At 43.1% G+C, this 288,358-nt stretch overlaps 4 protein-coding genes across 25 annotated transcripts; 2 read left to right on the forward strand and 2 right to left on the reverse strand.

Moving 5' to 3' along the window:
- Positions 1 to 13,522: 13,522 nt before the first annotated feature.
- CCNL1 (cyclin L1) lies at positions 13,523 to 27,108 on the reverse strand. The gene is made up of 11 exons (XM_035133151.3): positions 26,771 to 27,108; positions 26,338 to 26,412; positions 25,924 to 26,033; positions 18,994 to 19,114; positions 18,621 to 18,685; positions 16,899 to 16,998; positions 16,687 to 16,791; positions 16,002 to 16,143; positions 15,175 to 15,286; positions 14,963 to 15,061; positions 13,523 to 14,286 (listed from the first exon to the last, which is right to left on the reverse strand). The coding sequence occupies exons 1-11, from the start codon at positions 27,041 to 27,043 to the stop codon at positions 13,938 to 13,940; spliced, it is 1,551 nt and encodes a 516-aa protein (XP_034989042.3). The 5' UTR covers positions 27,044 to 27,108; the 3' UTR covers positions 13,523 to 13,937.
- A 36,452-nt stretch (positions 27,109 to 63,560) lies between these two features.
- VEPH1 (ventricular zone expressed PH domain containing 1) lies at positions 63,561 to 200,974 on the reverse strand. Of its 5 annotated transcripts, none has more exons than XM_035133536.3 (14): positions 200,821 to 200,974; positions 188,415 to 188,665; positions 186,071 to 186,286; positions 183,264 to 183,438; positions 162,155 to 162,321; positions 157,530 to 157,739; positions 136,033 to 136,253; positions 122,528 to 122,737; positions 120,550 to 120,944; positions 106,003 to 106,142; positions 100,945 to 101,079; positions 87,752 to 87,869; positions 70,549 to 70,685; positions 63,561 to 67,375 (listed from the first exon to the last, which is right to left on the reverse strand). In XM_035133536.3, the coding sequence occupies exons 2-14, from the start codon at positions 188,550 to 188,552 to the stop codon at positions 67,139 to 67,141; spliced, it is 2,499 nt and encodes an 832-aa protein (XP_034989427.3). In that variant the 5' UTR covers positions 188,553 to 188,665; positions 200,821 to 200,974; the 3' UTR covers positions 63,561 to 67,138. The 5 variants fall into 5 exon arrangements, with proteins under 5 accessions (XP_034989427.3, XP_088525245.1, XP_060130434.2 ...); XM_088669119.1 differs by having other exon boundaries at positions 100,945 to 101,082; XM_060274451.2 differs by having other exon boundaries at positions 183,264 to 183,441.
- PTX3 (pentraxin 3) lies at positions 172,057 to 178,878 on the forward strand. The gene is made up of 3 exons (XM_035133541.3): positions 172,057 to 172,369; positions 172,753 to 173,295; positions 177,169 to 178,878. The coding sequence occupies exons 1-3, from the start codon at positions 172,237 to 172,239 to the stop codon at positions 177,786 to 177,788; spliced, it is 1,296 nt and encodes a 431-aa protein (XP_034989432.3). The 5' UTR covers positions 172,057 to 172,236; the 3' UTR covers positions 177,789 to 178,878.
- A 17,554-nt stretch (positions 200,975 to 218,528) lies between the features above and the next one.
- LOC118093903 (lysosomal amino acid transporter 1 homolog) lies at positions 218,529 to 233,531 on the forward strand. Of its 18 annotated transcripts, none has more exons than XM_088669126.1 (12): positions 218,529 to 218,840; positions 218,976 to 219,072; positions 220,744 to 220,865; positions 221,047 to 221,101; positions 222,628 to 222,713; positions 222,968 to 223,307; positions 226,592 to 226,721; positions 227,663 to 227,753; positions 229,122 to 229,246; positions 229,520 to 229,615; positions 230,717 to 230,902; positions 233,180 to 233,531. In XM_088669126.1, exons 6-12 carry the CDS (start codon positions 223,126 to 223,128, stop codon positions 233,276 to 233,278), a joined length of 909 nt encoding a protein of 302 aa, XP_088525252.1. In that variant the 5' UTR covers positions 218,529 to 218,840; positions 218,976 to 219,072; positions 220,744 to 220,865; positions 221,047 to 221,101; positions 222,628 to 222,713; positions 222,968 to 223,125; the 3' UTR covers positions 233,279 to 233,531. The 18 variants fall into 18 exon arrangements, with proteins under 18 accessions (XP_088525252.1, XP_088525249.1, XP_088525250.1 ...); XM_088669123.1 differs by having other exon boundaries at positions 220,744 to 220,857; XM_088669124.1 differs by having other exon boundaries at positions 218,529 to 218,728.
- The last annotated feature ends 54,827 nt before the right edge of the window (positions 233,532 to 288,358 follow it).

The following is a 288,358-nucleotide window of genomic DNA, read 5'->3' on the forward strand; positions in this document are numbered from 1 at the left end:
GTACCACTGCGGTGGGAAGGTAAACGGCATTTCCGTGGACTCTGGTTTCCATCACGGTGTTATGTTCCACCAGAAGCGGTTTAGTCATGCTGGCCACATGACCTGGAAAGCTGTCTGTGGACAAATGCCAGCTCCCTTGGCCTGAAAGTGAGATGAGTGCTGCAACGCCATAGTCGTCTTCGACTGGACTTAATCGTCCAGGGGTCCTTTACCTTTTACCTTTTTTATATATGCTTTGCATGCAGAAGGTTCCTGGTTCAGTCTACATTGTTGGCTCTGAGAACGCAGTTCTCTTGAGTTCCGTGCTTAAGAGAAGATTGTACATTTAGGTGAAACCCAGTGTGCATGCACTCTTACAAAGCTCATATTACCCTTTACTTGGGCTCTAGTGTGCTCCCACCACAGTTGTTGGAAACCTAGAATACATGATGTTGGCCACAATCCATATGTATCCTCTATGCTCCTGAGGAGTGCTGCTCTTTGATGTGTTTGAAAACTTGGATCAGAGTTAAGCTGAGATGTACACATTGCTTGAGACAACCATTGCGCATGTGCAGATGACAGCTTCATGGATAAGGAGTTTGGGGAGGGGTTGCCGGCCTGGGGAAACAAATTAGGTGATCAGGTGATGGAATGGAAAAGGCAGCCTGAAACACAGGAGAAATGTCCTTGTTGAGTTTTATGCCCTGAGTTCATCGCTAAGCTTATGAATGCACCCTTTGATTCTCAAAATTCCACAAAGGTGTGGAATTCATCAGCCAAGGAATACAACAGAACTAGATGAATAGCACTGCTTTGTTTATTGCCTTGGTGCAATGGGATAGGGCAAGTGGAGTGCTTCTTATTTATTTCACAGCAGGCAAAGTATTCCGACTGAATTGTGCAAAATAGTCCCACACCCCAGAACCTATGTATCATCCCTTCCCGCACAAATTCCCTTTCAAGTATTGTACCTGCCGCACATAAACAGGAAGCCTGGCTCAGCCAGGTTTTTTCTCCACTGCACTCCTCCCACATCCAGGTAAGGAGAATAGTCACTCTGCATTGATGAGCTGCTTTCTCAATTAACAGAACAAATTTCCCTATTGCGCTTCCTCAGCATTCAGAATGTGACTTGCGCAAGGCATAGGGCTCTTCAAAGAGTTTTACCTCCTCCCAGTACTGCCTGTTGGTTGTTACTTAAAGCACTTTTACTCTGTAAAACACAACATTGTCAGGCAGGTGTAGAAACACCCCCTCTCCATTGCCAGGACCACCCAGCTCTGATTTCGAATGAACACACTGTGGGGTAATGCATAACCAATTTGCAATGGACTTATATTTTTTTCAGTGAAACCAGTTTGTCAAGAAATGCTATTCAAAGGCAAAAAAAAAGCAACAGATCTAGACTGTCAGTGGACTACATAGGAAAAACAATTGCTAAGGCCTCAAATAAGAAACCTGTATTTTTCTGGGATTTTGCTCACATTCTCTATGCTTTGGGCTGGCTGTCATGTTTTTACATTTGGGGGTTCTTTTTAACTGTTGCTTGTGCCTGCTATTTTTTCATTTAATTGCTTTGTGGCTGTGATTTTGTATTTGATCATGTGTCTTAAACTGTAAGCTGCTTTGGCGGCCTTTGGGTGAAAAAGCGGCTTCTAAACTATTAACACTTTTTACATCCCGCTTGGCCGCGACGCCGGCTGGGTTTTCGGAATTGTTTCAAGGAGTTCCATTTGAGATATCGCTTTCCGGCACCCAAACGACCCCGCGAGTCCAGGGCATGAGATAAATGCCTCTGACTCGACCGCCCTGTTTGCCTCTCTCTCCTAATCCCCTCTGAGAATGCCCTGTGTTCACTCCGTTTATTTGTGCCGCAATAAATTAAGTGCCATGGACTTGTAGTGGAAGCACTTTTATGTTTGCAATTAGGCTGCTGCAGTTGGAAAGAGGAGCTCTTCCCCTGCCAAGACTGGTGAGTGACGCTGCCCTAATTGCTGCACCACAACACGACTGACTGGCACAGAGCAGAGCATGCACTGTCATTCTTCCCGCGGGCCAACTACATAGCGTGCTTTTGGCTACGCCTCTGATGTACCTGCCAGGCGGTCCTAGCAACCATATCAAAGTGTCTCCTTTGGCTATGGGGAAACTGTGCTGAAGAAGGCCAGAGCGGGCACCATGCATAAGCTCGACTGGGCAACCAGACAAGGCCCATCCTTCTGCACAGGGCCCTCTGTCAACTTCTGGCTCTGCTTCTGTTGCTTCTCACCCCACGCTGTTTGACCACCTGCCTTCTCTGAGCATGCAAGCCATAGCTGCAAAGTCTCCCGTTTTTCGCGGGAAACCCCCGTATTTTAAACCGTTTCCCGCTGGCAGCCCAGATTGGGAAAAATCCCGTAAATCCCCCGGATTTCCTCCCACCCCCTAATATATTTATTGAATTTTATAACAAGATTTACAACAAACAACAAAGAAAAACACAAAACCCACACATACAAAAATACAAAATAAAAATACAAAACTACAAAAAATACAAAAAAGAAAAGAATTTTCTAACTATTTAAATCTTGTTCCAAATCTAATACTATTGACTTCCTCCTCCCTCTGAGTTACATTGTAGATCTTCTTTAGTAATTTCTACAATCCCCCGGATTTCCTACCTGCCAGGGAAGGCTCCATTTTGGGTCCTGGCACCGCCCGATTTCCGGTGCCCAGACATGGGTAGCGCGGCACCAGAAGTCGCTTCTACGCATGTCCAGACATGTGTAGAAGCGACTTCCGGTGCCGCGCCGCTGCTGATCCCGCATTTTTCAGCGGGAGACTTGGCAGCTATGATGCAAGCAGCGACCAGAATGAGGAGATCTGCAGCAGCACCCCTTTGTTTGTCCATGCGCTAATCCTTATGGGCTCAGAAGGAGGAAGCAAGTGTGAAATGACAGGAGGAGGAGTTGGGTCCGCTTAGTGAAGTTGGCCACTGGAGGCATCCAGCCCAAGGGCCCTTCAAAACTTGCTGCTGGCACAACAGGTATCAAGCAGAGAAGAGACAGGAAATGCACACACACACACACACACCGAACTTCAATAGATGGAAACAAGACACCCTTGATTCACATTAAGTGAATCAGGAGCTCACAGGGCGGTAGTGAGCAAGCCAAATGAATGAATCACTTCCACTGGGAAGTAAATGTGGAAGTCCTAACTGAATAAATATGCCAATGCTATTTAAATATGTTTAAATTTACGGAAATAAGCCATTCATTAATTTGGAAGTGTTAAATACTAAGGGAGGGGGAAGAATATATATACACTTCTACAGAGTTTGCAAAACACCATTTACACCGTGCGATATATTATAAATGCTGTATGTAGTTGTCCGGCATTTCATTATCCTGCCCAGCCAAAAGAAAGCCCTGAATGGTGCTCGCCATTGCAAAATTGTTGAAAAGCAGGGAAGCTCTGACTTGTGGGAGCAGAAGCACTTTCTTCAAGACAAAACTACCATTGGATACAACCTAAATCTTAGAACATTTGCAGAGTTTTTAGAATGTTGGGAATTTAGAAAGAAGCACAGAGAGAAGAAACGCCATGGCGCATCTGCAGCAGCGCAACCGGACACCTTTGTCTGCCCCAGCTGCAAGAAAACATGTCTCTCCCATATTGGTCTCTACAGCCACAAGCAGGCACTGCAACCTTCCAACAACAACAGTTTGACTTCATCCCGAAAGGTGCACTCTTTCATTGCCTCCCGAGACAGATGGATGCCAACCACTGCAACACAAATCCAAGAATGGGCATCTATTAAGCAATTCTAATAGCATGGTGGAACAAAGACAGATTGCTGTAGCATAGTCTTTGGGAGCCCAGGAGGCGAGCAGCTGTCAGCACAAGGGTGACATCAGCAGAAAATGACTGCAATGTCGTTTGCTGTTGCAAATGAGGATGAGGACACAATCAATGGCACACGGTCTGTTTGTATCCGATACTGAATGGTATGTTCCAGTGCTAGGTGCAAATGAAATAGACACCAGCAACCAGCACACGCAGTGAGAAAACAGGCAGTGCAACTATTAATAAATGGGCACAACTGAAGCTGAGCCTATTGAGCCAGTACAGCTGTGCAGGGCAGCAATAATTCCTTGCTGGGCAATGCATATGGGGAAAAGGAGAAAGAAATCATCATCATCATTTGATGTATACCCTGCCCATCTAGCTGGGTTTCCCCAGCCACTCTGGGCGGCTTCCAGCAAAATATTAAAAAATAATAAAACGTCCAACATAAAAAACTTCCCAATACAGAGCTGCCTTCAGATGCCTTCTAAAAGTCTGGTAATTGTTTTTCTCTTTGACATCTGGTAGGAGGGTGTTCCACAGGGCGGGTGCCACTACCAAGAAGGCCCTCTGCCTGGTTCCCTGTAGGTTGGCTTCTCGTAGTGAGGGAACCGCCAGAAGGCCCTCGGAGGTAGACCTCAGTGTCCGGGCAGAACGATGGGAGTGGAGACACTCCTTCAGGTATACTGGGCCGAGGCCGTTTAGGGCTTTAAAGGTCAGAACCAACACTTTGAATTGTGCTCAGAAACGTACCGGGAGCCAATGTAGGTCTTTCAAGACCTGTGTTATGTGGTCTCGGCGGCTGCTCCCAGTCACCAGTCTAGCTGCCGCATTCTGGATTAGTTGTAGTTTCCGGGTCACCTTCAAAGGTAGCCCCTTGTAGAGCTCATTGCAGTAGTCCAAGCGGGAGACTCAAGTTTCTTTGCCTGGGCGAAAGGCACCCTTGCACTCTTATAAGCACTTTGAATTGTGCTTAGAAACGTACTTGGGAGAACTTCCAGGAACAGAGCGGCACACAGAGAAGTGGCGATGAGGCCCAATTGGAAGCCCTGCCGACTTGATTCAGGGCTGGCCGCAGCCTTTGTTACCTAGGCCTAGGCAAGAGCCCACATCTGGGTTGCCTAACTCAGCCGCAGCTCTTCAGGCATATATATGTTGGCCCTGCTTAAGGTGCGATAAACTTCCTGTTTCTCATTGCCTGTTTGGAACTGCAAAAAGAAGCCCGGTCCTTGAAGCCCATATTGCGGCACTTGAGGTCTGGTTTAGGCAAGTAGTGCAGGCTTGGCTACAGATGCGCCCTAGCAATTTCCCATCTTCCTCCCTGGCTTCCCATCTATTTACTTTAAACTCTGAGCTTCAGCTCCACATGGCAGCTTGGCTAGTTCCATGGGCGTGGCCAAGGGGGGACAGGGAGGGGCAGTTGTCCCCCCACAAAAATCAAGTAAATCCATACTTAACTAACTGAGGTTCTGGTCGTCGTCCCCCGACATAAACCCTGGCTATGCCCATGGCTGATGGATGGAGAAAACCTTTCAGTGCAGTGGGCACTGCTGGGGCTGAGCAGTAGATTCAGCCCTAATTGTCTATTCAGTAGCCATGAGTCCTGGGCTAGATCTACACAGCTATTTTTAAAAAACACACACACTGAAAACGCTCTGCAAAAAAACGTAAACCTCACAATTGAAAATATCACTGAGTTGCAATTTCAGCTCTACAGCGCCACCTGGTGTCATGGTGTTATAATGCATTTATAATGCTGTGTTTTGACTAATGTAGCTGAGTCCCCAATCTGAAAAGGCTCTTGGGAATGCATTGAATAGGCTCAGTATGCTGTAGAAGTGCATGCTGACCTAGCTGGTGAATCAGTGCTGGTTTGAAGACTTCTGGCAAGTGCTGCCTGTGGGTTTAGACTGAATCAGCTTTGGCATTCTCTCTTCACCAGAGCTTATCACTGACTTGCTCCTCAACATGCAGACGGGCTTAATGGATTGAGCCCATGTGGAGTAATGGTTAGAGTGCTGGACTATGACCTGGGAAGAGATACCAGGGTCCGAATCCTCAGCTCAGTGGGTGATCATGGGCCAGTCACTATCTCTCAGCCTAGCCTACCTCACAGGGTTGTTGTGAGGGCAAAATGGTGAAGAGGAGAACCAGGCATATCGCCTTGAGCTCCTTGGAGGAAAAGGTGGTGCATAAACATAATACCTAAAATAAACAATAAATTAACCAGAGTTTTTAAAAGTTGGGAATGGTTGCATTAGGCTGGGTCCTAGCTTCCTGCCTTCAGCCTGCTGTAGGATTTGCCCAGCATCAAACTGTTGTCTTATGCCGAGTCAAGCGGATCTGGCCCAGTGCTGTCTAGCCTGACTGGAAGCAGTTCTTCAGGGTCTCAAGTGAGGTCAGACAGGTCCCCAGGGACTTATGATTTTAACTCTGCTTTTGAACTCTTAACAGCCCCATCTCGCTGTAACGTATGCCCTGTGCTCGAAACATGTGCATTAAGATGTCTCTGCCTGATGCGAGACCTCAAGCAAGGACGCTTGGTGTACCTGTGGCTGTGTAGCAAAACTGCCACCTACCGACCGGTAGTCAGAATTGCTTGGAAAAAGCAACGGTATCCACCGCATTGCTATTACACCTTTATCAAGCCAGACAGTCTGTTGCAAAATAGCGGTCAAGCTTTTCAGGTTAGGTGTTAAGCAAAACACTGGCTGAGGGGAGAGAGGGGTGGGGGTGGGGGGAGGGAAGCTAAATTACTATTATCTTCTAGACCAGGGATGGAGAACCTAAAGCTCTCCAGATTTTGCTGGACTCCAAGTCCCACCATCCCTGCATTAGCAAAAAGAAATACCTGGGCCACTGTAGGTCCCATGCTTCAGAGCAAATGGCACAGAGGTTGATGGGAGTTGTAGCCCTGTAACATCTGGAGCGTCACAGGCTCCTCACCGGAGTTTTAATGGTTATGTGCACCACAAAATGCCCATTTTGCAGAAGAAAAACTGACGATGCTCAAAACCCCTCCTCCCCACCCAACAGGCAAAATACCTACCTCGACCCACAAAGCAAATGAAATATAGCCCCCCCCCCCAAAGCAGGCAACCCTTAATGAAACAAGCACCGCCCTAACCAATTTCCCAATTTAAAATAGGACACCACTGCTAAAAGATTAAAATGTGCACTTCCAGGTTTCACTTTTTTAAAATAATAATAATAATGTAGCAGCTTTATACAGTTCGAGTGATGCCCTTTCAGCTAATTGTATTGGACCCCAGAGAGTAAGACAGCAGCCAGCATCTTAGTGAAGGTACGAAAGCTCAAGGCTAAATCCAAAAGGATAAGAAAAGTAGGAAAAAGCTGAAATTTGAAAGGCTGAAATGATCTCCCCGGAGGAACAACAGCAGCTCAGTTTGATGATACTTTGAACTCAGGACACCGTCCTCAAAAGAACTATCTGAGAACGCTCCAGAACTCACTAGTACAAGCCCTGATCCTGTGCAAAGAAGCTGGTGAACCAAAACAATAACGGAAAAGAACATTACGATGTGATCGCCCTGAACTTCCCTATCCCCACCCCAAACACGCAGAACTTTGAAAATGCCTGTTTAGAAAGAAGCCAGTGTTCTAAGCAACATCCTCTTAAAATCTTTGTGTCCTAGTGACATGGTGGCGCCTCAGCCCAGGATCCCTCTGCGTACCTTTCTAAAAAGTACACGATGTGACCTGCTGCCACATCACATACCGCTACCGGCAAAGAGTGAGCCCTGTGCCTTGAGCTACGTCTTTCCTGCAACGGAGCAAGAATAAGCTGTTTCATTAACTGGCACTGCTACCATTTCAGAATGGTTCAGCCTTGAACTCTGATCATGTTTCTTGCTTGTCTCAGTAGAGGACAGAGATAGAGGATACGTGAGCCTGCCTGGAAACTGTGCAAAGGTGAAACTTGCATTTGTTGCTCTGCATACTTTTGTGCCAGGGACTGGCAGGGTGCTTGACAAGTGTGCGCCAGGGGAAGGGGGCCTGCCTGGAGTCTGACTCAGGAGAGTGGGGCAGTGGTTTGTGTGGGCCTGTACCAGCCAGGAGGCGAGAATCAGAGGTGGGGAAGCTTCAGAGCTGAAGGAAGAGGAGGAAGAGGCAGGCCAGGCAAGTGAAAGGCCGGGTGCTTTCCCACCCTCTCCTGCACCACCGGCTCCCAGGAGAGTAGTAAAGCGGGAAGAGCAGAGGCGGCTTCCATGCAGGCGTAGTCTCCAGCTACATGCGTGCAGGCCATTGGGGAAAAGTACATCAACCGGTGGAGGGGAAGTGGTCCCCAGTTGCTGCAGCTGCTCCATAGGGCATGGACCTGGGAGTGGCTGCCTAGATTGAGAGCCAGTGTGGTGTAGTGGTTAAGAGTGGTAGACTCGTAATCTGGGGAACCGGGTTCGCGTCTCCACTCCTCCACATGCAGCTGCTGGGTGACCTTGGGCTAGTCACACTTCTCTGAAGTCTCTCAGCCCCACTCACCTCACAGGGTGTCTGTTGTGGGGGAGGAGGGGAAAGGAGATTGTTAGCCGCTTTGAGACTCCTTCGGGTAGTGATAAAGCGGGATATCAAATCCAATCTCTTATCTTCTTCTTCTAGATTGGTGGGCATAGGACTGCAGAAGCAACTGTGTTATTTCTGCCAGTGAAGGTGCTAGATATAGGTGGTAGCCCTGTGGGTCTGCGCTGGTGCGCGCGCTGATGGCAAATAAAAAAATTCATTCCAGTAGCACCTTAGAGACCAACTAAGTTTGTCATTGGTATGAGCTTTCACGTGCATGCACACTTCTTCAGATACACAGTGAAGGTGCTGTGTCCATTCCTTTGGCTGAGAAGCACCCTTGCCATTTTGCCACTAGCATGTGGCCCCTGGAAGGTTCCTGGAAAGGTATGTGGCCCTTGAGCTGGAAAAGGTTCCTCTCCCTGCTATAGATGCTCTGACAACAGTAACTCAAGCAGCCATCTTGCCAAACGGACTCAGAGCTTCTCTGTCGCACACATACACACACATGTATAGTATCTCACAATGTTCAAGAGAGTTGAGAAATGCAAATTACGCTTGCCAAGTGATCCTATGCATCGTCTCCTGGTGGTCTTGTTTGCTGAAGCTACAGCTGTTCTCCCTCAAGCATATGTCAGAAAGGAGGTCATTTCAATTTCCATCAAGTTGTTGGTCAGGGTAACCCCTACTCCACTTAGCTTCTCTTGCTAAATGTTCTTTGGCTTTCTGCATCTGCAAAAGAGAGTTGGCAAATCAAATGAGAGCATTCCTTCCCCCTGCCCCCCCTTTTCTTTAATTGTTAATCAGGGAGTGTGATGACTGTCACCTCTCCCGTTGACTATGCACGAAGATTACACAGATTACAAGGCCCCTCGACTCAGGACTCCTGGCAAGGCATGACTTCACCAGATGACTTGAGTTTCTGGGAACTTGCCTGCCACTGGCTGCAGCTGCAATTACCAGCGTGAAGCTGTGAATTCTCATGCTCAAGCGGTATTGTGTTACAGGAGGGCAAAGCCTGTTTGTCGGTGTCGAGCCATTTAAGGTTGCCCTTATTTCACTGTCAAGACAGCAGGCTGTCCAAAGCATTAAAAAAAGAAGTACTGTGGTTTAAAATACTAGTTCAGTTCATACAAAACATGACTTGAAATTAAAGGGGTTTTTTTTATATGTAAAAAAAAAACCCGATAAATTATGGTTGCATAAATTTGACTAAATCATTATGAAGGAAAAAAGCAAAATAATCTCTCCTTTAAAAAGAGGGGGGGGGCATCACTCAGGTGTCTGGTTCAGAAACAGGTGCTCAGCAAACAGACACATCTTGGAATGGGGATTCCAGAGTATAGAGACTGCTGCTTTGCTTTCTCTTCTATTGAAAGAAGAATTGCCAAAATAAATGAAGCTGTTCCATCCATCTGGGGCACACAATGGCCCACTTGGGATGCAATGCTTCCGATCTCCTCCTGTATTTATGTACGGTCATACTCCTAAGACCTTCCTCCCTCTCTGGGAGAGGTAAGAACCTTGAGGTTGAACCCTCCGTTTCAGACACATTAACAAACCTTTGTTGTTGTTGTTTAGTCGTTTAGTCGTGTCCGACTCTTCGTGACACCATGGACCATACCAAACTAGCTGCCATTATTAAAAATATAATCACTTGATGGATCAAAACAGTGCTTGGCTTGTCGCAATAGCTAGCCAGAGGCCTTTGGAAAGCACACTGGCTAATTGAGTGTTACAAGTAGCACATAAGAGCAATTGATATACACTATATTGTTAGAGCGAACAAATCAAAGACACACTTTAAAGCACTACTGGTTTCAATGGACGAAAAGTATGCACATGCCAAAATCTCAATGAGATCAACGGTGACACAAAAGTGCTTTTAAGGATGGGAGGTTGTCTTGGGAGCATGACATATTGAAGACCTCCCTCACCCCGCGGTTGTAGCAGCATAATCTTCCATGGCTCTCTCTCCTCCACTGTTGGTGTTCCTATAGCAGTGAAGAAGGTGGGGGAGCACGATGACATGCCAAAAGTGAATGTTGGGAAGCTTTGGGTCAGTCTTGGACAAGGGGAAGGGAACAACATCAGTCCTGGAGTATTTCCTCAGCAGCTGCTCCTTAGCCAGTGAAAATTTGGCAGGCTGTGAGAAGCAGCAGAGGCTCATCTGCTCACCTGCTGTGCAAGATTGTGCTTCTGGGTACTACTGGCCTTTCAGCTGATGAGGATCTTCAAGCAAGGCAGGAAAACAGCAATCTGTAGAAAGCCCAAGTCTCACTTAAATTGCTGCCTTCTGTATGCTCCTACTTTTTGATACCTCTAACACAGGGGTCAGCAAGGTTTATCTTGCCTGTGCCGGATCGGTCCCGCGGAGATCCCTCTGTGGGCCAGATCGCATGCACATGCCAGCAATTTTCAGCGTCTGCGCATGCGCAGACACAATTTCCAGCACCGTGGAAGCGAGTACCCGCGCTGTGCTGGTTTAGCGCAGCATGCGAGCGGGCCACTCAGTTTGGGGGCGGCTTGTGGGCCGGTCAAACAACCTCTGCGGGCCACTTCTGGCCCATGGGCCTTAGGTTGCTGACCCCTGCTCTAGCATATGCAGCAAGGTCCAGCTCTCGATGTAAAAATCATTTTTCAAACATGATCTTCGAGTTATTGTGGACCATCATCAGAAATCCCGATTCCTATTAATAAACACTGTCGTCTAGTGGCAAATAGGTGTACCAAGAGCTGTGCTTTGACTATCCAGTTGTCAAAGTGATATCAGAGACGCAGGCTGGAGTCAAGTAAATTAATACTTGGGTAGCACCTTGCAGTCCTCCCTGCAATTAAAACACGGGATACAAAATGTGCTTTTAGTTCTCAGAGCTCATCAGGCAAGGCTTTGTTGTTTCTGAGGTCAAAAGGAATTTGCGACTTGAGCTATATAACTCTGCTGGGCTTGCGAAAGCCATGATCATATGAGAACTTGGTGTTTTCCAGTTGAGGTCACTGGTTATAAAGGATTCAGTGTCAAAATAGCAGGCTATATTAAATCTATCTTCAAAGAGGATACCACAAGGGGTCAGGGTTCATGGGACAAAGGGTGCAATCCAACTCTAATAATCAATGGGAGTCATACATCGCTTTCAGCAAGATAATACAACCAGCAGTGGGAGAGAATGCAAGGAGGTGGCAGCTAGCAAGTTAGCAGGACATAGCGGATCCGTCTAGCCCTCTTTCCACCCTAACAGGAGTGTGTCACCTAGTTTTCTGCAGATGTTCTGGGCTGAGGTCCAAACTTAACCATAACCTGCTCCCAAATGTGAAAGCACATGCCATCTTATAGGTAACATCCACACCGTATATTTAAGAGTGTGTGGCTGCCATCAATTAATCCTGGGAATTTGTCTTTCATAAAGCTTCAAGTCCCAGCACCCTTAAACAAGTTGCCAGGATTGCACGGGATAAGTGCTTTAAATGCATGTGACCATAATCAATGAATGTTCTGGGGCTACAGATTTCAGTCTAGAAGGTGGGGGGGGGGATCAGCTTCTCAGATCAGTGTGCATGCACACGAAAGCTCATACCAATGACAAACTTAGTCGGTCTCTTAGGTGCTACCGGAAGGAATTTCTTTATTTTGTTTTGACTACGGCAGATCAACATGGCTACCTACCTGTAACATTATTCCAAGGTTACTTAGGACAGGACATTGCCATCCCTATGCTATTTCCTGACCTTCCTCAGCAATGACCATCACTATCCTTCATTTAGCCACCCCCAGTACTTCAGATGGGCCATGAATTTCAACCAATGCACTCATTTTCCACAATTGCAGCAGTTTAAATGCTTGCATGTACCTACCAAACCTCAAAATTTCTCTTATTTTTGGCTAATTTCATAAGAACCCCACCGGAAATATTTACACCAATGAAAAAAATCTAAGGTCAGTCTAATCCTCAGCCCTCCAGATATTTTGAGACTACAATTCCCATCATCCCTGACCACTGGTCCTGCTAGCTAGGGATCATGGGAGTTGTAGGCCAAAAACATCTGGATGGCAGCTTGAGGAAGCCTGGTCTAATCACATGGTTACGTCAGACTACTTTTTTGGACGGAAAGTAATCCTTGAGGCATTATTGTAAATAAGGCACCAGAATTCAAAGCCTACCTTCCTACCATCCAGGCCTGTATTTTTCTTTTGCATGGCTTTAAAGTTGTGATACAGGGTTCAGAACAGGATTCATGGGCCACAAAGATTAAACAAGAAAGTGCTAGGACTTTTTCCGAGCAGTGATAAATGCAAAATTAAATCAAGTCCTCCTGCAGCTGAGGTTGAATTCAAGTATCTTCAAGTGGCATTCCAAATAGGGGCTTTAAAGGAAACGCAGTGGTCTGCCAAGAACAGAATCTGAACGAGTGGCATAGTCAAAATAATTTGTTCGTGTGCCATCTCTCTTCCAGTTGGACAGTGTGTGCTATCCTTATTGTCCCTACTACACATAAGCCACGTCCCCTCAAAACTATGTCAACTTCTACATATAAATTCCTGTACAAGCTGAAAAGGGTAGCACGTTCACAGGTCACCATTAGGAACATTTCTTGTAGCAGAAATGGGTGTAAGACATTATGAGGAGTAAGATACATGGGGTCCTCTTCCGGCTACCAAAAGGCTCTCTGAAAACTAAGGCTCAGGGCAGCTACAACAGATCCACAGTATTTGTTCCAGGACAGAGAAGGTATTATAGTCATCCTCTTCTCCTAGACATTAAAAACCAAGGATTAAAAATCTTGTATTATTGCACTTCCTATTACTAGCACAACAGCTTTTTCAGTTTGTATTTAAGCTGTAATGATGACTGGCTGTGGTCCTTTTTATTACTGCAGTTGAGCAGCAAGCTTGCAAAACACGAATATGAAGTTTAAGTAGGGATGAGGAGAAAGGGAAATAATTATTGGCCGTCTACCATGCACTAGTGACTAGTTCCATTCCACTCACTCCTTGAATTATACTCTGAAATATTATCAAGCCATACCAATTATAAAACCTCAAGCTCCTATAGCATTTATCTCAAAACAAGCTCCAGCGAAGCAGATTTGTCTGTGTTACCAAGCATTAAAGAGTTAGCAATTTGGTATGAAAATTTCCACATTTTGACGATTTAATGAGGTATTCAACAGAGTAGTTAAAAAAAAAAAAAGAACAGTCGGTATATTTTATTTATTGTAAAAAGATTTTCACACATGCAGACTAAAACCAGTGTAAGAAAGTATTCACCATTATTTTAAACAAATAACTATACTTAAATAGAAATGTCTGCAGTATGCTTGTATAAAAATAAGGTACATTTGTACAGAAACAAATTCTCCAGTTTTCATATTGATACAACTCTAACACATACAATTTAACCTGATCATTGTTTTAAATCAGTATGATACTGCTAAGGTATTTTATGTGCAAAAATTCAACACTTTTTTTTTTAAAAAAAAGTCCTACTCATAGAAGGTGTTGGGCTTCAAATCAAATCCTAATTTGACTTCTTTTCAAGTTTCAAACAGTCCCGCACATGGTATAATATGCAAGCGTAACTAAAGGACAGTTCAATTTGCCCCCCCCCCCGTCAGCGCCTGTGTCTGCTGTGTCCTGAGCGACTGCCACTGTGGTGCTTTCCTTTATGCGACCTTTCAAACGAGCGAGATCTCTCTCGCCTGTCTCTGTGGTGTCCTCGCTCGTGCCTGTGTTTCTTGGTAACATCTGTGTGGTCCCTGGATTTGCTCTGAGAACGGGAACGAGACTTTTTCCTTTTGTGACCGTGTCTATTTGCACCTTTCAACTCTTCTCTGCTGTGCTTGGGTTTTAAATGTGGTGATCCATGATTATGATGCCTCCGAGGACTGCCACTGTGACTACGTGATCTGCTTCTGGATCTTGAGCTGTAGGTTCCAGAGAGACTCCGTCTATTGTTGTAACTTAAAATGCAAAATAGCACAGTATTTAAACTTGCACAGCATACAAATTGTCTATAGCTTATGCAATATGAAACAGCATCTACATCTAATCAATTTGACACTATATGGTCGTTTGTTCCTAATTTTCACGAATAACTCTCTTGAGAGATCACCTCCTACTTGTGCTGGGTTTTTCGAGGGGCTGTATCAGCTGTTTTCCTTTGGTAACAAATTCTTGCACCTAAGAAGTCCTGTCTGCTATTACATCTCTCCAGTCGGGAGAATCCCGCTGCTACATAAACTCCCCTACATGTTATTTCATGCAATATTTCTTCAGTTAAGTAGGGTGGCAAAATTTAGTTTACTGGCACAGCAGTGGCTAGGTCGCATGTACCAAATCCACAAAAGATAATCTTGTTTTTATTGCATATTTAAGCTGATGCACTGTGGTGATATTTATTATTTCATTTCAGTGTTCCAAAAGCTCGTAAGTTGCCAACTTTTGATATTTAATCATAAGTTACTCAATAGCTTTAGTAACTTTGTATTGTTGTATCAAAGCAGAAGGCATATTTTCACATTAGAAGCCCTTAACTGCTCTTTATTTTCATGTTACTACGCTTCCCTTAAGAAATATATAGGAGAAGGAAAGCATTTTTAAAGTTATATTTAACCATTACAGTACTTAAATACTCACTGTCTCCTTGGGGAATGGGATCTGGACCGTGACTTTGTTCTTGACTTCGATCTGCTAGCACTTCTGCTGCTTCTACTTCTTTTGCTCTCTTTTCTCATACTGGATTAATAAAGTAAGCATCATATCAATTTACAAATGCATGTAACAACATACAACTTAGAATGAAGTGAATAACTAAATAAATAAATATTATTTTACAGACAGCTACCTACCCATTGTAAGGGCTCTTGGAAACCACTTGTCTGTCTTCTGGTTCTTTTTTGATAGTTTTTGCATTGATACACAACGGAGATTTCTCTTCTGCTTTCATTTCCCTTGGAGAGCCTATGAATTGAAATAACGTATGGTAAGAATGTTGAAGAAACAGAACTCTTGACATTATAGTGAATTTGCTAATGCAAGTTTCTACAAACGGCATCAGACAAGGTTCAGACAGAATTATATTTCTTACTCCTACAAGATGTCACACACCCCTCAATTTTCTTTCTAACGTAGTTTTAATTCATTTACATCTTAAAAATGTTTAGCACAGGTACAGTATCTTACCACATGTGCATGACTGTATATATGTGTGGTGCCAGTGAATAATTTAATAAATCAAGTTAAACTCTTTAAAATGTCACAAAAAGAGCAGGAAAACTGCTAGCAATCCCATGAATCTTCACACAGACTTTTGAGCCCTGTGGCGTGTTGGGAGTTTGAGAAAGGAGGTTTGGTGGGAGCAGCTGTGACAGAGTTTAGTGGAGTCCTCTGGTAATGAGTAAGACTGAGTCACCATTCATGCCAGTTTGGCAAGTACTGCTGGCTTTTTAAATGGGTTCCCAAGGTCTTCTAGAGGTTTATAGGGTGTTTCCCCACTATATTTCACATATATACACAGTTCCTGGGAACCTTACCCATGCAAGCGGGGAGACACCTGTATATAAAGGCCATAATGTTTGCTGAGTCAGAAATTCAGGGACTCCTAATTCTGCTTCAATACCTCCTTTAAGAATTAAGTAGATGCAGAATCAAATGAACATTGTTACAAAAAACTTACAGGGCTTGGAAGCAGGTGAAAAGCCTCCCAACGTGGAAAGGGCTGGTGTTCCATCCGGGTTTAATCCTTTTGCTTTTAGTTTAGCTTCTTGAAGTGCCATTTTTCTCTTTTCAACTTCCTTATCAAGTAATTCATAGTTAGGCTGCAAGGAGATGCAGAGCTCAAAAGTCAGGTATCAAACCAGAGTGGGTATATCTGTTTGATTTTTAGCAAAATATCTTATCCTTCCTTTCGACTGTGGCCAAAGAAGCATACAAAATAAAATACAAGTTTTAAAAAGCAATTAAAACTAAACCTTGTCTGTTGTCAAAATGGAGCTTAAAATTAAATTACTTTATCACAGCATGCTAGCAGCTTCCATGCAGCACGGAGTCCTGGAATTTATACAACTTAGCAATCACATCAGGGTTGCTTGAATTTGCTCCCAGTAATACACAGCTTCTGTTCCAGGCTGTTCAGACCCTCCTCTAATGGCCGAGTTTGGAAGCAAAACAGAGCCTCTCAAAAGTATAGCACACATTCCTACATACTTGGTGTGGGGTGAAGGCTTCTAGATATAAATTTTAAAACATTTCTGTGTAAGAAATTGCATCAATCCCCCACAACCCCCTAAAAGAGGAGCACATCTTTTAGCATGTATAAATGTAGTACATTTCACCCCACCTGCAAGTACACTGACAGTTACCTTCTTTCTTGTATACAACTTAAGTGTTGCTAAACATATTTCCTGAATGTCTTCTTCAGTAGTTCCAAAAAGCAAAAACCAATGGGGACGGTTAGGCAAAGGAATCTGGAGAAGAAATTATTACAAAAAAAGGTCAGAATCTGAAACTAGGCAATTTTATTTGAAGATTGTTGAACTAAAGGTATGAGTGAAAACAGAAGACAAATTCTTACCTGTAGAGCTCTAGCCGCAAGGTAGATACAAGCACATGCTATTGTCTCTGGTTGAAATCGAACAAATACATTGGTTCTAAGGCTGTCATTCATGTAATTCCTGAAAAATATGAATGTGAATTTGTTCCAAGTTCTAAAGCCTATTATGAAATCAAAAACATGAAGTTGGAGACTCAATCTACTTTATTATTTTTTCTTCACCTTCATACTATTAATTTAGATTCCAACATGTCAAATAAGTCTTAAAGACAAAATGCCTCAAATGCCCCAGGATCATTGCAACAAACAGGCTCTTATCATCTCTCTAGAACTCAGGAAAGTACAAGCTGAGTTTTATTTTGACTTCAATCTTTATCACCACAAGGAAATGCAAGACATCACTATGGCTTTACATACTATTATGTAACTCACGATTATTCTATGAAGTGTCCATTAACTAAGATTTAACTCTAAAATCATCTGTTCACATGACCACGCAAAAAAGTCTAACTAGATATTTAAATTGTTAATTCAGTCTTTTGTCAAACAAATCAATATATTTTATTTAGTGTGTCAACAGCTACAATAGTTAATGCATCTCCCATGATATAATGTAAAAACAAGATCTACAGGATATGTATTTCAATTCATAAAATTTATATACCAATTTAGCATCATATTATTTTTGTAAACAGTTAAGCACTTGTGCATTCCAATGACATCATGGGAATGAATTAAGTACATGCTTAACTCTTCTACTAAAAACAGTGGGATGTGACTGGAACTTGCTAAATCACTTCTATCAGCTGTTTCCATGGACTTTTAACGGCCCCATGTGCAGAGAGGCTGCAAAGACTTTACAAAGTGAATGACATCTATATAGATGAGATACAAATATAAACTATAGAAACTCTGTGAAGTCATGTTCTAACAAATTAAAAACATTCTTAATCACTGAAATTGTTGGTATTCAAACTTGTTATTTCAGAATTTAGCAATAAACTTTTGCTTCTGAACATAAGGGGGAGACCTCCAAACATGCCAACTAATCTACTGTGGATGTTTGCTGGTTGCGAAAAATATGCTCAATACACAAAACAGTAAATAGTTAGGCATGCGCTAGTCCCTCTCCTCTGCATGCACAACCCAACGCCAAAAAACCCCCAACCACTAGAATCCAAATTGAGACAAAAACCGGAAAAGCAGTTAATTAGGAATTCGTGCTACAGCTAGACTTTACCATTTATGTTGACAGGTAATGTCATAACTAGAGTAACTAGGAAAACAAATACACATTTCATATGTATGTTGAACAGATACTTCTAGAATCAGATATACAAATCCTTTGGACACCCGGACAGAACTAGAAGATGCTGCCAGATGGATATGGACCACTTCAGTAAATCTTGGCTGAGAGCTTGCACTGCACTGGCTGGAGAGAGAGGCAGCCAATCAGGCCATCCTCAGGTCATGAGCTGTGGTGCAGAGGGCAGAGTTCTATGACTTACCATCAGAGGCTACCCTTTAATCAAAGAGTAGAAAAAAGAACAAAGTTAAATTGAGTTCTCCAAGAAAATGTGCTATGAAAGCCACGAAAATAGTAAGCAGAAAACAAGCAATGACACACATTTCACAAAGCATTTCATTTACTAACTTACAGTTCATTCTTTGGTATATTGGACACCAAGCTTGTTTTTTTCTGCTACTATTTTCCTGGCTAAGAGAGAGAAGAGGAAAACTTACCAGGCTGTTTGGACGAGTGTTTGATTACGTTCACATTCTAAGACTTGTAAGTACATAACAATGATCTGAGAGAGGAAGAAAAACAAAAAAGGTAATTAAAACACAAGGAACATCTGTACTCACATCAATCTTGTACATAAAGCAAGGCAAACTTAGTGTTAAATCTCATAATCTATCAACCCCCATTTCTGATGAAAATTCAAAATTCCACTCCCCCTAACCTTAGCTTACAATTAGGAGTTTTACCCTCTTCCTAGAAACTGACATGTGTTCTTGAGTTATAAAGGCAGTCATATCTAGGCATTGTTTACCTTTCCTGTCACCATCAAGATATTTGCGCAGTTCAATATTGAAGAAACTTTCGTGGACTCACCTTATGCGGATGCTTGACATGAACACAAAATCCCAATTCCTTCAGCACCCTCCTTTCTGCTTTGATTACTTGATTTTTGGTGTTTATGTAGTTCTGATCAAGTATCAATGGGCTTGGAGTCCTACAGTTTGTAAGAAATAGAGTCAAAACGGTTTTCTAAATCGAAGACAACGGCTTTTCTGTTTTCCCTTCCAACCAACTAATGGCAACAGAAACCAGATTCTAAACTCCTGCAAACAAGTTTTAGCTTTAATCTTGTGCTGTCCAAGTTAACTAATTTAGTACAACTATGTTAACTTTAAAAAGTTTTCCTATCAACATTCAGAATTTCACATTCAAAAACATTTCACTTCACATAAAAGAGATGATATAAAAGGCTAAATTCCAAGTAATTCCTAGTGATGTCTTTTGGGAAGATTCCATTCTTTGAAAAGGAGCACAATGGTGAATTCATCATTCAAATTACCACTGTAGTTTCAACATCTGTAAAAATAAATGTGTTATGCATAGGAAATAAAACAAAGCTATGCTTCAATCATTTATCTTGATCATAGAATAATCTAGATTTCTTAAATTGTACGTAGACTTATTTTTAAAAATGTGTTAAGAAACAAAAAATGAATACTATGCTATAGTAATGAGCACTATGTTATCAGAAAGCCCTAAACGGCCTTGGACATGTATACCTGAAGGAGCGTCTCCACCCCCACCAGTCAGCCGAGACACTGAGGTCAAGTTCAGAGGGCCTTCTGGTGGTTCCCTCACTGCAAGAAGTGAAGTTACAAGGAACCAGGCAGAGGCCATCTCGGTAGTGGCACCTGCCCTGTGCAATGCCCTCCCATCATGTCATCACACAGATAAAACAACTACACAACTTTCAGAAAACATCTGAAGGCAGCCCTGTATCATCAAGTTTTTAATGTTTGATGTTTCGCTATGTTTCTTATATTCCTATATATTTCCCCAGGGTGGCTAGGGAAAACCGGTCAAGATGTGTAGGGTATAAGCAGTAAATTATTATTATGATGAACATATTCCTTCCCTACCTCTATGTTTTAACCTGTATCTATGTCACGAATCGAAGGTTAGAAAGCACATAACCTAGTTCGTTAATATAGCTGAGGAAACGTTATACTGTTCTCCATTAGTTAAATTTAAAATATCTTGCAAAGAGCAAGTTACAAATATTTTACTGTGTCTTCTACATGCATACAGTGGTACCTCGACTTACGACGACGATCCGTTCCGAGGTTTTCGGTTCTCAAAGCGCTGCTTCTGCGCACGCGCCCAGAAAAAACTTCTGAGGGTTGTCGACTTCGGAAGTCGAAACCTTCGGAAGTCGAAGCGTTCGGTTGTCGAGGTATGACTGTATTTATGTATGCGTTACTTATATTGGTTATGGATAGCCTTAAAACAAAGTCTCTTCACATTAGTTATGTACTATCCATAACCAATGTAATTCCTTTGTAAAGATGCATGCAGAATACTATTTCAATATTAAAATATTTTAGCTTGCTTGTGTGCATGGTGTGTGTGTATTCCCCTACCTTCATTTCCATTGTTTTCTATGTTGAGATGGTAAACATCTTCAGGTAGTAATGTGTTCTTATATTCTAAAGCAGGGGTCCCCAAACTAAGGCCCGGATGCGGCCCAATTGCCTTCTCAATCCGGCCCGCGGACGGTCCAGGAATCAGCATGTTTTTACATGAGTAGAATGTGTCCTTTTATTTAAAATGCATTTCTGGGTTATTTGTGGGGCCTGCCTGGTATTTCTACATGAGTAGAATGTAGTCATTTTTTAAAAAAATGCATCTCTGGGTTATTTGTGGGGCATAGGAATTAGTTCTTTTTTTTCCAAAATACAGTCCGGCCCCCCACAAGGTCTGAGGGACAGTGGACCGGCCCCCTGCTGAAAAAGTTTGCTGACCCCTGTTCTAAAGCATCATGCACAGGGATTGAACTATATACACAATCAGTACTACTTGCATTCTACAACATCTGACATTCAGCAAACTGAATGTCAAATTCAGTTTTGTTTTTTTAAGGAGGTAAGTGTTTCAAATCCTTTTATGTATAAGAATCAAACTGTCTACAGCACAATCATCTGAATTCTGCCCCTGCATTTAACTAGAACAGGGATAAAAGCAATTCAAACAACTGCCTTCTTTAGCTGTTTATGGTAGAGTGACACTTCAAGAAAATTTGATAGTGAGGTTGCACTATATATTTCCTAGATTATCCTGATCCAAAAACCAAATGCACATTACTGCATTGAAGACAGCTTAAAGGTAAAGGTAGTTGCCAGCCCACCTCTTTCTGCAAGTAAAAAGGTAAAGGTAAAGGGGCCCCTGACCATCAGGTCCAGTCGTGTAGGACTCTGGGGTTGCGGCGCTCATCTCAGCCGAGGGAGCCAGCGTTTGCCCGCAGACAGCTTCCGGGTCATGTGGCCAGCATGACAAAGCTGTTTCTGGCGAACCAGAGCAACGCACGGAAACACTGTTTACCTTCCCGCTGGAGCGGTTCCTATTTATCTTCTTGCACTTTGATGTGCTTTCGAACTGCTAGGTGGGCAGGAGCTGGGACCGAGCAACAGGAGCTCACCCCGTTGCAGGGATTTGAACCGCCGACCTTCTGATCAGCAAGCCCTAGACTCTGTGGTTTAACCCACAGTGCCACCTGGGTCCCTCACATTATCCTGATCCAAAAACCAAATGCACATTACTGCATTGAAGACAGCTTAGCTTCACCAAAATATTTGGTAGTGCAACAGAACTAACCTAGGCAAAACAGGCTGTAAGATTCTGTGCATTGATATAAATTTACCTTGTGCTCAAACTAGAAAACCTTAAGAAATTTGTATACTAGCACATGGGAAAGATGCTTCATTACATACAGGAATTTCCTGTTTCCATTTCTTGTTGGTATACTGCCCAAGGTTAATTCAAATATTTGTAAGGTAGAGTGTTGATGCACTATATACTTCTCACAGGAACATTCATTATCACATTCCCTGCTCCAAATTTAACACTGTCATCTTGCGGTTACAGACCAGCACAGCTACCCCATCCACAACTTAATGCAAGTTACTAAATGTTTCAAACTGCATATTTGCAATATCAGCCCAATTAAATTGTTTCTGACAGAGAAATATACTTTTAACTTCGCAGATTGATTTAATTCTAATTTAGATGCCAATCTAATTAGACTTGGCAACTTGTTAACCTGAATACCAATAATATTTTATGAAAGAAGTAATTGGGAGGGGGAATATATGCCACCTCAGGGAGCCAAGGAAAGATTGTAGAAACTGTCTCAAGGTTTAGCTGCCTACCAAAAAATTTAAGATCTTATTTATTGTGTTGCAATTATTGGGCTTAGGGTCCTGGGTTGTGATCATTACATTTTTGCATTATAACTACATACCAAACTCCTGTTTGGCTCTATGCAACCTTTCCAGTTAGATCACCAAAGTAAACAGACTGCTAAGTGGCTAGCTATCCTACATTTCTATGCTGGGCAGGGAAGAGTGGAAGTCCCCCCTCTCTGCACCTACTATGTAAATGCATTTTACTACTAGCATTTTAGGAGAGTACTAAAATTTACTAGCATTTTAGGAGACTACTTTTAAGAATGCCCTCAGCTGGCAAAAGGACAGGCAGAGTGACAGGCTTCCCTTCCTATACAGGCAACACAGGGGGAAAAATTAGACTAGTATTGACAGGAGAGATCTCTGCATGGAATTCCTTGTTAACTATGGTTACCAGGAGAGTAATTAAATACAAGGCCAAGTTAGAGTTAGCTATTAGAATACAACATACTTTTCAAAAAGACTAAAGGCCACATTAGTGTTCTTCCTAACTAGTCAGCATTCCAACTGGAATGATTGGCATATGCAAACTTTATGCAGTTGTGTGTAGAGTTCACCGTACTATTAACAATAAGAATGCAAAAAGGGTTCATCGTATCAAACCAAGAATTACATCAGCTATGCTTACATATTAGGCTCTGAAAACAGCCATTTCACTGCATAAATTTAGAGTTGTGTTCAAAAGTGTAACAATTACAATTTTAAAGGGACAAGAACATGATTCTCTGAAGCACGATACCCTGAGGAATCAACTTTCCCACAAATTTCATTTCACTGCTTCAGTGCTGGAATAATGGCTCAACAAGGGGAAGCATTTCTTACCAAGATGGCAGTAGGCATCTTATCACAGTTACATGTGCATATCAAATCAAAGTCAGACTTAAGAGTTCAACAAAGGTTACTCCCAATTAATTTCATCCTCACTTGTGAGACTTGCTTCCACTTAAGCCATGCACATGATCAGGATCAAGCAGCTAGTCTGCAAGGTAACTAAATTTAACATTCCTTGTATAAGTGTATCCAGATGTTACATTGAACAGCACATCAACATTCATGTATATTTGCATCATGTGTTATGATGACACTCTTTCAAATTCTGCCTAAAAGGGTGTCAGGTTAAGGATCTAAGCCCCAATCTGTGAAATACCAAAGAGGAGTGGCTTGACCCGATAGGAATGCAGTAATACGTACAAGCAAAGAGCAAATTATATTTGTTATGTTTTTACAGTACTGCTGTTAGTTTGTTGGTTATTTTTTAGCATAGCCTTCAATACAGATTATGTGACAGCTTCAATGCATGCACAAATGCTGTGCTAATTCCAAATGCTTCACATTAACAGTATGTAGTGTTGAGAAAAATCCAGCCATTCTTGTCTTCTGACAATGGACTTTAGTGGCAGTTTCCCCAGCCTTACTACCAAAGATCCTTTTTTTAACTGGAGATGCTGGGAATTACACCAGGCAAGCAAAGCCAAATGAGATGTTGTTCCTCCCAGTAAAAAAGCTTAGAATATTTATTTTAGTGCACACTTGCCTAGGATTACAATGCTTTAAAAGTAATATTTCCCCCAGTTGTTACAAAACTGTAAATTAATCATATAGAATGTGCACAAAATTTACTATTTGTGAATACCCTTGGTAGCAGCAAAAACATTTTGGTTTACTAAATGCTATTTATGTTCTTAAACATAAATTTGCATGTTTGTGGCAGTCAGTGCTATACAACATCAACCACTTTTTGCATTCCAAAGTAAAAACTTTACTAATGAGTCTTTTTTCAGTGAGTACTAGATTTTAGTAACGAATACTACAAGGTGTAGATTTCATTAAATACACAAAATAAAACATATTGAAATGTGACAGACTAAAACTATTAAGCACAGCATACCTAAATTTGCTAGTTAAAATTCTAACATTTGGCTAATTTCCAAAAACCTGGACAGCAAAGATGAAAGCTTAAAACAAGATACAGGAGTTCTTCCAAATGGTTCACCAACGGCCAACCTGTCAGTTCCCCGATTCCAGTGACCTATTCTCAGAGCACTGGCTTCTCCTTGGGGATTTTCGATACGTCACTCACTGTTGCCATGACGACAGCTTCATCTCTATGAACCACTCCACATCACCCAGGCTTTGGTAAATGTAGCTGGTCGCTGTATAGTCGGTTGCAAGGGAAAAAAGAGCTAAAGTTAATAACATGTACAACTGATTTGTTTGTAAAACTGTAACACGCACAGAATAATGCTTTCATCCCATTTTTAAAAATGATCCTGCATGACAAAAATGTAAGATTTCTTATAGACTTGACTTGCTCCAGACTTTTCACACAGCATTTGTTTTTAAGTTAGCTAAAAATGAATCAAGTAAAGTACATCTGCTTGAGTAAGACATCAGCACCCAACATGACATGCCAGGTTTTTTATGGGAAGACTTCCTTTTTTAAATAATTGTGTTTTCATATACTTTTCAAATCCTGGCCGACCAAGAAATATTTATATTAATTAATTATAACGTCACTTGAAATCTAGACAGTGAGGGAGAAAGTCTTAGGTGCAACTGTTTCATTCAAATGAAGATGAATATTCTTTTAAAAATAAAAAAGACTTGAAAAGAAAGTACATTAGTATATGTGCACTTTACCTGTGTATAAACTAAAAATAACTTTTTGAAAAACAGCTTGTTTTGCCTAGATATGCTTTTAAGCTGTAAGACACATATTTGTATGTTGTTTTTAGGATGCCTCAGTATCCCACAAGATTTGGCCAAGAAAAATAAGCTCTTAAAAATGTCCCTAAGTAGTGAGGATATCATTGAAATCAAGCCCATATTTACTAATCAAGAGACAGCTTCAGATAAAAATATTCAAGATAGTGCACAGGTTTTCCTATATTTAATCTTTCCTTGCTGCTTTATATTTAAAACTTTACAAACCCACAAATAGGGAAAGCTCTACAACAATCACAAAAGCACACACAAAATTGAGACTCATCTGATGTATAGACAATCATGCTGAATGACAAGTGTTGTTCCTGTAATTCTAGATGCACATTGCTTCCAGGATTCCTTTGTTTATATCTTGAAGATACCATTAAAACAAATATATGCTGTAAACCAAACCAGCTGTCAACTTTCCCAACAAAACCACTACTATAAACATAAATAGGGTAAACTTCAGTCTTCTGCTAAGAGCTTGAGAGACAACTATGCACTCTTTACTACACTAAACAAGGACAGTGGTTAAACAGGACCCAATATACATTTTCAGTGGCGTTAACATGTAATAAAAGATAACTACAAGTTTCCAGTACAAAACAAAAAAGCAAAGCAAAAAAATCAAACAATACTAGCTCAGACCTGACTTCATCCAGCCCATTTCAAGAGATACTTCAATCCACTAAGTCACACTAACACACAAAATCCAAGCCTATGTCAGCTGTTTATCACCTTCAACCTGATCAAGCCAACCTACCCAAGCAGAACCTCTACAGTCTTTGGACTATGTTACAGTGGGACACAGTGTACAGTGGTACGTTGTGTATACCAAAAGCGGAGCTGATCTTACCTTTTAGCTCTTAACTGGCGCAAGTGATGGGAAACGTTGATCACATCTCTTATACGACGAGGCGCTTCTTCAATTTTGGAAGCAAGATTGATGCAGGCCATCGCAACAATCTGAAAAAGAAGCCCATTGCCGTGAGAAACTTGTTTCCCCCTGGGGGTTCATACACAACACATTATAAACATGACTAGGAGCTAACCCTAATGGGAGATACGCAAAACAGAAATCCACCCTAGCCAGAAACAGTGCTGTGGAGACTCCTTGCCTGAGGCAAAACAGCGGAGTCAAGATGAGCAATCCTAGCTGAAAACACTCACTTCATACGTTTGAATGGCCTTCAGTACCTCTCGCCCCCTCCCAAAAAAACAAAAACAAACTAAAACATTAAGCCTGCCTACACCCACCAAAAAAACTCACCTCGAAGCTGTGCTTGACGAACGACTTGGAATAAAAGAAGCGGTGAAACAGCACCTGCCCCGTCGCCATCGCCACCTGCGAAGACAATCCCCCGGCGGGGAAGAGACAGGAAGATAAGCCATGTTAGCAACAGGCGAAGCGCGCATGCGCGGAGGCCAGCTAAAGCCTCCCACACTCCCTTTTCCGGAAGCGGCATCGGCGCCGGGCCTGTCAAGCAGGCCGAGGTCGCCAATCCGCCGCCATCTTGTGTCCAGCGCCCTCCTTTCCCCTCACGGAGCCCCGTCTGGGGTCAAGGCGGGCGGGAGAAGACAAGAGGCGCCCTTAGGTGGTGGTGGCGGCGGCCTCCCCTCCCTCCCTCCCCTCTCCACAAGGCCGAGGCCTTGGGCTCCACGGTAGGCCCCCTCGGAGGCAGCCCCCCTCCCCCGGCGCTGACCTGCGGCAGGCGGAGCATGATGCCGGCGGCCTGGATGAGCTCGCAGCCCAGGATGCGCAGGTCCGTCTCGCTCTGCAGGTCCAGCCCGTCCTGCATGGAGGGCGTCGGCGAGAGCCGCTCCTCGGGGATGAGCGAGTGGTCGATGGTCAGCGACACCTCCGAGTACAGGCGGTCTCCGATGAGGATCCCCGCGGGGGGAGCGGACGACGCGGCCAGGGCGAGCGAGGTGCCTGAGGCGGCGGGGGAAGGATGAGTCCCGGTGGAGGAGGCCATGGCGAACGACCGCTACGAACACTCTCGCCTAGACGACCGCACCCGGAGCCGGCCACGCACGGAATAACGCTTTTGCGCCCGGCGCCCGATGACGCAGCGCGGAGCGGGGCGCGCTGGGAAAAAAGAGTCCTCCCCTTCGCTCCCTTCCGCGCTGACGTCAGGCGAGCGGCACGTTCTTCGCGCGTGAACTCGTCTTCGCGAGAGGGGCAGGGAAGGGAGGTGGCGGGGAGCTCGAGCTGCTAAGAGGCGCTTGGAAAGGAGCCGCTTGCACTGCCGAGGGGGTAGATTCCCCCCCTTCTATTTCAGGCCTGCAAAAAACAAAAAAAACAAAAAAACGAACAGCTGCTAGTTGCCAGCCCACCTTTTCCTGCAAGTAGGAAACGTAGCGTTTCAGGGATGTTTAAGCTCAGCCTGTCGCTGCTATGCTATGTTTCTACTTGCAAGGACACACACACACACATATGCCATAGGAGCATGAGCGTAGCCAAGGAGAGGGACAGCTGCCCCTCCTATAAAAGGGTAAAGGGACCCCTGATCATTAGGTCCAGTCGTGACTGACTCTGGGGTTGCGGAGCTCATCTCACTTTACTAGCCGAGGGAGCCGGCGTACATGAGGCCACATGACTAAGCGACTTCTGGTGAACCAGAGCAGCGCACGGAAACGCCATTTACCTTCCCACTGTAGCGGTACCTATTTATCTCCTTGCACTTTGACGTGCTTTTGAACTGCAAGGTTGGCAGGAGCAGGCACCGAGCAACAGGAGCTCACCCCATCACGGGGTCAAACTGCCAACCTTCTGATCGGCAAGCCCTAGGCTCTGTGGTTTAACCCACAGCACCACCTGTGTCCTATAAATCAATACAAATCTGAGCTTCTGTCCCCGCACCCCCCCAAAAATCCTGGCTACGCCCATGCATAGGAACCAACTCTTAGGGGCCAAAGGCCCTCCCTAAAGTATTTTAGGGGGGCTGCCCTGCCAAAGTGGATGGGAATTGCCATTCAAATGGTGCATGTGTGCCAAATCTTGTGATCAATTACATTGAGTGGGGCTTACCTGCCCCCCCCCACCTTACTTGTTGCACCCCTGTATATTATGCACACGAACACACACTCATGAGAAGTATGTTCCCTTATGTGCCCTTAGAAATAGTAGTTCTGTACACTGCTCTGCTTGCACCATTCCAAGCTGTTGCAAGTTTGGACAAAGGCCCAAGAGAAGATGGAAGCAGGGCTCGCCGAAGACATTTTGGCACCTGAGGCAAACTACAAGATGGTGTTCCGGTCTGATTCAGAGCTGTTTCAAACATCACTGTTCTGCCACAGAAAACTCACATTGTGTATTGTACATCTATTCACACGTGGGGTTTTTTAAATGCTTAAAAAAGTGCTTTCTGTGTAGGGAGTAATTGTCCACATTTGTCTCCAAATAGCTTAAGGCTGTATACATAATATCTCCAGTCCCATTTTATCCCATCAGTCCTGCTAGGTTGGAGAACTGGCCCAAGGCTGAGCAGGGGATATGGGTTCAGGTCCGTCCCCTACCCCATATTCATGTCTGTGAATACACCTCAGTACAACATTTACATATGTAAAGCTTGAAGCATCTATGAAGAAATCCCATCAAAGTGAAGACAGTTAAGAAGCAACACAGAGTTCTGAGCCAATATGGCCTTTTTGAACACAGGTCAGTTGGTCAAAATAGCTGTGTTCCCTCTGTTCAGCTCAATGACTGAGCAAATACCCCAAGCTGCGCTTCATTTTACAAGGCGAACAAATGCCAGGAGGCGAGACTTCCTTGTCTGCATCAGAAGCGCTCTGGCTAGAGTTTCCTGGGAAGTGAGAGAAATGCGCACTTTTCTCTCTCAGGAGCAGAGTTCGAAATTCCCATTGTTCTAGGCGCATTTTGGGACAGGGAATTCCACTGGCGCCAGCTGCTTCTGATTTCAGATTAACACTAGACCATGTGAAAAAATGAATGGGATGTTTTAGCTGCAGTTCCTTCATTTTCAGTTTTGTATTCTTGTTATAAAAAAGCGCGTCTGGATGGATGCAAATCCAACAGGCTTCCACTCCATATTTCAGCAGCAGTGTCTCTTCTCTCACTGCTGCGACCTCTTGCAAGCTAAGCTCCGCCGCTTCCCCAGCCCAGCCCCCCCCCCTCGTCCCTTTCTGCTAGTCTCCGCCCTCGCTGGCTTTTCGCAAGAGCTTGGCGCAGCTCACACGCGCACGTGGGAAATTCCCAGCATGCCAGCCGACTTTTCGGAATCGGCACCGTCGTCATTCTGCCTTTCTGGCCAGTCTCGTATCCTTCCGCAACCTCCAGGGCGAGCCGGGACTTGTTTCGGCACAGAGCGGAAGAAGCGGGCCTAGGGGAGCGTGCCTTGGTTGACAGGGAAATACGGCAGCTGGAGGACTAGCCGCTCAGTTTCCGTTCTCAGGGCACTGCAGACAATTGCGTGCACATTAGAGGCTTGAAGTACAGCGAGGTCTTTTTCTCCACCCCCCCAAGGGGGGGCAGCTGCTAAATCAATCAAAATCAATACAAACCAATGCGAAACCGAGGTTCTGCCCCCCCCAACAAAAGCCTGCCCTCCCCAACAAAAATCCAGGTTATGCACTTGCAAATCAACATTTATAAGTTGCTGTGCACAGGAGAGAAAGTGTTGAAGTGTTGCAAATGAATTTTCTTGATGCGCAGCATGTGATTTGTTTGCTGGCACACTTTTATCAACACTGCTGGCAATGTAGTGGGGCAGAAGCCAAGCGGCCACCTGTCTCCCAGCCAGCAGCAACGATGGCACTGCCGAATAACGCTGTGAACAAGCAGTGGGGTCGGGTCACTGCTGGCTGCCTGACTCCTCACCCTCCCAAACAAGAGGGGAGATCGGCAGCTGCTAGAGCTCCATCAATGGATCCCAAGTGGGTGGCTTGCTCAGCCCCCCCCCCCAAATATGGAGCCACACCTGCTGTCTACGATCCTATACATAGGTAGCGTATATTTATCACAACCTGCAGCTGCTCGTAGTCTTCTCCACTATAAATGTGCCTAACCTTCTGAAGTTGTTGGCGGCAATCATCACAACTTGAGACAGCTAGACTTTAAACACGCTGTGTTTGAAGAAACAACCTCCTGTTGCCTGTTGCAAATTTCCCACTATTTGTCCTAGGGCCCAGGTTCTAGGATTACGAGAAGAGAAAAGCCTTTTATCAACACTTACCACACTATGCTTGACTTTATACATCTCTATCATGCCCTCATTTATTTGACTTGTTCTCTAAACTAAAACATCCCAGATGTTGTCAGCTTTCCCTGTTTCTGCCCCCTGGTCATTTTGGTCGTCATTTTCTGCACTTTTTCCTGTATTGTAACAGTATGTTTCAGATGCAGTGACCAGAACTACGGACAGCATTCCACGTGTGGCCACGCCATAGATTTGCATAAAACTAAGCATTACGAATTGGGCAGTTTCGTTTTCCATTTTCATTTTCACAGCTGGTGTCCTCGAGTCAATGTCTTCATGTTTGTTCCCATCCAAGGGCCATGTGTGTTTTCTCTTACGACATTTGGCTGGCTACTATACCCTATTGCCTAGTTCATAGTAGCCAACCTTTTTGGTCAATATCTCCTTAGTTAGACCTATCACACATACAACCAGTGCTCCCCCCGCAAAAAAAATGTTTAGAGGTATTCTCATTTTCCTACTCATATTGAAAAACCGCCCCTCAATGAGGCCGAACTTAGATTCACAAAATGTTTAGGGGTATGCGTCCCCCCCCCCCAGGAAAAGAGCACTGCACACAACTTACTGCCTGCAGGCAAATTGTTGGACATTTAACTCTGCAGCACACCAGGTCATGGCCCCATCTCTGCCCTTTAACTACAATAACTGCTTTTTTAAAAAAATTACCATATTTTTCCATGTATAAGACTAGGTTTTTCTCCCAAAAAATTATGTCAAAAATTAGGGGGCGTCTTATACATGGATAGTGCCCGAGGGTGGACTGTGTATTTTATAGACAGAAAAATACGGTAAATTAGGGCTGTTTACTTGGAAATTTGCAACCTGTGAGATTAAAAAAATGGGGGAAATGTTGATTCCTCTGGCCTTATCCTGTTGCTAAAGTCACACAGGTGGATAACTCACCTGCCTGTTTAAGTTTGACCCTTCGTCACTGGGACGGAGATGCTTTGTCAGCTGTGGCTAGCCACACTCCTGGCTGGCTTCCCCTAATTGTTGTAGCAGCTGTTTAAATTAGCAGGAGCTTACTTAAAAATAAGTGTGTGAATCAAATGCTCTAGACTCGAGTAAGTGGAAATTTAAAGGGGGGAAGGTGTTGTTAAATCAATTCACACACACACACCCTTCCTGGAAATGGTGATTTATTTATTTATTTAAAAATGCCTTCCTATCCCAATTTTTCCTCCAAGGAGCTCCAGATGGCATACATGGTTCTCCTTCCCCCTCCTCAATCCCCACAACAACCCTGTGAGGTAGGTTAGGCCGAGAGGTAGTGACTGGTCCAAGGTCACCCAGTGAGCTTCGTGGCTGAGTAGGGATTTGAACCCTAGTCTCCCAGGTCCCAGTCAGACACTGTAATGGACGGCTGAGTGAGGATTAAGGAGAGGGTGTGAACCTTCCTCTGGGAATTCAAATGTTCAGCTCATTATACTTCCTGCCTCGGTGTGCACTTTCCCAAACTTACACAGCTAAGTTTTAAGACTGGGCTACAATCTGAGCTTTCACTTTGAAGTAAAGTCTGCACCCTCCTCTTTAGATTGTAAGAAGAGGAAGAGGAAGATGAGGAGGAGGAGGAGGAAGAAGAAGAAGAGTTTGGATTTTATATCCCGCTTTATCATTACCTGAAGGGAAAGGAGTCTCAAAGCAGCTAACATTCTCCTTTCCCTTCCTCCCCCACAACAAACACTCTGTGAGGTGAGTGGGGCTGAGAGACATCAAAGAAGTGCGACCAGCCCAAGGTCACCCAGCAGCTGCATGTGGAGGAGCGGAGACTTGAACCCAGTCATAGCTGTCAAGTTTTCCCTTTTCTCTCAAGGAAGCCTATTCAGCATAACGGAATTTCCCTTAAAAAAAATGGGAGAACTTCACAGCTATGAACCCAGTTCACCAGATTACGAGTCTACTGCTCTTAACCACTACACCACACTGGCTCTGTACATGGGGCCTAAACAGAACTTGAACGGAAAACTAAGCTTGCGTTTTGTTTTTAGGTAGAGTCTGCAGTGTCAGTAGAATTTCGTTTTAGTTGTGCTCCCTTTCCAACGCCAATAATCTTGTGCCATCTAGTGGAATTATTTGGTTTCACACAACCATCCTTACTAATGCAGTCAAAACAAAATAATAAAATCCTTCCAGTAGCACCTTAGAGACCAACTAAGTTTGTCATAGGTATGAGCTTTCGTGTGCACACCTGAAGAAGTGTGCATGCACACGAAAGCTCATACCTATGACAAACTTAGTTGGTCTCTAAGGTGCTACTGGAAGGATTTTTTTAAATTTTGTTTTGACTGTGTCAGACCAACACGGCTACCTACCTGTAACTTACCAATGCAGTTGGCAAATGAATCCTACACAGAGATATTCAGTTTGCAGGGACAATTTCTTGCAGAGATGAAGACTGTCTGAAAAAGCAACTATTATGTAATGTGCATGGTGATGTAAAGTGCTGTGTATATTGCTCAGTCTGACGGATTGGCCATCATTCCAGGCATGGCACAGGGCAATGTCGCTCCATCTGACAAGTCCAAACATTTATTCGAAGCGAGACTCTTTTATTGCAATGGCTGCCTTTTGCCATTCACTCTTGGAATTTGCGTTTAGCAATCCTACTGTTAAGGGCTGTGCTAAATGAGCTCCTGGGGTCCCTTTCTACCCTGTGATTCTGCGTTTGTAAGAAGGCAGCTGCTCATATGGGTCAAATGTATTGAGCCAGTTTAGTTTGGCAGAGATCCCTTTTTCTTAGGTAGATGGTCTTTATTGATGGCTCTCAAAAGGTGGTTTTAACAACGGCTTCTGGAAAGGGGGATGACTCTCAGTTGGATAATAAGTGTTAGAAAGGAAAGGACAGATACTGTTTCTTTGAGACAGACACAGGAGAGAGTTAGAGGGCTGAGTTTAGACTCCGAAAAGGCTAACAGTATCTAGGGCTGCCAGTTGCCTCCCTTTTAAAAGACCGGATGTGAATGCTGTGAACTTGGGGTGTCTGCTGGTTTAATGTTGCCCCTCCATCTATGTTCAACCTGTATATATGTAAATAAACACAAATACTGTACTGCATGTTTAAAGCCTTCTGGTGACTTCATTCCAAAGGAGGTCGGGTCGGTGCTGCATGCCCCAAACCTCTCAATGTTTGGAGAATCGAGGTGAGCATAGCAGTTATGTAGGAGACTTTTAAACACTCTCTCGGTTCAGTGGTAAACAAAAAGTTTAGGAAATGGTATTGATCAGGCTTATTGTGATTGTGATAGTGATCAGGCTTATGAACCCTGCTGTGCCTCAGCTCCCCCGGCTGGGGGTCTGAGAGGGATACATGCCCAATGCCTAAGCCAAGGTTTCTTACATGTGAAATTGATAATAAAAGTTGTGGCCATTTTAAATCCCAGTACACGTCCTGTGTGAGTCATTGGTCTCGTTCAGTCCCCAGGAGGGGAGGGTTCTCTGCCTGGGAGAGATGGTGATCAGACTTAAGTGCAACATTCCTCTGTGTGGACTTTTCCATTCTTGATGACCCTGAAATTTCCCTATCTGCTGCGTGGAGTAGTGGGACTCAGTCTGATTGTGCAGTGCAGTTTGTGAAATTCAGGATATGCTGAGAACCAGAGCATCTTCACTTTGATTTAAAAGCAACACACACGCTTTGAGTCAGTTCTTTTGGTGACTGCTTTTCTCTCACACACTAAGGTGGAATCTACACACATATTGAAAAAAACATTCTGAAAATGCTATTTTTAAAAAGCGTTTTTTTAAAAAAAAACATTGAATTTTCCATAAGGCTCACCATTGCCATCTAGTGTCACATTGTATATTGCACTTAAAACACCCTTAAAACGTTTTATTTGCAACTCTGTAGCTGAGTCCTAAGTACCCTTTGTGGGACTTAAAGTCAAGCACACACAGGATTGGGCTGTGTGAGATGCTTTGTATTTTGTCGAATAGGAAAGGTGTGATGACAGATTGCCCAGTTTCCCCATCCTTTCTCATCTAGCATTGTGCCTGCCTTCCAGCATTTTCAACAGTTTTTAGAGACAGTTAAGAAATTCTTCATATATTCTCTGTTCTAGTTTTTCCTCTGGTAATGCTGCCGATTTGATAGCAGACAGACACCTTCATCTGCCCCAGATATGACAATACATTTTTCTCTTCCATATTGGTCTCTACAGCCTCAACAGATGCTGCAACCTACCAACTGTTTGGCTTTATCTATATTTTGATAAATTTTATGTGTATTTGCTATTAAAAAGTTGGGTTTTATCCATGTATGTATGTATGTATGTATGTATGTATGTATGTATGTACTCCTTAGAGGTTTTTATTAAGTGGTGAGGTGATTTCAGAACCACTGGCAATAATCTTTGATAATTCCTGGAGAACAGGCGAAGTTCCAGCAGACTGGAGGAGGGCAAATGTTGTCCCTATTTTCAAAAAGGGGAAAAGAGAGGACCCAAAAAATTACCGCCCAGTAAGCCTGACATCAATACCAGGAAAGATTCTAGAGCAGATCATCAAGCAAACAGTCTGTGAGCACCTAGAAAGAAACTCTGTGATCACTAAAAGTCAGCATGGGTTTCTGAAAAACAAGTCATGTCAGACTAATCTGATCTCATTTTTTGACAAAATTAAAGCCTGTTAGATGAAGGGAACACTGTGGATGTAGCCTATCTTGATTTCAGCAAGGCCTTTGACAAGGTGCCCCATGATATTCTTGTAAAGAAGCTGGTAAAATGCAGGCTAGACAATGCTACCATTCAGTGGATTTGTAGCTGGCTTACTGACCGAACCCAAAGGGTGCTCATCAATGGCTCCTCCTCATCCTGGAGAGTAGTGACTAGTGGGGTGCCACAGGGTTCTGTCTTGGGCCCAGTCTTATTCAACATCTTTATCAATGACTTGGATGATGGGCTTGAGGGCATCCTGAGCAAGTTTGCAGATGACACCAAATTGGGAGCGGTGGCTAATACCCCAGAGGACAGGATCACACTTCAAAATGACCTTAACAGATTAGACAACTGGGCCAAAGCAAACAAGATGAATTTTAACAAGGAGAAATGTAAGGTACTACACTTGGGCACAAAAAATGAAAAGCACAAATACAGGATGGGTGACACCTGGCTTGAGAGCAGTACATGTGAAAAGGATCTAGGAGTCTTGGTAGACCACAGACTTGACATGAGTCAGCAGTGTGATGCAGCAGCTAAAAAAGACAATGCAAGTCTGGGCTGCATCAATAGGAGTATAGCATCTAGATCTAGGGAAGTAATAGTACCACTGTATTCTGCTCTGGTCAGACCTCACCTGGAGTACTGTGTCCAGTTCTGGGCACCACAGTTCAAGAAGGATACTGACAAGCTGGAACGTGTCCAGAGGAGGGCAACCAAAATGGTCAAAGGCCTGGAAATGATGCCTTATGAGGAACGGCTTAGGGAGCTGGGTATGTTTAGCCTGGAGAAGAGAAAGTTAAGGGGTGATATGATAGCCATGTTCAAATATATAAAAGGATGTCATATAGAGGAGGGAGAAATATTGTTTTCTGTTGCTCCAGAGAAGCGGACATGGAGCAATGGATTAAAACTACAAGAAAGAAGATTCCACCTAAACATTAGGAAGAACTTCCTGACAGTAAGAGCTGTTCGGCAGTGGAATTTGCTACCAAGGAGTGTGGTGGAGTCTCCTTCTTTGGAGGTCTTTAAGCAGAGGCTTGACAGCCATATGTCAAGAATGCTTTGATGGTGTTTCCTGCTTGGCAGGGGGTTGGACTGGATGGCCCTCATGGTCTCTTCCAACTCTATGATTCTATGATTCTATGATTCTAAGTGGTGTGTGTGTATATCTGGATACATAAATAGAAAGCATCAATATAAATGAGTCACTTCTGATGTCTTCGGAAAATCTACCCTTTAGTTGCTAATGGTTAAATACAGCCATCATGTTGGTGAAAATTAAGCACATCTCTAAAATGAAGCACATCCCCTTTTTTAAAAAAATATTTTTTTTATGGCTTATTCTTCGCAAATACAAATTTATATGTCATATAAAACATCCCATACCGTACACATACCATGGGTATGGAAATGAAGCACATTCCTTTTGCCATGTTCCGTTCGATCCAGCAGGAGGCAGCATTCCACTATAAGAATTATCCAAAGAGTGCTGAACAGGTAACAAGAAAGATGAACTAAAAACTCGCTCATTTAGAACACTTCTGGATAATGGTACGCCACCATTTATAGATCAGCTGTTCACATAGCAATTGAACCACCTGGTCCTACAAGCACATTAATCTGCAGCTTGTGGGGACCTCAAAACCAAACCAAACCAAACCTGGGTTCAGTTGCAGGTAGGACTGCCAAAGCCAAAGCCTTTCCCCCCAGATGCCTCCCCGCTTTCTGCCCCCTTTTAATTTTCTTTTTTTTGTCAAGCGTGTAAAGCTGAACATGCACAAGTTAAATGTGTAGAGATTGTGGGCTTACTCTATTTAAAGAAGAACTTTCTTTTATCCATCCTGAATTGGAAGGAATCTGTCCTGAAGGAAGTCTACCCCTCCCAGAACCCCCCCCTGACGTGTCCTGCAGCATGTTGGGAGTCACGATTGACAGGGCAGATTGAAGCAGTTGATTAAATACAAGCACAAAGTTGAAACATCCAGAAAAGCATATTACATCAAAACACTAACCAAAAACAAGTTATGCAACCATTACCATTCAAAACACAAATGACATCAATAATCCCCCCCCAAATCCACAGCAACGCATGGCCGGGTCAGCTAGTAAATAATAAACTCAGAGGGCCTCATTTGCCCCCCCCCCAGACATGAGGTCCCCCCTCCTTGCCTTAACCCCTTGAGTTGGCTCAAGAAATTTTCAAGAAGAAATTTCTGACAGTAAGAGCTGTTCGACAGTGGAATTTGCTGCCAAGAAGTGTGGTGGAGTCTCCTTCTTTGGAGGTCTTTAAACAGAGGCTTGACAGACATATGTCAAGAATGCTTTGATGGTGTTTCCAGCTTGGCAGGGGGTTGGACTGGATGGCCCTTGTGGTCTCTTCCAACTCTAGGATTCTATGATTCTACCTTCTTCTTGAATCAAATTGATTCATTTTTGAGGGAGTTGACTATCTCCGGTGGATGGTGTTTCGACACAAGCAACAGTTGAGTCTGGGTTCCGGTTTCCGCCGGCAGGAATGGCGGACCTGTTTTCCATCCCTCTGACCTTCGTAAGGAATTTGGCGGTTGCTAGGGGAGTAAATGGCAACCCCCTACCCTCTCCGGGGGTTACGGAGAGGGGCCGCTGGCCCGCGATGCCCCCAGACCCACTCCGACTGTTTATGGAGTGGGGGGAGCTTGGGCTGAAAAGCACTTACGAGGGCCAGGACTCCCGGACGCTAATCTGCATGGCGGGGATTTCCATGGTTAAAGAAGATAATTAGGCTTAAATCTATGGACATACTTCAGAAGGAGGGGAAGAAGCGCTGTTTACTGCTGAGAAATTTATGCTGCTGAGGGAGAGGAGTCAAAGGCTGTATATCATCTGGAAGAAGGATTGATGGGGACGGAGCGATAAGGGAATGGAGTCTTTTCTTTATTTTTCTTTATATGAGTTACTTCGTACCTTCCCAGACGCGATGTCCTGGCTTGTTTGGAGTGAAAGAGAAGCAAAAGACTGTGTGAGTTGAACTTTATAAACTGTTGTTACTGAGCATATTTTTTAAAGATGTGGAGTTGCCGATGAGAAAAGCCCCCCCCCCCCTAGTCGGACGGAAGGAGTCCTGGACGCGTTTGGAGGATTTATGAGCTGTGACGCACTTTGAATTGGAGCAGCGACCTGAAGCTAAGTTCAGCTATAGGGCAGGGAGATCCATTAATTTACCAAGAGTTTATGGTTTGATGTTTGGGTCTTCTGCCTGGAAAAGCTGTAAATTTTATTAAGATCGTTAATCTTCATGGCTATGAGAGAAAACGAAAGTGATTTGAGCTTTTTAAGATGGCGCTGCTTCGACGCAACAGGGAGCTCCAGACTAAGAAGATTTATGGGGAGGCTGGACTGATTAACCCACACAGGAGAAAGAACATTTGTGAAACCTTGTTTGATATTTATCTCAGCAGCTGGGAAACAACCGGTTGAAAGTGGAAAACATCTATGTGACTGTAAGGGGAAGATCTGGATTATTATGAACTTGGAGGACGATTTGAACTTTAGAAAAAAGACGGCAGTGGACGGTTGCGAGGAATCCCCAATTTCTTGAAGCATGGGAACCCAAATAAAAAATTCTTTAGACGATTTGGCATAACATTCGGTTTGATTGATATATATATGTGTATAATTTGAAATAATGAATGTGATATAATTGGTTTTAATTGGAAAATTAATAAAAATATATTTTAAAAAAAAAGCAACAGTTGAGTCTGAAGGATGATTTGCCGTTGGTGTTAATTGCTCTCTTCTGTGACGTGAATATTTAGAGCAGAGATCAGCGGCACGCGATTCCTGTCCCAATGCACAGCCAGCTAATGTGTGAGATCCAATACATGGCGCGGGCTGGTTGTCAGTTGCTTCAAGATTCATACCCCACTGAGATGTTGAATCCAGCCAGCAGATGTTGTGCTCACTTTGTGTCAGGGTTTTTGCTCTTAGGGCTCAGTGTGGGGGGCTGGTCCCAGATCACTCCATGCTATGCCGGCTGTGATTTAAGGTTAGCAAAGTACTTTACGAACTCTCCCTTTGCTTCTCACTGGAGTAACGGGAGAGGGAAGTTTGCACACAGCTTTAGTCTAACAGAAAGCAGACACCCTGGCAAGGATGCACGGGAACAAGGTGCCAGGTGGGATTTTTCAGTACATGGCTCACCACAGCCAAACATTTATTCTGCATAGTGTATATGTAACTGAATTAGGGTGAACACGAAATAAATGCCATAGCACAGGAACAAGCGTGTGGGTCCGTTTAATGTCAATGTAACAAGCCATTCGGGCATTTCAAAGAATGTGTGAGGGCACAGACCGCGCAAGGCAGAAGTTGGGAACTTCCGGCCAGGGGTCTGAATGCAGCCCTCTCAATTTGGTCCTCTTCCCTACTGTCCGGGACAACTCTAGGAAAGTAGGTGCTTGGTAGCAAACTGCTAGACATTTGATATGTTCGGGATCACACCCATTGGCCACTAATCTCTTTGCACCGTCATGACAGTGTAGATAAAATAAGGGATGAGTGAATCCTTCAATTCTGGTTTCTCTCTTATTCTTATTTTTTTTTTCCAGTCTTGGGTTCAGTGTGCTACATATCCACAACAGTTTGCAAACTGTTTTTTTTCTAAAAAAAGAAAGTGTTTTATAAAAGAAGTATGCATTTCTCTCTACTTCTGTATGCCGTTTTGCCTAAAATGCACATCATTGCAAGTAATTTCCCCTAATAGAATGCCCTTTGTACATCATTTTCACTTGCATATGTACCTTATGATTACTTTAAGACACACGTTTGGTCCATGTTATTGGGCTGAAGAACAGCATCTCAAAATGTGGAGAAATTAGATGGATAACCATCAGCAGTAACCAAAGATAATATAAATAAAAGGAAGCACCCTGTGGTAAACAGTTGGTACACCTTGTTGTTGTTGTTTAGTCGTTTAGTCGTGTCCGACTCTTCGTGACCCCATGGACCATAGCACGCCAGGCACTCCTGTCTTGCACTGCCTCCCGCAGTTTGGTCAAACTCATGTTCGTAGCTTCGAGAACACTGTCCAACCATCTTGTCCTCTGTCGTCCCCTTCTCCTAGTGCCCTCAATCTTTCCCAACATCAGGGTCTTTTCCAAGGATTCTTCTCTTCTCATGAGGTGGCCAAAGTATTGGAGCCTCAGCTTCACGATCCGTCCTTCCAGGGAGCACTCAGGGCTGATTTCCTTAAGAATGGATAGGTTTGATCTTCTTGCAGTCCATGGGACTCTCAAGAGTCTCCTCCAGCACCATAATTCAAAAGCATCAATTCTTTGGCGATCAGCCTTCTTTATGGTCCAGCTCTCACTTCCATACATCACTACTGGGAAAACCATAGCTTTAACTATACGGACCTTTGTCGGCAAGGTGATGTCTCTGCTTTTTAAGATGCTGTCTAGGTTTGTCATTGCTTTTCTCCCAAGAAGCATGCGTCTTTTAATTTCATGACTGCTGTCACCATCTGCAGTGATCAAGGAGCCCAAGAAAGTAAAATCTCTCACTGCCTCCATTTCTTCCCCTTCTATTTGCCAGGAGGTGATGGGACCAGTGGCCATGATCTTGGTTTTTTTGATGTTGAGCTTCAGACCATATTTTGCGCTCTCCTCTTTCACCCTCATTAAAAGGTTCTTTAATTCCTCCTCGCTTTCTGCCATCAAGGTTGTGTCATCTGCATATCTGAGGTTGTTGATATTTCTTCCAGCAATCTTAATTCCGGCTTGGGATTCATCTAGTCCAGCCTTTCGCATGATGAATTCTGCATATAAGTTAAATAAGCAGGGAGACAATATACAACCTTGTCGTACTCCTTTCCCAATTTTGAACCAATCAGTTGTTCCATATCCAGTTCTAACTGTAGCTTCTTGTCCCACATAGAGATTTCTCAGGAGACAGATGAGGTGATCAGGCACTCCCATTTCTTTAAGAACTTGCCATAGTTTGCTGTGGTCGACACAGTCAAAGGCTTTTGCATAGTCAATGAAGCAGAAGTAGACGTTTTTCTGGAACTCTCTAGCTTTCTCCATAATCCAGCGCATGTTTGCTATTTGGTCTCTGGTTCCTCTGCCCTTTCGAAATCCAGCTTGCACTTCTGGGAGTTCTCGGTCCACATACTGCCTAAGCCTGCCTTGTAGAATTTTAAGCATAACCTTGCTAGCGTGTGAAATGAGCGCAATTGTGCGGTAGTTGCAGCATTCTTTGGCACTGCCCTTCTTTGGAATTGGGATGTAGACTGATCTTCTCCAATCCTCTGGCCATTGCTGAGTTTTCCAAACTTGCTGGCATATTGGGTGTAGCACCTTAATAGCATCATCTTTTAAAATTTTAAACAGTTCAGCTGGAATATCATCACTTCCACTGGCCTTGTTATTAGCAATGCTTTCTAAGGCCCATTTGACTTCACTCTCCAAGATGTCTGGCTCAAGGTCAGCAACCACACTACCTGAGGTGTACGAGACCTCCATATCTTTCTGGTATAATTCCTCTGTGTATTCTTGCCACCTCTTCTTGATGTCTTCTGCTTCTGTTAGGTCCTTACCACTTTTGTCCTTGATTATGGTAATCTTTGTACGAAATGTTCCTTTCATATCTCCAATTTTCTTGAACAGATCTCTGGTTTTCCCCATTCTATTGTTTTCCTCTATTTCTTTGCATTGCTCATTTAAGAAGACCCTCTTGTCTCTCCTTGCTGTTTTTTGGAAATCTGCATTCAGTTTCCTGTATCTTTCCCTATCTCCCTTGCATTTTGCTTGCCTCCTCTCCTCCGCTATTTGTAAGGCCTCGTTGGATAGCCATTTTGCTTTCTTGCATTTCCTTTTCCTTGGAAAAGGAAACACCTTACCTTGTTTTAAACATTTACCTTGTTTTAAACATTTGATTCTGCAAATGTTGCGGCTCCTTCATCCTTAGAATAGGTGTGTGTGTGTGTGTGTGTGTGTGTGTGGAGTTGTATGTAAAGCACTCCCTCTAAAACTGCTCAGTAGGGAGTCATCCGAACACAGTTAGCATGGCAATCTAAACATTATCTCAGCCCATTACTATGCCACAAGTGACAGGACATGAAAACTCTGCAACGAGAATTATGAGACTTGCCCCAGTGAAAGCCTTTCCAGCTATTTCCAGCTCCGAACAGACAAACATAACAGACTGCGTTACAAGAGAATTTATTGCTGGCTTGTGGAACTTTTGCTTGCCTTGCACCAGCACTTTGCTCTCCAAACAGAAAGAATATTGTTCCGAATGGGTGTCGTGGGCTCTTGTTTGGGTTGCATAACATAGTTACCATTCACTGGGCCGAATGAATGAATCCCAACAAAGCCAGTCAGGACAAGAGCACTTAAACGGATAAGATTTAGTGTGCCTTCATTGATAGTTGGCTCATTCGGTAAAGGCGGTGGGTGGAAATTAACAATAATTATCTAAAATTAGCTAGCTGTGTGTGTTGTCAAACCTTCTCTTTGATAGTCTTGCAGCCTGGAAGTGACTTCAGCCTTTCTATGTTTGTTTGTGTTTTTTAAAATGTGAAACTAGTATTTTAACCAGGGCTTTTTTCAGCCGGAACTTGCCGGAACTGAGTTCCGGCACCTCTCAGGTAGGCGCCATTGCCATTATAAGAGAACGAGTATCATTTAGCCCGTTAAATTAACGGGTGCTAGAACTGAAGGCGGCTTTATGTCCGCGACCCCACAGAAGACGCAGAGACACTTGCATATTATTATATAGGATAAGGGAGGCATTCATGCTGAGTTCCTCTTTTTCTAGAAAAATAGCACTGGCTTTAACATTCTCTGCTGTTTAGACTTTTCAGCGTCTTTGTGTGCTTGTGTTTTTAATCATTGCAGTGATACCCGAACACGTCATACTCAGAGTAGACTGGTCAAAGTCAATGGATTGAAGTTACCAAGTCTGTGATGGATGGATTGCCTGGGTTTTGCAAGGCCCTGAGAGGCTCCCTGCAGCGGCTTAGCAGATCAGAGCCAGCCCCCCAAGTTCACAACCCCTGCTTTAGGAGCAAAGGCACTAACTATCCTTTGCCAATATGGGCATGATGGCCAACTATGTTGAGAGAATATGAAACAGGGAGTGTGTGCAAATGGAGCTCAAGAGCCTTTAGTGCCTTCCAGAACCTCCGACTGTAGCTCTTCAGACATCTGAACCAGGCCATTATGTTGAACTGGCATTCTTTTATAAGACGATAATGTGGCCGGACACTTATTTTAACTGCAGCACAGTTTGATTTATAGTTTCCCATATAGTGTAGAAGGCGATTGCAAGGGTTGGAAAGCGCCCCCAAATAAACGTCTTCATTTAATAATCATAGCCTCAGCCCAGCTTCTTATTTCCAAGAGTCTAGGGCCTCTGAATTCAACACCAACCAGGCTCAAAACCATGGTTTGGAACCATTGTTCAATGTAGGTTTGCAAGACGTGATCTAGAGGCAGTGCTTAAACATAGCTTGGCAATTTGGACAAGAGCATGCCAAGTGACCAAAGAGGAGGAACATAGGAAACCAACCATTTATCTCAGTGTTGTCTACATTGACCGGCAGCTCTCCAGGGTTTCCGGCAGGGAATGTTATCTCGGAGATGCAGGCGACTGAGCCACTGAGTTACAGGCCAGGAAACACGAGGGAGCGAGGCTGGGGCTGGTGGATTGGGTTCATGTCATATGTACTGGGAGAGTTTCCTTCCTGCAGCTATGCATGTTATACATGCTCTCAACCAGCAAGAATTCCAATGTCTCCAGAATGTTTGTTTGTCTCCCCTAGGATGAGGCATTTTGTTGCCTTGTGCATAGTCAAGTTCTCTGCGGATCAACGATTTAGCATCCTTTGATGATTTACAACATCCACATGAGAGGCTGTGCATATCTAGCCACACGGGCTCCAGCAAGGCTTTGCCTAAATCCATTTTCCAGAAGAGAACTATGGACAGATAGGGGTGGGTGGACTCACATGAACTCAATATGATTTATCTCCCTCAAGTCATCTCACACCAGGAATCCCATGGAACTAGCTTGTTGTTGGCAATCTATGACGATGGGCTGTTATTGATGTCCAGAAAGCAGTAGACTGTGTTTGCCTAGCCTTCACCATTGCTGCCACTTCACTTAAACATTACTTTGCTTTCAAAACAAAAGGCTTTGGCGGAGCACATTTAGCACAGTAAAACAACTAAAGCTACTCGCCTGCAATTCTATATACCACAACACTGGGATCGTGCTTGTGTATGAAACTGCCTTGATCGCACTGGTCGATGATCTCCGGCGGGCTAGGGACAATGGTGAGAGCTGTTTCCTAGATCTGCTGGATCTCTCAGTGGCTTTTGATACTATGGGCCATAACATCCTTCTGGACCATCAGAGGGGCTGGGAGCTGGGGGCACTGTTATACCGTGGTTCCGCTCCTTCCTCCTGGGCCGTGTTCAGAAAGTGGTGGTGGGGGATGAGTGTTCAGACCCCTGGGCTCTCACTTGTGGGGTGCCTCAGGGTTCTGTCCTCTCTCCCATGGTTTTCAACATCTACATGCAGCTGCTGGGAGAGATCATCAGGGGGTTTGGGCTGGGTGTTCATCAGTATGCGGATGATACCCAGCTCTACCTCTCTTTCAAATCAGAACCAGTGAAGGCGGCGAAGGTCCTGTGTGAATGTCTGGAGGCGGTTGGAGGATGGATGGCTGTTAACGGATTGAGGTTGAATCCTGACAAGACAGAAGTACTGTTTGTGGGGGACAGGAGGCGGGCAGGTGTGGAGAACTCCCTGGTCCTGAATGGGGTAACTGTGCCCCTGAAGGACCAGGTGCGCAGCCTGGGAGTCATTTTGGACTCACAGCTGTCCATGGAGGTGCAGGTCAATTCTATAATAATATAATAATAATTTATTATTTATACCCCGCCCATCTGGCCGGGTTCCCCCAGCCACTCTGGGTGGCTTCCAGCAAAATATTAAAATAGAATAGTCCGTTAAACATTAAAAGCTTCCTGAAACAGGGCTGCCTTCAGATGTCTTCTAAAAGTCTGGAAGTTGTCTTTCTCTTTGACCTCTAGTGGGAGGGCATTCCACAGGGTGGATGCCACTACCGAGAAGGCCCTCTGCCTGGTTCCCTGTAACTTGGCTTCTCGTAGCGAGGGAACCGCCAGAAGGCCCTCAGCGCTGGACTTCAGTGTCCGGGCAGAACGATGGGGGTGGAGACGCTCCTTCAGGTATACTGGACCGAGGCCGTTTAGGGCTTTACAGGTCAGAGTGGGGGGACTAAGGGGGTAGGCAAGACCCCAAAACAGCCTCATAACAACTTGTTGGCATGGAATGTTGAGAAACTGATGTGGTGGGCGGTGGGGGGACGGGACACTCTGACATTTGGGTGGTGTTAGATGCACATAAGGTGTCCATGAAGGTGAGATTGCGCACATTATAATACTCCTCAATAGGTCTTGGGGGATGTGCATAATGCGTCAAGATTCTGTATATTTTCTCCAGGCGTTATACATAATATACATGTTTTGAAATAATACACATTGACTGGGCCAATATGCAGATTGACTGGCGAATGTGCACAATTCCCGGTTCGTGGAGAGGTGGTGTGTTGAATGTGCACAATGACTTGTTGGCATGTGTATGAACAGTTCAACCGGAATCATGTCCTGGTTCATAAGGAGAACTGAAATGTTCTCAGGGCAGAAGGGAGATCTGCCTATAAATATCAAGAGAGAAAGCAAATAATTGAAGTTGCTGGGATTCAGAGCAAGAGTGTGCAGCCCAGCCACCCAGGATTGAGCATCAGTGGAAACAAAAATGGAGGGGACCCCCCCAAAAACAGTAACACCCCAATGAGGACAGAGTTACTAGCTTAGTGACCACAGAATATTGATTGACTTGGGGCAGGGAAGATGGGATGGAGTGACAGGAACCCTGATGAGAAGCACTGCACGCTGCAACAATTTTGATGCAGTGCCCCATTTGTTTTTCTGATCAACAAGTCTTCCTAGCAGGCTTGAGGACATAATGTGGAAGCCTTGGAAGCTGCTGGGGTCTTAGCTCCCTAGCAGAGCCCACCGGTAGTGTAGTGTGCCCTGCTAAATTTCTCACAATGCCCCGGTACTTCCCCAGGGCACTGTGGGAAATGTAAATGGCAGATTTACAGTCACCTGTTGCTGTAGTCCACAATCGGGGCACCCCACCAGTGTACGAGGGGCCCACCACTTTGTCAAGGTTGTCCTCTCAACCGTGGAGCTGATCCTGCTCCCTAGCTATATGTATCAACAGCTTCATGGCAACCCCACTAGTTCAGAATCCACACATATTTCTGTTTAGTGGCAGCTGCCGCAAATAAGACCACTGTGTATACGTTGCGTATTTATTTTGCCCACTAAGCAAATAAACTGATTCCAGCTATGCTATATGTTTATGCAGCGTACTTGGCATTTTGCAGAGGATCATAAGCCTACCCTGAGGAGTTTACAATATACATTTCAACAGCGGAGGAGGCATCAGGGGAGGAAAGGGGAGAGGCAAAGGGAACTGAGGCTGAATATCCACAGGGCAGCCAGAGGTTGTGTAAGCGCTGTGCATTCTGTTAAAGCACAAGGCTTTTCCCAGAGAATTCTGGGAGCTGCAGTTTATCTCTCAAGAACTACATCTCCCAGCACTCTTAAACTACAGTTCCTATCAGGGCTGGATTTAGGTTTGATGAGGCCCTAAGCTACTGAAGGTAATGGGGCCCTTTATATGTCCAGCTGTCCTTATATGTCCTTTGTCAACAACAAATTGTCACTGCTTTTTGTGTTGAATATATGCTATATGGTAATTTATGGACCTAATAGGTATCTAAAGCCATTTGCATATAACAAAATATGTAATTTATCAAAGTAATTCTTGAACTGAAATACAATTAAGAAGTATATTAATAGTGATTTTTTTTTGGGGGGGGGGGGCTTCCGAGAGAGAGGTGTCCTAAGCTATAGCTTGTTTAGCTTATGCTTAAATCCGGCACTGGTTCCTATGTTTCTTTGGGGTGGCTATGTGTTCTAAATGTCCTGTATGGTGTGTACACACCCACAGATACGTTGGTCAGCTCCACCCTAAACATTTAGAGCATACTCAATGCACATTTAAGTCACATGGCTCCACCCATCCCCCAGAGAATCCTGGGAAATGCAGTTTCTCCCTCACAGAGTAAACTACAGCCCCCAGGATTCTTGTGCAGGGGGGGGGAGTCATATGCTTTAAATGTGTGTTTAATATGTTTTAAATGTGTAGGGGTGGAGCTGCCCTTGGCATTAACTTCAATAAGGGGCGAGAATGAAAATATTTAAGCCACAGAAGACATGGCAACTGAAGGGATGGTGTGTGTGTGTGTGTGAAAGAGAGAGAAGGAAAGGCATAACTGCCAAGTTTTCGCTTTTCTCGCGAGGAAGCCTATTCAGCATAAGGGAAAATCCCTGTAAAAAAGGGATAACTTTGCAGGTATGCGGAAAGGGCCTGAGACAGACAGGTGGTTCCACTTAGGAATTGAAGAAGACGAAGAAGAAGAAGAAGAAGAAGAAGAAGAAGAAGAAGAAGAAGAAGAAGGAGAAGAGTTTGGATTTGATATCCCGCTTTATCACTACCCGAAGGAGTCTCAAAGCGGCTAACAATCTCCTTTCCCCTCCTCCCCCACAACAGACACCCTGTGAGGTGAATGGGGCTGAGAGACTTCAGAGAGGTGTGACTAGCCCAAGGTCACCCAGCAGCTGCATGTGGAGGAGCGGAGACACGAACCCGGGTCCCCAGATTAGGAGTCTACCGCTCTTAACCACTACACCACAAGATCCAAGGGGAAGCAGGCAGAGCCTTTTTTCAGCCAGAACTCAATGAAACTCAGCTCCAGTACCTCTTAGGTGGGTACCATTGTCATTATAAGAGAAAAAGGGAGGCATTCACACTGGGTCCCAGTACCCTTTTTTCTAGAAAAATAGCACTAGCTAAGAGGGGTAGAATGGGAAGAGCTAAGGAAGCAGGGGGCTTTTAGGAAGCGGAAGGCTGAACAGCTTCAGGAGCAACTGTGTTGTCATAGGAATCTGCCTTATATCACATCAGGGCCAGCCCAATGCATTTTAGCACCCGAGGCAAGCCGCAAAATGAAGCACTTCCTCTGCTCCCAGGGAAGAACGGGTGTGCAAAGGTCTGCATTGGGAACAAGGCAGGAATGAAGATCTACACCAGGAACAATGTAGGGGGGAAATAAACTCAACCCTACCCAATGGTTGAAGTGGAAATCAAAAGCCACTGTGGGGTTGTAGGGAAAGGGGTCCGCTCTGAATTACGCTGGGTGGGTGCAGAGCTCAGGAGACCCTAGAGGGCAGCCTGTACCATTTCCTCCCCAGGATGGGAGCCGCTTCTCCGGTTTGCCAAGAGGTCACCGTAGAGGTGGCATAGGAGGGGGCCTGGAGGTGCTCGATCCTGCCTCAGATTTACTGTCCCTGTGGATCCTGCTGCCTGAGGTGGTTTCCTCACCTTGTCTCATGGGTGGGCTGGCCGTGTATCACACCATGCTAACCATCTCACCCAACAGTCTCACAACAACCCTCCAGGTTTCAGGCAAAGAATCTTTCACCTCATCGGTTCCTTCACTGAACATGCCAAGTGTTGAAGGTGGCACTTTCTGCATGCAAGGCCTGTGCTCTTCCATGGAGCTCAGGGTTGCCTAAGGGTGTGTAGTAGCCCAAGGAGTTTCCTTCTAGGCAAGTTTCTGTGGGCCACATGCCAGTTCTGGGCAGGTCCAGGGGCAAACGCAGGCAGAGTGAGCAATGAATGTCAACTTCACTTTTGTCCAGGCAGGCTAGTTTCTACAGACATACACATGCCCCTCTCTAATCTCCACCAAAGGAAGCAAGTGGCATTGTCGGAGTCCAAGGACACAATCCAGCCAAGCACTCAAGAAGAGGGTGGAGCAGGGCTGGTCAGGGATGTGGGCAGAGACATGCAGAGGACCACATTTGATCAGGCAGTTGTAGACCAGAGCACTGCCAGGCACACACTACATTTGCAGCAACCTATCATTCTATGGCTATTTGGGTTGCAGCAGGAACCCAACTTCATGCACCAACCCTGATCTCTCCTCCTCCTTGTCTCCTTTTGCTCCCGATTCCTACCTTGCTGGTGCTTCTCTAGACCCCAGAGCTGCCTTCTGGTTGTGTCTATACTCTGCTTAACCCACCCAATGTCAGCATTTCTTTGCTCCGTGCCTTACCTACAACCAGAATCTGGCACAGCTGTTCCTGAGCTCCCATTGCAGCCTTCAACACACCACCGAGTATCCCCAATGACTGACACCTGGGTCTTGACTTTTTGTATGATGATTACTGTTATGTACTGAGCTGAATCATAGAACAATAGGATCCAGAATCAGCAGTCTGATTGGTTCGCAGGAGCCACCCAATCCAACTCCAGGTGGAAGTGAATCCGCAACCTGATTGGCCTGCAAGAGCAGCCAATCAGGCTGCTGGCAGAAGTCAATCCACAAACTGATTGGCCTACAGGTGTAGCCCTGAAGTAGCCAATCACACAAAACCCATTGTGAAAGTAATGTATATAAGCAGATGGTTTTGGGAAAAGGGCATTCTTCTCTTCTTCTCCTTGATGACTATGAGCTGAATAAAGAGCATGAAATTCACTCTCGACTCCGAGTATATTTCAATTACGCTTCTAGTTTCATCCCTCCATTTTGCTGCTTTCCTAACCTGACCATTTGTCTGAACCTCAGCAGTATCTACCGGTAGGAGAATCTCGTTCGGGGTTTTCATTGTTCTCTGAATAGTATGCCAGCCCTCGTCCTGAGCCAAATCACTCTTAGCCTTAATTTTGCAAGCACACCCCCTGCAACTTGGAAGCTCGCAGCAAGCCCTGTTTGCAGCAGCAAGGCAATCTAGCAATTCAATTTATCTAGATCCAAATCCTTTCTCATTTGCATTCTGAGCGCAGAATCCCGGGTTTCCGTGGCACAATAGTGCCATCCGTCTCCTGCATGCCATTCGATTTGTGGCCTCTCGCTCTTGTACAGTGCAATGGAAAACACAGCCCTTAGGTTTATTTAAAACAGATGCTTAGACATGTGTTTCCAAGTTGGTCACCACTGACATTTTTTATTTATTAAAGAAAACACCACCCTTTAAAAAATTCTAAATTATGCTGGAAAAGAGGAAATTAATGATGTGTCATATCCATGTTCTTTTTGGCTTAATAGCATTGCTGCTGTTTGCAGTTACAGATTATGACATTTAAGGAGAGAAAGAGAGGGGAGGAAGAATCCTGCTTCTTTGGATAACTGTACATATACTGTATCTTTTTTTTAATCACCTACTGATAAAGCATAATGAACTCCATCATCTAGTGCAGGCATAGTCATTGCAGTGGCCTCCAGATATTGGAGCCCAACTCCCAGCATTGGCCCAAGGCGAGGGATGATGGCAACAGTGGCCAACTCTAGAGCGAAGCATGTTGTCTGCTCCAGACCTAGGGGATAGCATTTTAAAGAACCAACGAGGAGAAATGAGAAACAGAGTATGAGAACGGTTAGGCAAAGAAAAGAACACCAGGAAAGAACATCTCCAGTGTTTTGCGGTGATTTTGTGGAGAGTGTGCATCCTGCATGGATGAAATATGCAGTTGAGGCAAGGATGACATTAAAAGGGGCAAATGAAAATGTTGGACTATATGGAACTTGCTGACCTGACCGGAAGACTACGCGACCGGGGAGAAGAGAAGACGGAAGAAGAATGGAAGAAATTTAGAGTGTATTATAAAAAATATTGTAAAATTGATATATGAAGAGAAATATAAGCAATTGAGTATGTTGCAGGTTGAGAATTAAGGGAGAGATTTTTAAAATATAGATTAGAATTATATAATGGATGTTGAAGTATAAAGAAAATGGGGTAATGGTAATTATAGATATAAATATGAATAGAACCTGCGTGAAAGGATATGCAATGAATCGCTATATAGGGGGCACGAGGAAGTCCAGGAATGAAATTAAGTTAGAATTAATTATTATGTTGATTGGTAATTTTTTTAAAAAATCTTTTTTATTTTTTCTTGTGCGGATTATTTGAATGTTCGATGATGGTAAGATATGTTATTGCTCTTTTTCTTTATAAAAATTTCTTAATAAAAATATATTTTTTAAAAAGGATGACATTAAAAGGAATGATGCACATCTTACAATCGATGTACCTTCAGAGGGATCTTGCTCATAGGCTTGTGAAAGAACCTACCCATGCAGAAAAAGTGTGTGTATGCCTAGGCTATTTCAGAAGTAACGCTCAATGCGTATAGGGAGTGGGAGAGGTGCCAGTAGGTGCATGCGGGTATGATCCTGCTCCCCTCCCTCTATGCACACTGATGCTTCACACATGTACTTGGTATGCCAACCTGCATGGCATGAGGACATGCGACACTCGGAACTCAGTCATCCAATGAAGCTTAATGTTGCAAGATACAAAGACACACAAAATAGAAGTGGTTATTCGTACGGAACATAGTTAAACTATGGAATTCAGACCCACAAGATGTAGTGATGGCGGCACCTTTTATCACATGTGGTGGCATTGTAATAAGGTAAAAGCGTACTGGGGAATGATATATAATGAATCGAAAAATATGTTTAAGTTAACTTTTGTTTTTTTAAAAAACCCGGAAGCTTTTCTTTTGGGAATTATAGGTGCAGAACTACCTAGAGAGTATAGAAATTTACTTATGTATGCAACCACAGCTGTGATAATGTTATTTGCCCATAAATGGAAAGATGAAGGAATCCTGATGAAAGAAGATTGGATACAAAAAGTTATGGACTATGCAGAAATAACGAAACTTACGAAATCAGGATAAGAAACTTTTTATAAAGGAACGGAAATGGTATATTGAATATTTTCAAACAAACTGCAAACTGATAGAAAAAATTGGCAGGGCTACTGTAATAACCTGCAGTTTTTAAAATATACGGTTGATATTTGAAAATAGATGAATAAAAGAATGATTTAATATAACTTAGTATATGCAGGAAAGGATGTTACAAAATTTAATGAACTGCAGAAAGAGGAGGAAGTCGTATTTTGAAATGTTTGATTTACTGTTAAACTACTATTGAAATGCATATAAATGAAAATCATAAATAAAATTATATAAAAACAAGTTGTAGTGATGACAACCAATTTGAATGGCTTTAAAAGAGGATTAGGGGCAGGCCTATCAGTGGCTAGCATCATTGGATGAAGGGTGGTATATAAATTAAACAAACCATGCTTCTGAATGCCTGTTACTGGGAACAGCATGTGGGCAGAAGGCATTTGCACTCACGTCCTGCTTTTAAGCTTCCCATAGGGATCTGGATTGCCACCGTGATGACAAAGTACCAGATTAGATGGGCCCTTCTTATGTCCTTACAAAGTTTTATTCCCAATGCAATTTTCCTCTGCAAGGGAAATGCAGGAAGGAGCATTTATAGAGGGGAATAAGAGGCTAGGGGAGGGATTCTCAACCCTTTCCCTGCTTGCTATTTCTTCCTGCAAATGACCTCCCGAGATGTTTTGTTTTAACTCCCCTACCATCCCAGTGGTAGGGACGCAGGTGGTGCTGTGGTCTAAACCACAGAGCCTAGGGCTTGCTGAGCAGAAGGTCAGCGGTTCGAATCCCCACGATGGGGTGAGCTCCCGTTGCTCGGCCCCAGCTCCTGCCAACTCAGCAGTTTGAAAGCACGCCAGTGCAAGTAGATAAATAGGTACCACTGTGGTGGGAAGGTAAATGGTGTTTCCGTGTGCTGCTCTGGTTCACCAGAAGCGGCTTAGTCATGCTGGCCACACCACCTGGAAGCTGTACGCCGGCTCCCTCGGCCAGTAAAGCGAGATGAGCGCCGCAAACCCCAGAGTCGTCCGCGACTGGACCTAATGGTCAGGGGTCCCTTTACCTTTACCACCCCAGTTAGGATCTGAAACCAGAAGTAAGCCCAGCTGCGGGAGGAACGACCTTGGTGAGACATTTCCAGGGTAGACTCTGCAGGTGCAGGTCTATATCTGTTGGTTCTTGCCATTTTTCTCCTCCCCATTGCATTACCTCAGCATATGCAGGGTTGGGAATATTTGCCAAGGTACCCCGCTCTGACCTGTGGTGAACTGGTCAAAGGTGACATCAGTTCTGGAAAAAAAAAACACAGTCCTCCCAATGAAATTTGCCGAAAGCGGCAGAAGGCCAAATCTTCCTGTTTTTATGTCTATATTATTGTACAGCTCATTATGCTGTGTGGAGCCAGGGGGTGTTGGGTGGGCATTTTGTGTGTCTTCCAAGATCTGGGAAGCGATATTACTGCTTCACTAAGCTCTTGTAAGAAGACCTCTTTTGGAGTATTGCATTAAGGTCTGGGACGCAGCAGCTGGAGTCAGATGTTGACACCTTGGAAAAGATTCAAAAGAGAGCTAAGAGCATCATGAGATGTGTAGAAGGCAAATCCTGAGAGGAAACGTTGAGGTAACAAAATAGGCTTTGCTGTGGGGGGAGCAGGGGAGACTGAAGGTTTGTATGTCGACAGTTTCCAAATATTTAAAAAAGATGTCAGAAATAAGAGGTTGAATGTTCAGGAGTAGGGATGGGTGAAACTAACAGTTTTGGCTTTTCTGCTTCTCATCTTCCCAATCCTAAATTCAGTTCTCCATATTTCCACATCAGTTTGTGATAAATAAAAATCCTAGTGAAAATTCACCAGCAGCTTAAAAAAGGTAAAGGCAAAGGACCCCTGACAGTTAAGTCCAGTCACAGACTACTCTGGGGTTGCGGCGCTCATCTCACTTTACAGGCCAAAGGAGCCCGCGTTTGTCCGCAGACAGTTTTTCTGGGTCATGTGGCCAGCATGACTAAGCCGCTTCTGGCGCAACGGAACACTGAAACCAGAGCAGCGCATTGAAACGCAGTTTACCTTCCCGCCAGAGCTTGCACTTTTTGTCTACTTGCACTTTTTGGTGTGCTTTTGAACTGCTAAGTTGGCAGGAGTTGGGACCTAGCAACGGGAGCTCACATCATTGCAGGGATTCGAACCGCTGACCTTCTGATCGGCAAGCCCAAGAGGCTCAGTGGTTTAGACCATAGTGCCACCCGTGTCCCCTCCACCAGCAGCTTAGTGTACCTTTATCCCAATGTACACATTTTTGTATGTGATTTTGCATTGTAAAAGCAAAGCAGCTTCCCCCCAACAGAATGCTAATAATTGCATTTCTATGTGCACTTTATCCTAGGTCAGGGTTGGGGAACCTCCACTTCATGGGCCAAACTGGGCCCACCAGGGGGTCCAAATTGGCCCTGGAATCTCACACTGCTCACAGATTGGGCTGCTGCACAACAATACTATCTTTGGACATGATTCCATAAGGTGAGAACAAAATCACTGCAATGCAGTTGCCTATGTATTTGTAGCAATTCAGAAAGATTTGAGGGTTTATAGCAGAGAGTGGGGGGGGGGGAGCTCTCCATACCTTTTTTGGATTGGAATTCCCCCTGCTCCAGATCCTGGGAATGTAGGGTAAAGAACCTGCAGTTTTCAAAAAGGAAATTATCAGCATCCATAAAGGCCAACTCTCTGGACTCTTTCGGTGAAGTCTTTCAAAGCCGCGACAATTAGAGTCACATATGTGAACCGAACACTTTTGTCTCCTGTATGTTTTAAGCAGCACATGTGGGATCAGACCCAATGCCAGAATTTAATTCCGCACATCAAAATAAGTACATCTATTTGGAGTAGAGTGATGAAACAGTCTTCAGAACATCAGACCTTTCTGTTGTGACAGAGCTGGAGAAGCCTGACGTTAATACCAGCAAATTCTGAATGTTCCAAATCGTTTCAATGGCCTTGTGGTTTGAGCCGAGACTCATTTTGCTTCTTTCTTCAGCTAATTAGGCAACTGGGAGATTTATGATGTAATTCAGTCTATTAAATGTTTTCTTCAATTTGACATCTAATTCATCAATGTCCACTGCCTCTGCAGGTGTAATTTAAATTCTCCCGTACTAATGCACAGCATTTTCTTATTATCAGAGGAAGCACATTGAATTCTCCATGACCACCATACATTTTTTGACCGTATAATATACTGGAGACAAATTCTAGTATCTCCCTTTCATATGTTTCTTTAAAAAAACAAACACTGGGGTGTCCGGAAGCGAAGGAAGGAGATTTAGATGTCTGTGTGTTTTCCTCCATATACATGGGCAAATCACTTCTCGGCCTTTTGGCTAAGATCAAGTGTACCCTCCCACATTTCTCTGATGAAAATAGGGACGTCCCATTCCATAATGATAACTTTTCTATTTATACTCCACACATCTTATTGGGTTGCCCCAGCCACTCTGGGCAGCTTCCAACACATATAAAAACACAATAAAGCATTAAACATTAAAAAAAAACACTTCCCTATACAGGATTGTCTTCAGACGGCTCAGGGGTTGGATAACTCCAAACCCTCCAACATTTCTTGGATGAAAATAGGGACATCCTAAGGAAAAGCGGGACATTTCGGGGTCAAATCAGAAACTGGAACGGCTTCTCTAAATCAGGGATGTCCCTGGAAAATAGGGACACTTGGAGGGTCTGCAGATCAAAAGCACACAAGTGGAGGCAAAGGATTCTGTGCATGGAATCAGGCATGAAACCAGCTGCAGAGGCAGCAGGCATAGCTGTCAAGTTTTCCCTTTTCTCATGAGGAAGCCTATTCAGCATAAGGGAATTTCCCTTAAAAAAAGGGAGAACTTGACACCTATGCCCAGAGGGAGGCATCCAGGGGGCCTCAGAATGCTGAGCTGAAACAGATTCCATTCTCTTTAAAGGGACTTCCATCAGCAGATGTGGACATTCTGCTTGGATTAGTCAACCTAGTAATGCTATTCCCAGAAGTGGAAATGTGTCTAGAGTCAATGGTTTGGATCATTCCAAACTCATGGGAAGACTGAATGCAGAGAGGGAGAAAGCAGTAGCATCCCCCCTGCTTCTTCCATTTGTTCACACATTTCATATGACTGGAGGACGTCCTCTTTCACTGTTAAATCTGGCTTGTAAAAATAATCGTATGCACCGGAGAGGCCTCGGTGGACAGAGACACCTTGGCACAACAGTTATTATCAGCTTTACAATTCCATGTTTACTGAAACGGCACTCCTGGTGGTATGCCCATTGCAACATTTCCACTTCTGCTGCGCCAGCTTTTCTCCCTCTTCTGGCCTCAGCCGGTTCCACCCACCCACAGCCGTGGGGGGGACCTGCTGCCTAGTAGCAATCTTGGAGAGATGACATTTGCATCCCCCGCCCTTGCTGCAGCCGATTTGCCAGTTAGCTGGGACTCTGAAGAGGCGTGAGCCAAGGCAGTTTTTGCCAAGGTCCTCATATGTTTCCATTTTGTTCTCCTTTCAACAGCCAGTGAGGCCAGAAGGGATTGTCACTGCCATTTATCATTGTGGGAGTCAGAAGGGTCAAGGCAAAGATGCTTTGCATAACATGACACAAGGAATCAAAGTGCTGATAGCACCTAGCAGGGAGGATAGAATTTGCACATGGTCTACAGCCATGGAACTGAGCTCCATGACATGTTTGGATTTGGGTCAAAAGAAAGCTCAGGAATGTGAAGATATCTTCGGTTTTGGAGAGGGGAGAAGGGGCGGGGAAGGGGTGGCTGGCGATGGTTGGATGTCAACTTGTTTGTGTCAACCCTCTGTGCAGCTCAGTTTTGAACACACTGTTAAAAAATCATTTCTTTTGGGAATTAGTTTCTCTTCCCTTCTCAGTTTTTTGTAAGCAACATTATGGAAGGCTGGCCATATAGGCAATAGGTTAGAGTTGTTTTTTTTTTAAAACAAACATTTTTTTAATGGGACCTACAATGTGAGTTAAGTGGATTACCTACTTCTGTGCTAAGTTTTCACAGTTTTCGCTTTACACTAATCCGAACATGAGGAATTAGTACCCAAACCTCACTATAAACTCTGCAGATTCAGATATCTGAACAGTGAGCATTTTTTTTAACTTCCTTGTTTGTCTTTTGCTGGTTGGCTGAGGAATTTAGGGAGGGGGAAGGGTCATGATTGGATAAATCAGAGAGCATTTCGGAGAGGGTTCCTGGTGTTTTTTCCCTTTCCCCTTTTCTTTGTGTGTGTGGGGGGGGTCAAAATCCCATGGTTGGGAAATTTCCCCATAAGAATCAATGGAAATTGTTAACTTGTAATATGAATGCTAGGGGAGCGGGTGGCGCTGTGGTCTAAACCACAGAGACTAGGGCTTGCCGATCAGAATCCCCACGACGGTTCGAATCCCCACGACGGGGTGAGCTCCCGTTGCTCAGTCCCTCCTCCTGCCAACCTAGCAGGTAGATTAATAGGTACCGCTCCGGCGGGAAGGTAAACAGTGTTTCCATGTGCTGCTCTGGTTCGTCAGAAGCGGCTTTGTCATGCTGGCCACATGACCTGGAAGCTATATGCCGGCTCCCCTGGCCAATAATGCGAGATGAGCGCGCAACCCCAGAGTCGTCCATGACTGGACCTAATGGTCAGGGGTCCCTTTACCTTTAATCTGAATGCTTGCGTAATGAACAATTTGCAGGGAATGCATGGCATTTGGTAAGCAGGTCCTGCATTTATCTGTGGCAAAGCAGGTGTGGTGAAGCCATTGACCTCAGAGCAATAACACTGTAATAGTTGCTGGGGGATGAACTATGCTAGCAGCCAAGTCCTCCTCAAATATCAGAGCAAGCCAGAGGGCCGCCTCCACCGCCTTCCACATGGCGGCTTTTCACTGGCCATTTTGTGAAAACAATTAAGGGCCCATCTCCCACTAGCACAAGGATTTGGAACCTACGGTCCTCCAAATCTTGTTGGACTACAACTCCCATCATCCCTGACCTTTGGCTATGCTGGCTGGGGCTGATGGCAGCTGGAGTTTCCCATTCCTGGCACTTGTAGAAGTTTGCAGAGGGGCTTGTAATGGTGCAGTCAACCCCCAGGCCTCTCCATGGAAGGTCTTCATGTCAGTTGTAGCAAAGGAATGCTAAAGCAGAAGAAAGCCTACACAGATAGAATAGAATGATGAGATGGGGAATTTTGGGGCTGTGCTGGCAGGACCAATCAGAGGGAAGCTTTTAATGTTTAATATTGTATTTTAATGTTCTGTTAGAAGCCGCCCAGAGTGGCTGAGGAAACCCCGCCAGATGGGCGGGGTATAAATAATAAATTATTATTATTATTATTAACCTGTCCTGAAATTCATTGTTGGAGATGGAAGAGCCATTTCTTCTCTCATAGGAAATATCATGAGAAGCAGGATTCTATTCAGTATGTGGGAAGAGAGTGGATTAACTATGTTGACTTTTGTGTATTCATTCATGTACTTAAAAAAAAAAAAAAGCCCTGACAGCGAAATGTTTCTTGGCTTTAGAGGGTCTCCGTTCTGGGAAACCTGTTGGCATTTTATTGCCTTGCACATTTGTTTGTGTGTTGTTGTCGTCCTTTGCTCTGAATACCACAAGATGATTGCTATATATATATATATTTTAAACAACCCACCTCCCACAGTTTGGTATTTTCAACAAAGGAAAACAAAACCCTCATTCTTTCCCAGTAAAATGATTATATGTTGCTTTGGTGAAAGCTAAATTGCATTATTCCGTTTCAAGGGCAAGTTGCGCAAGCTAGATGAAGAATTGTTTCCTGGGAAAGAAGAATATTGCCCTTCTGTAGCCAACCGAAGGTTGGTTTTGGACCAGAAAACTGGGAGGCCTGGAGGGAGGGGTCCCCATTCTGTTCTCAAGAGTGGCTGCTAAAATCTGTGGGGGTAAGGACAGGACCAATAATGGGGGAAAAACCAAAAGGTCAACATATAGAGCTGCATAATTCTTCATAAAAGGTGCTCCAGTCCAGTGCATTTGTGGGTTGTAATTTTGGATGAAGCTTTCTTAAAGCCCATACTAGGACGGATGCTCTGCTCAGGAGGGAAATTGAATAACGTTTAAAATGTGGAACATGTAGTCCTTATTTCCTGTTTGCGTTTCTTTTCTTTTCTTTTGCCATTGGCCAGTGTGGCATTTGTTTTGATGGTTCTGTTTCCCCCGAATAACTAAGAATACAGTGGAACCCTGGTTCTTGACTCCCAAAATGTTTGAAAACTAAGGTGTGGCTTCCGATTGGCTGCAGGAGCTTCCTGCACTCAAGCGGAAGCCGTATCGGATGTTCGGCTTCTAAAAAAAAGTTTGAAAGCCGGAACACTTACTTCTAGGTTTTTGGCGTTTGTCGACTAAGCTGTTCAAGAACCAAGGTTCCACTGTATACGAAGCTGCTATGCTGAGTCAAACCACTGGTCCATCAAGCTCAGTATTGACTACACTGACTTGCAGGGGCCGCCCAGGGGTCTCTCCCATACCTGCCTCCCTCTCTCCCAGGGCACCCTTCCTCCTTTCCTACCGTCCTGCAGCCTTGGCCTGGACCTAACACCCTGTAAGTCCCCACCACGGAGGGGAGATGGCTGCTTCCACCTGCTAGCATCCTGGCGGGGTGAGGAGGGGGCGGTGTGCAGGCAGGGCCTGCTGTCATCCCCTGGCGAGCACCTAGCTCAGTCTTTCAGTGTCAGCCCCTTGCCAGGTAGCGCCGCCTCCTGCACCCAGAGCCCGGTTGCCCAGGTCTTGGAAGCAGTGCAGCCTCTGTCAGGCTGGGGGGGGGGGCTCACCCTGGGCTTGGCTCCGGCCTTCCTCCCTTCATCTTTTGGGCGACCTTCTGGCAGAGGATGCAGCAGGAGGCCACCCCAATATTTTATTCAAGTTGGTGCCACTATCCTGGGAAGTGTAGTTTACCTCTTAGGTAAAGGTAAAGGGACCCCTGACCATTAGGTCCGGTTGCGGATGACTCTGGAGTTGTGACGCTCATCTCACTTTACTGGCCGAGGGAGCCGACGTACAGCTTCTGGGTCATGTGGCCAGCATGACTAAGCCACTTCTGGTGAGCCAGAGCAGCGCACGGAAACGCCGTTTACCTTCCCGCTGGAGCAGTACCTATTTATCTACTTGCACTTTGACGTGCTTTCGAAATGCTAGGTTGGCATGAGCAGGGACCGAACAACGGGAGCTCACCCCGTCGTGGGGATTCGAACCGCCAACCATCTGATGAGCAAGTCCTAGGCTCTGTGGTTTAACCCACAGCGCCACCCGCGTTTACCTCTTAGAGAGCTTCAATTCCCAGCACACTGAGGAAGCTACAGTTCCCCAGCATTTTTTTTTGGGGGGGGGGGGGAGTCATGTGCTTTAAATTTCTGGCGTGTACGCAAACAAAGGAGGATGAATGCTCAGTAAAAGGGTTGTTTGGAAGCAAGTGAACACATACTGGTCTCTTGGGAGGGTGAATCGAGTCTGGCTTGGGCCTCTGAATATCCCCTCCTTCCCCATCAAACCACTGAACAGCAGGGTACAAGCTGTTTTTATAGTGCTGCTGTGCGGTGCACATAAAATTGATCACAATTGCACTCATAAAACTGGAACGCAATGGGTTGGCAACAATAACATCCGGATCTTCTGTTAAAAAAACCCCCCAAACCAAAACTGGACCAAATGTCTAGCATGGGTGCACAACCTTGGTAATCTAATATGAACTGCATAACAACGGCATTATGAGCTCTGTAGCTTTCAGGCTGAGTGTGGACATTACTTTGAATGTCACACTGAAAAAACAAAACCCTATAAAAGTTTATTTGGCAGTTGAAGTATAAAATATGCAGCAGTGGGATATATACACACATATACTTTGACAGCTCCCTCTGTATCCTGATTGATGCCTTTTTGCTTATGTCTTTCCAGAAGGGCAATGCGAAAGTGCGGCAATGATCTTTCCCTTTTATTGTATTCCAAGGTATAATCGACTACAGGGGGACCGAGCTTATGCTTCTTATTTCACGCAATTATGTTTGGCTCTGAAGCAGGGGGTCTCTTCAGTTTCACAGTTTTATGTTCCATATTGTTCCAATAACACTTAGGCTGAAGGGAAGGATTTAAGACGGCTGGTGATAGCTTTAGTGAAATAATGGGCTGCAAAATTGGGACAATTTCGCACAAAATTCTGCTGGAGTCAGGGAACTGTAATTTTGTTCTAAAGGTTTCTGCGTCCGCGTGGATTTCAAATTACTCAGAGTACCACTGCTTACGGAATAAATAAAATGGTCTCCCCCCCCCTTATAGGTATCTGTCTGCCCCCTGCCCACCATAATGCTCCAGGTAATACATCACCACATAGTAAGACGATTGAAAAGTGCCTCAGAGATGAAGCTGCCTAATGCCAGGTCCAACCAAGTCAGAGTATCTTGGTCCATCAGGGGCGTGGGTGGCACTGTGGTCTAAACCTCTGAGCCTCTTGGGCTTGCTGAACTGAGATACCTGCCTTCCACAAAGCGACTTCTACTTCCTCCATTGAGCGACATACACTCATTTATCTGTGAGTCACAGAAATCAGAGGAATGCCAGTTTGGAATGTGGCCAGCCCCTACACAGTCTGGATCTCCTACATGTCCTGAGTTGATTTTGTGTGGGGTGAATTGGCTCTTTGTCTTGGTTGTGCCCACTGTCTTCCCCCATGGCAAGGGATAAGTTCAGTTTTCAGGCAACTGAAGTTAGCTATCATTACAGGAAAGATGACGCAATTTATTTTCCTCCCTTGTGCTTCATAGATGTAAGGTGCCCTACAAAGGCTTCCATTATCTGGAATTATCAGGAATTAACAGTAATTCCTAGGCAAGGATTCTGTTCTTGTCAGATAAGACAAATCTAATGTTGATTTATGCCTTCTGACATCAACTGCACAGCAAAGGAACAGGAGGAGGCTGTGTACGCATCATCCATTTAAAGCACATTGCTTTCAAGCCATTCAGCTAATTTTTACTCAAAGCCAACCTGTTGAAACTAATGAGCATGGCTAGGTTAGGTCGAAGTTAATTTAAATAGGGCTACTCTCAGTAAAGCTTAGTTCAGTATTGCCCATTGTGTGTACGCACATTTCAAAACTTGTGGAGCTAAATGTTCTTTACTCCAGTTATTCCAAGAACCTTAAAATTTCAGAATTGTCTTTAGGCATCCAAAGCAGCTGAGAGAGTCTGGACTTGGTTAAAAAGCTGTAGTGGTTGCTTGTCAGATTTCCTTCTTCCCTAACCCACATCATTAGTGCCATTGTTAACTTTTATCTCTCTTTATCTGTAAATATCCTGTTGGTCTCAAAGTTCCCCCAAATCTCACATTCTGCGAGAGCGTTTCACAGGGGTTTTTGTTCTCAGTCACACACCGTGTGACATGATTTAGCATGACTTCCTGTTCCAATTACAGTGTGAAGACCAGGAATAAGATATATTGTCTATCTGAGGCAGGGTCTCCTGCCAACCTTTTTGAAGGTGCAAGCCAAGTCGATAATTTGAAACGCTTTAAGGCATGTGTTTATGCTCTATGTTTGTGTCGCAGGTCGGGGGAACTTTGCCAGAAAAATCCACATAAGTACTGCATTGATAGAGGTTCTGGCCTGTGAAATTCCTAGTGGAACCATGTTAAAAAACACACACACACAAAACACACGAGTCAGCATTCAGCAAAATGAACAACACCCAGGCACAGAAGAAATAATGAACACAAAGGAGGAACCACTCAAAGAATTTTTTTCCTGCCTTCTGTTTGAGTTGGACTGGGAGAAGGTTGTTTCCCCACTAAATCAGCAATAGAGCAAGTCCAGGGACAGCTTGCGGCAGTGACAGAACACACACTTGGCTAATAAAATAGCCATGGCAGAATGTCCTGTATGGATGCGTGCTTTCAAATCCTATTAAGCTAGCAACCACTGTAACTTCTTGTGGCAATGGATCTGATTATGTGTTGCATGCGCGCATGCACACCCACCCACACATGACATTTGGTTTGTATACCTTGCAAGAACTGGATGTCCTAAAGAGACCTACCTAAACATCTCGATGACGTGCCCTTGGATTGTGAGCGCTCAAGGGGGCGCAGCTCGTTTCCTTATGTACAATTACTTTTGACATTTTTCAACTGCGGTGTGACAGAGTTCTCTAATCGGGTTTTGCCAGGACCTGGCCCCTAGTGCAAGGACGTATTTCGTTCTCGATGTTCCTTACACAGTAATGCAACTGTGGACAAGCACAGTTCTTAACTGGGCAGCAGACATTTCCAAGTGGTAAAGAACGGACACTTTTCCACCCAGGGACTGAACAAATGGAGTAGAGCAGGCAGATCTACTGGTAGATCACTGGACGTCTGTGGTAGATCACCGGTAGATCAGTGGCTCCCCCCCAAAGAAGCTAAAAAACTCCTTCCTAAAGAAGCACAACAACTTTTACGTGAACCCCAAAAACAGGGCTTTCCTTCTTAAAAAAAGCTCAACTTTGCCCTGAACCCCCCAAAAGGGGGTAGATCACTGCCAGTTTTTAACTCTGTGAGTAGATCGCAGTCTCTTGGAAGTTGGCCACCCCTGGAGTAGAGGCATGCCTGGCAGAAAAGTATAGCATACATCAAATTTAAAGATAAACTTCGGATAAGAAAGCTTTAAGATACCGGTAGAGGAAATTCCTAGATTTTAATTTAAACATTATTTTCTGAACGACATCCCCTCAGAAGAACAGTACACTTAAGGATACTGCAGTGTTAGAGATAACAAAATTAGATCAACGGTGACACCCACATTCTACATTAATATTTTCATTTGCACATCCATGGAAGAGACTTGCATAACCATGTGGATACAAAGCCTGTATACGCAAATGAACACTTACTTGATTTTTAAAAAGGAATATTTTTAAAGTAATGAAGGAACGCATGAACTTTCACCTGTTCATTAGAAGTACAATGGTTAATCCAAAACACCAAGTTATCCATAGCTCCTGACTGCTCTCTCATCCTGCCATACATTAATATGGCAGCATGTAAGCTTCTTGCGGGCAGATAACTTATTGCTTATGAGATTAAAACTCGAGGGCCTTGTACTGTCCTATAAATGACAACATTGTTATTACTATTGTTATTTCTTCCTTCTATAATACTATCAGTGTATGTGGTGCTAGAAGAAGAAGAAGAAGAAGAAGAAGAAGAAGAAGAAGAAGAAGAAGAAGAAGAAGAAGAAGAAGAAGAAGAAGAAGAAGAAGGGGAGTTTGGATTTGATATCCCGCTTTATCACTACCCGAAGGAGTCTCAAAGCGGCTAACAATCTCCTTTCCCCTCCTCCCCCACAACAGACACCCTGTGAGGTGAGTGGGGCTGAGAGACTTCAGAGAAGTGTGACTAGCCCAAGGTCACCCAGCAGCTGCATGTGGAGGAGCGGAGACGTGAACCCGGTTCCCCAGATTACGAGTCTACCGCTCTTAACCACTACACCACACTGGCTCTCACTGGCTCTCACCTGCAGAGTACACAGGCATAAAGATGAATGTGTACAACTGCAGTTAACATCCCCCAGTCTTGTTTTAGTGGAGGATAAAGACCCAGGAGTTAAAAGGGAAATATAGTGGAGCTGAAAACACCAGGAGTTAAAACAATAGTAATGAAGTAACTATTAACATATAGGAAACAGGCACAAAAATGATCTAACGCGAAGCCAACATCATAAAAGTCTTTATGATGCTAAAATTCCAGCTCAATTTTGACTTGCTTTGCAGATAAAGAGCCTGCCCCATTAACCCCAAGCCACATTACAGCAATGCCAAAAGGATGAGAGGCCTCTCTGGGCTCTGATGAGATCTCTCCAATGGAAAGATAAATGGGACTGGGATGTATGGGACCAGGCTTGTATTTTCAACCCCCCCCCCCCCCACTTACAATCTTATCAATGGACTTTCAAATCAAAGTGCCAGAGGCATTGAATCCAGGCATAATATTTCAGAGTTCACGCACACTAGCAAAGGCTCGAATTCATGAAGCGGGTGACCACCTGCAATACTAGCCACAGCTGATAGGGTTGGGATACGTGTGAGTGTGTTTAGCACATCAGCTTCTACGTTCATCACAGACACCAGAAACATTGTGCTTTAGTGGGAGGTGAAACTAGCAGCGGCGGAGCAAGCCAATTGGGCGCCTGGGGCGGCGCACGTGTCTTGCACCCAGGGGCGGGGCCAGCTGGGGCAGGACGCTCCGCAGGGCCTCCAAGGAGTTTGCTTGCGTCCCCCCCTACAGCTGTGGGGGGGAGGCAGCAGGAAAACTGTTTCGGGCAGCGCGGAGCCTGCGGGCGCCCAAGCCACCGTGTCACTCCCAGGAGAGATGTGTGGCTCGGGCGCACTGCAGGCCCTGCGGTGAGTGCCACCCGGCATTTTTCCACCCCCCTCCCAGTGGTGACAGCTGGCCCGGACCACACCCACCGCACCCCCCCTTCCCTGGAAACCAGAATGGGTTTGCAACTGAGGTTTATAAGGAAGCTGCATTGACTGCAGCAAGTTCAGCAAAAGTTTTAATTCCTGCGTTGTACTGGCTTGAATGAGTTTACTCTCCTTTACGTACCCCAGTGGGTAAGGCAGATGGACAGAAGATCCTGTCGACCTCCAGTGCTTTCATAACCTACAATCTCTGTTGCTCGCACACCTGTGACTATCCTCAAAACATTCCGGGCCCAATTTCAATTAATAGGTGGAATTCAACAGACCTCTGATGAGATTGTACCATCAGTACAAGCATTTCTGCTTGCCTGATGGAATCACTTCCTTTCTGCTTCTCCTACATGCTGTTCTGGGGGTTCTCCCAACCCTCTTGAATAAATTTTGGGGAGGCATAGGGGTTGCATGGTGGGGAGAAAGCCTAGTTGCATCACTGGGAGTCCTTGCATTGGCTTTTGCTGCTGGAACAGCTTCGCTGAATCCGGCCCAATGGGTGTGGCCTGGGAAGATCTCCTCACCCTGTCACCATCTTGTTAGTATCAAGTGAGCAGTCCTGAGTTTGTGTTGGGTGCTATCGCGGTGGCAGACTGGAGGCAAAGAAGGTGGCAGGCAGGCAGGATACATGCAGTGATGTCAGGGCAAAACATATATCAGAGTTCATGTACAAAGCCCACATTGAGTGGGTCCTACATCCACCCAAAGTGCAGTCACAAAAGGCTGTTGAGATGGTGGTGATAATAAGAGCCATTAATATCATCAGGGCGCACTTCAAGAAAGACATGGTTGGCAGAGGTCATACTGCCCCTGGAAAGCAGGGTCCAGGCACTGTGTCACTCCACACATGAACAAATTTCAATTGCATGCTACTTAAACAATACTCAGGACAAAGGCAATCTTATGTACAGCTGTAGGTATTATCCGAGGATCAAGATGTTGCTTCTGTAGTGTTCATGTACGTTCTATGCACAGAAATGCATCGGTCCCCCGAACAAGCTCGGGGATGTGGGGATTATTGTGGTAGTTTTCTGGTTGTAATGCTCCTGTCCCTGTTTCCAACATTCCTTTTATGCTGCATTACCGGCTGCACTACAGAACTGCAGCCTTTTGACAGATATATCACCATGCTGTGCTAAATTCCATTGGCATCAATGGCTGAGTCGTAACACAAAAGCAAACACCACTGGATGCATCGCATCCTTTTTGAGCATGCGTGCTTCTGTTCACCCATGAAAATAGTGGAAGATGAAAGTATGCCGGAAAAGCACCACCTTTTCACGTGAGCGCCAGTGGTGGGATCCGTGAAATGACAGCACAAGACTCCCATAATTTTTCCAAGGGGTTAACAAGGCTGCAAATGGTTTTTTAATTTTTTCTTCCTGGAAGCAATTAATGTGGAAACGAGTGTTGAACTTCCACTAGATTCTGCTAGATTTCCCGAAGTGTGTGTGAATGATCACATAAAACGCAAAAATGTTCCAGTGCGGAAACGTCGAGCGAATAGAATAAAGTGCTGCCTGAATGTAGCCGCTGTGGAACAGGAAAGATTGGAAGTGCATTTGTCAGCCTGAAGCAACTATAATGCACATGGCATTAGTTGCATTACTCCCCGCGCCACTCCTCGTAAACAAGGGATGTTGCAACGGCGCCCAGCTTGAGCAGTATTATCAATGAGGTCTGATACTGCCTCCCCCCCCCCTTTCTGTGACTCAGATGATGAGATATTTGACATATTCGTGTGTGCTAGCCTTGTGAATCATATAAACAGGCCCGGAGTTCTTACAAATATGTGGTTGCTTCTCTGCTTTCCCTTTCTTTCGCTTGGGCAACTGCTACGTTAATGCACTGGAGCCATTCCTCCGCGTTCTTCTCGTCTTTGGCCTTGAAAACGTAGGTCTTACTGTCCGTGAATATTTCAAAGGCCCGAGGGAGGCTGCGGTCCCTGCGTTTCTTGGCCACCACTTTGACACTCTGGACCTTGCTGAGCTCAATGGGGCAGTCGTCTGGGTCATCTTTCTAAAACAGAGAAGGAAGTGAAGATGGAGGGGGGAGGGGAAACAGAGTTCAAGGTTTCTTCTGAATATACACGGTTAGTTAGTCTGCCCAAAGGGGTCTGCAGGTGATGCGGTTCTTAAGTATTGTTCATCACCACCCTATTCCACAGTGTTGAACTAGTTTAACGCCATTTCCTTTCCCCAGCGAACCCGGGGAACTGTAGCTCTGTAAGAAGGGAGAGAAGATAATTCTCAGCACCCCTACCAAACCACAATTCTCAGGGCCCTTTGAGAGAAGCTGTGGCAGTTTAAATGGCATAACATCGCCGGACGTTTCTAGGGCAGATATACACTCAAAAGTCTCTAGGGAGGAAAAAATAACTCCCAAAACATAATTTGTTCCACTGGAGCCAATCTTTAGGAGTGCGGCTTAATGAGACATCAATAAATTTTTGCATAGTTTAATGTACGAGTTTCTCCTCTTTCAACGTTAGCACAGTTCTCTAACTGAATCCAGAGATGTAGGATTTGGGCAATTTTCCCACCAGGGTTTTAAGCAGTCTTAATGCATGTGAAAGATGCCCGACTGATAACCCTGGGCTATGAAGTGCTCTGTTTATTCTCAGAGTCAACCTGGCAGATGCAGAGGCGTATCCAGCAGGCTTCCACAGCCATGCCACCTGCAACGGTTCCTCTGGTGCAAAAGTACTGGCTAAAAACAAATCATGACAGGAGGTGGGCCTTTAAGATACGAAGGCTTGAAATGAAGCCTATGGTTCATTTATCTCCATCCCATTAGCCATACGTAAGCCCACAGAAATTACATGGGGAGCTCCCCTTCCATGAATTGGCCTTGGTAGCATCTAGTGACGATTCATTGGAAAGCTTTGTGTGTTGCTGACAACCCTTTGGTGACCCACCAGTGATGCTTCCCTCTCCATTTTGCTCCCTGGCACCAGCTTTGCACAATGCAGGGCAAGAAGAGCTGGCATGAGGGCACTGACATTCTGGAGTACAGTCATACCTCAGGTTGCGAACATGATCCATGCGGGAGGCACATTCACAACCTGCAGTGTTCGCAGCCTGAAGAGCCGTGTTTGCGCATGCGTGTGATGCAATTTGGCGCTTCTGCGCATGCACGTGACATCATTTTGTGCTTTTGCGCATGCGCAAGCGCCGAAACCCTGAAGGAACCCGTTCCGGTACTTCCGGGTTCGGTGCGGTCTGCAACCCGAAAATGCGCAACCCGCAGCATTTGTAACCCAAGGAAGACTGTATTGCAGCAGCTGCAATGCTGGCAAATTGGCACTGGCATCTGCAATGGCTACAAGGTTATCATAACTCAGCATGTGAGTTCACCATGATTATATTTGGTACACTGATAACCATTTGTTGAGAGTGCATGGATCCCTTACTAACTTTATATGGAAGGAACTTCAAGGCCCAATTAGGCTTACTACCTTAGTAAAAAGGTAAAGGTAGAGGACCTCGACAGTTAAGTCCAGCAGCGAACGACTCTGGGGTTGCGGCACTCATCTCGTTTTACTGGCTGAGGAAGCCGACGTTTGTCCACAGACAGTTTTTTCAGGTCATGTGGCCAGCATGACTAAGCCGCTTCTGGTGAAACCAGAGCAGTGCATGGAAACACCAATTACCTTCCTGCCAGAGCGGTACCTATTTGTACTTTGACATGCTTTCGAACTGCTGGGTTGGCAGGAGTTGGGACCGAGCAACGGGAGCTCACCCTGTCGTGGGGATTTGAACTGCCAACCTTCCGAATGGCAAGCCCTAGGCTCAGTGGTTTAGACCACAGCGCCACCCGCATTCCACAGAAATCTTAGTAGCTGTTACGTATTATATGCAAAAATTTAAAAGCGGACTGACCCACAGGGGATGATGCTGTCATTTTATTAGGTGAAACAGCTGGGTAATGGTATGGGGCATGTAACCAGAGCTTTAATGAGTTTGCACCTGTCTCACTTGCACCTTAACCTAGAAATCCACATTCAAACTGTAATAATTCTGGATGAAATCCTGTTTATTGTTTTAGGCAGAAGAAGAGTGCATAGAATGTTACTTGGGGGGAAAAACTGAACAAAAATTAATCTCTCTCTTTTAAAACCCTCAAGACCGCTAGAAATGGTTGTTCAGCAATTCAAATCTGCCAAATCCATTTGCTTTCCAGAAAGATACCCACTCCTTTGATTTACAAATGAGATCACCCATAAAGAAACTCCTTGCCATTTTTAATGATGTGATATTCTTTTACCATTGAGAATAGAGGTACTTTTATGTGCCTCCTGCTCTGTTATGAAAGCAGGTCTAATTATCTTCCATTACGGCAAAAGTCCTTTTTCTAAGTCAATCAGATATGATACAATTGGTAGCAGAATTCATCCAATTAGACTGGGAGAAAATCAACTCGAAGTCTGATGTATTCTTAAAACTAACTATCAGCCAATGGGCTCAAGATGAGCAGATGACAGCAAAGGTTGCAAGGTTTTGAGCTGGGGCAGTTAGAATAAGATCCACTATTTGACTATTGATTCAAAAACCCAAAATCTATTTTATATAATTGACTTTTTATTTTTATTCTTTGTACCAGTATATCGAATTGTCGTTTTATTGCTAAGGCCGATGGCTGATGCAAATAAAGATTCATTCCTTCATTCAGCCAATGGGTTAATCTATTTGCTATGGCTTAAGTTGGTTAAGGCTTTACAAGACACACCTCAAGTGTTCCAGAAATACAACCCAGGGGAGAAATCTACTAGTTGCCTTATTTCTAGTTCTCTCTCAAGCCCACACCTCTCTCTTGACATTTCTGTTATATCTCTGTGTGCAAAGACTCACAGAGGCACAACACGATCACAACTGCCTCCTCAAAGCAACCAATTCAGTTTCTGTGTCAAAACAAGGCACAGGTTAATTAATTTGTCTCATCCAAGAGTGCCTGGAACAAAGTCAGCACTGGGAAACCACTGAAAATTAGGGCAAAGTCCTGAATCATCAGCTGGTGCTGCCCTGATTGAGTGATGAGCATACATGTTAACTCACTTTTGGTATATTATGTATAATAAGCTTTTTCAGACATGTGAGTGTCTCGTTAAAGTTTGCGGTATATGAGGAATAATCATCAAGACTTTTAAGGCCTGATTATGCAGGGAGGTTTCTTTCCCCTCTCTCCCAACTTACAGATTTCCCTTTGCGAAAGAGAAGCTGATTCCCGGCAAGCGTGAAATAGCGGGTTTTCCACCTTTTGATGAATTTCCACCGGACTTGCTTTTCTTTCAGCTTGCCTTCAATTAAGGGTTGGCCATCTTGATTAACGACTGTGGAAATATAAGAGAGAGAGAGAGAGAGAGAGAGAGAGAATATTGTTATGAATTCTTGTTTCTCCTTTGGTGGCTCAGACTTTATAGAAAATTTAGAATCAGAAGCCCAGGATGTGGCATCTATATAAGCCGTTTCGCTATATCCCCCCCCCCGCCCCCTGCAATACAAGTAGCAACAGCAAAGAAACCATAGTTCAGATGAACCACAGTTTGCCTGGGTTTGGGTGACATGACAAGCTATGGTTCATCTGAAACAGAAGGGGACGCTTCGAAACTCCTCATTGCGCATGTGTTGGAAGTGGAGTGCATGGGCTCGAAGCTTCCGGGGTTTCATTCGTACAATAGGAAGCTTTAGCATTATGGCTGAATCAGCCCATTTTTTTTCTATCAAGGAGTTAAACTTATTCTATCCATTTGCAAAATAATTTTTCAAAATTTTGATAAACAAGATTTTCCTTCCTCCTGTCCCTACGTATGCAGTTGTTAGCACCCAATCTCCCAGAGGACAAAGAGAACTTTTGGTGGCTGAGGAATATTGTTCTTGTCAACTCTGAGAAACAATGATGAAATTTAACAGTGTATCTGTTTTTAGAATGTTTTTGTACTGTTTTAGAATGTTCTTGTTTAGGAATTGTAGATGTGTTTGATGCCCTGGGCTCCTTTGTGGGGAAGGGCAGGATATAAATTCAATAAATAAAATAAGTACTACACCCAGAATTTCTCTGCAAAAGTAAATCAATTTACACAAATATTTCTACTCTATTCTAGTTATAGATCTAGTGGTACCTGACTAGTTTTTTGTTTTTGTTTTAAAGGAATGGATTCTAAGTAATGAGTCTTATTTTCTTTACTTTTAGCAAAGCCTGATTATTTACAAGGGAGCCTGTGTAGACGTTGCTTGGAGAATTGCAAGAGATTAGATTATTTGCAGCAGGACATGCTTGCATAAGCTTTGAGAAACACAAGCTTTCGTGTGATGTTTGAAAAGCAGTTTCTTGTTATGAAACTTCAGGTCCAAGTGAATTTTCTTGGCCTTCGGATGCCACGTCTCAGCAACGTGGGGCGCTAGAAATTCTAGCGTGTCACTGAAGAGCTATGGTGGCCATGGACAACTTTTAATTCTAACTCCCATTGTGTATATTTGGATAAATCCATGGCTATGCAGAAATGTCAACTTTAAAGGGCGCCCTAACGGATGAGATGCCAACATGTCTGAGGGAGTAATTAAAACAAAAAAAAAGTTCAGAGGGTCACAATGAACTAGTATTCCAAATACTTCTTTTTTATTTTCTTTGCAATTAAGCTGTCTAAACATGTGCAGTTTTATACAGCAACCTTCTAACCTCTTTGTGGTAGAATCTTAGGACTTTAATGGAAGCAACCTTTTCCATGGTATCTTAGTCACTGGATGAAGTGCTTTGTAACAAAGCTTCTTATCGCAATCCAGTTAAATGCATTACCTTACTGTAATATTGATAAGAACAAAACTGGATACTAAGTGCCTCCCTGGCTAAAGGCTTGTGGGCACGTGCATCAAGCAAAATATTCATTTGGACTAACTAGGCTGGGATGTAGCCTAAGAATTTGAAGTCATGCACACCGAACAATTCACAAAACAGACACCACAATCTCATTTGCTGGTGTGGGGAAGAGAGGGGGGGAGTTTTGTTGCACAAGTGTAGATTCTTGTGCTGAAGGAACAAGTTACATAATGGTATACTGGCTACAACTCTAGGTTTTGAGGGTGTTCCCTTAATATTCCATCAGCACCAATGGAAATTTATCCTCTGATGGGGCTAACAGTAGTTTGGGGGGATTTTTAATAAGGGCAATGGCAGGGAAGAAAGGGGTAACTTCTCAATGAACAATTGATTGCTCCCTTCCCCACCACATATCCGTTATCTGAAGAAAAACAGAAATGTTAAATGAAAGTATGTGTTAAGGCTCGCCCCTATATGGGCCCTCTAAATTAAGGGACCAGATGTAAAAGTGAGTATGGAATTTGAGGTTTCCAACCATTTGTTTGGAGCATCCTGCATCAATTAACGATGTTTCTCATTGGAATATGCCCAGACCAACCCATTTCTGCAACATTTGTACATGAAAACACAAATGGCGTGCATAGGCGATGTCCTAGTTAGCATCCCAGTTTGGGATGTTGTTGCATTAAGACTGCACTCCTACACCTACATACCTGGAATGACTACTCTTTGAACTCAGTGGGATTTACTTTGGGGTAGATATGTATAGGGTTGTGCTGTCAATGCTGCGTTTAGTTCGCACAAGGTGCTCATTAGAACGGCAGCCTTCTTGCGGTTGCTAAGCCACTGGAAATAAGAAATTACTGTTGATCTGCTGCACACCACGCAGAAACCTACTGTATGATCACCATTTACCTCTCACCAGCCTTCACTTCTTCCACAGCGCCCGGAAGATGTGTGCTATTTGTATCTATCCTGAAATTTCAATACAGATATTCACAAAGCTCGTGTTTATGCAGAGAGGATTCAAGGAAGTAAATGTTTAAATATTTGCCTAACTGGGAAATAAACCCTTCTCACAACATACGACTTCACTGAGAATCCCTCAACAATGTGAAAAATGTTGGCTGAAAAGAAAAGTTAAACACAATTCTCCTACCCGCATACAAATGCTTTTATCATCAAGAGTTAGGTTCATAACCCAGCAATGTAAAGTGAGAACTAACCTTTACCCAAAGATCCCAGGGCAGTTCACAACATAAAAATACAAAGCGAGAATACCAAATAAAACAAATACAGCCCTACCTCGCAAGACGAATGCCCTGCAAAATGATTTTTTTGCAAGATGAATGGGGCTTGCGATCTGATGGTGACTTGCAAGACGAATTCGTTTTGCGAAAAATTCATCTTGCGAATCGCGGTTTCCCATAGGAATGCATTGAAATTTAATTAATAGGTTCCTATGGGCAAAAAAAGAAGTTTCAATGCATGCCTATGGGAAACTGCGATTCGCAAGATGAATTTTTCGCAAAATGAATTGACTCGCGGAACGAATTAAATCCGTCTTGCGAGGCACCACTGTACAAATGCAAACTAATAACCCCTCTCCTACAAGCACATTTAAAAAACCATAGAGAGGCCTCGATGGCAGCATTCAACCCCCAGGCCCAAGCTCCCCCATCTGGGGGTATAAAATACATGTGTATTTCTGCTAGTAATTTCCACAACATGACTTTTGTTTTTCTCTAAAGGGAATGCTTTATAAGCCAATATGAGGGGGGGGGGGGAATAGGACTAAGTGTGCAAAAACAGTCTAAAGATGCAATTCTTAACCTTAACTTCCAAGTCCCGGACTGCAGAATCCGGGACCGGCAGCCGTGTGACACCGGAAGTTGCGTCGACGTAACTTCCAGTGTCGCTTTGCCCTTCTATGAACACCAAAAATGGCCGCCGCCGGCTTCGAAAGTCGCTTGTACGCATGTCAGGAAGTGCGTCGACGCAACTTCCGGTGCCGCTCCACCCATCTATGTGCACCAAAAATGGCCGACGACGACACCGGAAGTCGCGTCTATGCACTTCCGGACATGCATAGATGTGACTTTTGAAGCTGGCGGCGGCCATTTTTGGTGCCCATAGAAGGGCAAATCGTAAAGGAAAAAAATGGCCACCGGCAGGAGAAAATAACGGAGAAAAATGGGAGACGAAGTGATACGGGGGACCGCCGGGAAAAGGTAAGTAAAAACAGGGGTTTCCCGGAGGAAACGGGGTACTTGGCAGCTATGTTCTTAACTGAGAGTAAGTCTGATTGAATCTACTCTCAATCCCCATAAATCTACTTTGCTAAAGAAAAGACAAGAAAATGAATTAAAACAGCACTGAATTTCTAAGAAACACATTTGCACATCACGTGTAGTTAGCCCCTCCAAAGTATTTCCTAGGTAGTGAAGTGATTTAAGCTGTTAATGGAGAAAGGTTGATGTTGAAATATTGGGCTGTTATAATATCAGCCAACTTTCTGAAACACCAGGCCAACTGGCTAGGCACAGATGCACAAGCACAGGGGGGAATAGAATGAAGAATGCTAGAAAAGGGCCTGGTTGGCTGGAAGACTTGCAAACCCAAATCTCAGTTCTTTCACTCAGTCTGGTTCATTTTGCTTCCTTAAATACACCTCTGGGGTTCCAGGGTCCAGACCATGGGTAGGCAAACTAAGGCCCGGGGGCTGGATCCGCCCAATCATCTTCTAAATCCAGCCCACAGACGGTCCAGGAATCAGTGTGTTTTTACATGAGTAGAATGTGTCCTTTTATTTAAAATGCATCTCTGGGTTATTTGTGGGGCATAGGAATTCGTTCATATTTCCCCCCCAAAAAATATAGTCCGGCCCCCCACAAGGTCTGAGGGACAGTGGACCGGCCCCCTTCTGAAAAAGTTTGCTGACCCCTGGTCCAGACAATAAAACACTGTCAAGCTAAGGCATTCTATGGAATGGTCTATGGCATCTTTAGGAAACTTTAGGATTGCAATATATTGCTTCGATCTTATTAACATCAGTGAGGAGTACATAACCTTAAAGGGGTGTGTGGACGGTATGGCCCACCAGATGCTGTTGGACCTCAATTCCCATTAGCCCTAGCCAGCATAGTCAATGCTCATGCCACGGGCCAGGAGCCAGCTTTGCCAGTTGAACAGCAGCCTGAAGGGGGAGAAGGCGGATTGACTCCACCTGCAGCTGATCAGCCTTCAAGGACACAGAGGAGAAGGCACTGATGAGAACCAGCTGGCTTCAGCCTTCTTAAGCAGAGCTTCCAGCAGCAGTCAGAGGCTGGTAACAACATTTGTAGTTCCTGGCCTTACCTTGCTGCTTCCTGCTTGACCCCATTATCATCAGATTCCCTGACCTCGGATCATCTGACCATACGGCTTGCTGTTTGGCAAAGCCTAGAGTCTAGACCCTAAGACTGGATCTGACTTTGGATGCTGCCTCTGCCTCCAGGCAAGTATAATTCAGGGACTCCTCTGGTTGGCTGACCTCCCACTCTCCTGAGCTCTGCATGTTGCTGTTCAGCAATGAGACTATGGCAGCTTAGCAATGATGGGAGTTGTTGTCCATTAACATCTGGAGAGCCACAGGCTTTCCACTTTAGTCTAAAGTCTCCTTGAGTTATCTCTAGATATCAGTGTATGAAGCAACTGAATAAAAATGGTGCACAGTATATCCATCACCAATGAGGGCAGCGACTCTCCTTGGAACCACTCATCCCCTGGTTACAAAATCAACTCAATTGATCTCTGGCACAAACTGCTAGACCCTGGAAATTCTTCAGGATGTACAGGGATATCCATATTATTCATGTTAAAATAGTTCATGAAGAACAAGATCTTCATTTCCAAGACTGATTCCACCACAATCTCTCTCTATATAAATGTAAAAGGTGCATGTAGGTGACACAGCACCTTTCTCAGAAACCGCTTAACCAATTCTGTTCAAATTTGGACACAACCTCCACTGTGCGGAGGTTCCTATATAGGTTGCGTAGACAGATGTCACACCTGGGCCACGTAAAACCCTCAAACCCCCATGTTTCAGAACTCTCAAATCATTCGAAAGTGCATGCTGGGAGTACAGGAGAGATTGCAACACAGCGCTCTCTAATGATGGCTACACTGGTACTGCACCTAGGAAAGCTTCCCTCTCCACAGTATCTATCTTGGCTCGGCTTTGCAGACTAGGCCGCTTTCCAGACTAGGCCGAGTGGAGGTAGGGGCTTGCCTGGGTGGGGGATGGGGGTGGCACGAATAGGTCATGGGTCAGGACAGGGTGGGCCCAATCACAGGGATGAGGGGGGTGAGGGGAGTTTGAAGGGGGACTCTGAGGCTCCATTTAACAGACTGAGCCACAGCAACGCGTGGCACGGCCAGCTAGTAGCCTTATATAATGAGTTAGAAGAAATCCTAAAAATTTTAAGGCACAGCAATTCACTAAATACAAGGAGTAGCCTTCCAAACACAATGGAACAACCTTTCTACCCTCTCAAAAATGCAATAAACATTGAGAAAGGAGTCTGGAATTTCCAACTTTGCCAGCTGAAGTTATTGTCAAGGGTACAAAATGTCCTGAAACAAGTCTTGAAATTCCTGACACAGCTACCATAAATCATCCGGCTCCAGAATTTCATTAAACCAAATTATTCTTTTAAGAGTTTTTACAAATGAGGATGGCAACTGTGGATTTACTGGAAGGTGGAACTAGCAGTGATGAGAAGAAGTCATTGGCTGGCTGTGCTTTGATCCCATTGTGAGGTGAATATAACTGGGGGCTGCTTTTGAAAGCAAGAGTGCTGGAGGAAAACGATCCATGAGTCATTTTCTGTTCTCTACACGTATCAAATGAATGAGATATGGGTTCTTTCCAGATCATCTGCTTACTGAGCATTCATCCTGATTCATGTGTCCAAAGTTTGTGGAGAGGTTAGATGATGTCAGTGATTGAGCATTAACTCTGATTTGCCTGTGGGCAGGTTAAATGATGTTGGCGAAAGCCAACTTTCCAGCACATTTCCCCATGACTTTACTGACCACAAAAATCTGATTGAGGGAGGGGTGTTACTTGTCGTGCAAATGTGCCAAGCCAACTTTAATTGTGCAAATGTAATACTTTGGCCACCTCATGAGAAGAGAAGACTCCCTGGAAAAGACCCTGATGTTGGGAAAGATGGAGGGCACAAGGAGAAGGGGACGACAGAGGACGAGATGGTTGGACAGTGTTCTTGAAGCTACGAACATGAGTTTGACCCAACTGCGGGAGGCAGTGGAAGACAGGAGTGCCTGGCATGCTCTGGTCCATGGGGTCACGAAGAGTCGGACACAACTAAACGACTAAACAAACTTATTATTATTATTATTATTACCCCGCCCATCTGGCTGGGTTTCCCCAGCCACTCTGGGCGGCTTCCAACAGAAAAATAAAACATAGTGATCTATTGAACATTAAAAGCCTCCCTAAACATGTACTGGTTATGTGATTGAATTTTGCATGCAAATAGTGACCGGCTGAAAGACAAAGAAACATTTAAATATTTCAGTATAGTATAGTATAGTATAGTATAGTATAGTATAGTATAGTATAGTATAGTATCAATTTATTTGTTTACAGAATATGGGTAGTTATCTTTTCAAAATGAGAGCAAGAGCATCAAGTGATACTGAGGACAATTCTAGTTGCGTTTTCCAATGTATTTTTTATCTTATCAACAACAAAATTGGCTTGAGCAATTTTTTATTTTGAAAGTGTGACCCATAGAAAAATGAGAACCACTACTTTATGGCCTTGGACACATCACCCCACCCTTTCTGTGCCTTGTGCTATTTCAGTTCTGAATAATAATTTAAAAATCCACACAAAGAGATTTCACGAGTAGGTTTGTTTGTAAAACTCTCTGGTTAATAATGTGTTGCCTTGGCAAATCCACACTGTGATCAACTCCCACCTGGAAACCAATGTCCCCACTATGGAAGGACATGTGGATCCAGAATTGGCCTCCACAGTCACTTACGGACCCATTGTTAAAATTGTGTTTATGGAAGACAATCTTACTTGGCTACGAGTGATCGCCAAAGAAGAAGAAGAAGAGCCTTTTAATTGCCTGTAAGAAAAGCTGTTTGGAGCAAAACCACACATTTACAAAAAACATGGGGCTGCCACCCAAAATGGAATCTCTGTATTACATTTCCCCCCTCCTCCGTTGGAGGCAGTGTGCCTCTGAATACTATTTTCTGGGAATTGCAAGCAGGGAGTGTGCCATTGCACTCAGGTCCTGCTTGGGGCCTTTGCATAGGCATCTGGTTTGCCACTGTGAGAATAGAATGCTGGACTCGATGGGCCATTGACCTGAACCAGCTGAGCTCTTCTTGATGTAAGCCTGTGCTCTGATGCCATGAGGTTGTGGTTTTCCTCATTCCACCATAGCTGACGGGCAGCGCAAAGGATGATGACTGTGTGAAGACATGTCTTACAATGTGTAATTCTACCCTTATATGACTTGGGCCCTGTTTGCACTTTTCCTGGAGTAGCTGCTCCAGATAATACCCATCTGCTGATGCATGCCCGGCGGCCATCTTGGTGGTGGCCGCATGGCGGTGGCCACCACCAAGATGGCCACCGGGCATGTGTAGAAGCGAATGCCAGTGCCGCAGTGCCCACACATGGTCAGAGAGGCCCCGGAAGTTGCTTCTATGCAACTTCCGGTGCCGCGCTGCCACTGATCCCGCATTTTTCAGCGGGAGACTTGGCAGGTATGCTCTTTAGGGTTTCTTTTTCCCAGCTTGGTACAGTACATGAATATCTGACCTGTCCTAACCCGTTAGGAAGAATGAGGAGATGGCCTTGGGGAGCTGATTTGAGCTGTGATGAAAGGTTTGCAAAATTGTTATTCATTTGACGGTTGTCCTTCTACTGACAGGGAGAGAGGTGTTTGTGGGCTTTTCTGCCTCAAGCGCCAAAGTACATTGCATGATGTCTTCTGCTGATTACTGTATTCTGGTTCCTTCCATTGCAAAGTATTCAACTTACATGAGCTGATGGGAAAGCACTGCCCCTGGGATTTGAGGATGTGGTCACAGGATGATGAACACATGTGTGAACTCATCATTCAGTCACCTACACCTGTCTTCTAAACCACACTTCTCAGGGTGGGCACCCCACTGGCCAGACCATTATCTCCATATACCCCCGTAGGCCAAGTCTGACATGTGGGCAGGGTCAACCAACTGTCAATCATCTGACATCACAATGACAACACGTGTCCCGCTTTTGTTCACATGGTTTGCACTCAAGCAGAATGGGCAGCAAAGTGTGCTTCCCAGGTGCTGGTGGTCAGCTGATATTCAGCACAAGGTAAGTGCTGAGCATAGGGCATAGGGTTTTCCAGGGGCTGAATATCAGCTGGCAGCACACTTGGTAAGGGCAGTGCAAGGGGCTTTGGCCACCAATCAGCTGATCAGCCAACAAAGCCCCATTTTCCAAGCTCCATCTTTACCTGGATCCACACTTGACAACATATATGAGATTAAGTGTGGGGCAGGAGGGCATGGCTTGGCTGAAACAGCCTGGCCTAGTTATGCCTGCAGGTCAGAGGTCCTTCAGCCTAGCAGTACATAAAGCACTGGTTCAAGGTCCTTGCATTAATTTACAAAGTCCTGAGCAACTTAATCCCAGGGAACCTTAGGGACCACCTGAACTTTTACATTCCACCGAGATCACCGAGATCACCTGCAGGAGCACTGTTCCCTGAGCTGCCGATGTTCATCTGAAGACAACAAGGAACCAAGTCTTTGGTGTCTTCAATCTGCCAACAGAGATTCAGCAGGTGCCTTCAGTGACAACTTTTAAATGCTTGCCGAAAGCTCTTCTATTCTGTCAGGCCTATGCAGGCGATTAAAAATGCATCTTTCCATCAAATCTGATTTCCAGTTTACACACACACACACACACACACACACACACACACACACTGTATGGTTTTAAGCACATCTGTTGTAAACAGTTTTTTTATGAATAGTGGTGCACAAATATTTTTTTATAAATAATTATTATTAAAACGTATACCGGTATTTGGAAAACTGGAAATCGGGAACACTCAGAGGTGATAGACTTGGCTGGTAGCAAAACACAACACAGGCATGAAACAAGATGCAAGGATTAAAGGACCAGTGGGGGGACCACATAGAAATGCACTAAAATAAAGAAATTAAATAATTACTACTAGGAAGCAAATGCTAAGGGATGAGGCATGGACAGAGACGTGCATGGTATGTCTCTGATTGGATTTTAGTGCAGAAATCCCTTTTAAAACCCAGAACTCGCATTTCATCCCAATTCGTAACATAGGACCAAATGTTTAGTTTTGATTATGCATATCTGACTCCCCACCGTCTGCTGTCTGCATTTCTCCTATCCTCCTTTCTTATTTCCTTTGCTATCCCCCCTTTTCTTCTTTTAAGAAAACTTAAACAAACAACACAAATGGCTGTGGTGTGACTGGGTGTGACCCACCTTAGGGTGGGTCACGACCCATCAGCTGAAGACAAAGAGTCTAATGGATATCGGTAGTCTCTAACATGTATTTCCAGGGTGAGGAGTCCAGCTGCCTGTAAAATAATATGCTCCCCATCTGGCAGATGACTACTCAAAAAATAAACCCGTTTCATTTTTTTGCTATGACAGCAGGAAATGAGCAAAGAAAGCCCCCAATATAGTGAGGTTTCTAATGTCAAACATTTTGATTCAATATGTTCCACACTGGAGTGTTTGGAGATATATATATATATATATATATATATATATATATATATATATATATATCCTTGAAAGTGGCTACTTTTAAATAATAACTAAGAGAGACAGGAACTGGCAAAACCATAACTGGCAAAACCATACATTTAAGTCTTTTAAACAGACATTTTATGTCTTTTTAGCTGAACAGTTTTCCTTTAGAACTATCAAAAGCAGACATAGCATTCCATTTAGGAAATTCAATATGTTAGGAGTCTACTGAAAAATTATGAATGCAGGCTTTTAACGACCTTTAGATTCCTCATTGATTTATCTGCAATTGCACATGCAACCAAATTAATTAATCAAAGTAATTTGCCCCCCCCCCCCCGAGTTAATATTAGGCCCATAACAATATTTTCTGGTTTCAAAATTTACTTTGAAAGTAGCACATTTGATGCAGCCTGAGAGATTGCTGAAAGAGGATCCACCGAATGGAATATCTGATTTGTTTCGTTGCTGACTAGCACACTTTTGTTTCTGTAGTGACAACTCTTCAATTCCCAATTCCATCCTTCTTTTCCTGCACTTGACTTCATTTGTCCACACAGCTGTTTAATTTATTGATTTTATTTACAACTTTTTTTCTGATGATATATTGGGCATATTGGGCAAAGTGTTGGCACAGCACTGTCAAAAGTACATCAGTTGGCACAGCTGTGAGCAAATTAAGCCATGAACCAGGAATTGGGAATTTGCCACTTTCCAGAACTTGCTGAGATATCATTCTTACCATCCCTGGGCTGCTAGATGTTGGCTGGACCTAATTGAAGTCCGACAACATGTTCCTGCCATAGATAGTAGAGGCTAAGAACAGGGGTAGGCAACCTCAGGCCCGTGGGCCGGATGCGGCCCAATCGCCTTCTCAGTCCGGCCCACAGATGGTCCAGGAATCAGCATGTTTTTACATGAGTAGAATGTGTCATTTTATTTAAAACACATCTCTGGGTTATTTGTGGGGCCTGCCTGGTGTTTTTACATGAGTAGAATGTGTGCTTTTATTTAAAATGCATCTCTGGGTTATTTGTGGAGCATAGGAATTCGTTCATTTCCCCCCCCCCCCAAAAAAAAATATAGTCCGGCCCACCACATGGTCTGAGGAACGGTGGACCGGCGCACGGCTGAAAAGGGTTGCTGACCCCTGGCTAAGAAGCATGGAAATGGTGCTGAGAAGAACAGCATCAAAACTGAATGAATGCTTTTGCGAGGGGGAAAGGGAAGAGGCTTGAGTCCGCTCACGGCTCCATCACACCCTACAGCTGAAGCCACATGCTGTCACCATAAGCAGTGGACTTTCCAAATAGAGGTAAAAGCCAAATAAAGTTTTAAAGAAGAAATTAGGTATAAATTAATTGATTCGGACAGGCTCTGCAAGGGGACTTTTGTGAATGGGAGCAGAGCACAGTAGTAGCAGCTAATGGAGACTGTTTGTTGTTGTTTAGTCGTTTAGTCGTGTCCGACTCTTCGTGACCCCATGGACCAATGGAGACTGTTTAGCAACTTTGAAATACAAGAGATTTCCCTTCTTTTGGATACATATTGGTTACAATTATGTCTGGTTGCTCTTCAATAGAGCAACTTTGAGGTACAAGCTGACAACTGGACAGAGATACAATTTGACAGCTTGATACCTGGCAGAGCAGCAAAAGACTCCTGTTTAAAAAGAGTTTTTGGAAATACAGGAATTAAAACTTTAAACCAGGCGTCGGCAACGTTTTCTGGCCGTGGGCCGGATCATTGCCACTGACACTGGTCTGTGGGCCGAACCCGCTCCAGACTTGCGCAGAAGCAATTTCCAGCTTCTGGGTATGGGCGGCGCGGCATCAGAAATCGCTTCTGCGCATGCCTGGACATGTGCAGAAGCGATTTCATGCCCAGAAGCTGTTTTCGGCACCACTCTGCGAGTTCCCGTGCCGTGCTCCGCTGGTTTACCTCTGAGGATGTGGACAGGCTGCTTGGACGAGTGAAACCAGCCACCTGTCTCCTTGACCCTTGCCCATCTTGGCTAATAAAAGCAAGCCGGGAAGGGCTGGGCGATGGGCTCCGCAGGGTAGTAAATGCTTCCCTCTGTGAGGGAGTATCCCCAGACCCGCTGAAAGAGGCAGTCATTAAACCGCTTCTTAAAAAACCATCTTTAGATGCGGCTAATTTGGCCAACTATCGCCCAGTCTCAAATCTTCCATTCTTGGGCAAGGTGATTGAGCGAGTGGTTGCTGAACAACTCCAGGCATGCTTGGAAGAAGCGGACCATTTGGATCCCTTCCAGTCAGGATTCAGGCCTCATCATGGGACTGAAATGGCCCTGGTCGCACTGGTTGATGATCTCCGGCGGGCTAGAGACAAAGGTGAGAGCTGCTTCCTAGTCCTGCTGGATCTCTCAGCGGCTTTTGACACCATCAACCATAACATCCTTCTGGACCGTCTAGAGGGGTTGGGAGCTGGGGGCACTGTTATACCGTGGTTCCGCTCCTTCCTCCTGGGCCGTGTTCAGAAAGTGGTGGTGGGGGATGAGTGTTCAGACCCCCTGGGCTCTCACTTGTGGGGTGCCTCAGGGTTCTGTCCTCTCCCCCATGCTTTTTAACATCTACATGCAGCCGCTGGAAGAGATCATCAGGGGGTTTGGGCTGGGTGTTCATCAGTATGCGGATGATACCCAGCTCTACCTCTCTTTCAAATCAGAACCAGTGAAGGCAGTGAAAGTCCTGTGTGAGTGCCTGGAGGCGGTTGGAGGATGGATGGTGGCTAACAGATTGAGGTTGAATCCTGACAAGTCAGAAGTACTGTTTGTGGGGGACAGGAGGCGGGCAGGTGTGGAGAACTCCCTGGTCCTGAATGGGGTAACTGTGCCCCTGGAAGACCAGGTGCGCAGCCTGGGAGTCATTTTGGACTCACAGCTCTCCATGGAGGCGCAGGTCAATTCTGTGTCCAGGGCAGCTGTCTATCAGCTCCATCTGGTACGCAGGCTGAGACCCTACCTGCCTGCAGACTGTCTAGCCAGAGTGGTGCATGCTCTAGTTATCTCCCGCTTGGACTACCGCAATGCGCTCTATGTGGGGCTACCTTTGAAGGTGACTTGGAAACTACAACTAATCCAGAATGCGGCAGCTAGACTGGTGACTGAGAGCGGCCGCCGAGACCACATAACACCGGTCTTGAAAGATCTACATTGGCTCCCAGTACGTTTCTGAGCACAATTCAAAGTGTTGGTGCTGACCTTTAAAGCCCTAAATGGCCTTGGTCCAGTATACCTGAAGGAGCGTCTCCACCTCCATCATTCTGCCTGGACCCTGAGGTCCAGCACCGAGGACCCTGAGGTCCAGCATTCTGGCGGTTCCCTCGTTGTGAGAAGCCAAGTTGCAGGGAACTAGGCAGAGGGCCTTCTCGGTGGTGGCGCCTGCCCTGTGGAACGCCCTCCCAACAGATGTCAAAGAGGAAAACAACTACCAGACTTTTAGAAGACATCTGAAGGCAGCCCTGTTCAGGGAGGCTTTTAATGTTTAATAGATTATTGTGTTTTATTCTTCTGTTGGAAGCCGGCAGATGGGCGGGGTATAAATAAATAAATTATTATTATTATTATTATTATTATTATTATTATTATTATTATTATTATTATTATTAAAAATCAAAGAAAGATCAACAAGCACCTGTAAACTTCCAGGACTTATGTAACATTGATGACATAAGTGTGGTGATGAGCCCATAGAAATGACTCACCTCATTGTCTAGAGATGGAACGTCTGCATTTACATTAGACACTAAAAACAGGAACTCTTGTTTTTGTGGCTATGTTTTGTTTAGGAGATTGTGTAAGCATGGCAAAATGATGCCCCAAATCCTGATCACATACCCCCCCCCCATTATTGTCTACTGCCTGTGTCCAGAAAGCATGATTCTATAATATTCTATGCAGGGCCCACTGGCCTCAAACTGTTCCTAAAATGTCCAACAGTTGTAAAAGTAGTCTGTGATGTGGAATTGGGTCCACTCTTTGAGAAGTATAAGTAAAAATGCCCTTGATTTAATTATTTATTGGATCCTGGCCATTTTCAAGTGTGCATTACACACGTACCTAACAGCTGTTCTTCGTAGGTTGTCTTGTACCTCAAAACAATTATGTTTCCTTTCCCTGGAATGGGGTGAATTTTGGTGGCTGAAGGTAAACTGGGTTTTAACAGCCCTAGTTTGTATTTAGATTTTAATTGGCGATTTAGATGTCCTCAATTTAAATTATTGTTGTTAAACTCTCAAGATTGGGTAGGAAAACCTTTCAAACACCTAATTAATTTCTTGGAAGTAAGCAACTTACGGTATTACTTACTCAAGTTCGATTAGTTTCACTGGAACATGCTTCCCTGTAGATGTGCTTAGGATACCAGTCTTAATTTATTTTGTCCAGGGATTGCATAGAAAAACTGCTTAATCGAGCAATGACTGTCTAGATCATACCCTTCAGCAGATGTGCTGCTGAATAAAATGAACCCAGTTTTCTTTGAAAAATGCTGCAGAATTAATTATGACTTGTGCTAAACCGAGTTGGGAAAAATACAATGAAAAGCACTTCACACAAATGCAAAACTCTCTGATGATGTTAGTGGAAATTTAGAAAGTCTTCAACTCTGTGTAATAGCCAACAGTCAGCATTAGAAAGTTGTCCAAACTCCCTAATTGCCAGCTGTTTCCACCCTGCTGTATGATTTCAGTAGTGTCACATCTTCAGATGGCAACTCATTTTAATTGGCATCTGTTTTCCCCCTCATATCTCCATCTGTCCCAAACCATGAAATGTTTTTTGTGCAAACATGCTGGCCCAAAAGAATAATTGGTGTAAGTCCATTTAACTGAGCCACACCCCAAAGAAGCAGAAATCAGTAATAAAGCAAGCCAAGTCCTTATAGGAATTAGAGAGCATCGTTTACCAATGGGAAGCCAACCAACAGGCTTCGAAAATTACGCATTTAAAAAATCATTATTATGGCTTTGCTGGGCATGGTTTCATTAGCTTCAATATTTTTAAATGGACTCATGAAACATGGATAGGTACATTAGCATATGTACACTAGTTAAAAATCCTCCAGTAATTTAGCCCACTACTTCCGGCAGCACCTGGAGGGCCAAAGGTTCCCCATCCCTGCTATAGAGAGATAAAGTAGAATCATAGAATCCTAGAGTTGGAAGAGACCACAAGGGCCATCCAGTCCAACCCCCTGCCAAGCAGGAAACACCATCAAAGCATTCCTGACAGATGGCTGTCAAGCCTCTGCTTAAAGACCCCCAAAGGAAGAGACTCCACCACACTCCTTGGCAGCAAATTCCACTGCCAAACAGCTCTTACTGTAAGGAAGTTCCTCCTAATGTTTAGGTGGAATCTTCTTTCTTGTAGTTTGAATCCATTGCTCCGTGTCCACTTCTCTGGAGCAGCAGAAAACAACCTTTCTCCCTCCTCTATATGACATCCTTTTATATATTTGAACATGGCTATCACATCACCCCTTAACCTTCTCTTCTCCAGGCTAAACATGCCCAGCTCCCTAAGCCGTTCCTCATAAGGCATCATTTCCAGACCTTTGACCATTTTCGTTACCCTCTTCTGGACACGTTCCAGCTTGTCAGTATCCTTCTTGAACTGTGGTGACCAGAATTGGACACTGTACTCCAGGTGAGGTCTGACCAGAGCAGAATATAGTGGTACTATTACTTCCCTTGATCTAGATCAGGCACCCCCAAACTGCGGCCCTCCAGATGTTTTGGCCTACAACTCCCATGGATCCCTAGCTAGCAGGACCAGTGGTCAGGGATGATGGGAATTGTAGTCCAAAACATCTGGAGGGCCGAAGTTTGGGGATGCCTGATCTAGATGATATACTCCTACTGATGCAGCCCAGAATTGCATTAGCTTTTTTAGCTGCTGCATCACACTGCTGACTCATGTCAAGTCTGTGGTCTACGAAGACTCCTAGATCCTTTTCACACGTACTGCTCTCAAGCCAGATGTCACCCACCCTGTATTTGTGCCTTTCATTTTTTTTTACCCAAGTGTAGTACTTTACATTTCTCCTTGTTAAAATTCATCTTGTTTGCTTTGGCCCAGTTGTCTAATCTGTTAAGGTCATTTTGAAGTGCGATCCTGTCCTCTGGGGTATTAGCCACCCCTCCCAATTTGGTGTCACCTGCAAACTTGCTCAGGATGCCCTCAAGCCCATCATCCAAGTCATTGATAAAGATGTTGAATAAGACTGGGCCCAAGACAGAACCCTGTGGCACCCCACTAGTCACTACTCTCCAGGATGAGGAGGAGCCATTGATGAGCACCCATTGGGTACGGTCAGTATTGCATTATAGTTGTGTATATTAATGCTGGGGTTTTCTTTACCACAATTCTCCCCATGTGAATACTCCAGCACCTTGATGATGTGGCACGCAGATTTGTGGTTGGCCCTTCGAATTAAGAAGTACAGTACTGGCTTCCTGATTTGGTGAATTTCCACCAAAACATTCTGCTGAGATGCAGCACACAGTGAAATTCTGAGCAGCTGTCCTTGGAAAGTCCTATTAAATTCAAGGAGATCTCTTTTAAATGTGTTTTAGGATTGCAGCTGTAAGTGACTCTCCATTTGCACACACACATTCATTACAGACATTAATGGTTTGGTCGCCTAATTCATATTCATGGTCGCCTAATTTAGCACTGTCAGAATCTGAACATTATTACTTGTGTATCTCGCTACTACAGGAAAAACTCTTGTTACCTGTTGCTTTTTCAGGGTTGTTACACATGAAGCACTGCCAAGCCCCTGCTTCCTCGCTGTAACCAAATAAATCAAAGAACCTCACTTCTTCCAGATGTATCCGCACATGGTCCAGATCCTAGGCAAGTAACAAAAAATAAAATTGGGGGGGGGGAGAGACACCAACTCTGTTAGGAACAGATTTGACTGATGTGCAGTTTATTACCTGCAAAATAAAAAGTAATAAGGTTAAGTACTTCTAGCAATGGGAACTGAAAGTAAAAGTTTATAAGCAATGGATTCAAGCCCTCAGTCTCGTTTAATATAGCAATTATGCTATGTGCTGTTCTGTAACTACTCCAGTCAACGTTTTCGCGATTGACTAATGAAATCAAAAAAAGCTGTACAGAGTGCAGACCTAGCACTATGCCTGATCGCCTGGAAAGTGATTCTCCTGTGGCCCTCCATTTGAAAATAGCTTCTCAGCCCTGCCCCACAGTGATTATTTTAGAGATCCTCAGTGTTGCAGAGTAGTCCAAACTGAATGGTCTTCACTTTTGTACTAATGATAGGCTAAAGTGAAGATGTCATTGTGGACTGCAGAGGATCCATGCTGTTGTTTGCTGGGCTATCTGGCATCTAGTGATGAACACGTCTCCTTTAGGATGTTCTAATACTAACACAGAAAAACAATTATTTTGAAGCTAAATTCTTAGAATCAGTTGGAAGGGACCCAAGGATCATCTAGTCCAACCCCCTGCAATGCAGGAATCTCAGCTAAAGCATCCATGACAGATGGCCATCCCACCTCTGCTTAAAAATCTCCAAGGAAGGAGAGTCCACCACCTCCCAAGGGAGACTGTTCCACTGTCGAACAGCTCTTTTTCTGAATGTTTAGTCAGAAATTCCTTGCTTGTAACAGCTGAATTTTATTAAACAAGATCTTTCAGCTTGATGACAAAACAGAAATGCCATTTTATCTCCCACAAGAAACTTGTTCAGAGTTTTCTCTTCTTCCCCCTTTAGGGGAACTGTTACCTAGATTTTGTTGACGCCTTAAAAGACACAGAGTAAGATTTCCTTCACAAATGACAGCATGAGCTAACACAAATGATTTCTAAATGAATCGCAAGGAGGTTGCCGTGTTTGTTTAAAAAGCCTATGTACTTTCATAAATATCCATGAAACAATTGACCGGAAATCTGTTAGGAAATAAATACATCTGGAAACATTTTACTTACCAGAATATTTGAACTACGTTATAAAAATATTTTCTGCGGTATGTGCATACTGAAGAGTACAACACAACATTCTTTGCTAGCTAATTTCTGTTTTCTTTTTTTTAAAAAAAAGACTCTGTTTAAACCATATGCACTGATTTGGCCATATTCTGCAGTCTGTTACAATTATACAAGTCATAAACCCTTTCACTGAAGTCACTGGGGTATGTTCTTTTGCCAGAGAAATTTGCTGATTTTGTAAACTTCAAATTTACATGAGTGGAAGTAGAGAGAGAGAGAAAAAGGAGCGGGGGGTGGGGTGGGGGAGAGAAGAACCTCACACCAGTATTTAGCACCAGCAATTTTTAAAAATATATCTAACTTAATACATCACCTGTGCATGTATTTACTCAGAAGTAAATTTCATTGAGTTTGATGTGACTAATTCCCAAGAAAGTGTTGCATAGGATTTCAGTTTAAGAATACTGTAACAGGCTATTGTTGTCAGGTAGCTGCATAATAAAACACTTGCTGTGCATGATTGACAATATGATAAATTGAATTTCATCCTTGTATTTTGTTTATTTTATACTAGCGGCTGTGCCCCAGCTCATGTTTCTTGCCTTAATTGACAGGTGGGTTGTGCTCAGGATAGCATGTATGTTTCTCTGTGTCCATTTAGTGCTCACAACTATGCTAGGAGGTAGGTGGTCCTCTCAAACCTTGGGTAAACCTGTCTTTTCCCTTCAGGTTAGGTGAAGCCAAGCAATGGTGACTGGCCCAAGGTCAACCAGAAAGCTTCATAACTGGAAGGCAATCTGAACCCACTTCCCCCCATGCTGCCTCTTAATCACACCGATACCTGATTCTTCCTCCAAGGAGCTCAAGGAAGCTTACACATGGTTCCCAGCAGTCTCCTAACTGAGCAGCTTACAGGACTAGGCCTGTTTAACCTCAGTAGAACCACGTGCCTTTTGGCCATTCTTGTTTCAACAAATTATTCCGGACCAAGGCAGATGTGCTGTGGGAAATCCATGCCTGGCTTTCCAAATATGTTTCTCTTTGGCTGACAAAGCAGTTGCATGAGCCTCCAGCCTGGATCTGGCAGAGGTGCTTAACTCTTTCCTCACAATATCTTAATAACAGTAACGTCCATCTAATGCACTGGTTTTTCTTGTAGACATTTCATAATAGCTCGGGAGGAGATTTCCATCAGGGAAACGGCACTCCACGTAGGTGGGATAGGAAAAAGTCCTAGTTTAACAAATCACGGTTTAGCATTATGCAGACTTGGGCATCAAGTGATGGGCAATGCAAAACTGCATCCTCACTAGTCTTTGGTACAAAGCACAATCCATTTTTTAAATCCCTTCGGAGCATCCATGTGCATTTTGAAAGCTACAGCGAAAGCTGGCATACGTCCAGGTTGAGGGAACTATGCCAAATAACTGATAGACAGGATGGATAAGGTCTTCCCTACCTCCTGAGTAGTTGTGACAAATGTTTAAAAATGCTATTTCAATTGGCTAGGGTAAAATGAAGCCTTTTTTAAAAAAAAATCCCCAGCAAAGAGCAGTTTCTTTAACCAGACTGCCCAGCATTCTAAATTTCTCTGACTGATACAAAACATCTGGCTGTCTCTGATGAAATGTAACAGAGGAGTGCAGTTGACATGCTTTATTATGATAGGATGGACTAGTTGTAAATTAAAATAAAAACACAAAAAGCCCAGATTTATTAAATCACCATTTGCAAGTTTCCTTTGCTGTTTATTAATTTGCCTTTTCATGTTCCATTTTCCATTAAAAGGTCTTTCCCCCCCCGGAAGACCTTGCTTGAGCTGCAAAATTGGCATTCCACAACTGAAGCCAATGGAGTACAAATAATTCATGCCATAAAAACTTAAGAAGAGACCTGGATCAGACTAAAGGCCCATCTAGCCCAGCATCCTGTTCTTACAGTGGTCAAACAAATAACTCTTGGAATACCACAGCAAGACCTGAGCCCCACAGCACTCTTCCCACTTGTAATTTGCAACAGCTGGCATGTAAAGGCATACGGTCTCTGACATTGGCAGTAGTACACAGCAGTCATAGGTAGTAACCATGGATTTGCCTAATTCTCTTTTAAAACCACCTAAGTTAGTGGGTAGGGACGCAGGTGGCACTGTGGGTTAAATCACAGAGCCTAGGGCTTGCCGATCAGAAGGTCGGTGGTTCGAATCCCCGCGACGGGGTGAGCTCCTGTTGCTCAGTCCCTGCTCCTGCCAACCTAGCAGTTCAAAAGTGCAAGTAGATAAATAGGCACTGCTCCGGCAGGAAGGTAAACGGCATTTCTGTGTGCTGCTCTGGTTCACCAGAAGCGGCTTAGTCATGCTGGCCACATGACCCGGAAGCTGTATGCCAGCTCCCTCAGCCAGCAAAGCAAGATGAGCGCCACAATGCCAGAGTCGTCCACATCACTGGACCTAACGGTCAGGGGTCCCTTTACCTTTACCTTTAAGTTAGTGGGTATCACTACATTTTGTGGTGGTGCATTTCATGCTTCGATTGTGTGCTGAATAAAATGTTCCAAAAACCAAGCTCTTGCAGCCAATCAGAAGCCGCGGAAGCCCCATCGGGCGTTCGGGTTCTAAAAAAAGTTTGCAAACTGGGAAAAAATCACTTCTGGGTTTGCAGCGCTCGGGATCCAATTTGTCCGAGTTCCAGGGCGTTCGGGATCCAAGGTACGGCTGTACAGTACTTCATTTTTCCTGTTCTGAATCTTCCCACATTCAGCTTCATTGGATGTCCCCACAGTCTAGTATTATATGAGAGGAAGAAAAACTTCTCCCCATCTACTTTCTCCACACCATGCATAGCTTTATATACCCCAATCATGTTCTCTTTCCAAGCTAAAAAGCCCAAGATGTTTTAATTGGACCTTTTCTATTAGATTATTTTTGAGGTATGGTGACTAGGATTGTACACAGTGTTCCAAGCACAAACTATAGATTTGTACAATGCCCATTATGATATCGGTAGTTTTATTTTCAACCCCTTTCCCCAGGTGGGAAAAGGCCTGCAAGGCAGGGAGCAGGTCTTCCAGGAATCACAGCCAATATGTTAAAATAAGTTTAAAGGCATCAGTCTCAACTGAAATTCTTGAGTGTACCTACGGGTTCCTCCTCTGTGAGAAATATCAAGTGATACCTGCTCTGTACGTCTTGTTCTTTAAACAGTTACTGATCTGTAAGAGGACATGTCATTTGATCCCATGACTGCTAAGCTTACCGTACTTTTCCGTGTACGGCTATGTTTTCCCCTTTAAAAACCATGCTAAAAAGTGGGGGTTGTCTTATACATGGGTAGTGCATAGAGTAGTGCTCAACAATTCCATGCCATATCCCCCCCCCATTTTCTTAAATTAGTCCTCCAAAATAGAGGACATCTGTCTTATAGACAGAAAAGTACGGTACTTGGGAGTCTTTGGTGAGGAATTTGTTGAAAGTCCAAGTTCCCAGTCTGGCTACATGGACTGGTAAGATGTATCTAGTACTTGGTGTCTTCCCAATTCCATAGAATCATAGACTTGTAGAGTCGGTAGGGGGTCCCAAGGGTCATTCTAGTTCAATCCCTTGAAATGCAGGAATCATAGCTAAAGAATCTCTGACATACGGCCATCCAACCTCTGTTAAAAAACCACCAATGGAGGAGAGTCCATCACCTTCTGAGGTTTCCACTGTCAAACAGCTCTTATCACCAGAAAGCTCTTCCTAATGCATATTTAGAATTTCCCCTCCTGTAATTTGAATCCACTGGTTTAGGTCCTACACTCTGGAGCAACAGGAAGCAAGCTTGCTCCATCTTCCATGTAACAGCCTTTCCGGTGTTTGAAGATGACTATTATATCACTTCTCAGTCTTCTCTTCCCCAGGTTAAGCATACTCCGCTCTCTCAACCGTTCCTGGTAAGGCTTGCTTTCCAGACCCTTCGTCATCTTGGTGGCCCTGCTCAGCACACGTTCTAGCTTGTCAATATCCTTCGTAAACAGCAGTGTGTTTCTACAGCACTATGAGGAGGTGCAGAAATTGGTAACCCTAGAAGCAGGAATGATGTGGGACCAAAGAACTTCACGCTGACAGCATTAATACTGGCATGCAGACCGTACACGCCTCACTGTCTGCATGATTGCCTCCATACCTGCAGTGCACATATTCACGCATCCCTGCAGACTGACGGCAAAAGCTGTACAAACCACAGGGAGTGGGGGAGATCAGATTCATATCAGAAGAACATAGGTACAGATCTAATCTTTGCAAAATCTTTGATGTAGTCCAGATGATCTCTTGGAGAGCTTACATGAAAATTGTATCTCATCGCACCTGAAACTCTCTGGGCCTGTTGTTGTTGTTGTTTAGTCGTTTAGTCGTGTCCGACTCTTCGTGACCCCATGGACCATAGCACGCCAGGCACTCCTGTCTTGCACTGCCTCCCGCAGTGTGGTCAAACTCATGTTCGTAGCTTCGAGAACACTGTCCAACCATCTTGTCCTCTGTCGTCCCCTTCTCCTAGTGCCCTCAATCTTTCCCAACATCAGGGTCTTTTCCAAGGATTCTTCTCTTCTCATGAGGTGGCCAAAGTATTGGAGCCTCAGCTTCACGATCTGTCCTTCCAGGGAGCACTCAGGGCTGATTTCCTTAAGAATGGATAGGTTTGATCTTCTAGCAGTCCATGGGACTCTCAAGAGTCTCCTCCAGCACCATAATTCAAAAGCATCAATTCTTCGGCGATCAGCCTTCTTTATGGTCCAGCTCTCACTTCCATACATCACTACTGGGAAAACCATAGCTTTAACTATACGGACCTTTGTCGGCAAGGTGATGTCTCTGCTTTTTAAGATGCTGTCTAGGTTTGTCATTGCTTTTCTCCCAAGAAGCAGGCGTCTTTTATATTCGTGACTGCTGTCACCATCTGCAGTGATCAAGGAGCCCAAGAAAGTAAAATCTCTCACTGCCTCCATTTCTTCCCCTTCTATTTGCCAGGAGGTGATGGGACCAGTGGCCATGATCTTGGTTTTTTTGATGTTGAGCTTCAGACCATATTTTGCGCTCTCCTCTTTCACCCTCATTAAAAGGTTCTTTAATTCCTCCTCGTTTTCTGCCCTCAAGGTTGTGTCATCTGCATATCTGAGGTTGTTGATATTTCTTCTGGCAATCTTAATTCCGGTTTGGGAATCATCTAATCAAGCCTTTTGCATGATGAATTCTGCATATAAGTTAAATAAGCAGGGAGACAATATACAACCTTGTCGTACTCCTTTCCCAATTTTGAACCAATCTGTTGTTCCATATCCAGTTCTAACTGTAGCTTCTTGTCCCACATAGAGATTTCTCAGGAGACAGATGAGGTGATCAGGCACTCCCATTTCTTTAAGAACTTGCCATAGTTTGCTGTGGTGGACACAGTCAAAGGCTTTTGCATAGTCAATGAAGCAGAAGTAGACGTTTTTCTGGAACTCTCTAGCTTTCTCCATAATCCAGCGCATGTTGGCTATTTGGTCTCTGGTTTCTCTGCCCCTTCGAAATCCAGCTTGCACTTCTGGGAGTTCTCGGTCCACATACTGCCTAAACCTGCCTTGTAGAATTTTAAGCATAACCTTGCTAGCGTGTGAAATGAGCGCAATTGTGCGGTAGTTGGAGCATTCTTTGGCACTGCCCTTCTCTGGGCCTAGTTACCCTATAAAGCACAAAACACTTAAGTGAATACTCTAGAAATCAATGGGACTAAGGCTGCAATCCCAGACTTCCTTACTTGGAAGTAAGTCACAGTGAAAGCAATACACCTGATTAGGATTGGGTATCCTCCTGCTCATGCTGCTGCTTACAGGCCCAGACTTCCGCCAAAAAGTCTGGCCCTAACAGCCTCACTGCTGGGCTCTAACAGTGACTGGAAATGACTCCATTTGGAGGGAGGTGAAGTGGGAGGGGAGGGAGGGGAGGGGAGGGTCAGCTCCCCTTCCAGCATTCTGTTTGTAGCTTTGTACATAATTGAAGTTGAACTGCATTGAAACCGACAAGTTTTCTGCTTTCAGCTTGGCTCTGTCTTTTGGCTCTAGTTTTGGCTCGTCTTTCGTAGGATGAAGATATGCAACCAATTTCAGCGATAGCCAGCTTGTGATAGGCTTCCCCCTGCTTCCTCAGCATCAGGGAATTCCCAGCAAGAGAAAATAGCCATGAAGGTTTTTTTCGTTTAAAAAAGACACAAAGCCCACCCTTCAGAAGCTCAGCTGGCAAACAGAGAGGTGGAAAGAGCTTCCAAAGTTTTCCACGAGGGATTAGCATGCTCCAGTTCTGCAAAAACGAGAGGGCTGTAGCGATAAGGAGACTCAGCACATATTTTTACAGAAAGTGAGCAACAGGACAAACTTGTGCATCTTTCTTATGAGCCCTTGTCCTGCTCATAATATGATTTGAGAGCAATAGCACTTGCTGTTGCTGCATGCATGTTTAATATTGTTGGGAAATTTTGCATGATGTATTAGAATTCTGGCCAAGAAGGATTTCACTTTCCTAAGCACTTTCCTCTCTTGGTGGTTCCCTCAGTCAAGTGCTGTGTCTCTAAAGCCCAAACTACATATTACGCAGAGTGCCACCCTCAACTTTCTGCATTGTTTAAAAGCCAAAATGAGCTTGGGTAGGCTGTGGATCGGGGAGTAAGGAAGGGAAGATTGTGAGACCTTTCCACTCTAGTCGCTTTTCAGCTCCAAATCCCTCTCCCCATGCTGCTTTGCTATCTATATATTTTACCCAAAGTTAAAGGGAAAATCTAGCAGGTCAAAGCATCACTGGGATGTGTGTGTTTTTGAGCTGAAAGCAGCAGGAAATAAGTGAGGAAGCTTCTCTCCCAATGTCCTATGCTCAGATACAACCCCTACAACACCCCATACGGTTAAGAGCAAGGGTGGTGAATGTTGAACAAGGCTTAGCATATTAGCATGCTATATTAAACTAGGAGATGGACAATCCTTGGTCAAATTTTTGCTCAGATGTAAAGTTTACTGGGTGACCATGGTCAGCTCATTATCTCTCAGTCTAACCTACTTTGCAGGATAAAATGAAGGAGTGGAGTAGAAATGGATGCTTTTTGAAGAAAGGGCAGGATAGATTTTAAAATTATGATAAAACTACTACCGTACTATTTTATTTATTGGACTTCTGTCCTACCCTTCCTCCCAAAGGAGCCCAGGATGGAAAACAACAAAGTAGGAAAATAAAATGAAAACAATAAAGAACATATCTTTTAAAAAATTAAATGGCAGGTTCACAACTAGAACTTGCAAGGTTGCAGAGAACAGTATCCTTCAGATTCCTAGATTTACTCATTAAATGCATGGGTGAATAGGAAAGTTTTTTAATTCCTCCTGGATGCTAATAATCACGAGAGAGGGGGACACAACGCACCAGGGGTGATTTCCACAAACAGGGAAATGCCACTGAGGAAGCTCTGCCATAGGTCAGTGCCAACCAGGCAATACTCACTCCACCAACAGAGCTTCCACTGCTGTAGGTCCTGAAATGGTTGATGCTGGGGAAGGTAAGCACTTCGTGTCCCAAGCCATTCAAGGCTTTGTATGCTAGTAAAGGTAAAAAAGGGTAAAGGACCCCTGGATGACTAAACCGCTTCTGGCAAAATGGAACACCGTGATGGAAGCCAGAGTGCATGGAAATGCCATTTCCCTATTTATCTACTTGCACTGGCATGCTTTTGAACTGCTACCGGTAGGTTGGCAAGAGCTGGGACAGAGCAACGGAGGCTCACTCCGTTGCGGGGATTTGAACTGCCAACCTTCTGATCGGCAAGAGGCTCAGTGGTTGACCACAGCACCACCTGCGTTCTACTACAACTATTACATCCTTGTCTTGGGCCTGGTAGCAGCAGCTACTACTGCTACTAACTCATGGAACTCAGTCAAATGTTTAGCAGCAAATATAATGAAATCTCTTTCACTGAGATTTCCAAAGATACTTCAGTCCTCTCAATAAGAATGCAAAGGATTTTTTTTTTATCCCCCCCTCTCAAAAACTCAAAGCCAGACATTATTTCCTTGTCCTATTTTAAACTTCTCTTCAAAGGAAACCTCACCCAAACTTTTTCTAAGCAGAAAAAACATGTGACTTGATCTGATTGCTTTAAATTCAGTCCCACGTCGAATGCTTCTACTCCCATCTCTTGTCATGAGGCCTTTCCAGCACAGCTGGAAAGTTAGAATTGGAGGAGTGAGGATTGCTTCAAAAATGTCCCAACATGGCATTAGAAGTATGCTTGTTCCCTGAGCAGTTTTGCTGTTTGCTGCTGTTTATTTCACTGTGTTTTTATGTAAGCAAGCAGCTCTGGACACAAAAGGAGTCTCTTGTTTGTAGAAAAATATTTTTTACTTATAACATTTTTGTTCAATTTGTGGGGACATTGGGAGGACTTAAATTATTATTTTTGAATGTGATGGTCAGTCCTACAGCAGTTTAGCCTCATTCAGATTAAAGTTGCTATTTCCTGGTCTTCATGTTTCCTGGATCTTTTCTAAACAAAATAAAAAAAAATTCCTTCCAGCAGCACCTTAAAGACCAACTAAGTTTTTATTTTGGTATGAGCTTTCGTGTGCATGCACACTTCTTCAGATACATGCACACGAAAGCTCATACCAAAATAAAAACTTAGTAATTATGGTGCTGGAGGAGACTCTTGAGAGTCCCATGGACTGCAAGAAGATCAAACCTATCCATTCTTAAGGAAATCAGCTCTGAGTGCTCCCTGGAAGGACAGATCGTGAAGCTGAGGCTCCAATACTTTGGCCACCTCATGAGAAGAGAAGAATCCTTGGAAAAGACCCTGATGTTGGGAAAGATTGAGGGCACTAGGAGAAGGGGACGACAGAGGACGAGATGGTTGGACAGTGTTCTCGAAGCTACGAACATGAGTTTGACCAAACTGCGGGAGGCAGTGCAAGACAGGAGTGCCTGGCGTGCTATGGTCCATGGGGTCACGAAGAGTCGGACACGACTAAACGACTAAACAACAACAACAACAACAAGGTGCTGCTGGAAGGAATTTTTTTATTTTGTTTCAACTACGTCAGACCAACACGGCTACCTACCTGTAACTGGATCTTTTCTGTCCATGAAAGTTTTAGAAAGCATCTCTCCTTGCTTGATTTCAATTTTGCAATTTAAAGTTAGGGTTGTGTGTGTGTGTGTGTGTGTGTGTGTGTGTGCAGTTTTTCTTTTTCTAAAGAAAATTATAGGTAGTGGTAGTTAAGATTTACTTCAAATATTTTTTTAAAAAATCCATGCTGGTCATGTGCATGAACCCCAATTAAAGGCTAATAGCTTTGACCAGAAATCTTTTGCTTTGCTTTGAAACAGAATTCTTTGCCATCTTTGAAATTGCAATTGCTTTGAAGCAGGGATATTTTTAAAGGGCAAAGGCTGACAGGACAGAGCATGCACAAATCATTACCCCTGCAGAGTCAGTGCCATAGCCCACAATTACGTGAATTTGCAAAAGGCAGCTAAACAATACATTATGGCAGCTTCTTCTTATTCTCCTGTTTCAAACTCTTCTCTCTCTTCTTGTAAATAAGAGCCAAAGCCAAATACCATCTTCATTTTCCATCCAGATATCAATTGCATGTGCAAGGGATTATGGACAAAACCCGACGACCTTTCAAAAAACAGTACAGAGGACATCTATGCAAGCACTGCCAAGTTCAGAAACTTATTAAACTTAGTTTACGCAATACGATAGAAGTGTATAAAAGTATTCATGGCATGGATCGTGGACAGAGAAAAGTCCCTCTCCACTTTATGATTATTAATAGAATTACTATTATTTGAATTTGTATACTGTCCATCATCCGAAGATAACAGGGCGGTTCACAACAGATAAATACAAAATGAGAAAACAAAATATATAATAAATCAAACCGGAAAACCCCTCCCACGTTTAAAAGGTCGTTGTTGTTGTTGTTTAGTTGTTTAGTCGTGTCCGACTCTTTGTGACCCCATGGACCAGAGCACGGCAGGCACTCCTGTCTTCCACTGCCTCCCGCAGTTTGGTCAAACTCATGTTCGTAGCTTCGAGAACGCTGTCCAACCATCTCGTCCTCTGTCGTCCCCTTCTCCTAGTGCCCTCAATAGAAGGTTTAATTAGCTAAAGGCTGGTTATAGAGGAACACTTTGCCTAGTGCCTAAATATATGTAATAAAGGCGCCAGGCGAGCCTCCCTGGAGAGAGATTATTCCACAAATGGGGAGCCACACCAGAAAAGACCTGCTCTCGTGTTGCCACCCCTTGGACCTCTTGTGGAGGGAGCCCACAAGGAAGGGCCTCAGATGATGATCACAGGCAGTCCTTGAGAACTTAGGGACATCAAATTACACCGAATGTTGGAAGATTCAGAATAGACAAATGAACGTACTTCTTCAAACAGTAAAAATATGGGATTCGCTCCTGCCCAAAATAGTGAGGACCACCAACTGGGATGGCGTTGATGAATTCATAGAAGATATGGCTATGTTCCACCTTCATTGCCAGAGTCAGTATAGTTCTGATGCCAGTTGCTCTCCCTTGTGGTGGCAGAGATTTTACCTTCCTGACAAGCAGCGAAAAGGCAGACACAGAGGAAGAAGAGACAGACGGTGAGGACCTCCTAAGGGAGGGGGGGAGGAGAAGCAGTGAGCAGCAGTAATTTGACCCCTGTACACAGAGAGAACGAGAGGCTGGCCAGGGTGAGAACAGGATGCTGGATCAGATGGGACACTGGCCTGATCCTGGAGGCTTTTCTTATGTTCTAACATCCTCTTCCACTATGCCCCAGTCATGGAGGATGGGCCTGTTGGTTGGTATTAGCCATGATGCCTAAATGATCAAAGGCAACCTGCCTCTGAACAGCATTTAAAAACAAGAGACGCTGCAAAAATTAAAAAGGAGACAAGCTCTGCATGCAAGCTCACATGTATGTGTCTATATAAAAGTACATTATTTGCAAAAGTTCACTCTGATATTATGTCAGTCAGACAAATGGCCAAGACAAGCATACTTCACAAAAGGATATCCTTCCTCTATCATTCTGGACAAACCCATACGCTTTCCTTCCTTTTCAGTCTCCAAAAGGTGATCAAAATAACAGCATGTTATGTGGACAAAAAAAAGTCCACATGCAATATTTGCTACCCATGGAGCAGAGAAAGAGACCGTGCCCTCTCCCATGTGGTGCTGTTAAAAGTAACACCTTTCTGTTCCCAGTTTTATATTTGCGAAACATGTGAAACGAAATGTATGCTACGTCCCTTTAAGCTTTTGACTTTATCTGAATTTTATACCCTCTTAACATGCTTAGCTACACCACTCCCAGTACTTCTCTGTCCTTTCTAGGGAGGTCATATCTAGGGATTGTTGTTGTTTAGTCGTTTAGTCGTGCCCAACTCTTCGTGACCCCATGGACCATAGCATGCCAGGCACTCCTGTCTTCCACTGCCTCCCGCAGTTTGGTCAAACTCATGTTCGTAGTTTCGAGAACACTGTCCAACCATCTCGTCCTCTGTCATCCCCTTCTCCTTGTGCCCTCCATCTTTCCCAACATCAGGGTCTTTTCCAGGGAGTCTTCTCTTCTCATGAGGTGGCCAAAGTATTGGAGCCTCAGCTTCAGGATCTGTCCTTCCAGTGAGCATATAGGGATAACAGCATCCAATTGATTCTCCCCATTTCCTCAGTTTTAATTATATCCATGCTCTTATTTACAACCATGCTTCAAGAAGCCCATCTTGTCTCAGAGGCTTCCAGCATTCACACATAAACTCCACAGCCAATGGTCCATTAAAATTTCACTATTTCACTATAATCCTGAGCAGCAGCATTGATTTGTGATCTCTGTCCAGATCCGGTGGCTACTGCACTGATCTATCATATAGTAATGTGCATGAATGCTCTCGGGGGGGGGGGGGAGAGAAGAGAAATACCTTTTGGTGTGGAAATGTAGACTGAACCATTGCAGTTTCGAAGCTGTGTGTTCCCTTCAGCTGGGTTTTCTCCCACAAGGCTTTCAAGGCTTGCACTGAATTATTTTGCATGGAGAAAGCTTCTGGGAACAAGCTCTGCTGGGCAATATTGAAAGAAGAAAGCTTCATGAACAGTGTTTTTTCTCCCCAGACAATTAATACAAAATACAGGTTAGAAAAGTTCTGACATGCAGCCCAGTTAATTATTTGGTGACTTCCCAAAACTTTCAGAGTCGATAGCCAAAAGAAACAATCCTAATAATTTTTGTATTGGGGAGAAAGCAGTGAGACAATGGATAATTTAAACCTTTCCCCCTCTCATGTCTTTCTGAGGCTCAAGCTAAGGAAGCTGAGGTACATGCAGGTATGGCAACCCCGTCCTCAACACATTATAATTGATTCAAGCAACCTACACCAGGCATCCCCAAACTGTGGCCCTCCAGATGTTTTGGCCTACAACTCCCATGATCCTCAGCTAACAGGACCAGTGGTCAGGGATGATGGGAATTGTAGTCCAAAACATCTGGAGGGCCGAAGTTTGGGGATGCCTGACCTACACTATACAGGTGAAACTCGGAAAATTAGAAAATCATCGAAAAGTGCATTCATTTCAGTAATGCAACCTAAAAGGTGAAACCAATATATGAGATAGATGCATGACATGCAAAGCAAGATATGTCAAGCCTTTATTTGTTGTAATTGTAATTATTTGTCGTTAGGCAGGTCAATTATAAATGGAATGTAATTAATGGAATGTAATAGTGATATTTATTTTTGTTTATATTTGTATTATTATAACTATTTGTTTTATTACTGTGGAATTTCCAATTTATTAAAATTTATTAAAATAAAATAAAAAATAATAAGTTGCATTACTGAAATAAATGCACTTTTGGACGATATTCTAATTTCTCGAGTTTCACCTGTACATAGCTTACACCCATCTGTTATCATGCTTTCCTCAATACTGATTTTTATCTGTATTTAACTATTTCACCTTATTATTTTTCCCAAGACCAGGTTTTAACCTTATTCTTCAGTGAACTTGCTGGAGTATACTAGCTTCATTCATCAATGGTGTCTTTGCTCCTTGCACCACCACCCCCAATTCAACATTCTTTCCACATTAGCTCCTCCAATATACACTTCCTTTTCATATTCTTTCTTTCCTTTATTTGATTCAATTAATTCTCTGTTCTGTTCAAATTCACTCAGATGCTTCAGTCCTTACTTCAGTTCCTCTACTGATGTAGTTCTATATCCTTAACACACAAACCACAAGTTTCTCCTACCCTTGGCTCCTAAAATCTGCCTGGAGGAAGAAATATATTTTCTGATGTCTCAGAGACTGCTTCTGTGGGACCTTTGGCAGAGTGCACACAATTACCTAAATAAACATTCAGTTTTTAGCCTCAGGTTAACTGTAAATAGATGAGACATTCAAATGAAGTGTGCGACTTAAGTTTTGCTGAATCATTGCCACAGTACATGAATGCAAATGGAAATATTCCAATGGGTGTTAAGCTACTGGCTGATTGGTGCTCTTGGGATTCATGTTAGTCCTGTTTCTTCTGCTTTGGCCAAGCATAATAGTCATGCCACAGCTCAATAGCAGGATTTGTGAATGGCAGGAGTGTCAATTTGTGATTGACAGGAGTATCAACAGTAGTGACAGGCAGGGGTAATTAAGGAGGAAGGAGAAGGCTGTGAAGAGCTTCCGAGAGGAAAAGAAGCTTTCAGTTTCTGTGCCTCATGCTTTCTAGATTCAAATACCTGGTGAACAGGTCATGTTATTAAACACTGCACAGCGTAAATAAATGCCAGCTATAACTTTGCGTGGCCAGGCAAAGACCCCCCCGACCCCAGGCGGCCCCCGGGAGGAATAATGGCTCATGACAACGTGTTATGGGATTAAAATTGGCCACAACTTTATTCAACTTTCAGATGTAGGGAGACCTTGGCTTAGGCATTGGCGTTTATCCCTCCCAGCCCCTGTCCGGGGATCTGGGGAACACCAGGGTTATCCAAACTGCGTGGAGGTTGGGCTGGCTCTGGAAAATGTATGTTTAAGCAGAGAGCCCACCCCCCCATTTTGCTGCAACGCAGGGGAGAGCACTGACAACCTAACGGCGTGTGGCCAGTGCCTCCCTTCCACACAACCCCTTTAACGTGGAACCCTGGGATTGCCGCCGCAGGGGGGGGCATGGGTCATCACTTTACCCCCCCCCCCGCCCAATTTAGGGAAGATAGACTAAAGAATTCCGCCCAAGGCCTGAAACCGCCAAAGTTGTGACATTTTGCAAAACCTGCTAATGCAGGGAAATTCCTTCCCGGTCCTTCAACAGCAACCATCAGTGACCGTAGCAGTGCCCGCATACCTGTAAAGAAGTTAACCTGCAAAAGGAAGGTGTAAACTGAGGGAGGGCAGGGTGGGAGAAGCTCTGGAGCTGACTGAGGACTCCCAGGTAAGTTCCACCCTCTATTGTGTGTGCAGGGCGGTCCTACGGTAACCCTACCTGGTCAACTCCCCTGGCAACACCCCCTCAACTGGGATTGGTTAACTGTCTGAGGTTAGGTGGGAACCTCCAGGTATCCAGCTTGGGGAGGCAAAACTGGGCTGAATTGCCGGGGATCATGTAGGATCGAGGGGCTGCATGTGACCCCGCAAAAAGCGACCCCCATTTGAGGTGGGGAGCAGTCATTATTGTGTGAGGACAGCCCCATGTCAGAGAAGACATCTCTATAGTGGTGCAATTTCAGTGCCAGAGAGGCAAATAAATTCGTGTGTACGGGTGAGTGGAAGAGATTCAAAGCAAGATTGTATGACCTTCTCTTTGCTATATTGAAGATTTACGGCACAGTCCTGTACTCAGAAGTAAGTACCACTGGATTCAGTGGAGCTTAATTCATATTTCCCTTGCTGGCGATTAAGTACTATTGAACTTAACAGACCTTGCACCTGAGTGGGTATGTATACCACCACATTATAAATTGCCAAAATGCAATGTATTTTAAAATCACTTTTTAAAAATTACTTTAAATATATATAGATAGATATATAGGTGCTTCAGAGGAATATCGTGATCTTCAGTGGGGCGTTGTGAGGGGCGGGGGAGGACAACTCTGCCTCCTTCCTCTGGTGCCTTTGTGTCTTGATCATTTAATTTGTCTCTGAATTAGGATATGTAAGAATAAAATGGAGTTTGACAGCACTGAAATTGGGTTGGGATTCCTGGACTAATGCGCAGACCGGCTCTCTTCCTGCACACTGCCCTTCCCTTCAGTGGGAACGGAATACTGATATTGAGCCGTGTTTTGCTTTTCATTTGCACAGCCTGTTATTCATACTGCATTTAGACTATTGCGTAGATAGGAGTCAAAATATGAGAGCTGGAATCATCACATGGTAAAAAGAAAATCCATCAAGAATATTAACATTGTTTGGAACGGGCCACAATTTCCATTTTATTACAACTTGCATGCAAAAGCAATTTAGTCGGTCTTTATCCTTTTCCAGCATGCTTGCAAAATCAAGTAAAATGTTGTGAAATAATTAAAATAAAATAAAAACCCAAACCAGCAGAAGCAGCATACAGTACAGTTAAAGCTAAAGGCATGTTAAACAGCATTATTAGCAGACGAAAAATCTCAATAATGACAATCCTGGATGTCTGAAGTAGACATAACACTGGCCCCCTGAAAAATGTAGATTGCAAATCAGTAACTCACATACCTGCCCCCATTTCTGGTGCAATTCCCCATCCATTGCCCTGTTGGTATTAATGGTTTCATGCTAGACCAATGCCAACTGTGGTTAATACAAGGACCAAAGTTCATTGTAAAACCTCAGTTTGCAAGCCCTTTCCAAATTCTGCCTTACAAGGAAAGCATACAGGTGATACTCGGAAAATTAGAAAATCGTCAAAAAGTGCATTTATTTCAGTAATGCAACTTAAAAGGTGAAACCAATATATGAGATGGATGCATGACATGCAAAGCAAGATATGTCAAGCCTTTATTTGTTGTAATTGTAATTATTTGTCGTTAGGCGGGTCAATTATAAATGGAATGTAATTAATGAAATGTAATAGTGATGCTTATTTTTGTGTATTTTTGTATTATTGTAACTATTTGTGGAATTTCCAAAAGAAAGCATTTGTAAAAATAATAATAAAATAATAATAATAAGTTGCATTACTGAAATAAATGCACTTTTCGACAATATTCTAATTTTCCGAATTTCACCTGTAGTTAACAATGACCTTGGTTAATATATCAGGGGCCCTGTAACTGCAAACTTGGGACCCTCGTACCTACGGGACCGCCTCTCCTGGTATGCCCCGCGGAGGACCTTAAGGTCCACAAACAACAATATTCTGGAGATCCCGAGCCATAAGATGGCTAGATTGGTCTCTACTAGAGCCAGGGCCTTTTCAGTACTGGCCCCAACTTGGTGGAACGCTCTTTCCCAGGAGACCAGGGCCCTGCAGGATTTGTCATCTTTCCGCAGGGCCTGCAAGACAGAGCTGTTCCGCCTGGCCTTTGGGTTAGATTCAGCCTGACCCCTGTGTTTTCCTCCCTCATGGCTTGGATTTATGGACTACTTGAAATGAGGCTGCATTTTAAATTTTAATACTGTATTTTAATCTGTATTTTAATTAATTGTTTTTATGTTTTATTGTAATTCTGTTGGTGTGAGCCGCCCTGAGCCCGGTTTTTGACTGGGGAGGGCGGGGTACATAGCTGCCAAGTTCTCCCTTTTTTTAAGGGAAATTCCCTTATGCTGAATAGGCTTCCTCACGAGAAAAGGGAAAACTTGGCAGCTATGGCGGGGTATAAATAAAAATTTATTATTATTATTATTATTATTAAACCCTGAAAAATAATACTCACCTCCCAATGACAGTGACAAGGGTCAACAGCATCTCCAAAGAGATAGCAATTTAGTCTTTAATTGGGGTGGGGTGGGAACTTTAAATGATAAAAGTGCCACTATTGATACGTACATATTGCACACACCTGCCGAAAGAGAAACATGATGTGGATCCAAAGCTGAGGCTGTTGACTGATGAGAGTAAAACAGGATTTACTGTACAGGCAGTAATGTCCTTTCAGGGGACAGCTGAAGAACAACTTTGCTACACAACTTCTGACGGTATCTGGGGGGGAAATACATGTTATTAGTGTCAGCTGTTATTATTTAATGGAAACCTAAGTATGATTATTTTACACTTAAGGCATGCACTCTTCATTGATACCTAGTACTGTGGTGCTATGGCATGTTATAAAATTCATTCCTACGGAGGGGTGTGGTAAGGTAACATCCATCAACAAACTTCAATGTAAACCATTATGGATGTGATTCTGAGCCCTGCACTCACATACTTTTCATTCTTGACTATGAAATTTCATTTGGATGTTAGAAGATGACCATACATGCAAGGACAAGTCCTTCTTATGGATAATAAAGAAGAAGGCCATGTTCCTGTCTACATGGGGATCTGGATGCGACCCACTGCGTTTTCTTAAGTGCACCTACATTTCTGAGGTCATGAGGAATCTCTCAGTGTGCTGTCACTTTGGTGCAAATGGAGAAGCCAACATATGCTCAGCTATCTCCTCAGAATAGTGTTTGTGTGTTAAGACCTTTAAACCTCCTCCTTAAATAAATTCAGACAAGACTCAAATTTTGGTTTGGTTTTTGGCAGAATTTAGGCCACAACTTTATTGATTATAGCAGGTGAGTGGTTGCATAGGCTCTGGTTCGACTAGCTCCCTGCAGGTAGCGCTGATCCAGGGCACCAGCATAGGTCAGCCAAGGGTGAACACCTGGAATGGCAGAAAGCCAAGGACATGCTATGTCCACCACCCAGATGTCCCCCTGGACTCAGGCACAGGCACAACCCCTCGCAGGGTTGACCAAACCATTGAGTCCCTGGATTCCTTTAACGGAATACCCTTCACATAGGGATGGTGAGAGCGTCCCCCCATTCCTATCACTTGAACCAGAGCCTATCCGCAACCCTACAAGTTGTGACAATTTGCTACATGGAAAGTGAAACCCAAATGGCGCCAGCCAATCAGCCAAGTGGGGAAAATTCCTGCTGTGCCCCTATTCCAATGGCAGACGACACACGACGGCATAGCAAGGTCAAGTGCACAAGCCCTAAATATAGGGAGAGGTGGGCGGGTGTTCCGATGCACTGACCGGAAGAGGAAGCTCAGGGTCACATGCATAGGTATATATAGGTCCCTTGATCCGTTTAGCCTGCGTCCCATTGGCCTGATTGAGCCCTGCATCAAAGGACCTACCAATTGGGTGTTGTGGCTATCCAATCATACCCACCCACAACATAGGGTTTGGTTGCCAGGTCTCACCGCAACACATGCCCTCTTTAAGGGAGGACCCGATTTGCAGAACATCGTAGGTAGCAAACCATCACATTGGCAGTACTGAACACCTGAACAATTGCCTGGCAATGATACCACAATAGGAGGAGGAGCATGCCAGATTATTTTATCTTCTGTTGCTGCAAAGAGTATTAAGTCCGACGGTAGGCATATTTTAAGTATTATAAATTATATATCTGGTTTTTTTGTAATTCATGCCTTATATTTATATGCCTAGTCCACAAGGTTTAGCCTTTTATCGGACCCCTTAGCATTCAAATGAGTTGTACACGACACACTCACTTCTTCGACGAGTGTAAATCTTTACCACCTGCTGCTTTCTTAAATAAATAAATAAATCTGCAATCCATTTGCATTCACAATCTTGCTTACTAAAGTATACTTGGTTAACCACTGTTCACTGTTGGTTGTTGTTTAATCAGTGGGTTCCATGATTAAAAAGCTTCTTAATTTATGTTAACTAATAGGCACTTTGAGGCCTAAAACACGTCCTCCAGTTTAAACATAATTTGTAGCTTTACTTTAAAACATGCAGCTGTCATCATGGTCTTTTTTATTTTTAGTAATTGTTAATTGAAGAATCTTCCATTTAGAATCCATATTGTCATTGAACAGAACCACAGTGAGACACAGAAGAAACGTATTTATGTGGCGCATCCATTTCGTGGCACTAACCCAAACACAGTGTTCATTCACATGAAAAGAATCAGAAACCACAAGCCAGAATCTGCAAATTTCATTTCATTTAAAAAATAAATAAAAAAAATCACAAATGAAACATACATTTGGCAGTCTCTTATATCTTTCTTTTAATTCACATCTACTATATTCAGAAGTGATCAGAAGTAATTATATATATACAGTATGTGTGTATGTGTGTGTGTGTGTGTGTGTGTGTATATATATCCTATATAATAAAGTGCAAGTGTCTCTGCGTCCAGTCTCTGTGTCCGTGGGATTGTGCTACTGTGCATGTGCCCCACGGACAGCCGTTGGGACTTGGAGCGCAGAGACTTTGGACGGGATAAACCAGGACCGTGAGAGAGATTACATGCTTGCATATACACAACCATACCAAAAAAGGCTTCCCCTTGCCTCTGCTGCGCTACGGAAGGATCTCTCTCTTTCCTCCTGGTTTCTTCTCTGTTAGAGGGGAAGGAGAGGAGGCAGGCGTGTGCCGGCGAAAGGGAAAGGGAGGGTAGGTGGGTGTGGATAGAGAGTGTGCGCGAGTGATGCGGCTGCTGGGCTGAAGGATCGTTTAGCCGTTACTGAGGGGCGAAAGCAGGAGAGCGGGCGGGCGCACCCGCGGGGGAAGGGGGAATTAGTCCCTGGAAGTGTGTGTGGACCTTGTGGGGGGACCTCTCTTGTGGGGGGCTGGACTATATTTTGAAAACAAATATGAATGAATTCCTATGCCCCACAAATAACCCAGAGATGCATTTTAAATAAAAGGACACATTCTACTCCTGTGAAAACATGCTGATTCCCGGACCATCCGCGGGCCGGATTGAAAAGGTGATTGGGCCGCATCCGGCCCCCGGGCCTTAGTTTGGGGACCCCTGAATTACATGATAAATTACAGTAGACTGGGTAGAGCTATCCCTTTGTTCAGTCCTGTCTGTCTGTTCCCCATTCCTGACCCTGGAGCAGACCACCCCACCAATAAATAGTAGAAGATAGTGTGCGAGAAAAACTGAGCCACAATGTGTTTAGTTTGAAATCTATGGAGAAAGACCATCAGTTTTTATTATTTTTCAATTAGCATTTTAAATAGTGGGTAGATCACAAAGACCTAAGCACACAGGAAGCTGAGGTTTAATGCTTTTTGCCGCAGCCTTACTACCGCTGAAAACCACCCCTCAACAATGGCATTAGTCCCAGAGAAAAAGCTCCCACTGGTGCCAATGGGAACATTCCTGCCCCCCCGGGGGGGGGGCTGTGATAGCAGTGTGGTGACTGGTGAGAGTGATTGTTGGGACCATGGTGGGTTGTGAAAGGGTTAAGTCTCCCCTTTCTGCATGTTGTGGTCCTGATGAAAATTGCGCCTCACCTGCTATTATTATCGTTGTTGTTTTTTTTAAAAAATGATAGCTTCCTAATGAGATGTTTAAAATCATGTATAGTTTGACCCCAAAAAAGTATCAAGTCTGGGCAACTTTGCTGAATGGGAGAGGAGGGATGAAATTCATTATTTTCCCTTTTTTCCTTGGAATTCCTGGAATTCTCTATATTGTCTGAAGTAGAACATTTTCTAGACTCTTGGGAAAGTTGTGCTTTCTGTTCCCCTGACATTCCAATAAGTCCAAAGCCGTTCTCGATTATTCTGTAATGCTTTCTCCACTCTGGATTCTATTATTTCTATCAGTGACTTTGAGACTTAAGAAGCTCACATAGAAACAGCTACCCGCAAGATAACCAAGTATGTATATGATTAAGGCCCACAAAATGTACCGTAATAGTTTTCCAGACTTTCCCCTACCACTTAAAAGTTAGACAGGAGATGCGAACCATAGCTTGTATTAAACTTCATTTGATGCTATTTTGAAGCAGTAAAGTCAACAATCTATTCAAGATGGAGCTGCATATATGGCTGGAAAAAGTAAGGGAATAAAGTAAAAATATATGATATAGATAGATAGATAGATAGATAGATAGATAGATAGATAGATAGAGGAAGCTCAGTGCAGATTAAATGACCATTTAATTCTTTATATTCTTGAAAGCTCCAGTGAATCCCAGAATCTTGTCTTCTTTTAACAACAGTCTAATACTGAATCTACAGTAGTCCTGTACCTAAAACTAGCTTACCTAATTAGTTTTCTAGAATCTTTGCCCCTCATTTGCTAAGTTTTGCATGTTCAGGGATATAGTAAGGAGTGATATTCAAGCATGTGATCCCCCAGCTGATGAATGGGGAAACTGAGGTCCTCCAGATGTTGTTGAACAACAGCTTTCATCATCATGGTCTGCTGACAATGCTGGCTGGGACTTATTAGTGTGAAAGCCCATAACAATGAGGCAGGATGAGAACTATTTCACCCATTCATATTCACCAGCTTTCATTTTCTTCAAGCAACATCTCAGCTGACTTGTCTTTATAAATGTCCCAAGCTAAATTAGGCATTGAGGAAGATGGCTATCATCTGTAAATGCAAGTGATTATACTATGCCTCTTCACCAAAGGCTCCACATGACCAAAATACGGTATGCTTTCTGAAGTGGGCAAGAATTGAAGTAGGGTGCTGGGAATTATAGTTCTGTCAGGCATAAACAACAGTTCCTAGAATTCTTCAGGGGAAGCTGTGTGCTTTAAACATATGTGTCAGGGATGTGGTAACTACTCTTGAGTAATGACCTTCCACATGCTTGTCTTTCAGACGTTTTTATTGGTGCACATTATTTACAGTGTAACGAACTACTGATTCCATGTCTACCCGCTCGAGTCAGATTCCTGCACTGCCCCCCTCCACGTTCTGGACCAACATAAAAGCCTCGGAACTGAGAAGCGCCTCCCTTTCCTCCTCCTCCTCAATTCCGGCGTCGGGGGGGACGGGTCTTCTGTCTGACCGATTCCTGTCCTCTTTGTCCGCCTCCCTTTCTTCCTGCCTATGGAGCAGAGGCTCTTGGATGCTGCCAGAACCCTGGCCCTCCCTCTCCGTTCCCTGACTCCCTCCATCAGACTCTTCGCTCTCATGACTGCTGGGAGACGGGCTGCTTCGGATGAAGGGGGGGTTCTCTATAAGCCCTCCCCCTTACAATATGGTATGCATACAACTGTTATGTACCTTTTCATTGGGCTGTTTGTCCCAGCAAAATGATCAAGAGAACAGTAGCTGTATGCAAATAGAACTGAGATTAGTGTATTTGGCACCTGTGCTTTTTCACTTGTTTGTTAATGATCCAGAGTTTGGGGTAGGCACTGAGGTAGGCAAGATCGTTGGTGATACCAAATTGCTGAAGAAAAAGGAATTGTGGGGGGTCTCGAAACCTCCTATGCTGGTAAAGCCGTACAAGGGGAGGAGGCAGACACACAGACACTTGCAAACATGATGTTGGCTATTATTACAGATTATTGATATGCAGCATGGAAACTACCTTTGGAAATAGGTGGGACGTAATAAATAATAAAAGCCGCAGGCATTGCGATAAGCATTTCTCACAAGCCATACCCTAAGCAGTAGGAAATCTCTGCACAATAAAAGAGACCCATCACGCTCTGAAATATGGGGAATTTCTTTAAATCAACAACATATGGTGACCTTACATAGTATCCCTTTCTGTGTTTTCCTTGTGGCAGTACGCAAGACGATTATTCGGTTATTGTGAACACATTTGACCTTTGCAGGTTAACAAAGGAAGGTTAGAAAATGCATTCCATGAAAGGCAAAAGGGAAGAGGCAGAGCTCTAAAGCTACAGGAAAATGGCTGCATGGATGAATTTAAAGTAACAGTCTAGATGAAGTGTGGGTATTTCCCCTTGCTCAGACAGCTGCTTGCTCCTTGAGTCATTGCTGGCATTTAGCTATCCACTTCTCCTGCGTCAGATCGAAGCTGCCATGGCCCTTCTTTGGGATGGAAGACTCACAATCAGAGGCCAGGGAATGGTCCAACAGTATGAAGTGCCACTACCATTGTTAAGGCTTAGATGCGTCCCTGCTAGGATGGGAAGAGGGCCCTCATTTAATCTGCATTAATCTTCTTGGGGGAATAAAAGTGCAATACAGCTACTGTAATCCCTTATGTGACTTGTGCAATTTCAACCATACAATGGTTGAAATTGTGCAAAGTCAAGTCCCAGGCAAGGTGGGCAGCCCTTGAAAGCCCTTTTCACACTGGGTCCACTTGGGGTTACCTGGCACCAAAAGAGCTTTCAGCTCACTGTCTTGCTTGCTGGACAAAGCCTACTCACATGTTTGGGCATACAGTGGTACCTTGGTTCTCAAACAGCTTAGTTTTTGAACAAATAGGCTCCCGAACACTGCAAACCCGGAAGTGAGTGTTCCGGTTTGCAAACGTTTTTTGGAAGCTGAACATCAGTGGTTATTCCACACCCACCCACCCTACTTCTGATCCATTCCAAGCCACCTCACAGAAACAGAACCTCTGCTCCCTTCCCAAGGTCGTTTCTAGCTCTGAAGTGAGATTTCCCTAGCAATTAAAGGAAACATTTTAGATGATGTGGGAGTTCCATGATAGCAATTATCAACCTATATTTCTTTTACAGAAAGCAGCTATTGAGGAGAGCCCCAGTCAGGACTGTGGCATCAGGGGAAGAAGGTTTAACTCTTCCCCACACTGCACTTGCTCACCCCCTGAAAATTATCCACTGAAGCTGCTATCTGTGCCCATTAGAAAAGGTAATGGCCATGCAGAGTTGTGACATCTGGCTAAATAATGCCCCCCCTCCTAGTCATGAAAATGCGGAAAGGTCCTTGATTCTATTTCTGAGCAGCAGATTAGTGCCCTTCTTATAATACTGGCTGTGCTGCCATGGGTACTAAAGTGCAATTGGTAAAGGCAGCCTACATCAATGAACAAAAAACACACCACTTTGAGTGTTGGCATATGAACTTTTCACAGTATGGGAACAGTACTTTTGGGTCTGGAGCTTAACATCAGATTTAAATAATAAGAGGCCAGCTATTTTTTTTTATTTTTGGCATAGTGAAAACACAACTGATTTTCAGAAATGCTGCTCTGCGTCTCTGCAAGTTTGTGGTTGCACTGAGCTAGCAGAAGCCCATGTGTTCTCAATCACGCTTTGGCTCATGCCATGCTTAAACTTATCAAAAGGTTCCAGAAGCAAGCACTGCAGGGGAGCAGTGATCTTTCCCATCTATCCCATCATATGGTACTAATTATCTCACAGCACAGCACAAAACATAACACCAACCAAATTCAGACCAAGGGCAGTCTTGCCCTAGTTATCAAGGGGAATTCTGTCATACACTCCATCAAATATTTGCTGTTCAAGTTTATATCCTACAGAAAAAAATAAGAACGGGGGGGGGGGGAGAGCCAATGCGGAGCTTAAGACAAAACTTTACAACTGCCGTACCAATTTGCTTTCCCCCAATCTAACATAAAATGCACAATAACTCATCAAAACGACTTATGAAAACTATGCAGCATTGGAACATAATATGATGATTTATGCGACGGAATGCGAGCTATCATGGACCAAAGAATACTGACGGGAATTTCATTTCAGCTGGTCACTTCAGTTGCGTGCTTTCTAAAAGTGCTCATTCCTATGTTCGAGGGTCAGCTGGAAGTGTGAACCAGCCCTAAGGAAAATCCCCAATGCCCTATTCAGGCAATCAGTATCTGTGCGTACCAAACAAAACATCTTTTTGGAATGTGTGGGGCTAGCTCTCATGACAATCACAAATATGCCGGTTACGTCTTCCAGCCAATGCAATCATAGTATTGTATGAGAATAAGGTTTCTGATGCCAGCAGCCTGATTGGCTGCTCCTGTAGGCCAATCAGGTTGTGGACTGACTTCTGCCAGCAGCCTGATTGGCTGCTCCTGCAGGCCAGTCAGGTTGCTGATTCACTTCCACCTGGAGCTGGATTGGGTGGCTCCTGCGGACCAAGCAGACTGCTGCATTCTGGATCCTATTGTTCTAGGATTCAGCTCAGTACATAACACCTTCTGACACAGAGTCTGGAACCCTGTTTGACTAGGGCTCTTATTTACATGTTTGAAACCCTACATGCACAGAAGCACCCATTCAGATTCATGTGTCAGCCAGTGGCCTGGCTGGCAATTGTGTTGTTGTCAAGAGGATGAGGCTAGAACTGTATGTTTTTTTTTTAATATAATTTTTATTAAATTTTAACAAGAAATACAAGAAAAAAGAAAAAGGCACAAAAAAGAAAAATACATAAAAAAAACGACAAAAAAAAACAAAAAACAAAAACAAAAAACAAAAACAGATTCAGACTTCCTCATTTCCCCTTCTTGAGTTCTTATTGTTAAAAAATAGTTCTCGCATTTTCCCATTCTAACTTCACATTCTTTTTTCTAAATTTCAACTTTTTCATCTTTTTCATTGCTATTATCCATTCTCCTTGTACTTTAACCTCTTTTCTCTTAACATCCTCTCTCCAAAATTATTATTATCTAATCCCTAATCTCTTTCCCTTACCCAAAAATATATAAGATTCGCATCCTAATTTATTACCCATTTACTTCCACCCACACAACAAAGTTCCCACCCCCCCTTCCCTGGAATCGAAGTCTCCAGATGAATCAGCCAGGTTCTTCATACAATCCTTAATACATTCCGAGATCAGACCATATTATTTCAGACAATACCAAATAATCCAAGACCTCTCAACCCCCCCCCCCTAGTCTGTCCCATACCAACTTTTGCCGAACTCTTGCCCCCCTCTTCTGTAATCCCATCACTTTGTATCTTTGCACCTTTTCATCCTCTTTCTGCCCCCCAACTGTTTGTGTCCTCCCCTCTCTCACCGGGGCGCTGATTTTCCCAACCTCTTTTTTGGGGTGCTTTTTTGCTTTTACCCTCTCCTGTTTCACTTCTCTCACCAGTGAAACAGTGTTTTCTCCTACTTTCCCTCCCTGTTCCACCCCTCCCACCAGTAGAACAGTGTTCTTTTCAGGAAATAAATCCATTGGTTCAGCATATTGTCCTTCAGTATTATCTTTCTCCTCTTCTATGTTTTTTACATACGTCACTCCAGCACAGTCCTGGTCTTCCAATCTTTTTTCTTCTCCCTTCTCCTGATCTTCTATATCTGTTGGATCCTGTGTTTTACAGTCAAAAACAAATGTCTCGACAGTCTCTTCTCTCAGAAAGTTTACATCAAGCTTGGAGATACTCACTTGCTTAGTAAGATCCAAAATTGTTGCCAATATTAAGTCCCACTGTGTGACTTCCTGTCCACTCTCTGGAACCTTCTCTCCTATTCCTTTGTCTAAAACCTCCTCCATCTTTGTACAGACCGGCCGTGGAGTTGAAATTTTAGTCCAATATATATGAAAAGTGAACAAATAGGCAAAAAGCCAAGAATCCAGTCCCACTTGGTCAGAATCTCTCTCTTTACTCCTTCTTTTCCTCAGAGTCAATACTGAGCAGCCTCAAGGCAAAACAAATCCTCTTTCACTGTTTACAGCTCTCAGTCTCTCACATTCAGCCAGACACATTCCTTTGTATTGTGACGTTAATCAGCAAACTGACTGATCTTTCCTTTGACCCGACTCCAGGCTCGCAGGGGGCTTTTCTCATGCTGGATCTCAGTCTTTTGCAGAGATAAATACACCGCTTACTTTTTCCTTTACTCTGCCTCAGGAAAAAGCTCTTTTTACAGCATTTCTGGGTTTTCTAGCTTGCTGCGATCTTTAGTTACTCAATCGGGGGGAGATGACTTCCCTTTTTAATCTCCGCCTCCCACTGCCAAATTCTTGTTTCAAATTGATTGGTTTCAACTTACTTCGTCCAGATCGTAACTTTTTCAGGAAGAATCCACCGCCTGCAGGTTGGAGGCTCAGAGCTTCGCTTCTTGGAGGTAACGATGGTATGCCTAAAATGGCTCCCGCGACTGCCACTCGGCTGGCTCTCAGGGGCTCTTGCGGGCTTCCTGGGCAGCTGAGGAGTCGCTTCTGGAGCTCCGCCAGGCAAAATTTGCCCCCTGGACGCTCAACCAGGGGTATTTACGGGGATCCGCGTGCCCCCGCGGATTCCCCCCCTCCGCGATGCCAGAAACCTCGCAGCGCGAGGTTTCTGCGCCTCCATTTTCCAGCGCGGCAGACCGGAAGTCGAGGCTAGAACTGTATGTTATCACAGGATCCTTCATGTGCTCAGAATCAAATGTCCGAATGAAGCGATCGTTGCTATCGTAGATCAATAGAAGGCTCTTAGGACAGAATCTTTTATGTGTAAAGTCCATAAAAACGGGCTAATGTCAATCAATAATAGGTGGACATCTAAGGCCATTGCTGAAAATTAGCTGTGATTTTAGCAATACATTTCCCACTTGTTTCCTGTCTTACATGCTGTTGATCATAAGGTCACAATATTGACTGTATTGATCTCATGTGTGCAGACAACCTGAGAATGATCTCAAAATATGTCAAAGTAATCAATTTCTGTAAGATCAAACAGGAAAAAGAAAAACATCCTGTTATACTAGATATATACAGAAATAGAACTGGCTGGAAATCGCAGCCAACAAAGTCCAACTAGATTTAATAAACGAACTGGTCCTCCAGGAAATTATAAACCAGTAAGCCTAGCTTTGTAGTAAGCAAAATTCCTGAAACGCAGATAAGAAGGAAGATCGCAAGACATCTGGAGAAATATAAGCTGATGAAAACTACCCCTCCTTGTTTTGTTTTTAAATTAAAAGAGAAACAGGTGGTAAAGATGGTAATTTTGTGAAAGTAAGGAAGTAAGAAGATGAAATATTGTGGTTGTCAGTGCATTGGATCTAGAAGCTATTTCTTATATATAGATTAAATAAGTGATCTTGGATGGAATTAAACAAGATGTAAAGCAGGTTCTTTATTAAATTTAACAGATCAATTTTTTAATGGTTTGGATCTTGTTTCTTCCCCCTCTGAAATACCTAAGCACTAAACTTGAACTCCAAGTTATGCAGCCCAGTCCTAGAGCTACTTCTGCTTACCGAGTGCCCTGGGACTTACTCCTAGCTAAGCATGTATAGGATTGCAGCCTCATAGACATAAATATGAACCTGTGCCAGGTTGTCATGGGGTTTGATTTTCACAACAAAAGATAACATTTCTAGCCAAGCAAAGGGCACTCCTAAACTAACTAAATAGCAATTCACTTCAAAATTGCTACCCAACTCAAGCAAAGTCCTTGCCGGGAACAGGAAGCGGGAGAGTTACTTTTAGGGTAGCCGCATAAGGCCTGCTAAAAAAGAAGTGTATCACCGAAAAGAGAGCAAAATAGGGTGCAGAAGTGCATAAAACTTGCACACACTAATTTATATGTGTTGATGCAAATTTAAAATAATGAACTGCTGTATAATTAACTAGAAAGGCTGTGCATCCCTCCACAGTGGGGTTGGTGAGTTGACTTGACCAAGTGATGCAGCAGCTAAGAAAGCCAATGCAATTCTGGGCTGCATCAATAGGAGTATAGCATCTAGATCAAGGGAAGTAATAGTACCACTGTATTCTGCTCTGGTCAGACCTCACCTGGAGTACTATGTCCAGTTCTGGGCACCACAGTTCAAGAAGTATACTGACAAGCTGGAACGTGTCCAGAGGAGGGCAACCAAAATGGTCAAAGGCCTGGAAACGATGCCTTATGAGGAACGGCTTAGGGAGCTGGGTATGTTTAGCCTGGAGAAGAGAAGGTTAAGGGGTGATATGATAGCCATGTTCAAATATATAAAAGGATGTCATATAGAGGAGGGTGAAAGGTTGTTTTCTGCTGCTCCAGAGAAGCGGACACGGAGCAATGGATTCAAGCTACAAGAAAGAAGATTCCACCTAAACATTAGGAAGAACTTCCTGACAGTAAGAGCTGTTCGGCAGTGGAATTTGCTACCAAGGAGTGTGGTGGAGTCTCCTTCTTTGGAGGTCTTTAAGCGGAGGCTTGACAGCCATCTGTCAAGAATGTGTTGATGGTGTTTCCTGCTTGGCAGGGGGGTTGGACTGGATGGCCCTTGTGGTCTCTTCCAACTCTATGATTCTAGGATTCTAAGTGACCTGTGTGCTTGCTACTCAGGAGGTAACTGCTGAGGGGTAACTTCAAGCCCCCTGCTTCCATCCCTTCTTCTGGGTCTGTACTTTAAGAACTGGATGGGAGAACTCTTCAAATTGTGGGTTGTCCACAGGCAACCCTTCAAACTGAGGGTTATCCTCTGTAAAGTGGGATACATAGTTATACCAACCATAACAGCTAGGGGTTATCCACACTTACCTTTCTGCCACACTTTTCAGGCACAGTCTGCACTTTAAAGCTCCATGTCTAAGTGCCCCACTGTTTTTTTTTCCTGAAAACCCGCTCTTTAAAGCTGAATTGGAGCAAACAACAATCCACAAAAAACCTAAATAGTCATTTGCTCCAATTTAGCTTTAAAGAGCGGTTTCGAGAGGGAATCTCTGGAGCAAAAAAGAGGGCACTTGGACATGGACCTGTGCCTGGAAAGAACCATGGAATTTTAGAGTTGGAAGGGACACTGAGGATCATCTAGTCCAACCCCCTGCAATGCAGGAATATGCAGCTGTCCCATACGGGGATCGAACATGCAACCTTGGCATTATCAGAACCACATTCCAACCAACTGAGTTATCCAGGCTGAGTGGGGCAAAAGTGTGGATAAGCCCCTAGTTTAACTATGGCAAACTGCAACTTTATGTGAATCACAATCCTTTTCCTTTCTTGCCAAGAAAGGACACAATATCACACCATTGCTAAATCAATGTATAAGAAAAGCTACCAATGGAACGAGTTTCCTGCACTCCGGGATCTCTTGGGTCTTTGAAGGGGTCCTTAAATAGATTAAGCGAAGTTTCCCTAAAGAAATACAGAACAAGGAACTAAACTGGTTTCTCAACTGTAGGTTTCATTAAATCTTAAAGGCATTTCTATACAAATTCTCACTGATTTGTTGACTAACTGCTTAAAGCTGCACTGGTAAGCAACACTCACCTGAATCCCATGTGTGTTTACCCAAAGCACACCCAACAGCAGAGCCATACCCTCCAAATGCCCTCAAAATACTGGGATCGTCACGAAAATCCTTAAGCCATCATGTGGCTCTCACTTTCTCACACACAGTCCCAAATTTCCAAGGGTCTTACTAGAAGTTCAGATCTGTGCATCTGTTTAAAACATTTCTTAGATCTATGCATCCTGCTCCCTTGCCCCCCCCCACTCAACATGGCATCACTTCCTGTTTTTATGTGCATGTGTGTAAACAAATATACTTCTGCCTGCCTAGGGAACACTCTGGATATGTACAGATCACTGTCTTATTTTTGAGTGGGATTATTTTGCTTTCCAAAGTGAAAGATGCTCCCCAAGAACACTAATCAAAGAAATATCAGCTAAGTGTCCCACATGCAACGGACGTGAAGGTATTGCTGTGCATGTATGGATTATCAGTCACATCAATATTACAACGTGTCTTTTGCCTCGGTAATCTTACTTAAGGAATTCTCAGGATATTACAACAGTAAAAGCAAATTCTACAATAATGGCACAGTTTAATTACTGGAGTCACCATGCTAAAAGCTTTGGTTCACGTCGAAACGAACCCAATATAATACAACTGTGGGGAAATTAGGAGGGCTTCTCATTCATTCATTCATTCATTCATTCGTTGAATTTATATACTGCCCTATAGCTGGAGGTCTCAGGGTGGTTCACAAAAAAAAACCACAATATATAAAATTAAAATAAAAGCAATAATCCAATAACATCCCCCCCCCAAGAGCCACATTTTAAAGGTATAGGATGTTGATTAGGTCAGCCAAAGTCCTGGTTAAAAAGGAACGTTTTTGCCTGGTGCCTAAAGGTGTGTGATGAAGGCGCCAGGCGATCTTCCCTGGGGAGAGCATTCCACAGATGGGGAGCCACTGCAGAGAAGGCATGTTCTCGTGCTGCCACCCTCCTAACCTCTTGAGGAGGCACGTGAAGGAGGGCCTGAGAAGATGATATCGCCAGGTGATCACGGTGATCTGGCCAGTGTAAAAGAGATAAGGTGGTCTTTCAGGTAACCTGGTCCTAAACCTTTTAGGGCTTTATACACTAGCAGTAATACTTGGCACTTCGTTCATTGCTTTCATGACTAATTCATTACAGTGAGTCTATTATTCTGAGCATAAGCTAGTTAGATACAACCCATGAAAAAGAGCCCTAGGAACTCTGAGCACATATAGGACTTGTCAGCAGAAGCACACAGCAAGCATGCAAGGGCAGCGTGCTAGCAGGTCCTTTATGGGATAAAGCACAATGAAGCACAGAAACAACGCAGAGGCGAGAAGGAATCTTAGGGCAGTGCCTTTTAAAACAACGCCGTTATGCAGAAACATGTTTCAGCTAGGGAAAAGAACTCATGCTTAGAGGAGGCTGGTTGACAGCTTAAAAGAGGGTCCTAAAGTATTTTCTAAAATGCTCCCATCATTTCAAAGGGCCAGGCTTCTTACCTTCAATAACACACTCATCTGGCAGAGGAATTTTCTTCCCCATCTCCATGACATATGCTTTCACTTTAGAGAGATTTTCCTTTAAGTGAAAGTAAAGCTTATCTTGATACTCGGCAGGATTCTGTATTGTCTTCGGGCTTCCTTCATGGCAGTTTTCTTTAACGGGTTCTGGCAGATTCTCTGGTTCTGTACATTTGATACTTGGGTGTGAAAGTGAAGATTGTTCCAGCTGCGACTCTTCAGTGTCTGCACTGGAAGGCAATTTGTCGGCTTCTTGGCTCAGATAGATATCTGTGAAAGAGATGCCGGCTGTAACATCTCCATTCTCCATCTCTTGTCCATTGTCAGAATGAACACTCCTCAAACGGACAGCATGCAAAGCTAGACTTTTGGACCTGCAGTGTAAACAAAGGCAGGAACAAATGGCTTGGGCAAAAGGCAAAATGGACTGTGGTGCATGGGGCAGGGAGTAAGATCCTTAATTAGCACCAAACTATAGGGCTGGCGCTGTGGGTTAAACCACTGAGCCTAGGGTTTGCCGATCAGAAGGTTGGCGGTTTGAATCCCCGTGACGGGGTGAGCTCCCGTTGCTCAGTCCCAGCTCCTGCCAACCTAGCAGTTCAAAAGCATGCCAAAGTGAAAGTAGATAAATAGGTACCGCTACAGTGGGAAGGTCAACGGTGTTTCCATGTGCTGCTCTGGTTCGCCAGAAGCGGCTTTGTCATGCTGGCCACATGACCTGGAAGCTGTACGCCGGCTCCCTTGGCCAATAATGCGAGATGAGCGCCGCAACCCCAGAGAGAAACCTTGCTACTGGAGGATCACATGGCAGCTTGTTCCAGAGTGGGCACCAGACTTCAGAGGGGCCCCCCAAACACACACACCACCCAATGCAGCCACATCTCCCCCTCCCCCTGCTGCCACCACTGTAGCAACGGCAACATCCTTGGGCCCCTGGGTGGCATTTTAGCAAAAGAGGCAGAAGTGCCACTTTTGAACAGGAGCTAAGCTCAGCCCCCATCCATGGTTGCTGCCTGCCATTTTAATTTACCAGGAAATGCAATGCTCTTGTACAAAGCTCTATGAAACCCATAGATTTCATAGCTCTGGTGGGCTGGGGCATTGCATTTTTGGTAAATGAAAATGGTGGGGAGCCACTGCAGATGTGAGCCAAGTTTGACTCTCGTTCAAAAGCAGCTATCCCACCATGAAGATGACCGAGGGGCCCAGTGAGGAGGCGGCCCAGGGTGGCACAGCTTTGTTGGGCTGGTGAAGGGCCCTTCTGAGCTCCTAGAGCCCTTGATCAGTGCCCAGTCTAGCTTACAGTTAGCGCCAGGCCTTGCTTGTTCTATTGTTTAATTCAACATCTTAAAAACCTGAAGATTAACATTATTTACAAAGCAATACTGCCTTAGATAGGACGTTCTTGTTTTGGGGTGGGTTTCTTTTGCTATTGTTACCCCTAATGCTTTACATATGTGATACAATCTCTTTTAATGTTTTGCCTTTATTAATTTTGCATTATGCCAGATTAATTCTAACCAATTGTTTGTTGCATGTGTACCTTTCATTTTCTCTTGACTATATATTTATTATGTATGTCTGCATACTTTTCATTCGTTGACAGTGCTTAGAAAGCTGTTTTTAAGGTGTCCAAATTGTCAAAAGAATTTCGCCAACTATACTTACGGAACATGATCTTCATTTTTGCCTGAACTTTTTCAAATCCAGTGTTCCTTTGCACCTCCCCCTGCACTCTGGAGCACAAGGTAGGTTAAACAAATAACTCAGAGATCTTATCCAGCTCTTAGAGTTATTGACAAGATGTCTGGATACAATTAAATGTCTGATGCCCACAGGTACTATGTAACTTGCCTGTTCACTTTAACATTTGTTTTGGGTTTTTTTTTTAAAAAAAATTATGTATGGGAAAACCAATCGGCATGCAAAACCGCTGACACACTGCAGTGAAGCATACCTGTTAAACCTCATGTCCTTCCTTTCTTCTTTAGAAACCTGGCCAAGACTATACCGGCGTACAGAGCCAGGAGTACTGCTGTCGATGTTTATTCTCTCTTCAAAAGCTTGTTTTTTAACCTGAAGCTTTTCATCGTCTTCATTCCCATTCATAGTGGGTTTTAAGTCATCCAGCTGAGAAGGAGATTCTGTTTCAGCAACATCTTCTACCCTAGGAGAGGTGAAAAACTGGGGGGGTTAACAGAAACGTCGTCCTATTTTGCAGGTGGTAGAAATAATATATATATATGTATCTCTAAGGGTCCATATATATGCCAGTGTTTATTCCAAGTGGCCAGGTTCTTTCAAGGGATCACCATTCCCATTTAATCCAGGCCTACACCTTTCTGACTTGTGCTATAAAATTCTCTGCTGTCGTTCTTACCTCACAGCTCCTTCCCATATGTGATATTTGGGCGAAGAGTGGTGTAAAAATGTGCCGAAATAAATAAAAGGCTGTACCATATATCTGTCATAAGGAGTTGACTAAATTAACTTTAGAAGCAACTTTTACAAGATAATTTCAAACAATTTGCTCTGTGGAAATAAATTACAATTGGTGAGCAAGAACAGGGGACTTTTGACACCACCAGCTATAAGCAGTAAATCTGCGAGGATCCCTAGACTGGCTTGGCCCCTGCTTGAATCAATGGAACCATCCCTTTGTGTAGAGGCCTCCATGTGGGTGCAGTGTGGCTGTGTCCGCTTTGTGCAAACTGCCTCAAGGGCTACTGCTGAACATATTACTAAGAGAACAATAGCTGAGAAATGAATTTGGATGTCTTCGCAAAGAGGGAGGGGAAGAATTCCCAGTGATATGATCTTGAATACCAGCTGGACATCTCTAAGGCAAGTATTCTAAAACGCAATTAAGAACAGATTAGTAAAAGTGCTAAATATAATGAGCAGCCTTTAGACACCTGCAAGTAATTTGCTGTCAATGTATATAAATGTGCATGTGTGTGTGTGTGTGTGTGTACATATAGGTGACACATATACCTATATATACAGGGCCGGCGCGTCCATTTAGGCGAACTAGGCCACTGCCTAGGGCGCCAAAATGGAGGGGGCGCAGGTCAGCCTGCCTGCCGCCCCCGTTACCGCCTCCACTGCGCCTGTCACTGTTGAGTGGCTTCAGGCCACTCTCCCGAGGCGCACGCGTGCCTCCGGAGAGCGGCCTGAAGCCGTTCAACAGGCACAGCTGACAGGCGCAGTGGAAGCCCCCAGGCTTGCGCTCCCCACGCAAAGCTCCGGAGGCGCATGGGGAGCGCAAGCCTGGGGCCACCTCGCCACGCCTCTCAGCTGTTTTTTATTTTATTTTTTATTTTTTCTACTTTTTCCCTATTTTTTATTTTTATTTTTTATTTTTTCTATTTTTATTTTTTCTACTTTTCAAGGTTTTTTATTTTTTCTATTTCTATTTTTATTTTTTCTATTTTTTATTTTTTTAAATTAATGGGGGGGCACCAGAAGGTGATCTTGCCTAGGGCGCAAAAAACCCTAGCACCGGCCCTGTATATATACACATCAAAATATTTTAAATAATCTTTGTAGTGCTTCCCAAATAGACTAGTGGGTGCACAAAATGTGGAGTGGGGAAGGTGGTTGCAAAGAACGAAGATGGAGTCTTCCAGTGGTGGCAGGAACAAGAGAAGTGCTCTCTCTCTTCAGTGGTTTGTCTGCTGGCATTTTCTGTTCCCCAGAGTGCCTGGTAGCAATGCTGTCCTGGTGCACTGTGGCAAGAAAACATAGCTGCACATGCACACACACATATTCAAAACAAAAACTTGCATTACAATAAAAATCAAATTTACCCCAATAAAATGCAATAAAAGCATCATAGCACATAGATAAAAGACCACACTGGATTGACTTTTGCTCCGATCTAGCTGAGGGAAAAGACCACACTGTCAGACCATAAATCCCACAGTCAGTTTCGAAATAGCCATCTGCAAACAGTTTGCTAGAGCCTCACTAACTTCAATATAACTCAGGGCTTTTCTTCAGCAGGAACTCATCAGAACTCAGTTTTGGTACCCCTCAGGTGGGCACCATTGTCATTAAAGAGAACAAATTTCATGGCGAGTTCCAGCACTTATTTTCCCTATAAAAATAGCACTGAATATAGTAGCAGCTTGGAAATAGCTGGTGTGTCCCTATGGAACTCTTTCCCTGAGCTCAAAAGGACCACTGCAGGTTTGTGTCCCTTGAACCTCCAACCCAGAAAAAGGCATCACATTCAAAAAGCACCAAATTAGAGCTGGAAAGGTGTGTTCCTGATCCTTCCTTCCTTCCTTCACAGGCTCAGCTTGCATTAAACCCAGGGTTGCAAAAAAAAGGAAGGAAGGTGGACCCTAAGTGTGCTCCCAATTCCTTCTTTGAAGTGGTATCTGGTATCTCCTGGCGTGATTGACAGGTGTCTGCCCTCACCCACATGTCAACGTGACCTGCAGAAGTCGGGTAACTCCTGAATCTACCCCCAGTTGGATCCAATTCCCCATACCTGCCTTAAAAGAATAGGAGATACAGCTATGCTAGCCATATTGTATTCTCTTTGATTCTATGTAGGGATCCAAGATTGGAAAAGGGAGAGCTTATGGATGTTTTGTGACGGGTTTGACCAATGGTTCAAAGTTAGGGGTAAGTTAGGGTACAGAGCCTCATAAGGAACAGGGAGAGATGCCTACGTGCATTTGAGTGTACATGTACAGTGGTGCCTCGACTTACGAATTTAATCCGTTCCGAAGGCACCTTCGTAGGTCGAAAAATTCGTAAGTCGAAAAACGCCATTGGAAACGTGATTTCCATAGGAATGCATTGGGAACGGAAAAATTCGTAAGTCGAAGCAACCCTATCTAAAAATTCGTAAGTCGAAATATCCCTATCTAAAACCGCCGCGGTTTCCTTTCGGATGTCGAGACATTCGTAAGAGCGCAGCCATTACCCCCATTCGTAAGTCGAAAAATTCGGTTGTCGAGTCGTTCATAAGTCGAGGTACCACTGTATAAGCAATTTGTAGGTGTGCATTCACATACTCATACCAGGATAGATACATGTGGGGGATGTTACTGTCTCCTTTTTGCACATCCACTGAATACTTGGAGTCCCTCTGGAACCACCTGAGAAGGGTTTAAACTCATCACTACATCTTGTGACAGTGAATTGCATAAACCTTTCTGAGTTCCTACTATTAAATCAGGCATCCCCAAACTCAGCCCTCTAGATGTTTTGGGACTACAATTCACATCATCCCTGACCACTGGCCCTGTTAGCTAGGGATCATGGGAGTTGTAGGCCAAAAACATCTGGAGAGCTGAGTTTGGGGGTGCCTGTATTAGATCCTCATTCTACCCATGAACTGTATGGAGGTCTGATTGAAAATTCACTAAATGTAATGTGTATGAGGCAGCATAAGAGTCTGCATCAATGTCAGGTCATACAAAGAAATGTTTGTTACAGTCTGTTGTTTTTAAGGGGACATTTTGTTCTACATTTGCATCTACATTGTTTACTATGGCTTAGCAATCTATAAAGTATCTAACTTGGCTTAAGAATCCTCTAGTTAGCTAATATCACACATGTGGAATTCTCAGAATAGAGGATTCTGTGCTGTCTCGCCAAAGCCAGCCCCCAAGATTTCATCCCCAGAGATCCTCTTCAGGGGGTACAACATTGTATTCTGCTTGTTTATGTCTAGGCTGACCTCCAGAACAATGTGGTTTTCCAGGCAAACTGTTTGCTGGAAAGTAAGACTAATGGAACAAGCATGAAATGTTTCAGTTATAGCCTTCATACTATGTACAACTATGAGATATGTCTCCAACCTCTAGGAAAAGAATCTTCAATAAAACTAATTACTGGTGAAAATTGTGAATAGGTTTCACTCCAAGATGTTCTGCCCAAATGTTCTGCCAGTGTGGTGTAGTGGTTGAGCGGTAGACTCATAATCTGGTGAACCGGGTTCGTGTCTCTGCTCCTCCACATGCAGCTGCTGGGTGACCTGGGGCTAGTCACACTTCTTTGAAGTCTCTCGGCCCCACTCACCTCACAGAGTGTTTGTTGTGGGGGAGAAAGGGAAAGGAGAATGTTAGCCACTTTGAGACTCCTTCGGGTAGTGATAAAGCGGGATATCAAATCCAAACTCCTACTCCTACTCCTCCTCCTCCTCCTCCTCCTCCTCTTCTTCTTCTTCTTTTTCTTCTTCTTCTTCTTCTTCTTCTTCTTCTTCTTCTTCTTCTTCTTCTTCTTCTTCTTCTTCTTCTTCTTCTTCTTCTTCTTCCAAGGAAGGAAGACTACATCCTCATGCTAATGAGGCTTCCTCAAACTCGGCCCTCCAGATGTTTTGAAACTACAACTCCCATCATCCCTGACCACTGGTCCTGTTAGCTAGGGATCATGGGAGTTGTAGGCCATCACTACCTTCGGGTAGTGATAAAGCAGGATATTTAATCCAAACTCTTCTTCTTCTCTAGGGTGGTATTCAGCTAACATTCACTCAGAGCAGACCTTCAACGGGTCTACTCTAAGTAAATCATCATAGCCCTAGAATTTTGACATTTAGAAAATATTTCATAAACTTGCCCGCTATGCCCAGAAACTGTTCTAAGTGCCTTTCATACATTATCTCAGCAATATTTACAGCAAGCTTGAGAGGTAGGTCAGTATTAAAATCTCCCTACTGCCAATATAGGAAGAGATGGGACCTCAGAGGCAACCTGCATAAAGCTATCTAGCCCAAAGTGATTAGCATTCTGCTCTCCCTAAAGGACTTGCGCTAAAATAAATTCTACAGGAGGATCTCTATGTACAGTGATTTTAGTGGTTCTGAAAAAGCTTTGAGCAATGGTGAAAAGTTGCTTGGTGAGCCCTGATATGAACCTTCCTAAGAGCGAATGGTCATAATCAAGATGTATGGCCCTGGAAAAAAAAATCCTACACTGGATCATTTCCAAAGAGCCCATCAATATCATCATGCACTTTCAACATTGCATATCTTGGCAAAGGGCTGTCTTAAAAATGGACGAATGGCAGTGAAAATAAAAGGTGTAAGGGCTGGAAGAGCCAAATCAGATATGGCAGATCAAGCCTCGCTTACAATGAAAAGGAATTCAGTTCATCCGGCTATTAAGAAAAATAAACAACAAAAAAGGAGACGATACAATGAAAATTTCATGCCTTGTTACTCTCAAGAATTGTGGTTGGGAGGTTTCGGTAGATATGCATTTTCTGTTTGTTGTTAAGTTGACCATGGTTGATTTCTAAGATGAAATCACTATGTATTAAAATTCTTCATTCACATTTGAATGACCTGAATCTTTGGGATCAGCAGGGGGCCGGGGCATTGTAATACTGCATGGTTTAAATTAACACATGGTTTTAATTACATCAGATATATGCAAAATTCCCCATGTCAAAGGATTCAGGCCAACAATTACTGTATGAAAAATCACTTCCCTATAAGTACAGTAACTGCAGGTTTCCTAAAGGAATGAATTATTGTCGACACACAAATTTGCAAATTACACTGTAAACTCAAAATAATCTTTGATATTTGCATCTGACCTCAGAGTCAGGGCTACTTCAAACACTGAATAATTATGAGGTGGAAGAAATGTAAGAAATGGGTTCAGGCTGTACAACCGTTGCGGATCTGTGTGCTTCACTATATACCGTAGGTAAAAAGGTAAAGGACTCCAGTCAAAGGCAACTATGGGGTTGTGGCGCTCAACTCGCTTTCAGGCCAAGGGAGGCAGAGTTTGTCCACAGACAGCATCCTGGGTCATGTGGCAAGCATGACTAAACCGCTTCTGGCACAACGGAACACCGTGACAGAAACCAGAGCTGATGGAAACACTGTATCACAGCAGTACCTATTTATCTACTTGCAGTGGTGTGCTTTCGAACTGCTAGGTTGGCAGAAGCTGGGACAGAGCAACAGGAGCTCAGTCAGTTGCAGGGATTCGAACTGCCAACCTTCTGATCAGCAAGCTCAAGAGGCTCAGTGGTTTAGCCACAGTGTCACCCGCGTCCCTTTCACTATATGGTGCATGACAAGTGTCAATTTTTGAGCGCGTGTACAGTCATTAGCAGGGGTCAGCAACCTAAGGCCCATGGGCCAGAAGTGGCCCATGGAAGTCGTTTGACCGGCCCACGAGCCTCCCCGAACCAAGGTGCCCGCTCACGCGCTGCGCTCACGCGTCGCAGCATGGTGCAGGGATTTGCTTCCGCGTCGCCAAAAATCACACCTGTGCAGGTGCCAAAAATCACAGGTGCGCGCACTCACGTGCGCCCACAATCCAGCCCACAGAGGGATCTCTGTGGGACCGATCCAGCCCAGGAAAGATAAACCTTGCTGACCCCTGGTCATTAGGGTTTACACACAGGTTTCTGTATAGAATGGTACAGTGAAAATATATAAATCTAGAGAAAACTAGAGGTAGAGATGGGCAGCAGATTTCTAAAGAGTCATATCAACTCAAAGGCAGCATTGACCTACCGGTAAGTGCTGCCATTTTCCTATCACCACCATTTCTTCCAGGATAGAACAGCAGATAGCTTATGTGTGCCCCCAGTCCACCTTCACAGCACTGAGTTTCTTCATCCCATGCTCAACTTCAAAGAACCTCACACCATCTATAACGGTTTAAAACAACAACCTGGGAGGCAGCCATTATTCCAGTTCACATACCAGTGACTTCAACTGGAGGGACATATCTGAAGCACAAGCATAAACTACACCTATCAGATGACAGACGACGGATTAAAGCCATGGAGTGTTAAGCTGAATATTTGTAAAAAAAAGTGAAGTAACAGATGGGGAAACAGTAACAAATGGAATCAACCTTCTTGTTAAAGAGCTGAGACCTATTGGCGCTGAACTGGCTTTGTGCATGTTGCAAACACAACTCCAGCAGGAAACGCCAACTCATTTTACGTATAACTTTCTGTTGCTTCAGCTTTTGACAGCACACGAGACAGCTGCCTTGAAGGAAAAGGATTTGTCGTGTCCTGTCATCAATCCTGTGAGCAAACCAGTTTCATAAGACAAGAGATTTACCATCAACAAGAGGAGATTGTTTTAGAGGAGATCCCCAACTGAAAATGGGAGCTGGTCACAGATCTTACTTTGGATCCTTGCCCTTGAAGACCAAATCCTGTTCTTACTTCTGAAATAATAAATCATAGCTCTGAGAGGAAAAAAAACAGGACAATGCTGGTGTAAAACAATACTTGTCCCAAACTTCCAAAACCAGGTTCACACTTTCCCCTGAAGATTTGGGGTGGTGGTGGGGAGAACGTCAGGGAGAGAATCTGCATTGTTCAGGTAGAAATGTAAGTTCCTTCCTCCAATATAAGCCACCCTGATATAAACGAAGTGCTCTTTATGTTACAGCTTATAAGTAACCTGGAGAAAAGCCTCGCACTCTGTCTTTCTAACTGGCTGGAATCCTAAAAGGTGGTGGTCCTGTGAGTGAGTAACAATATAATGCAACATTTTTTAAATATACAAATACCACTTGTTCTATTGCAGTTCTTCAGGGCAGATTAACAAAGTCCTGATAATTGGCAGACATTCGTATTGAATTTAGTGAGACCTGTAAGTTATCTTCCATGGGAAGCTGAAGGAGACTGGGAAATTCATGGATTGCATTGCCTTGCAACTCTGGTCATCACACACACACACACACACGCACGGCTTGCCTGTTAACAGCCTGGTATGAGGAGTTTGGCTGTCTGGCATTGTGGTGGCGCCTCTGCAGGTCACCTATAGGCAGTGCTCCCCCCCCCAAAAAATGTTTAGAGGTACTTTCATTTTGACTCAAGAAAACCACCCTATTTGTAGTTCAAATCAGGGGAAATAAATACAGTAAATGGAGAAAAGTACAAAGAACATGCATCACCTCATATTACACAACTGACAGCTCACAGTAAATTCCACATTGGCATGAGGTTGTGTGCACTAACATCATCCCGACTTTCATCAGTAAAACACCACACATCCACATTCCACACTGCTTCACACATTAAACACTCGCTTCAGTCTGAGACTCAGGAAACACTGGGAAAGGAAAGGAAGCTGCCATCGGGGGTAGCAATGGAACTGGTGATTCACCACGCTAGAGAAGAAACTAAATTTTAAAAAAATGAGTTCTTCTCCTGTTAGATTCACAAAATGTTTAGGGGTAAGGGTCCCACTGCACACACCCCCCCAGCAAAAAGCACTGCCTATAGGCAAGATTTGGCCTGCAAATATAGTCTTTAAAATAAAGTCACTATGAAAAACAGCCAAGGAAGGGGTGATGGCATCAAAAGAGGCCAGGTTTAAATTAGAAAGGTGTCTGGAAGTATACTTATGTTAAGTGGCTTTGCAGCCTAGCAACGTGGCCAAGCAGATAGATTATATGCCATAGATTATATTGATCCATTTTGCATAGTCCTCAACAGTGCTTTTTTCTGGGGGTAAACAGTTTGGGAATCTTTGTCCTTTTACTGTATTTATTTTTCCTGATTTGAACTATAAAATGGTGGTTTTCTTGAGTCAAAATGAGAGTACCCCTAAACATTTTTATTTATAGAAAAAAGCACTGCTCCTCAACCATCTTGATTTGACAGGTACATCCTAGAATTACAGAAGCCACCCGGCTTCCCTTTGGATCCTGGAATGTCCTGGTTTTTCAGTCCAGCACTCTAGCGCAAGTCACTTGGCTTCTGCCAGAGAGCCAGACCAAAAGATGCTCATTATTGGTTGTGTGTGAGAATCAGCTGGCTCCCATGAGAGCTTGAGATGAAAAAATGAGTGTCCCATTTTTGATCAGAGCGATGTTGGAGGTTATGCATATTGAGAACATTTTATTTGTCAGCCGGCTTCTCTCTATAATCTTATCATATATGCTTTGTCTGCAGAATAACTCCTCCCAACCTCCTTTGGGCTTCCAGAACACTTCTTTCCCCTGTGGGTTGCCTTTAGAGATACATATGGCATACACTTCAATTTTCTGATACAATGCTATTAGTAATTAATATTTTCATCACGTTTACCAGGTCCTACGGGACCGCCTCTCCTGGTATGCCCCACGGAGGACCTTAAGGTCCACAAACAACAATATTCTGGAGATCCCAAGCCATAAGGTGGCTAGATTGGCCTCTACTAGGGCCTTTTCAGTATTGGCCCCAACTTGGTGGAACGCTCTTTCACAGGAGACCAGGGCCCTGCGGGATTTGTCATCTTTCCGCAGGGCCTGCAAGACAGAACTGTTCCACCTGGCCTTTGGGTTGGACTTAGTCCGACCCCTGTGTTTTCCTCCCTCATGGCTTGGATTTATGGACTACTTAAAATGAGGCTGCATTTTAAATTTTAATACTGTATTTTAATCTGTATTTTAATTAATTGCTTTTTATGTTTTATTGGAATTTTATTGGTGTGAGCCAATTTTAATTTTAATTGGTGTGAGCTGCCCTGAGCCCGGTTTTGACTGGGGAGGGCGGGGTATAAATAAATTATTATTATTATTATTATTATTATTATTATTATTATTATTATTCTGCCATTTGTAGAATTTAAAGTCCACTAAGTTTCCATTACATCTATTTTTTATTCTATCCAGTATTTTGGCTCCCACTGCAAACATAAGGCTGCTTTTCATATTTATATTGTCAGTGGCATCTGTGTTGCATCTTATCATATGTGTGATTTCCCATCTCCTCTTGACCTTTTATAATCTGCTTAATACTAGTGATGAGGATCTCATGCAATTTAAAAGGGATTACTGCACATTAGCCGCATATGACAACAAAAAAGACTTGTCCTCATCGGACATATATTATCACACCAGGTATGAAGCGAACTGTGTTTGCACAGAGGAGTTGGTCTTGCTTTACTTCATACAAAACTCACTCATTGGTGAGCATGCTAGGGATAGATGAAATAAAATAATTACATATCTCTATCCTTACAGGTTTTGTGCTATTTTATTGTAAGAGTGAATGCTTTTAAAATACTAGGCACATGCCCAGTCAAAGTTGAGCACACTTAAAATCCAATGATTTTGCTGAAATTAAGGGCATTCCCATTGGAATCAATAGTTTAATTCTGACAGGTTGTTGTCCATAGTTTGTGCTGTTTTCTCTTCTTTGGACACACTGACATTTTTAAGGAAGGCTTTGAAAATTGTATTTAACATGGGTTGTGGGTTGTTTTTTTGTATGCTTGCACTTAAAATGGCTATTTGCATCGAGTGCAAGGAACAGGACTTATTAGAAGTTCAATAAAATGTAACCATTTAAAGAGCTCAGCATATGAAAACATTTAAAACTTGCTTTGGGAAGCAAGTACAGCAAAGTGTTTATGAAGTTGAGTGGCGTAGAGCTAATAGACAGCTATTTGAAAAACAGCTGGGTATATCACATTAATGAAAATATACCCCAGTGGAAAGTGAAATGAGATGTTTGCTGGGATTTTAAGGTATTAGATGTGAGACAGGGAGACTGGTGCTCATTGTTATGCTTGTAGCAGTTACAATAGGCTTTTCTAAAACTTTTATAATCCAATATTCAGCCTTAGCTAATGTTTATTGGGTTTATTAAGAAAGCAGACTTGAAAAACATCTGCTTTGTTAAAAAGTGTAGCATGTAGCTATATCAATACAGTTATAGAGTTGTGTCCAACACAGCAGATTTTCATTCGCACTTCCTCATCTTATTATTTCTCCTGCCGCCTCTTAAAATCTGCTCCAGAGGGGTGGGGGCCCCCTCCCCAAGCAGTGTTTAGGGGTACATGGGAAAGGAAAGTCCCATTGTGGTAGAACTGGACACAACCCACAGACCAATACCATTTTATCTGTTTCATTAAACATCTCCTGCAACCTCAAACTATGAATTTATAGTTGCCAGTAATTTATTTATTTATCTTATTTCATAAAATGTATACATCACTTGATTGTAAAAAAACCAACACAACACAAACCCAAAACCCTCAAAGCGGTTTACACAAAGAAACAATGAACAATTTGTGAAGCAAGAAATAGAATGTGACTATTTGGGTACCCTTCAAAGAGTGAAAGGTCTGAGCAAATGGGCAAATTTCTTACAAGTAGCACCAAAAAGCTGGTTCTGCCATAAATTTGCTAGGCGGCATTATGCAAGCTTCTGTTTTCTCATCCTTTGGTTACTGATATGGCAAAAATTTGAAGAGGGCTACTCTAAGGATTAATGAGATAAATTAGATGAAATACTTGGAACACTATATATGTATATTACTATTAACTTTGGGTACAATCTAAAGGTGTAAGAGGTAAACATTTCAGTGCACACCAGAGTTGTTCTGTAGTTTTCCTTAGCTTCCTCTGCTAAGCACCCAAATTGCTTTGTCAACTTTATAGTTGACAAAGAAGTTTGGGGTATTTGAGAGCGGCTGAATGGGAAAACACCTGTGGGGTATAATCGCTATTTTTTAAATGTATCCTTTCTTTCTGTAGTATGTGAGCCAAAGTCCCTCAAAGTAGTAGAAGTAGAACCATACTGCTATATGATGGAGTCACACTTACTTCCCAGAAAACAGACCTTTTTATCCTTTCCCTTCTCAGGTACCTTAATAAGCTGGCTGAAATGAGATTTCTTAGCATCTCTTCTACTGCTTGCAAGATAAACTCTTTGCTGGCCACTGGAATCTCTCCCATGTATCCAGTGTTCAATGGACATGTGTACATTGAGGGACAGTGTTGTTTCAGGAAGTCCCACACCTGCACACTATGGCACGACAAGCTGTTTTCAAACATTTGTGCTGTCCTACAGAACTCACATATGAGCTGGCAGCCCACATTTAGGGTCTCCAGCATTTAGAGAAGAGTCTCCTCCTGAAACTTCAACGATTATAAAATCCTCCAATAACTGATCTACACGACCCATCATCTGAGCACAGCTAATAAGAAAACACCATCCTTTAATAAATGTGTCTAAGGTACATTTTATCATATGCAGTGGACTTGTAGAGTAGCTAAGGGATATTGGGAGATGATACATAATGAAATGGAAAAAAATATTAAGAGGACTCTCCCCCCAAATACCAGAATCTTTTCTTCTAGGGATAATTGGACCAGATGCAGAGGCGGAGAAAGGTGGGTGCAGTGAGGGCGGGCCGCCCCAGGTGCCATACCTGAGGGGAGGTGACATCATAGAATCATAGAGTTGGAAGAGACCACAAGGGCCATCCAGTCCAACCCCCTGCCAAGCAGGAAACACCATCAAAGCATTCTTGACATATGCCTGTCAAACCTCTGCTTAAAGACCTCCAAAGAAGGAGACTCCACCACACTCCTTGGTAGCAAATTCCACTGCCAAACAGCTCTTACTGTCAGGAAGTTCTTCCTAATGTTTAGGTGGAATCTTCTTTCTTGTAGTTTGAATCCATTGCTCCGTGTCCGCTTCTCTGGAGCAGCAGAAAACAACCTTTCACCCTCTTCTATATGCCATCCCTTTATATATTTGAGCATGGCTATCATATCACCCCTTAACCTTCTCTTCTCCAGGTGCACATTGCCACGCCCGCGGTGGCCACGCACCCCCCCGGGCGCTTGCCCGTCCCCCTCGGACATTTGCCCCACCTCTGGGATGCTAGCCCCACCCCCGGGTGCACTCCGCCTCTGACCAGATGTACCAAAGAGTAAAAAAAAATTGTTTGTGTATGTGACTGCAGCAGCGAGAATATTATATGCCCCAAAACCGTGGGAGGAGGCAGTACCCACGAAAGGGGAGTGGCAGTTGAAATTGATGGAGTATGTAGAATCAGCAAGTTTGACTAGTAAATTTAGAGAACAAAATGAGATAGCCTTCCAGGAGGATTGGAAAATGTCTGTTGTTGTTTTTCTTTAAAAAAACAATATTGTAAACATAGTACGCTAGCAGGTGTGGAGTAAGTTCAGAAGTAAAAGTTAACTTGAGAATATAGTTGAGAAAAGAAGGTGTTGATTAACTATAATACACAGCATCAAAAGATAACCATGGAAGGGTAGAAGGGAAGTCATTTTTTTAATTGAACGTTTATTGGAAAATGTATGATTGTATTTTCCCCCTGAAAAATTATAAATAAAATCTTTTTTGAAAGAAAGACATCTGATTGTTAAATACTTTTCAATTACAGGTAGGTAGCCGTGTTGGTCTGACGTAGTCGAAACAAAAAACAAAAAATAAATTCCTTCCAGTAGCACCTTAGAGACCAACTAAGTTTGCCATTGGTATGAGCTTTCGTGTGCATGCACACTTTTTCAGATACACTGGAACAGAAGTGTGCATGCACATGAAAGCTCATACCAATGACAAACTTAGTTGGTCTCTAAGGTGCTACTGGAAGGATTTTTTTTTTTACTTTTCAATTGATATACTAAATGTGTGACCATATCACATCTAAGATGCCACACATATTCATTAATGTGCTATGTCACCGAGATAAAGGAACAAAAGAACTGGGGTTACCTGCTCTCGGCGGTTGCGTCGTTTTCCAGCTGTTGGATAAGAAGTTTCGCTATGGCTGTGAAACTGTTGCTCATACGATAAATGTCTCTGCTCTGGATGCCCAGGATATTGGAGAAGGTGTCTGTGATGTGCTTGATCTCCAGCAGAAGAATATGGTGAAATGAATGCTCCATGTTAGCCAGCTGATTAACCAAGTAGATCAGGCAGATCCTGGCTCTTTCCTATTCAGTTGATAAAAAGATGGTGTTTTAAAGTGAACGCTGTTAGTTTCAATACTTGTGACTACTTTACCAGAAAAATAAAATCCACAGAACATTTGTGGGGGAGGAATTCGAACCACTTGAGCATTTGCGTGAAAAATAAAAACCCCAAGTACAGCTGGGATAAACATGTTGCACACACTTAATGAATGTCGTTGTTTAAATAACTCAAGCAAAATGTGTATAAAGCTAGAAGGGGGAAGCAAAGACCCCATTCAAATTCTCTAGTGTCTTGTATATTGTACACTGGCTAAAAAAAATGAGGAAAGTGATTGGCAACTATATATCCTAATTAGGGAATGAGGTTGTAGTGCTCTTCTAGCTTAGTAAGATTGGAAGAAGAGGCCACGAAGAAAGGAATACGATTCCAATGGGCGAACAGGCCAATAACAGTAGGAACTGCCACAAGTACAACATCTGTACAGTGGAACCTCGGTTTATGAACACCTCGGTTTATGAATTTTCAGTTTATGAACTCCGTGGACCGTCTGGAACAGATTAATTCACTTTCCATTACTTTCAATGGAAAAGTTCGCTTCAGTTTATGAACGCTTCAGTTTATGAACAGACTTCCGGAACCAATTGTGTTCATAAACCGAGGCACCACTGTAAATGTAAAAGAAAAGACGGGCAGTCTATGCCATTTCTCTGATGAAAATAGGGGCGTCCCACTCCATAATGATAATTTTACTATTTATACTCCACACATCTTACTGGGTTGCCCCAGCCACTATGGGCAGCTTCCAACATATATAAAAACATAATAAAACTTTAAACAGTAAAAAACTTCCCTAAACAGGATTGCCTTCAGACGGCTCATGCTTATTTACTCATATGTAACTCCCAGAATGGGACTTACTCGCAAGCAGCATACATAGAATTGTGCCTTAGATTTCCTCTCCAGTATCAGCCATGAAAGTCTAGCAATAGGTAGACACAGGGCCAAGCTACATGTTACACAGGGGATCTGTAGGTGGATCTCCTAGCATATTTTCTTTTACTCAAATGGAAACATGGGGAACTGTCGATTTTGTCATGCAGTGGCTGTTTTCCCAATCAGGAAATACAGAAGCAGCTGCTGATATATAGATAGTGATTGAAGGTGTGAAAAACGACCCACCTACTTCCTAATGGGAGTCAACTCCAGTGTTTTGAACTGAAAGACAGTTGGGGCAGCCAGCTTTTTGATAAAAAAACAACAACACCTGTGGAGAATAAATGAGCTATGGCCAGAAGAAGCTACCATAAAACGTTTGACAACCCCAACAGTCTTTCAGCTCAAAACCCTGGAAATGAATCCCATTAGGAAGGAGGCAATATTGAAGTATGAGTACAATGAGGGTGTAAGAAAGACCTTGCTAATTCATTCCTCAGAAACAGCAGAGAGGACATAGAATATAGATCTCAAGAAGTGGGCTTCAAAAAATAGAAAGTTTGCATTTTAAAGGCAGCTGGTATATTTGGAAAGTCATGATTTTATACTACCCATCTCTGCACTTTTTCTTTAGGGTCAGAGAGATCAAGACATAAAAGAGACCTTAAGTAATATTTTTGCTAAAAAACATTTCTGTTTCCCAAACAATATATGCAGTAGACTCAAGCGGGCCGGGAAGCATCATCCAGCCCTTTCCTACTTTGATCTAGCTGGCAGAAATCCAGAAGTGCTGAAGTTCTGCTATGCATCTAGAGGGAATTGTCAAGGAATAATGAACTATACCATTATAGGATATGGAATTAATATGCACACGTGTGTGCACAAAAAGTCTATAAAAAAACATTCTCACCAACTTAAAAGCAATAATCTTTAGCAAGACCAAGATCAGAAGTCTCTTGTAAAACTAATGCTTGCATTTTAGTTACCATTGTTATATTATAGGTTTGGGTTTTGAGTGGGTAGGTTTATGTTCCTTATGGGAAGCAGATTTTATATTTTTATGGTATACAATTACGTTTGTTGACAGGGGAGTGATGTTCATATAAAGTGTTGCAAACGCTTAAGCTATTTTACTGCATGAAACGATATAAGGAAACAGCAGAAGACAAATGTGGAGTGACTCTAGATTTATCTTGGTAAAGTTATCGCCACTATTGGGCATTATAAAGGGTTGATCATTCAACTTTGGAGAATTGATTCAACAGACATTGCATTGTAAGATCTTTGCAAGAGGTTCCTACAAGATAAACCAAATTCAATAGCCAGTCATGAGGAACTTTAAGAACACAGGAAGATCTCTGCTGGGTCAGCTCAATGGCCCATCTACCGTAGTCCAGCATCCTGTTCTCATAGGGGCCACCCAGATACCTGTGGGAAATCCTCAAGCAGGAGAACACTCTCTCCATTGCTCTAAATGGAGGGGTCCATGTTTTTAGCGGAGACTTCATGCTTCAGACCCAATGCGTAGACAATGGGAGCTAGGGCCAGCAGGGGTTGTCCCAGCAAAGTGGGGCAGTAAATTTGTGAAGGGGGGAGGAGGAGGGGGCATCCTATTGCATCATGCACATCATAGCTACAGGTAAAGAGGGGTGGGAGTCAAGTATGTTTTAAATTACTTATTTTAACCAGGCTGTTGCTTCGGCCCAAGCCAACAGACAGGCAAAGAGGCCTCACCTCAAGAAATAAGAAGAAATCCAGCAGCAAACAGCCAAGAGGGTGGCTTCCACCTGGCCGCCCCTTTAAATAGGCCAAGAGCAGGTTGGGTGCAGCTCCCAAGGCCCTACCCCTGATCTGCCTTGTGGGCAAAGGTAAAGGTAAAGGGGCCCCTGACCATCAGGTCCAGTCGTGTCCGACTCTGGGGTTGCGGCGCTCATCTCGCTCTATAGGCCGAGGGAGCCGGCGTTTGTCCGCAGACAGCTTCCGGGTCATGTGGCCAGCATGACAAAGCTGCTTCTGGCGAACCAGAGCAGCGCACGGAAACGCCGTTTACCTTCCCGCCGGAGCGGTCCCAATTTATCTACTTGCACTTTGACGTGCTTTCGAACTGCTAGGTGGGCAGGAGCTGGGACCAAGCAACGGGAGCTCACCCCGTTGCAGGGATTCGAACCGCTGACCTTCTGATCAGCAAGCCCTAGACTCTGTGATTTAACCCACAGCGCCACCTGGGTCCGTCAATACCTGAGAGGCCATTGCGGCCGGAGGTAGGTAGTGCCAGGTGTCCATCGGCAACACCATCAGAGAGAAGAGGATTAAAGCAAGAAGAAGTCAAGGATCTGGACGTTTTATGGCAGAAAATTAAAGATGAATTAAGACAAAATGAGAAACGCATGGAAAAGAAGTTAGGGGAAGTACAGGATAATCTAGATAAAAAATTTGAAAAAGGTGGAAGGGGCAGTGGGGGACCTCACAACAAAAATAAAGGATTTAACAGTGAGATCCAAAGTAACTGATGAAGCGGTGAAGAAAAATCAGAAAGAAATTAGAGATGTCAAGAAACAATCGGATAAGGTGAAAGAAAAAGTTGATAAATTAGATAAGGCCCATGAACAGATGTTGGATAATTTGGCAATGATGGAAATGAAGCAAAAACAATTAAATCTGAAATTAAGAGGTATACCAGAGGAACAAGATGAAGATATTAAAGCAAAAATCACCACAGAACTAGCGAAATGGATGGAGAAAACAGACGAAGAAGTGAGTAACTCCATTGTCACTGCATTTAGGATTAGAGTAAAATCGGCCAAAGCCAGAGCAAGAAAAGCACCAGGAGATTGCTTGGTGATCTTCAATTCAATGGAAATGAAGAATGAGATTTTGAAATTAAGTTTTACTAACAAGTTAATTATCGGAGGAAGACCCATAATCGTCTTTAAAGAAATACCGGGAAGGTTCCTTCGCAAACGGGACGCGTATAAATCAATGGTGTCTCTACTGAGGAAGAACGGAGTACAACATAAGTGGGAGTATCCCGAAGGAATAATGTTCTATTACAAAGAGAAGAAACATATATTGACGAGTATGTTAGACATCGGGAAATTTCTAAGGAAATATGAGAAGTTCCTGGGGCCGTTGGAACCAAGTTTAGCAATTTTGGCTGCAGAGACGGAGGAAGAAGAAGAAGACGTTAGACCAAAGAAGAAAAAAGAGAAAAAGAGAGAAGAAGAGGAAGAAGATAAAGAAGAAGGAGAATCGGGGGAAGAATCTAAACCAGAGGAGGAGGAGGAAGAGGATAAAGATAGTAATAAAATACCCATCCAAGACTAAATCAGATCTTGTAACAGAATTTGAACATGGCACTCAAGGTGTTGTCATGGAATGTAAATGGATTAAATGATAAGAAGAAAAGAAATAAGATTGAACATATTTTGAAGAAAAGGAGTCTGGATGTGATTTGTTTGCAAGAAACTCATGTAGCGAAGAAACATAGTCATATTTTAATCAATAAAGGATTAGGAAAAGAGTTTATAAATTCAATTGCTAATAAAAAGAGAGGAGTAGTCTTTTATGTGAAAGAGAAATTGGATCCGAAATTGATCTCGAGAGACGAAGAGGGAAGAGTGATCGTTGTACAGATAACATTTTATGGAGAAAAAATGTTTTTGGTTGGAATTTACGCACCGAATGAAAACAAGGCAGAATTTTTTAAGAAGTTGGAGGAAGATTTAATGGAATACATGGATCAAAAGATTATCTTGTTAGGTGATTTTAATGGAGTGGCGATACCTGAATTGGACAGAACAAAAAAGAGGAAGCATGATGGAAAATTACCTAAATCGTTCTTTGAACTTACGGAAAATCTGGGGCTAGTAGATGTATGGAGAGTGAAACACCCGACGACGAAACAATTTACCTTTTTTTCAGAACCAAACCAAAGTTCGGGAAGAATTGATCATATGTGGATTTCTAAAGAATTAGTACCCAGGACAACAAAAAGTGAAATAACGCCACGGACATTGTCGGACCACAATCCAGTATTCTTGGAGATGAGAGGGAAAGAACAGAATTCCTTTAGATGGAGAATGAATGAAGAAGTGTTGGAAAATAAAGAAACTGTGGAAAAAGCAAAAGAAATCTTGAAGGATTATTTCCATTGGAATTTGCATAAAGAAACTGGAATAGATATAGTCTGGGACGCAAGTAAAGCAGTAATGAGAGGCTATTTAATACAAAAAAACAGTTATTTAAAGAAAAATAAAGAAAAGAAGAAAGAAGAAATTCTGAGACACCTCATGGAGAATGAGAAGAGGCTGATCGACAAACCGTACGATCAGCAAATTAAGAATAATATAAAGATGTTGCAAACACAATTCTCCATGTTGGTGAATCAGGAAATAGAGTGGAAGATAAAGCAGATGAAACAAAAGAATTTTGAATCGGCAAATAAAACAGGGAAATGGTTGGCCTGGCAACTGAGGAAAAGACAAAATCAAAATATAATAAACAAAATTAAAGTTCAGGAAGAAATAATTGAAGACCCAAAAGAAATCAGAAGGGCCTTTCAAAATTATTATAAAAACCTGTATAGTAAAGGAAAAGAAGATGCTAGAAAGATAAATGAATATTTGGAGAAACATAAGTTAAAGCAAATTATGGAAAAAGAGAAGAATATATTAAATGCCTCAATAACTGCACAAGAAATCCAGAATGCGATAAAGAAGATGAAGCAAGGAAAAGCGCCAGGACCGGATGGACTATCGGCAAAATATTATAAAGTACTGAATGGACAGTTGATCCCTGTATTAGTGGAAGTAATGAATAACATACTTCAAGGAGGAAAGACCCCAAACACATGGAAAGAAGCTTATATAACTTTGATACCGAAGCATGGTTCAGATGGTTTAGACGTAAAAAACTACAGACCAATTTCATTATTGAATAATGACTATAAGCTTTTTGCAGATATAATGGCAACAAGATTGAAAGAGATCTTGAAGGACTTGATCCATAAAGACCAAGCAGGTTTTCTACCTAACCGACAATTAAAAGATAATGTAAGACATATTATAGACGTGATAGAATTCTTGGAGGTTAGGATAGATAAACCTGCGGCGCTGATGTTCATTGATGCAGAGAAAGCTTTTGATAATATATCTTGGCATTTTATGAAAAAGAACCTGGAAAAGATGAAGGTAGGGGGATGTTTCCTGAATGGGATTGAAGCAATATATTCGGAACAAAGAGCAAAATTGATAGTAAATAATGTTTTGACAGATGAATTTGAAATCACAAAGGGGACCAGACAGGGATGCCCGCTGTCCCCGTTATTGTTCATTACGGTCTTGGAAGTGCTATTAAACAGAATTAGAGAAAAACAATCCATCAAAGGAATTAAATTAGGTGCGAAAGAATTCAAACTGAAAGCATTTGCAGATGATGTAGTTGTAACTTTAGAGAACCCCAAAGAAAGTGTTGCTGAAGTGATAGAAGTGATTGAAGAATTTGGACAATTGGCAGGATTTAAAATGAATAAACAAAAGACGAAAATGATGATAAAAAATTTTGGTAAAGAAGAGAAGGAAGATTTGCAGCAAAGATATGGTATTGCGATCGTAAAAAAGGTACAATACCTTGGAATATGGATGACAACCAAAAATATAAATTTGTTTAATGATAATTATGAATTGGTATGGAAAGAAATAAAGAAAGATTTAGAGATATGGAATAGGAGGAAGTTGTCATTCCTTGGTAGAATTGCAGCTGTAAAGATGAACGTATTGCCCAAAATGTTATTCTTGTTTCAAACAATACCTATTATAAAGGGGACAAGACAATTCAAGGAATGGCAAAAAGATTTACAAAGATTTGTCTGGCAGGGGAAGAAACCAAGAATAAAATATAAAATATTGGTAGACAAGACCGAAAGAGGCGGATTCTCCATGCCAGACTTGAAATTATACTTTGAAGCGTCATGTCTCTGTTGGATAAAAGAATGGATAACATTGGAAAATACGGACTTGTTGGACTTGGAGGGATTTGACAACAGAGCAGGTTGGCATTCATATCTATGGTATGATAAGAAAAAAACCCATAAAGGATTTACGAACCATGTTATAAGAAGATCGTTATTTGAAGTATGGGAAAGAAATAAAGCCTTGTTAGAGACCAAGACGCCATGGTGGATCTCACCAATGGAAGTGATCATAGTGAAAAAAGTGAATATGGAAGGTGAGAGACCAACATATGAAAATTTTCTAAGACAATCGGAACAAGGTTGGAAACTGAAACCGTATGAAGAGGTGAAAGTATATTTGACGAGTTGGTTGCAATATCATCAAATTAATGATGTATTTGTGCAAGATAAAAAAATTGGTTTTGAGGAGAGAAGGTCCAAATTTCAAACAGAGTTGCTAGGGGGCAGAGTAAAATTGTTGTCCAAAATGTATAACTTGCTGGTAGAGTGGTATACTAAAGATGAGTTGACGAAAGAGGTAATGATAAAATGGGCTAAGGATTTTGGGCATAATATTGAATATGATGCGTGGTTGAAATTATGGAACCAAACAATAAAATTTACAGCATGTACTGCTTTGAAAGAGAATGTTTGGAAGATGATGTATAGATGGCACTTAACTCCAGTGAAATTAGCGAAAATGTATAGAATGAGTAACAGAATGTGCTGGAAATGTAATGAAAAGGAAGGGGACTTTTATCATATGTGGTGGAAATGTGAAAAGGTTAAAGGATATTGGGAAATGATATATAACGAACTGAAAAAGATATTTAAATATACTTTTCCCAAAAGACCAGAGGCCTTTCTGTTAGGACTGATAGGCCAAGAGATAACTAGGGAGGATAGTACCCTTTTCTTATATGCGACAACCGCGGCGAGGACATTATTAGCCCAAAAATGGAAAACCCAGGACTTACCGACAATTGGAGACTGGCAGACAAAGATGATTGAATATGCAGAATTAGCGAGACTGACTAGCAGGATTCGAAACCAGAGGGAGACAAGGTTTCTAAGGGATTGGAGTAAATTTGTGGACTATATGGAAATGAACTGTAAAGGTTTAAAGACACTTGCAGGCGTGAAATAAATCCTACGAATTGACCCTAAAGATTAGATACAAAGGAACTGCGAGATAAGAACTGATTAGAAAACCTTTTGAGGGGAGGGAGGGAAGTCAAGCTCGGCGGAGCATGTTTTTTGGGATGTTTGTATTTTTGAATGTTTGTTTATGTGTTTGTTTGTCTTGTATAATGTTTTAAATGTGTTCATTTTGGAAAATTTAATAAATAATTATATATAAAAAAAGGTGTCCATCCCCTCCTCTGGCCATGCCGGAGGATGGTGGCTGCCTCCATGGACCCACTGCGGCCACGCCATGCAGCAAATGCCACCCACCCAGAACTCCAGGTGAGCACTTATTTGGGGAGAGGTTTTCAGTGACTTCCCAGGGACCAGCCAATCAGTACTGTGCACAGTCATCTTCTGTGCAGAATTGGGGTGTGTGTGTGTGGCTTTTTTCAGCAGAGCTCAACCATGGGGTCTGAGCTCAATGTTTTTGGTCTGAATGCAGTGGGGACACTTTGAAATCACCATCATTATCATGTTGCACTTATCTTCCTCCTATAAACAAGGAAGCAGCAGCAAACCTATGCTACTTGCCTTAAACCTGCCATAAATCATTACTTGTAACAGGCAGGGTGATGTATGAACAAAATCATAGTGATTTTAAGAAAAACGCAGACAATTTGGGGGGAAGGATTTCAGACACAGATTCTCCAAGCAAGATGAATCACTGGACTGAACGCAAAGATAAGGAAAAGGTCAGTATATGTGGGTAGAAACTATTTTATTGCTTGTATTTCTCAACTGGACACTGCAATAAAAAAAGTGACGTCTTTTGCCCTTTTGTTCTCATGCAATGCTTATAACTAAATAATCATGCTTATTATTTTTAATGGGTATTCTAATTATTTGTTTTGCAGAACAACTTCAGCTTTTATAGTGCCAGCTGTGTTTCTTTTTATTTCATCTCCAGTCCATTTTCAAATGAATAATAGACAACAACAAAAGATCACAAATTTAGTGGATTTTTAAAAAGATAAGTAGTTTAGATTTATTTTATTTTAAAACCTCTCTATCTAATCTTAAGTCATTAAAAGCTATATATATAAAAATTAAAGAGTAGGGGAAAAAGAAATACCAGCGCCATATTTTTTTGAAATCTGGGAGGAACAATTGCCTATGAAATCCAAGATTTGAAACTGCAGAGGATAAAGAGAGGAACAAATTGTATATCATTTTTAAGATCAATACATTTCCCTGAGCCATGTGTGAAAACTGGTGGAAGAATTTCATTCTGCAGATGTTTCCTAATCCTGAGCAATGGATTTATTGCCTAAGCGTATGTTCCCATTACAGTTTTGTCCAATGTAAATTATTTGCTTTAAGTAAAGGGGCCAGATGCACTTACATGTGCCACTTGCAGTCACACTGCGTGCACTATGCATTCTATCATTTTGCAATTGTAAACAAGAAACAACAAATTGTGCTATCAACATCCTCCCCTTGCTACGCCTCGGTCAGCCACTACATTGGAGTTGTATGGAGTTTGCAAAAACTTATATGACCAGCCTTTCCCCCTTGAGCTTACCATTTTCCAGGGAAGGCCTCTTGCAGTAGAGCACAACTCTTTTGTATTGTATCTTTGGGAGTTGTACAGTGGTACCTCGGGTTGCTGACCCGATCCATTCTGGGGTGCCTTTCGCACCCCGAAAAGTCTGCAACCCAAGCGACGCTTTCGCACATGTGCAAAAGCGCGCATAACGTTTCTGCACATGCGTCCACCGCGTTTGTATCATGAAAAAACGCAACCCACAGCACACGCAACATGAGGTATGACTGTACTGAGAATGAGAGCCACCCCCTTTCCCATTTTTAGCTCCTCCAAACCAGAGTAGGATTCACTTTGAGAGGCGAGTGCTTTGCAGAGATGGGTCATATGTTGTGCCTCCAGTCTCTGTCAACTAAATGAGGGAACCTCTCAAGGACAAACCAAATGTGACATTAATTCTGAGAATGCAATTTCTGTAGATGGTGAGGTATGAAAGAGTTAAAGTATTGTGAGAGTAGACATGATTTTGTTCTGATGAATCCAATTTTTGCTTTCAAGAATGAAGGTGGTTTTTCATAAAACAGTTATAATTTTAAAGGAATGCAGACCTCACTAATTCATGTAAGCACAACATGAAAGATTTGTGGGTTTGACCATGACCACTAGAATTTTTGCATAAGGCTTTGGAAGTGATGGAAAGTCAATACTCAATAAATCTATATATATATATAAAATTCCCATGGCATTGAGTTTCCCCATCTTTAATAAATAGTGCTAAATAGGGTGCTTTAACTATATTTAAAAGGTAAAGGGACCCCTGACCATTAGGTCCAGTCGTGACCGACTCTGGGGTTGCACGCTCATCTCGCATTATTGGTCGAGGGAGCCGGCGTATAGCTTCCAGGTCATGTGGCCAGCATGATAAAGCCGCTTCTGGCAAACCAGAGCAGCACATGGAAACGCCGTTTACCTTCCCGCTGTAGCGGTTCCTATTTATCTACTTGCATTTTGATGTGCTTTCGAACTGCTAGGTTGGCAGGAGCTGGGACCGAGCAACGGGAACTCACCCCGTCACAGGGATTCGAACCGCCGACCTTCTGATCAGCAAGCCCTAGGCTCAGTGGTTTAACCACAGCGCCACCAGATTACATAGTAATGAGTCAAAGCTGAAAGAAGCACCCTCCTTCTAGTTTCAAACCAGCCCAATCAGAATAGTTAACTACTGTCCCAGACAATTCAAAACTTCAGCAAATTTCAACAAATAAAGGAGCAAGACCAAGGCAAGGACCAACTATCTTTGCCACAGTTAAGCATTCATATCTCAAATATTAACCAGCTAGTCATTAGGATCCAGTTATAAAGTGTGAGGATGATAGATGCTGAACTTGTGCTGGCAAGTTCCCCATTGCTGTTTTCCCCCTTGTCAGTTCCAGAAATATTTTTAAATATCTCATGAAAGGTCTTCCGGATGTCACTGAAACTGGACCTAGTCATGAAAATGCCCCATCTGTGCTTTCCCTTCAAGTAAGCGTTACTCCTAATGTCACAGCCAGGCTGTAATCAAACACCTTACTAAGCCAGCATGTCAAAACTACTTAAGAGAATTCAGCATGGTAACAGAATGTAATGTCAGTGACTAAACATTTAAGCAGATACATTAGGAGGAAATATCATTTTGCCCACCACAGGTATAAGATCTAGGCACAGGCAGTGTAGAGCTCAGCAACTCTGAAGGGATAAAATGGGAGTCTTTCCACTGAATGGCATCTAGCTTACATTTCAGATCGCCTTATAGGACGCATGAGTCTTTTTCAGCCATTCAAATTGCACGTAGCATCAACTCAAGGAGAGCGAGCTGGAATGCACTCACTGTTCCTGTCCACAAACTTCCCCATGTTAACCGGCTTTGTGGATATAATGACTGTGCATGTACACTGTTGGAAGGAGAGCGGGACTGAACCACATCGTGTGTTTTCCTCCTCCCGGGTACATCTTTCAGTTTGGTATTCCAGTGTCCCGTCCTTCTACATTATCTCCCAAGGGAGGGTGCAGATTCTCTGCCTTTACCTCCATTTCACTTTCCTACAATCAGAAGAGACTGCAGCACCAGAGAAAACAACAAACAACTTATTAAGGTCAAAACAAAATAAAAAAATTCCTTCCAGCAGCACCTTAGAGACCAACTAAGTTTGTCATTGGTATGAGCTTTCGTGTGCATGCACACTTCTTCAGATACACACGAAAGCTCGTACCAATGACAAACTTAGTTGGTCTCTAAGGTGCTGCTGGAAGGAATTTTTTTATTTTGTTTCAACTACGTCAGACCAACACGGCTACCTACCTGTAATTAGAACGTATTAAGGTGTTGAAGATTTTGTTCCAAACTCTCCCAATTCTCTCTCCTTACTCAGGAGGGAAGCAAACAGAGGGAAATGACCCAGGGATGCTGACAACCAGCCCATTGACTGTCAGCCGTACCCAGTTAAAGGGCCTGCCTAAAATCTAGAGGGAGCCAGACTCAGTCCTTGGCTAGGATTCAAGACTGGGAAATAATCATGATGGGACAGTATCCAAACAAAGTACTGTATTTACTGGATTAGAAATAGTATCCTGCATGACATAAGCAGCTCAGTGTCTTGGGATGTAGATTCTGTACTCTGTACACAGAACCTACTATGAGCAATGGGAGAAAACCACTAACTATTCATCATAGGTGGGAACAAATGCATTAAAAAAAAATAACCCTACATCTTATTGCATCTACTTCCTGCAATGAACAAAAGCCATTCCGGAATAAAGAAGAGTGTAAAGATAAAGGGACCCCTGGCCATTAGGTCCAGTCATGACCGACTGGGGTTGCGGCGCTCATCTCACTCTATTGGCCGAGGGAGCCGGCGTACAGCTTCCAGGTCATGACTAAGCCGCTTCTGGCGAACCAGAGCAGCGCACGGAAACGGCGTTTACCTTCCCGCCAGAGTGGTACCTATTTATCTACTTGCACTTTGATGTGCTTTCAAACTGCTAGGTTGGCAAAAGCTGGGACCGAGCAACGGGAGCTCACCCCATCACGGGGATTCGAACTGCTGACCTTCTGATCGGCAAGCCCTCGGCTCTGTGGTTTAACCCACAGCGCCACCCGCGTCCTTAAAGTGTCCCTAAAGAAGAGTGTAGTGTACCATGTATTGTTAGCTAAAGAATAATGTTATTAGGTGGCTCATTAATATTGTTTTGATTTTCAAGGGCAAAATATTAATACTGTCTCACTGAAGAGCCATTCTCTCAATATATTGGTTTCAATCCAGAGTGCCCTTGGCATGAATTAAGAGAAATATTAGCCAAGGTGGCTCCAATTTTCTGCTTCAACTGCAACCCAGCACCCCATTCCATGCTGTTCCAGAGAGTACCCCAAGCCCAGGAATAGTTTATCAAGGAGCACAAAGAGCTATAGGTATGGATGGGACCATACTGAGCAAGTGGTGCTGTGCTTGTACTTTTCTGGATTCAAGCTACTGTTTGTGGTGACAGTGCAAAACTCCGTTACAAATAATGAGAGACATCACCACCATGTCATTTTATGCTGGTGAGGCCCTAGGCATATGTTTGAAGTATCTATCACAACGAGGCTTTTGGAAGTGGCATGTGTAGTTTAAACTGGTGTCTGGGAGAAAAGTAGCCCAGCTGAGTGAAGTTGAATGAAGTTCAAAAATCTCTGAACTACACCTGAAAATAGTCCCCCTAATTTCTGGGTGAAATAAAGGTAAATTGGGGGTGGGGAGTAGAAAAATAATAGTTCATCTTCCTGTTCATTCCCTAGCCACCATCCTCCTCTCCTTAGCTTTCATCCAGAAAGTTATGAAGCAGTTATAACCAGAAAGTTATATAAAAATGATAAACCTGAACATGGAGATAACACTCCAAGGCTTATTAGCGTATATGGAGGCACTGCTGGTGCTAATGTCACATAGTCACTTAATCGCTGTTGCAAAGCAATCAGAAGGAAGGAATGTGAGGCATTTCCTGTATCTTCCCTGCTAAAGAAATTCACTCTCTTGTGCAGGCATCCCCAAACTTCGGCCCTCCAGATGTTTTGGACTACAATTCCCATCTTCCCCGACCACTGGTTCTGTTAGCTAGGGATCATGGGAGTTGTAGGCCAAAACATCTGGAGGGCCGCAGTTTGGGGATGCCTGCTCTTGTGACTGGAGCAGCTTGCAGTGGAAAGTATTGGTAGAGGAACAAGTAAAATATGCCTTATGTCTTAACAGCTCTGTGGCTGACGACACAAATTAAACAGGGTAAGTTTTTTTAGTTGTAGAAATACAATTATGGGTGTGGCCCCTGATTTCATTTAGGACCCTATACTTCAGCACAGCAGTTTGCAACTTTCTGAATGCTGAGGAGGTCCCGTCCCCCGTCCCCCCCGATGATGAGCTTGAACTGAAAACCAGAATTGTCATTAGTTTCAACTCAGAATTAAAGAGCAGGTTTTCCTTGGGAAACAACAGGGGCAGGGGGAACCATGCTTAGGCATGAACCGGGAAATTACGGACCTGTACCTAAAAAGCACAGGGCAAATTGTAAGTGTGGATGAATCCTTTAACTAGTTTTTTTCATATTTTTTTTCTAAGTAGTGGCTCAAACCTATACAGAATTTCTATCCATTAGTGAACTAAGCATTGCAATAGCATCGCCTAACCTTCATTCTACAAACAGGTGCCTTTGGAAATCTGGGAGATATTAAATGTTAGTGCCTACCCATATCTATCAATAACTCAATTTCCAGGGAAGATACAAGTTGTAATCCAACAACATATGGAGAGCCATAGGTTCTCTATTCCGGCTTTAGAGGGTAGATATACATTCTTTGTAGAACAAGAAAAGGCAACTAATTTCATAACATAGAAAAAACTTGCAAACGTATATAGATCACATTTCCAGTCTTTCGGGAGCTTAAGATGTGTAGAAAACATCAACTTCTGTTAAGTTGTTCAAAAACACTGAAGACGAATTTAGGAAGCAATGTACTGCAGACAAAGCAAACACAATAAGCACAGCAAATAAAGTTTTGAGGCAGTGTATGCCAACTGCCGAGGTCATTCAAGCTGTTTCTGACTACATTCCACACAGCCTTTGAAGTGTACAAAGAAAGAGAGAGAGAGAGAGAGAGAGAGAGAGAGAGAGAGAGAGAGAGTCACTTAGCCCCATATATCCTCCCAATATCTCTGAGACAAAGTGTGACAGACTTCCAAACTCACCCTTTTTGTCTCATATCATGCCAGGGGAAGCTATATCCTCTTAACTGAGAAAACTTGTGATGCGCTGTACTGATACCTTCTCCTTAAGAATACTAATTAGAATATTCATTAGCCAGGGCAAAAGTTAAAAACAAATGATAAATTACAGTAGTTTATAAAGGAAATTTAAATGGGACATGTAAACAGGATACATAGCTATCTCAAGTAAACGCTTTAAGAGAAGACCACACAGGATATTCAAGGAAACAGGAAAGCAGATATAAAGTTAACACTCAATTGGCACACTAAAATAGGACCTCGGTTTCATTTGGAAATCTGCAATTGGTTCCAAGCAACAATTTTAGAAATACTGAAAACATGGAATTGTTGGAGCTTCTAAAACAGTTCACGTGCTGGGGGAGGGAAGGGAAGGAAACCAGCCACACACACACCCCAACACATTATAGGATAAATTTTCTTTTTCTTTAAACAAGATTAGATGAGAAATGGTCATTGTTATAATGCCAGGGGCCCTGCAGGTTTTCAGGGATACAGCAAACACCACATTCCTAGCATTCCCCCAATTAAACTGGAGTAGAGACAAAACTAGCAAAATAGAATCACATTCCAGCCCTTGCAGGAAAGTGAATTGTGAAAGTCTCCAGGCACAATCAAACATGGAGCTAAGTACGCTTAAGCCCAATGATTTCCCTGTCCCTAGGCACACTTAACTCTGTGTTGGATCATGGCTTTGCAGTTTAAATGACAAACTCATAGAAAGACGCCTCCGTCAAAAGCTGTGTCACAAGGACACAGTTTCTTCATTAAGTTTCTTATTTTTTTATGTGCTCCTATTGCACTGGTTATCTCTTGCCGTACCAGAGACAATGCTTAATACAACGTGCAATAACTTGATAAAGTGACACTGAATTACTCGAGGGTCTCCCTTGGTTCAGCCATCAGAAGTGGGCCTTCAAGTCTGAAGGCAGGTCATTTATCAGGGAGCTTACAATCTGTCTTCTGGTCTTGCCAATAGCTACATTCTCATAAAGTAAGATTTATTACTTGAAGGTGCTGTCAGCAAGCCACCCCATGACAATCTGCAGAACAAAGTATCACAGTCCAGTCTACAGGATACCCAGGAAATATTATGGGGTGAAGCAAGATAGGTAAAAAGAGAAACAATATTGTCCCACAATACTTCTAGGTCAAAATTGCAATAATAATAATAAAAGGTCATGTTTCAAAGGTATCAGATCATAAAATATGAAGAGAAGAGAAGAGAAGAGAAGAGGTCAGTAGAAAAAGAAGTAGGAAATTGTAGTCACAATCATTTTGCAGTTAATTTCATAGGAAATACTTTAAAAAAAAATTCTGGGCACTCCACTAGCATTCTTAAAATCAGTGCCTCTTGAAGTTTGAGGTGTTTCATAACTAATAAAAAAAAACTTACAAATTTTTCATGAAGCTGCACATTTGTTTCATTCTATATTATTATTATTATTATTATTATTATTATTATTATTATTATTATTATTACCAGCGCTTTTTTTCACCCAGAACTCAGTTCCAGCACCTCTCAGCCATTGCCATTGTAAGAGAACAAGAAAGGCGTTCATGGTGAGTTCCGGCACCTCTTTTTCTGGAAAACTGCACATATCGTGGCTTGTAGCTGTTGATAGTCTTATCCTCCAGGAATTTGTCTAATCCTCTTTTAAAGCCATCAAAGTTGGTAGCCATCTCTGCCTCCGGTGGGAAGCGAGTTCCATAGCTATGTGCTGCACGAAGATTTTTCTTTAAAAAATCTGTCCTGAACCTTGCAACATGCAGTCTTTTGTACATAGGTTATGGGCCCAGGTAATCATCATGGGAGGTAGGGAGCAAGCAATTGGGAAATCTGTAGGTCTCACTGTTGAGGTTTAGGGAAAGCTGGTGGTCAACAGCCTAGCACAATAGCTGGCTATACCTGATGTTGGACATCTCCCAAGCCCACTTCAATCCCTCCGTTGCAGCTGTAAGGGGCTCTGCTCATACAGTCATACCTCGTGTTGTGTCCGCTTCATGTTGCGTCTTTTTGCGTTACGTCCCGCGGCAACCCGGAAGTTCCGGAATGGGTTACTTCTGGGTTTCACTGCTCACGCATGCGCAGAAGAGCCAAATCGCACCCTGCACCTGCACAGACGCAGCACTTCAAGTTGTGGGCATTTCACGTTACAGATGGGTCTCCAGAACGGATCCCATCCGTAACATGAGGTACCACTGCATTAGAATTTAAGCAGTCTTTTAGAACTATTAATTAGGATGGGGGGACATGCTTTCCCTCTACAACTAATTAATCTCCCCTTCAACGACTCTTTGAGCATCAAAGGGACCAGAGCACTGAAGTGTGTGTGTGACTTTGTGTTGAAAGATATTCATCACTATTAGGGGCTCAAGCAGGTTAGTTTCCACCCCTCTATTTTCCTTCCTTCCCTCCCTCATCTGATGTGCAACTTCTCTCTACATTCTGTGCAACTTAAAGGGCAGTAGTCATGCGCAGGCCTATTGTTTAATTTACAACCCTTTTTCCTGCCTGGCACAGGGCCACACCCGCTTTACTACCGTACTAGAGGAAATGATTGGATTTTCATATATTTCTAGATATTTGAATGTATAGTGTCAGGGAGCTCCCAGAGGGTCCGAGGGAGGAGAGGGAGGCCAGATCAGCCCCTCCTCTCCAGCACCACCTCTTCCAGCCGGGATAGGAGCGAGTCGTCCAATGGGGAGGAAGAAGGGGTGGTTAGAAAGGTGGGGAGAGGGCTCAGCGATGGTAGCAAAGAGCCCTTGCACTGCCTTCAACAGGAGGTTCAGAAGGGGAGACGTTGTTTCCAGTGCCCTATCTGCGCAGAGGGGTCAAGCGCAAAGAGGGTAGGCAGAGAATGGGGGTGTCCAAGTTCTTCTGTTGGGCTCATAACAGGAAGGGGCCACTCCCAGATTCTGCAAGTGACTGAGATGGATGTGTTTTAGTTAGCTCTGCACTGTACATAGTATGCACAATAAACTTGTAAAAAGCCAGGTTGGATTCCAGCGTCGTTATTCATGAGTAACCACCTCACACCCATTACATATAGCTTCCTACCCAAATACTTAATATGTCCTGTGGTTGTCAAAACTCACTCATCCCATTCTGGTACACACAGATGTACGCACCAGGCATGGTAAGATTGTTTATTCCAGTGGGTTCGGGTGAAAGTACAATCTCGGAGCTAAAAGAAAACACTGCCTTTAGTTTTATCCATAAAACAAGAAAAACTGTTGTGTTGCAGGGGTGGAGGAAGAGCTCGAACCTATTAATTTATGGTAGCTGGCAAGGGACATCAGCGAAAATTGGAGAAAGGTTTGTTTCATGATGTTACAGACAAAGCCAGAGTTGCCATCATTTCTAGTGATTTGGGGCCGGGTGGATAGGTAAGATATCTGTGAAACTAATGCTAAGAAGATCTGGAAAGTTCAGAACACAGAATAAACTATTCTGGTTGCTGTAATGTAGGCACTGTTTTTATGTTTCTTAAAATGTTTATCTTTACTACATTCCAGTCATTTTCTGGCTATAATCAAGCGTAGTCACAGAGCTACAAATCAGTCATTTATCCAAGGCTATTGTAATGCAGCTGTCAGGGGATTGTTGCGGCTACTCTCGAGTAAAGACGATCTTTAAGAGTTTCATTGTGCGTACTATTTACAGTGCAGAGCTAACAGAAAACATGAACGCCTAGTCCGATTCAGAACCCGGAAATGCCTGCCGCTTGCTTTTCGGCCAGCATAAAAGCCTGGGTACCCCAAAATGCCGCCGCTTCGCCCTACGTGTGGGCGCGCGCCTCAATTCGGGTGCCGGAAGGAGAGGTCTCCCCTCTTGCTGGCTGAGGCGGCACCTGGGCTCCGACTTCTCGCTGACCCTCGACCAGAGCAGTGCCAGGGCTCTGACGCATCTCTGAGCCCCTCCTGCAAGCTCTGTTCCCCATAGCGTTGCCAGGGCTCAGACCTCTCACTGAGCCCTCTCTCCATTCCGCTCCATTCCTCATTCCCTCCTCCTGACTTGCTGCTCGTGCTGTCGCTGGGCGAAGTGCTGGTCAGGTGGGGGGGGGGGAAGGCTCCCTGTAGGGAGTCTCCCTGACAGCAGCAGTATGCCGTTTTCAGCTCAACAGACTCTTTAACTGCACTGTCCCACTGAATTCGGTTGGACTTACTCCTGAGTGGACATTGTTAGGAATGCACTGTAATAGCACAGGAATAGCCACAGGAATCATAAAAAAGCATGGTGTAGCATAACATCCATGTGATAAAAGCATGGTGTAGCATAACATCTATGTGATAGGTGTAACATCTTCAGAGCAAATAAGACCACATGTCATGAGAAAACCTTCGTAATTTCAGAAAGTTAATACCAGAATATTATTTATTTAAAACTTCCATTTACCCGCAAGACCCTGTGCAACTCACCAAAGGACAGTTCTTCCTTCTAAAGTACAATGAAGATTTCTGGTATAAATACTACAAAGTATTTAGCATGCAGTTCATTCTTTCCCTTCTCAAGGGCTCAGGCTTAGGGTGTACTTCTAACATACAATGCATTAATAACAGTTTATTCAGAAATTAACATACTATACCACACTTGTACTTTTCCTGGCCAGACTACCCACATGTCTTATTTTGCTGTAAGTGAATAGTACTACAGTAGTTCCTTAAGCATTTAAACAGCAGTTACTGGTATTGGAAATATTCCCCTTCCCCAAGCCCAATAATATGGATAGATTATTCAGCGGCCTTTTATATTAATTGATATACCAGTAATACACCTTTGTAGATTCTTCTGAGTCTGGGGCTGAACTACCACTGGGTGAGAGGTTGGGCCATGATGCTGAGCCTGGTCAGAAGCCTGCAGAACCCGAGCCAAGACCCTTGTAGATGTCTTTCGCGAGACCCAGCTTGCCCTTGCACCTGTAGAACTGTTTCCTCTGTTTCCAATAGTCCCTACACAGATAGGTTGGATATACACCCAAAAATACAAGTGGGCTTGGAGTTTTTATCCGTCACACAAGTCCACTGAAAAAGTGCCATCAGCTATCAAACACTATACAGTATCAACAGAGGGGTTTTATTTTGAATATCCAGAGACCATGCTTTCAACAGTCAGCTGTCTTAAGTGGAAGACAGAGTAGGCTGGAGCAGATTAAATGGTCTAACAGCTAAATCGTAGGAACGGAAGGTATTTTTATAGAGTCAGACGCGACATGTGGTTAGAGGATAGATGCACACATTCACCATATAGATCCCCCGAGCGTGTTACATAAAACATTGTTTGTGGCTCAGACATGACCCGTGCAAGGAAAAGCACAGTATGGCAATAAGCATTCTAGACTTCCCTTGGTGCAGGTCAGCCCCAGGTCAGAACTGCTTCCTGAAGTGCCTTGATTAGAATGCTCGAGAGAACAACACATGAATGTGCAACACAGCATTTTGCTGTCAGAGGGCAGGAGGTAAACTAATGTAATCTGCTCTGAGACAGACTGTAAAGGGGGGGGAGACGACCCTCATAATATGATTTCTTATCCACAACAACGGTGTACTTCTCATATACTGATGTGGAATGAAAACATACAATAGCAATTTAATCTCTAGGTTATAAATGTGGGTGGGGAAAACATATTTCCCGTTTTAGGAAATAGTGTTGGGCCACATTTAAACCATACAATTAAAGCACTATTATGCCACGTTAAAGGTTTGCTGTTTAAGGGCTTTTTAGGAGACCCGTATTCCCCTTGACGCGGGTGGCGCTGTGGCTTAAACCACAGAGCCTAGGGCTTGCTGATTGGAAGGTCGGCGGTTCGAATCCCTACGGCGGGGTGAGCTCCCGTTGCTCGGTCCCAGCTCCTGCCAACCTAGCAGTTCGAAAGCACGTCAAAGTGCAAGTAGACAAATAGGTACCGGGAAGGTAAACGGCGTTTCCATGTGCTGCTCCGGTTTGCCAGAAGCGGCTTTGTCATGCTGGCCACATAACCTGGAAGCTGTACGCTGGCTCCCTCAGCCAATAAAGTGAGATGAGCGGCACAACCCCAGAGTTGGTCATGACTGGACCTAATGGTCAGGGGTTCCTTTACCTATTCCCCTTGAAGTGCTACGATTCCCAGAGCTCCCTGGGAAGAAGAACTGGTTGTTAAATGTACTCTGAGAATTGTAGTTCTGGGAGGGGAATAGGGGTCTCCTAACATCTCTGAACACTGTGTTCCTTCAGAGAGGCTTTATTAAATAGATCCCATCAAACTATCCCCAGCCCATTGTTATGAAGGCCAGAGGACTATTCCTTAAAATATGTTCAAAGTAGATACTACTCAGTTTGCCTTTGCTCTCAGTTCCCATATTCTCCTGGTAGCTGGTGATAGATTTACCCTTAAGTTCTGACTGCTGGCCAGTAACACTAAAGGTAATAAGTTTATGAAAATGTATTCCTGGCACATAACAGTTTCCATACCTCATCAACATGCCCAACCGCTCCATAGATCTTTGCAGTTTGTCCAATCAGACTTGGGAAACTCTCCCCAATCTCCTTCAGTATTGGAAGCAAATTGGTCAATACTTCTGGTTCATAGTCCGATATTTCTATCAGTATATTTAGGATGAGGTCATTATGATGGGGATCTGTTAGGTGACCAGTGAGAGTAGGGATACATTCTTTGAGCACCTAAAAGAAAGAGGCCGAAGGAAATAGAAATGTTAATTTTGCAAAAAATGTCCTGCGTATTATTCTCTTTATATAGAATTCTCCAAGAAGTCAATGCAAGTTCAGCTCGGCACAAGGTATAAGGGTAGGCTGCTGCCTGAGGTTATACATTTATAGATGTAGCATTTCATAATTAAGGAAATCCTTTTGTGTGTTTAAAGGAAGAAGAAAAACACAGAAAATTCTCAAGTTTCTCCCCTTAGACTAGTATGAAGTTTTATTGATTTAAAAGAAGTTGGAATTATCCAAAGACACAGTAAATGAAGGAATTACAGAAAATCCCATGGTCCCCAAGGAATCCTTAAAAACCTAGGTCTGATGCCTAGAGCAAAGAATGACTCTGAGCTGGCTTAAATCAGTGTCAGTCCATATGCAGCAATGAAAGGACACAGATTCACAACGGCAAGGGCTAAGAATGATTCACAACGGCAAGGACACAGATTCGCAACGGCAAGGACTAAGAACATGAGAAATAAGCATCATACCGTGTTTCTCCCAAAATAAGACGGGCCTAAAAAATAAGACATGGCATGATTTTTTAACGGCAAAAAATATAAGACATCCCCCCAAAATAAGACGTGTTGGGGTACCGGTACCCTACCGTGATGAAGCAGGTCTGGATGGCGCTTCCGTAAGGAACAGGAAAAGGGAGATGCCTTTCCTGTCAGGAAGCGGATGCGCAACGTGCGCCACATGGAGCGCAGACGGACCGGGAGCCGGGAGAAGCTGCAGCACGCGCCACGCAGAGCCTCAACCCAGCAGGACCCTGCGCGATCCGCAGCTCGCACCGCGCCAAGCCCTGACCCAGCGGGACCAGCAAGGGCAGCAGCGCGCGCTTTTCTGAGCCCTGACCCAGCGGGAGCCGGCAAAGGCAGCAGCGCGCGCGCCCTGCCGAGCCCTGAACTGCCGAGCCCTGCCGACTGAACTGAGCGGCAGCCGGCAAAAGCAGTAGCGCGCGCGCCCTGCCAAGCCCCAACAGAGCAGGAGCCGGCAAAGCCAGCGGCGCGCGCGCCCTGCGGACCCCTGAACTGCCGAGCCCTGCCGACTGAACTGAGTGGGAGCCGGCAAAAGCAGTTGCGCGCGCGCCCTGCCAAGCCCCGACAGAGCGGGAGCCGGCAAAGCCAGCGGCGCGCGCGCCCTGCCGACCCCTGAACTGCGGACCCCTGAACTGCCGAGCCCTGCCGACTGAACTGAGCGGGAGCCGGCAAAAGCAGTAGCGTGCGCGCCCTGCCAAGCCCCAACAGAGCGGGAGCCGGCAAAGCCAGCGGCGCGCTGTGCCGAGCCCCGACAGAGCTTAATAAAAAAAAAAAAGACATCCCCTGAAAATAAGCCGTGGTGTGTTTTTTTTGCAAGAAAAATAAATATAAGACGTGTCTTATTTTAGGAGAAACACGGTACCACTGTATCAACTTTCAAAACAGGGCACATTGGCATGGCTTGGACAATCATTTGAGGCTTCATAAATCATAGCATATGAAGCTGGGAACAAACATCAGCACCAATCAAACTTCCCTGCCTTCTCCCTTCCTCCTGTTGCACTCTGGGTTCAACACAAAGAACATGGCTTGTAATAAGATAGAGGTCTCTGTTATGTACTGCTCTGGACTGCTCATTAACCAATCAGGAAAAGAAGTGTATGATGGAGAGAGGAGGAGGAGGAGAGTTCCCACTCCGGATACTTGCGCCTGGCTTAATAAACTGTATTATTTGAAGCCAAGAATGATAGTGGAAACCAGGCTATATTTGCAATAAAAGGGCAGCACTGTTCATCTGATGGCCCAAGAAATGTAATTAAAGTATGGAAACTTGAAATGCCTTGATGGAACTATTCTGGCAATGTATTAACGTGGTTTTGTATGTAAGAGTTCTGCAAAATCAAAGGTCCAGACATCTTCCTTTTTTCTTAAAAGACCTTTGCTGCTAGATCCTGAAACTTAGTGGTATCTGTTTGATTCCATCCTCACAACGGCCCTGTGAAGTAGGCTGGGCTAAAATATGGTAAGGTGCCTAAAGTTCCTATTAGCTTCTGAATGAATCTAGACCTCCCTTGTCCAAGTCCAGCTTCTTATATGCTATATATACCATACAGCTGCTTCAAATTTTAAATTGCTTGGTGGTGGATTTTTGTTTAGTTTTTTTGAAATGTCAGATGACATTTTTACAGAGCAGATCCCAAAGAGTCCCTGTAGTGTTGCAAACAGACATTAACAAGAGAATGGAGATTATGTTGAAAAGTTATCACATGACCTAGGCTCCAAACAAAGGCTAAAATGGGCCTCATCAGGCTAGAAAGTTTCTTTTATAGGAGGAGTTATATTTCCTCTGCAACTATATATTTTGAGAAGGTTCCATTGTACGTACTGAAAGGTGGATATTAAATTCTTGGCTGTTGCAGTTTTTTTGTTTTTTTTACAAAGACTGCTGGAATTTATACTCTGCAAACTAGGTATCCTTGAAGCTTGTTATAATGCCCTATATCTCATAAACATCCTTGTGAACCATATCTGAAACATTCAATGTTTCCACTGTGTTTATTTTGCTTCTTCAAATTCAGGCAAATTTTCACTGTAACCTGGTTCTAAAAACTACTGAAGCCTTTTAAAAACACCTTTATCTTTGCAGATTGAGCTGCAATAACTGAGTAAGGACTTCTTAAAGTATTAAGAAGCTTTAATCAGAAGATGGCTTGATTATGACAGGCATCCCTATGTCCCTTTTCTCCTCAAATTGGAAGGCAACAAAGTCAATCTTGATCATTTTGATACTTTTATGCACATCCCATTAAATCTCTTCTGATCCACTGAAGGGCCTAATTGGCTCAATTCTCCATCAACATTGATTGTGATGACGTCACTCATCATGCCAATAACATTTTGGAAACCAGTGACAGTTATTTGGTGGAATTCACTGAACTTTTACCCAACTCTCTTCTGCAAATTCATACTTGCTGCAATTCGTCAACTTGCAAGAACTAAATGAATGGAAAGCCTTTATTTTTGCAGAATTATACAGTCTACCTCCAACTCAGTGCAGGATGCTGCAGAGGGTCATTACAAAGACGCAATTAGTATTGTCGTAAACATATGTAAATATATGTGGTTGAGGTTATGCAAATGCGTCTAAATTTAGTTAAACTTCTGCATAAATAAATAAATAAATATGTCGTATACATACACACACACACCTTCCTCAGATTAATAAAGCAGAAAAGAGCTCTTACTACTTCAATTTTTCTAGTGTTTATGCAGCTTCAAAGCAAGAAAGGGCTTTATGGCCAGGGCAAGGATCCATTTATACCAGGGGTCAGCAAACATTTTCAGCAGGGGACCAGTCCACTGTCCCTCAGACCTTGTGGGTGGGCCAGACTATATTTTTGGGATGAAAATGAACAAATTCCTATGCCCCACAAATAACCCAGAGACGCATTTTAAATAAAAGCACACATTCTACTCATGTAAAAACACGCTGATTCCCGGACCGTCCGCGGGCCAGATTTAGAAGGCAATTGGGCCGGATCCGACCCCCGGGCCTTAGTTTGCCTACCCATCCCATGATTTATACCCTTCTAAGGCAGGGCTGGGAGGCCAGTGGTGCTCCAGATGTTGTGGGACCCCGACTCCCATCAGTCCCAGCCAGCATGCTCAGTGGTCAGGGATGGCAGGAACTGAAGTCCAGCAACATCTGCAGGGCTGTAAGTTCATGAACCCCATTCTAAGGCCACCTGTTTATGTTTGTGTGCATAGTCTCAGGTGCGCAAAATAAGTGTTATAATTGGACAGATAATTATAAGCAGCAAACAGGCTGAGTAAAGGCAGCATCACCTAGTGTTTACCACACTGGAGTGAAGTCCTGGAGAGAGGGAGGGCTTACGCCAGCGTACAAAATTCCAGCACTCAGGATGGGAGGGCATAGTCACACGGTGTGTGCAAAGAGCTGCAATTCTGCCAGAGAGAGTACATTTTCCTGCTTCCCCCTCTTTGTGCCTAATCTCTAAACTGTTTGTGAACTCAGCAAGCTCTAAATGAAAGTTTAGGGTTCAAGGGGCACTACTTGAAAGGAAATACATTGGACGGGCAAACAGAATCTTTGTGCCTACTTCTCTGCAGGAGGGCCTAATAACATGGGAAACCTGATTGCGCTGAAAAAGTATTTACCATATTTTCCCATCTATAAAACGCCCCCCCCCCCATGTATAAGACTCAGATTGAAGAAAATGGGGCAGATGTATCCGTGTATAAGATGCCCCCTAATTTTTGACATTGTTTTTTAGGGGGGGAAACTAGTCTTATACATGGGAAAATACGGTAAATTACAGACTCCCTTGAATGAACGGTCGCATACATTAAGCTGGAAAAATATGAATTAATAAGTGTTACCTCTGGTTGTTTTTTCTTTGCAACTATAAGCAAAAGCCGTAAAAGGTGCTGCTGTTCAGGCTGCTCCAGATGAGACATCAGCGATACCAGATCCTTCAGGTGGCTGTTAATTGGCTGTGATTGCTTTTCATACAAGCAGGGTAATACGCGTAGCAACATTGCGTTCCCTATCGAGAAAACGAGAATGGATGAATAAGAGAGAGCCAGCATGGTCTGCCTTGCCAGCAAGTCCCTCCCTTCACAACATCTCTCAAAGCGAAGAGATAAAGTAATAATGGAATCGGCATTTTATTACCCATGATTTCTAGGGAGGAGATTTGTGAAAACTGGTGCTTGTGTCGAAACATATGGCACAACAAAAGGAAAATACACATTGCATCAAGAAATCAAAACATTATCTAATGTGGAATGCGGCTAAGTGAGGCAACATGGCCTTGTGCATAAAGCAAGCTGCTTAGATTTTCAATAAATAAATAAATCGATATTTAATTGAGCACTAAACCACTGCAAAGGTTACTGCTAAACAAGCATGAAAAGGAAGACAAACCAATGGATTTTAGCTACCCCCTCCCCATTTGTTGGATTTTTTTTTAAGAAAACCAAATTAAAAGGAGGTCTGGAAACAATATTTGGTTTTTAAATGTATAAAATTAGCAAAAAGGTAAACTGAAATACAACCAGTTAGGATGCAATTTCTGGGGACTAGGGAGTTGCTCAAGCATGGAAAATGAAAGAGAACAACCAGGACAAAAAAAATAAAAATAAAAATTCTCACACACAGTTTTGAAGAGTGTGTTTGAAGATGTGCGTGCACAATTTAATTTGAAGCCAGGCTTCACAGAGAAATCTATAACATGAAACATTGTACAAGCTGGGCCTGGAGTGATTGAAGTTCCATGCTGACAGCATATGGGAAACATCTGCCTATCACTATATTACATGGTTTCACTCTCTAAATCTTCTAAACATACTGAAAGCCCCTATGGATTCACTTTCCAGCAAAAAAAAATGTGTGTATGCCGATCTCCTATGCTTTCTTTCATTTAAATTTGCTCACTCTCTTAACGTGGAAGACAACCAGGTCACTCATCAGTTGCATGATAGCAGAGTTTCAGACTGTTTAGTAGAAACATCAGCTGTTAGGACAGTCTCTCACCCTGTAACTACCAGCATCTGAAATGCCATATGTATGCTTTGACATCTCCAACAATTAAATCACAACTGACTTAAAAGTCTATACTGTAAGGCAGGACCAAGTCAGAGTTAGCTTTATGGATGAAGGAGAAATTAATTTGGTTTGCATTTTAAAACAAACTGACCTAATTCACTGCTCCCAAACTTACATGCATCTTGAAATGCAGCTATCGGCTGGACGGCACACTTTCCCAAAGTTTGCAAAGCAGTTTTGGTTCAAAAAAAAAAAAAACACACACACACCAAAATGTGTGTTTTAAGGGGTAAATGTGTATTTGAGGCGGAAATGCAGTGAGAAGAATACATAAATTTCTATTTCAGGGAAAGTACACATGTAAAATGTACAGAATTTAAATGGAAAAATCTTCAAATCAAATCCTGGCTATCCCTCCTTGGCTACCTTCAATGAAATGTTTGTGCCTGCCTCAGTCATAATGCTATTAGTTGAAAACCTTTTCAACTAAGGTGCTATTGCAAGAGATGCCTAAGGTGCTTTTTTTAATGTCTTGCATTGCTCAGATGTTAATGTCAAATGCTGATAGCATGTCTTCTCCATCAGCTGTTTCTTCTGGAATATGGTCTGGAACACACTGGGAACAGTTGAAGTAGCCTGCTTTGGGTTTTGCATGTCATCCCTGCTCCACTGAGGCTGCAATCCTGTACAGTACCCACTTATTTGGGTGTAAGCCTCACTGAACTGAACGGGACTTCTTGCACCATGAGCCTCTGTGCCTGGGACCCATGGCAGGCACTTCAATTTCTCATTAAACAGATACAGTGCTACCTCTGGTTAAGAACTTAATTCGTTCCGGATGTCTGTTCTCAACCTGAAACTGTTCTTAACCTGAGGTCACCGCATGATTTCTGTTCTCGTCCTGAAGCAAAGTTCTTAACCTGAGGTACTATTTCTGGGTTAGTGGAGTCTGTAACTTGAAGCGTTTGTAACCTGAGGTACCACTGTACTAAACCACAATGTCTCGATAGGGGAATGTTGTGTTCTTCAAGCTTGCCACTGGTAATGGCGAGCTGCAGCGCCTTCCTAAAAATAAGTTTAAACAACAGCAGCACCCCAGCAGGCAGTCACAAGTGGCAGATTTGTCCCTCATCATTTGTCTTGTTCTTATCTTAAGCAGCTTTTCGTGCATGAAACACAGCGACATAAGTTGCTGGCATAAGTTTGGAATGATAGGGTAGAATTCAATGTAGTGCTAAGGCAACCAATGTAGTACTAATGCAAGGATTTCTGCTTGCATAACAAAATATTTTCTCATCTCTTCCTCCCTCCATGCTGAAGACCTTAAATCTATTCTAGGGGCTCCCCTCAACCCTCTGGAGCAGATTTGGGGAGGGCAAGGAGACATGCAGAAGAAGAGTTTGGATTTGATATCCCGCTTTATCACTACCCGAAGGAGTCTCAAAGCGGCTAACATTCTCCTTTCCCTTCCTCCCCCACAACAAACACTCTGTGAGGTGAGTGGGGCTGAGAGACTTCAGAGAAGTGTGACTAGCCCAAGGTCACCCAGCAGTTGCATGTGGAGGAGTGGAGTCTCGAACCCGGTTCCCCAGATTACGAGTCTACCACTCTTAACCACTACACCACACTGCAGGGGGAAGAGAAGGGGGAAAGTCTATTTGCAGAAGCAGAAATCCTGCACTGTTGGGGGTGCATTAGTAGAGTACCCTCCTCCCACCCTTTTTCTAGCCCTATTAGCAAAGGCACATGGATTCTATGGGACAGATTCAACAGTTGCACCACCAGGAGCCAGCATATTGAGTCCCACTAGCACAACGGAGCTTCTCTCCCACATTAGCTCTTGGAGATCATGAGAAGCCCCAGATCAAGGTGTGGGTGAAGGTGGCAGAAGATCATTTCATCAGACAATGAGAAATGCTTGCACTGACAGAGCAATCATAATAGCATGATGTTGAATTACACCCTATGTTCATTTTGGGGTCAATGGTGATCAGCAACTCAATAATGTGTTTCTTTAAGATGGTGTCTGTTCCTAGGAACCTGAACCAGCTCATTCGCCAGATGATTAGAATTAAATATAACCCATCGAGAAGGATATCTAAGTAGTACCTCCACATTAAGAGGCAGTTGTTGTTGTCGTCATCGTTTGTTTTCATTCCTTTCCTGGGTTATTTATGTTTTAAAAAGAAAAATCTCAAAGCGGTTAACAACCTACATTAAAGCATCAAACAAAACAAGCCAGAATGAAACATCAATGAAGAAAAATAAAATATAAAGTACATATTCAAACCAACACAATTAACAGGAAATTAAAATATTACCTTAAAGATTTCAAAATTAAACACCACAAAGGTCAGCTACGGAATGCATATTTAATGCAGCAAAGTTAACCAAAACAAATTATCTTAAACATTTAAAAAGAGAGCGTTACTGAAGGATACCAGATATGAAATGCACATTTAAAACAACTTAATGAGCAAGATATACTGTCATAAGCATAGAACGTATTTGCTGCTGTTGCTGCCAGTCCTGCTAATGCGAATTCATGGTGGGGGTTGCTGTGGAAGCTCAGGCTCGATGACCTGGGTCTCCACTAATAGAAAGCAAAGATGGTCTCTGGCCTCTTCAGCAGCCTTGGCTCGTGTAGTTGGAGTCAATCAGGGCCACACCCTCCATGGCCACGAGGGGAAAGGCCAGCAAAGCAGGGAGCAGGTCTCCCAGAGCTCACAGCCAAGATAGCCATGAATGCCAGTTCTCAGGTGCCAAATAGCGGAGGGAGGAGATTGCCTTCATGCTTTGCTTGCCAGATTCCTGGAAAACTCTAGCTGGTGGCTACCATGAGAAACAGGGTGCTGGACCAGACTTTGGTGTGGTTCAACAGGGCTTTTTCTTATGTTCCCAACTATGATTCAAATGCCTGCTTTAGATATTGCGTGTACACTCTACATCAATCATCTGTTACAAACAAAACTGTGTGCACACTCCATCATTCTGAAGAAACTTGCACTGCGTGACGAGTAACTTCTCACCCTTGTCCTCTTCCACTTTGGATCCATGCCCCTATGGGGAAACGAACAGCATCATCAGTCTTTTAAGTCTAGGAATGTCTGAGTCAGCAGCAGATCGGGAAGGATTTCCTCATAGGCCTGATGGCTATCACACAACTTTCCCCCGCTTCACAGCAAGTCAGTCACTATTGCCAACGCAGTGACTGGACCAGATGAAGGATGCTTCCGATCAAGAAAGCTCCCGGTGAGGCAGCAGAACCAACACTCCTCCTGGGTTTTGTGTTTTAATGAAAGAGCTCTATGCCTTAACTTATCAGGCCTCCATGAACTAGTCCACTCCTGTTTTAACTGTCCAAATTAGGTATCTAATTTTTCTTCACAATACCAGAATAATTCCAGAGGGGCTCTCTGGGATAAGAAGCCTGACATTATCATTACTCACCCATGTTTGTTAAGCCTCCGTAGTGATTTGGAGCTAATGATATATTTCATACTTACTACTAATAGAAAAGAAGTAAGCATGAACCTGGGATTTCCAAATTGGCTTCTTTCTTCTTCTTTTTTTAAAGAAAGCATGTGAACAGATGTTCATTCTTAAATCCAGAGGTGCCTTCAGATATAAACCTTGGAATGCAGTTGAGTCCTTGTGAATTAAAAGGTGCGAGGGAAAAGCTGGCCAATGGATTCTTCCAGGGGGGAAATTGTTTGACATGAATTATGAACATAAAAAGGAAGCATCTCTTGCTCCCCTAGCCCATCTTTTGGAAGCTTTCTCTTGATGCTGCTATGTACAAAGTACTTTCAGATGACCCAATCTTGCCCTGTTGTTGACCCGACATACTACCACTACTATGTATTCTGGCAAGATGTTTATCAGTCACAGCATAGATGATTGACATTGATAAAGGTTCTGGCAAAGCAGTCGCCCATATCATGTTTGTGAATTATGGAAGCAGGAGGCCACAGTTGGAAAGAACTCAGTTTTGCAACAGAAATGGCTAGACACCTACAGGGAACTACTAGGTCTTTTGGAGCCTATTTATTATGTTATCCATGTGAAGGGACGCCAGATAATTAAAGAGTTGCGCTGATGGCTCCATGCCCAACACTGTGCACGACGGCCCAGTTCTGCATCCCGCTCTCCGATCTCCATGTGCTAAGCGAAGGTCTGAAAGGAGACCATGCTGTAAACGCGGAGGCTCTTTCCTGTGATTGAGAGCACCTGTTGTTGTTGTTTAGTCGTTTAGTCGTGTCCGACTCTTCGTGACCCCATGGACCAGAACACGTCAGACACTCCTGTCTTGCACTGCCTCCCGCAGTTTGGTCAAACTCATGTTCGTAGCTTCGAGAACACTGTCCAACCATCTCGTCCTCTGTCGTCCCCTTCTCCTAGTGCCCTCAATCTTTCCCAACATCAGGGTCTTTTCCAAGGATTCTTCTCTTCTCGTGAGGTGGCCAAAGTATTGGAGCCTCAGCTTCACGATCTGTCCTTCCAGGGAGCACTCAGGGCTGATTTCCTTAAGAATGGATAGGCTTGATCTTCTTGCAGTCCATGGGACTCTCAAGAGTCTCCTCCAGCACCATAATTCAAAAGCATCAATTCTTCGGCGATCAGCCTTCTTCATGGTCCAGCTCTCACTTCCATACATCACTACTGGGAAAACCATAGCTTTAACTATGCGGACCTTTGTAGGCAAGGTTTTTAAGATGCTGTCTAGGTTTGTTATTGCTTTTCTCCCAAGAAGCAGGCATCTTTTAATTTCGGGACTGCTGTCACCATCTGCAGTGATCAAGGAGCCCAAGAAAGTAAAATCTCTCACTGCCTCCATTTCTTCCCCTTCTATTTGCCAGGAGGTGATGGGACCAGTGGCCATGATCTTGGGTTTTTTTGATGTTGAGCTTCAGACCATATTTTGCGCTCTCCTCTTTCACCCTCATTAAAAGGTTCTTTAATTCCTCCTCACTTTCTGCCATCAAGGTTGTGTCATCTGCATATCTGAGGTTTTTATTTCTTCCGGCAATCTTAATTCCAGCTTGAGAGCACCTAGCTACCCTTTAATCCTACGGCTCTGCTAACAGGTGAATGAGAGTAGGCTACGGTACTTTGAGGCAGCTTCTCACTTTAGATTTCTATCTCTGTCAGAACTATGCATTATGTTCCTCGTCTCTTTACACAATTCAAAAGTGACACAAGGGGCATATATATTGCACTCATGGGTTCATATCCAGTGTTATTTTTAATCGGTGCAGGCCCACTGAAAATACGGGACATCACTAATTTAAGTCCATTAATTTCAATGGGTCCGTTCTGAGTAGAGCTAATGGTTATAACCCATGTATTTTTGCTAGAGAACAAAACATTCCCACTCAGTAAGAAGCATCTATCCTGTGATGATGATTATAGAATTGTAGAATTGTAGAGTGGGAAGGGAAACTGAGGGTCATCCAGTCCAACCCCCTGCAATGCAGGAATCTCAACAAAAGCAAACATGACTGATGGCCATCTACAGGGGTGTAGCAAGGGGGGCCAATGGGGGCGGGGCACCCCGGGTTCCACTCGGCACGCCCCCCCATGGCGCGCCCCCCTGCGCTGCACCAAGCAGGCTTTTTACCGGGAGGCTGGAGGCTCGGCTTGGGAGTCGCAGGGGGGCACGCCGAGTGGCACCCCCCTCCAGGGTGGCACCCGCCTGCGGCACCGAGTGAGGCTTTCTACCGGGAGGCTGGAGGCTCGGCTTTGGAGTTGCGGGGGGGGGCGCTACCCCTCTAGGTAGCACACATGCACACTACATAGAGGGGTAGCGTGCGCCCCACGACTCCAAAGCCGAGCCTCCAGCTCCAGGCTCATGGCAGAAAGCCTGGCGCGGCGCACCCACCGCGCCGAGCGGGCTTTCTACTGGGAGGTTGGAGGCTCTGTGTGGGAGTCGCAAGGGGGGCACATGTGCAGCACAAGCCTCCATCCTCCCAGTAGAAAGCCTTGCTTGGCATGCTACGTAGCAAACATGCGGTGTTACGTAGAGACGCATGCATCGTTACGTAGAGACGCTGTACATGCGCACTACGAGCAACGTCCCGCCCCCGGGTGCACAGCAATTTGCCGCCCCGGGTGACGCAGCGGCTTCCTACGCCGCTGGCCATCTAACCTCTGCTTATAAACCTCCAAGGAAGGAAAGTCCACCACCTCTCATGGGAGTCTGTTCCACTGTCGAACAGCTCTTGCTTTCAGAAAGTTCTTCCTTAGTTGGAAACTCATTTATTGTAACTTGAAGCCATTGGTTCAGGTCCTAGCCTCTGGAGTAGGAGAAAACCAGCTTGCTCCACCTTCCATGGGACAGCCCTTTAGACACTTGAAGAGAAAGTAGCTATCATATCTGCTCTCAGTCTCCTCTCCTCCAGGCTAAACATACCCAACTCCCTCAACTGTTCTTCATAAGGCTCGGTTTCCAGACCCTTGATCATCTGGGTTGCCCTCCTCTGCACGTGATCCAGCTGATCAATATCCTTCTTAAAATTGTATTTGCCTATTCCACAAAAGACTGCACAATGCAGCTTACAGATACACCGAAACCACAGCAAATTCATAAAGAACAAAGTAGGAGGGAATCAATGAACATTTCCACATTTGAAAACCCTGACTGGCAGATCTGGAGGCCAATTCATATGTTAGCTAAATGGCACAGTTTTCTACATAGTTGGAGAATGGCAGTATTTACATGGGCCTGTAATAATGTACGCTGAGCCAAAGCTATGCAGGCTAGAAGTCATGCAACGGCTCAAAAACAGCAGCCTCATATCTTCTGATCCTCTCTCTGCCTTCCAGTACAGTAATGTCTACTGAGCACGTAACTTGTCATCACTACACTGCAAACTTCCAACCCCTCCCCACTTTTTCATTGGTGGCTGCGCCTGCAGGGACAGGAAAATCTTCAGCACAGTAGCATTGTTTTGCATATTTTATTTTACTGAACATTACTGAGAGAGGGCGGGTGGCGGCTTGGGTCTGTATTTTGCATGTGTGTAAACCACACAACTCCTCTCACATCTAGTTCTCCAGCCTCAGCGGAATGAGTCATTAAGGACAATGGGTCATTAATTCCCACTTAAGTCTTTCCATAAGTGCCCCCACATCTGAGACTGTGCACCTTTCTGCAGAAGTGGCTTTAGGTTAGCGCAACCGGTCACAGTGGGTGCCACACTGCAGGGGCAGCTAAAACAATGCTCTAGAATGGAGTTCATCAGGCTGGGTGTGTGTGCCAAATTCTAGTGCTGCACAGGGCACTTCTGAAATTTGAGAGCCCCAAAGCCTGCCACTGCTTTCTAGCAAGGATATCCTGATTCTCATAGAATGGACATGGGTTCTTTTAAAGTTCAGTGGACAAATATATCATACAGGTGACTAAGTATAAACTGGAAGCTGTCACAGACAGTTTCAATCTCTAGAGAAGGCACTCCTCCTTTTACCCTTGAATAGTTCTAGCATAGTGGATCGAATGTTCACTTTGATCATACATTTTGAATTTCTGTTCCTCAAATTCCAGCTTAACCAAGTACATAGATTGAGGGTGCCCTTGAACAAGGGACATCTTAGAGCCTAAGCATTCCACCTGCAAACTAGGTAGCCCTGTGATCCATCTTGCAGAGTTGTTGTGAGTGTCAGCAAAATAAGGGTTATAATCAAAAGCCACCTGCAGGCTACTGTCTAGGTCCAGTAAGGCACCCCAGTGGGTAGATGTCAAGGCTTCCTTGAGCAAATCTTCTCAAGGAAGATCAGCATGCAAAAAAGAATGCTGCTGGCAAGGGTGGTGAGGAGAGGAACACATCCAGCGCCTGGCACTTTGTTAGCAGCAGCCCATCCTAGTTCCCAATTTACCCATGATTTGGGAGCCTGGATAACTCAGTCGGTTAGAACGTGGTGCTGATAACACCAAGGTTGAAGAGTTGATCCCCGTATGGAATAGCAGCATATTCCTGCATTGCAGGGGGTTGGACTAGAATGGTTCTCAGGATCCTTTCCAACTCTAGAATTCTATGATTTCATGATCCTGTGATGGACAGCTGATTGCCAGTCTTAGGGGGGATGCAGAATATGTTCAACTGGTGTTCATGGCTGGAACAACCCAGTCAGATAGGTGGGGTTTAAGTTATTATTACAGTATTATTATTATTATTATTATTATTATTATTATTATTATTATTATCTTTTATACAAGTGAGCAGCTGCAATTTCATTCAGAAAAAGGGGTCTTAGTCCAACCCAATTTATCACTTATAATAATAATAATAATTATTATTATTATTATTATTATTATTATTATTATTTAAATCACTGCATTAAAAAAACCCCAATATACTTCAATTTGGGAAACTTCAAAGTTATGCAAAATCTTTTTTTAAGGGTTGTAACTTTGAATGTACTCTACAATGTTTTCAAACCATAGCTTGAAATTCCAGTCTCTCTTCATTTCAGCAAATTCACAATTTATTTGTTTTCTTGGCTTTTCATCCCTTCAGAATATTTTTAAAGAAAAACTAGTCTCCAAGGAGCTTTGCAATTCATAATAGGAGTTTCCCCCTTTACATGATTCCTCCCTTTACACTGGTAGGTAATCCAGCCACATTTCAAACTTTTAAGGTTCAGGATTGTGCAACCTCCCACCCACCCCCTTCTCCTCCCCACAACTCCCATCCAAAAAAAAAAATTAATAATAACCAGAAGCACTCCGATTACAGCACTAGCACTAGCATTACTCATTCATTCAGGTTCAGGCACTCTCAGAGTATTATTTAAGGGCTTTCTGCAACTCCCTCTCTTAGAATCATCTCTGCTCGGTTTCTTATTAGAGACCTTTTCATTCAGGAACACGCTGAGACTTTCAAGGAAACAGCTGGGGAAATCCTAATTCAAAGAAATGCTTTCCTTTGTGATCCTGTTTTTTGCTCTCTGGTCTCCCTCATCTAGTCAGAACCAGGATGAGTACGATGACCTCTTTTTCTTCAATTTTGACAATGAAGTTGAAAGTGTAATTCCTGCAACGGAAGAAAGTAAGTAGTTCTTTTGCCTATTTCGTCTAAGTCTTGCAAGCTAGCTGTTTCTGTAGCCATCGAAGGAAGGAACATTCAGAGTTCATGTTTCTTATGTTTTCACTGTTGTAAAAGCTGCAGCCAGCTAACAAACAAAAAATAGGTATGGTGATTACAAGACCTTTATAGGTAAAAGAAGGCAGATGCCTCTGTAACCCCACCAGCACTATTTGAACAAGTCATACCCTTGTCTTCCGGGGAAAGAAAGCAGTGGGAAGCTTTGAAGCACACTGAAAACAGTGTGCTCCAAAAGACTTATTTAAAAGACACCTTTGCTTAAGGAAAAAAAGAACCCACTGCACAGAAAGATAGATTTAACAGCCACTGTGTTTATTCTACTCTAGGTATTTCGTGCGATTGCCAGCGAGAACACACAGAATGGGACAAACTCTTCATCATGCTTGAGAACTCCCAGATGAAAGAGAATATGCTGCTCCACTCCCTCGATGAAATCCTTAAGGTGGAGCTGCAAGCACTGAGAGGGGAAATGCTCCAGTTAGTGCAGAAGTTGGCTGGTACGTGCACCACCTCGACAGAGAAAGCTGCTTCCCAAATCGTGAGCCAAGTGGGCCAGATGCTGGCAAAAAACAGCAGGCAAACTGAGGACTTTCCCGGGGTGCCTCATGTATCTGCGGAAGGGAAGATCCTCAAGGAGATTCTGCAGCTGAGCCAAAACATGTCCAGCAGGCTCGGCCACACTGAGCACGCTTGGCAGAGGGGAGCTGAGGTGGATGCGCAGCAGAGGGGCTTTTTGCAGAGAGGCCGATCCAGCGACAAGGCAAGTGGGGGCGGTTCCATCCTGAATTCGCTGTGGCAAGAACTGCAGGAAACCCAAGCTGAACTGAAAGAAGCCCAAAAAAGGACCACACAGCCCTTGTTGCCACTTGGTAAGTTAAACTCTATTGGCGGTGTTAGTTGATAAGTTTCACATCCGTTCCCCAAACAACTGTGTTTAAGCAACTCTTGTTAAATAGCGCCAATCCATGCTTCGTTTATACAAGGGGAAGCATTATTGTGAAGCCTGAGATGAAGGCATATTGTGTGGGAGCAGACTGTGTTTAGCAGATGCCCAGATTGTACAATATGGCAGCCAAAGAACACGAACACACGGCATAAAACCCATTTACAGGATGCCTAACAAGGAGACTATAGCTAGCATAATACTGTACTGGATGGTGCCAAAGGCAACATCGTTTCCTATATTTGACCAACAGAAAGACTCCTGTACTGGTTTACAGCTTACACATTTCCAAGGCCTTAATGTCTTCTTGACTCCTGGCTCCCAGCTACAGACTTCCCCTCATGTTTGCAAGAATAATCCACAAGAAAACCCCTCTTATTCCATTCCATTTCAGTCCCTTCTTTTCCTTCCTCTTCCCATCAACCTACCTGCTGCCTCCTTTGCAGCATTCCTCAGAGGCTATTTATGAACAAACCTTGACCCCGTGAGCTCACTGATTATGTCAACAGGCTATTCATCAATTCTCATGCTTCAGGGCATAAACAGATTCTCCACAGGGGCTCAGGAAGGCGGGAAAGCTTTCACCCTGGGCAGCCCAACTGCATAGCGATCCATCACAAAAATCCCCCTGCAACTTTTCTTTGAAATACCAGCACCACTCAAGTGCTTGGGCAGAAGTCACCATTATGCATGCCATGACTCATGTTACGATGAATAGAATAGCCATTTACATAAAATAGTTTGCAAACTTAGCCTTCTCTGCCCCAATTTACAACCCAAGGGGGATTTTTAAGGCAATACCTAGATGAATACCAATTCCTGAAGTAATCGAGGAAATATTCCATTAAAGGGAAAATCAAGATACTTATAATACTAAGTTAATAGTAAAAGAAAGGATGGCTCCAGCATTCAGAACTAGCCACACAGAACCAGCCTTTACCACAGTTCAAGGTTGCCTGCAGCTCTGTGAGGCAAATGATGCCAACTGTAGATTTTGGTTGGCAGTGCCAATCACTGGCCTCCAAAGCATCAGTTGCCTGTGAAACCGAAACATAAAAGTTTCTTTTGTTTTATTTGACTACAGTGGGACCGAAAAGCAAACAGATGGCTGAATAAACCCATACCATGTGTTGTGCATTCATTAGTCGAAATAGGTAAAATCTCACTGCACAGATATTCCCTTTATACTCATTGATAGAAAGCAGCAGTATGAGAATAAGACTCCTGCACATTCAAGAGAAAGTTTGCAAAGAACTACAGTCAACTTCTTAAATTCAAGAAACAACAAACTATAAGGAAAAAGTGTTTGTTTGTTTTTTAAAGAACAAGATGCATATAAATATAGTGATGGAGAGAGAGAGAGAGAGAGAGAGAGAGAGAGAGAGAGAGAGAGAGAGAGAGAGAGAGAGAGAGAGAGACCACATTTTGGTGGAGGGGTGGGGGTGCAGGGAAAGTACCCTGTAGCACAGACTGGTGCACATTCATTTTCAAAATATAAGGCCAAATTAAAATATAGTGGTTAAAATGCATTTTTGCATGCAACAGTTTCTACTTTGAACAGAGCAATTCCTAAGGACCTCTAAGAAATTCTTATCGGCCCTTTGATTATTTTAACAGGTGAGCTAACAAATGGATATTAACAGCTCCCTTTTCCCTTGATCAACATTCTGAGTTGCTTAAAGATGGAGGCGTCAGACTAACATTTCTTTTGCAAACCTTTGCAGCTGTGAAATAAAAGTGAAACCACTCATTTTTTACTATACTTAAGAGTAACAGTCATAAAGGTATGATCCAGCCAAAGGTAAGCACATGCTTGTGGACTTCAATGGGAAAGTTACGCCACAACTAAATGGCGTGGCTGATGGCGTGCCTGCTTTTTTAAGGGCGATCCTGTATCTCCCCTTCCCTTCTCCTTTGTAACATTTGGTAACGCAAAATATATGACGCAACATCACTTTGCAAGGTTCCTCCCACTCCACTTCATTGGCTGCTGCTTGAGAGGTGGGGGAACTCACAATGCAATGATGTCACACATGTTTCACATTATTAGACATTATAGAGGGGAAAGGAGAAGGAGGGGGAAGATTCGGGATTTCTGTTTTCTACAGCAGCCGCATGTCAGCTGCAATGTGCAGTCCTGGCCTCAAGCCCATAGAAATTAACGGGACGTAAAAACTCTTAACTTTGGCTGGATTCCTTTCTGCATTTTTTCCCAACTGATGAAGTCAGTGTGAAGTCCAGAATAACTCAGCTGAATTCACAGGACCTGCTCTTAATTCACAACAGACTGACTACAGACAGAATTTCGTTCCATATGTTTTGATAGGAGGAGGAAGGAAAGTCGTAATATGATTAAGAACAAGAAGAGTGTATTTTTGAAATACCCCACAGATCCCTCTGGAAATCTTTTCTAAAAGAGTTTTCAACAACTGGTTTTGATTTCTTGTGTATTGTGGATTCCTGCCAGGTTGACTCTTAAGGGGTTTTTCTGATCACACTGTTTCTGGTGTCTTATGAAGCTGGTTTTAATTTTGGTTACCCCTTGATAATAAAGCCAGAAATCCTGCAAATTAAAAAGCCATGTCTCTGCACACAGCTCTGCTCTCTTTAAAGAAGAGTCCCCACAGAATCATGTCCTAATGCCCCACTTCTCAGTGGTCAAAAGGTTGTTAACACACTCAAAGCCAAAAGCACGTGACTGGCCTGGTTATTACAGCTGAGATTTTGAGATGCATTTTAGCTCTAGGAGCTTGACATACAAACATTCATTGCTCATACAAAGCCTAGACAATAATATGTGTGTCCCCCACAAAAAATCCTGTGATATCTTTTCTCCCATATTTATTAGAGCACTTCTATGATTGACCACCATGAGTCCCATAATAGTTGGGGCCAGAATAGCCCTCATTTCGTTTTGAATTTGTTCTTTGGTCACTTATATCCCATCAAATAACATCCAGTTCTTGAGGACTACTTTCAACATTGCAAGGTGCAATGTGGTTTTTGAGGTATTACACTCTTTCTGTGTAATACTACTGTTTATTTGGTGTAATACAAGTAATCCAAAACAGGAAATCACATACAATAAAAGTGTCCTAAACAAAACATCTAATGATGTGCTGATCCTATAAAGGTTTTATGGACACTCGTTTAAAAATAGATCAAAATGTCAAGAACACAATCCACAATTGCAATAAATCTTTTCCATCTTCCACTGTCTGTCCTAAAATCTTGCTTCCTTCTCTTGTGGGTTTTGAGAAGAACCTTTGTTTTGGAAAACGAAAACTTTCGAACTGGAATTTTGGTGGAAATCCATTTTTAAAAAAACCCAAATTCAGTGGTGGAATATATGTCCCTTTTTTTTTTTTTACCAACAAACAGAACTTCATACAAGCAACTCCTGTTTGGATTGGGGTTGCATTCTGGGTCATTCAAGGTCGTAGATATTGACATGTATGGATGGTGCCATTTTGGTTACCTAAGGAATGGCACTCATATACAGTGGTACCTCGGTTTATGAACTTAATCCGTTCCAGAAGTCCGTTCTTAAATTGAAACCGTTCTTAAACCAAGGCACGCTTTCCCTAATGAGGCCTCCTGCCGCCAGTGCCCTTCCACCATTCGGCTTCCGTTCTTAGACCGAGGTAAAGTTCGCAAACCGTGACACTACTTCCGGTTTTGTGGAGTTTGTAAACCATACAGTTCGTAAACAGGGCTGTTCTTAAACCGAGGTCCCACTGTAATTACTTTGGTTGTAACTTAACTGGTTGATGATAACTTCATTCCGTTATTTTTGCAGGTTGTGACATGGCCCTTTTATTCCCAATGCGCTCCAAAAAGATATACGTGAGTGTTCACCCAACTTCCGCAATGATGCTCTACTCCTTTACTGTCTGCACATGGGTTAAAGTGACGGAGATTCTAGACAAAACTATTGTATTCTCCTATGGAACAAAGATAAATCCCCATGAAATTCAGCTGTATCTGAGCAATGATTCAGCTGTTCTTGCTGTAAGCAATGACAACAACAAGGTCATTGCCCAACAGGTCGTCTCTTCTGGACGGTGGATTCACCTCTGTGGCATCTGGAGCACAGTTAATGGAAGCATTTCACTGTGGGTAAATGGAAAGGTGGTGGCTGCCGCCACAGAAACTGCTGAGGACCACATCGTTCCAGATGGTGGGATTTTGAAGATCGGCCAAGAAAAGAATCGCTGCTGTGATGGAGGCAGTCTCGATGAATCTTTAGCTTTCTCTGGGAAAATAACTGGTTTTAATATTTGGGACAGAGTCCTCAGTGGCAAAGAGATAACAAGACAAGCTGGAGAAGAGGCTTGTAACATTCGTGGCAACTTAGTTGGGTGGGGGGTTACAGAGATTCTGCCTCATGGAGGAGCTCAGTATGTTTTTGGGCCCTGAACAGATGCCCTTCAAAAGTCCACGTCAAGACATCAAATGCAGAAAAATCTAGGAAGGGTGAATGTTTAAAGAACTGGTCTTACAAAAGAGCTTCCAAAGGGAAGTTGCTTTAAATCTCAATAGACAAGCAGTGATTGGGGATGGGGGGGATGCTAAATTCACGAGGTGCCACTTCAGCCTAGTCCACACAGGAACCCTTGGATAAGGCTCAGCATGGCAAAAAGCCTGCAAGTGACTGTAGCAGCTACAACTACATCACTCTAATTTTCCTGCTCTCCTCTGTTGTTCTGAGACTAAGAAGAAGAAAAATTGCTGCCAGAGGGAGGGTAAGTAGATGAGTAGCACTGAGAGACAGTTAGAAGATAGCAGACATTATCTGCTGCTAGAACAAGTAGTTACCAAGTCAGTGGGACGCCTTCTCACCACATGGAACCTCATTCTCAGGGGCACAGAAACAGCTGCCGCGAGGAACAATTTAAAATGGCTTCCATATGGCAGCCATACTATGTGCTCTCATGAAGTGTTAGTACTGTAAGCATGCAGCTCTAACCTGAGGTATGGATGAAATGTTGTTTCAACAAGCAAAAGTTAAAACATAATCAAAAGTAGTTTGCGAACATATTCAATAATTATATTGGAATAACAGTCCTTTGTGCAGAAGCTGTTCTCACTCATAGCAAACAGGTGTCATTCATGATAATCCAAGGACAGATTTTGGCTCAGTAACTTTCCATAAGTAAATAAATGGCTGGAGCTCTTTTTCTGCAGAGCTAATATCCTGTCTTCCGGATATCCCCGTTTGTAGATTTTATATTAGTAATGTGAATTTTACAGATGTACCATATAAGAGTATTGAAGTAACATTTGCTATTTTGTTTTCTTTTTTGTTGCAACTGGTATGTACACCTTAATAAAGCTAGTGCCGTGTCCAAGATATTATTTATACTGGAAACCAACATAGCATTCAGATAATTGTAATTTTCTTGTTTGGAATGGATACAGCTGTACTATATTGTAAATTGATTTTGTACTAACATTATTGAAATTATTTTTTATAAAAATGTACTGTAAATAAAAATCCTTTATCAGACTGGTATTTCTTATAATTTTATTCAAGAGGTCTGAATTGCCAAAGCAAGCCCAGCTTTGGAATGGCATGTCTCTTTCCTCTTGTCTTTCTTGTCTATGCAGTCTATGTACAGTTCTCAAATGCCTTGGTTCCCAAACGCCGAAAATCCCAAAGTAAGTTTCGGAAGCCGAATGTCTGAGGCGGTTGTCGGCTATTGTTTCCAGGGGCCCTGCACCTATCAGAAGCTGTGCCTTGGTTTTCAAACATTTCAGAAGTCAAACGGACTTCCGGAATGGATTAAGTTTGGCGCTTTATTTTTCCTATTTATTTTGCTATTTTGTTTTTGAGGCTTTTTTGGTTAATTTGTTGTTGTGACTATGTGGAACCCAGTTAAGCTACTGATTGATTGATTGATTGATTGATTGATTGTGTGACTGTGGAAATGGATAAAAGCCCTCCATCCAAACAATGACTATCGTCCGTGCAGGTAAGAAAAAATTAATTTTTATTTTTATCATCCACAATACTGTCTTATTTATTTTATAGTACAGTACACTGATTATTGCTTTCATTTTATGGAACAATGGTCTCGTTAGATAGTAAAAATTCATGTTAAACTGCTGTTTTAGGGGTTGTTTTAAAAGTCTGGAACGGATTAATCCATTTTGCATTACTTTCTGTGGGAAAGCGTGCCTTGTTTTTGGAACGCTTTGCTTTTGGAATGGACTTCCGGAATGGATTAAGTTTGAGAACCAAGGTACCATTGCCTGCTTCTCTGCATACAGAATAATCTCACAAATGAGTTCATATTCAGGGGCCTGAGAAGTGAGTAATACTCAATGGCCGCTGTCCAAATAAAACTGAGCTAAACTAAGCCAGATGAAATCAAGGCCTGTACTAGATCTTTGGTCATTCCAGCAAAACCTACTGTACTCTATGAGAACTGCAAAAGCTACTTCATGGGAACTAGAACAGCCTTCTAGTACAAAAGGTTGTTTTCTGCTGCTCCAGAGAAGCGGATACGGAGCAATGGATTCAAACTACAAGAAAGAAGATTCCACCTAAACATTAGGAAGAACTTCCTGACAGTAAGAGCTGTTCGGTAGTGGAATTTGCTGCCAAGGAGTGTGGTGGAGTCTCCTTCTTTGGAGGTCTTTAAGCAGAGGCTTGACAGGCATATGTCAAGAATGCTTTGATGGTGTTTCCTGCTTGGCAGGGGGTTGGACTGGAAGCCCTTGTGGTCTCTTCCAACTCTATGATTCTATTATTCTCCAACCTCATGCTCTCCACACCCCACAGCACACAGACCCCACACATACCCCACAGCTGGAATCTTGCACCTAGCATCCATTTGCATACACAAAAATGCAGACAGGTTAGGAACATGTGCACAGAAGCACATTTTTGCATGCACATAGGCCGTCTATGGATTAGGGTGTCTGCTCATTCATGCACATATATTTTTCAAATTCTCCCGCTTTCTTACAAATAATAATAACAACAGAAGGCAGCCTGCTTGTTTCTTAGTTCCTACAGCATCTTTATGAAACTAAACATTCCTTGCAATTTCATCTTAGATGTCCAGAGCAACACCTACTGGTCAAATGATGGAAATGGGGGGGGGGAAGAGAGAGAGAGAAAAAAAATAAAGAAAATAAATGGGATATAAGTTAAATACTACATAGAACTCTTAACTACGTTTAAGTTAATGATAGAGTAATTGCCACACGTAACAAATTGCCACACGTAATAAAAATTGGCGCATAGGAAGTAAGGAATGGCATGAAAGTGGTAGACATATGAGTAAAAAATTTTTACGCACACACTCAGGGGTGTGTAAAAGACATAGGAGTAAATAGTTTTTACACACACTCAGGGTATGCACACAATACCCATTATTATTGTTGTTGTTGTTATTATTATTATTATTATTATTATTATTATTATTATTATTAGAATTTATATACCGCCCTATACCCGGAGGTCTCGGCGGTTTACTCTTTTTTACTCTGGCTTCAGCACATTGCCACCTCTGTTCTTTGAACTCGTGTACACTCCACGTTATCCACAATTATGCACAATCCACTGGTTTCCTCTGAAAATGCTGCATTTTTATGCGGTTTCCCCAAAACTAGTTTCACTCTGACTTCAAAACTGTTTGAGTGGTGAATTTCAGGTGTATATAGTGGAACGATTTCCTGGGGTTGACTCAACACGTTTAGTGCGGTGAGCTGCAGTGTGCTTTTTTTTTTAATAGAAAGAAAGGTGCCAGGACTCACCATGAAGTTGTCACAGAAAGTGCCAACCTTTAAACATTGGGGGCAGGGGGGAGGCGCTGGTACTGCATACCCTTGAGTGCCCCCCCAAAAGCACTGGTGGGATGGAGAAGTACCCCACTTCTCACCCACTGCAATCCTACCAGTGTCTACTCATAAGGACATATTCAATGGTAAGTGGGTTAGGATTGTGTTCATTTTTTAAAAAAGAGGTGGTAATTCTACTCAGCAGAATTATGCCCCCCCCCCCCAAAAAATGCAACTCTGGAATGCCTGTTTGAATTCTCTTGCAGGAGCTCCCTGGTGTGAGATTCTGAGCTATGTAGAAAGTCACTATCTGTTTCGAGCAGAAGGGATGATTTGCAGGCATGGAAGGGGCCAGAAAAGATAACATCTGGAGTTCCTTCCAACTCTTTAACTCTCTGATTCCATAATGCAGCCTTCCCTGACCGTCGTCCACTATGCCCAGCGATTTAGAAGTTGTAGTCCAACACATCTGGAAGACACTGTGTAGTGGAAGGCTGCACACACACACACACACACACACACACACACACACACACACACACACACATAGAATCATAGAGTTGGAAGAGACCACAAGGGGCATCCAGTCCAACCCCCTGCCAAGCAGGAAACACCATCAAAGCATTCCTGACATATGCCTGTCAAGCCTCTGCTTAAAGACCTCCAAAGAAGGAGACTCCACCACACTCCTTGGCAGCAAATTCCACTGTCGAACAGCTCTTACTGTCAGGAAGTTCTTCCTAATGTTTAGGTGGAATCTTCTTTCTTGTAGTTTGAATCCATTGCTCCGTGTCTGCTTCTCTGGAGCAGCAGAAAACAACCTTTCACCCTCCTCTATATGACATCCTTTTATATATTGGAACATGGCTATCATATCACCCCTTAACCTTCTCTTCTCCAGGCTAAACATACCCAGCTCCCTAAGCCGTTCCTCATAAGGCATCGTTTCCAGGCCTTTGACCATTTTGGTTGCCCTCCTCTGGACACGTTCCAGCTTGTCAGTATCCTTCTTGAACTGTGGTGCCCAGAACTGGACACAGTACTCCAGGTGGGGTCTGACCAGAGCAGAATACAGTGGTACTATTACTTCCCTTGATCTAGATGCATAGCCAGTGGGACAGGGAGGCAGCTGCCTCCTCCCCAAATCAATAAAATCCAATAAAAATACACAACAAACTGAGGTTCTTCCCCGCCAACAAAAGGCCTGCCCCCCCTTACAAAGATCCTGGCTACACCATGCATGCACACAAACAATACATTACCCATCATGTTACGTTACATTACTCATCCTGAAGGGGCCCACACATTGACAGGGAAGTGAGACATTGTTTTTGCTCCAATCTCACATCCAATCCTGAAGTTCAAACTCAAGCTGCATCAAGGGCCGAGCCAGGAATCTGCACATTTTGGGGGCAGTAGGGCCAAGAACATGGCCCCATAATCACATGGAGGCCCATGAACATGAGTGCATGAACATGAAATCTAAGGCATGCATTCGGATTGCTGTGTCTGAAACCATGTTGTTGTTTAGTCGTTTAGTTGTGTCCGACTCTTCGTGACCCCATGGACCAGAGCACGCCAGGCACTCCTGTCTTGCACTGCCTCCCGCAGTTTGGTCAAACTAATGTTTGTAGCTTTGAGAACACTGTCCAACCATCTCATCCTCTGTCGTCCCCTTCTCCGTGTGCCCTCAATCTTTCCCAACATCAGGGTCTTTTCCAGGGAGTCTTCTCTTCTCATGAGGTGGCCAAAGTATTGGAGCCTCAGCTTCACGATCTGTCCTTCCAGGGAGCACTCGGGGCTGATTTCCTTCAGAATGGATAGGTTTGATCTTCTTGCAGTCCGTGGGACTCTCAAGAGTCTCCTCCAGCACCATAATTCAAAAGCATCAATTCTTCGGCGATCAGCCTTCGAAGAATTGATGCTTTTGAATTATGGTGCTGGAGGAGACTCTTGAGAAACCATCCTGAAACCATCTGAAACCATCCTGACTGTTAAACTTTAGATTTCATTTATCTATTTAAAAAACCCGCACCACATGTATAGAAAACCTTACAGGACCAAATAGGCAAATCAGAATAGAGGAGTTCTGATATTTCTTACCTTGCAGGACACTTTTTACAATGGTTTCTGTGTGCTCGGCCAGCAGATCTGCTTTGCTAATTGCAGCAAGGGAAAGATAACTCGACATGTTCCTGCACAGTTCTTTGTTACCCCTCTGCAGAAACTTGACTGCGATGGGGACAGCCAACGCCATGATGGGAGGACGGTTATAATTCTGCTGAGGAAAACAGAGGCACCAAAAAAGCAACATTTATTACAAATCATTGAACCGGACTCTGCTTGGGTCCATCAACTAAGACCATGTAGCTTCTCTAGACATGGTCCTTTTAGCACCAGCTTGGGCTTCTCTTGGACTCTCCTTTTAATATTAGCTCCGAAAACTATTGCAGAAAAGCAACAATGGTCCACCTATGTAAAAACTGAAGGAATGGCTTTTCAAGACAGAGCTGCAATGTTTTGACCTGAGAACAGCAGCAGGTGAAGGGGTGGGGTGATGGCACTCATCCAACCTCTGCTTGCAAGTGTCACTACTGCATAGCAGAACAGAGAGGGTCAAGGTGGCAGTGAGGCTGGTGCAGTGCAAACAGGCCAGCAGGAGTGCTGGACCGGCTCCATTGGTTTGCACTGGGCCAGCCTCGCTGCTGACTTGTTCCTCCTCGCATCAGTATGCAGCAGCAAGGTGAGCAACCAAGGGCCAGGTGAGCACTACCACCTACCCCACTGTCCACTATGGCCCAAAAAGGTGTGCCCTGAGATCCCTTACAATGTTTCAGATGATGTGGGACCATCAATCCGGACCATGCACATAACTTGAGAGCTGGATCCTAGCAATGTGGAAAGCTGCATTATACCAGGTCATACTATTTGCTCAGCTAGACGAGTATTGTCCACGGACCAGCAGTGGCTCTCCAAGATCTCAGGTGGGGTTCCCCCCCCCCAATCACTGGCCATTTGATCCTTTTAACTTTAGATGCAAGGGTAGGGGTGGCGAGCCAATGTTCCAGGGGCCACATGCCAGTGGTGCAAGGGGCCAGATGCAAAAGTGGGTGAAGCCACAAAACCTTTGTGCCGAAGCCTAGTTCCTGCACACACTCACTCACCCCTCTCTGCCCTCCATCAAGGCAAAGAATAGGCATTATTGGGCATGTTGCAGCCACGCAAAAGCACTCAAGGGTGATGGGAAGAAGTGAGGAATGTGGCCTGGGGAGAATCCTGAGAGGACCTTTAGTCTCCAGGCCCAAGGTTCCCCATTATTGTGCTAGGATTATACCTGGGAACTTCTGCAGGCAATGTATGTGCTCTACAATGAGCTACGGTTTGTTTTCTTTGCAGCAACACAAAGAGGCAATTGCACTTTGCAATCCCTTTCCCAATAGCTTGGCTTTCTCAGGCAACTTGTACCACCTCTGGAATTTCTGGCCGAAATGGCAACTGATAGCATTTCTCTCTGTGTGTCTCTCGGGTGTACTTCTTTGTATAAAAATAATGTAATGGGAATAACTAATTTAGGAGATTGCAGCCTAAGGAGCATCAAATTCAGTGGGAGTCTGTTGATCACATGCCCCTTGTTTGCATCTTGATTACAAGTACAACTGATTTTAAGGCAATTAATATACTCCAGGCAACAAGGTCCTTTGTTTTGACAGCGTTACAAAAACAAGCGAAGTAGAGACAATGGGGGCTTGTTCTGTTTATTAAAGAGTTATATTTCAGGAAATCAACACCTGTCTTGGATCCAGGATAATTTTTTCAACTTCCATTGCATAAAATGTTTATTTGGACCTTGTCCTACAATTCTGAAGCTGAAACAGACAGAACTGGGCACACAGCGAGTTTTAATTTGCCACCACACTGATGTGAGACCAGGTCTAGGAGCCCTTTCTCTCCCTCTCCAATATCATATTCTCAACCTTTTGGATGAAAACAACCAACAGTCAAAATAGATTAATATGATTTTTAAAGCAAGACAAATCTTTGGAGTTAGTGCTGAATGGAAGCCAGGGTTAGATAGCAAAAAACATTTTAGTGCTGTTGAAAGTTTGCAGGCAGGAATGGCAGGATTAAGACTGAAAACAAGGGTATAATTCACGTGACCAACTTAGAGCATAGCAAACTTTTTCAGGTGTGTTTCACAGCGCTCACTCCCCACCCCACCCCGCCACCCAAGCTGTTCACATCAGCATAGTAATTAGTGTCTGATAAACTTCAATTTGGGTATACACATGGAGGCAATGACACACAGAGATGTCTTTACCCTTTGTGAAGTTGTTCACATTTTGGCTGGAGATGTCTTAGGAATAGGGTTGCCAGACTCAATAGAGGACAGGAATTCTGTGCCTTTAATTGCCCTGCTCTCTTTTGAGTCTGGAAACCTTAAAGAGAAACCAGCAGACCCTTTGTTTAATTTCCAAGCAAAGGGTCTGCTGGTTTCTCTTTAAGGTTTCCAGACTCAAAAGAGAGCAGGGCAATTAAAGGCATAGAAGTCCTGTCCTCTATTGAGTCTGGCAACCCTACTTAGGAATGGCTGAAAGACTTCAACTGGTGTGAAGCTGGTTTTAAAAACAATGCATCAAACATTTCACAGCAAAATACAGGATACATATGCACTGATAAGGCAATGTGATAAGACACATTCACCACTGAATGCCTGGAGATAACCCAAAAAGTGAGCTTTTGCGGGGAGGGATGCTGTGTGAGAGAGGAAGAGTTACCTGAGAAAGTCTGTGACTACGGGGAGATTCCAAATCAAGTCTAGGGCAGTTCTCCAGTCAACCAAAAGCTGGTTGTTTGTGGAAAAAAGCATTGATCATTGCCAAGGACAATGTGCTTTGGTATAACACTCTCACCTGCAAAATGCAGCTCATAATATCAGAAGCAATCTTTGCATGTGGTGTATCTTCATCTTTCCCCGAAGGTTTCAGATTGTGCTCTAAGCAAGATTCCCAGAGTGCAACAAGGGCCTTCCCATGCTTCTCTATGGATTCTGTTTCCCTGATGGCCGTTGTGATTCGAGTGATGCAGATCTCCACAACAGCCTGGTCATTGTCATTCGTTTGGTAGTCCTGGTTGAGGCAAAACAGTTTGTGAGGCTTAGGTATGGAACTCAAGAGTCATCAGAATGAACCAAGCGGGTTAAATCTCTCCCATACACCAAACCAATCTATAGCTTTAGACAGAACTTTCAATTTTATTTATGTCACTGCTCTATGAGCAGGTTTTTTCCAGGTTGAGATTTGCTCCGATCTGGCTCTAAAGAGCGTGTTTTCTGAGAGAAAGTGGTGTGGCAAAAGCAAAACCACTCTGACCCAAACCTAAAAAGCATGGGACAAATGGGAAACTGCTCAGACCCTTGCTTTCTCAGCATTGGACATGTAGAAGTGTTGTTGTTGTTTAGTCGTTCAGTCATGTCCGACTCTTTTTGACCCCATGGACCAGAGCACGCCAGGCACTCCTGTCTTCCGCTGCCTCCCACAGTTTCCAACCATCTCGTCCTCTGTCATCCCCTTCTCCTTGTGCTCTTTCCCAACATCAGGGTCTTTTCCAGGGAGTCTTCTCTTCTCATGAGGTGGCCAAAGTATTGGAGCCTCAGCTTCAGGACCTGTCCTTCCAGTGAGCACTCAGGGCTGATTTCCTTCAGAATGGATAGGTTTGATCTTCTTGCAGTTCATGGGACTTCTCAAGAGTCTCCTCCAGCACCATAATTCAAAAGCATCAATTCTTCGGCGATCAGCCTTCTTTATGGTCCAGCTCTCACTTCCATATATCACTACTGGGAAAGCCATAGCTTTAACTACACGGACCTTTGTTCGCATAGAAGTGTGGACGAGTCCTATAAGTTGGTGACACACTGTGGATGGTAGTATTTTCCTCCAATCCTACTGCAAATCATTTTGAAGGGATGACCTCATGTGCTGGTGTTGACCTGCACTTATTACCAGCCCCTGTCACTGGTTCCTCCCCAATCTCCCCCCCCCAAGCCAGGCATATTGAAATCCGGCCCCTGTGGCAGTATATGCCCTGGGGTAAAATCCTTTTAAAAGCTCAGCTTCATCAAATCTGGCCCTCTTTGAAAAAAGTTTGGGCACCCCTGCCCTAAGCAGAAAAGCCTCAAATTCTTATTCCATCCTTCAAAGGGAAAAGGTTCTCTATCCTACTCCTTTTATTCATTCCTTTCTGCCCATCTCCATGATTCCTCTTTGGGGGAATGTTGGAGAATAATGATATGTGTAATTTTCTAAGGCTTCACTCATGTGACATCTTAACTGAATTATCTGAATTTGGAAATCCTATGAAAACGTGTGTGCTATACGAAAAATATGTATCACTGATGCCCTCTGGTGGGAGTTAACTTTTAGACTTTTGGTTTTTTAAGGAAAATCTTTTTATGAAATGGTTTTCAAATGTTAAGAACTAAGAGTTGGTGCAATGTAAAGGAGCATGTGCGAAATGGGGGGGGGATACTTATTTTCCCCCACCTTGCTAAAAAATGACTTCTTTTCAGGTGGACATAATTGAGGCTGGCCCGTTTTGAAACCCTCACACCAGCGTTTCTCAACCGCTGTTCCGTGGCACACTAGTGTGCCGCGAGACGCTGGCTGGTGTGCTGCGATGTGCGGCGACGAGAAGGGCGATTTGCATTGTCACGTGCCTGGCGGCCGCCAATAAACAACACTAACCCGCCGGAAAGCAATATTTCTCCTCTTTCCCAAAGCTCAGTGCAAACGAGCCTGGCGGCCGCCAATACACACCACTGACCCGCCAGAAAGCAATATTTGGCAAGTGTTTCTTACAGCCATAATTATAATATAGGGCGGCACAGAGTTAAATTTTTTAACCTTTTTAATGGTGGTGTGCCTCGTGATTTTTTTCACGGAACAAGTGTGCCGTGGCCCAAATAAGGTTGAGAAACATTGCCTCACACTACTTTAAAAACCATATTGCTCCTTTCCACCCCTTTCTCCCATTTCAGGCAGTGGATGACTGGAAATTTATTCTCACAATCATTGTGTAAAGCTCGGTCCCATTTTACCTATGGTAAACTGAGGATGAAATTCTGCATTCACTCTCTCTCTCTCTGTGTGTGATTGTACCCTCACATTCTTCAGCTCTTTTGAGATGCTCACGTTTTCTGATCCATTATTATACATTCCATCTCACACTCAAAGAGGGGGCATTAAATGTATTACTTACTGGAGATGAACTAATAGTTTTTATTTGCTCCAGAGCTTCTGACAGACATCCTTCTATTTCAGAATCGTCTAAGGAGAAGAGGTCCCCTGCACGGGAAAGATCCTTTTGTCCCAAAACGAGTCCAAAGAGATGGTGCATAGTTGATTGTTCAGCCAGAACGTGCTTCAGTCAATAATCCATCATCAAGAATGTGTCCCTCTCCTACACACAGGATTCATTTTCACATATTTTTGGACCTCTTCTGCCATAATCTGAGAAGAAGAAATAGATTAACAAGAATGCTTGGCTCTCTAAAAAAATTTTTTTTTTTAAAAAAAAGAAATAATCATGAGCATAACCACAAAGACACCAGTACTATATTAATTTTTAATATAGTTATACAGCATTTAATATTTAATACAGTACTATATTTAATTTTTAAGCATTTCAGTGCAGAAGTGAAATGCACTCAACTATACATGGTAAGTTATTAAAAACAATTAAATACATTTAAATAAATTAAAAACAATTTACTGGTCTTTTTTTAAAAAAAAAAAAAAAAAGCAGAATCTGTTTTTTATTCATGTGATGAGCTGCCTTGGGTCCTGCGCTGGGAGAAAGGCAGGATATACAATAAATAAATATTCCTCACCCATCTAACCAGGTTACGAAATTAGATGCATTTTTGGCAAAGATAAATACAGTGGTACCTCGGTTTATGAACACAATTGGTTCCGGAAGTCTGTTCATAAACTGAAGCAAACTTTCCTATTGAAAGTAATGGAAAGTGGATTAATCTGTTCCAGACGGTCCGCGGAGTACTTAAACTGAAGCGTACTTAACCTGAAGCATGGGTGTAATTGGTTCCGGAAGTCTGTTCATAAACTGAAGCGTTCATAAACTGAAGCGAACTTTCCCATTGAAAGTAATGGAAAGTGAATTAATCCATTCCAGATGGGTCCGCGCCGTTCGTAAACCGAAAATTCGTAAACTGAGGTGTTCATAAACCGAGGTTCCACTGTAACGGAATAGCAAGATCTGTCCCAAACTTTATTGATTTGATTATTTCAACAGGAATTATATGCTGATGATGGAAGCATTAGAGAAAATATATGGAGCATTAAAGAACAAAGAAGACGCCAATGGTGATGAAATATACTAGTGAATGGTAAGACAACAGGAATACTCCTTTGACCCTAAAAGGCAAAATCACATGTGCTTCTCAGAAACATTTGCAGCAAATATTTTCTGTGTGTTATTAAGCTCCCTCCCTGTGTGTTATTAAGCTCCCTGCCTCCAGTAAGAAGGGCTGGAAACTTACTTAAAATGAAAAGTAATACGTTGGGGAACGGAGAGGGGGACCATATTCTATGCTATGCAAAGTGATCACAAGTAGACCTTTAATTCGTCAGGCTGAGTTGGTTTTCATGAGAAAGCGCGTTTTATCTGCTGTCCCTGCCTTTGTCAAATTTGCTGCTATCCGCATATTCTTAATTTGTGACTGTTATGTTGTGATTTTTCCATTGTTGTAATATTTTTATTTTGCGGTTTTAACTGATGCGAGCCACTTTGTGCAACACATATCTATTAGAAAGGTGGGGGACAAATCAACTATATAGACTCCTTATGCTTTAAATTGATATCCCCCTATTCAATGGGTTCATGTACAATGGAACCCACATGCACAAGCACCAGAGGAAGGGGCGATTGCTCAATGGCCGAGCAGATGTTTTGCACTGAGGTCACAGGTTCGCTATCCAGCACCTCAAGTTAAATGGAACCCTGGCAGAAAGGCTGGGAAAGACTACAGAAGGCCAATACAAGTCAGAAAGACCAGGCTTTTTATTCCTTATGAGCTAGTATGATCTCTTCATACATTTCAATGGAAAATAAAATTTGGAATTCCCATTGTTTTGGGCTGGAACCATGTGTTAGCATCGAACTGCAAGGCTTTTGAGCTAACGTCCCCATGTATTTTGATAGAACAGAGCAGAAAGGAGCACTTTCCTTTCATTGGTGAATGCACTCACCTCTGTTGGCATTTATTTGTCCTCCCTTTCATTTGTTCCATAGTACAGTGGTGGAACATTCCCCGCTGGAACAAGGGGAACTAGGGCCAAGCTGCATCCAGCTGCACAGTGGGGAGCCCGGCTGGCCGCTGCAGTCAATACTGCCCTGCAAGCCTAGCATCACTTTGTGAGACTCACAAAAATGGAGCAGAGCACATTCCCCCTCAAGCTGCCCTCCAGCTGGGGGGGGGGGCAGGTGAGAAGGACACAACAGCTCATGGCACCCTGCGAGCACTGCACTGCTTTGTGCCCTGCCCTGTTGCATCCTTCTCACCCACCCCATATGCTGCAGGGTGCCGTGAGAAGCACAACAGCTCACGACGCAGCAGGGTGTCGGGAGGAATGTGCCCCCCCCAGCACCCCCATACTACCCCTCTGCCATGACAGAACATGTTGTTGGACCTATTTACCCAGACTTTCTCTGCAGATGCACACAGCAGGAGCCCGCAATGGACCCTCCTAGCTACTCCTTGGGTGCGGAGTCTGCATCTTGCATCCCCAATCTAATCCTTGTCTTTTGCAGCTAAATCATGCCCTATCATTAGGGCAGGGGCACCGTACTTGCCAGCAACAGCCAAGTAGTAGGGACACACACACACACACACACACACACACACACACACGTCACTGATGGCTGTGCAATTATAGCAGCTGTACAGGCCATGGTCCAAACAACAACCTCCTGTAAAAACTCACTTTAGCCAGGTCTGTGCAATATGTATAGCACTTTTTTTTAAGAAAACAAATGTCAAGGGTAGCCACAGAAACCTGCAGGATCTGCGTTCAGTCAACTTGTCAACTGCTAGCAATCTGTCATCATGAGGATATTTTAAATAAATACAACAGGACTTAGAAAAGAAGAAGCCTCAATATTTTGCATTCAGCAAAAACAAACAAATCCATCTCTCTTTCCTCTCTCTCTCTCTCTCTCTATATATATATACACACCTATTGGTTTTTGCTTTTCCTGGCTTCATACCTGAAATATTAACAGATGGTGTGCCATCAGGCTTCCTGCAACTGGATCTCTTCAGTGTATAATTAGAATTAGAGGCAAATGTAACTCTTTTCAGCAGAGTTTTGCTCTAAACAAATGGCTGGTTTATACACCATGGCAAGGTTTGCACACGACTGCCATGGGAGTATACAGTAGCCTAAAGTACCGTAGCCTGGTGGGAGCATCAGTTCACACAAACACCTCTACCATATGAGCACAGCACGAAAGCGATCTGACAGCCGCCCCACAAACTTCCAGATTGAGTTCAGGGCTGCTCCTGAGCTCTCAGCTGTGATGTATGAAGAAGAGGCAGTGTTGCATAGTGGTTAGATTGTTGGATTAGGATGTGGGAGAGCAGGGTTCAAATCCCCACTGAGCCATGAAAACTCACTGGATGCCCTTGAGCCACTCACAGTATCCCAGACCAATTTACCTCCCTGGGTTGTTGTGAAGATAATAAACAAGGAGAGAACCGCAGGTGCCTCCTTGAGCTCCTTGGAGGTTAGGTGTGATATATTGCAATGATAAATATAAACATGAATTCAGCACATCTCAGAACTCGTGTTGTCAGTGTTAGCACATTGTACACTAGACACACACACACACCCAACAGTGCCTGTGGTATAAAGTCAGGCTTACAGTCCTGCTTACAGTTTGCAAAAGTCTGCGGCTGTCTGCCTTAGTAGAAAAATAGAGAAAGAACCACTCCAAGGCACAAGCGATGGCACTCTCTACTTTCTGAATTTGGCATGTGCCTGCTAATGAACTGATGGACCTAATAATAATAATAATAATCTCATGTCACTTAACTCATGGGCTAATTGACACCCAAAGCAAAAAACAAGTTTGCATGTTCACCCTTGTGATTGTTATTCTCTCTGGGTGACACTCTTACTACAGGGCTATGTGAATATCCTAAATGCAATCCAACTTCTTACTTCACTATGACACTTCTCTTTAGGCCACATTATGGAATGGAAGCCGGCTTCCCCTTTATATAACTCCGCTAGGCATGCAGTAGGAAGAGGTCACCTCCAGCGCACATTTCACTGTCAATACCTTTCAGTCCTGGTACAAAATGTAGTCACGGCGGCTCTAAGCTCAAAAAGTGCACAGTGTCTCTTCCTGCGAAAAACATTCAAATTGTATCTCACCTAAAATGTCAGTTTGACCTTTAACTGCAAAGCTGGAAGAGTAAAATAGTTTGTACTGAACCACCTCCTTCCATTAGTCCTAATGACACTGATTTAATACCATTCATGTCAATACAATTTTTTAAAAAATTGTGTAGAACACAATAAAGTAAAGTGGCAGGAAATGCCTCTATAAAAACATCCAGTTCGTGTATTATTTTTCCTGCCATAAAATGGACATCTGTCATCTTTTCCTCTTGCCCTTTTAAAAACTAATATTATAGAGTTATCCATAAATGAGTATACATCTTGGTAGTTAACAAACACAGCCTAGCAATAAAACACGAGGCAGGGGGTAAATCAAAACCACACTGACAAGTCAGGTTCTCTGTCTGATTCAGTAGCCTAATGATAGACTACTTGAAATCAACAAAAGTACTGTGGTATGAGAAAACAGGTTCTGAATAGAGGTGCTTTTTCAGCATTTCTGATTTTACTTTTGGAAGGAACCCTTTTAGAAAGGAAGCGTATACAATGCAAGCCAATGCTTTACCTGAACATGACTCCAGAACAGCATCCACAGGTAGGGCTTTTTGGTTTCTCTCTCTCTCTCTTTTTGCAGCGGCAAAGTTGCGTATTTTGAGAATCAGGGTTAGTGTGCAGCTTTGCCTGTTTGTTGCAACAGTCCAGCATCCAAGGGCACAACAAGTGGAAAGTTATGGAATCTACTGTTAACGCAGTGAACCTGAAGCTGTTAATTACAGGGCCACGAATAAAGAATTTGAGGAATGCAGCCTAAAGCAGCCTTAAAAAGTTACCAAGGGCTTCGTCAGGTGACCAGAAAGGACCTAAAAGCAGAGCAGCCTTAACTGTGAATGAAAGCCTCTATTATTGGGACAGAAGGCGAAAAAGCCTGTTCGACTTGAGTGCCTGTTGTTTCAAGTCGATAAAAGAGAGCTCTCTGTTGGTGGAAAACTATCCTCTCCTGGGAAGAGACCCCAGTGGGCTTGCAATATTTTTTTGTTCTTTGAAAGAGAAGCAAATGAATGAAACTTCTATGGAGAAGCCATTATTTCTCCAAAGAATAAAACAGCTCATGAATACAAAAAGGGCCTGAAGGAGCCCTCTTGGGTCAGTTTATAATATGTAAAAACCCCCAACCCCAACATATTTGTGGCACTTGAACATGAACATGTCATAGCAAAGCAACTCAGGAAGCCTCTACACACAGAGAGAGTTCAATTGGTTTGTCATTTCCTCAAAACCATGGAATCTTGGGAACTGTAGTTCTGTGCAGATTTTAACAACAGAATTATCAATGCCCTCAGTTCTCAGGACAGGAGTAGCCAAAGCAACAGTGCTCTTCTGAAGCCAATATAACAAAGCTGGCCTACCCATGACTCAAGGTGCGGCAACCACCTCAGGCGGCAGTATCAACGGCAGGGGGGAGACACTTTTTTGAAAAAAAAATCATAATGTGTAATACAGCCCCAGTATTACAATTCCTGAATGCATTTCAAACTCTGGTTTCTTTATACATTCCAGGAACAAACACAAGATGGAAGTGAAATGAAGCATCAGCAACCGCTGTCAAAATCGGTGTTTCTCATCTTGACCCATCATAATTTTGTCCGAGGACAGGGAACCAGCGGCTCTCCAGATGTTGCTCAACTCCCACCAACCCCAGCCAGCATGGCCAATGTTCAGGGATGATGGGAGTTATAAAATACAACAACGTCTGGAGGGTCACAGATTTCCCAGCCCAATAGGAGGCTGGTGAGTGGAATCCACAGCTTTTGATTATCATATTACAGTGAGGCGCAGCCATAGCTGTCAACTTTTCCCCTTTTTTTAAGGGAAATTCCCTTATTCCAAATAGGATTCCTCGCGAGAAAAGGGAAAAGTTGACAGCTATGGGCGCAGCCCTTACCACAAGGTAGTGTTTCTTTAAAAACATGGAAAGCTGTCTTAGTTGACCATTGGTCCATCCAGCCCGGTGCTGTCTGCTCTGACTGACAATGGTTTTCTTGGGTCTTGGGCAGTGTGCCTTTCTTCATCTTTTCAACTAGAGATGCCCAGGAATGAATCTGGGACGTTTGCATGTGCTCTAATGCTAAGCTCTGGTTCTTCCCTGAAGGAGTTTTTTTTGGGGGGGGAATTCATCCCAGATGTATTTTGCAATGTGTTTATTAGGTATATATGACACAATATAAGGTGTGGTGCCTGCCTCTGGGGCCTATATAAGCCTTGTATCATTTACCTCTTATCACTAGAGCCTGAATAGAATTAGATTAAGTGATTTATAGCACAAAGCAAACTTGCCGGCTTGCCGGCCCCTTCGCTTTAAGGAAACAGGAACAATTCTAAGAAAAATGCATTTGGCTCAAGCAGTCATTTAAGGAAGTTATAAATGAGACTTGCCCTTTTAGGTGTAACGTGTTGCAGTCAAAGGTTTTTCCCTCAAACTTTGTTTTTTCCTCCTAATATTTTCTTCCAGAAAAATAAAACCTTCTTCCTCATGCTAACTGAACAAGAGAATAATTGTTACATGTTTTGAAATTTATCACTTGCCCTCCCTGCTCTCCTTAATTTTCTTCATGTTAAGCAGCAAACATTCACTTCCTTCAACCTTTCATTTTATGTCTTGCTTCTCAACCTTCTGCAAAAAAGATCTTATTGTGCAGGTACTTACATATGGGAGAAGGGAATTTTGGAGGGTATTTTGGATAAACTGATCCCAGGTTGTTTAGGGCTTTAAAGATTAAAACCGGTACGTTAAATTTGGCCCACAAATGGATGGGGAGGCAGTGCAGCCAGGGCCGTCTCAAGCCGGTCTGGCGCCGTGGCGCCGTGGCGCGGAGATTGCTCCGGCGCCCCCGCCCTGATGGGCAGGCGCAGTGCACAGCGCCCTACTGGCGGCCCGGCGCTCTACGCCACCGAGACTACCCTAGAGCCGGGGCTGAGTGCAGCTGACAAGGACAGACATAAATTGTCAAAGGGACCAGTCCCACTTAATAATCTTGCAGTATTAGTCTGAGCTAACTGTTCCAGACCAGTTTTAAAGGCAGCCCCATCCATCCACCACACATTACATTAGTCTAAACAGGAGGGGTAATTGTGGCCCAGGCTCTCTCCTTCCAACTTAGATCACAGCTGGTATATGAGCTGAGGCATAATAAAATTTCTCTTGACTATCTTTGGCCATAACATGTTTGCCATCCTTTGCATCCTTCCAGAGCAACATAAGTTGTTTTATTTTTGTTGTTGTGGAATTCATAGAATCTCCCAGGCAACTTTTCAACAACATTCACAAATATATTTCCAGTGAAAGGAAAGGATTAACAATACCTTGAAAGAGAGCATCTTACTTCCACAAAGCATGTATGGTCTACTGCAGTTCCCATGGGATCAGACACATACATTGAGACACTTCCTACAAAACAGCCATTGTTTCCTACATGTCTCTCAGTTTCCTTCTGTCACGACGGGCTCCTGCCCTTCATTTTGACTAACCAGGCCATAGGCTCACATAAACTCACATAAGCAAATAAGGATGCCAGCTGCAACCAAAGTATTCAGGGAAGTTATTCAGTCCAAGTTGTTCTGCATATGTTTTATACTTTGCACTTGTAAATTCAGGTCTAAGCTCTTTATACTGCTTATAGTTAATGAAGCCGTGCCAAGAATTGGTGTTCATCTATATGGTTCTCTATACACACACTGTCATTTTCAGCTACAAATTTCCATGGAACTCACATTACTAACTTAAAAGATTCCTTACCATATTGAAAAGGGGGAGATTTATCACAGAGGGAAAGTTATTATAAAGATGGTTTTCTTATAGTAGAGTCTAATTTGGGGATATATACATGTATTTCCTTGTCGTTAGAACTTATGTTCCTGTAGATGGGCAAAACCCAAAGATCCACAGTGGTAGAGTATGTGTTTTGCAAGCCTGAGGTTCCAGGTTCAGTCCCTGGCATCTCCAGGTAGAACAACTGGGAATGTCCCATCTGAAACCCTGGAGAGCTGCTGCCAGTCATTGCAGACAAGCTGAGCTAGATTAGCCTTTCTCAACCTTGGGTACCCAGATGTTGTTGGACTACAAATCCCATCATCCCTGACCACTGCTCCTGCTAGCTAGGGATGATGGGAGTTGTAGTCCAACAAATCTGGGGACCCTTTTCCCATATGAACCTGCCCAAACATTGCAGTCATTCAGAATGCCTTGCTTCGCATCCTGTTATGTTCAGAGGCTCATCTGGATGCTGGGGTGCAAGACAGGATCTTGTCGTTAGTCGTGCCCACAACTCCCAGGCAGCCAGATGGACCCCTTTCTTCATGGTTTTTTTTTTTAATGAAATTAAAAATAAAACTCCACCTTTGCTTCACCAGATCTCTGTAGTCTGGGGCTTTATTCGTCTTCTGTAAAATCTTTTAATAGCTTTAAGTTTAGAGGATTTTAAAAAATTGGTGACTGTATTTTTTTAATCTTATTTTTGTTTTTAATTATGTTTTAATCTTTTTGATGATTAAAAGATGCCATGAAGGTCCATCTGGGCAGAAAACTGATGTAAAAATATTTAAATACAATAAATAAGGTTTTTTTAAAAAAAAATGTTTTCCAAAATACTGGTGTCCAGCATCAGGGATGGACAGAACAGGTGGAACCCAACAGGTCTGAGGCACAGCGTAGAAAAATATATACTTTACTTCCTCTCCAAACACCAATATGAGTGACATGATAAAATACAGTTTTACTGGTTGGGCCACTAACATATTTCCTGGTTGGTATCCAAATTACCCAGCTTCAGTTTCTGGTGATACCTCATAGGTAGATAGTTTGACTTCAAAGGTATAGAAGGACTGATCTAGTCCAGCAAAAGCCTCCAGTTCTACATTCCAGTTTTTGAACCCTAATCAATTATAGAAAGAAAAAACAAATCAATCAGATGTAGGCGCTTAGGGAGCAATCCTAAATATGGAAGCCAGCATAAATTATGATGGTTTAAATTAAGATGGCATAAACTGCAGTGGTGTCCAAACCTTTTTCAAAGAGGGCCAGATCTGATGAAGTGAAGGGGCGTGAGGGCCGACCAAAGGGCCGACCAAAGTTTTTGAGGTTTTTTTAGGATTGAAGTGTTTTTTTTTTTTTAGGATTTTACCCCAGGAAATAAACTGCCACAGGGGCCGGATTAAACTGATTGGTGGGCTGAATTAGGCCCCCAAAATGGACTTTGGACAGGCATAAAGTACGCTGGATCCAAACTCTGTTCAGGGTCATGACTACTACCTGGCTGAGCTGGCCAAAATCCCAGCAGAGGCTGTAAAATAGTTTGTTACACAGCCCCCTTTTTACTGGATTGATTTATGCCACATCATGTGACAATGCTGGAGAAACTTAGGATCCAGCCTAAAAATTCCTCTTGTCCCACTCCACAACACTGCCAGATCCCTAGCTAGCAGGAACAGTGAGTGGTCAGGGATGATGGGAGTTGTAGTTTCAAAACACCTGGAGGGCCGAGTTTGAGGAAGCCTGATTAGCATGAGGATGTAGTCTTCCTTCCTTGACAAAAGGAGGTCAAAAACCCACTCCACTTTGTTAAATTAAAATAAACCTACATTTTAAAGGCTATGAATATATTATATATATTTATTTATTCGTGAGGTGATTCTTAAGCCAGAATCAGAAGCAAACCCTTCCCCCTTTTAACCATTATATTAGAAACATGACCAACACCTGGGATCAGGCACAGGAATATGTCCTTCCAAATTTAGTAAACCAACATAAATGCCCATAATCAGGTTATTACAGTGGTACCTCAAGTTACAAATGCCTCAGGTTACAAACGCTTCAGGTTACAAACTCTGCTAACCTGGAAGAGTTACCTCGAGTTGAGAACTTTGCCCCTGGATGAGAACGGAAACCGTGTGCCGGCGGCACAGTGGCGAAAGCATGCCTCTGGTTAAGAACAGTTTCAGGTTAAGAACAGACCTCTGGAACAAATTAAGTTTGTAACTAGAGGTACCACTGCATTGCCAGAACAACAGTTAGAATCAGAGAATCATAGAGTTGGAAGAGACCACAAGGGCCATCCAGTCCAACCCCCTGCCAAGCAGGAAACACCATCAAAGCATTCTTGACATATGGCTGTCAAGCCTCTGCTTAAAGACCTCCAAAGAAGGAGACTCCACCACACTTCTTGGCAGCAAATTCCATTGTCGAACAGCTCTTACTGTCAGGAAGTTCTTCCTAATGTTTAAGTGAAGTGGAATCTTCTTTCTTGTAGTTTGAATCCATTGCTCCGTGTCCGCTTCTCTGGAGCAGCAGAAAACAACCTTTCACCCTCCTCTATATGACATCCTTTTATATATTTGAACATGGCTATTATATCACCTCTTAACCTTCTCTTCTCCAGGCTAAACATACCCAGCTCCCTAAGCCGTTCCTCATAAGGCATTTTTTCCAGGCCTTTGACCATTTTGGTTGCCCTCCTCTGGACACGTTCCAGCTTGTCAGTATCCTTCTTGAACTGTGGTGCCCAGAACTGGACACAGTACTCCAGTTGAGTTCTTTGAAGACTACAGTATTGCCTGAAATGCTGAAACAAAGGTAGCTAACATTTGCTACAGTATTTGAGCCCCTCATGTATCCTTCTGAGCTGTTTAGTGACAACTGAGCAACAACAATGCATTTGCAGAAGATGAAGGAACAATACAATGTTATTTTATAATTCTGCAATATTTCTGCATTGAATATTCAATCCCAAATTAATGTTTCTATAAAGAGTTGAAGGTTAAGAGTTGCAGCGTTGCAGGGTTGACAAAAGGTAAGTAAATAAGGATATAACCCTAGAAACACGTATCTGGGAGTAAGCCCCACTGAATTTAAGGGGCTTAATTCGTGCTGGGTTGCGCTGTTAGTATACAGTCTTGAATTCACTGACCTGGAAGTGTGGATGGGGAGAAATACAATTCAGTTCACATTTAAATGTGAACCAACCTAATTCATACATCCCTAAACAAATTTGTAAACCGAAATACAGCCATCCTTTGAAATTCACACTTCTCCAAATTTTGCAGTGCAGTTCTCCAGCCATGTAATATGTACCAAGATACATATACCAGGGTAAAGTGTGCATAAAAATAACATATTAGTAAAAAATAATATACAAAAATGCATTATATTGGGGAAAATTCATATGCAAAAAACATATTGGGCAAAATTGCATACAAAAATCCATCTCTTAGGGAAAATTTGCACTATAATTCTGCTTACTTTTCATAAGTATTTAAAAAATTTGAAAACTGATATCAAAATATGGAGAAATGAACTTAAAATTGGAAAAATGAGAAACCAAAATACAATTCCACATACAATCTGGGAGTAAGCCCCTTTGAACACAGTGAAACTTACCTCTGAGTAAGCATGTATAACATGTTGTTGTTAGTTATTATTTATTTTCATACTATTTAGTGTATTAGTACTTAGGTGAGCCAAAACAGTTCTAGACACATCTTACAGCAAAACTTGATTTTGGTTTAAACTGGAGACAGACAGAATGAAGCATCCCAGAGAAGCCTAAACTCAGAAAAAGCTCAATTCAAAATACTGTATCACAATCAGTTGACTGGGACCCTCAGAATCCATTGTGAGTGCAACTACATAGCGTTTCCTCAATGCTCTTGGAGTCTGCCTCAGTGACTGGCAACTAGACATCTATTAAAGAAACTCTGCAATGAAACAATGATATTTTTGTTCTCCTAAACTGAACTTGCCCCCAAATTAAGGCTGCCACAATACAGCATTTTGTAAACGAAGGCGGCGAGAGAGAAAATGTGTTGTCCTGGAGAACCGAAGTGAAATTAAGGAAGGTGAAAAGAATCAATCTATATGTACACAGTGAAACATCACGGTCTAAACAGATCCTGCTTCCTCTTTCAGTAGCATCTGAACCCAATTCACACCATATCCAGCCCACATATTAAAGAGCAACGTAGATGAGAGCTCACACACAAACATCTGTAGCAATAGCCAGGTCATTTCCCAATCCGCCACAACTTCTAAGGTTGTGTTTTATGCGCCCTCAGAAATCAACTTTGGTGTTTTGACATGCAGAAATCTGAGGCTCTGTCTCCCCCCCCCCAACCCTGCACACAATTCATTATTCATCAGTGAAAAAACTATTAGGAATGCATATTGGTTTAAGTTAATAGTTATTCATTACCTCTCAGAAAGAGGGGCAAACAACCCCTCTGCAAAGCATTAATAATTGAAGACAAAACAGTCGAGCCTTTGGAGAAATTCTGATAAAATCCATTACAACTGTCAGAGTCCCCCTGCCAGCCCCCTGCCTCTGGTATGTGAAACTGTTGGCTGAATGTTCTGCCTTGTCAAACCAACCGTACAGTCTATTCAGTTACCCTGGAGTTGTCATGTGGAATCAAGCAAACAAATATCTTCCCTCTGTTTCTCTCCCCAAACTCCGCCACTCCAAAACCGGATTAATTGGTTACAAAACTTAAGTGGCCAGAGTGAAAAAGGCAACAGGAGTTGATTTGCGCGTTTGAATCATTATGGTTCTAATAGTACAGGGTTGGGGTTTGGGGGTTTCCCCCCCCCCTTGAAAGAGGAGATGAGTGATTCTCTATTCAGTTAATGAATAAACTGCTAAACGTAGCAAAGAGCATTTTTTAGAAGTTAATATAAGTCGTAGGGCCTCTTATCAGGGAAAGAAAAGTTAGGAGACTGAACTTTTTCTCTCTCTCTTTTTTTAGGAACACAAGAGGCTAAAGCAGGAGAGTGGAGAGCCTTTCAAAAACAGTATCTGGCATTGCACCAAACCCCCAATTTAAAACTTAAAGTGTTACATGGATTTATGCAAACGCTGGATCCCTGAATATGACAGACTGCGTTGGCATGACCTATATAGCCCTAATGGGACTGGCTTCTAAGGGCAGCCAGCTTGAGCAACTGTCAGATGCATTTATGGGAAGGGCAATAGCTTAAGCAGTACAGCATTTCTCTTGCAAGCAGGTTCCATGTTCAGCCACTGGCATCTCCAAGTGTGGACAATGATCGACATATTATAAGGCCGCTTCATATGGCTGTTGTTGTTTTTATTTGGAAAAGGATCCAGTTGCCCTGTTCTCGTTTTGCCCGAGACACCAAAGAAACTCAAAGGCACTGTGCGAAAATTCACACATGAGATCGGAAGGGCTTCCCTCGGTGTGCCTTCTCCAAAGCTCTCCCTGGCACACAAATCCTGGAGCTGAGCCCTCATTTGAATCTCCTGGTTTCCCCTGCCATGTCTGCTCATTAACATCAGTCCTGTCCGTTTTGCGATGGAAAGCCAGTGTGGTTACTGTGTCACACTAGGACCTGGGAGATCAGGGTTCAAGTCGCTGCTTGTCCATGAAGCTTGGGCCAGTCATTGTCCCTCAGCCTAGTTCATCTCACAGGGTTGGGAGATTAAAGGAAGAGGGCAGAAGGGAAGCATGTCTGCCACCTTGAGTTCCTTGGAGGAAAAGGTGGGGTATAGGTGCAATATGCAATAAATGCACAATACCAACAAGCAGGTGGATGCAATCAAGGTGTGCAGATATGAGAGATTTCCTTTGTTTCAGGGATGTTTTTGTTTTGGATATGAAAGAAGCACCAGTGGGAAGAACTTTCCCTCTGAATTCAAATAGCAGCATTGTTGGTGAAGGAGGCCATTTTCATTCTCTGCAAGGTGAAGAGAGAGGGATTATAAACCTTTTCCTCCCCACCCCTTGCAGCCCCAAGGGTGCTTCCCCTTTACATGAAAGAGTAAAGCAATGGTTCTTCAACATCAACTTTGCTGGACTGGTCATGTTGTGCGGATGCCTGATTATCGTCTTCCAAAGCAACTACTCTATTCCGAACTTTAAAAATGCTGGTGGTCAACAAGGGAGGTTCAAATACTCTCTCAAGACAATCTTTAAAAATGTAGTATAAACACCGATAACTGGGAAACACTGGCCTGTGAGCGCTCCAATTGGAGAACAGCCTCTACCAAAGGTGTCATGGGCTTTGAAGACTCTCGAACTCAGGACAAAAAGGGGAAACGTGCTAAGAGGAAGGCACACTTCGCAAACCCTCACCATGATCAACTCTCACCCGGAAACCTATGTCCTCACTGTGGAAGGACATGTGGATCCAGAATTAGTCTCCATAGACACTTACAAACTCACTGATCTCTAAAAAAGAAGAAGAAGTGTGTGTGTGTGTGTGTGTGTTAGAAGCATCCACACAATTAACATCATGTTGAGTTTGGCACTTAGACTGTAGTTTGCAGCATGAGTCAGTCAGATATAGAAGCATATGCTCAACAATCCACTTGACATCAACAGGACTTAAAAATGCTTAACTTGGCTGGACGGTGCCCATTTATGCTAACTATAGAAACAGCCTCTTGGCCCCATTTTGCACAGTGTCTCTTTTGTTCCCCTGTTCAGGAATGAGAATGCTTGCTTGCAAGCAAATTATGATAATTACTTGGTCTGTTGCATCCTTTGCCTGACTAGCTAGCAAAAAAAGGGACACAATCTGTGAACATGAATGCAATTTTAAATTCACTCCAAATGCTGCTGAGATGGTGGTATTGGGAATTTTTTTCTTTATAACCTGGTTGGATAGGACTCATAAATTAGTTATGCTAGTAGTATTAGCTAATGTGGTTTTGGAATATTAGAAATAAAACACCCACATATTTCTTTTTTTTGTGGATTTGCAGTTGCTTATGGCGAAGGCAAATAATTGATAATCTCACAAAGGATACCACAAAATTTGAAAAGGTGCAGAAAGGAACAAGGAAAATTATCAAACACTTGCAACCCTATTTGTTCTTCTATAGAGAGTTGCAGTGTTGCACTTACTGTCCTAGGGTTGAAATAGAGAAACTATTTTACCTAGATGTAATTATGTACTGATAGGGAGAAAAATGCACATTTTAGTATCCATGACACTTAACCTAAATGAGGTATGTTAACTACTTCTCAAAGAATGCATTTTAATTTTAATAATGGTTATGCTGACAGTTACAATATCATTGTATACTGAAACTTGCTTGTAAATAATTAACCATTATGGTCTATCAATTGAATATTTTAATTTTAAAAATCAACTCTGTTGAGTTCATATAAATAGGAAATTATACTGGAAACATATGATCTTGAAAGAAAAAAACACCATACATTGATGTATGCCATGCATCTTATAAGATAACACACATCAAGACCAGGACTGGGTCTCTTTGCATTAGGCCCAAACCAAACAAAGAAATGAAATCACATTACAAGCGAAAATGAATGCACCAGACTATAGCCAGTGCTTTTTTTCTAATAAAAAAAAATTAGGGGTACTCTCATTTTCCTACTCATCTTGAAATACTGCCCCTCAATGAGGCCAAACTTAGATGCACAAAATGTTTAGGGGGTATGCCTACTCCTGTGTGTCCCCCCCCAAAAAAGCACTGATTATAGCCTAGCCAAATCTTAAAAGGGTTACCTCAAGTTGATTTTTATTTGAAATGTGACCCATTAGCAGAGTAGGAAATTTAGGAAATTTAGCAAGAACACAAAAGCATACCGTTTCTGAGCAAAACGGCCAAAACGGCATTGCCAACATGGGCTTCCATGCGTCAAGATTTGCCCGGACCCTGAATTCTAAAGGGCAAGTCTCTAAATTATACAGAATGTCAATTCAGCAAGATACAGGGGACTAAGAAATGTTTTGAAATTGTGGGAGTCAGAGGGCTGATTTCTAATGGTAAGTTTTGAAGTTCCAAGATGAAGTTCCAAGCCACCTTCTTGTTGTACAACCACATTCCTCCATTTCTCAATTGAGCCATTTCTTTTATTCAAAATTTACTGTTGTCTAACATTATGTATAGTTGTGTGGTAGGAATCCAAACTGCACCATTTCATACTACAGTCATACCTCAGGTTGTGAATACTGTGAGTTGCACGTTTTCGGGTTGTGCTCCGCGCCGAACCCAGAAATACCGGAACAGGTTACTTCTGGTTTCAGCGCTAGCGCGTGCGCAGAACCACAAAATGACATCAAGCACATGCACAGAAGCACTGATCATGTTCGCAACCTGAGGTATGACTGTACAGGTGATGTGGTGGAGCATACAGGTATGTGCGCCAGATGTGCCAGGTCTGCTCTGTGTCCTATGGAGAAGTGGCAGTAGGGAAGAAAGCAAGCAGACAGATGTTGGCAGAATAAAAACACTGGGATGGATCCTGAACGGATCTGCAGTGTCTGCCTGTTTCTGTATCTGGAAGTGGCGGTGACCATGGGGTGACTGGCTCCAATGGCAGCAGCAATGGAGGAGGAGGGACTTCTAAAGGCAGAGACTGCAGATCCATTCCAGCCTTTTTCTTCTGCCTGCTTCTGTCTCTGTCTCATGACTCTGCCTCTCCCTTCTTCTTCCACCACCCACCAAGCTCACCACCTTTTGTGGAGACTCTCTGGGACAGGAAGATGAAGAAACCTTCATCTGCTTTGGTCAATCTCAGTTTGCTCATTATCTGGTTAAAGATAAAGATCATGAAAATTGACTGAATCTTTGTATATGCCTGGTTATCACTACAGCAAAAATGGCATTTTGTATCTCATTTTTTTAAAAATGAGAAACTTCTGTATCTGAAGAAGTGTGCATGCACACGAAAGCTCATACCAAAATAAAAACTTAGTTGGTCTTTAAGGTGCTACTGAAGGAATTTTTTTTCATTTTTTTAAGTTTCTTAGTTTAGTTGTTAGTTTTAAAAGTTTTAATTTATTTGGTTTGTTTGATGAATTAAAAATAGTGTCATTTAGTATTGAGCATGAACATTCAATAAATGTTTGCAAAATAAAAAAATAAAAATTCCCTGGATGTACATGCCTGTGGTGGAGCATCTCTTTTCCATGCAGAAGGTCCCAGGTTCAATCCCTGACATTTGCAAGCAGGACTGAGAAAGGCTTCTGTCTCAAACCCTGGACAGCTACTGCTAATCAACAGTGAGCTAAATGGTCTGACTCTGTATAAGGCAGCTTCCTATGTTCCCTGCTCATAGTAAATTAACACGAACAGTCTGACATGTTTACATTTTTTTCCATGGGAAAACATTTTTAAAGGTATACTGTATATTGGTTTATTATGTTAGCCGCTGCCTTTGCACAAAGACATTCGAAACTGACTGTAACACACCCATGTACAATAACCATAAATAAAACAGAAAAGCACAATTCAAAACTATAATTTTAAAATATAATTCCCCACCTGCAATTTGAAGTGGTACTATCCAGAATTCTACCACCTGATTCCATGCAAAGTGTAGATCAGTTCTCAGTAAGCCAGGGGCACAGATCAGCAAAGGAATGCTAAAACTGAGCAAGTATCACGGTTGGTGTTTCTCATCCCCATCATACAAACACGACAACTGTTGTTAATGGATAGGCTGAAAATTTAACCAGTCATCCATCTTCTAGTTGGAAGATCAAGTTACATATTTTAATTTTCAACCTGCATGGATTGCTAATTGAGCTGCATATTTTATTGGCCTGGAGAACTGCATTTCATGTCACTGTTGTTACCAATCCAGGGAGCTTTGATAATTGAGTTGCATACTTGATGAACTCTGGAGCACTCTGTGCTAATTGAAGAGCATTACTGAGCTGCTGAGCTCCTAGGTGATGCTTTGAACTCACTGAAGTATGAGGCATGGTTGGACGTGCCATTTGAGATACATACTTCACTACTGGAGTACTTGACCAGTTCAGCTGGCAAAATGTTGCATACTTTTCTTAATACATTTTAAAAGCTTCAGAAGTTGCACTGAAGACCACCTGCCTTGAACAAATACTTCTAAGCATGACTAAGGTAAGCAGTACAGCTTAATTAAACTTTAAGGGAAAGGTACTTCTGCTGTATAACTAATGCCTGATTATTTCTGATTAAGATACTGCACTCTGGATGCCAAAAAGAAAGTCTCCAAACTATTTGGGAGAGAGGCTCAGCGTAGAACACCTATTCTGCATGCAAGAAGTCCCAGGCATTAAAAGTTATGGGAAAGATTCTAGAAAACATTTGTCTGTTAGACAACACTGGGCTAGATGAGCAAATAGACTGAGACATAGTTCTGGTATGTGGCAGCTTCTTACATACTTATTACGAAAAAGGGTATATAGGGTTGGAACAAGGGCAAACAATACTTTTCTTCATCTGTCTGTCATATATAAAGATCTTGGCCCACCACGTGGGAATCAGAAGTCAAAGGAATTGCCATGATCCACTCGTAATAACAGAGCTGATTTATAAAATTAAGGATTTGATACTATTTCAGAATTTAATATTTTTTCAGTGCTGGACATTTTCAGATTGACTGTTGACTTTTGTCTGGGAAGAACCCCCATGTAACAATGTAGATAATACATTAACAACTAAAATAATAGTGTTACGGATGCAATGATTTTTACAAGCCTCCTAAATTAAAGAATATCCGTAATTTCTAATGATGAAGTAGTTCAAATTTGGAGAACATTTGCGTTAAATATGGCGGGAGGATTAAAAGTCCATAAAAACGCATCTTAGTTGTAATCATTGTTTTAGTCAGTAGGAATCTCAAGAAGGTTTCCTTATGTTGCTGCCACCGCAAAAATCAGAGTCAGGTCACAAGGCTATGAACTATGATACCTATGATTTATGATTCGCCAAACGTTTAGCTAACAGCATTGTGACTTAACTGAGAGGCCTTTTATGGAGTTTTTACCCCTTTCCTCAGGAACATTTCGTACAAAGATTACCATAATAAAGGACAAAAGTGGTAAGGACCTAACAGAAGCAGAAGACATCAAGAAGAGGTGGCAAGAATACACAGAGGAATTATACCAGAAAGACGTGGAGGTTTCGTACACCTCAGGTAGTGTGGTTGCTAACCTTGAGCCAGACATCTTGGAGAGTGAAGTCAAATGGGCCTTAGAAAGCATTGCTAATAACAAGGCCAGTGGAAGTGATGATATTCCAGCTGAACTATTTAAAATTTTAAAAGATGATGCTGTTAAGGTGCTACACCCAATATGCCAGCAAGTTTGGAAAACTCAGCAATGGCCAGAGGATTGGAGAAGATCAGTCTACATCCCAATTCCAAAGAAGGGCAGTGCCAAAGAATGCTCCAACTACTGCACAATTGCACTCATTTCACACGCTAGCAAGGTTATGCTTAAAATTCTACAAGGCAGGCTTAGGCAGTATGTGGACCGAGAACTCCCAGAAGTGCAAGCTGGATTTCGAAGGGGCAGAGGAACCAGAGACCAGATAGCAAACATGCGCTGGATTATGGAGAAAGCTAGAGAGTTCCAGAAAAACGTCTACTTCTGCTTCATTGACTATGCAAAAGCCTTTGACTGTGTCGACCACAGCAAACTATGGCAAGTTCTTAAAGAAATGGGAGTGCCTGATCACCTCATTTGTCTCCTGAGAAATCTCTATGTGGGACAAGAAGCTACAGTTAGAACTGGATATGGAACAACGGATTGGTTCAAAATTGGGAAAGGAGTACGACAAGGTTGTATATTGTCTCCCTGCTTATTTAACTTATATGCAGAATTCATCATGCGAAAGGCTGGACTAGATGAATCCCAAGCCGGAATTAAGATTGCCGGAAGAAATATCAACAACCTCAGATATGCAGATGACACAACCTTGATGGCAGAAAGTGAGGAGGAATTAAAGAACCTTTTAATGAGGGTGAAAGAGGAGAGCGCAAAATATGGTCTGAAGCTCAACATTAAAAAAAACCAAGATCATGGCCACTGGTCCCATCACCTCCTGGCAAATAGAAGGGGAAGAAATGGAGGCAGTGAGAGATTTTACTTTCTTGGGCTCCTTGATCACTGCAGATGGTGACAGCAGTCACGAAATTAAAAGACGCCTGCTTCTTGGGAGAAAAGCAATGACAAACCTAGACAGCATCTTAAAAAGCAGAGACATCACCTTGCCTACAAAGGTCCGTATAGTTAAAGCTATGGTTTTCCCAGTAGTGATGTATGGAAGTGAGAGCTGGACCATAAAGAAGGCTGATCGCCGAAGAATTGATGCTTTTGAATTATGGTGCTGGAGGAGACTCTTGAGAGTCCCATGGACTGCAAGAAGATCAAACCTATCCATTCTGAAGTAAATCATCCCTGAGTGCTCACTGGAAGGACAGATCGTGAAGCTGAGGCTCCAATACTTTGGCCACCTCATGAGAAGAGAAGAATCCTTGGAAAAGACCTTGATGTTGGGAAAGATGGAGGGCACTAGGAGAAGGGGATGACAGAGGACGAGATGGTTGACATGAGTTTGACCAAACTGCGGGAGGCAGTGGAAGACAGGAGTGCCTGGCGTGCTATGGTCCATGGGGTCATGAAGAGTCGGACACGACTAGACGACTAAACAACAACAACCCCTTTCCTCACTCCATTTCTCCCTGCACCCCTACCACTGGAAAACCAGATTAGCATGAGAACAGCTTACTCCAGGTTTACTCTTTTAGTATACTGAAACACGCCATAGATCATGAATTGCCACCACTTGCTGATTTTTGATGTTGTTAACTGAGACACCAGACATTTTAGATATGCTGGATCAGAAATCTATGTTGCATTCACAGAGTTCCAGCTCTCCAGTCCCTATCAAAATTAATCAAATATGATTATATTTTACAAGTATCTTAATCACATGATCAGGTAGTAAGATGGGAAACCCTGAGCAGCGGAACAAGCAGCAAATGACTGGCTACTGGAAATGGCAGAAGATCTCTGGATCCTGGCCATGTTATTACAGTCCTGGTGGTTATTACAGTCCTCCCATGTTATCTTTACCCTGTGTCTCATTACTCTGCTATTCAATAAAAAACCCAAGTTAGTTCAATACTATCTCCCAAGAAAGAGACCATTATTTTAAAATGATACACAACTTCTAGTAAGCACCTGAACAGAAAAAAGACTCACTAAACTTCTACAATATATTGTGGAGGATCAATTTTTTTCTCTCATAAGGTTAAAAAATTTAAACCAATAATCTCTATTATATAAGTCAACAGATAGTATTTTGCGTTCACAATATAACTTGGTAGCGCTGTCCCCAAGGTTTGAATTTATCAAGTGCCCAAGCATACACATTGCATAAAAATTGAGAAGCAGAAAATTGAGCACTGGCCTTTCAGCCCAGCTCAGTAGTAAAAACGATTGAATTTTGCTGTCAAGTACATTAGGGAGAGAGATCGCAAAATGGAGATAAATCAGATTAACACTTTAAAAGATGAATGGTACTCTAGCCAAGTTTAATCTTACTTTTGAAATGCGCAAACTCATCACAAACCTTTATTGTAGATCAAAAACGTGGTGCAGTGTCCTGGAAGTCACTATAGGACATGTAATCACCCCCCTCATCGTGTTCAGGGTTTCCCCTGGCAGATATCATGGATACAATTATTTCGCTACATCACAGGAATGGTGCACTGGCAGAGGAAGATGAATGTGGGTGGACTACCTGGGACAGTACATGCACAGGTCACGAAACCAGCTTCAGGCACAGAGGGGTTTAGTAATATGGAATAAGAATCCAATGTCCTTATTCAGACCAGGTCTCTCCATGGTTTTAAGCTTGGTAATGAGTTGCAATTCAGCAACTTCTCTTTCCAGTCTGTTTCTGAATTTTTTCCTGTAATAAGACAGCTACTTTGAGATCTTGTATAGAATATCCTATAGGTAGCTGTCACTACTAATTATTCCACCTCACAGCTGGCAGCAAGGACTGACCAAGTTTGCTGTAGATTCTGGGAGTTTGGCCCTTAGCCTTGCCTACCCAATAGACCGCAGCAGTAACTTTTGCCTGTTGTACTACAACAGTTGACCACTGATACCCTGGGAGAAGACACCCATAAGGTTTAGATTTTGACACAGCTACTTAGGGCCCACACTAATAAAGAAAACTTAGAACTACAGAATAGCTGAGATGATAGTAACTATAATATGCTATGTGTCCCTTTTCCAATCATGACAGCAGACAAGCTGTTAAGTATTCATTAAAACACTAGTTACAGGTAGGTAGCTGTCTTGGTCTGACGTAGTCGAAACAAAAAAAATAAAAAAAAATCCATTCCAGTAGCACCTTAGAGACCAACTAAGTTTGTCATAGGTATGAGCTTTCGTGTGCATGCACACTTCTTCAGGTACACTGAAACAGAAGTCACCAGGCCCTTATGTATAGTCAGAGGGTGGGGAGGGGTCTTACTCAGAAGGGGGTGGGAATGGGTGATTGGCTGATAGGAGTGGTAAAGCTGCTGACGACTGTTAACGACTGGTCTTTGTCTTGCAGGAAAAAGCAAGGGGTGAGATGGCTAAAGAAAGCTTTATTATGTATAATGAGATAAGAATCCAATGTCCTTATTCAGACCAGGTCTCTCCATGGTTTTAAGCTTGGTAATGAGTTGCAATTCAGCAACTTCTCTTTCCAGTCTGTTTCTGAATTTTTTCTGTAATAAGACAGCTACTTTGAGATCTTGTATAGAATATCCTATAGGTAGCTGTCACTACATTTTTTTAATACGACACAAGTACATAGCTGCCAAATTTTCCCTTTTCTCACGAGGAAGCCTATTCAGCATAAGGGAATTTCCCTTAAAAAAAGGGATAACTTGGCAGCTATGCACAAGTAATTGCCCTTTATAGGTAAGTATACACCATTCAGCTTCCTTTGCCAACTTGATTGGTTGGATCTTTTACCCTTTTTCTGAATCTTATTTTCATATGAATATGTATAGCAAAATGTGTTGGAAATCCTTGGAAGCCAAGACCCAAGTTTGGGGCAAGTACTCTTTGGTGAGAGAACCACAGTATGTAGATTTAACATGGCAAAACATGCAGCATAGAAAAATATAGATCTCAGGACGCAAGGGAGAAATGTGCTAAGAGGAAGGCACGCTTGGCAAATCCACACCGTAATCAACTCCTGCCTGGAAACCAATGTCCCTACTGTGGAAGGACGTGTGGATCCAGAATTGGCCTCCACAGTCACTTACGGACCCATTGTTAAAATTGTGTTTATGGAAGACAATCTTACTTGGCTACGAGTGATCACCAAAGAAGAAAAGAAGAAGAAGAAAACCTGACAATGTGCTCTTTCCAATGAACTCCAAAGTATCTCACTTCCCTAGTACTGTACACAGTTAGACCACATGCTTGGTAAGTTATAAAATGGTTTTCTTACAAAAAATTTCAAAGGTCCAATTCATGAGCTCTTCCATACAGCAGTCAAAAAAAGTTGCACAGGCATTAAAATGTTGCCACTTGGTTGCAAAGTGGCAAAAGTTCCTAAACTATTGGTATACAAAACCATTAGTTCCACACTCCACTGTTTTCTGAAACAAAAGAGACTTGTTAAAAACCTCCTCATGAACTGAATTCACATGTAGACTGAATACAACAAAAGTACAGTAGCCTATTTTCTCCCAATGCGAGGGGAAATGACATGGGCTAAACCTGACAAGACAGCTTACTCTATGGCATTGACGCCTTCATTCATTAATCACACTCAAGCATGCTGGTTATATGTGACTGGTTACATCCATGCCATGCATTTAACGCACATGGCTTCCACTCAAACATCCAGGGAACTGTAGTTCCCCCCTACCAGAACTAGTTTGAAGCACCCTCAGCAAACTACAATTCCCAGGATTCATGGGGGGGGGAGGCATAGTGTGGGTGTACCCACAACTATTTATTGCATTACTGAACCTTCTGGTGCCAATTTGTAACAGCATCGTTCACCCTTCTCTCCATATCTCTGTATGCGCACACATTTTTTCCTGATGTTCAGGCTGTGAGCAGTCTTGTTCATGTGGCCCAAATGGCACCACCCATGTACAAGGGGCTTGAACAACAGGCTTGGGGGAAACTATCAGTTTAGCTATCAGCATACAAAGAATTGCAACAGTATTCACATTTTATCTGTTTAAAAAATACATCAAAGTTGCAAGAAGCTCATAATTTCAGAATTATGTATTATTCATTTTGCTACTGCATGGCACGTGAACCAAATCATCTCCATAAATACGTAATGTTGTATCCCACTTTTCATATTTATTAAACGTAACTCACGTTACAAAAAAAATAACATGACTTCATTCAAATAGAATGAATGAAAATAGCTGCCATGTAGAACACTGGTTTAGATGGAGCTCAGGATGAACCTAGACCAGTTGATGAGTTTCTGAATACTGTATGCTGAATTTGGAGCTGTCATTCCACATTACTCTGCTGCACCTGTTCCATGGCAGCTTCTATGCATTTTCCCTAAAAACTCATTATAATTAAAGGCAGTCTGGGACTAATAGGCCTGGTAAAATCCTAGATTGGTCTCTATTTTTGAATAACTTTGTTGGGCTCACTTCTGGACCTGGGTCAGGTCCTTAAGGATGGCTTTGGGTCCATCGTGCAGATGTTGTTTAGAGGACTGCTCATGTTTTCCACCTGCCTTGTGACGCCATTAACTGTGCCTCCTTTCCATGTCCACTAGCAAATAAGGGCCTTTACTGATTCTCTTTCCTTTCCCCATCCCTGCAATTTAAAATCCATTTACTCTACAGATTCACCAACTGCAGATGCACAAGAAAACTGGAAGCCATTTCCGGTAGCGGCACTGACTCTCTGCTCATGTACAGTACTTTAAAAATGTATTAGTATCCAGATTTCCAGTGAAAGAGTGGGGAAAAGCCCCCAATGATTTTCACTTATGAAAAAACCTGTTTCATTCATAACTCTAGCTCCTTGAGTAATTGTGCGAGTAGCAAGTAGGAGTAGGGCATGTGCTTTCCAGACAACACAAATGAGGTTTGAACAAGTATAATCAGGAAATTTAACAGTGCCAAGCAAATCTGCTTCACTGCCAAAGACAACAGTAAGCAATTGACTGGGCAGTAATTAAACCAGAACAAAACACGTCCCCCAAGCTTTTGATAATTCATTTCAAAAATGCCATGCTAATCTTTCAGACCATAAGCTTACAGAATTCCTTAGTATCATGGACACTATGTGAAGTGTGAAGTGCTTTAAATGTATGGTGTAAACACAGGCTTGCTCAGTCTGCTGTCCAGGTGATCATTATTATTGATGGGCAATGCTAGGACCCCTGCTCTCTCCTCTTACATTTTATTATCTTTAGATCAGACAATCCTTGTATTATTAAAGATTGGGGGGGGGAGAGGAGAGAGAGAGAGAAGAGAAGCAAAAATGTATGGGTAGGTCTCCTAAACAAACTGTGGGAACTACTGCAGTAAGGAAGATAATTTAAGCAACTTTTTACTTTGGGTTTACTGGGAGCAGCAGCAACTCCTGATTCCAAAGGTGTTCAAAGATGTCACAGAAGGATTCTCAACTCGTGGCATCCTAATAAAATCTCAGTAAATGCTAATTTATTTTTCTTTATAAGGGGACTTATCATTAGTAAAAGAGTTTGGCTGAATACATAGATAAAACCACCTGTTTTTTCATAGGGCAGAAGCACCCCAACAATTGGAGAGAGCTAAATATTCCAGTAGACACTTTGTATTTTCCTTAGTACCTTTATACTTTGGATCCCAAATGTTTGGCTGCTTCTTCTAGAGCAGGCATCCCCAAACTTCGGCCCTCCAGGTGTTTTGGACTACAGTTCCCATCTTCCCTGACCACTGGTCCAGTCAGCTAGGGATCATGGGAGTTGTAGGCCAATACATCTGGAGGGCCGCAGTTTGGGGATGCCTGTTCTAGAGACTGAGGTGGTTCAATTTTTAACCACTGCTAGAGCTCCATAATAGGTAGGAAGGCAAAGTTGAGGATTATATTGATGTAGTAAGTAGAAATAATGTTATTGGTTTTGATAGAATGTCCTTCCACACAATGGATTTCAGGCTGGAGTGTCAAATTGCCAAGCAGTTTTCAGAGGTGAGCTTAGTATCCATTGCGTTACAGCGGTTGATAGCGAGCTATTCCAATTTCAGTTGTAATAAATATCTGAAGAAGTGTGCATGCACACGAAAGCTCATACCTATGACAAACTTAGTTGGTCTCTAAGGTGCTACTGGAAGGATTTTTTATTTTTATTTTGACTGCGTCAGACCAACACGGCTACCTACCTGTAACAATTTCAGTTGTGTTTTGCATTCTAACAGAATAGTTCTTGTAATTCTCCTCTCTCTATAAAACAGGGTTGTTGTTGTTTGCAGTTTTCATACAGCACATTCATGATTTCTGGACTTCCTGTGACATAATGTGGAAGTAACCAATGGTATAAGGGGATTCAGAGTTTGCAGCTTCAAGCTAACAACAACAACAACAACAACAACAACAACAACAACAACAGGCAGTGTGGGGTAACTACCTCACCACCTCAATTACCCCTGAGGAAGGTGTTACCCATTCCTGATCCCCTCTCTCCCCTCCATACCTCTTGCCCAGGGGAGCTGTCTCCTCATGTGCAGACTAACTATGCCCCCCCTAAAGCTGTAATCCTCCACCCACTTACCTAGGGATAAGTGCCACCTACTCGTAATATAACTGTGGCCAGCTCACTGGTTTTAGAAACTGAAAATTAAGTGGCCCATGAAGTAAGTTTCTGTTCATGAAAGCTTCTTCTCAGAAATGTCTTCTGAAACTTTGTAGCTGGTTAAGGACCTGATTCAGAAACATGCTCTTCAGAAAATCCATCCACCTGGCAAACCATTTAATACATTCTTTCAGTGCATTTACCATTGCCCCCTAGGAGACTCTTGAGAGTCCCATGGACTGCAAGAAGATCAAACCTATCCATTCTGAAGGAAATCAGCCCTGAGTGCTCACTGGAAGGACAGGTCCTGAAACTGAGGCTCCAATACTTTGGCCACCTCATGAGAAGAATCCTTGGAAAAGACCCTGATGTTGGGAAAGATTGAGGGCACTAGGAGAAGGGAACGACAGAGGACGAGATGGTTGGACAGTGTTCTCGAAGCCACCAACATGAGTTTGACCAAACTGCGGGAGGCAGTGCAAGACAGGAGTGCCTGGCGTGCTATGGTCCATGGGGTCACAAAGAGTCGGACACGACTAAACAACTAAACAAAAACAACAACCATTGCCCCCTACCCCCAACCCCTGCCCCGTTCAGCCGTGAATTTTATTGTACTTGTAGGGTGACTCGCATCAGATCATACTGTATACTATGATACGTGGTTTCAGAAACCAGGCTTTGGGGAATCAGACATTGAGCATTCTGAATGAACTAAGGAGACAGTTTCATCTTGCTCAGCTAGTTAAGTCTATACACTTACCTGGGGATTAGTATAATTGAACACAGTGGGATTTATTTCTGACTGTGCTGTATAAAAGCTTTAGCAAACCAGGTCTATCTGAACCCAGGGGCGTCGCAATGGGGGAGGGATGGGGGCGGTCCGCCCCAGGTTCCACTCTGGGGGGGGGGGTGGAGGCTCGGCTTGGGAGTCACGGGGGTGGGGCACCAAGTGGCACACACACACCCCACCGTGCTGAGCGGGCTTTCTACCTGGAGTTTGTAGATGGAGGCGCGCGGCTTTGGAGTCACCAGGGGGGCGGCGATACCCCGCCACGTAACACGCATGCACAGCATCCCGCTGCGCATGCGTCATTACGTGGCGGGGTATCGTCGCCCCCCTGTGCCTCCAAAGCCGCGCCTCCAAAGTCGCGCGCCTCCAGCTACAAACTCCAGGTAGGAAGCCCGCTCAGCGCTTCCTACCTGGGCATCATTTCAGATTTGGGATAGTGGTAGAGGTTTTCAGTAAAAGGTGCAAGATTAAGCAAGGTCCAAACTGCGACTCTTGGAACTGCAGGAAATGGGTATATGCATCCCCTTCTTCATGAGGGTCTTTTAGTTTTGACGAGGCTATTCTGGAGCCATTGCATCTTAAACTTGTCGCTGTTATGGCACAGCAGCTTTTTAAAAATAAAAATTTGGAGCTACTCCAACATTGCTCTGGCTTTTATAATAACTCATAGTGAAGACAGATTAGTGAGAAAATTGCAGGTGATGCAATTAGTGGTGTATGGTAAATGTAATTTATCATGTGATGTTATTCATCACACTGATGGCATCAAGGCTACTAAGTACAGTATACACAGTACAGTACAGTACTGTATTGACAAAGCGGATGCCCAGCAGAGGGCAGTAGTATATAAGTGCAAAACTATTTATTAGATGGTGCCTTGCTTCATTCATAATAAGTAATATATAGTACTACTGTTGCATTGAATTTCTTTAATAAGAACTGAAGGCAGCTTTGCACATGTATTTAACATGTTGATGCTAATTTTAAAAGATCTGTAATGCTTGCAGATGTATAGACAAAAGGATGTTCAATCAAAGCCATTCTTAAAAGAAGATGCTAATGAATATTTTGGATTGTAATACATACTGTTATAAAGTGTTTGAGGAACTATAAAACTCAATGCATGGTGAAACAGAAAAGCCTGCGCTAACCTCAGAGAACATTGGTTTCCTCACTCATTGAGCTTACTACTAGAACTAGTGTCATCAAAAATAGTTAGGAGAACTCCTCTGAGGCCAATCCACAGAAAGTATCTTTTTCTCAAGCTAGCCGGTAAGTGATATGTGGCTTTATGGCTAAACCTGCCAAGTGGCTTTTTCAGATCAACTTTTCAGATATAAGTTTGCAGAGCTACAAGGCAATCTTCTTTTCAGTGTGGCTATATAGCTGGTGACATAAGCAGCAGAAAAGTAAGCAACAACTCAGGATCTATAAGGTTTCAGTCCTAAACACATGGTAAGTCCAATTGAAGTATGTAAGTCCGACTGAATTTGCAGACATGCAGTTCTAAATAGACAGGAATAAAATCAGGATACCTGCAATGAATGTGGATGGAAAGTTTTTCTAGATGCCCCCCTCCCCCCGCCGAAATCCTCCTTACATTTACTACTGAAGACATGGGACTCCTGTATCACGTTCTGCGATAGGAGTAATCTGGCATGCAATGCCAATTTTGGGCTGGCATATGCTTGTTTGATTTCTTTTCTATGAGTGCCTAGTGGGAAACATGGATCACAAATGCAAGTGCGTGTGTTGAAACATTGCATTTGAAATATACCTTTGTTGTTGTTTAGTCGTTTAGTCGTGTCCGACTCTTCGTGAAATATACTGTATTAGGATCAAAGTAGAAGAGATACAAAACAGCTATGGTAAATATGTAAAATATTTGGGGGGGGGGTTCCTTAAAGATGATTTAGGGGGTAAAGGGAGAACCATTTCCTAGCCTTGTGCAACTTCCCTCTCCCGGGGGGGGGGGGGGACGGCGACTTTGTGGAGGCGATCCCTGCTTGCAGGCTAGCACGCTCAGGCCGGTGTTATAGTGTGACCCACGTTCAAAACAATTGCGCCCTCCAAGTGTGACCAGATGGTGCAAAATTAGATGAACTCTTTCCGTTTTTTTGTGCTTGCACAGGGGAGGGAAATTTTGGCAGGGGCAGGGTGTGTGTGTGAAGAGAAGAAAGCATGCTCCATTGTGGAACCAGAAATCATTTTCCATTGTGGAACCATAACAAAAATCCTAACGGGTCCAGGTGCGAATTGAAGCAACTGGACAAGGTCGCTGGAAGATTCCAGATTTCTGCACCTCTGATTTTTCCTGAGAAATAATAATTTTAAAAAACAAATAATAATAAAAACATCAAATAATAACAACAATAATAATTTTATTATTGTTATTATTTATTATAATAATTAGCCAATCCTTATCCTGTGGACTCCAAAGGATGCCCCTCACGACGACCGACCCGAGCAGCAGGGCCCTAGGCCGCCACGTCCCTCGGAGCCTCCGCGGCCTTTCCTCTCCTCCTCCTCCTCCCTGCTCGGAGGTTTCCTTCAGGGAAGGCGGCCAACTGTCAGCAGAGGGAGCTGCAGGCCAGCCGGCGCCATCTCCGGCTTCAGCAGGGAGAGAGAGGAAGGAAGAGGCCTGCCTGGGCTGCCGGCGGCCCGTCCTCCTCCTCCTCCTCGCCGCTCTCGGTCTCAGCCCGGCTCAACGGCAGCGGATTCGGCCGCTGCGACGAAGCCTTTCCCGGGACCTGCGCTCTCTCTCTCTCGGGGGTGGGTGCCTCTCCTATACCGGGGGGTGGGCTGGAGTAGGAGCTTCATCCTTCATGGAGTTTTTAAGCTGGAGCCCGGTTCGCTTCCGGGGTGTAAAATAAACGGCATTGTGGTGAGATCTCCGTTGCGTCTCAAAAGCCCTAGGGCAAACTGTCAGAAACTCTTCCATCGGCCTGAAACTGATTGATTGATTGATTGATTGACAGACTTACAAATGTTTTGTTTCTAACGTATTTTCTCCGCATAGGCTGCGCCCTCGTGGAATGTAACGTGTGAACGACGCCCGCAGGTTAGCTGGGGTTGAGGGTTTAGCATCTTCCCGGGACTCTGCCCCAGATCGAAAGGTAAAGAGTCTCCCGCAGCTACCCCTCTTCCTCTTCACACGCAGCCCAATCATTGAGGGGGGGGATATATGTGAAGAAGGGAGGGTTGGCTTCACACCTGCTGCCCCTGTTTCTGACCTCCTGGGTGCCCGTTCAGAAGATCAAATGAATGTGTGGAGCTTTGGAGAAGGGGAAACAGGCACGTTCCCCCACCCCCCACCCCAAAACCACTCATTTTCATAATCCCAGCACCTCTGGGTGCCTTGTGTTTATTGTGGGATAGGCACACTCATACATTCGTATTTATTTATTGCAGCATCCACACAGCACCATTGACATCTATGCACTCATCCCTCCCTTAAACTGGATGTACCCTTTCCAGGATCTTTTGATAAGTAAATAATAATAACAATAGCAACAATCCTGTTGCCAATGTTCCATTTCAGGCACGGGGTGGGGACTATATTCACAGTAAAATAATAGTAATAATAATAATAATAATAATAATAATAATAATAATAATAATAATACAGTAGTTTAAAAGTGGTGAAATGATCCTCATCGCTCAGTGTCACCAAAGTTTTAAGGGCTATCTACAGAGCCTAGGGCTTGCTGATCAGAAGGTTGGCAGTTCGAATCCCTGCAACAGGGTGAGCTCCCGTTGCTCGGTCCCAGCTCCTGCCCACCTAGCAGTTCGAAAGCACGTCAAAGTTTTGACTAAACGTGATCCACCTGGAGAAGAAACTGGCACGTCAAAGTGCAAGTAGATAAATAGGTACCGCTCCAGCGGGCGGGAAGGTAAACGGCGTTTCCGTGTGCTGCTCTGGTTTGCCAGAAGCGGCTTTGTCATGCTGGCCACATGACCTGGAAGCTGTCTGCAGACAAACGCCGGCTCCCTCGGCCTATAGAGCGAGATGAGCGCCGCAACCCCAGAGTCGGTCACGACTGGATCTAATGGTCAGGGGTCCCTTTACCTTTACCTTCATGTGTTTACTTACCATCCATGTCACTGCAGGAACGCTCCCTTTACAAGAAGTACCGGTAATCCTCTCTATGCTTATCTCCCCTTGCATTTTGGTAGTTCTGGCCTGTTTTTGGTGTAGCTGCATATTCTTAACAGCACAATCCCAAGCTTGTTCAGAAGCACCTTTCTGTTAAATATGGTTTCCTGCCAGGTAAACTGATATAGCATTGAAGCTAAAGTAAGAAATCTTGAATTTCCAGCCTGCTTGATAAGCCCTTGAAGCTGACCCTATGTAGGTGAAGTGCCGGTATTTGGCAAAAAGCATCTAAGTGTCTTGACCAGCTGACAGGTTTTCTATGAAAGCTTTTAGTTGATACTAAGCACACTGCTTGACAATGGCTGGCGTTGCATAAATGTTAACTAGCAAAAGACAACAGAATAACATGCACCAGAGGAGATGTTGTGCAGCAAGAGGCCAAAGGCCAGACCTTCAGCCTCCTGAGGATTGTAAGCTTACCTGTATAATTCCTTTTGAAATGCTTGCTTCCTATAATATAACTGGTGCTGGTTAACGTCCTGATGTGTCAGGTTAAACATGAAAAGCAAGTTACCCAAGATGACTGTAGATATTTAGCTATACTTTCAGTAAGTACTGAGTAATACCATAATCAAGGTATTCATCTGACTAAACCAGAATGTGCTTTCCTTCCCCCCCCCCAAACTTCCAGGTCACATGATGCTAATTCCCAACAATATTAACTGCTAGTTTGATACTCCAACATGTACCACGTTGTGTTGTTAGAGCTACCACAGAGGCCTCCCAGGGACATGCAAGCCCCGAGGTAATGAAGTGAGTTCTACTTTAATAATGCATTGCATTGATTTTTTTCCCCAGCGTATTAGTCTTTTAGTTTTATGGTTGTTATCTTGGATTTTCCCCCCAGTTTGATTTTTCTTTGTCTCCATTTCAAATTTGAAAAGAGCCAGGGAAATAATACAGTCTGGTGGCGCTTTCTTCTTCTTCTTAATAGGTTGTTGCCAATGCCTTTAATGCGTGGCAGGGTGGAAACTTTCAAAGGAACGAAGGTAATAAAGTCAAGGAGAAAGGAAATATGTAGCTATCTTTGTTTACATAAAATGGGATGATACTTTTTGTACCTTTAGATTAAAAAGTGGGGTAGATCAGGGTAGATCAAATGAGTAATTTGTAGCAGCTCGGTAAGGGTTTCTAACTTCCGGTTTTTTCTATATGCCCTGTTTATTAAGCATTCATTCTGATTTGTTTGCAGATGACTTTGTGTCAAAGCGAGCATTGTCCCACAATTTCCAGTACATTCCCCTCCCCCCCCCATCACTTTCCATATTGCATAAAGTCTGGTTTTACGGGGAAAGGGGGTTTGTTGCACAAGACTTCGCAGTCAACTCATGGAGGACATGGAATGGAGATTAGCCTATCGGTGTGTGTAATTCTTAGCTAACGATGTAAAATCTCAAGAGAATGATGCAGTCCCATGCTACATCCTTCTCTTCGGCTAAACACACTGTGCTGCAAATCAGCCTTGTACCAGCAGCCCTCCTTTGTTTTCTCACCCCTTCATGCTTAAGGGACAAGACTCAAATGGATCCAAAGTTTTGTAATAATATCTCTCCCCCCCCACATAATATTTAGTGAATTTTAGAGAGTACTGTGCCAGCAACATGACATACTGCTGTCACCTTCCAAAGCACCTTCGTATTTTTATTAAATAAATTTTTGAACTCTAGAGATTTAGATGAAAATCCTAGCTTTAATTTGCAGTACAAATTAGTCACATAGGATGCAGATAACTGTATAAATTTTACTCAAAGCCCTTTAACCACTCTATACAGTTTGACTGGCAAAAGGTTGGGTCACAGATAAGGGGTTTGTATCCATATCTGTGGTTGCAAGCCTGGGATCAGTGACTGCTAGTTATTCCATTTTACTTAACAAACAATATAAGAATACGGTGCTTAGTTTTAATTTCTTTTGTTCTGTAGTACGTATTTACATCACAAATGTTCTACCATTTTTCTTTTTCTTTTTTTCTTTGCTTTAGGATTAATTGTTTTACTAATAAAAACAAGTAATCAAAGTGTTATTTAGACAGCATGAAGATATATACAAGAAGGCTGTAAATGAGAAGAAACTGAAACATTCCAAAACAAGTTTACAAACCCCATCCAAGTCATATTGACTGCATCAAATATTGCCTCCCAATTTAACATTTAAAACTAGGGTAACAGTAGCAAGTCAACTGGACTGTGAGCCATGCAAGAGTGTTGTAGCTGCTGTTTACTTCAACAGGGCTTCTACTGGAGAATTTCCAGATGGATTGATCCCTCTGTTATTAGCTTATGAAAAGTCTTGGGGGCAAGGAAGGAAATGAAAAATACAATCAGTAAACTGCTGCACCCAGGCAAATATGAAGCTTCTCCCACTGCACCCCCATGTCATTAGTGTTAAGTAATGACATAAAATGGAATTTACGCAATATGCAATGTAGCAAATTATATTAAGGAAAACCATTATAAACAGTTCAACACTTGTTTTTCCTTCTGTTACTCTAATGCAGTTGTTTGTTTATTTATAGTAATACATCCCATATATGAATGTATCATTCTTTCAGAGGTGGAGAAATGTTAAATTACAATTTTGCGGTAGTGGACACTTTAGCAGGTACAACTATATTACTGTTGTTATAGTTCTCTGACTGTCTTATGTTAGAAAAGTAAAGGCACTTAAGAAACTGGCCCATTTCAACTGGCATAAGAATACTCAAATACTGAGTGGGTTAACATCTATATTTTAAATTTTCTTTCTTGCTTTGGAGTTTGCCTTTCATATGTGTTCAAATAGAATAATTAGCTGGATTTGTCTTTTAAATTGATGTATGAATGCTGGATGTGTTTTATTTTCTTTGAATTTGGCAGGCCCTCCTGTGAGGTTGGAAACAAATTGTTGTACCCAATCATCCATCTGGATGTGGGAGCTTTGAAGGGGAAGAGAGAATATTCAGAACTGGTAAATGGATTTGCATGGGGTTCAGAACTGAGCCAACTTCTGAAATAATATCCCTCAACTTGAATAGATGGCTCTTCAGCAGCCTCCACATGCTTTTAATATCTCCCCAGTCGCGGATAGGAGATTGTGTCTAAATGGAACACCCTGGATTTGGCATCTCCTGGAAGAGTGTGTCGGGAATGCGTGGGAGTATTGGAGTGTTGTCATAGGCCTGATCTCCATTGTCTGCTTTCTGTTTGCTGCACTACCGTGAGTTTAAAATCTTTAAGTACTTCTCAGATTCATACATGAGTAATCTTGCCTGAAGCTCTTCTCAGAAGCTGCCTCTCTCTCTCTCTCTCTTTTTAGGTTCATTCTTTGATGCATTTCTGTCCCTATCTGCATTGAATAAATAGGATATGCCAGAGCGGCATGTTTCTCCTGTTTAAAGCAATATTTGATGGTTGACAAATTAGCTTGCTACACTCTACTGTTGTGGTGACTTACGCTAATCTATGCTATTTGGAGCAAATAAGAACACATCACCCCCTTCCCCTTTGATCTCTGCATCAGTAAAATGTGTGCATTTCACACTTAAATGGAGAGGGCACATTATTATTATTATTATTATTATTATTATTATTATTATTATATAATTTGTTATTTATACCCCGCCCATCTGGCTGGGTTTCCCCAGCCACTCTGGGTGGACCCCAACAGAATAATAACAATAATAATAAACCGATAAAACATTAAAAACTTCCCTGAATGGGGCTGCCTTCACATGTCTTCTAAAAGTCAGATAGTTGTTTATTTCCTTGACATCTGATGGGAGGGCATTCCACGGGGGGGGGGGGGGTTGCCACTAGTGAGAAGGCCCTCTGCCTGGTTCCCTGTAACCTCGCAGTGAGGGAACTGTGGCGCTGGACCTCAGTGTCCGGGCTGAACGATGGGGGGGGGTGGAGACGCCCCTTTAGGTATACTGGGCCGAGGCAGTATTCTGTCCATTCTGTTGTTTGGTTCAAATGACAAGCTGCCACACCTGTGTCGCTTTCCCCATCTTCCGACTGCAAGGAGACTGACCCACATGTGATGGAGGTGAAGAGTAGAGCTAGGACTGTTTAACATAGTATTCTGGAACCAGGTGCCCTCATGATGCTGTTGGAGTATAACTTTTATCCCCCCCCTGGCAACCATTGAGTGCAGAGGAAGAGGTGCTACTTCCCCCTCTCTACCAGCCTGCACCTGTATGCAATTTCTCATCACCTATGGTTCCAGGCAGGAACTTAAATATGTTTGTGCTGCAATTTGTTTCCCCGGTACATACATCACTTGCAGTAACAAAGTACAGTATAACAATCTAGTTGGTTGAACCTAAAGAGGTCACAAAAGAGCTTTAAGTCACCTACTGTGGTAGTCTTGTTTTGGAAAAGAGCAACCAACTGCCCCCCCCCCCCGGTATTATGATGTAACCCAGGGGTAGGAAATGCCCTCCAGGTGTTTTGGACTGCAACTCCTGACCTCCCTGAACCACGGGTTCCCAACAAAATTTTCTCGAGGACCCCTCATCGAGCCGCTATTGTGACAAGGACCCCCATTAATTCCTAATCCTAAAATTAAAAAGTGAGAGCCAAATTAAGAGTCTTTTTATATACGTTTTTTACAGTTCTTCCTCTTCATCTGTAGGCCTTTGTCGTTTTAACGAACCACTTTTAAACCAACGGTCCATTTTTAACTACGAGAACTGGAGCTTCCGCGAAAAACAACGCTTTGTTTACAAACACTACTGTTTTGCAAAGAGGCAGCACACGCCAGGGAGGAGGGAGGGGAATGGAGAAGACAGGGTACCTGCGCAGTAGCGCACAAATGAAGCCGACGCGCGCAAAGCATCTTGGGGAGGTGAGCGTTAGTAGAATATGCGCGCTGCCTCTTTGCAAAACAGTAGTGTTTGTAAAGCGCCACCTAACGGCATACAACAGAACTACTGCCTCTATCTAATTCTAGTTTTGCGCTAGACTCTGCTCATGCAGGAAGCAGCCAAAACAAAAAATCTGTTATCATACGAAATATATTTAATATATTTTTTATTCTAATAGCATCTTGCGGACCCCTCTGGCATAGCTCGCGGACCCCTGGGGGTCCCCGGACCACCTGTTGGGAACCACTGCCCTGAACAGTCACCATGCTGGCCAGGACTGATGGGAGTTTGGGCATAGTCTTGGGTTTGGAAGGCTAGGTTCAAAAAAGATTTCATTCAGTGATGAATTCGCTCTCATTCTCAATTCCTCACTTGTACAACAGGAATACCAGAGGCCATCACCACAAGTTTATTGGGAGGGGAAATGGGAGGTTTGTAAAGCACTTCGCTCTGCGAAATATTGTGAAAATGGATACAACCATTATCACATAGCAAGAAAGAGAGGGGAAGAAGAATGTGTTTTGCTTTATGAAAAGCTGCCTTCCTATTTACTTAACTAGTAGGTGGAAGGCTGTAATCCTGTAAACACTTATCTGTAAAAACAGCCCATTGATGTCACTGGAGCTTACTTCTGAGTAGATATTTAGCACTACAGCTCCCCTATTCTTCCTTCTGCTTTCTGCCAATGTTCTCTCTAACCTACAGAGTGTTGAAATCGTTCAAAGCAATCCATATCCCATTTGAGATCAATGGCAAAATTCCCATTGATTCTTTTCCTGGATTGCCCCCTTTGTACCACTTACTGTTTCTTTTTCAATTGCTGGTTAGTCTCTGTGCATTCATTTCAAGTACAGTATGTAGGTTGGCAATAGCAGGAACAGAGCATGGAATTCTCCCAGCAGGGAGGAAATGGCTGAAGTTAAGTGGGATTCATTTTGAAGTCTGTTATCTTGGGGAAGCCTGTAACTTATTGAACCAACTGTCTGGAAATTTGTGCCGAATAAAACCTGTGTTGCAAAGCCTTTGAGCCCCTAGGATATTGCTCAAAAGGGGCGTTGTCATTAAAAATGTCACTTTTTGTAGAGTGGGATTTTTTTTTACGGGTCACTTTTGGTAATGAGCTCCATGAACAGTTTAACAATTCAAAGACTTGAATAAAGCTCTCAAGTCTGTTATGAAAGCTTTGTGTGACCCTAGCCATTTTTAAGTGTGAATGTGCACTTTTTCAGGATTACTGAGCATGACAACTGAAGCATTATAAAATCTGTTGCTCATAGCTCCTTCTTGTCTTCATTTCTATGCTGTTAGTATGTAATATGTGTTTGTGTATTTTTCATTAGGACTGATTAGCAAAGTGTAAGAACTATTACTGTGCTATTCATTTTCTGTATTATTAATTAAAATTTCCAACCCCACACTTATTGAGCTAGTGAACTCGTAATGATTAGCAGCTCAGAAACAATCAGAGCCGTATTAGAACATAATATGATAAACACTTATAACTGTTCTGAACATGTTTGGTGTGAGCTTCCTTGGGGGTAGCCCACTTCACATCTTCTGCAGTTTGCACTTATTTTTAGATTTTATTTGTGTAAAATGCAGCGCATCCTTTTGATTTCCCCCCCCCCTCCCTCAGTCAACTGTATGTTGCCTATCGGAATGGAAAAGTGGATCAAGCGCTTTCATTGGGCTTTCTGCTATGCTGGATTGCTGGAGACCTCACCAGTTTTATTGGCTGCTACTTGACAGATCAACTTCCAATACAGGTGAGTGGTCTGAGTTTTAAATATCTGGCTTGGTAGAGACCAGAGGCCAATTTTGCCTGTTTTTTTAAAACTAACTCAACAGGAGTCATTAACCATGAAAAAGATGCCCCAAATTTTTTTCACTCAGTGTTTCTTTTAAGCCAGTGCTCTATTGATGCTCCCTCTCTTTGTACTCCATAGCATGCGCTCTCTTCCCTCTCTCCCTGCACCACCACAGATATATCCGAACCCCTTTGTTAACCTTTCCTTCCTCTTCTCTTTACGCCTCATTGTGTAGCCTCTTCTATTTCTCTCTTCACTCCCATCCGGTTGCCAATGAGGGAACAAAATGCTGGGTTTGCTGGGCCTTTGGCCTGGTTCAGCCGGCCTCCTCTTATATTCTTATCTCTGTCTTTTGTCTCACTTCTCACACACAGATGCCTTTGAAGTTCATCTCTGTAGCAACCCTCCCTTTCTCTCTACAGCCCACAGAATACTCTCCAACCTCCTGGCCTCCCATCCTTGTTCCTCGCTTCCTGCCACTTTTCTCACCTCTGCTCTTCTTCAGCATAAGAGGGCTTTGCTCTCCCTTCACCTCACACTCTCTCCATCAAGAGATTGGGCCACACGGTGTAGTGGGGCTGGTTGGCTGCAACAGGCTGGGAAGTTGGCACCAAGTCTACCATAGATTTCTGAGTACGCAGAAGGAAAGGAGTAATGTGGACATAGTGGCATAGTCAATCCTTGAGCCACATTTCATAGCCTTCCTTTGGCCTTAAATTTTTCCCACAAAGAGGTGGAAAAGGACCACAAACAACAGAAGTTTGGAATTCTTTTTTATTGCCGGTTACCTTGATTTGCATAAAAGATAAAAATGGGATATACTGGTGAGTAAAGATGCCATTTTGCCTACTTTGGATGTTTTGCACTAAATTCTGCATTGTTCTTTTCATCTTTTTCAGATAATCACCGCCATCTTTTACGTTAACATGGACATTATTATGATATCCCAGTTTGCCTATTATAAGCTAAAAAATCAGAAGGTGACAAAATGTGAGTCTGTTGATTGGAGACTGCAGCTGGATGTAATCTGCTGCTGCTTTAAAAAAACAAACAAATTATTAACACTTTGAAATTGCTTTAACCCTGAGTGTGTTTTTAAATAGCATGCTTGCACTAGATGGCTTAGACCAGGGGTAGGCAACCTAAGGCCCATGGGCCGGGTGCGGCCCAATCACCTCAATCTGGCTCACGGACAGTCCGGGAATCAGTATGTTTTTTAGATGAGTAGAATGTGTCCTTTTATTTAAAATGCATCTCTGGGTTATTTGTGGGGCATAGGAATTCATTCATTTTTTCCCTTCAAAATATAGTCCGGCCCACCGCATGCTCTGAGGGACGGTGAACTGGCCCACGGCTGAAAAAGGTTGCTGACCCCTGGCTTAGACTCTAGATGCCTCAAACACTAAATGTTCTTGCAGTTAGTGTGCACCTACTTCTAGAAAAGGTTGCGTTCCTGAATTATGATAGTCACACACATTCTCCTCCTGGCACTAAAAAAGGGAAGAAGAATTTGGGACCAGCGTTTGAAACTCCTGTTGTTCTAGGCGTGTTTTGTAACAGGGAATTTCATTAGCGTGAGCAATTTCTGAGGTCTGGGTGCAGTCCTGCGCCTAAGATTTCAGATTAAAACTGCACAGTGGAAGGAAAGGGGGACGTTCTCCTGCCTCCCCACTTCCAGCCACTCTCTGGAGAAGACTGGAGAAGAGATCTTCTTAAGAATATTAGAAGGGCAGGCAGGGGAAGCATGGCTTTGTTTTTTGCAGTCTTCAGATGAGGACAAAACCATGTGAAAAATGAACATAATATTTTAGCTGCAGTTCATTCATTTTCAACTTTGTAGCCTTGTTATAAAAAAGCGTGCCTGGACATTCCAGAAAATATGCCCAGATTTAGGCTACAATCCTACCCCCCCCCCCCCCGTACTGAGTAAATACCATTGAACTCAGTAAGGCTTACTTCAGAGCAGACTGACATAGGATTGCACTGCCCTGCATTCATCTGTGTTCCATAGTTTGCTACTTTTAGCATGATAAAGTTACCCTTAGATGTTCCTGTGCAAGTTACTTGTATAGTTTGCTAATAACTGCTGCTTTTCGTAGACAAGCCTTTGTGCTTTATGGGATCCACTCCAGAGGGCCCCAAGCTTTAGAGGCAGTTTTGATGGAGGGGCTGGCATTTGAAAGGAAGAGGGGTTTTTATATATATATATATATAACCACGCTATTGCCACCAGGTCAGATGCTGGCCTGAAACTATTGGTATCAGATATTATGTCTCTATATCACAAACAAATGTTAGATTTCTTTAAAAGCAATAACAAAGTACTTAGTTGGCCCTGGTTTTCATTTGCTTTTTAAGGTGGCATAAACTTGAGGAACTGCTGTGTCATCTGGGTCTTGACGTGCATCATACTCTGTTTGATTTTACCCGGTCCGTTACTGCTGCGGAACAGAGTCCAGAATACTCTTTCAGGAACAAGTGAGGTACAACATTTTAATGTTTCTGTTTTATTACTTTGTGCTGTTCTTGATACCAATGGTAGTGTGGTTTAGAGTTTCTAAGTAGTTAAAACCCCAGTGCTAACCAGCAGGCTCAGTTTAATATCACTTTTCCCCATTTATTTAAATGATTTCTTAATTAATTGCATTGACTGCTGTGCATAGGTTAGGAGGCAATGCTGCCTTTTGTGTTTAAACTTCTGTCAATGTTTAAATTATTATTTCTCTCTGTGTGTGTGTGTGTTTTGTTATCTTCAGAAGTCTCATGGTATGATTGAGATGTCAGGATTTGTGTGTGGCTACATATCGTGTCTCTTTTATTTGGGATCTAGAATTCCCCAGCTGTATAAAAATGTAAGTATTTTATTACTTATTTCTAAAGACAGTGCACGCCACATGCAACATTTATTGATCAAGTTGGGGATCAGCTGCAGAGATTGGGAGCACTGGATCATTTGGCATTTGAGGCTAATTTGAATAAATTCCTATAATTCCACTAAAGGTGGCAAAGATTTAATAGGTTGCCTATTAGGTTTAGGATGCTGTATCTATAGTGGCCTGTAAATTTAGGGAAGTATTCAGTAGTAGACGCAGGTGGCGCGGCGGGTTAAACCACAGAGCCTAGGGCTTGCTGATCAGAAGGTCGGCGGTTCGAATCCCTGCTACGGGGTGAGCTCCCGTTGCTCGGTCCCTGCTCCTGCCAACCTAGCAGTTCGAAAGCACATCAAAGTGCAAGTAGATAAATAGGTACTGCTACAGCGGGAAGGTAAATGGCGTTTCTGTGTGCTGCTCTGGTTTGCCAGAAGCGGCTTTGTCATGCTGGCCACATGACCTGGAAGCTGTACGCCGGCTCCCTCGGCCAATAACGCGAGATGAGCGCGCAACCCCAGAGTCGGTCACGACTGGACCTAATGGTCAGGGGTCCCTTTACCTTTACCTTTACCTTAGTAGTAGAAATTCCTGACATCTCCTGGTAGTGCTGGGAGGAATCCCTTTGTGGAATCCCGGAGAGCTGATCCCAGTCACTGTAGACAGTATTGAGCTAGATGAAGCAATACAGTCATACCTCTGGTTACGTTCACTGCGGGTTGCGTACATCACGGGATACGAACGCGCCGAAACCGGAATTACCAGAACGGGTTTCTTCCGGGTTCGGCAATTCGCGCATGCGCAGAAGTGCCATATTATGCGGCGAGCATCCACAGATTCGGCGCTTCAGGTTGCGCACTGCTCAGGTTGCGAATGGAGCTCCGGAATGGATCCTGTTCGCAGGTACCACTGTAGTATAAAGTTGTTTCTGTGTTCCTTTCTTTCTCTTAATAGGTTGCCAATGAGAAAGACATGTGGAGGCCAAGATGGTTACCACAGGATTCCTAATTTATTTCTGGTCATGGTGTAAAAAAAAAAAAGTACGTGTGCTTTTGCTATAACACTGCTTTTACATTTATTTTTTAGTTCCAAAGAAGATCCACAGAAGGCACCTCTTATCTGCTTTTTGCTTTAGCCATGATGGGAAACTGTACCTATGGTCTAAGCATTGTCTTAAAGATGCCTGCAACACAGCATCTCGTAAATCATTATTTCTGGCATCATCTCCCCTGGCTTATTGGGAGCTTTGGGGTTTTGTTTTTAGATATTTTTGTATCCTTTTCTGATGAAAATGACTAGTATTGCTGCAGCCTCCTGGTAAATAGCATTTTGCATGCATATGATGGAGTCATAGCTTTTAGATGAAAAGGCCTTTGGGGCTATAGTAAGGAAACAGTATTCAGTAGGATACCCTGTCATCAAATCCTTGCTCAGTTGGCACAAGTTTGCCAAGTTTAGCTGCTATGTCATAGCACACACATGTTCGTTCAGTTTGCTCAGTTGAGAACACATCTTTGAATGTGTTCAGCCTATATTTGTTGTTATATGGGATTCAAAAAGTTATATCACATCCACCTGTCCATATATATATATTATACTTGAAAGTGTGGCTTTGAAAAACTGTCAGAAGGAAGAAGAATGCTTAAGTCTGCAATCTTATGTACACACTTCCCTGGGAGATAAGCTCTACTGAACACAGTTGAAATTTACTTCTGAGTAAACATGCATAGGATTGAGCCCTACGTTTGTTACCCTGTATACATACCAAGTCCCATTGCATATGATTGGGCTGTAAAATACATACAATTTTATATAGCATGTAGCACACTTACCATAATTTTTTGTGGTTGCAAGTTGATTAATAAGTAATTGATGACAACTTAAATCATGGGTTTCTAGCATAATTTGCATCAGGAAGTATTCATTAAATAAATAAACCTTATTGGCTTTGCCTGTGCTGTTTTGTTTCTTATTTTGGTTTGGCAAACCGCACTCTGTCCCAGATAAAAGGTTAGTCTATAAAGCCATCTGCTAAATGACACCTTAATTTTGTTAGAGAAGTGCATTTTTTAAACAGCTAGCATTATCTATCAGAATACTTGTTCAGATTGAAGCACCAGACTGGACTGTCAAGTATTTTAACCCAGAAAAAGAACCTTTTATCCCACCCCACTTTATTCATTTGCTAGGGTAATAATACGTATGTCTAACAATCCACTCCATAATAACACAGTTCAGTGACATTACTTCACTTTCGTGGGATATATTGACTTTAATCCAACGGGTTTCACTCAACTTGAGTGAGCTGCACCTTGAGATTTAAATGTTGCTCTACTGCCATCTCCTATCCACTAGTTAACAATAAACTGCTAGCATAATTACCGAAAGATTAATTAACCAAAGGTGGTTGGGAGGCTAGGTTTTCATTTTTGATAAGTTAAAGCAGACTTGATAACACGGTTGTGGCAGATCAGCCAATATTGCGTTTAAGTGTGGCCTGTCAAGAGAATAATAGAAGTGCCAAAGGGGGTGGAAGCCACTCAGTATTGGTGTAGAAAAAGCTGCATGTGCCCTGTGATATACTTAGTGCATCGTTCTGCGAATATGCACAGCACTGGGAGAAAGAACCAAGACAAATTGTGACAATGCGCAAGAACTGAGGTCACATAGTTTTAATTCTTTTCATTCTTCCTTTAACTGAAATGAATCCTAGTTAACAGGCTTGATGCAGTCCATAATTCCCACTGTAGTACAAAAACGGTGTTGCCTGCTGCTGTGGATGTTTTGCCTATTGGCAGCCTTCTGGAATGTATGGCTTCTAGCCATAGTTTGAACAAAAAGCATTTTATTCCCCAATGGTGAAAACAATGTCCGGGTCTATTTGGCTTTAGCTGGAAACATAACACTGAGAGGATTTTTCTCTCAAAAATCTGCCTCTGACCTCCGTGACCGTTTCTTGCCCATTTCCTAACATGGTTTTACAGCACCGAACTTAAAAGGACTTGAAAATCACTAGCCACCAAGTTCTCCATGTACAGTATATATGAGCAAAATGGCGCACAATTCCCTGACCAAAAATATCTACGCAGATTATTCTGTTGTGTGTCCTGTGTGAAGTCTGAATTGAATCTTAATGATGGATGATGTCCAATTGTGGTCATCTGTTAGTAGGATGACTTTAAGGGGGGATTAGTCAAATTCATGGAAACTGAGGATATTGGTGGCTACTAGTCCTCATGGCCACAGGAAAACAGGCCATATTTTGTCCAGTAACAGAGGCAATCTGCCTCCGAATTACCAGTTGCTGGGGTTTATGAGCAGGAGAATGCTTCTGTGTTCATGTCCTGCTTGTGGGTTTCCACTCTGCATCCGGTTGACCACTGTGGGAACAGAATGTTAGACTAGATGGGCCTTTTAGGGCGCTTCTAATGTTCTTCTGGCTGCTTAATTTAAACAATCACTTTTGTTGCTCGTAACTTGAAAGCGATCACTGTATAAATTGTCTTTCTGTCTCAAGTGACCAATAATTTCCCTGACTTTAACACCCAGATAACTGCACAGTTTATTTTGTATCGCAAGCGGAACGAGAGAAGACCCAGCTTGGTGGCCTTGGAAGTTGAACCTCTGCTCATAAATGAAGATTCCTAACCTCCATATTTTTGCAGCGTTTCATTCTGAAGTCTGGAAAGCTTTTCTTAAGCAAGGGGTGATGCTCATTAAAGACTCAACATACCATCAGGTGCTTACGCCTGGACAGATAGAATATTACAAAAGAGCAGAACAGCCAAAGCTAAAGTTCCAGGGTATTGTTTGAGCTTTGGTTACTGGACTTCAAGAAGAGCTAACTCTTAAGGGGATTGTCCATCCCAGGAATAAAGTCTATTTTCCCCCCAATATTAAATCCATAGTTGCAAATATTTTATTTACTTTTTAACTACCGGTACTTGGTTCATTCCTGCAATCTAGAGCTGCATTTCTTTTCTCTATGACAGTGTGATTATAATATTCTAATGATATCCCTGCTTTAGTCATTGTGGTTGTCCATTGTGCTGTTGAGGCCATCAGTTCTTGTTTAGGGAACTAGAAACAGTGAGAGAGTTAAAAGCAGCAGAGAGGCTTGAGTTGTTACTTGGAAAAGCAAGTACAAAGCCTGTATTATTTAAGATGTTTACTACTCTTGAGAGTTTTGGGAGAAGTGGTAGTTCAAGAGTTATCAATGTGGCACCCACAAGTCCACAAGCAAATGTGCCTTGGAGACCGCAGCAAACAGAATAGTTTGTGGTGTGTGCCCATGACAATTTCTCTGGTTTGCTCTTGGTTCCATGTTTGTGTAGCACAGTATAGAACTCGATGGAGTACCATCATTCTCAGTCTAAAACATATTACTGTTTCTTCTTCTTCTACTACTTCTACTTCTACTTCTTCTTCTTCTTCTATCACTCATAGCTGAGTAAGATGGTCGTCCATGAATGTGTTCTTAACAGTGTGTCCGTAAGTGACTGTGGAGGCCAATTCTGGATCTGCATATCCTTTCACAGTGGGAACATAGGTTTCCGGGTGGAAGTTGATCACAGTGAGGATTTGCCAAACATGCCTTCTTTGCTCGCTTCTCCCTTTCGTCCTGAGTTTGTGCTTTTTCAGAGTCCATGACGTCTTTGGTTAAGGCTGTTCTCCAACTGGAGCACTCGCAGGCCAGTGATTCCCAGTTGTCAGTGTTTATACTACGTTTTTTTTAGATTTGCCTTGAGAGCATGTTTAAACCTCTTTTGTTGTCCACCAGCATTACCATTTGGGATACTAAGGTTCTCAAACTGTTAGATGGGCCACCTTAAGGACACAGTACAGTAGAACAGGCACAATCTGATGCCTAGCCCTGATTAAAAATGCAAACGTGAAGAAACAGACAAACAAAAGTTCATAAAATTAAAAAATTTTGATGTTCAGATCCCCCTCTCCATATATGCAAAATAACTACAGCCCACCCACCCCCCCAAAAAAAACAGGCCAAAAGAGGAAACAACCCTTCCTGCAACCAACCAAGAAAGGTATTGTCTGTGAATCCCATGATTCCCATGGAGCAACCAGGTGAGTCTAAGACATCAGAGCACATCTTTTCATCTCACATGGTTTGTGGGATTTTAAAACTTGGAATATTCCTTTCCCTGTCCGGTTTTTAAGTCAAAAGAGAGTATTTATTAAAATGTATATCCCTCTCCACTTGTACTTCAGGTACAGCACCAGTGGGCTGCATTCTCCATGGGTGCTGCATCTGTGGATCAGGTCCACGTGTTTACTGTATACATATTTTACTATGTGCAATGTTTGTTAATTGTTCTGCTGTATTTGGGGGGGGCGACACACCAAAGTTTATATGGATTTTCTAGCTAGAACTGTAAATAAAATCTGATTTTCGGGGGGGGGGAGTACAGTACAGTCTAACTTGGAGAAAGATGTGGTTTCAGTCATTGCTATTTTTCTAGAAAAAGAGGTGCCGGAACTCACCATGAAAACCATCTTCAATCTCTTACAATGGCAATGGTGCCCAAGTGAGAGGTGCTAGTGTGCTAAGTTTCTGCAAGTTCTGGCTGAAAAAAGCCCTGGTTTTGGTTGATCTGGGCTACCCAATTAAGGCAGTGGGTTAACTTTTTGAACCAGACCTTTTAGAGCATTTATTCACAGAACAACATGGGTTGTGATCTGACCATTTGCCTCAGGCAATTCAGCTAAGAACCATGTTCAGTGTATTGTAGAAATCCTTTCAGATTTAGGGTACCTTCCTATTGTCTCAGTTCAGTACTTCCGTTGTGTGACGTGTCCAGATTTAGTTGCCCCATCTCAAGACACATTCCACAGAGCAGAAGGAGATGCAGAAGAGGACAAAGAGAAAAAGCTGAAGTTTTTGGGATACAGGCGTACCTTAGATCTTGAATGCCTTGGTACCCAGAAAGCCTCAAACTCAGAAGTGAGTGTTCCGGTTTGCAAACGTTCTTTAGAACACGAACGTCCGATGGGGCTTCCGCGGCTTCTGATTGGCTGCAGGAGCTTCCTGCAGCCAATCACAAGCTGCACTTTGGTTTCCAAACGTTTTGGAAGTTGAATGGACTTCCGGAACGGATTCCGATTGATTTCCAAGATACGACTGTACTTTCCTTATAAAGAAAAGCAAGAGAGATTGTGGTGGCTCAGTTTTGAATGAATATATATATATATATATATATATATATATATATATATATGACACACAATATAGTTTGATCACATTATGAGCAACGTGGCGAGAGTGGAAAGAAGGAATCTCACTCTCAGAAAAACTATTGGTATCAGGTTTTTGGTGTGATCCCATGCTGCAGATACCCTTCCTTTCATTCCTCACCATTGGCCATGCTGCCTGGGACTGATGGTAACGGGACTGCCAACAACATCATGGGAGATCCCTGAACTAGAGCATGACAAAGACAAGGCCTAATAATAGGATTTCATTACTATGCTTATCTGGAAATGAGCCTACGAGGTGCGGGAGCGGAACAATGTATTCAGATAACGAGGGTTTGGGGTGACATCTTTTAATTTAGCTTTTAATTTCCTTATAACGCAGGATTTACACTGCAGCCTGTGGCAGCTCCTTGCAGTATCACGGTGAACCTGGGATGCTATGATAATTGGTAACTATTACATCTGATGTACCATAATGACTTGGCATATCACATTGCTAGGTCTTGTGTTAATTTTCCTGGTCCACCAAATGTTGACAAATGTCAAAGTAAACTTGTGTTCCCTGTGGATTCCATATTTCTTTTGTAGATTTCTAAAAGCATAATAACTGTCATGAAATCTGGCAGCCGGGCACTGGGATATTTTTAAGTCTCTGGTTTCAGGCAAGATTCCTAGAACGGATCAGATTCCATTATCTGAAACTGACTCTAAAGCAAGAGACCTCATTACTAGGAAAGAAAGAAAGAAAGAAAAAAGACTGTTGTGCGATGCCTATGAATTCTGGTTCATGAGTATTTCCAACCAATTCTTTTGACATTTAGTGTATCACTGAGTTTCTGTATAACAAGAAAAGGTAACTAGCTATCTGCGTGGAACGTTCACGGTGATGCAGATTGTTCATGAATAATAATTTTGAGCACAAATTCTTGCTCCAGAGATGCTATCTTCATGCATGGTTCCAGCAAATTAAGAACCCCACATATTATGATTGAAGAATGCATAGGAATCTTATGTTTCAGATCCTTGGGTCCGCATGAATCAGCTGTGTTGATATTGCTCAGGCTGTTGGGCCTCTGCTCCTAAAACTAACACAGGTGAGCTGTATGACCTGCCTATCAAACATTAAAGGATGCTAACCCACAAACAGATCATGGGCCATCAACCACCCTGACTTGGACAGGTTTTTTCCTGTTTACTGCTAAAGATAGCTGCTGTTGTTGTTATCTATTATTAAATTTTTGTACCCCACTGTTCAGGTACCTAACAGCAATAAAATATTGACACAATTGTTATTTGTTTGTTTGTTGCATTTTTATTTTTTATTTTTTACCCTGCTCTTTTGGCAGGGTGAAGCACCCTGAGTGGCTTACAAAGATAAGTGGTAAGACAATCCTTGCCTACAGGATTACAATCTAACAGCGGAGTAGGAGAGTGGGGTGGGGAATCACATCTGAAAACCCATGAGCCCCTTTGGTTTCAAGGGACGCAGGTGGCGCTGTGGTCTAAACAACTGTGCCTCTTGGGCTTGCTGATCGGAAGGTTGGCGGTTCAAATCCCCACAACGGAGTGAGCCTCCGTTACTCTGTCCCAGCTCCTGCCAACCTAGCAGTTCGAAAGCACACCAGTGCAAGTAGATAAATAGGTACCACTCCATCGGGAAGGTAAACAGTGTTTCTGTGCACTCTGGTTTCCGTCATGGTGTTCCATTGCACCAGAAGTGGTTTAGTCATTCTGGACATATGACCCAGAAAGCTGTCTGTGGACAAATACCAGCTCCCTTGGCCTGAAAGTGAGATGAACACCGCAACCCCATAGTCACTTGACAGGACTTAACCGTCCAGGGGTCCTTTACCTTACCCTTTGGTTTCAGATAGTACATAGGTAGACAAGTCTAAAAAGCCTGGGACACAAATTTTCATGGCCCTCTAGAGGCTATGGTGGCTCATTTACCAGAAGTACAGTGGTACCTCGACTTCCGAAGGCGATCTGTTCCGCGGCGCTCTTCGGAATTCGAAACCTTCGGAAGCCGAAGCGTCCATTTTGCGCATGCACAAAGCACGATTTTGCACTTTGCACATGCACAGACCGCACGTGCCGCTTCTGCGTGTGCGGCGAAAATACTTCGGGGTTAGCGGACTTCGGAAGTCAAAACCTTCAGAAGTCGAGGCATTTGGAAGTCGAGGTACCACTGTAATGTATTTAGTGTTAACTCTGGAAGTGCAAACTTGATTCTGACCAAACACAGCCACCTAGAGGAAAATATACCATGTTTTCCTGTGTCCAAAATTTGGGGGCATCTTATACACGGGGGCCATCTCCCCCATTTTCTTAAATCAAGAGTCCCCCAAAATAGGGGGCATCTTATACATGGGGGCATCTTATAGATGGAAACATACAGTAGATACATTTGTGTCCCGGGATTTTTAGACTCGTCTACCCATGTACTAAGGGACGCGGGTGGCGCTGTGGTCTAAACCACAGAGCCTAGGGCTTGCCAATTGGAAGGTCGGCGGTTCGAATCCCCGTGACAGGGTGAACTCCCATTGCTCGGTGTCAGCTCCTGCCAACCTAGCAGTTCGAAAGCACACCAGTACAAGTAGATAAATAGGTACCTCTCCAGCGGGAAGGTAAACGGTGTTTCCGTGCGCTGCTCTGGTTCTCCAGAAGCAGCTTAGTCATGCTGGCCACATGACCTAGAAGCTGTCTGCAGACAAACACCGGCTCCCTCGGCCTATAGAGTGAGATGAGAGTGCAACCCCAGAGTCATCCACGACTGGACCTAACGGTCAGGGGTCCCTTTACTTTTTTACCCATGTACAATCTGAAACCAAAGGGGCGCATGGGTTGCCAGGTGTGAAGTATATTGGCATTATTTTCAGCTCTCCTACCCCACCATAAAAGACACGGCACAAGAGGGGGGGAGGATGGGAAGGGAGGAGGAAGAAAGCAAGCTCATGCATCATTTCTTATAGAGACCTGCTTGGATGGAAAACAGTTGAGGCAGCTAGACGGAATAGCTAATTTCAATAGGCACCTTGGCTTGAAGGTGGGTACCATTTGCTTTCCCATCGCAGGTAGCAAAATGTATTTGACTCACCTTGGGAGGAGTACCTGTTAACTCTTTGCCAATGCCTCCAGCTAGAAACATGAGGAAACAACATATGGTTTGGTCCTTTGTGATATCAAAAGGAAAATACACATACAATCAGATGTTTTAAGATTCTTCTTTCATTTTCTTCCCCCACCCCCATAATTTCTGAAATAACTTTTTTAAAAATGCAACCTGTAGTGGAAATAAACAACAGATTTTCATCTCTTGCTTGCTCTTTTCAACAACTTGTCAGGAAATCAATATTTTAAGGTCCTCCACATTCCATTAGATTTACAAAAGGCAAGATCTCCATTTAAAGTAGCGGGGAAATGTAGGTTTTCTGGGTTATCGGCAAATCTCGCCTCTGACATATTGAAAAGACCTCGGTACACTACTGAGGCAGGCTTGTTGAAGTTTTGGCAGATGAACTTTTCAGGAACGGAAACGTCTGTTTCAGGGACGCTTTCGAAATTGCTGTGTCTAACCTGAACCTTTTAAGTTGGTTCAGTAAAGATGTGCACCCCCAGGGATATTCCCAAACACCTTGCACTGGTGTAATCCTGTTGAACCTAATTGAACTAAATCAGTGTAAGCAGACTGTTCAGTGAGAATTTTTGCTGCTTATTCACTTAGCAGGCTTACCAATGTAACAGGCCATGTGTTTTTTTCTATTCTTTTGTACTCCCGGGATTTTGTTAATAAGGAGCTTATGATAACTGCAAGATCATTTATTTTCACAGGAACTCGTCAGACAGTCTCTCTGGTCCCTACTTAGACGTTTTCTAACCTTGCTTACCAATTTCTTAGTGTCTACTAAATTTGTAAGCAGTCTTGCAGCAGTCCACAGGCAAGGCATCAAACAAATTCCCTTCTGTTTAGCCCATATTCTGACATGATCCTAGTTCTAGCGTCCAAGGAATGGAAAGAGACGCTGCAAATTCCAGCAACAGTGAGTGTTGTTTGATGGCGCTCTAATCTGAATCCAGCTAGATGCTATTATGAGACATCTGGGGCACCATCAGTGGGAAAGTTAAATAGGGACAGCACAAGAAGGATTCACTTTTCATAAATGTTCTCAGCAGCATGAAATACCACCCCACTTTTAAAGTAACATTTTAAGGGCTGCATTAAAACATGAAAATGTGCAGTTGTACAGAATGACGGCAACAAGTCATCTAAGTCGAGGCATCCCCAAAATTCGGCCCTCCAGATGTTTTGCACTACAATTCCCATCTTCCCCGACCACTGGTCCTGTTAGCTAGGGTTCATGGGAGTTGTAGGCTAAAACATCTGGAGGGCCACAGTTTGGGGATGCCTGGTCTGGATCCTCCATATGGACAATCCGCTTTCTTTCTCAATCAACTTCACTTGTCGTTAGTGACATCACATGGCCAAATCTGGATGGCTACATAGCACCTTGATCTCAATATATATATATATATATATATACATATACACACACACACACACACACACACACACACAGCTGATTGGCTGGGATAACTCTATGAAGGAGAAAGAAACCCTAAGCTAGGTGAAAATGACACCAAAACTAAGAAAATAAAGTTGAACAGATAGGCTTGGAGCAAAGGGACCATGCCGGTGGTGAAATATATTTTCTGACACCACTTCAGGAATCAGATGGTGTAACACATAATACGTATTTAATGGAACTTAGCTTAGTCCGTAAATTTAGTAAACTTCTAGCTGTTTGTCTTCTGGGGCTGTTGGAACCATTTACATACAAGGCAGTAGTTGAAAAGTAGAAGAAACTTCTTAACAGGAAGTTCAGTTTGACAAATACTTTGGGGGGCTGGTGTCCTGTCCTTTCTTGAGGGTCTTCTGACAGAGGCTGGACCAGAACCTGATCGAGCTCAGGATTTTAGTCATCAAGCTCAGAGCTAGACTAGATGGCTCCACCTCCCATCTCTATGATTCTATCTGCTTCCTCCTATCAAAGCCAAATCCAATGATAACCAGCAGTTGAAAATGAGTCCCATAGAGCCCCCAACATTTCCTGCGACATGTAATTGGCTAAACTATCACTGTTCCATCCACCAATTGCATCCATAATTTGCTAATAACAGCTAGATTGTGTCTATGATTCCAACGGGGCTACTTTTAAAAGTAATCAAGTAATAAAATAATTATTATTATAATAGCGAAATTTAGAACTTGCTTCTTATGAAGAGAATGGGGTGGGGGTGAGGAGAGAGAACGCTAACCCAGCAATGGATGGTTTATTCACATGACTAATTTGTGAATGCTACCATTCAGGAAAGGTCCTGAATATTCAGAACATGCTTGCTTCCTGTGGGTCATGCATGCTGCCCTTGCCATCTGGACCCATCTATAAGTACGCCAAAGGCCAGCATTTGCCAATACCTACTGACAGGTGAATCCTGCACACAGTTGCATGAAAGGCGGCCCCAAGCAAGGCCTCGGAATGCTCCCTTGACCACTGTGTCCCGAACAGTCCAGTTAAAAGGACCTTAGTAGTGTTATAGGAATTCTAAGGTCTTGTATATAAAAATTAAATGTTCATAAATGTACAAGGTAAACACATACATAAGTATATAAACCACGTGCCTGAAATAGTATGGGAGAGCAATCCTGAAGCCATTTTGACTTTCAGTCGCTCCGTGACCTCAAGTATTCCTCTGCAGTGAGGAAGTCTCCCCATTGTCTCTTTGCTCACAAATCCTGTCTTAAGGGCATATTTGTGCATGAATAGGGTGAGCCTGTGACCTGGATTCAGGAACTAAAATATTAGCAATCACAAAAAAATGGCCAGGCTGCCCAGGTAAAGCAATCAGTGACCATAACCAGGTATCCAGACAAACAAGATCTCTGTTGGAGACCACCTTCTTCTGTGATGTATGTATGATGTTTTTGGGGGTGGTCTTGAGCTACAGGGTGGGCAGTTTCAAAAATCTATATAAGGGCTTGCACACCATTGTTATGGATTATTCCTCCCTCCTGCATGTGGTGAGTGAGGGCCCTGTTGCTACAGTTTAATAAAGATCAGGCTGATGAGCTGCTTTGCTTCTCAATATTCTCTGGTTGGCCTCTGTTATTTTTTCCTTCCAATAGGGAACCTACTAAAGGACTCTATACGGGCTCTTGGATACCCCATAAGGGAAAAGGAGCAAATCTACGTGGTGTGCCAAAGCTAGAAAATAAGAAGCTGACTTACTTGATGACTGGTCCATCTAGTTTTGTATTATCTACTTTGCCTAGTTAGGGGTTCCTCGGGTTTCAAATAGTCTTTCTGAGCCTCACCTCTAGATGCCAGCAACTGAACCTGGGACCACCCTCATGCTTTGTGTTCTACCACTTATTGACAGCCCATACCCTATCACTGTGGACAGTCAAACGATGCCTAAGCTTCCTTGAACTACAGCGATAAAGGGCCAGATTAGCCGATATACAGATTTCCCCATGCAATTAATACCAGTGGAGAAATTACTTCAGTTCCATCCCAGAGCTACTTCAAGCACCATTAGGACACTTGCAGCGGGCAGATTGCTGGTTTTGTGCACGACACATTGATTTCTCATTTGTAGTTGAGCATTGTGATTTTCAAGCTCCTCTTTCCACCAGATGTCATTTCGAATATGCTTGCAGAAAAGTGCTTGCATCCAACTTTGAATTGCCTTTTCAAACAGGTTGCCCATTCTGCGGAAAGTTTACCTCTCTTCCTGCAGTTGATCTTCACGAATGGGAGTATTTGCATATGTTCTGTTTGTGTTCCCTTCCCCACCTAGAAAGCAAATAAAGTTCTGAAAGCAAAGAGAAATACAAAAGAGGAATCCAAGCACTGTTTCAAAAGTTCTCAAGCACAAAAACAACAATGTGTCAACAGGGAAAACATGTTGCCTCTCCTAGTTTCGCTATCTTTGTCCATATGTTTGGCTGCTTCTGCAAAAATCATCTGATGTGTTGCTTGAGCATCAGCACAGAATCTGACTTCCAAGCTTGCAGTACATACAGTTTTCAGCTCTCCACTTTGTGGTTAGACTGTCTCTGGATTTCACCATTTCCCTGGGTAGTTATTTCTTAGATGCCTGTCATCATTTTGAGTTTGTTGGGGTTGGAGTTACTGACATTGAGGCTGTGCAGTCCTAGGCTTGTAAATTCTTCTTTACATGCCTCTGGACAAGAGGACTAGGGATCGAATACTCTTTATTATTCCTTTGCAACCTATAAACCAAGACTATCCCAAACCCTTCTTAGTGCAGATCCCACAAATTATCCTGTCTGTCCACAGAACTGTCTACAGAGAGCTGATAATGACAGTATGTGTGATTCAGATTTACAAATTTGATTGGCTAGGATACTGACCGAGGGTGGTATCCAAGAGGCATCAGATGATCAGAGAGTGATTTCCAGGTCAGGGTTTGTCACCTGCTGGGGAATCACTGTCAGCAAGAGATCATTTGGAACAAGATGGGGAAATGCAAAGGGAGAAGCAAGCTTGAAGCCAGAATCCATTAATATTATTGTTTATGAAATTTATATGCCACCATTCCCCTAAACATCACTGGGTGGTTCACAATATAAAAATACAAACAAAACAAAAACAAACCAATAACCCCCCTCCCACAAAAACATTTAAAAATACCTAGAATGTTTAATCAGCCAAAGGCCTGGTTACAGAGAAACATTTTTGTCTGTAGATATGTAATGAAGGAGGCAGCCAAACCTTCCTGGAGAGAGCATTTCACCAATGGGGGGCCACCACAGAGAAGGCCCATTCTTGTGTTGCTATGCTCCAGAACTCTTGTGAAGGAGGCACATGAAGAAGGGCCTCAGATTACGATCTCAGGGCCCAGGTCAGTTCCTATGGGGAGAGGTGGTCCTTTAGGTATTGTGGTGCTGAGCCATATGTTCTAGGGGAGGAATAGATGGACAAACAAGCTATGAATCTGCACACAGACCAACAAGCAACTGTGCAAGCAGAAGTGTTTTTCCTGCACGCTTGGGATCCAGCTCCTAGTTCCCAGAAGTGTCTCACTGACACACACACAAACACTCCAAGCTGACTTCTCAGATTGCCACCAGCTGTGTATCTTCTTGCATTCCTACTCCTCCTCAGTGCATATATATATAAATGAACAATTGAGCTTAAGTCTTCTTTTTTAAAACAGCAACAAGAACAACAAACTTGTGATTTCAATAATTATAATTGCATAAAGTTCACAAGCCATAAGGCTTTATTAAGATACAAAGACCGACTGATGTTTGCAGAAGAAAACCATTAACCACTAGATGGAGCACTTGTGATTCTGAAATGAAATATCAGGCCATAATAAAGAACTTAAAGCTGTTTAGAAAAGGAGGGGGAGCTATTCTGCCTATCAATCTCCAGCTGCATTAACAAGAGGGACCCCATATGCCTTGAAGACTAGTCTTTCTGTTCCCTGCCTTGATACATTTTTCTACCTCCCCTTGGGCCAGGTCAGCTGTGCTGTGCCACATTGGGAAGTTGCTGCCTACCTATGGTATTTCCCCCCCCCCCAAGCTGGCCACATCTTAATGTTAAACGATCGACTGATATTATTCACTCCTTGATGATTCGCTACTGCTGGTAGCTGTGTGCACAGCTGATCACATAATCACAACAAGTCCCACCACCACCACCCAGGATGCAATAAACAAGCCAGGGTGGAAATAGACATTAGCCTTGACATGACCTCCACCAAGAGGCCTCTCTCTCTCTCCATCCCTGCCCATGCCTGCATCTGGCAGCAATGCTGCTGATGGAGAGGAGCAGCATTCCAGGGTCTGCCTCTGAAGCTCCATCTACCTTCTGGGCAGAGCTCCAGAGAATCCATCACCCAGTCCACTCCACTCTGCAGCACCTCTTTAAAAATGGGCATTGAGGAGGTGATGGCCTGTAAAACGCACCATTCTTTGGATGTCTTTTTGGACCACTTACTTATTTGTGGTACGGTTATGGGGTGTTTCATTTTTGCTGTTGTTTTGTTGTTGGTTTTTAATAGATTTTATGTTTAAAATGTCGTTTTCACTTTGTTTAGCCTGCCTTGTCCCATAAGCCCTTCGGTCAACTTTGATTGTGAGCCCGCTACTAGCTGTTTCCATTTAGGAAAGCATGCAAATGAATGAATCTTCAGAATAATGAATGGGATTGAGACAAATTCACAGAAGACAAGGCTACCAATGGCTGCTAGCCACTGTCAGAGACATTATGCCTATGAATACTAGTTGCTAAGAATCACAGAGAATCACACTCCTGTTTTGCTCATGCCCATCTTGGAAGCTTCCAACAGGCATCTCGTCAGCCACTGTGGGAACAGGATGGTACACTAACTGGGACATTGGCCTGATGCAACAAACTCATTTTACGTTCTTCTGCGGCATCATTAAACTGTACATTTCCTTGCCCGTGCTTCACATCTTTGATTGGTTGGGGAGGTGAGATGCACAATGTGACAACAGTGGTAAGAAAGCCAATCTTCTGGAGATTCTCAACACAAGTTTGCCATTTTCCTGTTAGCACCTGTTTTCAATAAGGCTCACTGTTTCATTATCTGCATCCTTTGAAATAATGATAAGATATCCAACCAAAGGGGACTCAGGTGGCGCTGTGGGTTAAACCACAGAGCCTAGGGCTTGCTGATTAGAAGCTCGGCAGTTCGAATCCCTGCGACGGGGTGAGCTCCTGTTGCTCGGTCCCAGCTCCTGCCAATCTAGCAGTTCGAAAGCACGTCAAAGTGCGAGTAGATAAATAGGTACCGCTCTGGCGGGAAAGTAAACGCCGTTTCCTTGTGCTGCTCTGGTTTGCCAGAAGCGGCTTTGTCATGCTGGCCACATGACCTGGAAGCTGTACACCGGCTCCCTCGGCCAATAACGCGAGATGAGTGCCGCAACCCCAGAGTCGGTCACGACTGGACCTAATGGCCAGGGGTCCCTTTACCTTCCCTTTAAGGTGCTACTGGACAATTTTTTAATTTAGTTCAACTGCGCCAGACCAACACGGCTACCTACCTGAACGCTTAAAAGTGTGTGAGATGAGCACCACAACCCCAGAGTCGGTCACGACTGGACCTAATGGTCAGGGGTCCCTTTACCTTTACCCAACCAAACAAAAAACAGTTTCTTCATTTCTTACTTGAGGTGTGTGGAGTAGAAACTCTCAGTTCACATTTAACAGACTACCTGATTGGCCCCAGTCAACCGATATACGTAGACCAAAAGTTCAAAATCTGTGGAAAAAGTCAACAAAATCAAAATCGATCATACCAAATAGTTCAAGCACTCTCTGTACAGTGTTCCTCAGAAAGAACACACATCATTTAATTTACAATAGAAGTAATTAACCCTTGTCAATTACAGTGTAATTACTCAGTGACTTGAGTGCCTAATTGACACTGATAATTAACTTTTCACACCATTAGGTGAAATGTGATTTAGTTTTTCCTGCACGGCGTTGAATAAGTCATTTGAACCAAAGTGGACACACAGTTCAGCCCATAACATGTGACCGCCTGATGTGTTTAATTACTAGAGTGTAGTAACTGAAGTAGTATAAATATTATGACACATGATTCATCTTTCTTAATTTTAATTTGTGTGGTGGGTAATGAGTCAACAATGGTTGCTGACTGCAGGATCAGAACCCCACAACCATATCTGTTTATGGTTTTCCTCACACGAGCATTATTTCATTAAAAGCTTAGATTATTCTGCAGGATGAGATCTTTGAAGTATTGCTTCATTTTGGAAATTCCAGACTTCTCCCTCTCAGCTGATTTTGCTTCCTTGTGGAAGGAGGCACCTTCTGTTTCAACCTTTAAATGCCTGCAGAATGCTTTTCTATTCTGCCAGGCTTAGACTGCATTCACACAGCAGTTTATTTCACATTCTCAATGTTTCCCTAACTGTTAATTTCCAGATGATGACTATTGGAGCATTCACACGATATAAAAACTATTTCTGGAAATATAATGGAATATACTGCAAATTTAGTGCTCCTTTCCATGTTATTTGCTTCTGGGGAAAAAATCCACTTGCAAATAATCCAGAAATAAGCACTAAACCTGCTCAAATATAACGTGCAAGTTAACCGTAAGGAAAATGGAAGTAGCTTCTGTGTGGCTACAGCCTTATGCAGGCAATTAAGAATACACATTTTCATTATAGTTATTTGATAGTCCCTGATTTTGGTTTTTGTGTGTTTTTATTCTATATGGGTATTATTCTAAATTGCTTTGATTTTTAAAAAAATGCTATAGCCTTGTATAAACAATTGTATGAAATTAAAATAAAGGAAAGGAAAGGGCACAAGGACTCTTGAATACTTAGCTCTTCAGTGCATAAATCTGTTGGTTTGGGTTTTCTCCGTTTCTCAGTTTTTCAATCTTAAATTCCATTTTCCACATTACTGCAGCAATCTGTGGTATTTTTTAAAACCCTCATTAAAATTTGTCAGCATTTTAGTGCAAATTTCTCCTAAGAAACACATTTTTTAAAAAATGCAGTTTTGGCTACTGTGCATATTTTTGCAACCAATTCCCCCAAATATAATGTTGAAAGCCGTCCAGAGTAGCTGGGGCAACCCAGTCAGATGGGTGGGGTATAAATAGTAAAATTATTATTACGGAATGGGATGTCCCTGTTTTCATCGGAGAAATGTTGGAGGGTATGGGGTGACGGGACCAAGAGAAGGTCCTGCCCCAAAGATCTTAAAACCTGGGCAGATTTGTACGAGGGAATACTTTCAGATAACTTGGATCTAAGCCATGTGGGACTTTATATTTCATAACCAGTACTTCAAATTGTGCCCGGAAAAAGACCGGCCTGGTTATGACCTGCAAAGTCCTACACGTCCAAAGCTATTCTGAACACACAGAGCTAGTCCCATAGCTTTCCAAATTGCTACCTTTCCTGTCGTTACCTAGTTGGAAAGGTAGGCATTGCTAGATCCAGGAACATGTTTACTATTCTATAGTGATGTGCCAAACTGTTCAAGCCCAGCTAATACTACACTGTTACACAAAGGAGATTGAGGAGTATCATAGTTACATTAGGGTTGTGCACCCAATTTGTCCAAGGTACATTGTTTAATATAAGAGCTTGGCAGTGTAAATGATCGCGTCAGTAATCTACCTGAAATTGTTACCAGTTTTCACATAGCGCGTTATAAGCAGCTGTCTGTGGAATGTACACCACAGTAACAAGATGATTGATCTCAGCTAGAAGTATTTCTGCAACAAGGGAAATAACATTGGATCAGCAACTCAAAATAATAAGGGAAGTTCCTATTATCAGTATTAGTACATAGGTGGGAGTAATCAAATATACTCCATTATCTTTCTAAGCTCTTTCAATGCACAGGTACACTAAGTCACTGCTGATGAAATCCAGAATGAGATATAATATCACATCATGAAACTATCGTATGTTTATTAGAACTATGGCTTAGCCACATTTTACAGTATGTATCTGTGAGTCCAACTTTACAGATACTCCTAAAGTTAGGGTGGTTTCTCACTAGAAAGCTTTTGGGGGCAATCTGAGGTTGAGTGGTTCCTGCCTACTCTCTTGAAATATTCTGCAGCTAAGTTGCCCTTTTTGTTGTTGTTTCATTTTTCTTTTGGTCTTGTTTTACTATGCATATTTAACCGATTTTACTATTGCATCTTTTGTTTATTTATTTATTTATAAAAAGCACTTCTGTATCACCAGCTCATACAATACAACATGGTAGTGTTCAGGAGTAGATAAAGTACAAAACACCATAAAACCAGTACAAAATGATCATTAACTTGACTGGCTGATGGGGGCAGCAAAATTAAACAGTTGCATGCATGGGCTTAGCCAGGATTTATGCTGGGGGTGGGGGTGGGGGTGGGCAGGACACCCACCTGTCATCAACATCTGACTCTAGCAGATTTGGAATGAAATGTTTTAAATTACTTTCTTTTGAACTTAAGTGCTCAGAAAAATCTGTAAAAATCTTTCTACAGTTTCTACTTTTAGTTAAGTATTTTTATTTATTTACTTGAGGGGGGGCAGCTGCCCCCCTGTCCCCTGGCTATGCCCATGGTTGCATAGGACTATCTACATAAAAAGGGCTTTGAGAGGCACCTGAAAATCAAAAGTGGCGTGCCTGCCAAATCACTGCTGGAACAGTGTTTCACACTGCGGGATGTTAAATGTTGTAACCCAATTAGTAATAACAATATATTGTTACTATTGCTATTACTATTAGTTTACTCAAGTACAGGAAAAACCTGCTCCTGACACTGAGCAACATGACTTCTTCTTTAATTTAAATAACTGATATCTAAGCAGCTGGCCCTGTGGGTTAAACCACAGAGCCTAGGGCTTGCCGATCAGAAGGTCGGCGGTTCGAATCCCCACAACGGGGTGAGCTCCCGTTGCTCAGTCCCAGCTCCTGCCAACCTAGCAGTTCGAAAGCACGTCAAAGTGCAAGTAGATAAATAGGTACCGCTACAGCGGGAAGGTAAATGGCGTTTCCGTGTGCTGTTCTGGTTTGCCAGAAGCGGCTTTGTCATGCTGGCCACGTGACTAGGAAGCAGTATGCCGGCTCCCTCGGCCAATAATGCGAGATGAGCGCCGCAACCCCAGTCGGCCATGACTGGACCTAATGGTCAGGGGTCCCTTTGTTGTTGTTGTTGTTTAGTCGTTTAGTCGTGTCCGACACTTCGTGACCCCATGGACCATAGCACGCCAGGCACTCCTGTCTTGCACTGCCTCCCGCAGTTTGGTATGCAATATTTTTCTTTACAGCATCGGACTTTCCTTTCGCTTCCAGGCATATCCGCAACTGAGCGACCTTTCAGCTTTGGCCCAGCCGCTTCATCAGCTCTGCATCTACTTGTACTTGTCCTCCGCTCTTCCTCAGTAGCATGTTGGACGCCTTCCAACCTGAAGGGCCCATCTTCCAGCGTCATAACTTTTATATGCCTGTTGTCTTTGTCCATGGAGTTTTCTTGGCAGGGATACTGGAGTGGCTTGCCAGTTCCTTCTCCAGGTGGATCACGTTTAGTCAAAACTCTCCACTATGACCTGTCCATCTTGGGTGGCCCTGCATGGGGTCCCTTTACCTTTAAGCAGCTCACAAAGATGCAATACAAGAAATAAAAATCAGTTCAAACTATAAAACCAAACCACAGTATTTAGTAGGTGCTGGAAGTTCAACAAGGAGGGAGCTTGCCTGACCTCAACTGGAGTCCCATAAAATGGGGACTGCGATACTAAACACTTTGCCCTAATGATTGCACTCAAAGGCTTCATATAGACGTTAAATATATGACAGGGACCTCACAGCTGGAGGCTGGAGCAATGTGCACTGCAGTGTTTTGTTTTGTTTTTTACTTCTTCCCACTTGCCATAATTAGAGGTGTTTAGATCTTTAAAAGTCATCTGTAAAAGAAACGATATAGTTGAATACTATACTCCCCCCCCCCCTGTGCAGGTCTCAGATTGTTGGATTCTCTCCCCCACCCAAAGCCTCCCACATCCCCGAAAAGGATATCCTTAAGATATAGAAATAATATTTGAGATGACCTGCCAGTTTTCTGAACTGCTGTAATGGTTATACTGTAAAGAAACTCTTGACAATGATGAATAACCGCTGAAACTTCAGAATAGCAGGGTTTGTTTATTTTGCCATCTTGTTGCATTTATGTCAGGTTTTTCACTTGGGGCTACACTTATTCTTTGAAAGCTGAACTGGTTCTCTGTCATTTAACATTCTCTTCCCCCTTCCCTCCCTCCCTCCCTCCCACACTACCTTACTTTTCTGAGGCATTACATGGAAAAATGATGGCTTAAGATGTTGCAATTTGGACTTTCACATTGATTATCTGCTGCTTCAAACCTTTGAAAAAAGCTCGGACTAGGCCCCACTGCAGGGCTTCTCTCCACGAGAAGAGGGATCAGTACGTGTGGATTTCTGGACTGGAAATTTCAAGCACTCCTGTTCTGCGCTGCTAGGCTGAATATGTTTCCGCTTGATGGTTGCTACCCTCCAACCACTGAGAACTTTTTGGTTCTTTTGGCCATGTGTACACAGTTGTCAAATGTGTCCTTAACCTGCTACCTGCTCCTATTTCAAATTTTTAAAATTCATTTTATACATACAAATAAAACAAACAACAAACAACACAAAAATACTTCTTATTAATCACAACTTTCCTTAACATTGTTAGGCGACTTCCCTCAGTCCCCTCCATCTGAATTACATTTCTATTCATCTTTGGCAATTTCATACAATTTACAAATAAACCATTTTTGCACTAAAACATTCTATACTTAATCGACATTTACACCGAATATCTATATTTACTTCCCTAAGGGATCTTAAATATGACAATATTTTTTTCAAATATAATTTACATTTCTTCCAATCTTCTTCCACCATCTCTTCTTCCTGGTCGTGGAGTCTCCCAGTCAATTCGGCAAGTTCCATAAAGTCTATCATCTTCATCTGCCAATCATCTATAGTTGGTATATCTTGAGTCTTCCAATTCTTGGCGAGTAGTAGCCTCACAGCAGTTGTGGCATACAGAAAGAAAGTAATATCTTTTGGGGGGGACTTCCTGCTACCTGTTCCATGGGGTGAGCCTTAAAATGAAAGCAGAAAACCAACCACAGAACCAGAGTGGCACCCTTATTTTGGAGAGAATAGGAAAGTCTCATTCATAAGGGAAATATCAATGGTTCAAGACAACTGTACGTACAAACATACAATAAAAAAAACATGTTAAAAACTTAAAACCAGAAATCAGAAAACCCGAATTCAGATATGAAATAAATAAATAAATACGCACAGAACCACCACCACCCACATTCAGTGAACTTGTGAGGGATTAGTGGGATTGTGTCTAATTGTCATGCCCTTGATAATAAACAACTACTGGTATCTGACTTTTAGAAGACATCTGAAGGCTTGGTAGTTTTAGTTGCTCGGTTGATGATGTCATTATTTGGCACCGCCCTTCAGAGCTTTTGCTGGCGACAGCATGCGATCTGCCTTTCTATTGGATGCTGCTGGAGTCTTCAGACCTTCCGCTGGTGATGTATAATTTGGGCACCACTTTTTTGTGTTTAATCATTATTTTAGGTATGAAAGGTGTGTTTTTTTGAAAAAAATGTTTACGCCAGATCCCTCCCTGATGGGCAAGGTACGCTTTGCCCTAATTTGATGCAATTCGGTTCAGCGGTTACAATGCAAGAATTTTACCTCTGCGCACACAGTGTCTCTCTCTCTCTCTCTCTCTCTCTCTCTCTCTCTCTCTCTCTCTCTCTATATATATATATATATATATATATAGTTATTGTTATTAGAGCTGGTTGGCCATGCCCCTTCAGCCACACATTCAACATTCATGTGAAATCCTCCTCCCAGCTCTTCAACTTCATTATCTAATCTGGAACATTGCTTAGCTGCGCTTCCCAATGGCATGGAGGAGCTCTACTCAGATACATCACAGCAATTTGAGCCTGAGCATCGAAGGCCCCTTTCACAGTAATGCTGTACATAGGGCATCCAACCAATCTGTACTGTCAGAGCCAGGATTTCCACCTGCTCAATGGGACTTTCCTGCCTCTCCTTGTGGTGTAGTGGTTAAGAGCAGTAGACTCGTAATCTGGTGAACCGGGTTCGCGTCTCCGCTCCTCCACATGCAGCTGCTGGGTGACCTTGGGCTAGTCACACTTCTCTCTAAAGTCTCTCAGCCTCACACACCTCACAGAGGGTTTGTTGTGGGGGAGGAAGGGAAAGGAGAATGTTAGCCACTTTGAGACTCCTTCGGGTAGTGATAAAGCGGGATATCAAATCCAAACTCCTACTCCTCCTCCTCTTCTTCTTCTCCTCCTCCTCCTCCACCCCTCCTCCTCCCCCTCCTCCTCCTTCCTCCATGCTCTCCCCAGAGGGTTGGCAGAACCCTTACAACAGATTTAGGGGTCTGTTGGGGCGGAAATGCATTGTGCAACTGGAAATCCTTGTGCTGATGGGGCACACACTTGGTGCTCCTTTGGAAACAAACAATCCAGGGTCATTGGGTGTGTAGCAAGCAAGTGTGTTAGCATGGAGGTGTGGCCAGTGAGCAAGACTTGCTCCTTCCCTGACGTGTTCCCTGCTTGATGCAGCTTCTCAGTCTACCAAGGCTCAGAAAAAAGGTACCTACTGTAAATCATATTAACCTTACTTTAAAAAAATAAATGAATGAAAAGCCCGCCTGGCTTTCTCAGGAAGTTCTTGTTTAATGGCCTCTCCCTCTCTTTTTCAAAAGGAAGACAATTTCACCTCATTTAATGTGGCCAAAGAAAAGGAAAACGAGTACAATGAAATGGTCTGAAGATGCAGATTAAGTTCGGTGGGTTGAAGCGTGCTGAGATGCAAGGAGGTCAGTTTTTGAATTGCAATTGGCTCTGAGGCAACTTTCCCTCACCCGCATTGAGCAAACAAAACAGCATTGTGTGTGGAGATGAGGAGCCAAATGGCCTGGCCATGGGAATAAACCCAGAGGGCGAATGGCATGGCAACTTAAAATAACACAACACTGTATTTGAGTTCCAGACCAAAGGACTAATAGCTCCTTCTGATAAAGCTGTGGTAATTAATACCTCTGTGGTTTATTACAGGACCTCTATTCTGGCTCTGTGCTATTGAAGGGTGTAAGAAGTGACCCTGGGTGGTTTGTGGAACAGTTTGATTTCTGGTGTCTGAGGAAGAGAAGATCCAGTAAGCCTGGTAAAAAGAGAGTTTCCAAGAAAAAGCATGATTTGGCCTGTCACCTTCAAACCCGAAGGTAAAAATCCCCTGGCAGGAGGAATATCATATGGAATTTATACTTGGGCTGCTGCATTTTTACAGAGCTCAAACACAGGTACTGCTACACAATCAATACAGCACATGGCAATTGGCAAGTGCGGTGGTGTTGTGTAAATGCTACAAAAGAGATAATCTAGTGCTGTGGGCAAGTGGCTGTTGCCAAGCTACCTCTTCATTGCATTTAATCCTTTTAACTGCAGAAGGACAATGGCATCTTTCTAGGTTTTTTTATGGCCCTGGATTAAGTGGCACTATTATTTTCAATATGGCCTTTTCATTTTGCCGCAGCAACTTCCCCCTTCTCTTCCACAGTATCCTCAGGACTGCAGATTTTATAAATCTGGAATGTGCAACAAAGGAACTTTGTTGGGCCCGGTAAATTTAGAAACTTCCCTTCACTATGGGTTATTGAAGGCACAATTTCTGGTCTAAAACATCTCACAAAGAATGATGTGCAGCTTCAGAGCAGCGGCCATATTGCCAGTAAAATCGTTGAAATCTAGCATAAGCCATCCAAATGAAACTCAGATCAGGTATAAACCATGCTGGAACAGTTGCCCAACTTTTAAAAAGTCATTTTCTGGTAATGAAGAGTTGTAAGCGTTGGCAACAGGTGAGCTTCTCTGGGGAAGGCAGCGATTGTGTTAGGCACCCATGATTGAGGAGGCCACCCTCCTGGGTACATCTCTGCACATAACAGGTGATATTTGACGGTAATCCTACTCAGAGTAAATCCTTTGAAACCAATGACTTACTGGGATATTACCCAATAGGTTTAATTACTTGACCTACATCTAATGCCACAACAGCCATTTAGTGGCCATTTAGTCCTATTGGAAAAAGGAAGTATTTGCCTGCTGGTGAAAGAAAAGCAGAGAGGAGGCCAGTCTTACCCCAGATGGAAGAGAGTGCCACAACTGGGAGCAGCCACTGAGAAGGCCCTGTCATGTCCTCATCACATGTGTCTGTGAAGGTGGTGGGACTGAGGGAAAAGCCTCCCAATTAGAGCTCAAAACATGGGAAGGTTCATATAGAGGAGATACAGGCTTTCAAATAGTTACATAGGGCTGTGTTGGTCATAACTGTCCCTGGAAACAGTTAATCTGCCAGCTCATCCCACATCTAATGCCAAGTGTCCCCCTGGCATTAATTATTTGCTTAAATTTGTAGCTCTAAGCTCTGAGAGTGCATGGCATAATTTGGTATGGTGCTCAAGTTGCAAAACTTTCAAAATGCCAATAATAATAATAAACACAAGTGTCTAAATCTGAGGCTTCCTGTTCCTATATGGACCCTTGTTGGCAAGGTGATGTCTCTGCTTTTTAAGATGCTGTCTAGGTTTGTCATTGCTTTTCTCCCAAGGAGCAGGCGTCTTTTAATTTCTAGAGGCTAATGTGCTGCTAATTTATTTAGTAAAGGTCAACCATATTTTCCTGTTATATCCCATTTTTGTTGTTTTGCTATTTCTATTTTGTTTTCTAATAGTACATCAGAATAACTGATAAGGTCAGGTAAGTTGCCCAAGCCCATGTCTAATTAATAGTAATATTTATATTTTAAAGGATCAATACCAGCGCTTGACCTCAATGTACAATTTAAGCTATTACTACATCACTAAATATGAAATGAACTATAATACATTTGAGAGGCAAACCACTTATATCGAACCCAGTTAATACTGATGATGATCTTTTATTATAGCAAATGAAAGTGGTGTGGTTCAATTTAAATACAACAAATAAATGAAAGGGTGCATTGAAAGATTTTTCCATAGTTAATTTACTGAGGAGGAGGCTAACAGGGGCCTTCAATATGCATTATCCTTCCCAAGGAAGAAAAACAAATGTTTCCATGTGATAAGCCATACAACCTGGACTGACGAAAATAGCTCACTAATGTATTCCAAATATAGTGCTTACAGTATATAGAAGAAACTATAAATTTTGGTGGGAGAATAAAAGCAGACTACAAAGCACAATAAAGGAATTTCATTTCAGTTCTAAGATGCCAGCCATTATGTTTATCACAAACACTGCTAGCTGACTGAATACAGTATTCAAAAGCTATTTACTCAAGGGCGTGAGAGGTAACTTTTTCACTCATGGATTTCCCCTTCCTCCAACACACACTAACGTAAAAAGGAAATGTGTGGTTATATTGACTGGACTATGATTACTCAAGAGTATATTTTCATCAATGGGAAATAACAGAGTTAGACCCATTGAATCTAATGGACCCAAGTTATTCATGTCCATTAATTTCAAAGGGTCTATTTTGAGTCTGAAGAATATTGGATACAGCCCTTACAATGAACTGGTAAAAATCAGAATGACTTCACTATCAACTTCATAAAATCAAAGAATTGTAGAGTTGGAAGGGACCACGAGGGTCATCTAGTTCAATCCCCTGCAGTGCATGAATCTTTCACCCAACGTGGGGCTTGAACCCATGACACTGAGATTAAGAGTCTCATGCTCTACCAACTGAGTTAACTGGAGTAATACTGCACTAAGTCAATAAACCCACTGTAATCAACAGACTTAAGTCATGGCCAACTTAAGTGCAATGGGCTGGATTCAGCTAAGTTGTTCTGCTAGCAGAAGCCAGTGTAATGAATCCCAATAGCCCAACAAGACTTTTTCCCTTCTGCCCCTCCACATGATCCCTGTGTCCTCCCCAGATCTCCTTGAGAGGGTTGGAAGAAGTCCTAGATCATGGTGGGGCTGGGAGGAGAGGGAATATCTGCAAGAAAAGCTTGCACTGACGGAACAACCACCTTAGCGTGACGTCAAATTCTACCCATTGGTCAATGGGTTTATTCTATGACTCCATCAGAGATGTCCCATCATTTATCATGTAAGATTGCCTTTAGAAATAATTGGCCTGATCATAACGATAGTATTTGTGGTGAGCATAAACATTGTAATGAAACCTTGGTACGAATAGGAAACCAAAGAACCAATTGTTGAGAAATGATCTAAATAACAATTGACAAAGAAAGTAATTTAATCTCCCCCTTTCTTTCTGCCGCCCTCTCTCTAATGCGCTAAAGGTTTGTCATCAATAACATACTCCTAATTAACTGTAAGTTTAAAAGTTTTTTCCCCCTACCACATGGGTAAGCAATCTCTCGGAGTAATATAAAGGTTGTCAATTATTCTTTTATGTTCAAAACCCCCTATATTGTACTGTAGGTCAATGAGAAGCCACAAAAGGTGAAAATTGTTCAATACTCATGGCCTAAGGTCTGCAGAAATTTCCATAATATAAAAATGGAATCTGCTGGGACAAGAATGCTAAACTACAACCCTACTCCAGGCGATTGGTGTTATGTTGCTTAGTGTGCCATAAACATTTCTAATGAACCTTTTTTCAGAGGTGGATTTAAAAAAAAACACACACAGTGTTTGTAATTAAAGCATTATCTCTGCAATAGTACTTCAGCCATAAAATTAGGCAGATTTATCACAGAATGCAGTTTCATGGGGAAAGCATATGACCTTTGGGGGGGGGGAGAATATTGGGCGTTTACATAGAAGGTATTCCTTTCATTAAATGAACGAAGGGCACCATTTTAAATTTCAGACTAGAAAGTGTGGGAGGTACATTCACAACATGGTTGAAAGGCCTAATCTTCCAGAGAAACTCCCTCCCTTAACACCTGTGTATTTAATAGAATTAGTCATGGTTGCATTTTATATTTGCTGGTTGGTTTGTTTACAAATCTGTGGCCTGCTCTTCAGCCCTGAAGGGTTCTCAGAGTGGCCAACACAGCATTCAGATTAAAACAGTCCATCATTGATATTAAAGCAGCAGACCATAAACAAACAAGTTAGGAAGATTTTTTAAAAGCACATTATCAACAGCAGCTAAAAGGCCTTGACAAAAAAAGGTATTCACATGGTGCTTAAAGGATAGCATAATCAGGGCTAGGTGAACATCCTTTGGTAAAGGTAAAGGGACCCCTGACCATTAGGTCCAGTTGTGACCAACTCTGGGGTTGCGGTGCTCATCTCGCGTTATTGGCTGAGGGAGCAGGCGTACAGCTTCCAGGTCATGTGGCCAGCATGACAAAGCCGCTTCCAGAGAACCAGAGCAGCACACGGAAACGCCGTTTACCTTCCTGCTGTAGTGGTACCTATTTATCTACTTGCACTTTGACGTGCTTTTGAACTGCTAGGTTGGCAGGAGTAGGGACTGAGCAACGGGAGCTCACCCCGTTGCGGGGATTCGAACCGCTGACCTTTTGATCGGCAAGCCCCTAGGCTCAGTGGTTTAACCCACAGTGCCACCCATGTCCCGCTCCTTTGGTAGGGCATTACAATAATGTAAAAATACATTATTATGGATTGTGAACAGCCTCACTACAGATGGTGGGGTAACCTGTGAAATACTGATGAGTCATTCACTTCCTTCAGGAATGTTGATACAGTGGTCCCTCGACTTACGAAGTTAATCCGTTCCGAACGGACCTTCGTAAGTTGAAAAAATCGGAAGTCGAAGCCAATGGCGAAAAAAATATTAAAAAATCGGAAGTCGAAAAAATCCTATCTAAAAATTCGGAAGGTGAAAAAATCTCATCTAAACCGCATCCAAAATGGCGGGCGGAACTCTCTTCGTAACTCAAAACATTCGTACGTCGAGTTACTCATTAAGTCGAGGTACCACTGTATGTCTGAAACACGGGGGCAAGAGAAGTGTTGCCCTAGCCTCCCTAATTTCCCTCCTTATGCTATTTATTATTTAATCTATGAAGACAGTATTTGAATGCATAGGCCACTCTTATTTTCTTACATTTATACCCTGCCTTTCTTTCATCATTGAACCCAAAACAGCATACATGTGGTTTTGAGGCGGTCATCCATCCAAGTACTGACCACAACCAGACCTTGCTAAATTTGTCATGTGCCTTGAGACCATAACCAGGGACTATCCAATATTCTTTATTAGGTAGGGTAACCTAGTTTGTTTTCATCATTCATTCATTCAGCAACTCATTCATCAGAGATAGCATGATATTCAGTTGAAGATGATGAGCAATTAGAGGAATTACCCTTAGTTATATTTGTAACGTAGCCTTTGAGAGCCACTGGATGGCAGAACAATGAGAAGGACCACTTCCCCTGAATAATAATAATAATAATAATAATAATAATAATAATAATAATAATGTATTATTTATACCCCACCCATCTGGCTGGGTTTCCCCAGCCACTCTGGGTGGCTTCCAACAGAAAAATAAAACACAGTGATCTATTAAACATTAAAAGCCTCCCTAAACAGGGCTGCCTTCAGATGTCTTCTAAAAATCTGGTAGTTGTTTTTCTCTTTGACATCTGATGGGAGGGCGTGCCACAGGACAGGTGCCACTACCGAGAAGGCCCTCTGCCTGGTTCCCTGTAACTTGGCTTCTCGTAGTGAGGGAACCGCCAGAAGGCCCTCGGCGCTGGACCTCAGTGTTCGGGCAGAACGATGGGGGTGGAGACGCTCCTTCAGGTATACTGGACCGAGGCCATTTAGGGCTTTAAAGGTCAGCACCAACACTTTGAATTGTGCTCGGAAACGATCTTAATGTGTGATAGAGAGTAGGGATGCGTGAATCTATACATTTTGGTTTCTCTCGGTTTCTCATTTTTCCACTCGTAAGTACAATTCTCCACATTGCTGCAATGTTTTAAAAAAAGTCCTTGTGAAAATTAATTTACCCTAATATACACACATTTTCATGCAATTTTGTCAGCGTGTTTTTACATGAGTAGAATGTGTGCTTTTATTTAAAATGCATCTCTGGGTAATTTGTGGGGCATTGGAATTCGTTTATATATATTTTTTCCAAAATATAATCTGACCCCCCACAAGGTCTGAGGGACAGTGGATCGGCCCCCTGCTGAAAAAGTTAGCTGGCTGAAGAACTGCAAAATTCAGAGAACTGTGAATTTCAAAGGATGGCTGTGCTTCAGTTCATGGGTATTTTGGGAAAGTAATAATTAAGTAGGTTCACCTTTAAATGTAAACTTAAATGAATTTCTTCTCCCATCCCCAATAAAGAGGCAGGTATTCCTTCAGATATCTGGGCCCCAAGTCATTTAGAGATCTGCATGTCCATGTAAATATCTTGAATGGGCTCATCAGTGGACCAGCAACAAATGCAGGCTCCACGGGACCAGTCTCATATGGTCTCATTTGGCTTTGCCACTCAATGTCATGTTGAAGCAGGAATGGCAAAATAAGGGAGGCTATTCTCCATATAAAAATATTGAGGACCCCTCCGTCAAATCAGTAAGCACAACGCCATACTAACAACTTAAGACAGTGGCAGTCTCTGTTCCTCCCAAGCAAATATTATCTTCCTAAGTCTTACTTTTTCTCTGCCTGCTGTATAAAATGAGGGGTTCCCCCCCCCCATGTACCATCCCAAAGGAAAGGTTTGTTAGTGAATGCTGATCATTCCTCTTTAGTTTAAATTAATTAAACGACACTGTTATCTATTGTATGATATAAATGGGAATCATTTTACATCGTATATTGTATAGAGTGATTAGGAAGTATTGGAAAACAATGTAGTTGAGCTTGCTAGAACATGGTCTATAGAGTGCAGGGGAAGGTCTTGCAACTGCTCGTTAGCAGCAAGGCACCGTAATCCATCTTGGCTTAATAACTAACATGACAAATATATAATCTGGAGTAATGTGCAACATTGAAAGTACAGCTTGCATGTGACTTCAGCTTCATGCAAACCATGTGTTAGTGGCCAACTTCCGTGCGCTGTGTTATCAAAAAAGAAATACTGAACTGGTGCCAAGGGTAACATTTATCAATTGTCATGTGAGCTGTGTAACTTTGTCAACGTATTCGGTCTGTGCTAAATTAATTACATAATGTGATTTTTACATTATTATTATTCCGGCTGAGCCAAAACTACTAACTCATTTCAGTGAGTGTTTTTGGCAGCACCAATGAATGCCTTGGGTTTTTTGGTCAAGATTTCTCAGCACAATTGTTCACTTATTTATCGATTTTATTTAGTAGGCTTGCATCCTGATTTTCAGGATAGTATCCTCGCAAAGCAGCTAGCAAAGTACACAAACTAAAGAAACCATAAATGATAGGATCATCAAAAAGGCGAATATTCATAAATATTGTTTCAGGAGCTCCTGTCATTAAAGTAAATAAGGCAGCTTGTGCAAGCAGTGAAGCTCCTGTTGTGCATGATTATTTATTTTGGTGAATGTAAGAAGGAAGCCTCCTTATCATGGACTGATCCAAAACCTGGACAACTCAAATTTACCCAGCCTGAGCATCACCCTCAGGAGTTCAGGGTGAATCCAGATGCAATGGTCAATACATATCAAGACAACCACGTTATATACAGTTGGTAGTTGATACAGTGATGGGGATCCAGTCCAGTATTCTTGGAGTGATGTTCTTTAAGCTTCAAGCTCTCCTGAGAATGATCCACAAGTTACAGAGACAACAGGCTTAGGTATTGTGGCTTGTGGCTCCTATCTGGATAATTCATGAAGCAATTCATAGCATTCTCATTTTTCATTATCTAACTGCAAAAGTGTTTTAACTTTCTACACCTTTTATTTAATATGTTATTATATCCCCCCCAATTTAATTGTGTATTTTCTATTACATAGTAAATTTATTTATCTGAAAGCTTTGTTTTCTTTATGAAAAAATGATATGATAAGATTGCAATGGAAGTTACCTGGAAGTAAGTTTTTTTTTCTGAGGAGACACATATAGGACACTTTTGCCTTTGCAAATCTCCACAAACCTGGTCATTGGAAACTTGGCCCTGGCTTGGCCTGGCCTCGTTCTTTCTATTTATTCTGAGGGCAGAAGGATGGGGACAATCCCATTATGCTGCTGTGAATGAGTCAAGTTTGGTTAAACTATTTTTGCATGAAACATTCCAAGAGCCACCAAAACCTTCCGGTTTTTGACTCTGCAGACATTTTTAGTGGTAGTAGATTTGAATCTACTAAAATCATTTGGATAGATACTGTTATAATACAGAAGAATCAATACAATCATTCAGCCAACACAGAAACATTTCTGGCGAAACAATGTTGGTATCTAGAAGCATTCCAAAAGCTTTCTTGGTTATAAAGAGTAGACTAGGCTTTCTGAAAAACTGATGTACCAGATTAGCAAATAAGAGTTGTACTATATACTTCATAATGTCAAAGCCCAGTGTTGAGGTTCTTTCAGAAGCAACGTAAGCCTGTTTTTGGTACTGATTTCCTGGCTAGTGATAAGATGATATGGTATGGAATTTTTAACATCTGTAAACTTTTATCTTGTAATTGGTGCATACTATATACAACCTTTTCACATGTGATCAGCCACATGATGTTTGAATGAGGCAGACTATGCACTGAATGAATAAAACCAGTATTTATTAATGGTTTGCAACAATTTCCAGTGGGGTAGTCATGCTAGTCTGATGCAGCAGCTAGTCTTGAGGCACCTTGAAAACTAACAAATTTAGAATGGCAAGAATATTTGTGAACCATAATCCATTTCAACAGATGCACGATGCATCTAATAATAATAATAATAATAATAATAATAATAATAATAATAATAATAATAATAATTTATTGTTATTATTTATACCCTGCCCATCTGGACGGCTTCCAACAAAACATTAAAATACAGAAATCAAACATTAAAAGCTTCCCTAAACAGGGCTGCCTTGAGATGCCTTCTAAAGGTCTGGTAATTGTTATTCTCTTTGACCTCTGGTGGGAGGGCATTCCACAGGGTGGGCGCCACTACTGAGAAGGCTCTCTGCCTGGTTCCCTGTAACTTGGCTTCTCGTAGCGAGGGAACTGCCAGAAGACCCTCGGTGCTGGACCTCAGTGTCCGGGCAGAACGATGGGGGTGGAGACGCTCCTTCAGGTATACTGGACCGAGGGCGTTTAGGGCTTTAAAGGTCAACACCAACACTTTAAATTGTGCTCGGAAACGTACTGGGAGCCAATGTAGGTCTTTCAGGACCGGTGTTATGTGGTCTCTGATGAAGTGGACTTTGGTCTGCAAAAGCTTATGGCATATTATTATGTCTACTAATATTCCGGAGTGTATAGGCTTTGGGGGAGGGGGTAGTACCTCTAGTGGGAGACATGTCATGTTCCTTCTGGAGTAGTCTGTCCAGCTTTGGTCCCCATCCTGAACTCACCTCTCACCTATGGCTCGCAGAAGCTGTCAGTATGTGAGAGCAGCCACACCCTGGGAACAGACTGGCCGGCTAAACCAGATGAGGGTAACCAATGGGTCTCAACCCTTGGTGAATTAGAGACTTCCCCCGCTGCAAAGACAGGCTCAGGTGGATTGAGCGGATGGGATCAATAGTGGGTCCAGTGATCATAAAGGCAGTTTCTATACACGCTGAAGAAGGAAGTGAGGGGGGCAGGTGGGGCTTGTCAACCTGGAAAGGTAGCCCATCTAGAAGGGAAACTCTGATCCTAAACCTCTGCTGCTTTGCGAGATTTGTGCCTACACAAATCCAGAGTGGAGTCCCTAAGACGGTTGGATGGTGCCAAGTGTATTGCTCTCATCTACATCAGCAAGGCCAAGAGGCAGGATTTGTCATCTAGGCAGCCCAGGACTTCCATACACGCTGCCCAGGTTTGCGCCTTGAGGAGGTCACGTCGGTGCTGCTAGCACAACGGTTTGACTTCACCCCCGGAGGCGCACTCCCTTGTCGCGCTCATCACACCACGTTCAATGACAGAAAGGTGTTGAGGTATCAAAGGATACATTTACGTAGAATGTCTATGCTGCTTAAAACTTTCCCTGGCAGCTTATGAATGCACAGCTGAAGTTTACACAGCCTCGCCCCAATCCAACTCAAAAGATCCGCATATGGAATCAAGCTTCCTCATGGACAACTGCTGCACATGTTTCCTGTTAGGTGTGCTGCAGCAGAGAGGGAAAATGTCCCAAGCAGTTTTTGTCAAGAAGCGTAACATTTCCCCCTTGATAAAGAATTTCCTCAGAATGCATTGGGAACAGTATCCATCTGTACAGCTGCCTCCCCCGCCCCCCCCCCCTTCGGTGCTTTTAAATTGAATTTGAGTTTCTATGTTTTCAGTTGGAATGCTCATTTTTATTTTTATTCTTAAAGAGAACTGGCTCCTCGTAGAATCATAGGTATCCTGGACCTCCTAGACAGTGATGGGCAACCTTTTGAGCTTGGTGTGTCAAAATTCACCAAAAAACCGAGCATAACTCAGGTGGTGTGTCACTTCGAGAAAAAACCCATAATTTCACGATATTTATAGTTTAAATAACGGAAATGTATAATTGTAATATATAACTGTATTTAATAAACCAAAAACTAATTATTTAACCAAACCAAACCAAAAACCCCTTCTTTATCACAAAGTGCCCAGAGTTGTTGAGCTTTTTTGGGGGGAACTGCTGACCAAAGTTTTGGAGGTTTTTTTGGGGGGGTGCAAAAGTTGCTTTGCTTTTGGGGCGGGTGCCACAAAGCTGCTGTGCTTTTGGGGGGGGGGAGAGACAGAAATAAATGACGAATAATACCTTCGCTGGAACTAACTCGCAGCACCGACAGGGTCTGCCAAAGCGCAAAAAACCCAACATAGAACGGGTAAAGAAACGAACGCTGTTAACCCAATCATCATCTGCCAAAGCGCCAGAAAAAACAGCACAGAAAGGGTTAAAAAACCAATCTCTGGCTACCAGCAGCAGCAACAACAACAAAAAAGGATCCAGGTTTTAACAGCGGAGACAAGCTGTAGCGTGAGGAGGAGCGGGAGAACAAATGGGGGGGAAACAACAACAACAACAGCACGAATGGGCCGAGGGGGCGCGTGCCAGCAGTGAGGGCTCTGTGTGTCACGTCTGACATGCGTGTCATAGGTTCGTCATCACTGTCCTAGAAAAATAGGCATCATTGCAGCAAGTGGTTGGCCTTTTGTAGGGAGATTGCTTGCTGGTTACAATTTTCTCAGTGTCTGCTAATGGCCAGCCCAAGTCATTTTGCCATCTAAGGCAAAGGACAAGATGGTGCCTCATTCCACCTACAGAACCTGATGCGATTGGAAGGTTCAACATTGACGACAGGACAGCATCATCTACTGTACCAGGGGAGCTTAGAAGAGACACAGGGGAGTTGCTGTTCCATGCCCAAGTATCTGCCACCTAAGGCAAATAGCTCATGCTGCCAATTATTAGGGGCATCCATAGCGACCCCTTCTGAAGCTAAGTGGGGAGAGACTGCTTAAAAGTGTCAAAATAAATAAATAAATTGTCCAGAAGCACCTTAGAGACCAATTAAGTTTGCTCTGGGTATAAGTTTTCGAGTGCATGCACACTTCTTCAGATACACGAAAGCGCAGGTGGCACTGTGGGTTAAACCACAGAGCCTGGGGCTTGCTGATCAGAAGGTCGGCGGTTCGAATCCCCGCGACAGGGTGAGCTCCCATTGCTCGGTCCCAGCTCCTGCCAACCTAGCAGTTCAAAAGCACATCAAAGTGCAAGTAGATAAATAGGTACCACTACAGCAGGAAAGTAAACGCCGTTTCCTTGTGCTGCTCTGGTTCGCCAGAAGCGGCTTTGTCATGCTGGCCACATGACCTGGAAGCTGTACACCGGCTCCCTCAGCCAATAATGCGAAATGAGCACCACAACCCCAGAGTTGGTCACGACTGGACCTAATGGTCAGGGGTCCCTTTACCTTCCCTTTAAGGTGCTACTGGACAATTTTTAATTTAGTTCAACTGCGCCAGAACAACACGGCTACCTACCTGAATGCTTAAAAGTGTGTGAGAAACATAGGGAGAGTAAGGGGAGATACAGCAGCTTTTGCAGAATATTGTGTAGGGTTTTGGGCTGCCAACACAGGGACAGCTTTGTTGGTAGAGCATGAAACTTTTAATCTCACAGTCGTGGGTTCGAGCCCCATGGTGGGTTGGACTAGATTCCTGCACTGAAGGGGGTTGGACTAGATGACCCCTTTCATCTCTACAATTATGTGAATCTGTGACTTTGGGGCAGTTTTCCAGGGCTCCACTCAGCAAAATGATCAGGAGTTTCCCCAACCATGGCAGGGCTGGATTGGCACATTTTCAAGTAAGTGAAGTTACACAGGTTACCATTTAAAGAGCGGGGAGCCAGTAAGACTATGAAATCAGGAGTCTAAAACTACCTTGCGGCACCACTAGTATATGCAAACAGAGCCCATATTTTTTAGTAAAGGTAAAGGGACCCCTGACCATTAGGTCCAGTCGTGACCGACTCTGGGGTTGTGGCGCTCATCTTGCATTATTGGCCGAGGGAGCCGGCATACAGCTTCCAGGTCATGTAGCCAGCATGACAAAGCCGCTTCTGGCGAACCAGAGCAGCACACAGAAATGCCGTTTACCTTCCCGCTTGAGCGGTACCTATTTATCTACTTGCACTTTGACGTGCTTTTGAACTGCTAGGTTGGCAGGAGCTGGGACCGAGCAACGGGAGCTCACCCTGTCGTGGCGATTCAAAGCGCCGACCTTCTGATCGGCAAGCCCTAGGCTCAGTGGTTTAACCCACAGCGCCACCCACCATAAAAACTGTCTTGAGTGTTCTCTAAAGGAAACCAAACCTCGGTCACTCTGCCTTTGGAAATTTTCATAGCTGGGTGAAGTGAGGAGCACACAACAATATATATATATATATATATATATATATATATATATATATATATATATATGTGTGTGTGTGTGTGTGTGTGTGTGTGTGTGTGTGTGTGTGTGTGTGTGTGTGTGTGTGAAATGGTTTGGTACTATAGGAAATGTAGGTAAGCATAAAAATGTAAGCATTACATACAGCCGGCAGCCCTTATTTACTGAACCATATCCCCTTAGAAAGTTTATCGTATATGTTCTGAAAGTGAAATGCATTTTCAAAAGGTATGCTGAAATAATAATAAAAAAGGACAAAAGGATAAACCATCCTTTGCATTCCCCCCCCCTTTCCGCCCAGGCATAACGTTGCATTGAAAATGAGCTACTAAAGGACTAATATTGAACCTTGTAAGCAAAAGCAGCAGATCCAGTCAATGTAAATACGGGCTTGTGCGACACGTTTCAAATGAATATGAGTTGATGAATCCTTTGCTGCTGACCTGTTCGAAAGAGCCCCAGTTGCAAATGAATGGACTGCTTCTCCAAGAGAGGTAGACACCAGTTGCAGCCTGGGGAAAGAGGAAGCACATAAAAGCAAATCTAGATTTGCCTTGCAATGACAGCTGCATATTAATCTAAAGAATTTCTCAAAAATCAAAAAGACATTTTTTCAGCAAAATACACCCCTAGAGCCTCTATCATAAAGCAGGGGAATAAACTTGAAACGGGATTGATTTCATCTTAAAGGGAATATCTCTTTGAAACGCTACCAGCTGCAGTTGTCTTATTTGGTTTTCAAAACTATAACAAAATTATGCCATATTGTGTCAAATAAGGAGATAATATAACAGCTTTAAACAAATTTTGTAATTATGGGATCAGTCAAAAAAAGCGAATTAGATTTGTATGCATTACGGTAGGTAAGTAACGTCACCGAATATTGAATAGATCCAAACACCAACTTTCCCCCCCTTCTCTTCCTGCTTTGAAGACCTGTCATTCTAAATATGGCCTTTTAAAAATAATAGAATGAAAACCATAAAGGGAGAAAAAGGTACATGCAAATTTTAACTACTGAGAAGTTCAATGCAATCTTTTGCCAAAAGATCACAAACAAATCCCCTTTTGTTAATACAATGAAAGAGAAATATTGAACATGATTTGTACAAAATAAAAAATAAAAAATCCAAACATCCCTTACCCTTCTGTATTTTAACTTGCAATAAACCGGTATTGCTTGGTTTAGCTGCCAGGGCAGTGACTTGGAATTTACTCACTGCTCATTTTGTATAGCATCTTCATGGAGCTAGACTGCTTTAAGTTGTAAGAAGAGTAAAACATTCTGTTCATGTGTGATGCTTACTTTTCCTCCAGTTCTCTGGAGTTGAATTTTAGCACCTGGTGTTTAAAAACCCCTTTTATCTGGAAACTGTATATCGCCCAGACACAGGTGATGTGATATCTCCTTTCCAGGTGAGACAGAAGTGTGGAGGGAACAGGAAGCATGGGGGGGGGAACTTCTGCTTCCTTTACCCTTCAGAACACCATCCCGTCGCAAAAGATCTGATGAACCAGGAACCATCCCTCTGAAAGGACACAGAACTAAAAAATGTAGCTTGCATTTTCAACTAAGAAAATCTCACCTTAGGTAGGGTACAGGCTTCTTCACATGCTATTTGCATGAGGAAGGTAAGTGTGCTGACAAGCAGGGGGTCTGAATTTGATTTGAACAAATCCCCAAACAAAGCAGGCAACTCTGGAGAGATTTGAGAATTGCCTGAGCTGAAATGGGAGTTCTCTGAAGCATGCCTGACCAAAGCGATTCGGAACGATTTGGACATTTGCAAAAACTGCAGACATTTGAAACATTTGTTCCCAAGTTTTCCGTAAAAGGTAAATGCAAAGGGGAGGGAGTTCTTTTGTGACTGACAGGCCTAGCTTCTAATCACGCAGAATGGTTTTACAAGAGCTGTTCAAACGCAGCACTTTTGGGAAGGGATATTGAAGTGGAGTGGAGTGGACCCACCAATTAATAATGGGGTGGATCCAGTCCTGCTACGGTATAGTGCACCCACTTCATGGTACACCAGTTACACAAATCTCTACAATTTACCACAGATTATCTAGTGGGGGGACTTGTGTGAGGGAAAATTAAATGATTTAGAGTGTCAGGCCGGAGCTGATCAAACAAATGAGAAAAGTTTTATTAAACAAAAAGAAGGTTATGAAACAAAGTGGGTCAGGAAAACCCAAAGTGGGTTCTTTTGGGTAGAAGTTACTTTAACTAACTGTACGATGTCTCAGGCTTAATCACAATACTGTAGGCACAACTTGTCTTAAACTTCAGGTGTCGCACTTCAGGTGGTAAATATTCAGGTTTCTAGAATAGATGGTAGAATGCTCAACTCCATTTCTGTCACTTAGATACCGCAATCAAATAACTTACAACACCATACTGCTTCCTTCACAGCTGAATAAAATTCATGAAGGAGGGGAACTTCTCCTCAGTTACCCACTCTCTTAACAATCCCACACCTGAGGTCTTCCAAATGGTATAACAGACCCAGGGGATCACCTCACCCCTTGTTACTGGTTTGGGAGTCTTCTATACCTAGAAGAACTCTCCCCTCCTGGCTATACTGAAGCCCAGGTAGCCTGTATTCCCGCAAGATCTACGTCTCCCAGTTTAGTCATAGCCCTCCCAGAACACTCCTGTCTGTATATCTGTCAGGATGCTGTCAGCGGCTCCCAGCTGGTTGCCCAGGAAAGTATAAAGACAAGGGAAAGTTTCTTAACATCCTTTTTTTATTTCAGTCTTTACAGAGAGAGGCTATAGAACCCAGCCTCTTGGATAATGGCATTGTCCCGAGTGAATCTCCATCCCCCGTCTCTCCCACTTCCTCATTCGTCATTCTCACCATCCCCTCAACAGGTGCTGCTACATGCCCTTTGTCTTTGAGCTCCTTGCTCTCCTACCTTTAAGGCTTGCCAGGTTCTGGGAGATGGAGGGTCTGGAATGCTTTATAATAACAATGTGTCAGTCCCATGATTTCCCAGCTTTCCCCTTCATCTGCCTCTGAGCTGCAACCTCCCTCAAACCCCTGTTGCAAATCTATACAGTGGTGCCTCGCTTAACGAATGCCCCGCTTAATGAAATTTCCACTTAACGAAAGGATTTTTCGAGCGGAGGTTACCTCGCTAGACGAATGCGTTTTACAAAAAATTCATCTAGCGAATCGCGGTTTCCCATAGGAATGCATTGAAATTCAATTAATGCGTTCCTATGGGCAAAAAAAATTTCAAAAAAATTTCAATGCATTCCTATGGGATTCACTAGACGAATTTTTCGCTATAAGAAAAGACCCGTGGAACGAATTAATTTCGTCTAGCGAGGCACCACTGTACTGTCTTCCTCGTCCTCCTCCCTGGAAGGGTCAGGATGGGGAGGCAGTCTCCACCATTCCTCCTGTGCCCAGTCCCTGACAATACCTTCCCCAGACCCTCAACCCAGCCTCCCTATCCAAGCTTTGTCCTCTCACTTTGGATAGTCTCCTCAATGTTTATGTTTAACTTCACTCAGAACCAGTTCTCCCTCAGTCAAATCCTATCCTACTCCTCAATCCAGCCCTATCTCCAAAACCAAACCCTATCTAACCCCCTCTCTCTCCGAAACTGCTCCTTTTATTCTCTGCCTGACAAAAATGCTGTTCTTCCCCTTGCTTGTTGACTCTGTTGCCCATAACCAAGAGGCTGCAGCATTCTGGTGGAGTTTCAGAGGGACTGCACACCAGATGCTAGTCTGGCTCTGCTGTCCATCACACAGAGTATCACAGCCTGTTCTTGCCTGTGCTGTACTGTCATCTTTGCTTGTTCTGGTTGTGGGTGGAGATTTCAGGTACTATATACATATATATATATTTGTGCTGTGCTAGCAATTCTTGTCTTTTCAAACCTGGAAGTCCTTTGGTAGAATTGAAAAACTTCCTATTTCCTAATTGTTATATACCTACATGGTCACATATGCACATACTGATCACAGAGTTTTATTAAGCTTCACATAGTGTTCTCTATATTTTTCATTTCCCATCTAGACTGGAAAGGGGGGAATCTAGCTGATTTCAATAGGAATCGGAGTCAAACCAGTGCTGGCTTTATCTGAAAATTCCAGCTGCGGCTCAAGGGGCAATAAAGCCTTCTACTGACACTGAGCTGGAAAAGCATTAATCCTCCTTCCTCAAATTTCTTCCAACAAGCTCTTGAGCAATATCAAGTCTGCATTTCAGCGTACCATTAAGTAACTGTGTGCATTTCGGAGGATTTACATAAACACACACACACACACACACACACACACACACACACACAAAGAGAGAGAGAGAGAAATTAAAAGGCAAAATACTGAGATTTCAAACATAAAGGTAATCAGGGGCATATGAAGAGGGGGGCGATGGGGCGCTCCGCCCCAGGCAGCGCAATCCCGAGGGTGCCATCGTGATTGCCCCCCCGCCCACGCTGGGCATCCCGCCCCTGCGGGCGGTGCACCCCACCCTCAGAATGCATGCCCCGTCCCTGCAGGCGGCACGCCATGCCCCCAGAATGCGTACCAGCCCCGCCCCACCTGCTCTCCGCCCCCGGTGCCGGAGCATGAAGCTCCGCCGCCGATGGTAATAACATCTTGGGTGCAGGGTGCTTTTCCTAGTCTGGTCATTAGTTTAAAATGATACTTTAGTGGTGTTATATAAATTGCATGCAATACATCCATAAATGAATGATCTTTCCTGGTGGGCTATAGCTCCCATCAGTTCCAGGCAGCATGGACAATGGTCAGGGATTATGGGAGTTGTAGTCCAAAACACAGGTTTGGGGAGACCTAGGGAGGTTGTGGACTCTCCTTCCTTGGAGGTTTTTAAGCAGAGGTTGGGTGGCCATCTGTCATGGATGCTTAAGATGAGATTCCTGCTTTGCAGGGGGTTGGACTAGATGACCCTTCAGGGTCCCTTCCATCTCTACAATTCTATGATCATGAGTATATACCCTAGGAGAGAGGTAGATTTGTCACATTATTTTACACCTAATTCAAGGCAGCACTTCACTTTCCAAAGGGGTATTGACATAGATTTTATGCCTGACCAAATTTTATGCTCTCTAGATGGGCAGTAACCGGCGCAATCTCCCAGAATATACTATCAATAGGACATTGTTACGGCTATTCTAGGTTGAACCCAATGCATTTTAAAGACACCAAATAACAAAATAAATAAAAATGATCACACTATGTTATCCAGTCTCTGCTGGGATTAATCCTCGTCAAAAAATAGCGCAAACAATAAGGTTCTGCAGTGTTTTTGGAAGATGCTCAGGTACCAACTTTAGCTAGTATCCAGAGGATGGGAGACAAAGAGTTCGGAAGCAGCCACTGAATGTGCATTGTATATGTAATGTTGCAATTTTTGCATGAAATATATTACTTGTTTTCTTAATACATTTCATACGACTCTGTGGGTCCTGCTGTCTGCTCCATGTCTCCAGCACGATACTTCATCTTCACTTTCCTATCACTCCAAATGCTCTTTTCAGAGGCTTCAGTGCTGCGATTTCCTCCTCCGAGTTGCTTTGTGTTTAAGGAGCACAGCTGCCTTCAATGCTGCTAACAGTTTGAATTTCCCCCTTGCTTGGTTCCTCAGATTTCTACACTTGTTGTCTAGCCTGGCTTTTCTTTATTGCCTAAAGAGATAAAGGAACTGAACTCACAAGTTTTAAGACACGCTTTGCCAGACTCGAGGAAACACAGAAGTGAATTCCTCCCTCCCAGCTGTAATGCACTCTGTGTCCAGTTGAAAGAAAAGGGATAATGGGTTTTGCATAGAGTAAAATTACATCGCGCTAGAGAAAATGCAGGTGTATTATCTACAGCATGCATGCCAAATAAGCAAACTTAGTCTTGTTTGGAGTTTAAAGTAAGGTAAAAGCACTACCAAACAAATTCAGCTATTTGGGCAGTAGAATAAATGGTCAAGCATCTCAGATATATAGTAAGAAGTGTTGGTTGGTTTATTTTTCTTCTTTTTTTAAAAAAGGAACATCAGCTTCAGGCAACGAAAGGCCAATATGAAGTCCACAATTTCACTCGTACGTAGCATATATGATAGCAAGAATCAATGGCACACAATGGAATAAGACAAAGCAAAAAATCTTTGTCAGAAGAGGAGAGAACTTCACAGACACTCTTAGCAGAGAATTACAAAGCATAAAACAGCCTAGAGTCTTTTTTACCCCCCAGTTACTCAAATAGCATTAACCTCCACAGTTAGCTTTTTTCTGAAGTTATAATTACGTGGGAAAACCAAGTCCAGTATTTACTAGTCAAACTAATTACTGTCCAAAGGCAGATAATAAGGATCACCAAAACCATACAGGTTTCTGAAGCAGTTGGAGAAAATGCTTTTTAAAACCCTTAGGGCTGCTGGTTTTAATCCATGGTTTTGATGTGGCTTATGAAGAAATGAACCAGAAAAAAACAATGAGAGTATATGTAATATTTCTAGCTTGCCTTTTCAGGAAAAACCCTCCCAAGGTGGCTTTCATAAAAAGGACAATGCATAATTCCAATAAATACAATCAAAACAACAGTTAAAATTGGTAGTTTTCAGTGCAGCTGTGGGTTTGCTATACTGATTTTATCTTCTTTTTCTACTACTATGCTGTGTTAACTGTTATTTTTTTATTTGTGTATTTGTGGTCTAGAAATGCCATACATAAATATCTTAAGCAGTGGCGTAGCGTAGGTTGCTAACACCTGGGGCTGCACAGAGGGTGGGGGTGGGAGGGAGAGAAATGGACAAAGTACGCATGCACATTCAATTGCCTAACAGTTGAATGTCACCTGTGTATGTCACCCAGGAGATCGCAACTGCAATTGTCTGGAGATGTTACTTCCTGGTTTGCACAGAGAAGCTGTTTTCAATGGAGTCCAGCGATGGACGCACACAGGTGTATTGAATCAGCACAGGGTGTTGAAATTTTGCACCCCTGACCATTTTGCCCCCAGAGCATCCGCCTCATGTTACACTACTGATCTTAAGTGCCACCTGATTCCTTACATCCCTGCTCAATGAATGAGGTCTTTGGGGATGTCACTGTTCATGGTCCCCGATTGCTTAGACAAATAGCTCATACCCACCAAAGGTATGTGTTCAGTACTGTGGGCCCAATTCTGTGAAATTCCCTCACAGCTGAGATCAGAGAGGCCCAACGCCTGTTGAATTTCCAATGCTTGGTGAAGACCATTTTATTTCAGCAGACATTTTAAGTGCATTTTTCTGATTTTAATGCTACTTTTTACTGTTTTTATCCCTGTGGTATCATTTTGTAACCTTATTATAGATAAGTTAATAACTAGGTGCAAAGTAGTATATAAATTGCTAAAATTTGCATTGCACAGGGTCGCTTCCAACTCTACAATTCTATTACTCTATTATTCTATGAAATAAATGTGAATTTTGTTTATTCCCCTTCTAAAGACATCTAAGAGACTGGTGTCAGGGATGAGCCAGTGGTTTCAAGTTCCCCAGAGGGAGGGGGAACCTGGGGTTGGGAGAAGAGGAAGATGTGCCCGAGAGGGAGGCAGATAATGAGGAGAGAGTTGTTGGAGAAAGGCTAGAGAGAGAGCCAGGAAGTTCATAGGAGCAGCAAGGGTTAAGCTCAAGCTCAGAATGGGGGGGGGGTACGGAAAAGAGGAGGGCTGAAAGGCGAGGTGCGAGACTTCTTCATTTTATGGGTTGCTGGAGGGGCAAGCGCAGGCCTCTGCTGAGATCTGAACTGAGTGACTCTGGTGGATGATTATTACATGCTAATGACCTGTTGTAAATACTGTAAATAAAGTCCATTAAAATGTCTGGTGACTCTCGTGGTGATTGTTGTGAAGAGAGGAAGCCCCGTCAGCCCTGACAACTGGCCACCACCACATCTCGGCGCAGAAAATTCTATAAATCAATTACATCTTGTAGGCAGAAATACTTCATTTTGTTGCTTCTGTGGCCTGATTTTGGCCAGCAAGCCCAGCAGTAAATTCCTGATTTCCCTCCCCTCCATCGTGCCATTCCTGTGGTTAATGTCAGTGCCTCCCTTTCCGTACCTGAATCCTACTACTTTGCAGGCTGCAGAAAGCCCACTTGAAGCAAAGTATTAAATAAACATTATTGCACGCTAACTTGCTAGTGCATACAATCCTTTAGATCGGACACACTTCCAGGTTCATGATACGTTAGAAAAAGAGATATGACCTTTAATTGATCTGTGTCTCTGTTTCACTACACAACCCCCCAATTTAAACAGAAGTATGCAATGGTCAAACTGATGGCACCGAAAAGCTTTCTCTCTCCTCTAATTATCCCTGACATTTTAAGGAGTTAGAGACTAGAATTGCAAAGCACAACTATGGATCAGACCTGCCTCCCCAAACCTGGAGTTCTTTTCAGCTTTTGACATAGCAAAGGAGCAGTGGAGAAGTTCAGCAGCGCCCACAGTTCAAAGCGTTGCAAGCGTCTGTATTCAGGTTCACTGCTAATTTGTAACCAAAGTGGTTTTTTGCTGACCTGACATTTACTTGAATTTTATATCAAGTCAATATTCATGCAGTCCATCAGCCACCTGCGCAATCTAGGTCTAGAATGAGTGAGTGAGTGAGTGAGTGAATGAACGGAGGGCGGCAAAGAGTAACATTTCTTTCATGCCTCTTTTGCATGTCATGTGTTGTGTCTGGTGCCCAAGTGTTTGGAGTCTAGGACTTTCTGGGACTTAGCCATCTAAGGGCCTTCTTCTGGAAATTTAGAACAGATGCGATAGCTCTGTCGGTAGAGCGGGAGGCTCTTAATCTCAGGGTCGTGGGTCAAGCCCCATGTTGGGTGAAAGATTCCTGCATTTTAGGGAATGGGATGCGATGACCCTCCTGGTCCCTTCCAATTCTACAATTCTATGATTCTATGCTGCTTTAAGTGTTCCAATGCAGATTCAAGGCAGTAGAGGCTCTTCCCACCCATTCACTTCCTGGTTCTGTCATCTGCTACCTCCTGCACCTAATGTGTAACATAACTGGAGACCTGAGGGTGAGAGGGCAGATGAAACGGTGGGAGCTGTCATGCGTTCCTTCGCACCCACTGCACTGTGATGTTTAAAGGTGTCAATTCAGTGTCTAGTGTGTGAAGTGAAACCCCTAACTTCTCTCACCAGAAACCAAGATGCGTAGGATTGGGCTGAAGGGGAGGACTCTTGACCCATTTGCCAGTAGCACAGTTACTTCTATTAGTGCACCCATGTTTCTACTCCATGGTTCAGTGGTTCTTTTAAAGGACTTTTACCTGGCCTTCCTTGGGGTAGGGAGGAAATGAGGAGATTTGGAAGCTTCCTCAGTGAATGGATACTTGGAAGAGCTTAGGGCAGTGTTGGCCAAACTTGGGTCTCCAGCTGTTTTTGGACTACAATCCCCATCACCCCTGGCCATTGGTCCTGCTAGCTAGGGATGATGGGAGTTGCAGTCCAAAAACAGCTGGAGACCCAAGTTTGCCCAACACTGACTTAGGGCCATTGGCAGAGGTGACCCTAGTTTGGCTGCTGATCACAGGTGGCCTTAGTTCCAACATTGTGTAGTAGAAGTGACCCTAGTTTGGATGCTAAGAAGAGGCATCCTTAGTTGTGGCATTGTGCAGAGTGGGGAAGCTGAGCAGCCCAGACCCTAGTTTCGTGGTGATTCAGCCTTTCTCCTTCCATGTTGACATGATTAATAAAAAGAACACTGTCGTGGTAAGGTATGCTACCATTCTGAGAACCAACACAATACACATGACCAGAGCCCATTAGTGAGAATGGGGCAGCCGCCTCAGATGTTAACCCCTGCAAAGGAGTTCTGGTTTCCCCGGCCTCTGGGGCAGAGAGGGATTGGCAGCAAAACTCTGAAGAACGCCTCCCCTTCTGCCGAATCAAGATGGAAGAAGCCTGCCAAATTTCCACCACTGGGCAGGATCAGGGGATAAAGGCAGGATTGTGGCAATAGGACCGATTCTGCTGAACTGGGTGCCGAGCTTACGGGGCACTGCAGTGCATCATAAATATGATGTAGTGAACTGAGCAGAACAGAAGGCGAGAGGCAGAAGGGGTGCCGAATTTTGGTCTCACACAGGATGCCACTGAAATTTGAAAGACCAAAGTCTGCAGAGGATCTGGAAAGGATATTTCCCTCCTCTCCAGCCAGGCAGTGGGGTGGGGCTTCATGGGAGCAGCAGCAGGGTGTTTTGCCTCCCAGACCAAAATTCCTTGGGCCGCCCCTGCTCTTGATAGTTTTTGTTTGTTTCTTCAGAATACAGTCATACCTCATGTTATGTCCGCTGCGGGTTACGCCTTTTCAGCTTACGGACACGCTGAACCCAGAAGTCCCAGAATGGGTTACTTCCGTGCTCGGTGTGAATGCATGCGCAGAAGCACTAAATCACACTTTGCGCATGCACAGAAGCACCGAATTGCGTCACACGCGTGCGCAGATGCAGTGCTTCAGGATGCGACCTTTTCATGTTGCGAACGGGCCTCCAGAACAGATCCCGTTCATAACCAGAGGTACCACTGTACTTACATTATACTTTATAGCCCAAGGAGGCTCTCGTAATATCTCAGAAAAGAGTACTGAAATAAAATCACACTCAAACCTAGTACATGAACAGAAATGGCATGGTGTCCAGTTAGAACCAGGATCATGCAGGCAGCCTTTCCTGCCCCTGCTCTTCTTTTCCTCCGATTTCATCCCAGACACCTCCCACCTTAACCTTCTGAATCAAGGCAATGGGGCCTAGCAGTTGGATCTTGCTCAGACTGCCATCTAATGAACACAGACTAAGTTCAGATTCTTATTTCAACTTCTTATTTCTAAGAGCCCCACACTTCTGAATATATCAGGGAGGTGTGGTGTGGTAAGCCTTATATAAGAAGGCCTGGTGGATTTAAAGGTTCTGACCTTACATAGTCCGTTGAAATCCTACATAAAAGTAATACATTTCACAGTTTGTTCTGCTTGCTGAGTTTGTGGTACCTCCCACTTCCCAGCAAGGCAGAGTGTTTTTTTGGGGGGTCGGGGTGTTTAAAAATGTTGTTATGTATATATACACAACATTTCTTGGTTCAAGTGCAAAGAATAACATTCCAATCAGCTGGTTTCCTCTCACTTAAACCTAATTAGTTTGACATAAGCATCCTGAATAAGCAAGTATTGAGCACTTAGTAATCATTAGGAAAAAGACAAATCACACACAGAGCTTTGCAAACAAAAGATTAAGAGGGAGAACATTTATAATTTTTTACAGATGACACACTCGATGGAATGCACGTATGATCTCCCTCAGGAAGCCTCAGACTACCCTGGAATAGAGTAAAAAATAAAATAAAAGGAAGGCACTATTAAAAACTTCATTTTAATGAGCTTCTGATATATATTTCACTCTGTTTATAAACAAGTTTAATAGGGCGCCATGCTGTTAGCAATACTGATTAAATTTAGATAAGTTACCATCTCATTGGAAGAAATTCTAAAGCAAGGAGGAAGAGGGTCCTTCACAAATGTGCACTGCGCACAACACATTAACATTTATATTATATTGGGTATACATTTCACCAAAACGGTGTACTGTAGATTTCTTGGTTCTCCAATACGGCTTTCTTTTGTCATTCTAAAAATAACATGGGCAAATGATGAGAGCTTCTCTGCTTTTCCTTGCCACAAAATTAATGACCAGTGGGAAATGGGGAAAACAGAAGAAGCAGGCTGGTTTCACTAGTCAGCTTTTTCTCCAGGGATGCCACCTTTCCAAGAAGCTCATTTGCACTATGGACTCCCTCTGTGCATAGGTGGCCTGGGCAGCTGTCAAAGGATCCAGACCATCATGGCCTCCCATAATCTTTGGTCACTCCCAGTTAGCGATGGCCAAATTGATCAGTTTCGCTCAGTTTCTCATTCTTCAAGTCGTAAGTTCAGCTCTCCACATTTCCAGATTTGTTTGTTTGTTTGTTTCTGTTGGAAGTCCAATAGCTAGAGCAGCCCAGTCAGATGGGTGGGGTCCCCAAAATGTATGCATGCATGTATGTATGTATGTATTAAAATAAATAAATAAGATTCCTCATGCAGATTCATCGGTATTGAAATATACTCGGAATCAGGTTGCAGATTCACTTCCACCTGGAGTTGGATTGGGTAGCTCCTGCGGACCAATCAGACTGCTGATTCTGAATCCTATTGTTCTAGGATTCAGCTCAGTACATAACAGGTATAATGGCTTGAAGTTTTCCTAATACAGTGGTACCTTGGTTTAAGTACACAATTGGTTCCAGAAGTCTGTACTTAACCTGAAGCATACTTAGCCTGAAGCAAACTTTCCCATTGAAAGTAATGGAAAGTGGATTAATCCGTTCCAGAAGGGTCCACAGAGTACTCAAGCTGAAGCGTACTTAACCCGAAGTATGAGTGTAATTGGTTCTGGAAGTCCGTACTTAACCTGAAGCATACTTAACCTGAAGCGAACTTCACCATTGAAAGTAATAGAACAGGCATCCCCAAACTGCGGCCCTCCAGATGTTTTGGCCTACAACTCCCATGATCCCTCGCTAACAGGACCAGTGGTCGGGGAAGATGGGAATTTTAGTCCAAAACATCTGGAGGGCCGAAGTTTGGGGATGCCTGTAATAGAAAGTGGATTAATCCGTTCCAGATGGGTCCGCAGAGTACTTAAACTGAAAGTACTCAAACCAAGGCGTACTTAAACCGAGGTATGACTTTTACACATGCTTCTATGCCATTCTTCCTAATACATTTTTGCAAAACATGTTTTCCCTAACATTTTAATATTTGTATTTTCTCTATGCTTGTATGTTATTTTCACTAACATATGCATTTGTGTGCATCTTTTACCACGCTACAGGCATTTTGGATTCTTTTATTTAAAAATTTCAACACATAATACAGTGAAAACCAAACTGGTCTCCGTGTTTTGTGAGTTCCCCAACAGCCAAGCCTAACACCTGACAGCAAAACAAGCCCTGTGGAAGTCCTTGTTCTGTCCCCAAACTCTTCTTACTATTAGGCAGCGTGAGGTGGCTTTTTGAAAACCCACCCACCCCATCTCTCCAGCCTGAAGAAGTGTAAGTGGCTTCTTTTCAGGGCCGGCTCTAAGGCAAGGCTGGGTGGTGCAAGACGCCAGGGCGCGGGCCGCCAGGGGGGCGGCGCGCTGCTGCGCCTGCCAGACAGCCGCGCTGGGAAACGGGGCGGGAGGTGCCGGAGGGATCTTCGCGCCAGGGCGCCAGATATGCTTAAGACGGCCCTGCTTCTTTTCCATCATTGCTAATAAGCTGATGACTACCTCACTCTAGTCCACCATGTGTTTGCCTTTAATGTGTCTTCATGACCTCTTACTGGTTTTGTGACAGCAGACTAAGATGGCCAACATAAGAACCTGTTACTCCCAAAAGGTGTTCATGAGAATCACGGAAGCCGTGGGAATGAAAACCATGCATAACCTTGCAGGATTAGTTTCCTAAAATAGCAGTCACATTCAACGTCAGCTTGGATAGGATAATAAATTCAAGATCACTTTGCATTGTCGTTGTCATGTGAATACTGTATAAAATCTCTGTATCCACCTCTGGCATTGTAGAGCTACAATGGGGATTTTTTGGTGAGTCAAGTCTACGATGGTGTGCGATGGGTGGGTAAGCCTTCCGAGGTCTGGGATTGATTCACACTGTTGGTGCTATCTCCTTTGCAGCAAGACCTGTTTGAAAATCAAGGTGGGAATTGTCATTTAGCTGTGCTTTTCTTTAAAAAAAAAACAACCCCAAAAATTACATCTCAAACATATTCCCCTAAGCTATTGAATTTTTGAAGATTGAAGACTTTCCCTTAATAGGAATATAAATTAGGATATTTCACTTAAAGGTCTCTCTGGAGCTTTTATTATTTAAAAAACCCACTAGAATGAGTATTATTCTAAGTGAAAACTTAAATTATGGTCCAAGTAACAGACTACAGTGGTGAAATGTCCCATGGATGGAATACATCTTTGACTGCTCATTATCATGTAGAATATTAAGTTGCTTCAAAGAAGAAAACCAGCATTTGCTCTCATAGGCAAATGAGCCCCCTCAACTTGCTACAGATGCCGAGACGTACATGAGCAAAGCATAACAGTGCCGGGAAAGAAATCCCCACCATCATCACTGCATTAGCTGCAGCTTGTTAACCAATTAACGTTTTGTGAGTATGCCAAGAGCAGCATTTGTTTTCCAAATGCTTCCATCCATTTTGCCCCGGCTGTCAGTCTTCATCAGGAATGCACCTGCTTTAAGCGAGCAGAGCCAAATCAGCATTAATAGGCGTTTGTATAGAGGGCAGAGATCATATTTATTAAATCAGTGTTATCCACTTGTCCATCACCCGGTTGCCAATTTACCCCATGTTGATTGATTTCACACTTCATAAAATTAGCCCCAAGGTGCCATTAGAGAATTTTTGTTGTTGTTGCCCCGGATAGTGTGCTTTAGATCTGTCTGTCTGTCTATTTGAGCCTGTCATCTATGGCCTGATGTTTCTGCCTAAGTGTCCGAACAAGAAACTCGTCCAAACCTACAACAAAAAGTAAGGGCTTAGAGGAAGTCTTCCAGTCGGAAGCTGGCCTTCTGGGTCATAGCTGTTTCTCTTAAAAAGGCCATGTGACAGATATTTGGTTCATAATGCATACTCTGACCTCAAAGACAACTCTGACATGAGAGAGAGAGAGAGAGAAACCTAATGTTGGAGCCTCCCTCTCCCATGATGATGCCCTGACCCAACTGATGTCAGAGCTCCAAAACTGGCAGGGTCCAAAAGGGAGTATTTTCTTGGTTCAAAGCTCTCCTGGTCCCCAACTGGGGGCAAATTTAGACATGTTTCTCAATGAATCTAAACCTCTCCCTCTCGTTCTTTTGAATGGAAGGGGAAATGAACAGCAAAAACTAAAGGCTGGAAATGGACAGAGGAACACAAAGCAAATCCTGTCCCCTCACTTTAACGGCCTTGGCGGCATCTGGAAGGATGAACCTTAAAATTTAATTACAGTAGTGTCTGAAAAATGCAGCTATTTTAAAGTTTAGACAATATGCAATTTGTTTAAATCTAATCACATTGTTAGTTTGAAGGCATATATTAACAAATAGACATTATGCTGTCGATGCTTCGGTGGTGAAAGATCATGGGCAGTTTTAAAATCACTGTTATGCTAGTCCGCTAGAAGTGCCATTTTTAATAATAATAATAATAATAATAATAATAATAATAATAATAATAATAATAAATACCCTATATAATAGCCGTCTTGATTCCACTGTGTTGATGAGAACAATGGTAATTGTGATCAATATTATTGAAGAAGGACTTTGGTACTAGAATCGCTAATGAAGTCCTGGCAATTTATTTTAATGCTGCAAAGGAAAGCTCTTCCATGTGGTCTGGTGGCAGCTGCTTTCACCTAGGCACACTTTCCCAAGAAAACAGGGTTCCTGCATCTGTAATTAGAACTCGGCCCTTTGTTGTTAGCAATAGCCACACCAAAGCATGAGATGCACGGAGAAAACTATGGCACAAGCTAACACTCGTTTGCAGAAGCTGGGATGTACCGTTACCTTGTCTTCCAACCTGCAGCTGGACAGTTGAATAGTTTTGCAGCTTGTTGTATAAATAGAATGTTTGTTCTACATAATGGATTTCGGTGTGATATGGTAAATATCGACTCCCGGGTGGGCTGAAATGCATAATTCATTGTGCAGCACATTCCGACCACTCTGCCTCTTGCATGATTAACACGGGAGGAATACATTTCACTTTTTCCAGGGACGTAGAGACTAGCATAGAAAGTTACAGAGATGAATGCCTAATGCTCAGATGTGCTGCAGAAAATTACCCGGCTCCGTTGCAGGATATCTTCGGCACCCAGCCACCTCTGTCACTTCCAAACATTATCATTAAGGCAATGCGGTGATTTTAAGGATTCAGAGATTGAATGTGCCTCGGTCAGGCCACGCCAAAACGGTTATCTTGGCCACATTGCACATATTGCTCTCTGTGGTATACATGAATAAGTCAAGGTAATACGTTATGGTTTGCATTTAATAAGAAAAAGAGCCATATAATTCATTAAATAATAGTGGGGAACGTAGATTTCAAATAAAAGGGAACTTTTCAAATGTGTGGGCTATTCCATTGGCTGGGGGGGTGGTGGAGAATCCCTCAAACAATAAGGTGGTCTATGATGGAAAGACAGTGTGTTTCTAAGACAGTCACTGCCTGGTTGATTTTACATTACTAACTTATATTCGTTTAATGCCAATTTAACTTTCCATAATCTTTATTGCTTAAGGCTCCCTTGTAGCCTAGGAACTGCCTCAGTCGTCCAGCTGCTCCTGGGTGAAGTTATTAGCCCAGCCAAACTGACAACTTTCTCCTTCCTCACAGAAATTAGACTGCAAAACTCTTTCCCTCAGCAATATAACATTCTGCATCATTATTCTAGTTCAACCAATAAGTGCCAGAGCCTTTGCCCCCGTGAGCACAATGCAATCTCAGCTCAGCTCCATATAACTTTAAGCCCAACTTATTAAAAGAAAAAATATTGCAGAATACTCAATCAATGAATAGAGGTGTTTGGGGAAGGGGATGTTAGCTGGTGCAATTCTGACCCTCCCTCACATGCACTGATTGCACACTTAATTGTAATCTGCATAGGGGTTATATGAAACAATATAGCTTTTCAGCAGACAGATTTCATGAAACTAGTGGTACCTCGGGTTACAGATGCTTCAGGTTACAGACTCTGCTAACCCAGAAATAGTACCTCAGGTTAAGAACTTTGCTTCAGGATGAGAACAGAAATTGTGCTCCGGCGGCACAGCGGCAGCAGGAGGTCCCATTAGTTAAAGTGGTGCTTCAGGTTAAGAACAGTTTCAGGTTAAGAATGGACCTCCGGAACAAATTAAGTTCTTATCCAGAGGTACCACTGTATAAGTTGTGTCATTTAGAAAGAGCCATTTATCTCTAACTTATGCTCAGCAGAGAAAGGCAGACACTGAGCGCTTCAAACTTCGGGATTTGAAAACAGCATTGATCCTCGTTTATCCGTGTGAGGTCTACATCAAAAGCCCAACATAGTCTTGACTTTGTACCTTTTAAAATATTTGATGTGTGTCATAATTAATCAAGCTCTTGCTTAACGTCCTATAGATTTCTTCAGAATTGTCCCTGTTCTTGTTTGCTGGGGATCCTAATTCACAAAGTCAGAGACTCTCCCTGCTGCCAAGTCGCACTAGTTGAGGGGAAACTGTCAGGTCCTTGTGATTACTGGATAGTTCAAGAGAGGCCCAAATAGACTAGCTGTAATTACTTGCTCCTCGAGCTTCTGTAAATGAGAGAACAGATGGTGTCAAGCAATTGCTAACATTTTCAGTACAAATAATTTCCTTTTTGCAGGAAACACCAAAAGAATTACCAGTGTTCACTCTCTCTCTTCTCTCTCTCTCTCTCTCTCTCTCTCCACAACCACTAGCCCATTATAAGGGTTGGTGTTGTAGAGAAATAACTGGGAATACCAGTTAATCCTGAAGTCCCATATATGTGGGAAAATTCAAAAGAATAATGACTGCCTCACTAGCAAGAAACAAAAACAAACCTCAGCAGAGTTTAAAACAGAAATATATGCAGTGTTTACAAAGCATGGGAAATATAAGTTGTTAGACCCTTAAATGCCCCAGTATTAAGTGCTTACAATTGTGCTCTCCCAATAGACCACAACCTTAAGTAAGTTTAAATGCTTTACTTACAGGAATAAGTGGTCTCATTCATGCATCATTCAATGCCACATCAGAAACAACACAGGTAAGGTATGTTGGGTTACAAAATGCAGACGTTAGCCTCAGACACAAGGTCTGAGTCCTAAGCCCCAGCTTTAGATGTCTGCTCAGTTACATGGTTCAATGAGGAAAGAGAAAGGAACAGGTAACAACTCTTATTTCTTCCCTCCCTGATTGCTTTGGTAGTGACTTTCCCCTGTATGGTGCTTTGTTTTGTGTGTGCGTGTGTGTGTGTGCGCGCGCGCGTTTCTATGCCATGGTCCCAAACACCATGTGGAAAACTGTCTTTGAAACTGAGAGGAGCTTCAGAAGCTATGGGAAGGACGAGCTTTTTGAAGGAAAGCAAGTTTTCAAAAGATCAGAACTAAGCCGGGCAGATGCCTCTTGCATGAGCCTAACTGGCTCTCTGACCCAGCCTTACACCAAGTCAGTCCATTGGTCCTTCTAGCTCAGTAATGTTGGCACTGACTGGCAGCAGCTCACCAGGGTTTCAGACAGGAGTCCTTCCCAGCCCTACCTAAAGACACCAGAAATCGAAACCTTTTGCATGTTCTCTACTACTCAGCTGTAGGCCTTTGGAATTGACCTGTTTTCTTCTTAGTCCAAAACTAGATTTAAGTCAAGTTTCTCTGCTACTTTACAGGGTATTTGCTTCTCTTCCATATTCCCTTTTTTTGCTTTTTCACTCATGTAATGGCAGCATAACAAAAAGCCATCTTGGTAAATGAAAGAAATGACATTCAGCAATGCAGTTTAAGGCCTCAATAAGTCAGATGTTAAACACCTAAGGGGTATCGTAGCCTTTTAATGTGAGCACGGTTCCCATTAACATTAATGGGGGTTATTCTGGAGCTTCAAAAGGAAATGGTGCACCTAAAATTGCAAATGAACCGTTACAAACTCCATTGATAAATTATTAATGCATATCATTAAAGCCAAGCCACGCCTCCACAGGCCGCGGCAAAATCAGCCTCAGCGTTCCTTCTTTAAAACAAGAGGGAAGCTATGCTCTAGCAAGCAAAATGAATTTTATGTCAATATTGATTGATTAATGAATTGCATTTCTATCCTGGCCTTCTTTACCAAAAGAACCCAGGTTGGCAAACAACAGAAAAGCAAAACCATACTTTATAACAAAAAATAAAAAATAAAACATTGGAAAACACAGAAAACATTTGAAAATGCTTACCTGAGCTCTGATGGGCTTAACTTTTGATACTAGAAATACATATTTCGAAGTAAGTCTGGCTGATTTAACCGAGCGTTCCAAGCTCCCAGGTTTGAGAGGTGGCCTACTCTATAGGGATTGCACTCCCCTGGAACAGAGCAGGTGTATGGCTTGGGGGATCCTAGATCCAACATTGTCACAAGATGACTTGGCCACCATACTCCGTGCTCCAGTGTCCTCCAGATACACAACATTCTGTAGCATGTGATGCTGCTCTTGGAAACCACTTGGAAGCCGCAGCTGGTGCAGAACGCAGCAACCAAGTTGTCGGTGGAGATGGCTGTGAGAATGAACCATTTGTCCATGATTAAATAAGCATTTGATATGTTCCCTATGTTTCACTCTTTCATGGATCACTGCCTTGTCGTGGCGAAGGGGTTTGAATAACTCAGAGAAGCTATGAGCTATGCCGAGCAGGGTCACCCAAGACAGACAGGTCATAGTGGAGAGTTTTGACTAAACATGATCCGCCTGGAGCAGGAACCGGCAAGCCACACCAGTATCCCTGCCAATAAAACTCCATGGACAAAAACAACAGGCTTTTTTCTGTTATTTTTTGGTTTTTGTATATATATGCAGTCTGGTGGAAAGAATAATATGATTCTTGTGTTAAATTATACATTTATATATGATTTATTTATAATTTATTTATGATTTATTATGATTTACTATGATTTATATATATTTGGGTTTAATTTTTGTCTCTTTAATTTTTTGTTTGTATTATGTAATTATTATTTCGCTATTTTGCTATTTGGTTAATTATTATTATTTACCATTAGTGTTCCGTTAGTGTTGTTTTGTCTAACGTTCTATTTTGTTTATGTGTTTTTATTTTGTATATGCATTTTAACTTCAATAAAGTTATTTTTAAATAAATAATTTTTTTAAAAAGATATGACACTGGAAGATGAACCCCTCAGGTCAGAAGGCGTCCAACATGTAACTACTAGCATGAGTTTGCCCAAGCTGTGGGAGGCAGTGGAAGACAGGAGCGCCTGGCGTGCTCTGGTCCATGGGGTCACAAAGAGTCGGACACAACTAAACAACAACGTTTCACATCTAACTGATTTTCAGGATGCCTAACCATCAATATTTGTCAAAATTGCAACTTCTCTCCAGCAGGCACCCATAGCCAGTGGCATAGTGCGGGGGGGGGGGTGGACCCGGGGGCAGTCACCCCAGGCACAAAATGGTTAGGGATGCAAAATTTCAACACCCGGTGCTGCCTCAATATAACTGCCAACTTTCTTTGCTGGGCTCTGTTGAAAACGTCTTCTCCATGAGAACCAAGAAGTAACTTCTCCAGACAACAGAACGATTCTTCTCATCTCTACCGCTGCGATCTCCTGGGTGACATGAACGCCATTAGGCAGTTGAATGTACACATGTATACTTCATCCATTTCCCTCCTTCCTATCCTCCTTCCATACGGCCCTAGGCGCCGACAACCCACGCTATGTCACTGCCCATAGCAACTTATCATGTCCTTCACCAGCAGTAACTTTTCCTCACAGGAGAGTTGCTCCAACCCCTTGTTCATTTTGAATGCCTTCTTCTGAATCCTTTCCACCTCTATGATGTTCTTTTTGAGCTGTAGTGACCAAAACAGTACACAGTATTCCAAGTGTGGCTGCACGATAGATTCATATAAAAGTATGATATTGGCAGTTTTGTTTTTGAAATTTTCCCCTCTGCACATGAGAGGTAGAGAGATGCACTCGTCCCAAACCCTATTTATCAATACTGTTATGTCACCAACTGGAAGCTTTGCCTCATTGACACTTCAGTGCTGTAGGGGGGGGAGGAGTGTTTAAAAAAAAACCCAACCCTCAACTTTTAAGTCTTTTTTAATTATTCTAAATTTACTAGAATGAAGCACGTTCCCTTTCTCATTGCTTTCCAAGGCTAGGAAACCCATTTGAGCTTAGGGACAATTTTTTAATTATTGTGCAGATTAAGTTTAATAAACAACCAACAACGACATGTTTAAAACCCATGGCACTAAAAATATGTTATCCCCCTAATAGAAGACTATTAATTAGGAAATGCTGACCTAATGAGCTGTGTTCATTTGGTGAATGATAAACATTGCTTTTAATCAGAGCTTTTACAAGCCGGCAATTGTTAACTTCAGGTTGTTAATTATTCACACTTTTAAATGTAAAGGTGGATAGAATATTTCATGAATGCTCTCTTTTTAATAAAAAGTGACACTGGGTTTTATGAGCTTGGAATTGCACTTACTAATTCACAGTCATTTTGCACTTCTGTGCCAGTCGTTTATAATTAACTCTCTCTTTAAAAATAATAAATGACCTCTGGCTCGCTATTGTCTGTCATAATTAGCATACTGTCTTTTAAAGAGGAAAGTCTGTTTTCTCTTCATTAACAGTAATACTACCTAGGCAGACAATCAGTAAGTCCATGATCTGGAAACCGCGGTGGACGCCAAATTACCCTCTCTACCAGGACAAAATCAATTAACACCACAAGGGATGTCATTATTGTCACATTATGTCACCTGATATCCTCCAGGGTAAATAAATGATTTGTGGAATTTTTAATGAAACAAAAACACATGAGAACTTTGGCTGAATTATGCATTCTTTAGCGTGCTATGATATGCCAGAGATTCTGAATGCTGGAGAACTCTGCCCTCTTGCTATTGTGGGTATCTCGACAATCCCACCTGTCCAGTCTATGCCACCCTGGAGCAGTAGAGGCTCCACTATTAGGGCAAGTGGGGCACTCCCCCACCACCCTCAGCTAGCCCTCATCTGCCTGCCTTCTTGCCTGTAACCGGTCTTTGGGGGGG

Source organism: Zootoca vivipara, chromosome 5 (genome assembly GCF_965207765.1).
Source record: "Zootoca vivipara chromosome 5, rZooViv2.hap1.1, whole genome shotgun sequence".
Classification (NCBI taxonomy): Eukaryota; Metazoa; Chordata; class Lepidosauria; order Squamata; family Lacertidae; genus Zootoca; species Zootoca vivipara.

Bases quoted from the DNA above. Each gene is read 5' to 3' on its own strand.
- LOC118093903 (XM_088669126.1), top strand. From the start codon at position 223,126: ATGGCTCTTCAGCAGCCTCCACATGCTTTTAATATCTCCCCAGTCGCG. The intron at 226,722-227,662 runs GTGAGTGGTCTG...CATCTTTTTCAG, and splicing joins CAGATCAACTTCCAATACAG to ATAATCACCGCCATCTTTTA. The intron at 229,247-229,519 runs GTACAACATTTT...TGTTATCTTCAG, and splicing joins CTCTTTCAGGAACAAGTGAG to AAGTCTCATGGTATGATTGA.
- CCNL1 (XM_035133151.3), bottom strand. From the start codon at position 27,043: ATGGCCTCCTCCACCGGGACTCATCCTTCCCCCGCCGCCTCAGGCACC. The intron at 16,792-16,898 runs GTAAGAATTTGT...TTTCTTCTCCAG, and splicing joins TTGCGGCTAGAGCTCTACAG to ATTCCTTTGCCTAACCGTCC. The intron at 15,287-16,001 runs GTAAGTTTTTTG...TTCAATTCATAG, and splicing joins TTCACCTGCTTCCAAGCCCT to GCTCTCCAAGGGAAATGAAA.
- PTX3 (XM_035133541.3), top strand. From the start codon at position 172,237: ATGCTTTCCTTTGTGATCCTGTTTTTTGCTCTCTGGTCTCCCTCATCT. The intron at 172,370-172,752 runs GTAAGTAGTTCT...ATTCTACTCTAG, and splicing joins AATTCCTGCAACGGAAGAAA to GTATTTCGTGCGATTGCCAG. The intron at 173,296-177,168 runs GTAAGTTAAACT...TTATTTTTGCAG, and splicing joins ACAGCCCTTGTTGCCACTTG to GTTGTGACATGGCCCTTTTA.
- VEPH1 (XM_088669117.1), bottom strand. From the start codon at position 188,552: ATGCACCATCTCTTTGGACTCGTTTTGGGACAAAAGGATCTTTCCCGT. The intron at 136,254-157,529 runs GTATGGAAACTG...TCAACTGAATAG, and splicing joins CGGTTGGGCATGTTGATGAG to GAAAGAGCCAGGATCTGCCT. The intron at 67,376-70,548 runs GTAAGTTGGGAG...TCTCTGTTTTAG, and splicing joins TCTTTCGCAAAGGGAAATCT to AAAGATGACCCAGACGACTG.